Source organism: Caretta caretta, chromosome 2 (assembly GCF_965140235.1).
Source record: "Caretta caretta isolate rCarCar2 chromosome 2, rCarCar1.hap1, whole genome shotgun sequence".
In the NCBI taxonomy this organism is placed as follows: Eukaryota; Metazoa; Chordata; order Testudines; family Cheloniidae; genus Caretta; species Caretta caretta.
Window position 1 is genome coordinate 124,834,879 of NC_134207.1, and position 288,358 is coordinate 125,123,236.

The window sequence follows — 288,358 nt, forward strand, 5'->3', positions numbered from 1 at the left end:
TTGAGCATAAGCTTTCGTGAGCTACAGCTCACTTCATCGGAAGCTGTAACTTCAAGCACTCACAAGTTAGGAACTATCAGCCCTGCCTACAGTACTCGCAGAGCAAAAGTGAGTTCCCCAAGTCACCTAGGAAGTAAGTGGCAGAGCAGAGAAATGAACCCAGATTTCCTGAGCCCTCATCCTATTCACTAACCAAAGGGGGGCTAAAACAGTTCTTTGAAAGCAGAGGCAAACTGGTAAAGGTGCTATGCTAAAAGATTAGATTCAAACCCTCATCTCTTCCATCCTATCCTCCAATGGGCTTTATCTCTCTGACATAGAGCCTCTGCTTTTTGCTTGGAAGGGCACTGTAAAAGATTGTACTGAGCCAGGTGAAAGTAAAGGCCATTTACCAGACAAGAAGCTTTCAAGGATGCATCCCAAGAATCTTAAACCCTTTTGCCATTTCCCCAGTCCACCCATGAAACTTGTTCAGGAGTCCCAAGGGAATCACTGGAGCATGCCAGGAGAGAGGTGTGAAGCTTAGCGCTGTGCCTTTGTATTGTGTACTAGAGGGTGAGTGATCCAAACTCTGAATCCCAATGTATTGGTACTTTTGTATTTAATCAAAATGTAAGGGTCTCAGATTTTTTTATTTCCTTTCAAGAAGCAACAGAGAAAAACTCTTCTATTTGATCCTGCTGATGTTCGCTTTCCAACACCTGCCACCAGCACTGCTTGGACACATCCCTTTTATTTCCTATTCCCTTTTAAGTGCCTAGGTGGCTTTGATATATTTCTGTCTCTCTGTCTGTAATGGCGACAGGGTAGGTGGTGTTCTCAAGCCGGGCTTGGTAGGATGTGCCTTTTATTTCATTAAAATCTTGTTGCTCTGCAAACACCAGCCTGAATCAGGGTTATTCTACTTGGACCAGGTCTGTTTTAATCACGGTGATGATATAAAGGACAAGCAGCTATAGGCACAACTTGAATTGCATGCAAAATTCATATATGATCAACCAAACGGAGGGTAGGGAGGGGAGGATTGAACGCTGGATGATTTACTGCCCACCTGTAACATTTCAAACGAAGGAATTTAAGCAATGGAATTCCAGCACATATATTTCCTAATGGGATTTTTCTTTGTGTAAATATATATCTATTTAATACATACATTTCTCTTCATTTTAAAAACTCCTAATTCAACAGCATCTGCCAGCATTACATATATCTTTCTGGAGGCAGCAGTGAAATTGTGCTGATAAGTTGAGCCCTGGGAAGTAGACTGCTCCCTAGTGAATATCACCACAGTCACACTACTTTGCTATTGTATTAACTATCTGCTACAGTACAAGGAAAGCAGCTCTCTTTAGATTCTAATATCATTTCTCTAGGAACACACCTTACTCTCAAACACCCCCCAGAAAAATGGCTACAAAGCAGGGGTGGCTCATGTGAGGCACACAAACCAGATCCTGCAGTGTCTGTTTGCAGAGAGTGACTCTGGACAACTCCTGAAATCTTACTTGGAACGTGCAAAACACTCTTTAACACCCCCCTCCTATCCTACCATCATAATCAGTCCTCCCCAACCCAAAAAACTAGGATTGTTCTAATTTATTGCAGGAGTCTTTGGAGTTTGAGGCTGACCCTACTTCTGTGCTAGCAGTAGTGGCTTTGGAGGTGTGGGGGTTCATGAGTTCTGTTGCCTCCACAGAAATCATCAACCCCCTCTAAAGCTGCAGACTGAGTGGCACTGCAACCTCACAACACCACTCTCTGAAATTTGGCCTGAGTGCCCCTCTGTCATAATGGATGCAATGCCTGCAGTGCGTAGCTGGGCCCACCCCCATTGGACAGGAGCTGCTGCAGGGTGTGTCCAGAGCAGGCCTGTTCTGCACCCTCTCTCCCACCCACCCAGGGTTTGCCCTCCAAACTGGGCCAGGTGCCAGGGCAGAGGGTGCTATTCTGGGTGGTCGGTGACCCCCTTGACCACAACAAAAAGAGTTTAGTCAAGTGCATCCATTACATTGGGTGGCTGCATCCAGCCCTGAAGAATGTGCCACTGGCCAACCGGCACCCTCTTTAGACTCAAGGGTAGTAGAGGGGGCCACCAGACTCAGAAGGTCAGCATAAGGGCATAGGGGAGGATAGCATTGTTTCTCCCTTATCAAGCCCAGAGATGGGCTCAAATCAGACCCTGTAGCCGGATGTCTCTTAACACTGGGAAGGTTAAGACCTGTATCCAGATTAAAATTTTGCACCTCAGACCCATCTGCTGTAATAATCTCTTTGGTAATGGTGAGGGGAATCCCAGAGCCTGGAGGGTGATGAGTAGGGTCTGCACAACCGTACTCATCACCCTCCCGCCGGGCATCCTCCCATTTGCCAGATCCCCACTGCTGTCCCACCAATAGGAAGTGAACTGGTAAAATAATATTTGTGACTGATTTTTTTGATTGGATTTGTTCCCCCCACCGAATGATAAATTATCCAAGAATATTTTGTTTGTTGTTCATACAGCTCTAGTGAGGAATGAATAATGCCAGTTTATTCTTGACTTTTTTCCCCATCAGTCATTCAATTAAATTAGTCTCCATTTTTTGCCCCCTATCATTCGTTCACTTTTATTTGGGAACCTTTTCTATAAATGTGGTCTGAGGTTTGCTTAAGTAATCGAACCTTTGGAAGGACTTGAATTGGTGTGTCCCCATTCAATTCAAGCATCGTAGAACTACCGCCCCCACCTGATTCAGGGTGTTTATGGGTTCTGTGGAAACCCTAACAAAGACCCCTTATTTCTTGGAGAGTTCCCACCTGTGTAATCCCCTCTCTCTCTCTCTCATTACACAGACACACTGCATGTTGATCCCCCACCCCACCCCAATGCTGACACACACCACACAGTGATTTCCCTTTCATCTTTAATTTTTTTTTACTCATACTGGTTAAGAACTAAGTGGTGGCTGTATGGCTTTTCTCCAGTTGGAGAAAGATGTAGCATATGGTCAGCTCACAAAGCGCTGGAAACGTCTCCTTGGCATGCAGTCACTACGATCTGTGAAAATGGTTCCCTCTGCTCCGGAGATTAAGGACCAGATGCTGCTTCGGGAATAAAAGTAAATAAGTAATGATTTAACTGAAAACACTGGCTGATCTGTGCTGCTATAAGTGCGGTAGAACTTGTAGCCTGCTCTGCCTTTTGACTAATATACAACTCAGTGTGGGGATTATACTGTGGCAAGGCAGAGGATTGTGGAGAAGTTGTACGCAGAGCTGCTTTGCCTATGTTCAAATAATATTTGGGGCTGCATTTACGGGTCTCTCTCTCATGGCCTTGGTATTACTTAGAACTTGCCTCTTGGTAATTGTCTTACCTGGCACTGCACTGCGAAAGGCTGACATTTTCAAACTTGGATGCCTACATTTAGCAATTTAATCCATTTTGAGGGTAAGGACTCCTAAGTATGTGGCCTGAGTTTTCAACCCTCAGAGTCCTGGCTGTGAGGAGAAGTGGCTTGTATACCTATCATATTCACCCTTTTTGTGCCTCACTTTCTCCATCCATACACTAGAGAGATTTCAGAGTAACAGCCGTGTTAGTCTGTATTCGCAAAAAGAAAAGGAGTACTTGTGGCACCTTAGAGACTAACCAATTTATTTGAGCATGAGCTTTCGTGAGCTACAGCTCACTTCATCAGATGCATACCGTGGAAACTGTAGCAGACTTTATATATACACAGAGAATATGAAACAATACCTCCTCCCACCCCACTGTCCTGCTGGTAATAGCTTATCTAAAGTGATCATCAGGTGGGCCATTTCCAGCACAAATCCAGGTTTTCTCACCCCCCCCCCCCACAAATTCACTCTCCTGCTGGTGCTAGCCCATCCAAAGTGACAACTCTTTACATAATCAAGTCGGGCTATTTCCTGCACAAATCCAGGTTTTCTCACATCCCCCCCACCCCCATACACACACAAACTCACTCTCCTGCTGGTAATAGCTCATCTAAACTGACCACTCTCCAAGTTTAAATCCAAGTTAAACCAGAACATCTGGGGGGGGGGTAGAAAAAAACAAGAGGAAACAGGCTACCTTGCATAATGACTTAGCCACTCCCAGTCTCTATTTAAGCCTAAATTAATAGTATCCAATTTGCAAATGAATTCCAATTCAGCAGTTTCTCGCTGGAGTCTGGATTTGAAGTTTTTTTTGTTTTAAGATAGCGACCTTCATGTCTGTGATTGCGTGACCAGAGAGATTGAAGTGTTCTCCGACTGGTTTATGAATGTTAGAATTCTTGACATCTGATTTGTGTCCATTTATTCTTTTACGTAGAGACTGTCCAGTTTGACCAATGTACATGGCAGAGGGGCATTGCTGGCACATGATGGCATATATCACATTGGTGGATGTGCAGGTGAACGAGCCTCTGATAGTGTGGCTGATGTTATTAGGCCCTGTGATGGTGTCCCCTGAATAGATATGTGGGCACAATTGGCAACGGGCTTTGTTGCAAGGATAAGTTCCTGGGTTAGTGGTTCTGTTGTGTGGTATGTGGTTGTTGGTGAGTATTTGCTTCAGGTTGCGGGGCTGTCTGTAGGCAAGGACTGGCCTGTCTCCCAAGACTTGTGAGAGTGTTGGGTCATCCTTTAGGATAGGTTGTAGATCCTTAATAATGCGTTGGAGGGGTTTTAGTTGGGGGCTGAAGGTGACCGCTAGTGGCGTTCTGTTATTTTCTTTGTTAGGCCTGTCCTGTAGTAGGTAACTTCTGGGAACTCTTCTGGCTCTATCAATCTGTTTCTTTACTTCTGCAGGTGGGTATTGTAGTTGTAAGAAAGCTTGACAGAGATCTTGTAGGTGTTTGTCTCTGTCTGAGGGGTTGGAGCAAATGCGGTTGTATCGCAGAGCTTGGCTGTAGACGATGGATCATGTGGTGTGGTCAGGGTGAAAGCTGAAGGCATGCAGGTAGGAATAGCGGTCAGTAGGTTTCCGGTATAGGGTGGTGTTTATGTGACCATTGTTTATTAGCACTGTAGTGTCCAGGAAGTGGATCTCTTGTGTGGACTGGACCAGGCTGAGGTTGGTGGTGGGATGGAAATTGTTGAAATCATGGTGGAATTCCTCAAGGGCTTCTTTTCCATGGGTCCAGATGATGAAGATGTCATCAATATAGCGCAAGTAGAGTAGGGGCTTTAGGGGACGAGAGCTGAGGAAGCGTTGTTCTAAATCAGCCATAAAAATGTTGGCATACTGTGGGGCCATGCGGAGTTGCCCATCCCTCTCTCACAGGACACCTTGGATGGAAGGTGATATAGATGTGTCATGCATTATCATTAATACATTACTACCAGAAGAGGAGACAGGCTGGATCAAAAGCTTGTTCATTTCACTTTCCTTGAAAAATGTCACTCAAGGAGCTACACAGAACTTGGCAGCTGTGCCAAAGGATAACCGGAAAGATTGTTCCACAAAGAGATATCCTACACAGTGCTCGCTACACATGTCACACAGTGAAAATATGGGCCAAGCATATGTAATGGGCACAGTGTTGTGTGCCTGAGGCTATAAAAGGCTTTTAAAGACTTAGAGAGAGAGACTACCTCTGTGCCTCCTATATACTACAGCAGGACCTTATAAAGGGCTGGAACAGCCCCAGAGCCAGCTATGGAAGAATTCCTATAGACTGCTTATGACCTCTCCCCTCTCACCACAAGCCCTAGCATAGGGGCTGGAGGGAGTGGGCCTGTGGCAATAATATTGTAGGGCTGCCACCCCCATATCAAGCTCCCAAAATTATTCCGGCGGGCCATGGTTTCTACTGGAGCAATCTGGAATCAGGAGGGAGCAAAGGGAGGTTACAATCACCTTTCCCTTATTATCCCTGGGCTGGGAGTTCTGACCTGCAGCTTCCAGAAGCAGCACACAGAATCTCCGCCTTTGCCCACACAGCAGCCTTGTGCCCCATTCTTGCTTTCTGCATCAGATTATTGGGACATCTCCAAACACTGAATTATATATATCCCAGCAATACAATATGCCTGACCTTTTGCAGTGCCGTACTATGCAATAGCGGTTATGGCTCTCTGCTGCAAGCTGCAGCATGTCCATGAGAGGAATTATCTGCTTTTCAGCTAAGGTAAGTCATTTACTGTACAATGACACTGCTGGCATAGCTGTGAAGTGCCCCATAGGAAACATAGGGGGTGGAGCTAAGTAGGTTTGATTGTGCCAACCAATGAATGATTCCAATGTGCAAAATGGTAAATTGGTAAGAGTGGTTCAGTGCACTTCATCACCCAAGCAAAAACTTTGAAATAGGCCTATGTAAAATCAACTTATTTTGTTTCTCAACAACTCCCAGCGCACATTACAATTTTCTCCTTGTTACTGTGCCCTGGAGGCAATACACACACGCACTGTGCTCATGTATCCAGATTTCTCCCTCCATTGCATTGTTGTTTTGTATGACTGTTTTAGGGAAAGCATTCCCACCCATAATACCTGGCTGTTGGTGAAGGCAGGCACATTGAGGGAATAGGGATTTGTTAATCGGATGAGATGCTGCTTCAGTATCCAGCTATGTCCACCGGGGGGTTTCTCCTGAGTGAGCTCAGAGCTGCACAGTGCCTATTACTCCAACTTCTTGACTGGACTTTCATGTTTAGCACCTCTTACACTGGGGCAGATCCTCAGCCGATGTCAATTTGCACCAGCTGAGGATCTGCTGCATTGTGCACATCAACTGCTGGATAGTAGTGAACAGGGAAAAAGGAGGCCAGGATAGGGACATAGAATCATAGAATATCAGGGTTGGAAGGGACCTCAGGAGGTCATCTAGTCCAACCCCCTGTTCAAAGCAGGACCAATCCCCAATTAAATCATCCCAGCCAGGGCTTTGTCAAGCCTGACCTTAAAAACTTCTAAGGAAGGAGATTCCACCACCTCCCTAGGTAACGCATTCCAGTGTTTCACCACCCTCCTAGTGAAAAAGTTTTTCCTAATATCCAACCTAAATCTCCCCCACTGCAACTTGAGACCATTACTCCTTGTTCTGTCATCTGCTACCACTGAGAACAGTCTAGAGCCATCCTCTTTGGAACCCCCTTTCAGGTAGTTGAAAGCAGCTATCAAATCCCCCCTCATTCTTCTCTTCTGAAGACTAAACATCCCCAGTTCCCTCAGCCTCACCTCATAAGTCATGTGTTCCAGTCCCCTAATCATTTTTGTTGCCCTCCGCTGGACTCTTTCCAATTTTTCCACATCCTTCTTGTAGTGTGGGGCCCAAAACTGGACACAATACTCCAGATGAGGCCTCACCAGTGTCGAATAGAGGGGAACGATCACATCCCTCGATCTGCTGGCAATGCCCCTACTTATACAGCCCAAAATACCATTGGCCTTCTTGGCAACAAGGGCACACTGTTGACTCATATCCAACTTCTTGTCCACTGTAACCCCTAGGTCCTTTTCTGCAGAACTGCTGCCGAGCCATTCGGTCCCTAGTCTGTAGCGGTGCATTGGATTCTTCCGTCCTAAGTGCAGGACTCTTCACTTGTCCTTGTTGAACCTCATCAGATTTCTTTTGGCCCAATCCTCCAATTTGTCTAGGTCCCTCTGTATCCTATCCCTACCCTCCAGCGTATCTACCTCTCCTCCCAGTTTAGTGCTATCTGCAAACTTGCTGAGGGTGCAATCCACACCATCCTCCAGGTCATTTATGAAGATATTGAACAAAACCGGCCCCAGAACCGACCCCTGTGGCACTCAAAGACATGAGTCTTTTCAAGAGACATGCTAACTCTTGGTCCAAGACCAAACCTTTGTGCCTTGCTTTTCAGCTGAGAACAAGTCCTCCTCCTTAGGGGATGCAGAGGTGTCTGCATCACTGCATGGAGTAAAGCATGTTTACTGTAAAACACCTTGCTGTAAAAACATGCCCATAGGTGTGTGCAACATAGAGTTTTTTCAGGAGGCCCATAGCACTTCCTGCCACTGCTGTATAGGACTATTGTCTTTAGGTCTTGATCCAAAGCCCATAGAAGTCAGTGGAAAGATTCCCATCAATTTTACTGTGCTTTGAATTAGTTCTTAATGCATGTGGTGATGTTGGCTTTTTATTTACTTTTGTTGTATTTGATACCATTTGAATGGCTGGTAAATGACACATTTCTAAACTGAAAAATACAAGTTATTTAACGTTTAATTGCCACTAAGCTCTCAAGTCTATTACTTGCTACTGGGACCGCGAGCAGGTTTTAAAAACTGCTGTTAATCTCAAAGCCATGGTTGATTTTGTTCTAAATTCCATTTTTTCTAAAGAGCAAAAACAATTGCTCCATCACTCACACAAGCTTATGTTAAACTTCAGAACCAAGAGGTTATTATAGATCTTGATTGCTTTTCAGAACTAAAGAAATGTGTAAAATGTAGCTTTATTTTTCCTCCCCCATCCTAATTAATTATGCAAATAATGAAAACAAAAGGTGTGTGTGTGTGCTGTTTTGTGTGTGTGTGTGTGTGTGTGTGTGTGTGTAAATGTTGCATCTTGCTGTGCGTTTCTCTTCCTGATTCCAGAACAGTCTCCAGTTAGTCAGTGGATATTTCTTATCTTTCCAGCATCATTTTTTTATGTTTAGTTCTTTTAAAATTAACTTTCTCCTGCATTATTGTGATTTATTAAAATGAGAAACTTTATATTTCTCTCTGAGTGTCTAGGAGTGGATCATTGTGGGGGAAGGGGAATGTGTATGTGTGTTATATAGGTGGAGGGGTAACATTTTATCCTTTTGTAAGATTAGTGCCTGCTTCTACTTTTGTTTTATTTGTGGGAGTGTAACAGGATGTTGATACTGCACAGGAGTGCAAGTTAGAACAAATGTGTTTGTACAATAGGTTTTGAAGGATGGTAGTTGAGAGACAAGTTTCAATTTTAGCATTAGCTACAGTAGCAACCCTATAAATGGAAGGTCTCTTGCAGGAAAACAGTGAAGGTTTGCATTCAATCACCCACATTTTAAAGAATTTAATGGAATGTTATTAATAGCCTGGTAAGAAATATTCCTTGTGTTGTAAACTGTTTCATCGAAAAGTGAGAACGGACCTACTTCCCTTTAATCCATCTAACTCCTCCTAGTCCTAACTGTAATGCTCATCAAAGCAAGCACAAGGGAAAATGATAGTGCATCTTGGAGCTAACTCTTCCCATTGCAAACCTAGGCACATTTATAACAAAGCTGTTCCTTAAATTATAACATCGTGTATTTTTTCAAAGTTTATTACTGTCTTTGAATCTGTGTTTGTAGCCTCAGGGCTGTGTGACTTTGTTTGCATGACACATTCCCTGTGTGTTTATTAACATACTGTTAAGCTATATTCCCAGCATGAGCAGGCATCCTTTCAATCCATTGACTAGAGGATCGGGTCTGAGCATGCTCATTCACCAGAAATAATCACTAGAACCAAAGTGACCTCTCACAGAGAATGTGGCTCCACTCACAGCAAGACAGCAAATAGGAAATGACTTGGGGCTAGTCTTACTAAGCTGGGAAAATAAATTAGACACACTCCTAACAGAATCTGAAAACATTACATTCAGTGAAGAAGGAGAAAAGTTTAGAGCAAGAGGTTGCTTAGCATTCCCACTTGGGGACTGAAACACATTGATGGTTGTATTATACCTTCTTATGATTTGTCTTTCAATTGTGTCACCCTGAAAGAAATCTATCCATTGAACAAATATTTCCATTTCTGCAGGTTGCGATGGAGGCATATCTCAACATCTTTCTGTGAAACAAAGGTTTTTCACTTAAAAAAAAATTTTGAAAGTAAAATTGTGTAAATTGCTCTGACCTTTGAGATGAAAAAATCCTTTACAATATGCAGTCAAAGAATTGGGCAACTCAGGCTTATATCACATTTACAGGAACATAAATTGCCACAATTGAGCAGCAAGTTTTATGGTCTTAAATCACATCATTATTTTTCGGGATATTGGTAGGGAAGCTAGAAACAGCAGATTGCATCCATCTCAGGAAATAACAACAGTCTTACTGATTACCTTCAGTATTTTGCTACACTGTATTAGGTCATTTTTAACCCTCTCATTTGAAGGAAAATGTCATATTTGCTACTCCGGGTAAATCACAGCATGGAGTATTTATTTGCCTGAGAAGGCAAACCTACTATGTTCGTTTATTTTTTGTCTGTTAACCTACTGAGAGACAGGTCTCTGTATAAACTGGTGAAATCAATAGACTTGTGTTGATTTATACCAGGTGTTGAACTGTCCCAAAAAGTTTAGTGTTCAGCAAGTCTTTGGGAAAATTGGGAGGTTTAAATAAGGCAAACAGCTAAAGGAAGACAAAGATGTGGGAAAACAAAGGAAATAAGCCCTTCTTGGGAAAAAGACACTCCCATGAAAACAGTTTACTCATCTTAACACAATTACAAGGTTAAAAATTAACAAATAAAAACGAGTTGCACATGCAAGAGCATCCCCCTCCCTTCAAAGTCATGATATTACAGATGGAAATTTGGATTTGTGAAAGTAGGAGAAATAAGCTTAATTGCAGGCAAATGTATTTTTCTTCAGATTATATTTTCTAGATACCTAGGGAGAATCATATAAATGCATTCCGCTAGAAATTCTCGCAATGCAGAGGCCTAGCCTGAGGCCTAAACCCCACTGAATTCAGGGTTTACATGGGATTTAATTGGTACATGCTGGACCTTTTGCACAGGGATGAATTTCACTCTCATTGCAGAACTGAAAATTTCCATTGATATGAGTGAGTGTTTTGGGAGCACAAAGAATGCAAACGATTCACCCTGATACTTTAGGTACACAAGGAATGCAGATTTAGATTCAAACTCAGGGCACGGTGCTGCCAACCCTATTCATGTTGAGTACTCCCTTACTCCCTAACATGTCCTCATTAATTTACAGATGAAAGTCCTAGGGTGAGGGAAGCTCAAGACCCAGGTAAATAACATGTCATAATAAAGCTAGAAAATGATAATGCAAAATATATAGAGAAGGGGAAAATATATTCCCTGGAGGAGAAGTTATGGAAGGATCTAAGGGTAAGGGGCTACATCTTAAATTCTTATAAAGCAGCTTTATGCTACTCTGGCAGTGCAGAGCAGCCTTAAACCCATCTTAAATAGCCAGTGGAGAATTCCCTTTGTGGAAGTAAATTCTCTGGTGTCAAAGGACCAATGTAGGGGTTGTGACAAGGGAAAAAGAAGCATGGCCAAGGTCACCCCATTTGCTGGTGAACCCTGAGCGTGGTTTCAAGTTACCTTTGCCCCACCTTCCTCTTGAGCTGTAGCAACCAAAGCTTGGATACAGACAAGGATACAGACCTGAGTGTTTTTGTGTGTGTGACATTTACTTATTTTAGGAGAAAATATCACCAGTTTTCTCCTCTATAAATAAATGCCTGACTACACTAGTCACTTACTTTTAGAAGACAAAAATAAAAAAAGCCATGCTACGAAGAAGGCTGATTGCTGATGTGAATTCTGATTTGTTACAAATATTTTTAAAACAGCCAAATGTAAATAATTTCTGAAGTTTTCATGACCGTTAACGAAGATGTATCTTAAAGTGCTGGTCAAAATATGCCTGAGTCAGCTTGTACCCAAGAACAGCTAGACTTTTCTACCAGGTAAAATCTTTAAGGGACAAAATTCCCCCCAGTACAGAGTGCTACTAGCTACAATATTTATGTGTCCCCCCGCAGTGTAGTATCTAAGCAGCTCACAATCTGAAATGTGTTTACTCCCATAACATCCCTGTGAGGCAGAGAAGTGTTGTTATCCCTGTTTTACACATGGGAACTGAGGCACAGGGAGCCTAAAGTCTAGACCCGCAAAGAGGACTTAGGTTCAGCATTGCAGCTCTAAACTTTAGGCACCCTGTCACACAGTGGAATTCACAAGGCATACATTTTTTAACAGTGAGAGTAATTAATCATTGGAACAATTTACCAAGGGTCGCAGTGGATTCTCCATGTCTTTCCAAAAGATCAACTCTAGCAATTATTTTGGGGAAGTTTTATGGCAGTAGTGGGCAACCTGTGGCTCGTGGACCATATGTGGCCCGAGAGGGTAATCCGCTGGCAGGCTGCCAGACAGTGTGTTTACATTTGCACAGCTGCCTGCAGCTCCCAGTGGCCGCGGTTTGCCATTCCCGGCCAACGGGAGCTGCGGGAAGTGGTGCCCAGTGTCTGGGATTGGTGAACCACGGCCACTGGGAGCTGTGGGCAGATGTGTAAATGTAAACACACTGTCTGGCATCCTGCCAGCAGATTACCCTGACGGGCTGTGTGCGGCAGGTTGCTCACCACTGTTCTATGTTGTACAGGAGGTCAGACTAGATGACCACCATCACCATCTCTGGGCCTTGGATTCCAGGAACCCAAGTCTCCCACTGCTCAGCTGAGTGCCCTAACTATGCGGCTATACAGTAGCTTCGGGGGTGTCTCTCTTATTGAAATGATTTTACTTTATATAAAATACTTAAATGGTCATTTGGCCAGACAGAGTGAGAATTTCTCTGTAGTCCAGTAATTAGGGAATTCACCTGGGAGATGGGAGTCTCAGGTGCGAGTCTCCTTACTCTAGTGAATGAAGGGGGACTCTAAATGCATCTGCAGGCTTGGGTTCTGCAGATGAGCTAGGTGGGGAAATGTCTATTTTTTGTATCCTGCTAGGGCTTTGGAATTAACCCCAATGATTAAGGTAGTGGGGGTGCACACAAACAGAGGCACTTAGGGGACTTTTTCAACAGAATTGGAGGCATCTACAGAGTTGGCAGGTTGGTATCCTAACCACTTCATCTCCACAAACCTAGCATACAGCTCTATATGCTAAGCTCTATATGGCCTTCTGCCTAAATTGCATAAACATTGGTTCCTTAAAACACAGCAGGTCTGAATTCCTATTACAACTTTCAACCACAGAACAAGTTTCTACACACCGATAAAGCCTCCCAAACAAAGGTATATAGATTCTCGAAGATTAAACTGGTTGGTATCAAAATGGGCCCTTCAAGATTGTGAAAAGACAAAACTAAAAGCTATATGCTTCAGTTATCTTTCCCATTAGATGTCTTTAAAAAATAGATCAAGTTGGATTAACAATATATTTGTCATCTACCTTTGTCCAGCAACCAAAGTTTACCAAGTAGACACACATTACTAAATTACATGTTGCCTTAAAGAACTTCAAGAACAGGAACAAACTAGACTATCTTCAAGCTTGAATACACTATTTCTTTGTATGTCTCATTCTTATTAACAGTAGTCATCCTGGCTGAAAGGTTATACAATATAATAATATTTCTGGAAGTTATCTTTCTATAGAGTGGATAAGTTTGAGGGGGGGAAATGTCAAGTAATATTTTATAATATTATTTATTTTCTGTTGTTTCCATGCTGACAGAAACTCAAAAAATTATAATAATAAAGAAGAAAAATACTTTTCATTTCTATTTTTTTTTCCATTTGCAAATACTGGTGGTTTTTTTCTATGTTTTGAAATGAACAATGTTCGGTGTGCTTGTTTAACAAGCGCCATATCTTCAGTTTATTGTCTTGTCTTTTTCCTGTCCATTGGTACTGTGCTAACAGGTTCTGCAGAGTTGGCACAAAACTTTGATTTATTTTGGGAATCATTTATTTGTTTTTGTTTGTTTAGTTTCTCTGTGATTGAAGTGCTGCTTCACTCTTAAAAAGTAACTGTAGACACTCATCATGCGGTTCTATGTTTGTCGTTTGACAATAATTTAAACATCAAATATTCTTACTGTTCAAGCAAAAATGATGCTGTGTTTTGCCAGCCCTGTAAACTTATCCTGTGATCTGAGAGTCAAGCTAGGTTTTTTCTTCTTAGGCATCAGCAGCACTAATAAAGATTCTGCATTCTATGCCCTCAGAGACACCTGTGCAAACCAGTTATCTGCAGGTATAATTGACTGACTGACATTTGGCACACAAGTTATGTTGATACACAGGATTAAATATAATCCATCTCATTCTTACTCAGCTATGTTGGCTCTGCAGGGCTAGTGGGAGTAAAAAATAGTGAAATTTATTTATGGCATTAGATTTGGCAGATATGATTCAGAATCCACATATACATACAGACAGCAGTGTGAGTGAGTGAGTGTGTTAAAGAAGGCAAGGTCAAAGAAATGCACCTTACACTTACAGTGGAAGGTGCATTTCTTTGACCTTGCCTTCTTTAACACACTCACTCACTCACACTGCTGTCTGTATGTATATGTATATAATATAAAATTCCAAAACTGCATATGCTTCTCCCTGTAGGGAGATTATGATAGAACAAGCATATAATATATATTAGTAACATTGCTTAATCCACTACCAGAAAGGGCTCACCTACTATGGTGATGAGCATGTTCTAAGAACCTATATAGAGTAAAATGGAATCTACACAGGGAGCAGAAGTGTTCAACAAGAAAATAATGTTTACGTAGTCCTTGTTGATAGTAGAACAACTCTTTAAATAAAACTACATATTTGTTTCCAAAATCAAGGGTGATATTTAACGGTGTAACTCATTCTAACTTGTACTCACTTTGAAAATTACTCGAAAATGCCTATGTGACTAAGGGACTAAGTCCCATTTACAAGAGAGAGCTAGGTCCAGGTTTTTAAAGATATTTAGGTGCCTAAATATGCAGATAGGTGCCCCATGGGACTTTCAAAATGGCCTGGTCCCTAACTTCCATTGATTCAATGGGAGTTTGGAAACCTCCTAAGATACCTGTCTTCATCCTTAGGTGTCTAAATACTCTTTAAAAAATCTGGCCATTAGAGGCAACCACATTGGAAAATCTGTGAGACATAAGCCATTTTTGAAAATGTGACTTAGAAGCCAAAGTCACTTCAGCATTTTTGAACATTTCATCAGTTAGACTCTTTACAACTTAGTTGAATTCCGAGACTCACTCTATGAATTAGGCCTCTGGAATAAACAACATTTGCTCCATCCAGTTATTATGACTTTAGTTAGGTCAAATTTTGGCCTACACTAATGTCTCTTTGGTATGATCTCAAGATTATTTATAAATGTTTAGAATTTATTTAATATTAGGCTGTGATGATCTTTGGTCTCTATCTGAACATCCAGTCACACAGTACAATTTGGTGGATCTGCTAAAAGATAGAAAATAACTGAGGCTTTTGCTGTTGCCAAATAAACTCTTATTTTAAGTGATTAAGGTTAGTTGGGAATAAGGTTGTCTCCCCAGATCCCTCTTGAGCTATTGAGTAACATGATTCAGAGATAGTCATCGACTATATTTTTCCCAGGAATTGAAAATAGACGGGGTGTTCAAATTTACAGGGGGAGTTGGAAAACAACTAAGTTGGCAACGCTGGAACTAGTTGACCAGTGGGAGAAGGAGGGGAATTGGAGGGGTGTGTGTGACTCATCTAAGACCTGTCTCTCACATTTTTTATAATACTGATCATAATTTATATCAAATAAAACAGCTTCCATCAGTTAAGGGAAAATGTCTACAAAAAGTTATTTAGAGTCTAACACTGATAAAAGGCTGCATACCAAAATCAGAAATGAAGAATCAATTCATTTTGGAGAGAATATTTTAATAAATCACTAAAAGAATCAACAGTGAAGAACAGGAATACCAAACTGAAACAATGTTAAATTATACATGATTGGAACACCGTTATCTAACTTCATAAAATGAGTTTCACAATTTCTCTCTTGAGAATTGGTAGCCTTGGTGTCAAACTCAAAATTGAATCTGCCAATTACTGCCTGGGAGGAATGACTGAGTCTTAAAGTAGTCAAATCTTTATTTCACTCCAGAGATGAGCCTGGGACTTTGCTTCTGCTTGACTAAAAGAGTTTACTCAGACTTCCGAACTTTTTTCCAAACATCACCCATACTCCAGAAAATCTTACAGAATCAGCCTTCTATGCATTCCATGGATAACTGGTATGGCAAATTATACCATGTCATCTGCCCTTTACACTATTCATATGCCAAGTTTCTATTTTGAAAAACAGAATACATTATTTTTTGTCTGGTTACTTTGCTATTACTTTTAAAACAGTGGAAAGCTCTATGGGGAAACATATATGTTCATATATAGCTGAATGCTTATATATTTTACAAGTGTAATACAAAAAGTAAAGTGTGACACAAATATGAATTGGATTATGACCTATATATTTAACTGTTTAATTTTATTATTGTGGCACATAGAAGCCCTAGTTATGGACCAGGATCCCATTGTGCTAGACATTGTACAAACACAGAACAAAGAGATGACTCCCGCTCCTACAATCTAAGTATAAGACGAGACAACAGATGGATACAGACTGATGGTGGAATACAAGAAAACAATTATATGATTTTGGTCAGCATGAGATGCACTGGTCTCCGCACACCAGTGGCCTAACCATTGACAAGTCTGTTACATCACAGCAAATCTGAGGCAAATTCTGCTTACCTTGCTCAAGACTCCCATTGATTTAAGTAAGGAATGCAGATTTGGTGCGATATGTCAGTGTTTGCTGGATCAGGGGACATGAGCAGAGAAGCCATGGAGATGGGGTTCATTAACTCTGGATGTGCTGGTGTGAAGGAGTTGTGCTGAAGTCTGCCTCTGGGCTGGAGACAGGGATTCAAATTTTTCACCTCCATAAAGGCCCTAATCCTGTGAGGTTCTGAGCAAATGCTGGCAGCTACTGAACACTCTCAACTCGCAATGAAGTCCCAGCAACTGAGGGCACTCAGTACCTCTCAGAAAGCTCTGCAGTCTTGTAGGATCAGGCGCTCAGTAGTATCAGGCACCCATAAAATGCTCACCTATTTAAACTCTGAGCAAGAGGTAGGTAGCTTGTGAGATTCACTCATAGTGAAATTCCATTATTGTAAAGTAGAATGGAAATCCCTTATTGTTTATAGAGATGAGAACTTGCAAACTGCAATGTGAACTTAAGCATTATGAACTTATCCTATGAACTGGTATTTGGCCTTCAAGGGCCCATTTCTGTAGTCCCCTCACAGGCAAAACTACCATATATAAATCTGAGCTCATGAAAAAATGCTTCTGCTGTATCTGTGAATGCACATTTGTTTTCATGTAGCCTTTCCACTTCAAACCGAAAATGTCTGAAACCTGAGAATGACTTTCATGATTGAAAGACAAAGACATCAGGAAACACCATGTCAGTGATCTAATGCCTCTAAACCAAAGTAATTGCAAGGTGTTTCTCTGCCCTGGAACTCCTCTGATAGCTCAGCTCTTCTATTTTATTTCTGAACTGAGATAAAAATATAATCTCTCTGAACTCGATTGCAAAGACTTATTACCACCAAAGGAAGAAAGAGATCAGACAAGCAAATGGTTTTTCTTGGGCATTAAAAACATGGTCCTTCTCTCCCTTCTGCAATATTATGACAATCCTTTTCTCTTCAACTGAATTGCTGTTGATGCGTTAACAATGCAACAGAGTTTGATGGGCACCAGCTACCTCTAATCACCATAGAAATGAGCTGGCCCAAGCAACATTCCACCAGAGGCATTTGTTCAAGCAAACGTAACCCTACTGACAGATGCGGAGCGTTAGGAGGACAGTGGTATCTTAATGTAATGAATTGCTGCCACAAGTTATTTTTTGGAGGGTGAATCAAAGGAATTTTCTGTTTGGAAATTAGCATAGCACATATTGAATTCTTTGTCTTCCCATGGTGCTTTTCAGAAATGGGCAAGGACACTTTGGCCCCCTCACGGAATTAAGCCAGGAAAGGTTCTTCCCCAACCTATTTATTGGAAGGTTTTCCTCACCAATCCCTAGTTTAAAATAATGAATGCATTTAATATAGATACATACCAAAGTAAGGTTCACATCTCTATTCACACTTTCACTGTTTCAAAGGTAGCTATAGTCTCTGTAATTTTATTTTGAAAATATCTGACATAGTTTTCCATCTGTCATCTTATCCCAGCCTCTAGATGGCACCTGAGTATATCAGGCAGCAGAGACTCTTAGAGAGTGTGATCCCTCTTCCGCCTCATGGCTAGAGAGCCCCTGGTGTGGAGGGTTAAGGGAGGGGATGAGGCCTCTCCTTGGCATCCATTTTAGGAGAAACATAAAAAAATATAGGGTCCTTGATTTGAAAAGGGCAAACTTAAAAAAATTCAGGGAATTAGTTAGGGAACTGGACTGGACGGAAGAACTCAAAGATCTGAATTAGGGTTGCCAACTTTCTACTCGCACAAAACCGAACAACCTTGCCCTGTCCCCTGCCCCACTCCACCTCTGGGGCCCCGCCCCTTCCCCTGCCCCACCCTTTCTCTGAGGCCCCGCCCCCACTCACTCCATCTCCCCCTCCCTCTGTTGCTTGCTCTACCCACTCTCAATCACTTGCTCATTTTCACCAGGCTGACTCATGGTGTTGGAGCATGGGAGGGAGTGAGGGTTCTGGCTGGGGGTGCGGGCTCTGGGGTGGGTCCAGAAATGGGGAGTTCAGGGTGCAGGAAGGGACTCCGGGCTGGGGAAGGGTGTGTGGGATGTGTGTGTGGGCTCTGGCTGGGGGTGCAGACTCTGGGGTGGGGCTGAAGATGAGGGGTTTGGGGTACAGGAGGGTCTCCGGGCTGGGAATGAGGGGTTTGGAGGGTGGGAGGGGGATCCGGGATGGGGCAAAGGGTTGGGGCATGGGAGGATATCAGGGGTGTGGGCTTCAGGTGGCGTTTACCTCAAGCAGCTCCTGGAAGCAGTGGCATGTCCCCCCTCTGGCTTCTATGTGGAGGCGCACCCAGGCGGCTCTGTGCGCTGCCTCATCATTGGTTCCCGGCCAATAGGAGCTTCAGATCTGGCGCTTGGGGTGGGGGCAGTGTGTGGAGCCCCTTGGCTATCCTTACATGTAGGAGCCAGGCGGAGAGCATGCCACGGCTTCTGGGAGCCACTGCAGGCAAGGAGCCTGCTTTAGCCTCACTGCGCAGCCGACCAGACTTTTAACGGCCCAGTCAGTAGTGCTGACCGGAGCACCAGGGTCCCTTTTCAACAGGGCATTCTGATTGAAAACTGGACACCTGGCAACCCTAATATGAATGTGGAGGAGACTTGGAAATACTTTAGGTCAAAGTTGCAGAAACCATCTGAACCCTGCATCCCAAGCAAGGGGAAAAATTCATAGGGAAGGATTGCAGATGAAACTTAATCTCAAACAAATTATTAAGAGAAAGCAAAAAGCCTACAAGGAATGGAAGAAGGGATGGACCAGCAAGGAAAGCTACCTTGTGGAGGTCAGAAAGTATAGGGGAAAAAGTGAGAACTGACAAAAGCCAAGCAGAATTGGACCTTGCAGAGGAAATTAAAACCAATAGTAAAAGATTCTTTAGTCATATAAATAAAAAGAAAACACAGAAAAAGGAAATGAGACCACTAAGCACTGAGGATGGGGATAAAGAATAAAGATAATCTAGGAATGGCCCATCACCTAAATGAATATTAGACCTCATTTTTTAATAAGGATAATGATGAGCTTGGGAGCAGTGGCAGAATGGCTAATGGGAACAAGGATATGGAAGTAGAAATTACCATATCTCAGATGGAAGCCAAATTCAAACATTTAATAGGACCAAATCAGGGTGCCCAGACAATCTAAATTCAAGAATGTTAAAGCAACTGACACATGAAATTGCAAACCCAATAGCAGGGCTTTTTAATGAATCTGTAAACTCAGGGGTCATACCTTGTGACTGGAGAATTGCTTATATAATACTTATATTAATAAAGGAAAAAAAGTGATCTGGGAAACTACAGGCCCAAGGTCATTACTTTGACTTTAATTGTATGCAATGTCTTAGAACAACTTTTGAAAGATAGAGTAGTTAAAAACATAGAGGTAAACAGTAATTGGGATAAAATGCCACACCGTTTTACAAAAGGTAGATTGTGCCAGATCAACTTGCTCTCTTTCTTTGAGAGGATAACTGATTTTCTAGACAAAGGAAATGCAGTAGTTCTAGTCTATGTGAATTTCAGTAAAACAACGTGGGAGAGGTAATATTTTTTATTGGACTGGAGACAAGCTTTCAATCTGCACAGAGCTCTTCCTCAGGTCTGATAAAGGTTCTCAGGGGATATGCCTAGATACCTTGCTGTGTCCTAGAGCCCGGGCTCCAGCCCAAGCTGTGAAGTCTGCACAGCAATGAAATAGCCCCACAGCCCGAGCCCCATGAGCCTGAGTCAGCTGGCACAGGCCAGCTGCAGGTGTCTAGTTGCTGTGTAGACATACCCAGAGTGTCACAGCTAAATACAAGATTGAACAGATAGTTTAGCGTAAGTATTTAGCACATATTCTAAGGGACTATTTTAAGGTGAAGTGGCCTATTGACACCTCTGTATTCTTAGGACAAAAAGGGGTGTTAGTGGGTAACAGATTGTCGTAATAAGCCATAAATCCAGTGTCTATATTAAGATCATGTTTTTTAGTGTCTAGCAAAGTTCTAAAGTTCAGTGTTCAGGCTCGTCTTTTGGAAGTGCTGTGCAGATTTCCTTTGAGAATGAGGAGCAATAGGTCAGATATAGAGTGATAGCTTTGAGAAAAGTGTTCACCCACAGGTGACGCAGTTTTTTTGCCTTTTATCATTTTCCTGTGTGAGTTCATTGAAGAGCATAGTTATTGTTTGGTTTCACTCACATAGTTGTTATTGGAGCATTTAGTGCATTGGATGAGGTACACCACATGTTGTGATAGGTATGTGTAGGACCGATGGATCTTGAAAGGTGTGTTGTGGGGGCTGTTGATCATTGCAGCAGTGGAGATATGTCTGCAGATTTTGCATGTGTTGTTCTGGCAGGGTCTGGTGATGCTTTGAGTTTGTGTGTCCTGGTCTGTGGTCCTACTACATCCCATCTCAGGAAGTAGCATCAGAGATGGGTCCTCCAGGCCTACCTAAGATGCTGCCACAGAAGTTAGCCAATCAGAGACTAACAGGTTCAGTTCAAAGGAGCTGCAGGACCTGAGCAGGTCAGGTCCTGACTTGGACCAGAGGAGCAAGGAAGGGTGCTCTTTGCTGGTCACAGAAAGAGAGAACCAGAAGATGAGTTTTGATGGCATGTGCATTCAGTGAGGAGGAAGAGGATCTGAGAACTTCAGCCCTGAGGTAAGGGTGAAGAGAAAGAGGCTGTGTGGGAAAAAGGCCCAGGGAACAGAAGCAGTGAACTGGAGGTAATGGTATATGGCTGGTATTTACAGGGTCTCTGGGTTGGGACTCAGAGTGGTTGGCAGGTCTGGGTTCCTCCACTGTCACTGTGGAAATGGCCTAGGCCCCAAGAAGGGAACAAGGACCTATTGGGAAGCCTGAGTGAAGAGCAGGATTTAAAGGGTCCAAAGACGGGACTAAAGACCCTGGTGAGGGCCGACAGCTTGTTGAACTGTTTGCTACCCCAGAAAGGGTTCATCCATTTGTCTGTGTGAATTGGCTGGCGGGCCGCACCTCTAAAGACCTGCCTAGCAAGGTAGGCAACATAGAGGGAATGCCAGGAGCAAGGAAAAGATTGCAGCACCATGCCCAGCTGATAGGCAGCACTCAAGAAGTGAGTGCCCTGTCACAGTGGGTAAAAAACTAGTTAAAGAGGAGACTACAGTGGTAAATGCTGAAAGGTGAATCTCAAGCTGGAAGAAGGGTAGTAGTGGAGTTCCTCAAGGACTGGTCTTGGGAGTAGTCTTCTTAAATATTTTCATTCATCACCTTGGCACGAAAAGTGGGAATGTGTTAATATTTGTGGATGACTTAAAATTGGGAGATATTGCCAATATGGATGAGGACCAGGATATCATACAAGAAGATTTGGACAACCTTGAAAACTGGAGTAATAGAAATGGGATGAAATTGAATATTGCGAAGTGCAAGGTTATACACTTAGGGACTAACAACAATAATTTTTGCTGTAAACTAGGGACGTATAGGGATGACTAGTTGGAAGTCAAAAAGGAGGGGAAAGACCTGAGTGTATGGTTGATCCCAGGATGATTATTAGCAACCAATCTGATGTGGCCAAAAAAAAAAAAAGGCTAATGTTATCCTAGGATGCATCAGGCAAAGTATTTCCAGTAGAGATAAGGAAGTATTATTACCATTATACAAGGCACTGGTGAGACCTCATCTGGAATACTGGGTGCAGTTCTGGTCTCCCATGTTTAAGAAAGATGAATTCAAACTGAAACAGGTGCAGAGAAGGTCTATTAGGATGATCGGAGGAATGGAGAACTTGCCTTACGGGAGAAGACTTAAAGAGCTTGGCTTGTTTAGCTTGACAAACATGAAGGCTGAGGGGTGGTATGATAGCTCTCTATAAATAGAGATAATCAGAGGGATAAACACCAGGGAGGGAGAGGAGTTATTTAAGTTAAGGGCCAATGTTGGCACAAGAACAAATGAGTTTAAACTGGCCATCAATAAGTTTAGGCTTGACATCAGACAAAGATTTCTAACCATCAGAGGAGACTCTGGAACTACCTTCCAAGGGGAGAAGTGGACGCAAAACAGTTACTTGTTTTAAGGATCAGTTTGATAAGTTTATGGAGGGAGTGGTAGGATGACACTGCCAACAATGGCATATGGCACAGCCACGACCTATTAGCAAATATCTCCAATGGCTGGAGATGGGAGACTAGGTGGCAAGGGCTCTGAGTTACTACAGAGAATTCTGTCTTATGTGTCTGGCTGGTAGGTGATCACCATATTTGTGGTAAGGAAGGAATTTTCCCCCTGGTCAGATTGGCAGAGACAAAAGAGTGGACTGTTTGTCTTCCTCTGCAGCACAGGGCATGGGTTCCTTGCTGTTTTGATCTAGAGTAAATGGTGGATTCTTTGTAACGTGAAGTATTTAAATGACTATTTGAGGACCTCAGTAACTCAGCCAGAGGTTATAGGTCTATTACAGGAATGGATGGGTTAGGTTCCATGGCCTGTGATGGGCAAGAGGTCAGACTAGATGATCATGATGGTCCCTTCTGGCCTTAAAGTCTATGAGTTTGTAGGATACTGAGAAAAGGGAAACTGGGTAGAGTGCTTGCACTAGCATGACTAGGTCTCACTCATCCCTGCTTGGCTGTTGATGCCTCCCACACGTTGGCTGTCTAGCCAAGAGGTGTGGGTCATTAGTAGGAGTGGCCAGGAAATGAAAGTTCATTTTTTCATGAAAATTTTCAAGGTTTTCGTGTGTGTGTGTGTGTGCGCGTGCACGCGCGCGCATATATCTACATTGCAATTAGATACCTGCAGCTGGCCAATGCCAGCTGACTTGGGCTCAGGGCTGTTTAATTGTGGTGTAGATGTTTGGGTTTGAGCTATAGCCCAAGCTCTATGACCCTCCCACTTCACAGGAGGTAGAGCTCAGACTGCAGCCTGAACTGGAATGTCTATACCACAATTAAGCAGCCCTTTAGCCTGAACCCCATAAATCTGAGTCTGCTGTCATGGGCCAGCTGTGGATTTTTAATGGCAGTGTAGTCATACCCAGAGAGAAAGAGAGATCCCAGTTCCCTCTGATGTCTAGTAGAGAGTGCCATATATCACATTCTTGGAGGCAGGTACTGTAGTTGTTCTAAGCACCGGATGAAATAGGTTCTAACCCTTGGTGGGTCCCCATAAATAATCATATACTATTGAAATGCAGGATTATTTTACTAGGGCTTCCAGAAATTAAGGGTGTAAATACCTTAGGCACAATAAAGTTTATAAATCCTGTACCTTAGGTTATTTGCTACCCAGTCTTCCCTCCAGAGCCAATTTGCAGGCTGTTGCTTCTGCTTCCATGCAGCTTATGGCTCCCTCCTGAGCCTTCTGCCCTCTGACTTCAAGTTATTATATCCTTTTCCTGTTCACTTGCCTGTATGTGGCCCCATAATGACAAGATGTTGAAATGTGTAACAGTGTGTTCCACTGCCTTAGTCCTTTCCCTCCAGTTCAGCCAGGGTGGATTGAAAGTACCCGTTAACGAGCCAACAGGTTACACTAGGTTGCATATTTCTTGATAGGTATTTCTAAAGGGCTCATCACCATAACCACTGATGTTTAGTGATTGTTGGGGCTGATGAGGTAAGAGACCCCTTGTTTGTGGCTGTTAGTTCAGGCAGAGTACTATACAATGATATGGGAGCTGAATAGCTATGGTGTTTTTAGAAGACAAGTTAAGATGAGAGTTTCACTGCTGATGTGTGTTTTAATCTCTGGGCAGGGGAAGTGCCAGAGCTGCCATGTAAATTGGCAGATGAGTGCACTGGAAACACATCACAGAAGAACAGGGATGACTGAAAGGGGGAGGGAGGAAACTGAACAACAGTGAAGAGACCATGTAAGGGTGAAAAAAATATGAGGTAAAAGGATTACTAGAATAATAAGGCCCATTGCTCCATAAATTCTAGTTATTGAATGTAACAGGCTAACAGGAAATATTGTACAATGCAGCACTGTGCATGAGGGACCTGTGAGGTGGAGTGGAACATTTTCAGCAGCAAACCTGATGTTCTGTTTCATGAATAGTCATTGTTCTAGTTCTCAATGTAAGTCTGAGCCAAGGGCACAACTGGAAGTCTGTGCAATTTCTTACAGATACAGGGCACTTTGCTTAATCAGGATATAGTTAATGGGGAAATGTTACTTAACTGGGTCACTTCCCAGGGAGCCAAATAACGTTCAGCGCTCTAAAGTGGTAAAATCTGATGTTTAATCAAAGCTCTATGGTAGTTCAACTTCATTGTGTCTCCAGCTAAAGAATTTTTAGGCACGCTAGTGAATTCAAATTTTTAAATTCAAAATTAACTAAAGTTTGAACATCCGGGATGAAATCCTGGCCCCACTGAAGTCAATGGCAAAACATCTGTTGAAATTCAAGGGAAGATGAGTACCTAGCTCATTTAGCGTCCTTTGAAAATCTCATTCGTAAGTACTCCAGCTGCTATTCTTAGTTCTGTAATGTGCATGGTGCATTAAATCAACTTCATGGGCAAATCTGATTAAGAATGTAGACACTTAATTAGTGAGTGACTGATTCGGATTTTCCATTGCTTAAAAAAAAAAAAAGTGGGGGGGGAAGGGGGACACTTTACCTAAATTTAAGGAACAGTTCCTGAGCTGATGTGAATCAGCATACCTCAATGGAACTATGCTGATTTACACTAGCTGAGGATCTGTCCCATAAAATCTCCAAACCACTACAAACACCAACCAAAAGAAACAGGGGGAGTCATCTCCTGGCAATCAGGGAAGATGATTAAGGCTGATCCTGGATCACTGAATTGAAAGGGGATTTTGTCATCGACTTCAATCAGATTAAGAGCCCTGACTCTTAGCGTGAAACTAAAAGGGTGTCCCAAAAAAGTAATTTCCATGGTATTACTGAACCAGTTCGTATGTTAGGAAAAAGGAGAATTCTGTTGCAGTTGTACATGTTGATATAAATAATTTAACAGAAAGGAGATCAGAGATATTCGAAGGGAAGCTTGCCCAGAAAATGAGAAAAAGGGAATTCTACATTTATATTTTCTAGCATTGTATGGTCTCAGTGGTTGGTAGAAGTTATTATTTCAGAAGCAGGAGTCTGGGGGTGAATATGCATTTATGTATCTATATTTTATTTCAGCAGCACCCACAGGGCCCCATTAGGATTAGGGTCCATTGTAATGGGCATTGTACATACACATACCAAAACACAGTCCCAGTCCTGAACAGCTGTAAGCAATCTAAGACAAGTGAGGTAGGAGAAGAAAGAAAGAGTCAATTTTTATATACAGACATTTTCAATTCTTTAAATTATTGAGACTAGATAAAGTAAGTACTACTATCCCCATTTATGAGAACACTTGGTAATGGTCAGAGGGTAAGGATTGTTTAACAACTGTAATCCATTTGGAAGGGGAGTGTGGTGTAGCAAAGACTGACTGCTAAAACAGACTTTCATTCTATCCTGGATGTTTGAACAAAATTCCCATTGACTTCAATGGATGTTCACATAGCATGAGAAGAGAATAGGGTCCAAAGTTCCTTTGCCTTTATTTAAATTACTAGTTAAGCAATTAAATCCTTAGTTAACATTAACTTTCTAGTATTCCTAGCCAGTGGTTATCAAAAAGAGAGCTCAGAAAGAAAACCTGAAAATCTGCACTTAATGGGTACTAGGTAAGTCAAAGGGGTCACAATTAGAGCTGGGAAAATAACTGATTTTTTGTTTTGGTGGCAATTCTGAAAAAAAAAAAATTGGGAAAAAAATTTGAGTCAAGCTGAACTGAATCTGAAAATGTTTTGGAATTTGTTGAATTGAAGAGTCCATTTTGGGTCAGACAAAACATTTAGTTAAAAGGGTTAGGTAAGAAGAGGTAGTATAAGGTCTTATAACTTTTAGCCCACTGGATTAGGGCACCTACATGGTATGTGGAAGACTCAAGTTCAAAGTCTGGCTCTGGAACAGGAACTTGAGCCCCGGTCTCCCACCCTGAAAGTTAGTAGTGCTCTAACCACCTGGCTATAGGGTATTTTAGAGTGGCATCTTTCCTGCTGAAGTGGTTCCGCTTTGTGTAAGATACTTGAATAATCAATGGGCCAGAGAAAGAGAGAGAGACACTCCTCCTTTGTGAATGGTGCCCAAATCCCCATGAATCTAGCTGCTCCCCCCCACAAATTGGCCAAAACTATTTGGTAAATTTGTGTCAAATTTATGACTAGTTTTACGGCTGTCAAGACTATGTTTTTTCAATGAATAAAGTATTCATCTAAAAACTTTGTAAAAAAAAGTTACAGTGGTGCTCCTGAAAGAAGTATATAGCCCAAAGAATTGGAGCAGGATTGGGGCCTAAAATTGCTGACTGTGAGCTACATTGTTTCAAAGAGAAGGTTTGTATTATTGAAATAACAGAGACATGACTGAATTGGGAAAATGACTGGGGACTTAATACCACAATACTGCATTTAGTGAAGAGTAAGCAGAATCAAACAGGGATGTGATGATATTGGTAGGTGATGTTATTAAGTCTGTGGAGAGAAATTTTAGAAATATATTAGCTGACACAGCCAAGGACAGTAAAAATAGAATAGGTGATTCTTGGATGTTGCTACAGAAATCAGGGCAGAGAAAGGAGATCAGGAAATGCTTTTCTAATTTAGAGAGTCCTGTAGGAAGGCTGGAAAATTGATCATGGGGGATTTTAATTACTTAGATATTGATTAGGATAATAACTGCACAAAATTAACAAGGGGGGCATGCTTTAGAGGTTTTGGGCAAGATTGCATTTTTATGCTGTTTGCTAGCTTGCATTGGCACAAGCTATTTTGGACCTAGTCCTGGGAAACTGAGCCAAGTATGATAATTCAGGCTAAGCATAGAGAGAAGCTAGTATCTAGGGATCACCCTAATACTCGAAAAGAAAGATGTTGGTAAAAGACAGTGAATACTTGAGGAGAAAACACAGGTATTTGAGGGTTAGTAAAGCTGATGTTGAGGAACAATGCCTTGAGGAATTTTGATGAGGATTCTTTCGGAGTATAAAAAAAAAAAAACACACTACTGTAGTACAAGTGAGAGTTACCTAAAACCTGTCAGACAGACTACAATGAAAATGCAGCCTGGTTAAATCTACATAGGTTAAAGGCCAGTGGGGGAAGAGTCAGAACAAAATTGGTACAAAGTATTAAACAGATGCTTTATTAAACTACAGTATAATCAACTGACCAAGGAGGAGGACAAGGTGATATAGAGAAATAAGAGGTAAGTTAAAAGGTAGCTTTACCTTTGTATTCCAAAGAATAAATTTTCAACTATTCTTTTATTTTATTGTGGATTATACCCATAGGGCTCGAGTATGCCCATGTTTTACTCAGCTAAACAAGGACCTTTCCCCTTGCTTATCCTACACAGGATGGAAGTCCAGATCGTGTATGTAGGATAGCTCTTGCTTTATGGACACTCCTTTCCAGTAAAGCAATGGCTAGAGAGAGAGATTACAATGGATTGGGAAGCAAGTAGAGACTTAGCTTTGCCCCCTCTGGACAGACTAGCTAGCCAGGAGCAAGGGGAAGGTAAGCTGCACCTTTTCAAGAGAAGCAGTAACTTACTTCCCTTTAAAAAGAAAAGGAGTACTTGTGGCACCTTAGAGACTAACCAATTTAATTATTATTAATTTAATTATTATTGATTAGTCTCTAAGGTGCCACAAGTACTCCTTTTCTTTTTGCGAATACAGACTAACACGGCTCTTGCTCAAAGGGAAGTAATGACAGGTTTCAGAGTAAGAGGGAAACAGGAGAGAAATACTTGGCTGATCCTGGGGTACAATAATTATGTGCCATCCTTTATTTTGGACGGAGTGTAAAGGCTCTATTGAACCTTTACAATTTTCTTAGGGTTCCAACAGCCAGAGATAAGCATCCTGTTAGATGTGTAAGATAATTAAAAAATAATGATTCACTGAATATATTCACAGTAGATAGAAGGGACAAGAGAGATGTGGTCCAATAAGAACGATAGTGGGGAACAGAAACAGGGATAGGGCAGATTTGTTCAACAATGATTTTGATTCTGCCTTTTTGGAAGGGAATGAATGGATATTAGGAAAAATTTTCACTAGGAGGGTGGTGAAACACTGGAATGCGTTGCCTAGGGAGGTGGTGGAATCTCCTTCCTTAGAAGTTTTTAAGGTCAGGCTTGACAAAGCCCTGGCTGGGATGATTTATTTGGGGATGGGTCCTGCTTTTGAGCAGGGGGTTGGACTAGATGACCTCCTGAGGTCCCTTCCAACCCTGATATTCTATGATTCCATGATTCTATGAGAGCAGGTTTAGTCAACCACCCTGTCCTTCAGTGAAGTAAAGTAATCAGAGGAGTTAGCTCGTTTGTAGATAATGGGAAAGCCTGCCCTCTTTAAGATAAACTACCTGCTACTGCATGCAGCTTCTGGTTTTAAAAGAAAGAAAGAACTTTTGATGTTTTAACAGTTATGACTCCTTCCCTCCCATTATTTTAAAGCTCTTTATACATGGATCAAGTTTCTGAGCAGAGGAGCATGACAACTTAGAACCATAGTTCAGAAACAAGCCCTATGATAAAAAAGTAAACAACTTATCTTGTGGTATAGCTTAATGTTAATTGTGGGGAGAAAAACAAAATGAAAAGGATCCTTAAAGCTTTCAAAATAGTATTCATAAAGATGTACCAAAATCATAATCCTGGATCCTATCAACCTTGAACAAGTTCTAATCTAGATGTAAATATCATTGCTGGCACCTATTGTGAGACCGTGGAGATGTTTGTCTCTGAACTCTTCATCTTAGATGTCAGTTTGTTGATGATAGCAACTCTGCTGCTCTGACAAACAATGAAGAACAATGCAATTAGATTCAAAGAGATTTGAATGTTTGCTGAAGGACCAGTAAATCAAGATTTAGCTTAATCAGGTGTAAAATATAAATGATGGGGGCAACAAACTGCAATAGCAAAATCACTTTATGCAAAATAAAACTATATGCTCTGGAAAGGAATGTTAGAGCCAAATTCTGCTCTGTGATGCATACAGATCATTCTGTGGGATGCAGTTGCAATTTATTGACACCAGTGGAGAAGCAGACAAAATACCTGAGAGCATTATTTGGCCCCTTGGAGTTTGTGATGAAAGATCTTGGAAGCTATCAACCATGGAATAGCTGTAAGTTTTTTGAAAAAAAGATATAAGTGGAGGATTTTAAGAGGAGTATGAGATATTGTTGCTATAGAATATATACAATATTATTGCCTTAGGTATGTGGTAGTATGAAATAATTATGGTGATATTTGATTTTAAGGAACTCGTATCAAGAAAAGCTTAGATTGAGGTTAACCCCTTATTTTCCTTACGCTGAGGTGACTGAATCAAAACTATTCATTCATTCTGCTCACAACAAGGGGCACAAAACTGTGAAGGGAAACGGCATATTCTGAAAATGAGGAAAGGGCAGACTATTTTCTGGATTATAAACACGTGTGAGACCTGTTGTGAACTTCGGGATAGATTGTGCATGTAATATGTATTAGTGCAGAATGCTGCCAGGAGCGACATGGTGTGCTGGGGAAGCACAATCTGCTGTGCCGCTTTAAGAACTGCGGCATACCCCCATTCCATGTGGCCAGCCAGCTCTAATGGCTAGTGCAGAGGGACAGAATCATAGTTCCACCCACCCCCGTTTCCTTCCAATGAGATGCTCCCATGAGAGGGGTGTTACAGAATGCTGGGAATCAATGGCTGAGTCAGCATTCTGATCACATAACCACCAATTAATTCCCCTGGGGGAGGAGCTGACTGCCTAATTAGCAGATTAGAATGGTCTGGGAAAGAGCTAATTAGCCCATTAGCACAGAATGTAGAAGGCGGCACAGGAAGGAAGTGCTAAAGGGAGAGGCAGGCTTGTGAAGCCAGAACTAAGGAGGTATCTCTTCCCTCTCCTCTTCTTTGTTGAAGTCTGAGGAGGAACACATTGTAAATGCTGTGGTGTATGGATCAGTAAAGATGGTGGGAAGAGAAATGTAAATAAACTACATGGTGGCCTTTAACAACTGAAGGTCTCCAAACAGTCTGTGTAGACAGAGCAGAAGACAGGAGCAGGACTTCATCCGGTCACTGAGGTCATTTTGGTAGCGGTACCTGCATTGCAATGGTTACATTTCATGCAAGTGGCACAAGTGAGGTTGGCTCCTTATTCCATTCTAGTTTCTTCTTCATCAGTCATCATCACAAATCACAAAGGGATATGCCCTCCTTGCAAATTAAGCATCAAAACACCACCTGGATCAGTCTCTGGCTAGATGCTTAAGTTCTATATTCCGTTTGTCCCCGTCTCTGGAAATCTTGTCATGCCACCAAAACTTTTCACCCTCACATGATCACCAGCTATGAAGTGGCATTGCTTGATACAGATGTTTTGGAATATGTTGGCCTTCCATTCTAATAATGTATCCATACCAAGAAAGCCACTGAAACCGAACCAGTGCTGATGGACGCAGTTGCTGGGTTCAGCTTTGAATATTCTCATTTCTGAACTTGGTATAACTGTGGTTCTATAGATCTGCAGCTTCGAAGAAAGTTTGATGTGAGGACGTCCCTACAGAGGATGCTGAAAGGCCTGTAACATGACAGCAGTTGCTGCTGTATGAGTGTCCACATCTTTCAAGCTACCTCCAGTACCATCTATGACATTGCCCAAGTATTTGACAGGTGCCACCTGTTCAGTGTCCCACCTGGACAGACTAAGACAGTTGTTTGTAATTATAGCTGTTTGTTTTATCTTGATTAATAATCCCTGGCCATTACCATCAAGCAGCCTGCAGCTCCAGATTACAACCAGACCAATGTGTGCAGCTTCTTTCCTGACCAGATTGGCCATCAGATGTAGCAATTCACCAAACTGAGCCAACAAGACAATGTCAGCAGCGGATTCACTGTGTCAAAGCAGAATGATGTTCAGCTCAATGCCACTGACAGCTGCCTCCTCAAGCTTATCAAACAATGGTGACAGAACACAGCCTTACTGAACTCCTGTGGAGACAGGAAGTCATGTCCTGTATCTGCCACTGACAGGCTAGAGAATCCTGGGAAAGTACTTTCTGGAAGTTTGGGATGGGGCAAAAAGAACAAGAATGGGCAGTGACTGCTGGAATTTGCAGCTCCCAATGACATGGTGGTGATCACTGATTTGCTCTTCTGTCACCCAAAGATTCACAAGCAGACCTTGTATAGCCCAGATGGTTTCACCATGACTGTTATTGATCATGTCCTCATTAACAATGGTTGGTAGTCAGTAGTCTCTGATGTAGGAGTTTGCAAAGGGGCTGAACTTGACAGTGATCATCAGCTTCTGCTGACAAAAATGCACCTCCGACTTAGACAGCCAGTTAATGGGCTGAAATTAGTCCGTTCCAAACAAAAGCTCCTGTTAAAAAATGAGGTATTCAACCGCTTTCTGTTCTGAACTACTTAAGGCCATTAAAGCATTACAGACTGAAGTCTCACTTCCTTGGATGAAGGAATATTGCTGTTTCAAATCATCAGTGCTGACTACTGTCAGCTCAGTGCTGGGTCCTCAGTCCTTCAAACATCAACCATGGATCAGTGAAGAGATGCTTCAGCAGTTGGAGCTAAGTAAAAGGCTATTTTAGTAGTCAAAGATACATTTGTTGAGAGCATAAGCAAAGGCTGAATAGGTTCATCCTTGGAACTTTATCAAGTCATTGTGTAAGAAAGATAAGGAATCCTGGTGATCTTTTAAACTTGGTAGAGATGCACAGAAGCAGCAGGGTTCAAAGCGATAAAACCTTTCTAATAACCAGCAGCCATGTAATTTTTTCCCTATTAAAGGCATCATTTGCCTAATTTCTGTGTCAATAGTCACAGCCTGGCGGTCATTCTAATCCAATAGCAACACTGATGGCAAACAAGGGATTAAAAATATTCCGTATTGAAATTAAAACCATAGGGCCAGGTTACCAGCAAATTCTATAGCTACAGAATCCTTTCTGCCAGCTCTTTTGTGCTTTAATCCAGAGCTCAGGGTTCTCTATAAAACTAAAAAGTACTTCTCTAATCCTTTCCTCACATGCTGTAATGCAAAACTGGATGCTGAATAATCCACCGAGGTTTGCATGTTTGTTAGATCTTTGCTTCAAATTTTACTGGCAGCAGAAAGTGGTGGCAAAACGTCAACAGCAGCTTTGCTAAGACAGCGATTGCTCATTTCTAAAGATGATGAATGTGATCTCTATTAATGCCTGCTTACTATGTTACATGCATTTTTTAAAACTGAAGAAGGGAAAGGGGAAGGAACACTCCCCTTTCACATCACACTCCTCCGGTCCTCCCACCACCACAGAGGCAGACTTTCAAAGCGCAACAACATATATCTCAATCAACATATGATCGAGCCAAGAAACCTGCAGGTTCAGCTTGCAAGTGCATCAAGCCTAAAATGCATCACAGGCCATTAGGGTTTTTGTTCTTGGTTTGCAAAGTGCAAGTGACAGTATATGGCCTTTGAACTTTCATCAGTATTGTGCCATCTGATACCACAAGCACATGCCAAAAGAAACAGGACTCCAAAATAAAACCAAGGGTTCAAAGTTGTGGATGTTTTTCCAATGACTGATAAAGCATATTTCTCAAGCCATCTGAGTGTCTAATCCACAGACACTAATCCCTGGAATTTGATGCTGTCCCTGCTTGCTAATCAGTGTGATACTGGAGGCACACAGTGCTGGAACTTCATTGGGATTGGGAGGAAGGGCACTATTGTTCAGTGCAACATACCATCATTAGAAGTATCAGGGCTTCTGCTTGATTTACTTAGCATCAGCCCTGGTGGGTCTTGGCAGAATTCCAACACTGGAGGTAGATCTTTCTAATTTCTGATTCGTAGCTTTTGTTATTTTCTCTACCATGTTCAGTGAAATATCCAAGTTGACTTAGGGCCATATCCTGCCATCCTTGCTCAATCCTTCACCAGCCTAGACTCCTAATGACATCAATAAAATTTGGTCCTTTAAGGCAGACTTCTTTGAAAAAGAACGCAACCCCCCATACCTCCCAAACAAACTACATGCTGTGAAACACAACAGAGAAACTTAATTAAGGAATCCGTTAAAACCAATATGAGATGTACTACCCCATACTGTGACATGACTTGTCTCTGTCTCCGTAACTTCTAAGGGAAGTCTAATTTTTAACCAGGCTTGAGATGTATCAGGGACAAGGATTTAGTCATGCTTTAGTCACGCTTTGCTTAGTTCTCAGGAATCTCTTGTTTAAATTAATGCAACTGAGTTGAGTTTGTGAAGAAGCAGAACACATACCTGAATGGTACAAAAGGATTCTCAACAGAAACCTGAAACCAGCTTTACATTTTATAGTTTCTGACCTTACAGAAATACTGAGGAATAAGTCATGCCAGCCAAAGTTGATCTCTTTCTTGGATGGAATTACAGAATTAGTGAGTGAAGGGAATGCAGTGGGTGCAAAATATATGATCTTTTGTGAAAGATTTATAAATATCCCACAGCATCTTACTTGAAAAGTAATTCCAGTTGAAGTTAACACCATTGCATCGAGTGAGAAATGGCTGAGTGACCCACAGTTCACAAAGGCCAATGTATAAAAATAAATTACTATATACTGAGTTGGGGAAGTATGTAGAGAGATGCTGTAGGGATTGATGCCAGGTGTGCTGGTATCTAAAATGAGTTAGGATAATCAAGTACATAAGGGTGTAAACACCAAGGAGGGTGAGGAATTATTTAGTATAATAAAGAAGCTGTGACTAGTAGTACTGGAATAAAATTAAACAAAGGAACATTTAGGCTGAATATCAAGAAAAAAATTAAACAGATCTATTAGGCTGTAGAATAGCTTCCAAAGAGACATTGTAGAAATCCATTACCTGGGTTGTTTAAAATTGTGCGTGTGTTTGTGTATTCTAGGTTATATACACAATATGGAACAATCCTGCATAGGCTGAAGGATGGAGTACAAGACATAAGTTTTCTTTTGATCTCTAATTTCCATGATTTTTTTTTAAAAAGAATAGAAAAAAATGCATTGCAACCAAGGTCTCAAACTGCATTGTTATGGGTCTTCTGCTAAAAATACTTAATGCATTTGCTACAGACTAAATTTTACTGTCTGCTTTCACGAATATTTTTATGAAGTGCTGGACTTCATAAGAAAGCCCTAGACATTTGAAGGAGTTACTAGAATATGTATAAATTACATTGAGTTAGCCTGGGACATTTTCAATGAGTTAACCAGCTCATGGGATGTGCAGAGTCACTGTGTGTGCTGAAAATAATCTTACTGTTTGTAGCTTTAAGGGTGTGGGGTTCTGACTGCTTGCCTTAACCAATCTAATGCAAACTCAAATATCTTCCTAATAGGACCAATCCAGCATATTCCCTCTGGGCAGCCCTTGTGAAAGATGGAAAGATTTCTCAGTGGTAATGGCATTGCCTCTCCAGAGTTTTAGATTATCCATGTGTGTCCTCAGATTTCTGCTTCCCAAGAGGGCTGGAAATCCCACGTGAAGCCAAGGTTTTCCTGTGTGATATTTTCCCTTTTTCATGTTCAAGAAAAAGACGAGACGCAAAGAGATAACAAATCAATACACTTAATACTCATAAAAAGAAATTTCTTACATAACACAGAATTAATCCGCTGCTAGATACCTTGTTGTTGGTGTCTTTCCAGCAGTACTCCCCCCCATCTGCTAAATAAGTTTTAAACATAAAAGAAGGTGCAGTCCCCACACCAAAAAGCTTGCAGTGTAAAAGAGCTTACAACACAGGCAATGAGCTGAGTAGCATTGAAAAAGGGATCTGACCTTACATGTGACTAATAAAAAAAATACCTGCAGTTCCCCTAGCTAGAGTAAAGATTCATAAGGGAAATCAGCCCTCATGCTTCAAGGACATAAGTCAGTCATTTACTGCCTGGGGTTTAGAAGACGTGTCCCGCAGTGGGATGTCAGTGCATAATTGTCTGCTACAGGATTTTTTACACCTTCTTCTGAAGCATCGGGCACTGGCTGCTATCTGAGATGAGATTCTTGCCTGTATAGGCCATTGCCCTTCAGGATCAGACCAATCCTATGCGGGCTGTCATTGACATTAAAATGATGCCACTATTTTCATACAGTATCAACTCAAATACAAGTTTTTGTGTAGGAGTTTAGTTCAGACAATTTAACCCATCTCAATTCAAATGATGGGACCTGATCCCAGGCCCACTGAAGTTAGTGGAAAGATTTCCATTAATTTCAATAGGCTTTGGATCAAGCCCCAGTGCAAAAAACTGTCAGTACTGAGCAGGTTGAGCTCACTGTAATCATGGAAGAGAAATTCAGGCCTGGTGACTCTTGAGGAATTCAGAACCAGCTTTAATGGACAGCTTTTAAAACTTATCAGCAAAAATCCTGATTCAATGCTCTCTCACTATGGGCTAGCAGTAGCAATGCAATCCATCCTGAGTAAGGGCAAGTGCTCAGCTGTGGTGTCCCAGTAGACCAGAGAGGAAATTGTGAATTGGAGGCACAGTTCCTTCCTTGGTCTTTCCCTGTTGCTCGTGTGTAGGGAGGTAATCAGTTATTGGTCCAAACCAGTAGCAAATTACCTCCCCATCCATGTTGGCTCCATTCTGCTGTCGGGTACATTAAATGGTGATGCATAGGGTCAAGGCTTTGCCTATTCCTTACTCCTGCACTCCCACTGCCAGTGCACCTGTGCATTCTCATGCAAACTGCTCTTCTCTCTGTGCTGTTCCCATGATGCCAGTAGCACTTTACCTCCCTTGGTCCCTCTATGCAGGGAAATAGAGCAAATGATGGTCTTGCCCTATAATAGAATTCCCCTTTAAAAGGCTAAAGCCATCATCCTCCTGCCTGGTACTGGTTATACACCCAGATAAAGGTCATGGGCCTGATTCTCTACTGCCTTACACTGAAGGGACCCTGAAATACACATCAGTGTAAGTAGGCTTTGAAGGATTAAATGTTTGTCTGTAAACACTGATATCACCACTCACACACAAACTGATGAAAATATATTTCCATTGATCATAATTAAAATTTACAGACAAGTAAAAAAAATGCTGCTTGAGAACTTGATTTAAGGATATTTACTCTGTATGTTTTGAAATGCGATGTTGACAGTGTGTTTTAACACTTTAACATTTTGAATCTCAACATCTATTGTCATTAAATTATTGTCCAACCCCCTCCCCCATTGTCAGATCCTCCCCATGATTTTCTGCAGCTATGAAAATTTAAATAGATACCAATCAAAACAAATGCTTAAAACCCGTAATTTTGCACAACTGTGAAAATTTAAATAGATACAAATTTAAAAAAAAAATCAATACTATCTATCAATTATAAAACTAATTCTTTCAAGCCTAACACACAATGAAATGCAGCAAAACAAACAGAAAACTACTAAGTCAGTACAAGTGGACAATCACTGTTTCATTTTAAAATATACCGACACCTTAGTGACCAGTATTTGCTAACCTGTGGTTGTTGGGGTTTGGTTTTTTTTGTAACAGGCTTTTGAATCCTAGTGGAGGCAATTTCACATTGTGTTCCTGTTTGACATGGATTGGGGCCGATTGTTCTCACTGAAATCCTATGCCTTCCCAGTAAATCCTTCGCTATTGTGATGTGATGCAGTAGAGTTTAGCTTAGAAGGCAAGGACAAAGATATTCTTCTATGCAGTTCTTTGTGAAGAGAACTGCTAGAGCAAAGCCATTTTGACCTTTCTCCCCACTCTTGTACAGATTAGGAGATTGTATTGAGAATGCTGATGGTGGGTTGTTTCATTTGTGGTGGTGCGGGGGAGTTGGGTCTGAAACTAAAGGCTCACTAACATTGCAAGCTGAAGTCCTCTATTTATTCATAAAAGCAGCAAAGAGTCCTGTGGCACCTTATAGACTAACAGATGTATTGGAGCATAAGCTTTTGTGGGTGAATATCCACTTCGTCGGATGCATCCACGAAACCTTATGCTCCAATACGTCTGTTAGTCTATAAGGTGCCACAGGACTCTTTGCTGCTTTTACAGATCCAGACTAAAACCGCTACCCCTCTGATACTATTTATTCATAATAAGTTGCAAATAATGCAGACAGCAGCAACATGTAAACTCTCACCACGGAGCACTACACAGCTATGACAGCAAATGGAAACATTTATTATAGACACAGGAAGAAATTCTCCCCTCACAGACATCCATGCCACTGCATCAGTTTCCACAGTGTAGCTGAGGGTGGAATTTGGCCCCCAGATTTTATGGTAGATAGTAGCTCCACCCATGTTATCTGCTGAAGAGTGATTTTTAACATGACCCTCAATAATTATTTGTTGTTGTTGGGCCTGATTCTTCTCTCATCCCAGTTTTGAATGACGTAACTCCATTGACTTCAAGGTAGTTACTCCTGATTTACATCAGTATGAGTGAGAGTTAGGCATATTTGTATTTATTATAATTTTGATAATTTCATATTGATGCCCATTTGCAAGTATAATACCTTTCTGTTTACCAGGACCAGATGATATTCACCCAAGAGTTCTGAAGGAACTCAAATGTGAAATTGCAGGCCTACTAACTATGGTTTGTAACCTATCATTTAAATCAGCTTCTGTACCAAGTGACTGGAGGATAGTTAATGTGATGCCAATTTTTAAAAAGGGCTCCAGAGGTGACCCCAGCAATTACAGGCCAGTAAGCCTGACTTCAGTGCCGGGCAAACTGGTTGAAACTATAGTAAAGAATAAAATTGTCAGACACATAATTAACATAATTTGTTGGGAAATAGTCATGATTCCTTGTAAAAGGAAATCATGCTTCACCAATCTCCTAGAATTCTCTGAGGGGGTCAACAAGCATGTGGAAAAGGGGATCCAGTGGATATAGGGTATTTAGATTTTCAGAAAGCCTTTGACAAGGTCCTTCACCAAAGGCTCTTAAGCAAAGTAAGCAGTCATGGGATAAAAGGGAAGGTTCTTGCATGGATTGGTAATGGGTTAAAAGATAGAAAACAAATTGTAGCAATAAATGGTCAGTTTTCAGAATGGAGAGAGAAATAGTGGTGTCCCCCAGAGGTCTGTACCGGGGCCAGTCCTATTTAACATATTCATAAAATTATCTGGAAAAAGGGGTCAACAGTGAGTGGCAAAATCTGAAGAGGATACAAAACTACTCAAGATAGTTAAGTCCCAGGCCGATTACAAAGAGCTACAAAAAGATCACACAAAACTGGGTGACTGGGCAACAAAATGGCAGATGAAATTCAATGTTGATAAATGCAAAGTAATGCACATTGGAAAACCTAATCCCAAATATAAAATGACAAGGTATAAATTAGCTGTTACCACTCAAGGAAGAGCTCTTGGAGCCATTGTGGATAGTTCTCTGAAAACTTCCACTCAATGTGCAGTGGCACTCAAAAAAGCAAACAGAATGTTGGGAATCATTAAGAAAGGGATAGATAATGAGACAGAAAATATTGCCTGTATATAAATCCATGGTATGCCCACATCTTGAATACTGCGTGCAGATGTGGTCGCCCCATCTCAAAAAAGATATTGGCATTGGAAAAGGTTCAGAAAAGGGCAACAAATTATTAGGGGTATGGAACAGCTGCTGTATGAGGAGATTAATAAGACTGGGACTTTTCATCTTTGAGAAGAGACAACTCAGGGGAGATATGATTGAGGTCTATAAAATCATGACTGGTGTGGAGAAAGTAAATAAGGAAGTGTTATTTACTCCTTCTCATAACACAAGAACTAGGGGCCACCAAATGAAATTAATAGACAGCAGGTTTAAAAACAAAAAAAAGGAAGTATTTTTTCCACACAATGCACAGTCAACCTGTGGAACTCCTTGCCAGAGATGTTGTGAAGGCCAAGACTAACAGGGTTCAAAAAAGAACTAGAGAAATTCGTGGAGGATAGGTCCGTCACTGGCTCTTAGCTAGGATGGGCAGGATGGTGTCCCTAGCCTCTGTTTGCCAGAAGCTGGGAATGGGTGACAGGGGATGGATCACATGTTGATTACCTGTTCTCTTCATTCCCTCTGGGGCACCTGGCATTAGCCACTGTTGGAAGACAGGATACTGGGCTAGATAGACCTTTGGTCTGACCCAGTAGCATAAGAACATAAAAATGGCCATACTATCTACAAACCTGAGTTTTAACTATTCATTTAGTTGGGGGAAAAAAATATGGGTTCCATTTCTGATCTCACGTACACTGGGGTAAAACAAGAAGTCAATATAGTTACACAGGTATAAACCATTGTAAAACTTTGATCCAGCAAAGAACTTAAGCATGTTCTTAACTTTAAACCAGTTTGAAATCCATTGTACTACTTTTGTGTTCAAATTAACTTTGCACTCAAGTGTTCTGCTGGATCAAGGCCTAAGTGAGGTCAGAAGCAGGCATTTTATAAAAACATTCTTTGAAAGACTAATATTTTATCCCTGACTCATTAACAAATGGTAAAAACCACAGTAATCAGTGAAGTAATCTATTTGAATCCACAATCAGTCCAGCCCTAGATTCTCCTTACTGGGTCAGAGGGATAATGAAGGAAGAAGAAGTCAACGTTAAAATGTAGCATTGAACTCAACATCTTTTTCCAGTTTTCATTCAACTTCTACCATGTTTTTCTGCAAAAAAGTATATATTTAAAAAAAGTCCTTTCCAAGCTTCTTAAATGCTGCTACTCCTTATTCTGTGCTACAAAGAGCAGCAGACATGCCAGCTCTCATTTCAACTTCAAACTGTGTTCCTCTGTTGGTCCAGCCCAGCAAGGGTGCTTTGAACACCGGGAGAGAATAGAGTTCTCTTTCTAGAACCTTGAGAAGGACTTTTGAAAAGATCAGCAATTAGCATTTCCCTTTGACCCAAACTATCTTTTCCTACCTTTTTTGTATAAAATATACCTTTCCCGGTGGTCTGTCAGAAGTACATTTCATTCACACTTCCCTGGATCTTTAGGAGGCCATTCTTTGGATATTTGAACAGCCACCCTGGTAACCATAAAACTACACATACTACTGACTCTGGGTGGGGTCAAGTGAGTTGATTTTGGGTTCCCCTGAGGGGTGTCTTCATCTTGTAGTGAATGAAAAATATTGTGCATGAATGAATGGCAAAGAAGGAAGGAGACATTTCATTTTGATGTTGCTTGGTTGATGTTCCCCTACACTTGATGACCTTAGTTCTTGATGGCTAGTCACTACTTCACCAATGCAAACCCCTAGCAGACAAGGCAAGTTGTGACTTCAAGCACGAGTAAGCTCCCTTTCTACATTTAGGCTTTGCACCAGGACAGTCAGTGGCTGGGTAACAATTGCTGGTGTCCAGGCAAATTCCTAATTTAGACAAAATCTGAGAGATTGTAGGTGATGGAGGGGAGACCAGCAGAAGTGTGCTACAGCCCTGCCTCTGACTGTAATTAACAACATCTTAGTAATGTGTCATTTTCTAAGTCAAATATGAACAAATTTCACTGAGTGCCTTTGCAATTTTCCTTTTCTCTTTCCATGGCATGTTTCTCAGAGAAGCCTTATCACATCTGGTCTGTTTGGCTCAGTGGCACCTACTGAGAGCAGCAACAACATCCTTGTTTTACCTGCATTTGTTGAAAAGTTAAAGTCATGCTACAGGTATTGAATTTCTTCCCAGAGTCACAATGGTTGGGGTTTGAATAGCTGATGGTTTCTCCCATCGCAAATATTTCTTCTTTCATTGCCCTATAACACAGAGTTCCCACTTATATCCATTAACCTCCCCATAGATACCAAAAATGAGAGTGGTTTTGGCCAAGCCTTTAAGCCTCAGCGTGAGTCAATGCTGTTTGTACAGCTCACTCACTACCTCCTACCACAGACATCCTATAAGCAATCCCTAGCAACTGAATGTGAATCATATTCTTCTTAGAGTTCTAGTAGCTGGGAGTCAGGAAAGAGGGGTCTTCTCTCTCTTGTTGCTTCTGTGGAGAAGGACAGACTTCTTTCTGTCTCCACTGAAGTCTATGAAAGACCATAGGAGAGGAGGGAAATTGGGATGGTCCAAAAGGCCCTTGGAAGTGGTTCCCTATGTTGCAAGAAAGATTGTAGGGCTAGGGGCAGACAGAAGATTGCAGAAACGAGAACTGGGGCTTGAGAACTATCCGGGGTAGCCCACAGGTCTGCAAGATTCACTTTGAACTAGATGCTGCAGGGTGATTATTTATAAAATATAGAAAACATGCTCAGGTAATCAAGATAGTCCCGGTTTTGGGAACTTACAATTTAGAAGACAAGACAAAGAAAAAAATGCCCTGTGAGACCCAGTCATCACCATGTGTGGTTTCCTTCTGCTCAGAAGAATCTGACTGACTACTGATTTGGAGAAAATTCCAAAGAAGATAGAACAAAGGTAATTCCTCCAATCCTATGTTCCTGTGTCGTAGACAGAGGAAGAAAAGCCACTGCAGAACAAACTACAAAGAGCTAAAGTCAGCTACACTTACTCATCTTCCACTGAGGTCAACAAGACTATTCATGAAATAAGGAGCCACTCAGTGTGTGCGGGTGTCAGAATCTGGCCCACAGAAGGGAGGCTGAAACAACCTCTATAATGCAAATGGTAAAATGCCTGTAGAAAATAAAGGGAATCAAAAATGATCCCAGCAATTGGTGGCATATAAGGGGGGAAAGTCAAAGAAATAGACAATTGTCAGCTAAATTATACCTCTATTTTCCTTGAAACTGCACCTTTTCATCATGGCTGGTCTTGGGATTTCCCACTCTGTAAACACCATTGTGTTTACAACACACTGTTTCAAGGCAGTAACTTGCACAAATATCCTGCAGTAACAGGAAACACTTCAAGCGTAATGGATGTGTTTATGGAAAATTGGTTCAATAAACCTTTTGTTCCCCTTTCTCAGAAGCCCAGGAAGAACTGAGTGGATTCTTACAGCATCCCTGAAGTAGAGTGGATTTTCAGCTGTTGATAAATACAAGCGGGTTAACAGCTAACATCAAAGGTTTACCAGATTAAAGTCAAAAGAAGGTGAGGTTTTCAAGAGCTTGGATAAACAAAAAGGTTGAGATCCTCACTTGTCTTTAATACAAGCCTCAATAGGCTTAAATGAGCAGAGGAATAAACACATCCTTACTATGTGCTAACCACAACACTACTGGGTTCCTTGCAGTTGCTGAATTAAAGGGTTTCATAAGGAATGAGAGATAAGGCAAATAGATTTGCTTAAAGAATTAAATAATTAAGAAAAGGTGACTGTTATATTTGAGGTGGAGGAAAAACTACCTATAGTCCAAGTGGCATAGTAGATTGAGACATGTTGCTATATAGGGCTGTTATTATTTTGATTCCAAAAGGATACTGGATGCAGAGGGTTGAGCAGAAAAGGGCACAGGCAGGCAAGAGGAAGCTATTAAGCATGTTGTGCTCCTGTAACTGCTTTTTTATCTGCCTGAAAGACTTAGGATGGTTCCTGGAAACCAGAGGATGATGAAATTTTGAAGGTATGGCAGGAAAGATAAAATTTAAATGAGTTATCAGGATACAGATATTTAGCCAAATCTTAACTTGATATTGTTGCTAGACTGACAATAACACACACCTACCACCTGCTTATACCGGATTATATTAGGGATACAAGGTGGGTGAGGTAATATCTTTTATTGGACTAACTTTGGTGAAAGTCAAGATTTCGAGGAACATCGAGCTATTCTTCAGGTCTTCTTCTGAAGAGTTCGATGTAGCTCAAAAGTTTATCTTTTTTCACCAACAGAAGTTGGTCTAATAAAAGATATTACCTCATCCACCTTGTCTCTTAATATCGTGGGACTCACATGGCTGCAACAGCCCTGTGTACCAGATTGTGACACTTTAAATGTGAAAGCAGTGTGTCAAAGGCATTTACAAAGTGAATCATTTCATAAGTTTCATATCGATCTATCATCATGCGGTGTATGAGCTTTGTAGAAGGTGACAAAAATAAGTCATAAAAGTCAGGATGTTTTATATTTTTGTCTCTTTAAAAAAAGATCAGGCACTCCTTGTGAAACTGTAAATAAGAAATTACTTGTGAACAAACAAACAGGATGATGAAAACTATCCGCATTTTAACATGAATTTTTAAATGTATGCCTCAGTCCTATAAAGCACAGATCAAAAAGGAGTGCTTTTGCAATTTGTTACATTGGTGAACATAGAATTTAGTGTCAAGGATGCATGAGTTAATACATAAACAAAAAATGCCCTTGGGTAGTATTAACGAGATGAGTGGATTTTGGGGGGTTTGTTTAGGGTTTGCACTTATACTGATCTAAATTAAAAAAAAAAAATAGTGACAGTGCCAATCTCTGAACTACCACATGCCACTCAGGGTTTGTCTAAACCTGCAGATTGTACGGTTTTAACTACAACGGTGTTATTATAGTGGTAGAATCCCCCTTGCGCACGTGTATGAGGGCAGTAAGGGGAATAAGCTATACCAGTATAAGGCACCTTTGTATCAATATAACTGTGTGCACATTGTTGGATTTTACCATTATAACTATTTTGATTTAAAAAAAAAAACAAAAACCCACACCCCCTAACTAAAGTATTTATCCCAGATTAAAACCTGTGGGGGTAAACCAGGCCTGCTGTCAGTGTCACTCCCCACCGTTACTCATCAGAGGAGATGAGAGGTCAAACTCTGCCTCCAGTTCCATTTGCACAACCCACCAACAAGAAATGGACTTCAGTGGCATGGGTGTATGTGAGGTTATTGGAATTTATCACTGGTTGTATGGGGAAAGATTCTGGACTCTATATGATGGGTAAAAGCCAGCACCAAGCAAAATTCTCTAGTTATGACATTACCAGGACATTCCGGTTAACAGTGGAAGAAACATTTCCCCCCTTCTATAATCTTCAGTCCTTTTCTTTTCATATCTTTCCCCCTTCATCTGTCTTCTTATCTGGAATTTTGTACTGGTGCTCATGGCTATGATAGGATAGATAAATATGATTCAGATTAATTAGATGAACATGGTGATGGCTCTTTTGAATCATACATTTATGATCGACTTTGCTCTGGTCATGAATTATACAATTGTGATTGACAAAGATTAAAATTTACTGGCCTGGCCAAAACAAGTCAATTTGTAGGATGCTCTCCAGTTTGTACGATATACATAGCACCATCTTAAAGATATTTGCTCCCACTTTTTTTACTGACTCCTTTGAATAAGCATTGTGCCTATAAAGATTCTACACATGGCTATTTTCTCCTGATAATTACCCTGTTTGGTTATAAATCTGGAGTGAGGAGGAGTGGCCTCCCTCCAAGTCTGGCCCGGAGGAACCACTCCCCACCCTCAGGTAGATGGAGGCAGGCCAGTGCTGGAAGCAGAGGGGTGGGACAGGAAGTATAATAGGCGGGGCCTCCTGCTCCATTGGGCGAATGCAAGGGAAGGAGGAAGATGCCCTGGCCTTGCTGCCAGACTGGGGACCGAGTGATACAGTGCTAGATCTACAACAGAGACCGACATCAGGGAAGAGCTGCTGTGACTGCCATCCACCAAATACCCAGAGGAGCTTCTGGGACTGCTGTTGGCCGAGTACCCCAAGGAGACAGAGGCCCCATGAACCATGGAGCTCTATGACCAGACTGGGGTAGGAAGTGGCACAGGGAAACCAGACATTAGTCTGGTTGCATAACTGGGAGTTGAGTCAGTATGTTGTGGTGGGATCTCCACGGACCCAGCGATAGGATCACTCACCGCTGTTAGGGCCCTGGGCTGGGACACAGTGGAGTAGGGTGGGCCTGGGTCCCCCTGGTTTCTGCTGCTGACCCCACCCCTGAGGGGAAGCCTACCCACCTGAGCCCGAAGGCCTGTGTTTGTTTACGGTCTGCCCAAGCCAGGAAGCTGGGCTAAAGACTGCTCTGCCCTGCCCAGAGGGCTAGAATTGGATTGTGTCCCCAAGCAAGGGAGCTTGTGTGACAGATTGCTGGTTACCCACCCCTCCCCCAGGGGGCCAGGGCCCCAGATCATTAACTGATATTATACCTTGATAATCCCCTGCCAATTGACTATTGATAGCTAGGTGGCATAGTGAGGCCTAGTGGCCTCCCTCTGAGGCTGGCCAGGAGGAACCACTTGAAGCCACTACAGAAGCATGAAACATATTTTGAGTCTAATGAAAAATGCATTGGGAGTGAAGGAGTACTGGATATTCAGGGTGAAATCCTGGCCCTGTTTAATGGAAATTTTACCATTATCAATAGAGCCAGAATTTCACCCTAAATTCAAGGGCATATTGTTTTAATGGGGAATTCTGCTTAAAAATAAACAATGGTACGATGTCACTCAAACTCAAAGCTCCATAATTATCCCCCATTGGTGGAATCAACAACATTAATAACTGGCTCTTATGTAGCCCTTTTCATTGGTAGGCCTCAAAGCACTTTACAAAGGAGATTAGTATTATTACCCCATTTTAAAGATAGAGAAATTGAGGCATGGGGCATTGAAGTGATTTGCCCAGGTCAACCAGGAGGTCACTAGCAGAGCCAGGAGTAGAACCCAGGTGTCCTGAACAACCAGTCTGGTGATCTATCCACTAGGAAATATGAAGCAAAAAATGTACATAATGTAACTTATATAGCACACAGTTGGAAAAGTAATTTCCTTTTTCCTACGCCACCAATAAATAGTAAGTTATGTAGCATTTGAGTATTAAATTGTGTTTTCCCTTGCTGTTTGTTCCCATAAACCAATCCCTATTTTTGATTTGTACTGTCTTCTGCAGGTGGTATCACAGTGTGTTCTTTTAGAAGTGACTCACTATGAGGTATGCTAAGTAGAAGGTTTTACTTGATCTTTTGAAGCAAGTTTTATAGTAAATCATTTAATTCCCTAGCCTCAGATATACAGAGTCTCCTGGGAATATAGGGTCTGTAGTTAATGGCCATCATTAAATGCACAGCCCATTCCTGTAAAGGAATTCTCCATTACTATACTTGGTCTCACCCTGCAGGAAAGAGTAGTGCACAAGGGACATATAGGAATGACCTCTATACATTTCAGTAATGACTACTGATTATTGCTACGTAGGTTATATTCTCTCCTTGATCTTTGTGCTGATCTTGCATTGGAGTGAATTTAAAATATAAACCATTGTTTGCCCCTAATATCCTAATTGCCCTGGTCCCCAATGCACAATCTGTCTTAGAAGGTTGTTCTGCACTCCTGTGCCATTATTTCATTGTTGCCATGGGAAAGCAGCGAAATGTTGGCTATTAATTTGATGCTGAATAAGGCATATTCTTATCTCAAGCCTTGGGGATTTACCCACCTCACTCCCATTAACGTTACAGTATTGACTCTTGTTTCCCACACTGAAAGCTTTTCAATTTCTAGCTGTCTTTGAAGCAGGTGTAGAGAGATCCTAGGTCATTGTCATGCCAGCCAAAAGTAAAACATTTTTTTTAACTTAATGATGAGAAATAATTCCAAGATCTGCCCACTTGGAAGGGGAGTGAAAAAGTCTCTCTTTTTCCACAGTCATTAGGCGCCATTCAGATTACTAATGAGAAACTAAAATGATGAAAAAAAGCAGGTAAATCAAACAGTAATTTGGTTTGTGTATCAAGCATCTACCTCAGCATTTCAATTTCAGAACAAATAAAATGAGTTAAAAACACCACTAGCTTTTAAGCTTCACTCAGATCTTGCTCAGACAAACTCACATTGAAATCAATACAAAACAAATTAGCAAATTTGAGGCTAAGTTCACCCCCCCCCAAACAATTGGGAAGAGGATTCTCACACCTGGATCTCCCCATTTCTGTGGGGAAGGAGAGCTCACTTGCCTAGGCAGAACGGTCTTCCACCCATCCCCTGCCTACTGTGACAAAGTTCCTCCTCTGCCTCGGTGGGTCCTGTACTTATTGGCGGATTTGCTTGCCTCAGAGATTCACGGCAGCCCTCAGTTTGGCCACTCTTGCTAGTGGCTCAAACCTGCTGTCCACTCAGCTAACCTCATCACTGGCCAGCATGGGGGAAATGGAGAACAATCTCCACAGTTTGTGTCCCCCACCTAGTGGGTCGGGGACAGAGCAGATCCCTTTCCAATTTAGACCTTCCCTTCTGGTATTTCTCAGAGACCAGGTCAACTCCTTCTGTGTTGAATCAGGAGTTGGGGGGCATCAGAGGAACCCAGCCCCACCCTCTACACTGGGTTCCCACTGTCCACAATATTCCCTGTATCAGCTGCGTGACAGTTACAACTCCCTGGACTACTTCCCCATTGCCTTCCCCCTAGCACCTTCTTTATCCTCACTGCAGGATCTTCATCCTGAAGCCTGATCATGCTTGAACTCTTCACTCCTCCAGCAGCACATCCCCCTACTAACTGATGGGAGGTCCTTTTTAAACCAGGTGTCCTGATTAGAGTGCCTGCCATAATTGAATCTAGAAAGTTCTTAAGTGGCTCCAGGTCTCTTGATTAGCTTGCCTGTCTTAATTGGTTCTAGTAGGTTCCTGATTGCTCTAGGGTAGCCTCTGCTCTGGTCACTCAGGAAACAGAAACCTGTTCATCCAGTGGCCAGTAGATCTGCTTTTGACTGCTCTGCTGAACCCAAGTGGCCTGGAGAAAGGAGGGAGATTGCTGCTGCTGCTGGGCCGTGGGCTCTTGCCACTGCTGTCGCTGCCCCAGCTACTCCTCTGGCTGGGCCAGACACCCCCCCACCTACCTGGTTGCTGACTAGCTGCTGGACTCCCACATCCTTGGGTGCTGCTGCTGCTCCAACTACAGCCCCTTGGGGGGGGAATGCTGGCCCACTCCCCAGAGCGGGGGAGTGAGGGACCCCTGTCCCAGCCATTGCTACTGCTGCTGTGGATGACACCACCACCATCTGTGAGGGGTCCTCTCTGCCTGCCTGGCCACTGGGCTGCTGCCGCCTTTGCTGCCTGGGAGCTGCTGAACTCCGAAGGAGGAGGGGATGAGGCCATCTGCTGCTGGGGGAGCGCACAGGGACTCTGCAGACCACTGTGGAGAGGGCCTGAAGGCTGAGCAACTTTTGAACCGTGCTCTTGTGGTGGGGGTTTTGACTGTGTGTGTGTGGGGGGATGCAGGGGGTGGGGCATGGAGCCTGCCCCCCACTCCATCTGTGTATGTCCCCTCAACCCCCACCACCACCACCGTCATCGCTGCCCCCTCCACCACACCCAGTAGACACTTACCATGTACCTCAAGCTCCTGCCTCTGGGACTCCACTGCTTGCTTGGCTTGCCGCCCCCTTTCACCACCTTCTGGGCCTAAAGCAGCAGCCAGCCCGCACTGACTCTTTGCAAGTGCATGTGGGTGCACATGCCCCCCACATCCTGGACTGGCCCCCTTCAGCAAGCCCCCAGCTTTGTCCCTTGCAGCCTTTTTGCCCTCCCCTTTACCCCAGCACCTCGCTAGCTTCTGCTTGTTTGCCCCGCCCCTGCCTCTGAAGCTAGCCCCTTGGTTCCCTGTCCTGCCTCCAGCCTGGTTCTCCTCCCTCCCCATGTGGTACCCCTGCCCTGATTGGCCCCTTACTCAGTGCGCCCATGCCCCCTCCCATGCGCTTGTGCCCTTCCCCTGTTTGAGTTTGCCCCCATCTCACTGCACTCCCCTAACCTTATGACCTCCCTCCCCTAGTGCAGCTAGAGGAGACCGATTCTTATCCTGAGTCGGTGACTGTCCCCCACAAGCCCTTGATAGCCCTTCTGTCCAGCCCACCCCTTTTGGCGCCCTCCTCCCCTGCCTGCAGCCTAGCGGGGAGGTGTGGTTGACCTGCTTCCCTTTTCCCCTCCTCTCTCTGGTGGTTTCCCCTCCCTCCCCACTCATTATGGCGGGGGACACGGCCGTTTGGGCCCCTCCAACAGCCCCAGATACCCCTCCCCCACCTGCCCCTCTGTCATCCCCCAAGCCTCTACCTCAACCGCTACTGCCAAACCACCTGCCACCGCCCCCACTGGGGCGCCGGCAGCGGCGGGCACCGGGGTGACTTTCGCTGCTGCCATGTCCCTCGCTCCCTCTGATTCTGGGGGAGCCCCCCAAGCCGGCAGGAAGGGCCAGGGTAAGAAGAAGGGGAAAGGCCCCGCCAAAAAGACCAGGCCCTCCATGGCAGGGACCACCCCCACTGCCACGGCCTCGCCACCGGCCGCGGCGTCCCTCCCCGCTGCTCCCTCCACCAGCTCTGCGGGTGTCCCTCCCCTGGCCCCCAGGGCATATGCCCAGGTGGCGGCAGCCCCCCCACCTGCCGCTATGTCATCTCTCCCGCCCACCGCCTCCGCTACCAACTATAGCGGCCGGGGCCCCTTTCCCACCATGACCAGGAAGCACGGCGTCCGTTGCCTCCTGGTGCCCGCCTTGCCCCACGTGGAGACATATGTGCAGGTGTTGGCGAGTGCGGTGGGGCCCACAGCCATTGTGGCAGCCTCCAAAATGTATGGGAAGGTGGTCTTCTTCCTGGCATCGGAGGCCGCCGCTCAGGAGGCGGTGGAGAAGGGCCTGGCGGTGGGGGGCATGTTCATCCCCCTGGGCGTCCGCCTGGTCCTGACCTCCGTCCCTCCCTTCCTTCCCAATGTCGCCCTAGTACCCACCCTTTTGACCCTGGGGAAGCCCATCTCTGTTTTGAGCCCTCTCTCACTGGGCTGCAAGGACCCCGCCCTCCGTCACGTCCTCTCATTCCGCTGGCAAGTGCAGCTGCAACTGCTGCTGGCGGCGTGGGACGGAGAGGTGCTTGAGGGGTCATTTTTGATCCCCTACCAGGGGGCCCATTACTAGGTGCACTATTCCACGGGGGAGGCCCGGTGTTACCTCTGTCGGGCGATGGGGCACGTCCGGAGGGACTGCCCCTTGGCCCGGCACGGAGAGGTATCTGGGACCCCCGAAACCCAGCGGGGCGCCAGCCTCGTCATCACTGGCGCCCCTGGCTGCCCGAAGCCGCCCCTCCTCCTACTCAGTCCACCACTGCTCCCGCTTGGGCCCAAGGGGTGCTCCCCCCAGCATGCCCAGACGAGCGGGAGAGCCCCGCCTTTGCTGCCCACAATCCAGCGGGGCCCCTAGAGGAGGGTGCGGCAGGGACACCGCCGAGCATGGGAGAGGGCCCGCCCCAGGGGGAATCTTCCCTTTCTCATGCTGCCCCACTGCTGCCTCCCACGGTCCCTGAGCCATCGTCCCCAACCCCTGTTATTTGGCCCCCCGATGATGCCATGGAGGGCTGGGCCCTAGTCCGGGGAAGCGGGGCAAGCGGAAGGCTCGGGCTCTGCTCCTTTCCACCAATGCAGAAGCCCCCCGGAAGACCAGAAAGGGGTCACCAATGCTGAGCCCTCTGCCTTGTCGGGCAGCTGGGGAAAATGTGGCAGCATGGGAGGGCAGTACCATCCCTCCATTGGAGTCCCTTCCCTCCAAGGCCCCCGACGGAGCCCCTCCTGTCCCGTTACCCTCCGAAGCCCCTGTGAGCCCCGGGGCGAGCATCGCTTTGGTCACTGGCGGGGAGACCTCCAGGGTGGTGGAAGGAGAACTCCCCTCCATCTAAGAGGAGATCGAGGCCCTGGGTCTGACCCCTGTCACCCAGGGGGAGAACGACCCTCTGCAAGGCCTCAATCTACCCCGGCCCTGCCTTCTCCATTCTCCCTCCCCCTAACCGCTGCTTCTGCTTCTGCTCCTGCCTCCGAGGGTTCCCTGGGCTCCTCCATCTACCTGGCCGTGGGTGGCACCCTGCTGTTGGCCACAGAGCCCACTGAGGTGACCGCCGGTACCATGCGGCTGGGACCCAAGCCCCACGGGCTGTCCCTCGTGGGCATGGGGCGACCGACCTCCTTCCCGGGCAGGGACCCCACTGAAGATGCCATGGCTACTACACCGGCCGTGGTGCCGGAGCCCAGCATCACGGAGGGCCCCCTTCCCCGCCCCCAGCTCCCTGAGCTCGATCGCGAGAGGCCATTTCCCAGCAGCCTGGCTACTGGGGCCCAGGATCCTGCCTTTGCCCCTCTCCCTGACTCTGCAGCCGACCCCTGCCCTGCTCCTACTCTGGATCCCTGCCCTACCCCCGATGTCAACCCCGTCCCTGCCCCTTTCACCTCCGGTGATATCATTGCCGCCCCTGGGGCCGTCATCTCCTCGCTCCTAGAAGACAGCCCCCAGGGAGCGGCCTCTGTATTTCCCAGTCCCGACGCACTAGGGGCTTCTATCTTCCCTCCGCTGCCCGCAATTGAGCCGGGGTTTGAGGGGGGCTGCGTGGTGCCAGCCCATTGGGTGCCACGTCGGGGGTCCGCCCCTTGCCTGCCCGTTTCGGTGGGCCACGGGGCTGTGTCACTGGTCTCTCTGGAGGAAAGCTGAGGGCTAGTGACCCCGGGCCCCCATACGCTGCGAGAGGAGCTGCGGGAGTTCCTTGAGGATGTCCGGGGCTCCTGTAACAAGGTGCAGCTCGCTCTCCAGCAATGGGGGGACTTCCATCAAATCCTCCGGGCTGCGAGGGCCCTCATGGGGGAGGGTAAAAGGACTGGGAAGCAGGCCGCCGCGGCCTACCAGCGGGTCTGCCTCTTCCGTGACTCCTTACTCATCTACGGGGTAGGTCATGGATTGTTGCGCGGCCCATTGGGAACCGTGAGCGTCCCTGCTGGCAAGGATCCACCCCTAGCCCTCCCTATGGCACCTCTCACCATCACAACGTTGAACACCCGGTCCTGTAGGATGGGTCTCTGCAGGTGCCAGGTGCTCTCCTTCCTTCGGGAGGGGGGTACTCTGTGGTTTTCCTGCAGGACACCCATATGGATCCGACCGCCAAAGATAGCTCGCGGCTGGAATGGGGGGACAGAGTCTACTTTAGCCATCTCACAGTTCGTACGGCTGGAGTGGTGACCCTGTTCTCCCCCGACCTATGACCCGAGGTGCTGGGGGTCGCCGAGGCTGTGCCGGGCCGCCTGCTGCACCTCCGGGTCCATATGGAGGGGCTCGTGGTCAATCTTGTCAACTTCTATGCCCCGACATCGGGCCTGGAGCGGCTGCATTTCTTTCGGCAGGCGTCCGCCTTCCTCGGCACCTTGGATCCTCGTGAGTGCCTGGTCCTGGGCGGGGACTTTAATACTACCCTCGGGGAGCGGGACCGCTCGGGGACCGAGCAGTGCCCGGCCGCCGCGTACGTCCTCCTTGGTGGACGTTTGGTGCGACCACCACCCGGACGACGTCTCGATGTTCACCTTTGTCCGGGTGGAGGCCCATGGGTTGCGCCACTCCTGGTTGGACCGCATCTACTTATCACGTTTCCACCTTTCACTGGCCCACTCCTCCAGCATCCGGCCGGCCCCATTCTCCGATCATCATTTAGCCACCGTGACAGTCTTTCTCTGCACAGAGAGGCCGGGGCCAGCCTATTGGCATTTTAACAACAGCTTGTTGGAGGATGTGGGCTTCATGGCATCCTTCTGGGAGTTCTGGCTGGCCTGGTGAGGGCAGCGGCGTGCCTTTCCCTCAGTGCGGTGGTGGTGGGACCTGGGAAAGGTGCACGTGTCCGGCTCTTCTGCCGTGACTACACCTGGGGCGCCAGCCGACGGAGGAATGCGGCGATAGGGCAGTTGGAATGGGAGGTCTTAGAGCTGGAGAGGCATCTGGCTGCCAGCCCCGAGGATCCATCCCTCTGCGGGGCGTGCCGGGAGAAGCAGGAGGAGCTCCAGGCCCTCGAGGACCATTGGGCCCGGGGTGCCTTTGTTCGATCCCGCATCCGCCTCCTTCGAGAGATGGATTGTGGCTCCCGCTTCTTCTACACCCTGGAGAAAAAGAGGGGGCCAAGAAGCATGTCACCTGCCTCCTCGCAGAGGACGGCACCCCCCTCACGGATCCGGCGGAGAAGTGCGGGAGGGCCAGGGCCTTCTACGCAGGTCTTTTTTCCCTGGATCTGACCGATCCTAACACTTGCAGGGACGAACTTCTGACGGTCAGCGTGGGCGACTGAGACCGGCTAGGGCTACCTCTCACTCAGGCTGAGTTCTTGGAAGTCCTCCGCCGCATGCCCACCAATAAATGTCCGGGCATGGATGGGCTGACCGTGGAGTTCTACTGCATGTTCTGGGACGTCCTCGGCCCAGACCTAGTCACCATCTGGGCTGACTCTTTGCAGAGTGGGGTCCTCCCTCTTTCGTGCAGGCGAGCCATGCTCGCCTTATTGCCGAAGAAGGGGGACCTCTGCGATTTACGAAATTGGCGTCCCGTCTCGCTCCTCAGCACGGACTACAAGGTCATAGCAAAAGCCATCTCCCTGTGGCTAGGATCTGTGCTGGCGGACGTGATCCACCCAGACCAGACCTATGCCATCCCGGGCCGTACCATCTTCGACAACCTGTATCTGGTCCGGGACCTCTTGGAACTCAGGTGTAGGGACGGTCTGTCGTTCGCCCTCCTGTCCGTGGATCAGGAGAAGGCGTTTGATTGGGTGGATCACGGGTATCTCCTGAGCACTCTGCAAGCGTTTGGCTTTGGACCCCAGTTTGTGGGTTTACTCCAGGTGCTGTACGCCTCTGCAGAGTGTCTGGTCAGGCTCAACTGGACCCAGACCAAACCGGTCAGCTTCGGGCGAGGAGTATGGCAGGGGTCCCCCTCTTGGGCCAGCTGTACGCTCTGGCGATCGAGCCCTTCCTCTGTCTCCTCCGCAGGAGGTTGACGGGATTGGCGCTGCGGGAGCCGGAGCTGCAGCTGGTCCTGTCAGCATACGCCAGCAATGTGCTCCTCGTGGTCCAGGACCTGGGCGACTTGGCGCGGGTGGAGGCTTGCCAGGCTGTTTACTCGGCAGCCTCCTCTGCCTGGGTCAACTGGGTCAAGAGCTCTGGCTTGGTGGTAAGGGACTGGCAGCAGGCGAGCTCCCTCCCACCCGCGCTTCAGGCCATCCGGTGGAGCGCGGGTCCACTGCTCTATCTCGGCGTTTACCTTTCTGCCACGCATCCGTCTCTGCTAGAGAACTGGCACGGTTTAGAGGGCAGAGTGATAGAGCGGCTCCGGAGATGGACAGGACTACTCCGGTGTCTCTCCCTTCAAGGGAGGGCACTGGTGCTTAATCAACTAGTCCTGTCCATGCTCTGGCACCGGCTCAGCACTCTGGTCCCGGCCCCGGATTTCCTGGCCAACCTCCGGACGTTGATTCTGGAGTTCTTCTGGTCAGGACTGCACTGAGTCTCTGCAGGGGTTCTCCATCTACCCCGGAGGAGGGAGGGCAGGGCCTGAAGTGTCTCCGCACTCAGGTCCATGTCTTCCGCCTCCAGGCCCTGCAGAGGCTCCTTTATGGTGCAGGTAGTCTGGCATGGAGCATACTGGCGCACGCCTTCCTGCGCCGCTTCCGAGGGCTCCGATATGACCGGCAGCTCCTTTATCTCCATCCGAGAGGTCTTCCGTGACCTCTCTGGGCTGCCGGTCTTCTACCAGGACCTCCTCCGGACCTGGAAACTGTTCACAGTGAGCAGGTCCATGGCGGCCTCCATGGGGGAAGATCTCCTCGCGGAGCCCCTGCTACACAACACCCAGCTCCGTGTGCAGGTGGCGGAGTCCCCCTCGGTGCACCAGAGGTTGGTCCTGGCAGAAGTCACCAGAGTTGGAGACCTCCTGGACTACGACTGGGGAAACTGGCTGGATCCCCTGACGCTCGCTCAGCGCATGGGGCTCTCCAGACCTCATACTCCCTTGCGCGTACTTCAGGAGGTGAGGCCCGCTTTGCCGCCCGCTGTTCGCATGCCCTCGACCGGGTCCTAAGGGAGGGCATGCTCCGCCCACCCTCCACCCCAGGCCTTCTGGACCTGTTCATCGGGCCCCTGCCCTGTGGACCCAACCGACCTCCCCCGCCCCTTCACCGTGAGCCAGCTACATGAGCTGCAGCCAGTCCGTTTCCAGACCACGCCAAGGAAACATCTATACACGTTCATGTTCCACACCCTTCACGTCCTCACCCTCGTGTCCCACCCTGACACAAAGTGGCGGGACCTCCTGCCACCTCTAGAGGATGAGGAGGACCGGTGGGCCGGCCTATATTCCACCTTGGTCCCGAGGCCCGCCGGGGATATCAGTTGGCGGCTCCTTCACGGGGCCGTGAGCACGGGCATGTACTTGGCGCAGTTCACCCCAATCCCAGACACCTGCCCCTTTTGTACAGCCAGTCTGCCAATCAGACAGATATCAGCCCTTCAAAAAAAAGAGAAAAAACCTCAGGTATGTCTGTTTTATAACTGAAGAGCACAGCAGTTTCTAGGACCTTCCTTATTGCAATGACAAACATTCAAGCTAGTTGAAAATGAATCCTATTCAGGAGCCAGCAACAGTGCTTTATTATTTTTCCTCTGGTTCTAAAAGGTTACTAGATCATAACCACTCATTAGACTCCATAGAAGTTAGGAGTAGAAAATAGATTTTTTTTTTGCCTTCTTCCAAAACTATCCAAGGCATGTTGTCTTTAAACTCCTTAGTAATTCAGAATGTAGCTTGTGAATGTAGCTGCAAAGTTAAGAGGAATAAAACAAAATATTTTCCACTTCAGACATCTTTGGGAATGTGGAGATTACCTTTTTCCCAATTCTCTGTGTGGCATCTCATTCCTCTTGGCTGCACTTGGCCAAAACTTGGCAGCATTTGTAGTAACCCAGCTGAAATGGGAGCCAGGGTGGCCCTAAAAATTCAGGTGGTTCAAGCTACACTTTGCTCTAATAGAATGTGTTGCATAGTGGAACTTTCCACATTAGAACCATCTGTCTTTCAAGGACCAATAGGCTGAAAACAATTTTTTTGCATCATAAAACAAGGAAATACTTTTCCCCACTCTGTTTCCACGTTTACTTACCCATAATATTGTCAGGTAGATGGCTTTTATCATTATGCATAGCTTCATGAATAACACTTTAGTGCTGCAGCCTGCCTAATAAGGAATCAGTGCAAGATGTTATCTTGCTAATATATATGGACCAGAAATATGCTTTTGTACTGGTGTAAGAATATGTTTTATTTCTCAGTCCCTCTCTACCTCAGGAAGCAGGGTTGCATGATGGATGAGATAGTACGGAAGCATAAAATGATGAGGCAAATCATTTTTTTTTCATATCAAGTTAAATCTTTAGCAAGTTCTAATTAACAGCAGTTTTTCCTCCCCTTGAACATATATAGCTTGTATTCATGAAGATGAATTTGAATATCCACAGCAGTGGGGAAGCTGTATTGCTTCACCTGCTGTCTGACCAGAGGGGATAATAATACTGATTTTGAGGCAATGCAGTTACTCAACAGTAGTCCACAGAGAATAGCAAATAGAGGTCTTGTTTACATCAGGGGGCCTTGTCTAAATTTAGCACCAGGCACCAAAAAGCTAAACGTCTCATTGTACTAGCATACTTTCCATTATATTAGTGGTGCCAATGCCCATACTGTAAAGCCCAAAGGCATTGGGGACAGAACTTTGACTTCTTGCATGTCTCTAGATGTCCAGCAGAAAGACCAAACTTGCAAATCTCCATGGTACCAAATCAGTGGAGTTGCCAGATAAAAAAAGACTCATTAGAAAGACACAGCCCTAGCACACTGAGTAGTGTCACTCCATTCTGGTAGAAGGGGTCCGACTTCTTTTTTTCCCACAAGTCAAAGACAATCTCTGCATAAGTGGACAAGAGCAATGCATACATAGTTGCATTAAACTGCAGGCTGTAGATAGGAAGATGCATTTATTTTTGAGCCTTAAAGAACAAATGTAATGGGATGATACTTTATTATAGGTATACAATCATAGAATATCAGGGTTGGAAGGGACCTCAGGAGGTCATCTAGTCCAACCCCCTACTCAAAGCAGGATCAACTAAATCATCCCAGCCAGGGCTTTGTCAAGCCAGGCCTTAAAAACAGGTAACCCATTCCAGTGCTTCACTAACCTCCTAGTGAAAAAGTTTTTCCTTATATCCAACCTAACCCTCCCCCACTGCAACTTGAGACCATTACTCCTTGTTCTGTCATCTGCTACCATTGAGAACAGTCTAGATCCATCCTCTTAGCTGCTTTCAACTACCTGAATGGAGGTAACAATCAAATCCCCCCTCATTCTTCTCTTCTGCAGATTTAATAATCCCAGTTCCCTCAGCCTCTCCTCATAAATCATGTGCTCCAGCCCCCTAATCATTTTTGTTGCCCTCTACTAGACTCTTTCTAATTTTTCCACAACCTTCTTGTAGTGTGGGGCCCAAAACTGGGCACAGTACTCCAGATGAGTCCCCTCTATTTGGCACTGGTGAGGCATGATCACGTCCCTCCATCTACTGGCAATGCTCCTACTGATACAGCCCAAAATGCCGTTAGCCTTCTTGGCAACAATGGCACAATGTTGACTCATATCCAGCTTCTCATCCACTGGAACCCCAGGTCCGTTTCTGCAGAACTGCTGCCTAGCCACTCGGTCCCTAGTCTGTAGCAGTGCATGGGATTATTCCATCCTAAATGCAGGATTCTGCACTTGTCCTTGCTGAACCTCATCAGATTTCTTTTGGCCCAATCCTCTAATTTGTCTAGGTCCCTCTGTATCCTATCCCTACCCTCCAGCGTATCTATCACTCCTCCCAGTTTAGTGTCATCTGCAAGTTTGCTGAAGGTGCAATCCACGCTATCCTCCAGATCATTAATGAAGATATTGAACAAAACCAGCCCCAGGACTGACCCTTGAGGCAGTCCGCTTGATACCGGCTGCCAACTAGACATGGAGCCATTGATCACTACCCGTTGAGCCCAATGATCTAGTCAGCTTTCTATCCACCTTATAGACCATTCATCCAGCCCATACGTCTTTAACTTGCTGGCAAGAATACTGTGGGAGACTGTAAGTCAAGGAATAACACATCCACTGCTTTCCCCTCATCCACAGAGCCAGTTATCTCATCACAGAAGGCAATTAGGTTAGTCAGGCACGACTTGCCCTTGGTGAATCCATGCTGACTGTTTCTGATCACTTTCCTCTCCTCAAAGTGCTTCAAAATGGATTTCTTGAGGACCTGCTCCATGATTTTTCCAGGGACTGAGGTGAGGCTGACAGGCCTGTAGTTTCCAGATCTTCCTCCTCCCCTTTTTTAAAGATGGGCACTACATTAGCCTTTTTCCAGTCATCCGGGACTTTCCCCGATCACCATGAGTTTTCAAAGATAATGCCTTTGCAATCACATGAGCCAACTCCTTTAGCACCCTTGGATGCAGTGCATCCAGCCCCATGGACTTGTGGTCATCCAGCTTTTCTAAATATTCCTGAACCACTTCTTTCTCCACAGAGGGCTGATCACCTCCTCCCCATACTGTGCTGCCCAGTGCAGTAGTCTGGGAGCTGACCTTGTTTATGAAGACAGAGGCAAAAAAAGCATTGAGTACATTAGCTTTTTCCACATCCTCTGTCACTAGGTTGCCTCCCCCATTCAGAAGGGGCCCACACTTTCCCTGACCTTCTTGTTGTTGCCAACATACCTGTAGAAACCCTTCTTGTTACCCTTAACATTCCTTGCTAGCTGCAACTCCGATTGCGATTTGGCCTTCCTGATTTCACTCCTGCATGCCTGAGCAATATTTTTATATTCCTCCCTGGTCATTTGTCCAATCTTCCACTTCTTGTAAGCTTCTTTTTTGTGTTTAAGATCAGCAAGGATTTCACTGTTAAGCCAAGCTGGTCGCCTGCCATATGTACTATTCTTTCTACACATCGGGATGGTTTGTTCTGCAGCCTCAATAAGGATTCTTTAAAATACAGCCAGCTCTCCTGGACTCCTTTCCCCCCCATGTTATTCTCCCAGGGGATCCTTCCTATCAGTTCCCTGAGGGAGTCAAAGTCTGCTATTCTGAAGTCCAGGGTCCATATTCTGCTGCTCTCCTTTCTTCCTTTTGTCAGGATCCTGAACTCGACCATCTCATGGTCACTGCCTCCCAGGTTCCCATCCACTTTTGCTTCCCCTACTAATTCTTCCCGGTTTGTGAGCAGCAGGTCAAGAAGAGCTCTGCCCCTAGCTGGTTCCTCCAGCACTTGCACCAGGAAATTGTCCCCTACACATTCCAAAAACTTCCTGGATTGTCTGTGCACTGCTGTATGGCTCTCCCAGCAGATATCGGTGTGATTAAAGTCCCCCAGGAGAACCAGGGCCTGTGATCTAGTACTTTCTGTTAGTTGGCTGAAGAAAGCCTCGTCCACCTCATCCCCCTGGTCTGGTGGTCTATAGCAGACTCCCACCACGACATCACCCTTGTTGCTCACACTTCTAAACTTAATCCAGAGACTCTCAGTTTTTTCTGCAGTTTCATACCGGAGCTCTGAGCAGTCATACTGCTCTCTTACATACATACTCTCCCCCTCCCCCCTTTCTGCCCTGACTGTCCTTCCTGAACAGTTTATATCTATCCATGACAGTACTTCAGTCATGTGAGTTATCCCACCAAGTCTCTGTTAGTCCAATCACATCATAATTCCTTGACTGTTCCGGGACTTCCAGTTCTCCCTGCTTGTTTCCAAGGCTTCTTGCATTTGTATATAGGCACTTAAGATAACTCGCTGATTGTCCTGCTTTCTCAGTATGAGGCATGAGTCCTCCCCTCTTGCGCTCTCCTGCTTGTGCTTCCTACTGGGATCCCACTTATCTCAGGGCTTTGGTAATAGACTGGCCATGTTTGCCTCTGGCACTCTGCCTTGTTCAATGGATTCTGGTGACTCTGGGGTGCAGCTGCCTCATTACCAATGCAGAGGAAGTGGGAGTATGCCTCTGGCAGAGGAAACTAGGGTTTGGGAAAGACAGGTCCTGAAAGAAGAAATCATAGGAGCAGCCAACACTAAAGAGAAGTCTTTAGGCTTGTGTTTCATATAGTCATTCCAAAAGTGCCTTTCTATCGGTAAATCAGTCCCCAAGAAAGGTATCTTTTGGAATGTCTGGGTGTTTTTCTTTAGAGTGGGATAAGGACTCCACCCATTTACAGCAACATGTGTTTATATCTCCATGTTCCCGACTCTAAGCATTCAAAAAGAATGAGTGAGGCCTCAAAAAATCATGAAACTGACTTAAAAATTTATTTTGGATTATTTTTGTCTTTGGGTTTCTGAGCCTTCAGGGTGCTTTTAAGGAAGCACATTTTCAAGCTTTTCTCCACAACCATGGGGGCTAGAAACTTTTGTTTAGAAAGAAAGAATGGAAAGAAGAGGAAAAAAAAGAAAGCTGAGATTCTCCCACAATCACTTGATTCTGGGAACTGGGGCTTTAAGAAACACCACTTACTATGAGACTAGCACTAAAATTGTGAGAGTTGGCAACACTGAATTATCCATAGGCTCTAACATTAAAAAAACAGGGAGAGTAGCTAAGAAATCTGTTCTTATTTTTCTACTTTATTTTTTGCATGTACCTTTGTGGACCTCCTCTAAAAGGATAGGTTTTTTTTTTTTTTCAACATATAGTAGCAGCTACAACTCTTGGAGGATTTTTACCAAAAGGACAGATTTAAAGATAGGAAGTTGGGTAAACTAAATATGCAGTGTTGACACTGACTGAGGATTGGAATTTACCATTCAGTAGGGGTATCTGCCTTATCCACTAGCAGATATGCCTCTCATGAGTGATGTTTACCTCACAGTTATCTCATGATAAATTTCAATATGTTCAGTACTGTTACAGTACATATATTATATAGCAAAAACACACTCAGAATACCCTTTCCCTAGTGGTATATAGACATGTTTTTACATTGTTAGTGAACAGAGCAAACCACCTACCAGTAGCTAACAAAACTGCATATGTCTGATGCAATATTCTGGAATAACACTCTGAGAGGTGTGTACCTCATTACCAGAAAACCATTGACAAACTGGGGGAGGTTCAAAAAATTCCCCCAAATGATCAGGGACTGGAGGAATTGACCTAAGAAGAAAGAGTAAAAGAGTTAAATATGTACAATACAACATAGCAAATATGTACAAAGTGATAAGGTAAATATATATGACTAAGCAATGGATAAGATGGGCCATAAATCTACAAATGTTGGAAGGCTCTATTCGCAAATGAGGCAGTGGACTTATTAATCATAGTAAAGAGAGTATAATTCAGAGTAATGTCCAGCCAAAAACGTAACATGTGGCAGGATACTTTCAAGAAGTATTAATAATGATCAGGACTCTTAATTCTTTCCTTCACATTTGCTACACACTGTGGAAAAGGTTGGGGCTTAAAGTAATCTCTAAACTGTGCAACATGACTTACAAGTTAAAGTATTAAGAAAAGGGATAAAGTTTTTTTTAAAAAAGGAAAATTTAAGATGAAGATGTCTTAGGTTATGGAATCATTTCTGAAGTGGTGGCCATCCTAGCGATTATTGAGAGGAATTCTGCTCTCGGACCACTTGGAGAGAGAGGTGATCTTGAAAGGTTAAAAGATCAGAGACAGTACAGTTCTAATCTTTTATTTTGTACACCTACTGTGTTATGTTCACAGCACACACAGAGAGAATTTAGATAAAAACAAAGTCATCTAGAGGGAAGGTTGCAATTTATTTTCTTAGACTTCAGAATGACAACACACAAACCTGCCCAAAACAAAGAGACACAATCAGGTTGCTCCCTGAAGCTGAGAGGCACAATTCACCCACCTTGTTCTAGGCTCTCTCTTTTTGGGCTGACTCTTCCCTACAGCAACCTGCAAGCAGAACTCGGAATCCCTCCTGCCAATGTCTACATTGAGCTGGGAAATGTACTTCCCAGATCACGAAGACATAGACTCTGGATGAGCTAGGACCTAAAAATAGCAGTTGGCCTGTGCTGGCACATGTGGTGATTGGGCTAGCTACCCAAACACGTAGCCAGGGAGTCAGGCAGGATTGTACTCAAGGTGGCTAGCCCAAGCAGCTGCCTGTGCCTGCTGTGGACACACTAGTATTTGTAGGGGCTAGCTCAAGCACAGCTAGCCTAGGTACATCTGTGAGAATTGGGAATCACACCTCTCAGCTCAAATGTAGACATACCCTTAAAATGATAGCTTGCAATACCCAAACAGTACTCGATTCACCATATAGTGCAACACAGAAATCTCAGACTCTTCTTGACAGATGACCCTCCAATCCCAGAACAACTCCAGCAAAAGACTTTGCAAAGCAAAAGGTTGTTTAAATTGTAAATTGCACTACACAGTTTTGAGATTACCTTAAACTCCAGCCTTTGCCACACATTGCAACGACAGGGAATGAAAGGAGCTGAAAGTCCTTATCTTCTGAAAGTATTCTGTTTCCTGTTAAATTTTCAGCCAAACAGGGACCTTTGCTGAAGTCCATGCAGATTATTTTGGAAGGACGTTGTCTGAAGGCTTTGTTTATTTGGAAATATAAAGGCAAGTTTCACATCTGCTAATTTGGAAGTGTTATTAATGTTTCTAGCAAATAATTATCAGATATAATCTCATTTGGTTAAATAAAATCCAGCAACAAGGAAAAAAAACTTGCTGATTGCAAATTGTTAACATACTGAGGCTAGTGTGAGAAGATTGTGTACCAAATGTATCAAAGCTCTCAAAAATACTTTCCATAGGGACAGTTTATCATCATTATTCATGCTAAATAGTATCTTTTCTGCAAACACGCCCACTGAATTCAGTGGGACTACTCAATATGAGTAAGATACTACAGAAATGTGAGCATGGGGTCAGAATCTGCCTCCTTGTAGTTATAGGAATAAGGGCACATACAAATGGTTATTTTGAATACTGTGATATTATCAGGAAATTAGGTGTGAAATCCTGGTGTCATTGACATTTGTAGGAGTTTTGCTATTGACTTCAATGGAACCAGAATTTCACCCAATAAGGAAAATGGTATATGTCATTTTTGCTATATATATATTTTAATAAAGCTTGTTTCCCCCTAAATAGTCACTGATAATTGTTTAAAAATGTATAATTTGATCCTTTCCCAAGTGTGTTTTGTTTTGTTTTACAGGAGGACGAGTGTTAGAGTGTTAATTTCAACACCTAGCACAGTAAGGTCCTGGTCAGTGATTGTTCTGGCTCCAGGTGCTATGGTACTGCAAAAACAAAGCAAAACAAACAAACAAACAAAAAACCCTGTAGCTCAGAATACAAAGTTGGGGAGGGAGGTAGAGTGTGGATAGCCATCCTGGTCAGGTGGCTAGTGATTATTCACCCCACAAATTTCTTGCAGGCTGATCCAATTTCCACTGAAGTTAATGGAAAACCTCCCACTGACTTCAACAGAAGATAGATCAGGTCCCTATTGTCTATCCTCTGATAACATTGATAAGCTTAATGATTCTCCAGTAAAATTACCTGGCTCTTGAATTTTCATCCAGTGTTACCAACTGACCTCCACTATAATGTGCCAATGTAACTCCTGGAAGCAAAGGGCCTAAGAGCAAAATGCAACCCTGATGTAAGTAGGTTCAACACTTCTGAAGCCAATGGAGTTGCATTCGCTTCTGCCAGGGCTGAATTTGGTCCTAAGACGCTGGGATCAAAGTCAAAGCAAATGTCCAATATGAATGTTTTATAGTCCAGCTGTGCAAGATTGATATTAAGGTTTCTGAAAAGCTTGCTAAGGCCATTCATAAACTGGACTGGACGTGTAATTTGCTTTATTATAGCCTGAATTTTTTCCTACTACTTTCTTTTTAAAATCTGTGAATCTTTGGAACTGTAAAAAAAAAAAAATCCCTCAGTTCAAACATCATACAGGAAATCCTGGACTGAAAGATTTGAGCTTGTTGGAGTTCATTAATGCCATTATTGTAACAACAAAGAATCCCCATTTCCCACGGAATTATCCGAGTGAATCATGTCTGTGAGTGATAAAAATCCAAGATGGTGAAATAGCCATCCATGTCCCTGTGAAGTGACACAAGTCTGTTGGTCCCATAGTGTGAGTGGTTCCATTTCTGTCACCAGATGGCAATGATAATGGGCAACTCTGGGAAATAAACACTTATGGTGGCCTCATTTTCTGACGTGCTGAGCACTCATAGGTTCTCATTGTCTTCAAATGGAGCTTTTGATTATCAGCACCTCTGCAAATCAAGCTTCTATTGTATATTACATTTTGTAAGGAGGAAAAGCATTTTCACTGACTGGCTCACACTACTCCATCACCTGTAAAGAAAGCAAACATGGTCTGTGGGAGAAAGCTGTGTTGTTCAGTCAAATAATTAAGTAGCCATGTCTCCGAGGGGTTTTCTTTTTAAAGTCTGATGTTGCGTCCTTTATCTTTGTTCAGGAGAACAGAAAGTATATCTTTAAATATGATATCGATGTGGCCTGACCCAGATGAAAGCTGCTTAAGTCAGTTTTCCTCAATCCTGTTACTGCATATTAACTGTGAACAGGATTATCCTCCAGTCTTCCAGTCAAGCTGTTCAGAGAAAGCAATAAATAAATGAATGAATGAATGAAAAAGAGAGAAAAGCTTCTCCTTTTGTCTGCCTGCAATGGGAACAGTAGGACAAAGATTTGTCCTGACCTCCCTTCCTGTGCCATTAAGAATAACACCCACTGCTGTTGTATATTGCGGAGCAATTGGTTAAAATTCAAAACAACACATTTCTGCCATTTCTCTGTGTGTTTGTGTCTGTGTGTGAGAGAGAGAACTTAATGCTGTTGAAAAGTACTGGATCAATAGCCCTAGAAAGTGAAGTCCTCTTTTCCACACAGTACACCTAGCACAGAGAGTATCAGGGAAACTTGTAACACTGCCCAGCCATTGTGCCTCAAACTTGAGCTGGAGGGATCGTTCCTGGGTCAGGAGATGGGTAAGATTATAGTTCAGTCTCCATTGCCCTTGGCCTGTCTTCTGAGACAGAAAACAGTGGTGTGAATTAGTGCCAGTTGTGGTTGTGGCTTTTTGCATTAGTGATAATAGTATTATTAATGATAATAGTATGACTCTATGTCTTATCACTACTGCCCTGTGTTGGGATGGTGAGAGCTGTACTTAGAGTTCAAGCAGACATGGTGCCTTCTTGAGGCACATTGGCTCTATAGCTTCTGCTGGCTAAGAAGTACAGGGAAGTGTAGTTGTTTTGCCATCTCTTAAATAGGGGCAGTCAATGTGGTAAAGAAAGGCTATAGCCTCATCTTGTCTGCAACTTCCTGCAGGGTGCCTAGTGGTTCTAGCCCTTGCACAGATATCTAAAAGGGATGCTATTCAGCCAGCCCCCTAAATGAATGACAAACTTGGAGAGCTTTTTATGCTAGTACCCACCCACCCTTGCATATGTAACCCTTCTGCCCGTCAGAGTTGGCAGCAACAAGGGCCGGGTTCAATATCTAGGGGATCTATTCCAATAACACAATGCAAACCGGCTCGAGCCCCCACCCAGTGACCTGGGACAAATATATACCACCCCCTCTGGGCGCCTCCAAGAGGCAATACTTCCCCTCTCGCAAGCACCTAGTCTGAGTGTAGCAAAAAGCCTTTTAATAACAGAGAGAAACATTGTGGCATTATGTTGGGGAAACACCACCAACAGAATTCATAACACAACCCATGAGCAAAAAACCCACTCCAAGCAAATTGAGGCATGCCCTTTCCCTTTGGTTCTTGAGTCCAGCAACCCCAAATCACCCAAAGTCCCAAAAGTCCAATGACCCAAAAGTCTCTGTCCCTGGTCAGGGCAGCCCCAGAGTTCAAAAGTTTATCTGCAGAGCTTTACCTCCCAACCTGGGTGGAGATGGGGGCGGGGGTAAAAGGCACCTTACATGATCTGAAGCTGACTGCCCCACAGCTCCATAGGCCTTCACTGCGCTCCACTCCACCAGCTGCCCCACGAACTGCTTTGCTCAGCTCCACTCCGCTCTGCAGCCCACAAGCAGCGTCCGCCGTCCCACAAACTGCTCCACTAGCCAGTCCACAAACTGCTCCGTGTCCCACCTGCAGCTCCCGCCATCCTATGAACTGCTCCACCAGCCTGTCCACAAGGCACTCCAGCCGTCCCGCAAACTTCTCCACAATATATCTTCAGGCTCCCCCACTACTTAACACAATGCTCAGCGATTTCAGCTCTTAGTCAGTTCAGCTTTTTGGTGAATTCAGCTTGTAGTAGGGGAGCCTCAGTGCTGGTGCACCATTAGCCCAAAGTGAGCTCAGCAGCCTGTAACTAGACTCCTAATGAAATCAAAATTAGCTCTGATATTCCACAGTGGAGAGAGAAGGCAGTGCAATTAGCATGTAAGGCCCTCACCAAGGGGCCCATGCCACCAAGTATTAATACTTGTCCCCAACCTCTCTCAATTCACAGAGTTTTGGAACCCATGACCCTTTCCTAGCGAGGGCTACTTAGCTGATGGTGAGTCCCTCCATCATAACAAAAGGCCAAGTATAGTTCCAAGCACAGTTCCCATAATCAGGGTAATAACAATTTATTCTTCCTGCCCCAATAACAGAGACACTGGGGATCCCACAGCAGCCAAAGTGACCATTTGGGCAGCTATGGTCTCATTCTTGGCGGGGTGGGTGTGCCTATGCAAATGAGTTGTGGAAAAGTTCTTTTCCACAACTTGCCACATCTCACCACCAGATATCAGGGTGGAGCTCTTCCTGACACTGCTTACACATACAATCCAGCCCATGATAAAAAACAAACAAACCACACGCTAATATGGAATGTTCACATTTGCACACTGGGAAATGGACAGAGACCTGCCCAACTCCTTTCACATAGGCCACTGAATAGCCACCATCATTGCCAACCACTTGTTAAAAGCTAAAGGTAATGCAAGTAACAATAAATATAATGAGACTCAGATAGCCTGGATTAATCTGGAAAATTTTCACTGTTTCTGAACTCAGTATGTTTTTTCCTCTAAAACTGTTTTAATGGACACATCAAAGCAGTTTCTGCTTAAAATGATATCACACTCTATATGTGTTTGGGTTAGGAATGGTTAGTAACAATCTTTAGCATAGCTGACTTGCAGTTGTCTATGAACGGCACTGTTTGTCTTAAGAGTCTTGCTCTGCAGATGCTGAGTGAGGAGGCTGCATGACTCAGCAGTGGCGGAGCCTGACTGAGATGTAAGTCTTTCAAGTTCTGTGAAATCAGATGCTGCCAAATCACCTCTCTGCCAACTGCATGGAGGCTCATGTTATGGCTCTCTCGAAGACCATGTATAAAGACATATTTTGACATTAGTAGACTCTGCTGATAATCCTCCAGGAGTTGCTTGGAGCTGGTGGCAGGGAGACTGAAACTCTTTTCTCTTTGATAGGACATGTAGGGATTCAAAAGTATGTGTGTTGAGGTGGGGAAGGTGAGGCTAAGGTTTTAACACTGATAGCTCAGTGGTTTGAGCATTGGCCTGCTAAACCCAGGGTTGTGAGTTCAATCCTTGAGGGGGCCATTTAGGGATCTGGGTCAAAAATTGGGGATTGGTCCTGCTTTGAGCAGGGGGTTGGACTAGATGACCTTCTGAGGTCCCTTCCAACTCTGATATTCTATGATTCTATGAAATATTCTGAGATGAAATAAACATCAGTAATGTCCTGGTATCTTTAAAGCCCTGACAAATAAGTTTAGAGCACTGACATCATACTACATATATCAAACCCTCTAAAAATCCTCATTTCTCTTATCTGTGAATTTCTCAAATTCCATTTTCTCTGTCAGCTGTTACTTCTCATTTGCCACTGTCTTTTCTGGGGTCTTCTGTTGTTTTCAGCCTTTCCTAATAGTGTTGACATACCTTCTAATGTTTATTTTCTTTTGTTTTTTTTGTTTCTTCCATGGCTGTTGAAATGAAATATTTTCCTTCATCATTTGTAATCATACTTATTTGAAGATCAGATTAAACAGTGTGTGTTTTAAGCTATTTATGTTAAAAATATTTTTTGCAGTGTTCTTGGTCCCCAGATATTTGAGAGACAAGCTGAGTGAAGTAATATCTTCATTGGACCAACTTCTGTTAGTAAAAGAGAGAAGCTTTTGAGCTACACAAAGCCATTAATTCACTTTTTCCAGAAAATAAATTAGATGCTAGTGAAAACGATCAAATCCATATCTTGGGAAACTAAAGTCAATTTATTTCTAGACCAGGCACAGAATGGACTGAGGTAGTGTGAGCTTCCCCAAACATTGCACTGTCAACAGGCTTCAAAAGTGATCATCAGGTTTGCCTCTAGAGGTGAGTGCAGACTTCAAGTCACCATCTAAATTCAGTTCTTGTTCTCTCTGCTGAGATTGTGACTAGATGCATAAACTCATGCCAAATAGCATGAGGAGTTTTGTGTGTGATGTGGATACTTGTGCCCTATGAACTGAGAGCTCTGTGTAGCTTGAAAGCTTGTCTCTCTCACCAACAGAAGTGAGTCCAATAAAACATATTATCTCCTCACCTTGTCTCTCTTAAAAATATTTTAACATATACAATTATTGCACATGGAAGAGGAAAATAATGGTGCACAAAATCATTGGAATATGGACGCAGAAATGAATTTCTATGGGCACATTGATTTACATCAGCTGAAGATCTGGCTCATAATGTATTCTAAATACAAAATATAGGCCATATGGGATGATTTAAAGGACACTGGGCCAAATATATTCCTACTGTAACTCTTGCATTCAATACAGGGAGGCATTGGAGCGGTAGAGCTGCTTTACTGCCTGCCTTAGGGTTATGGACATTGTCACAGAGAGAGAGGGCTTTCTGAGATTGATGGATAGAAATACTGAAGAAAAATGAACCTATAGATATGTACAGAGAATTAATAAGGTGAATTCAGTCCAGTTCATAGGGCACAAGTGTCCACATCGCACACAGAACTCCCCAGGATATTTGGCATGAGTTTACTCTTCTAATCCCAATCTCAAAAGAAGATCCTAAAGACTGAATTTAGCTGGTGACTTGAAATCTTCACTCAAGTCTAGAGACAACTTTGAAGCCTATTGGCAGTACAGTGTTTGGGGAGCTTGCACTGCCTCACCATATTGTATCTGGTCTAGAAATAAATTGACTTTAGTTTCCCAATATATGGATTTGATAGTTTTCACTAGCATTGAATTCATTTTCTGAAAAGGTGAATTAAAGGCTAGAGTTGTTATTCAGGAGCTGAAGATCCATATCACCCACTGGCCAGGAGATCACAGTAACTTCAGGTTTTTTAAATGTACAATGGACTTTAGCCCAAAAGGGTTGTTGAGGGCACTTGAATGGTGATCTTAAGCTTCTGTGGCAGTTATTGCAGCCTGCAGCTCTATAGGGAAAAAATCCCTCCAGGGTGGGATAGGACCCAATTGTGTCCCTTCTGAATGAGACCGACAGAGCTGAACACAGATTCAGAGACTTACATGCAGGCCTGAGATGATGAGCTCTGATCAAAGAATGAGATGGCATTGCTAGCTGAATTTCAAATAAGAATGGCACATAAAATCAGCAATTTCCTCAGCCTCTGTACAATTACCTGTTTGAACTGATCCTGTTCACGTTGATGAAAATGGGAGTTTTGCCAATGACTTCAGTGGGAGCAGAATCAGATCTAGTATGAAGAACAGAATGTTTTCTAATCTTTGTCATTTTTTGCTCCTTTTATATGAATGGTGGTTGATGAATCACACCATGCTTCCACTACAACTACAATATTAAATATGGAATTGTATCTTTAAAAACACCCCTAAGTAACTGTTGGTGGTATGTGGCTGTGTGTTGTGGGAGGAGCAGATCATATCTGCATATGGATATTCCTGTGCACATGCTTTGGTAACATCTATTTCGAATAAGGACACATCATCCCTTTTTCTGTATATTGAACTTTTGACATAAAATATTTACGATCACTACCTTGTGTTTGCCATGCAGTAAGTTGAGAATATATGTCATGGTTTATACGGAAGTTCTACAACGTGAGTCAATTATGAAAATGTAAACTTGCATTTTCATGATGAAAGGTTCTTTTTCAGAAGTGATTTTGCATATCTGATGGTGTAATTTATCACTGAATAACAAGAACAGAGCATTACATTTTCTCAGAAGATTGCTGAATTTCCCTACCTAATTCTTTTCCACTAAGAGAGTTAGCTTATTCCTTTTCTATTTCCAGCACTGACCACTGTCACAAACCAGCCTATTATACTTCCCAGTGTGTACTGCTTAAATTATAAAGATCTCCCACACCCTTCTTATGGAACATGATCTGCCCAACCACTGTGTGGATTTGCAGAAGAGGGCATGGCACAAGGATCCCACTTGGGTTCTCCATGAGGAGCTAGACATAACTGTGGTCCTTCCTTGCACTTCTCTGAGTACAAAAGCTGTTCCTGGTTGGTGCTGCTAGCCACTCAGTAAAGAAGCTGGAAATACGTGGAGCCACGACCTGACCTCCCCCTGTATCAGCCAGCCATCTCTTTTAGTTGTGCAAAGAAATGTCCTCTTTTGGTAGGCCCGGTGACCTCCACTACCACCCACCAGGAAAACAGGTGTTAAGGAACTCCTGTGGTCAAATCAGCCCTGTGAGCCTTTTCAGGCCTGAGCTCTGTGCAAGGAGGAACTCAGTGCAATAAGGGTGGTACTTGGAGGAAGCAGAGCTATGGCCCAGAGCTCTCAGACTGGTGGCACTAACTGAAGTAAGTCTGTGAATGCCACTAGCCTGAGCCCTCTGGGGAAGAAAACAAGCTGATCTGTTGAAAGCCCCAGCACAAGGAAGAGGGCCTGGCCTTTTGAGGGCCATGGAAGAATTTCCGTTTTGTTTGAACTGCTTTATATCCCTCGAAAGGGAGTGGACACACCAAGAGGCACAGCTGGAGGGCTGTACCCCATCACCCAGAACCAAACTGCGGGGTTGTTGCTGCCCAACGAATGACATATGAGGTAACTGTGTGAGGACGGATGCCACAGTGAGGACGGATGCAACCTTGCGGCATGACCTTTGACAACCTGCATCCCCTTAAGATGTATAGCAATGGATCTACTCTTACTGTACACTTGAGAGACTCTGGTTGCATTGTGCTTCTTTGAGGTGCAATGACTGCTGGAATGCTAGCTGCACTGGGGTTGTTCCCTGGTGCACCAGCCCTGGGCTTACGGACACAATAGGCCTTAAATATGGGATAGTATGAATGCTTCTAATACAGTGGGAGTCACCCAGCAAAGCACAGTCATTGGAGAGAATTTAATTTCACAGCCAGAAATAGTAATATTGGTCTATTTTTCCCCTCTATGAAGAGAAGTTACTTTTATTTTGTATTGGGGTATCTTACATTCTAGTGACAGTACCAGGAAAAAATCACTCTTTGCTTGAAGCCAGAGCTCTTTATTTGTTCAGATTGTAAAATTCATATTTGCAGCTAAAGGCAGATGCCAAAAATCTCAGGATGCCCATTGCTTCCTATGCAGATGTTCTTGAAATTCTTTCCAGGCATCCTATCATGAGTGCTTAAAAATGCACATTACCAGCATTCTCAATAGCCATAGAGTAGATCATTGTGGGAAGCTGTTGTCTTGTGAACATTTCTAAGATATTGAAAATTTTTCCCTTTCTGAACTGGGATGAAAAATCAACATCTTGGGAAAAAAAATTGTGAATTGAAAATACAAAAGAAAAAAATCAGTTCAGGTCAACCAAAATGTTTCATTTTGATAATTTTGAAATGTTTTGATTTCTACTATTTTGTATTTTAATTTTTAAACTATAATTATCTTACAGTTCAGAATGAAAAGTCATTTTGCACCAGAAAACTGGAATTTTTCATTTAAAAAATGTTGGAACATAACAATTTGACAATTAAAAAAAATCTACATTTTTCCAAGTTGAAAAATTCATCAGAAAAGTTTTAGTTTTGACAAATTGGCATTTTCTGATGAAAAAACATTTTGTTAAAAAATTCCCAACTAGCTCTGATAATGGCACTTCTAAGAAGCTGATTTTGGCATCATATATTCTTGCAACACGGATATCATTCTATTTTGTACAGCCAATTGCACTCGATGCATTGGTTCACAATAGGTAAGTAGTATGATACTATGTATGGTGATTCAGAAGCTCCCACTGTAGCATGGTGGGGTCGGAAACACCATCCATTTCTGTTACTAGATTTTCTTTTGTCCATCTGATCACTTTCTAGTCATTCTGGGGTAAATTTTCAAAGCATTGCCTGATAATTTACTTATTTAGCCCCGCTAAAGACAGTAGAAGTCTCTCAGCTGATTTCCTTTGCAACAATTTGAAAACTTTTCCCTTTTAGGTCAGGAGAATCTTGTCCCACGGCTTCAGATCCAGTTAATAAAATGCAAATGATTTCTTACCTTTTCTTGTGTAGGAAGGGGTAAGATACATATTAGTGAGAAATATTTTTGGAGCAATAATTATAAGATTCCAGAGGTGAGTCTGAAAAATACCAAAATAGGACCAGATTCTGATATCCTAATTCATGCTGAATACATTGAGGAGAAGCTAAATTTAAGAGACATGGGGACTTGATTTTCAGAGGCACTGAGCACCTGCAGTTCTGCTGTCTACCTGCTGGAATTATGCTTCACATCTCTGAAAGTCTGGCTCAAGTGGTCCAGCACCTAGAAAACGAGATGTCCAAGAACAGTTTGCAAAATATTGGCCCAAGTGACTTGTTCAGTGTCTCAAAAGAAATTTGTGGTGGAGCTCTTTCTCCTGATTCCCAGTCCTGCTGACAATCAGTAAGTCGCACAATGAAACACAGCTAGAAGCATTTCCTGTTCAGAAAACAAAACAAACAAAAACTCTTCTTGGCTGAGGTGTACTTTAAAGCATGCCACTGATCCTAGCAGCTTCCAAAAGCTGGAACTATGACTCCTTCCTGGGTGTCAATGTCACATGCATCACAATGTGGGGTTAGCTGGTGGTAGATGAGCTGCCATTCTTCTATTATTAAAATGTTGATCAATGGTGTAAGCAGCTAAACTAGGTTGTTTTTTTTTACCCAACAAGTTATTCGACTCATTGGAATGCAGGATGGTTGTCAATGAGATCAAGGATAACATTTTCCCCAAATTACAAAATGATGGAAAATAGGCCAAGTCTGTTGAAAGCTGGAGAAGTTTCAGAATGCATAAGATGTTCAAAATGTTTACATTCATGTCACATTTCTTTTAAATGATGGGTACACACAGATCCCACTTTAGACACAACAAGAATACGTTAGGAATAAAATTTCCTTGCTTTTTTGCATTTGTGTTCGGGTTTTAACTTTATTATATAAAGTCATTATAATTTATCATGCCGATAGGTATATAGGGAGTATTATCCACAGACCATTGACACAATAAACCATGCATTCACAGTAAGTGTGTGCACTAAAAAGGTCTATAAAAAAGCACTGAGTACATGTGCCGTGCTTGCTTCTTAAACCTCTGTATCTCTGCCTCTTCAATTTATGTACCCACAGGAACACGTACACATTTGTAAGCTGAGTAAATTTGTGTTACATTAGAATGGTGCTGGAATTAGAGAAGCAGAGAAAGCATTTGAAAACTGTGAGAACAAATGTAGTTTCCTCTCAAATAACTTCTAAAGACCAGAATGATGAAAACAGAATTGGACTAGACAATCTGCGCCTGATCCAAAATGTTGTATTCAAAGCTCTATTCCAGTGGGGTAGTTCAGTCAGTTTGAAGATTGAGGCTCATTAGAATAATGTTAACAGAACTGGAGGCTGGTATGAACATAACAAAGCTCTCAGGCTAGGTTGCAAGCCAGGCCGTTAGTCTCCAGCCACAGAAAGTCTGTCTGGTGGAAGGAGGGGTTATGATGGCACAGGCTTCCTGCAAGCCCTGCTCTGCTGGAGGCCAGGCACATTCCCACGTAAGAAGATGGGATGACAGATGTGTTGATTCAGTGACTCTCCCAGCACTCTTGTGAAACTGCCTTACGTTCCCTGCTGTAACCTCCCCTTATTGTAAAGTCTCGTAAAATGTAATAGGGCTGAAACCAATAGAGGCTGTATAAATTATTCTTAAAAAACCTATAGAATTTATTGAAGAATGATACCCTTTCTAATGATAGCAACATGGGAATTGCCATACCGGATCAGACTAGTGGTACATCTAGCCCAGTGTTACATCTTTAACTGTGGTCTGTGCCAGATGCTGTAGAGGAATGCACTGCAGACAATAATAGCATAGCTTGCTGACAGGTAAAGTTTCTTCTGAACCCTTATGAGTTAGGGGTGGGTTTATATCTCTTCCTAAGCTCATGGAGCCAGATTCTCATCTGGTGTAAATTGGCATAGCTCCACCAAAGTCAGCTGGGGAAAAATAATAGAGCTCCACTGCGCTTGAGCTTGCTTTTTGTTTTGTTTTTTAAATTTCGTATAGAATTCTGTATATAAAATATAATGCTTTATTATTTTTATACGATGGTTTAAAAAACCTGCAGGGAAATTATCATTTTCTATTAAATGATATTGAACTTTACTGTAATAATTGGGGGAGTCTGAGTGCAGTAATAACTCTTGCCCTGTCTCGGGAGGCTCATCCTCTCACTGTGTGAGACTTAAGAAACTCTATCTATTTAGCGTATCAAAGAGAAGGTTAAAAGGTGATGTGGTTCTGGTCTAGAAATACCTACAGGGGGGAAATTTCTGGTAAAAAAGAGCTCCTTAATCTAGAAGACAAAGCATAACGTGATCCAGTGCTGAAGCTAGATACATTCAGACTAGAAATAAAGTGCACATTTTCATAGCTGGGGTAATAAATCATTGGAGAACCTGCCTAAGAAATGTAATGGATTCTCCATCATTGGAAGTCTTTAAGTCAAGTTTGGATGTTTGTCTTGAAAGATATACTCTATTTCATCCAGAAGATATGGCCTGATACAGGAATTCCTGAATTAAGTTCTATGGTCTGTGTTATGTAAGAGATTGAACTAGATTATCAAAATTATCCCCAAAATTATCCCTTAAAATCCATTTAAGATTCACATTTACACCACAAATTACCTACTTATGTTAGGATCCTGAAAGATGTGAGCACCTCTGAGTAATAGTGATCAGGAGATTGAATCCAGGAGCTAAATAATTAGAGACAGGTGAACCACAAAAGATGTCAAGAGTAAATTTAGCATGAATAAACTTCCAGCAAGGCAGCAGGATCTCTGGGTAGAGGTTTGGTAACCATTTGCACCTTCCTCCAGTGGTAATCTTCAGAGTGACACTGGGTAGACCTCTCCCCATTTCTACCTTAGGAATTGGCCGGTTTATTCTACTCCTCAGCTGGGGTGGCAACTTCAGGAAAAAGCAGGTCTGTTAGTCTACTTTCTGGGTCCTAGTGAATGGAAACTTTGCCCTCCAAAAAGCCGGTGAGATTTCATTTCCACAGAAGTTGTGCTAGTATAGAGGGGCTGCCACATGTGATGGGATCTGCAATGAGTCAAAATGCTGTTTTCTTTTTTCTTCAGTGTTAGGGTCACTGGCAGTAGGTGAGGTTTGTGGGGCTTATTAGAGTGTTTCAGAAATGGCAGGTCTGCCTGTTTGCTATGTTGTGACTTTCCTTCTAAAGTAAAGGTAGAAAAAGAGGGTTGGGGTGGGGGTTACTTAACCAAGATCTTCTGATTCTACAAAAGTTTCAAAACTCATCTCAGGTTCATCCGTTGATCTGAGTCTGTTCTTAGTATGACCCAATTGGGTTTGTCCATGCCTAATAATAATGGGGCAAATCTTTAAATTGATTCTTAGGCAGACAAAACTATTCTTGAAATGAATGGTTTAGACTAAGGAGTGCATAAAAAACAGATTAGGCCTGCTAATAGTATAATTAATAATAAATATAGGGCATGCTGAATAGTACCTTACTATGGGCCAGATTCTGCTAACATTTCTCATGTGATTACAATAATGAAATCAGTGGAACGATATATGTAATAAGAACTACTCAGCTTGACTAAGAAAGACCGAATCTGGCCTTCTTCAAGTAGTTCTACTGAAATTAATGGTATTACTTGCAGAATAAGGCCTTCTCAATGTGAGTAAAATGGTAATAGCTGTATATTCTCATTAACTTTGAAACTATTGTTATTTTATTGTATTTAAAAAAAAGCAAATACTATACTTCAGTGCTTGGAGTATCAGTTTAATATCTCAAAGCAGAAACAAAAATTGCAAGGGAGCAAATAAACTGTATTTTTTCTCATATGGCTGCTAACGACTTGCGTCTGTCATTTCTATTCCCTGTTTATCTGACCTATTAATGGAGGGCAAAATTCCAAAGAAATGTTTAATTAACATTTGTAATTAGTATTACAAAAGACCCTGCTTTAAAGAACAGGCAGCCCAGAGTGGAGGTCTAGGAAAAGACAAGCTCTTCACCCTGTAATTATTGCAGCTCTTGGTAGTGCTCTCCTTCATCTCATTAACATCACAGTGGGATGGTGCCACTGTAGGCAACTGGCAGGTGCCTAACTGCTTTACTCCTGGGGAGACTTTTACAAAAGAGGTCTTTTTCTGCAAGTAAGTTTGAAAGCTTGCCAGCAGTGCATCTCATTCAAACTTTGCACAGTCTCATGCTTCCCAAATACCCTAAAGTCTTTTGATTTGAAAAGATAATATGCTTTGTGGACATGTTTTTTTTGTTTTTTGTTTTGTTTTTTTTTAATAGAGAGAGTAAGAGAGCTCTAGGGTTGTATCTATCACAATCACATACTACTTAATTAGCTTGTTTAATAGAAAAAAATATGAGGGGAGAGATTGTGGGTGGCTTGGAAACAAAGAAACTGGAATCCTATTTAAGGCACCAGTATCTTCATTGAAACAAATTAAAAAAATCTGTAAAACACTTTGTGTGTCAATGTTTTGTGTGCGTCGAAAAACTTTTGCTTCTAATTGATTCCAGGACACGTTTTTCTTTGAATTAAACTGTAACAGCTCTCTCAAAACTAGTCTCAAAACAAACAGTCTAATGCACTGATGGGTAATGGATCTTTTATGGAAACAAGTTAGTTTGATATTGCTCATGGTATCAGCCTTGCAAAAAAGCAGTGTTGTCAACTGTTGTGATTTTATTGCTCTCTTGTGATATTTGATGATTTTCTTCAATCCTTAGATTCTGGAGACAAGTAGTTTTCATGAGAATCTTAGCTTTAAGTTTTAAATAAAAAGTTTGGAGAAAAGCATGAAAACATGACCTGAGTGTATGTGGAAAGCTCAGATACCGGAAGACAAGAGAAAAGAACCACAAATTTATTATTTTTATAGTATCTTATTATTTTAATTCAGTGTCATCTTTTTTGAGGCCTGACTCATGATTTTTGAAGGTGGGGAGGTTGGCAATAGTGAAAATTCTCACTACAGCTCTGAATAAATCAGACAACAGACTTTAGCAATAGGTAGAGAGGACTAAGCCTACAAATCCTTACTCACTTGACTCGTGCTGCATATTAACTTCATTGGGACTACTCACCTAAGTAAAGAGTTTGAAGGATCATGCCTATGATTTACAATACTTAGTACAATACAATACTTAGTAATTTGATTAATATCCATAGCAAAAAACCAACAATCGTAGCTCGTGTAAAAAAAACTTCTGTTGATCATAAGTATAAGTGCGTCCGAGACAGCACTTACAGCCGCAGTATGGGAATCAAGGCTCCTTCATTCTAATCTTGGAATTGCCACTACTTGCTGGGTTACCTTGTGCAAGTGACCAAAACCAGAGGACCTATGATTTTTAAGATCACGTAATTCAATTTATTTAAAGAGAATGACAAATGCACTTATTAAATCTATCAATTATTTGAATTGAGATGGTGCCCAGTATCCCTAGCCATGGACCCAGTTGTGCTAGGGTCCGTACAAACACAGACAAAAAAGACAACCCCCTGCCTCAAAGAGCTTACAATTTATGTGTAAGACAAGAGACAGCAAATGGATACAGGCTGATGGGAGAGTACAAGGAAATGATGAGACCACATTGGTCAGCATAATTGGAATTGGTCTCAGCACACTAGCAGCCTAGCTATTGTCAAGCAAAGGAGAGCTTTAGATTTGAAGGTGGATAGTGTGCTGGTTTTGTGTATTTTAAGTGGAGCTCCTCCCAAACATGAGGGGCAGCATGGAAGAGAACACAAAGGTGCTTGGTTGAGAATTTAACAAGTGGGCAATGGAGGCTAGCGTCGTGGGCTGATCAGAGGCATTTCAATAATGATTAAAACGTAGGTAGGCTGTGAGAGGCTGTGGTACTTCAACACAAACTCAAGATGACCACAAAATGGCACTCAGGTGTCAGGTTACTCATCCAAATCTTTAAGAGCTAACAGATGAAGACTAAAGAGTCCCTCGGGTCAAAAGTTGAAACTTCCATTTGTCTATGTAAAGGGGCATAACTCCAGTAATGGGTGTTTTTAAAATAGATATACACATGAAACAACACTAAGGCCACAATCCTGCAAATACTTAATACACGTGTTTATCTTGCAAGGCATTTGCTGAAAAGGTAGTCCCTAAACTTGTATTCTGATCTATGCCCTTTTGTAGAACTCCATTGACTTCAGGAGAACTCTGTATAGGTGTAAGAATTTGCCTGATTGAATCACATTGTTGGATCAGTGCAGTAGTGTTTTACTGGTATGCCTCCTTCATACAGAAGGATGGGGATTCACATTTTTTTATGTGATGGAAACTTTGGCCCTCATCTAACAGCCCTTAAAAAATCTGGTGAATTACCTATGTGTATGAAAAAGGTGGGCAGTATTTCCCTAAATATAAACCTCTCTGTGCCATTCCATTACTCTTCTGTAAAATGGGGGTAATAGTGCTTGCTTACCTTCTAAGGCCTTTGTGAAGCTTAATTAATATGTTTTCAAGTGCTTTCAGATTTCTCTTAAGAAAGGGGCTAAGAGTAGACTAATATGATAATGATAGTAATAATCTTACAATATAATGAATGAAATGATAAATCACAATCCCCTTCTCAAATGACTTAACTCATTATGCTTTTCCTCCAACACCCCAAAACAAAAACTGAGACCCTCTGACTACACAGAAGTTGATTGTCTGTCTTCTTTTCCTCTCCACCTTTTACAGTCCACATGAATGATGCAGGTTCTATACTTTTGCTGCTGGGGCTGAGCAGGGAAAAAAACACAGCTCCAGCTTGAAATACCTGGGCAAAGGACGGCAGAACCCAGGTTTCAGGTGTTGACATTTGTAAGAAAAGATTTGTGTAAGTATATATGTGAGAAGGAAATTTGAGAAGGAGAAGTTAAGGGAGAGGGAGCAGATTGTGTTACCATATCTGTTCCTTATCAGACTTTTGATAATTTAGCAATTTTTATTTCTCTCTCCTCTCTGTGTGTGTGTGTGTGTGTGTATTAGTTGCTCCTTCAGTACATACATTACTCAAACTGTTCCTCTTGTTTTTACTTTCTCATCAGGTGTGTGCTCCTTCTGCAGGTCACCAGGGACACAGAGAAGCACTAGACCCAGCATTGTAAAGGCAAACCTTGTAACTGAGATAATGGAATGAAAAGCACAGAAGTTCAGAGACAACACGTCTAGTCTTGGCAATGCCCAGGAGGTGAAAGCTGACCTGGAATAAAGCAATGCGTGTGGTACAGATGTAACAGCTTTACTGCAGATTATAGCTAGCAATCATTTATCCACAAGGAGAGTGAACAGAGATATAGTCAGGTGAAAGGCAGGATGGCGGGGACATCATAAAACAAGACTTTACAAAGCCGGCTGATAGTGGGATATAGACCAGATTTGAACTGCTTTTCTGAGCATTTTTAATTATTCTCCATTGATTTATAGGGGAAAAATATATTTCCCTTTTAGCTACTGTTTTAGGATGTATCAATAATGTAATTAGTCTTAACTCCCCTGCCAGTACAGAGCTAGCTGAAAAAAATAGCAGGATAGGGTACCCAGGATGAGAAAACCACAGGACTGGTGTTTTAGCTGTTCATCTCTGAAGGCTTGAGTCCAAATTGTGTCTTATGCCCCAGTACAAATGAACTTGGTGATCTATTGCACATCACAGAATTACTGTTATCTTAAAAGCTTTCAGAGTAGCAGCCGTGTTAGCCTGTATCCGCAAAAAGAAAAGGAGGACTTGTGGCACCTTAGAGACTAACAAATTTATCTGAGCATAAGCTTTCGTGAGCTACAGCTCATGCATCGGATGAAGTGAGCTATAGCTCACGAAAGCTTATGCTCAGATAAATTTGTTAGTCTCTAAGGTGCCACAAGTCCTCCTTTTTCTCTTTGTTTTCTTAAAAGTTCTTCCAAGCTGACAGCTACAGTGGGGAAACATTTTTGCATTATGCTTTACAATATGGTAATGTATAGAAACATTCAATAGGTGTTTTCTATATGTTTATGAACCATCTTTTGGAATTTAACAGAACATTGTATCTCTGCTATAATGTTCTATAAGATGGTTCGATTAAAAAAATGTCCATTAAATGATAGATGCTTCCATAAGTATATCTGAACTATTTTGGAAAGTTTGTAGAGTACCTGCACAAGCTATTTCTGGTTTAAACCAGTCCTATTAGCTGATCATTTTCAGAACCCCTCTCTCATTATGGCTAACATTTTCAAAAGGGATTAGTGATTTTTGTATGTCTCTATTTTTTACAGTCCAACTTGAGACTCCCTAAAAGGGTACGATTTTCAGAAAATGCTGAACATGGGCCCTCATAAGGGTGTCTTAAATTGACAACCCAAAAACCGAGGCCCTCAAAATTACTAGTCATTCTTTAAAATGTTGACCTAAAAAGCTGGCTTTTTTAGTTCTTAAGCGTGTTCAATAGTCTTAAAATTCTAAGAAACCATATTTTAGAAGAGAAAAATGCTTTGGGAACAGAACTTTGCTTTCTATCAAGGCTAGGGCAAACCTTTGTAGTTTTTTATTAAACAAACTGCAATGAAACTAAGTCACAAAATTGCCGTTATTAGATCAGATGTTGCTTGTTATGATTAATTTAGTTTGAATACCAAAAAAAACCCCAAAACCTTTTAATAGTAAAAATGTGTAAACTATTAAATCTGCCAGAAAAGGTTTTTGCTAGTTTCTCCCAGTTATATAAAGAAAACAGATGAAAATACATATCTCAGTGCAGAGTATTCAATAATTAGGCAAGGAAGAAATAAGGATTCCAAAGCAAAAGCAACTTCTGGGTTTCCTGAGCAGACACTTCCTCCCAAAAGTGGAAACAGGTGTTAGTCAACTTAGTCATTACAGACAGTATTAACCATTACCAACCACTGATGAAATGGTAAAGAAAACCTTGGCCATTTGCCTTTGACTGAGAACAGTATACCTGCACTTGTAAGCTGATGGCAATGAGGGCCTAATCCTATCTTCCAGGGAGTCAATGAGGTACTCATTTTCTTCTTACATTAATGTAAATCAGGAGTAACTTCAATTCTATCACTAGAGTTAGAATGTTATGGAATTGCTGTGATGTGAATGAGGGAGAATCGGGTCCCCTTATTGTCAATGAGAGCAGGCTTAGGCCCCAACTCCACCTATTATAATCCCACTCAACCATTCTACTCCATGAAAGATGTCCCTCCTCCTTACAGACATAAACTTGCCTTTCTCACACAAGTCTTACACTAGTTACATTACTAACGTTGGATCATAGCACCGAGGTGATAGAAAATTATGTTGACACTAAGTACATAAGTCAGATGCTGTGTCTGCTAACTGATTTAGACAAAAGAGTAGATTTAACAAGTCCATTTAAAATCCATCATCTGGTAGCTGGATTCTGATCTCCCCGACATGGGTGTAGAACCCAGTTAACTCCATAGATTTGGACAGAGTTGCTCTAATCTATTCTTGTGTGAAATCCGAATCTTGTTCACTGTGTACATCACCACAGACACAGATGTGATGAAGGGGTTATCTATCATTCATGGCATGTTTCTCAGCTTGCGTAGACAGACTTATGCTAGTTCTCATCACACTAGTGCACTAATCGTGTAGCCATGGTAGCGCAGGCAGTGGCAGCGTTGGCTCCTTGCTCTGCATTTGAAAACACCTGGACCCAATGGGCACTTACTCTGGGTGATAGCCAGGGCTGTTGATGCCGCTGCCCGTGTTACTGTGGCTACACTGTTATTTTTAGTGCAGTAGCTCAGATGAGAGCTAGCACGAGTATGTCTGCTTGAGCTGGGAATCACACGCCCCGTTCCAAGTGCAGATATAGCCTAAGTGAGATGCAAACCAGCAGCCTTGGACTCCATAAGCAGTTAATCAAAAGGAAGCCAAACAATGACCAGTTCAGTAGGAACTCTGCTAAGCTTCTCTGAGCTAGAAGTCACTCTGGTGCCAAAGGAGTTACAGCAGGAGTTAATTTGGTTTTCTTGACATCTCACATTATATTATATACCTCATCTGATGTCCTTGAATCAAATTCAGATAGTATGTAAATGGATATAAACCCTGTCGACTTACATTGGCCCTCTGTTCCGCACAGTGTTCTACATCTGAGCTTTGGCGAGTTGGAAGTTATGAGATGCACTCCCATATGGGCAAGCAGTAAGAAGAGAGGATGATGTCTTTGTGCTCTTCTTGTCCCTCTTATGATGGTATGACAATGGCTGTCAGAGAATCCCCCTTCATTTTATCATGTGATCTCATTAGAGAAAAGCCCAAGATTAGTTTGGCTATTTAGTTATTGGAAACGTATCTGAATCAGTGTAATGATTTCCAGCTAACGAAGAAAAGAAAAAAAGGAAACCACATTGTTACCCCAACTCCACACATGGCTTTAAGGGTAGGCAGTACACAACTGATAGTCTGGCTATTATGACAAAATATATTTTCACTGTGTGTATCTCTGTATATCTATTTTGATGTATAACATGTGCCTGTCCCAGGGTCTAGGTGCATGCATATTTCAATCTTGAAAACATACACATAATATTAAAAATTTAGTCACTCCAAACACAGTAAGATTAAAAACATTCCACCTCACTCATTCTGATCAACCCATTTTTTTGTGAAAAGGTACTGACCTTGCAGTATGCTATGAAGGTCAACCAACTTTGTTTTACTAAGCTATGTGTGGGGTATGTTTCACAACCAAGTAAATGGTAATGATAGTTGATATCGTCCATTGTTTGAACAGATGTGGCTATTAAGGCAGTGCTTCAGGCACATTCCCTCCCCAGTGGCAATTTTTGCATCTAAACATTGATAAATAGAATTGGTGACCTCAGAAATTATATTTAAGGTCTCGTACTCTCTCGTACATAAGCTGCAAGGGCAATAGAAATCTAATTGAAATAGATGATCTTTGGGTGATCTCTGATAGAAAGGTCAGATTTCAAATTTGGGATTTTTTTTTCCTGTACTCAGTGTCTCTGAATGCATGAGTCATCATATTACAAGATTGTAGCTTGACAGCAGGAATATAGAAATGAATTGTCAATTAGTCTCCTGATACAAACACCTGTAACAGACAGATACTGTAATTTAAAAGGGGAAATTTAATCATCTTTTTTATTTTGGATCAGATTTTTATTTATTTAATCTGAGTTCACACTGAGTTGTAATATACTTTCCATTTCCATTTTAAATACCTTGATGTATGCAGATAATCACATTTCTCACTGGTGTCACTCCTATTGCCTAGTGCTGCAGAGTCAGAGCCAGTTACTGCATCAGTGATTTGCCTCTGAGGGTTCTGATGGAAAAAGTCACCACTGAGATAGGTATTTGCTGGAGAGGAGAATGGCTGTATCCTCATAGGATAGATCCCAGGGGACATACTCAAGCATAATCTCAAGCAAAGTACCCTTATGACTGCCACAGCTAGAATGAGAGATGAAGTTGCTGCAGTTGTGTTTAGGTTGTGGCTCTGGTTTAAAGTTAATTGAACGTACTGCCTTTTCTACCTCTTTCAGTAACACAGAGAAAGTTACTTTGGAGTCCTTGTTCTCAGCCTGGGCATGCTCCCTCCCCATCAATGAGTTTTGAGATGGAGCCTGTGACCCTGCGTGCTTCTGCTTCAACCACTCCAGTAAAGCCAAAGCCATACTTAACCCTGCTGTCTTCTGAGTTGCTGCTTGCAGTTCATTGACTGAAAGACTGGGAATGAAAAACAAAACAAAACCCAACCAGTTCTGGTTTGTTATGGCCACTGATTAGAGCAGGGTTTTTGGTAGAAAATTGAAAATTTTTCTGTTCCCAAGGTGTTTGAAAATCTTTGACATTTATGATTTTTTTTCTTTTTTCACAATTTTTTGCCCAAAATTTTATGCCCCCCCCCAATAAGTTTACTGGGTGTCTATTGGTTAAAATCCCTCCAAACTGAAGGACCTTTTCCAATTGCCAATGACAAAACAGAGGTCAACAGAGTTGTAGCAGTGAGTAGCCCAGTCCTGCTCTCACTGAATTTTATGACAAACTTGATTGATTCACAAAAAGAAAAGGAGGACTTGTGGCACCTTAGAAATTAACCAATTTATTTGAGCATAAGCTTTCGTGAGCTACAGCTCACTTCATCGGATGTTCCTCAGAGGTTCTTGTTAACTCCTGGAAATGTGCTGGAAACGGCCCACCTTGATTATCACTTCAAAAGGTTTTCTCTCCCCCCCCCCACCCCACTCTCCTGCTGGTAATAGCTCATCTTAAGTGATCACTCTCCTTACAATGTATATTTTTTCATGGTCTGTGTGTATATATAAAATCTCCTCACTGTACTTTCCACTTTATGCATCTGATGAAGTGAGCTGTAGCTCACAAAAGCTTATGCTCAAATAAATTGGTTAGTCTCTAAGGTGCCACAAGTCCTCCTTTTCTTTTTGTGAATACAGACTAACACGGCTGCTACTCTGAAACTTGATTGATTGGTTTCATTGGGTGCCGGACTGGATTCCAAGATTTGAAGTCATACCACTGATTGTTAAAAGAAAAGAGAAGAACATTTCACCTAGCTTTAATGCAATGACACTATTACAGACTGTGATATTTGGGGCCACTATTGTAGAGTTCTATAATATTTCCCAAAGAATACATCTTATTACTGTTACTTTGGTGATTCCTTCTAATGGGTATCAAAGTAATTATCAAGTAGAAGATTCATGTAGTGATGTATTTACCATGTAGTTAACTGATAGCTGTCAGCTATGGGGCAAATCCTTTAAGTCTTTACTCAGAGCTAGATCATCCCTTCCTGCAAGAAGATCTATCAGAGAGGAAGTCTGGGAGTTTCCCCTTGCAGAATTCCACCCAAATTGTTCTATAGGGAGACAAGGGGTGGGAACATGCTATCAGGCCTCTGCTGGATGCAGCTACCCTGTGATACACACTGAAGGGGATTACTCAGTGCCAAGAGGCCCCGCAAAAAAAAAAGAAAAAAGAAAAAAGAAAAAGGACTTCATCTTGCGATTATCTGACCTTTTTTCAGAGCCAGGCTTGGTGGGCCTGAAAAGGTAGGGAATGATAGAAATCATTGCAAAGATTCCCTATCAGGTCATTACACCCCAATCTCTCTTAACATTTTGGTCCCAACCTTGTGCTCCAGAAAAAATGAAGCTGTGCTCACAGTCTATTTAATTATTTGTTGTTCTCCTGACCTTCTATACAGGCTCTCCCCAGCCATTTCCCTGGTATTCTTGGTTGCTTTAAAACATATGCATGCTGTCTCCACAGCTCTAACTATATAGCTAGATTTTTCTGTTGCTCCATCTGAGCACCAAAGATGCTTCTGCAGATGATGGGGCCCTCCTCCCTCTACATTAGCCTCTCTCACCTGGGATGCTTCTCCTTATATGGGGCAGGGAGGCTGCTGGAGTTTTGGGAGTTCTCCCACTCTTGAATGCTTTCTAGGGGAAGGGTTTTGTACCTCCAAATGTCAGGGACAAGAGGTCCGAAAATCCACTGCTCAGCTATGGATCATATGCTCTGATGTTCCTGCAGTTCATCATCATCATCATCATCATCATCATCATCATCAATCATGTTCCTATTATGCCTCTGGCGTTTAGGTCAGTGACAAAGCTCCTCCACGCGTGTTTGTTTCTGGCAAGTCTTTCAGTGGTTCCCGAGCTGTGCCCCAGGTTTTTTAGCTCAGCTTCCACAACTCTTCGCCATGTCATTTTCAGACGGCCTCATTTTCACTTGCCTTCAGGTGTCCATCTTATTGCTACTCTGGTGATGGAATCACTTTCCATCTGAAGCACATGACCGATCCATCTCCAATGCTTCCTGGCAATGATGATGCTCAGATCCTCTTAGCTGCACTGTGTCAATAGATCTTGGTTTGAGATTGTTCTGGGCCAAAAGATAACGGAGGATTTTTCTGAGGGAGGTTGTATGGAGTGAAGACAGTTTGGACATGTCAGACTTACTCATTCCCTAGAATTCTGCACTATAAAATAGTATTGAAAGTACGCCGTTCTGATAAATCTTGAGTTTGGTTTTGCTGTTGTATTTGGATGATTTCCAGACTGTATTTAAGCTTCTGAAGGTGTTCCCAACTTTATTGATTTTGTTCCGGATGTCCTGGCTTGTTGCACTGTCCTGGCTAATGGTGCTGCCCAAGTATGTTTCTACATTGGTGAGAACATAATCCTCTATCCATACTGGTGATGGTGAGGCAATAATAAATGTCATGGTATTTGTCTTATTGTGTTTGATTTTCAGTCCAATTTGCTGGCTGAATGTGTTGATTCGAGTTGTTTTTTCTTGTATATGGTGTTGGGTATGTGATAGGAGAGTAACATCATCTTCAAAGTCCAGGTCTTCAAGGGATGAAAAGGGTGTCCATTTAATGCCTCTTGGCATGTCTTCTGTTGTACGCTGCATTACCCAGTCCATGGCAATGTTGAACAATTCTGCATTCAAGTTATCCTTGCTAGAAGCTTTCCCATTTTATAAGATGTCATGGCTTGAATGATCTCTTCCTTAGTTGGGGTGTCTGTGTTGATATCAATATCTTCTTCTGCCTCCTGAATGTTTGCTTTCTCTTTAGGTGACTCTCTGTTCAGCAATTCTTTGAAATGCTCTGTCCAGCACATTTCTTGTTCTTTTTTGGTTGTTAGTAGGTGGCCTTGTTTGTTCCTGATGATATCCTTGTTTGTTGGTATCGGCCGTTTACCACTGATAAGCCAAGTCATTTTTTAGACAGTTCCTCATTCACCACGAGCAGCTGCATCCTCTGCTTGTGTTGCCAGATTATCAATATAATGCCATTTGTCGGCTCTCACAAGGCGTTTGACATCCCAGTGTGCCTTGCTATACTGCTCATGGTATTTGTCCTTTAGCTTCTGGGATTTTGTGTCTAAAACTTTTTTCTTCAGAGCTCATCTGGTTTCTATGGCATTCCATGTGCTGGGTGTAATCCACTCCTTCCTTCTCTGCTGCCTGTAGCCTAGACAGGCTTCAGTGCTCTGTTTATAAATTGCTGTTACTTTGTCCCACTTCTTGTTGATCTCCTCATCTGCAGTCCCCTCCTCTTCATCAAGGCCTGCAAGTGCTTGAAACCTGTTCTTTAACTGCAGAACAAAGGCTTTTTGTATTTCAAGGGACTTTAGCTTGTCAATGTCATAATATCTATGTCCCTTGTTTAGTGGACTCGCACTTCTCAGTTTTAGCTTGATGGAGGCTATCACAAGGTGTTGGTCACTGCCAACATCTGCACCCCTTCTCACTTTCACATCTGTCAGTGAGCCATTTGTCATCGATCATGATATGGTCAATCTGGTTCTTAGCTCTGCCATTTAGAGAACATCATGTCAGCTTGTGAATTTCACAATGTTCAAATAGGGTTCCGCCGATGACTAGGTCATTCATATTACAGAAAGCAACAAGCCTTTCTCTGTTTTCATTCATGGTGCCACACCCATGTCTTCCTATTGCTCTGTCGTTTGTGTTGTCCTTACCGACCTTGGCATTCAGGGCTCCCAGGATGATAGTTAGGTTGTGACGTGGTACTCTCTCTAACTCTGCCTGTAATGTAAGGTAGAATTTGTCCTTTACTTCTTCATCACGGTCATTTGTCGGAGTGTAGCACCGAATTAGGGTGATATTATTGTTTCCCTTTCAGTCTGGCTCTCATAAGTCTGATGCTCATGAATTTCCATTCAAGCAGGGAATGCTCCATTTCCTTCTTCAAAAGAATGGCAACACCCTCATGGTGTTGTCCATCATCCTGTCCAGAATACAGCTAAGTTTGTCCTGAGGCTGTTGTTAAACTTCCTGATCCTGTCCACCTGCTCTTCCTGACACCCAGGATGTATAAGCTGTAGTGTCTCATCTCTGCTCTGACCGGAGCTAGCTTCCCTGTTTCGTACATTGTTAGTAAGTTCCAAAAACCAAGTTTGGTTTTCGTCTTGGTGTTGAGCACTTCAGTCTTCATGCCAGTGGCTTCCTTTTGGCTTTCATTACTGGCATTCATACGGGTCATTGACTCCTGAAGGCCACCACACACAGTAATGGTCAATTTCTCCATCACTGTTTCTGTAATATATTTTGTTTTTTTATGGGACAGGGTTGTTAGCCCTGTGTGTAACCCCCAACCTGGAGGACCAGGGTGTCTGTTTTGTCTGACTCCTCCCGCACAGACCAATCCAGCATGGTTGAAACTACCAGGAGCAATAAGCCCCCACCAACAAAGACTCTGGGGATCATTAGAACATGCAAGCTGTCCCACCATGACAAGGTACAAGTTCCTGAAGTTAGGGGCTGTGAAAGTAACATTGGAACCTAGTCATTACCTTGTTTCTATTCATACTTGATTGCTGCAGCCTAGGATCTCTCTGTGATGCTGACAGACCAGGTGCCAGCTCATGCCAAGGCACCTAGGTCTCAACTGGACACTGACAGATCCATTGCTAGAACCAGTCTGGCTCACTGTGTGTGTGTTAGCATGGTTACAATAGGTATTAGAGTTATACAAATGTGTTTAGACTTTATTAATAGCTTGTATATTGCTGCATGCATTAATCTGATGTATCATATCTGTATCCCATGTTATAAGGTAATGTTTAAGTATTTGTATTGTAATCCTCTGCAACTGTGTACATTTCTAGACAGGAGAAAGATATTAACTTGTGTGAAATGGTGGCTTCCAGCAGAAGGTTTTACATCCTGCCTAATAAAGAAGGCCCATCAATGCCAGACAAACGATTGTGGAACCTTAAAGAGGAAAAAAGACTTCACTGATTTGCTCTTTCCTCTCTCCTGAGATGAATCTTGCAAGTGAATTCCTCCCATCAGGTGAGAAGCACAAAGGGGGAATGAGATAAACACCCCAAAAGGAAGAAACTGTATCTCTATGCAGCTTGGGTTCTTGAGGGCAAGGTTTTCTAGGCATAAGCAAGAGAGCACCAGTGTTTAGCTTGGGTTATTCCTAAGGGACATATAGAGCTTGCTTATTATATTATACATTTTATTATACTATATTATTTGTGTGTATTTGTATCTGCTTTAGCCTTGTAAATAACACTTATTTCCTTTTCCTAGTTAAATCTTTAAATAGTTTATTATAGGATTGCCTACCAGCATTGTCTTTGGTGTGAGATTTAAGGTGCAATTGACCTGGGGTAAGTGACCAGTCCTTTGGGACTGGGAGTAACCTGAATATTTCTGTGATTTTTTTGTGTGTGTGTTCAGGGACCATCTATCACAAAGGCAAGCTTCTCTAGGTGACAAGATAAATTGGAGTTCCAAGGTTACTGTCAGTGACTCCATGGTTAGGCTGTTAGAGTGCCTGAGGAGTTTACACTTGATACTTGGTTGGTGAAATCTAAGTGTAGAACTCACAAGAAATTTGGGGTTTGTGCCTTGCCTCTTAACAGTCTGCCCTGAGGCTGGTACTCACGCTTTTAAGCCACTACAGGACAGATTGACAGTCACATCTTCAGAAAGATGCAACACCAAAAAAGAGGAGCAAGTGGTCTTTGGTTTTATAAATTCTCTGCACAGCTTTTCTCAGCCTTCAGATCCAGGAGTTTTCTCTTCAGTCTTTGAGCCTTGAACTGTTCTGCAGTGCTTGTGACATTTAAGGATTGATGCCTGAGATTAGAAAATATACTCCTTCCACTGTATTTTATATTAATAATAAATAAAAATACTATATTAATGATGGTAATTGTGAGGCAACCTGACTTAAAATTTGATTGCCTTCACTTTTCACTATGATCAGTAAGACTGGAAGTTAATTTAAATAGTATGTATTATTCAAAGCATGTCTTTTAAACATCTGACGGTATCATTAATATACATGTACAGGGCAATTTCAGAGACACATGTTTGATGTGGAAGGATTCTGAATGTGTATTGAGTAATGATTCTTTCTTTTGTGAAGTTGTAATTAACTTATTAAAAATCCATCCTTCAACACATAAAAATACTTACGCATGGATACATTTTAAATATGCTGCATTTTTTTTAATTCCATAAACATACCATGACCTCCTTATGGATCCTGTCAGGCATGGTGCTATTTAATACGGTGAACAAGAGACCCTGATGTCAAGAACTCATCAAACTTATTTAGAGTCGAATACCATCATCTAGGATTACTTAGACATTGCTCTGATTCTACTGGAATTGTGTCATGACTCGCAGTGGCTGAGCTCAAGCAATTCATAAAGTAGCCCACATCACTCTAATCTGTGGCTGGAGCTGTAGCCTTGGAATACCTGGTCTTTGTACCTGCCTCACTGGAGAGCTGAAATGTTGCCTAGCAGTGACTAGTCAAGACACAACAACCCCGATCAATCAATGGGGAGAAAAAATCTGAAAGCTGTTGGTGACTAGTGTGCAGTGATGTAAGATATGGTGCTTCTTCAGGCAGTGCAAAGGGGCCTTAAATATTTTCAGGACATATGGGAAAGAGAGGACGAGGGTAAATAATTGAAACAGAGGTAAACTATAGCTTCTTTAGTCAACACTTGTGGTTTGCATTTGTGCAGCCACATATGTGGCTGGCTATTGATTGCTGGAAATGGGGCAAATTCCCAATATAGCCACTACTTCTGTAGCTTCATTTCACAGGGGTGTATGTGAATATTTTTGTTTCCTTTGGCATATATGGGGTTCACATTCCCCAAGTTTTGCTTTGAAGTCTGGGCATGAAGTCAATTCAAGATCTTCAGTGTGAAACTCAGCTGAAACTGCCAAATTTCATGTGGCTTTGTGTGGAAAATGACAATATTCTGATATTTTGTCTTGGACCAGTGAAAGGGTTAAGGTCTGATAAATCCCTAGGGGTAGAAACAGCAGCTTTATACTGCTAGGAAGGCTCAAAGACCACCTTTTCCTTGCTTTTGAACCAGACCCTCCAAGGTATTTAGGCACTTAACTCCCATTGAAATGAATGGGATGTAGGGGCTAGATTCACAAAGAAACTTAGAACTTACACTTCTTTTAAGTGAGCATATTGAAATTGAAATTTATAAATAAAATATTAAATGCACATTCACAATTCACTGTTTCAGTGAATATTACTGTCAGGAAATTCATTTGCCAGAATATTTGCATTAAGCAAACATGAAAAATGGTATGATCCCAGCTGAAATAAATTAGTTTAAAATTTCAAATGAAGTTTTGTTGAAAAAAATTTAGTATTTTCCCAGGTCAATTTCCCCTAGATTCATTTCTATCAGTACTATTTCTAACATGACCACGGTTCTTCGAACAGTTTTAATGAACTGTCATTAAAAAAAAATCTCCAGTCACAACCTCTTTTCTTTCATTCCCCCAAATATGGAAATTCTCACCAAAATTGGGCCTAAGTCTTAAAACTGGATCAGACTTAATGCCCAATAACTTATGAAGCATTGGGGCTAGACTAGTTTCTTTATAAGTGGAGATTCCTAGATTTCCAATAACCGCTTTTAGTTTTAGTAGGTTTTAGCCTCTTAGATTGTAAGGGTGGAATTGTCAACAATACTCATCTTTGCCTAGCGCTAGGATTTTCAACCATCTTTGCCTAAGTCTGCTTCTGCTGAAGTCAGTTATTACTATAAAAATAGTATTTTAAAGTGTTTATCGAGATTTCTAATATTTATTAGTTATAGTTTTCTTATCCCTTGGCAATTGAAAACATAGCTCTAAGGGAGGATGGCTTTAAAGTTGGAGGGACGTACAATTAATGTATAAGTGACACAACGTATAGGCAATATCCAAAACACTATAATGTATCGCTTCAGTAGCATGCTGTACTACATGTGGCACATACATAATGTATGTTAGGTGATGTGCTATAGAAGTGTTATTGGAATTCATTTGAGACGGTCTATGTACAATGCCCTTGTGAGTAATGCAGCCATTTTAAATTCCTACTGATAAAACCTTCATGCCACATGGCCACTTATTCTTTCTCTGTGTGTAGATATACATGTTTCATCAGAGGCAGCCTTATTAATCCTCAAGGGCCAGATTCTGATTGAGTAGTACTGTCTATAGTTCTATTGAGGTCATTGGGACTCTTTGTGTAGTAAGGCGCTATACAACATTGAGTAAGAGTATCAGAATCTGGCTCCCAGCAAGGAATACATTTAGGACCTGAATGCATGTTTCTTACACACCCAAAATGCTTACTGACTTCAAAAGGTGACTTAGCTGTTCAAGGACCACAAGACTGGAGCTTTCTTTGGTAGCATGCTACATGAAGTGGTATAGGAACACATTATTAAGGATCTTTCAGTGAAGTCTCCAGTTAAATATCCTGGAAACTGTTCCATGACCCAGTATGCAAATCAGCTTTGGGAAGAGAGAGAGGACTGCTGGGGGTTCTGATCCATAGATTTAGACTGTTTTAACCAAGTTTATTTATTAAACATTATCAACACTGATTTTTCATCATTTGGGAAATTCTGGAGGGTATTTTGTTACCGTTAGGGAAACAGCTAAGAAGTAGGTCGGGCATCATAACTGTAAAGAGGCCACTCAAGGGAAGGGAAAGGTTAAGTTCAATTATAATAATTTAGAAAAGGGCTAGAAGCTGGTGTCTTTTGTGCAAATAGAATCTCTTTCAAGTGATTGTTATAAATTAAACTCTTTAATATGTTTAAGTTGTTGTTCTCTGAATATTTTAAAGGTTAACAGAAAAAGTACATTGTGTTACATGATTCAAGGGAGTTAATTGAAAGAGTATTACAGAAATTTGATTTTATATTATGTCGAGAGATCCAAAAAACTTCCATTGTATTTATATTCACAAAGCAACAGGAATAATGTTTTCAATGTATGTATGATGTAAGTATGGAAGGTACTAGTTGGTAAGAGATTCGTAGAGTCTAAGGCCAAAAGAGAACATTAGATCAGCTAATCTGACCTGCTGTTTATCTCAGGGCATTAATTTTCATCTAGAAATACGTATATTAAACTCAAAGACTAGTTAGACAATGCATTTCAGTCCTCAGAAGACTAAGTTATGTGCCACAGGCAAAGAATGAGAGGGAGATCAAGGTGCCACCAATGCCTGAGGCCCCTGCAATGGCAGTGAATTGATTAGGTGAGATATGCCCAGATGATCCTAGCAGGTGAACTGTACCTCTGCTGCAGAGGAAAGGAACCTTCCCTTGCCCCCTGGATCCCAACCAATCTGATGTGGGGTAAAATTCCTTTCTAGCCCCAAATCTGGCAGTCAGTCTGACCCCCCAAGCCTGTGAGCAAGGCACACCAGCCAGGCTTCCAGAAAGAGGATTCTCTGTACCACCTCAGAGCATTAGTTTATCCCATCCCATGTTCCATCTCCAGCTGTGGCCAATCTTTGATGTGTCAGAGGAAGGAGAGGGGAAAAAAAACCTTCAAAACAGAATACGTCTAGCTAATTTTTCATCAGTGAAAAAATTCCTTCCTGACCCGGGCAGATGAACAGATGAAGTCCTGACACATGAGATTTGATTATAGTAATTATCTTAATGCAGAGCTGCTAATGTTTATGAGCATGTTGAGAGCAGTGTACATAATCCCATTCTCCCCGTGGCCCATGAAGGAAGGGAATGAATAGGAGGACTCATAGATTCACAGTCCCACACATCCCAAAGCCAGAAGGCCCACCATGTCTCATGTAAAGTATTAAGCATGGTTGCGCACTGAATGTAATAAATAGCGAATAAAAAGTATTGGGCCAAATTGTGCCCTGATTTATACCATGTGAAATTTCCTTTAATGTGGGTGATAAGTTAAAATAGACTTTGACCTACAGCATAAACACAAATGGAAAAGGGACATTCTGGAATAAGTTTTCCAAGGTGGAATCTTGTATACACAAGGACATGTTGAATGGTATACAAATAAATGTAAGTTTGGTGGTAAAAATGAGCAGAGGTTTTGAGGCAGAGCTCCCCGTTTATTTTCCCATGTTCCTAGTATTTATGAGCACAGTCATGCTCCCATGGAATTTAACGGCAGAACTCCTATTGACTTGAATGGGAGTGGGACCTGGCCCATATGTGTAAGCTAATGATAGCTGGAATATAAAATGTTCTGGAATATCTGGAATATAAAATGTTCCATTAACCACATACTTCCAAAGCTACACAGCCAGGTGACACACAGCATGGTAAATCGCACCGTTTTCAGTCAACGGGACCTCTCATTGGAGTCAGTATGCAAGGGTGAGGAGCGTGTGAAGAGTCTCACCTGTGCCATGCCCCGACACAGCAGCTGGGCACTCCTGCAGTCCTGGTGCTCCTTAACTCACAAGGGGCTGGCCCCTCTCTTCATCTACTGAGTTGCAAAGCAACCCAACGGAGGTAGGGATGCAGTAGGTGAGGTCATGGCCAGCAGCACTAGTTGGACACAGAGGAGGAATATGTTTGATGGAATTTAGCTATTGGCATTCTCTTTCCATCCCCCCTGCCCCGCCGCTGCATGCTGGAGAGTTCCAGGAGATATTCTGGGTCAATGCAGCCACATTATATAAGCAGAAAATTAGGCCCTCTGTTTCCTTGAGACAGAATGCCTCTTGGAGCTTTCTCTGAGGCTGCATAGCTCATCACTGACCTGAGTACAGAGAGTGAAGAGTAAGCCTGCAATCAGGGGCAACTGAGATCAAAATAATAGGCTTGTGGTGCCCAGTTATGCACCAGGAGTGTGGCCAATTCTTGGACTTGTGTCATAAAAATAAAGGGAAGGGTAAACCCCTTTGAAATCCCTCCTGGCCAGGGGAAAGCTCCTTTCACCTGTAAAGGGTTAAGAAGCTAAAGGTAACCTCGCTGGCACCTGACCAAAATGACCAATGAGGAGACAAGATACTTTCAAAAGCTGGGAGGAGGGAGAGAAACAAAGGGTCTGTGTCTGTCTGTAGTCGTCTTGGCCGGGGATAGACCAGGAATGGAGTCTTAGAACTTTTAGTAAGTAATCTAGCTAGGTATGTGTTAGATTATGATTTCTTTAAATGGCTGAGAAAAGCATTGTGCTGAATAGAATAACTATTTCTGTCTGTGTATCTTTTTTGTAACTTAAGGTTTTGCCTAGAGGGGTTCTCTATGTTTTTGAATCTAATTACCCTGTAAGATATCTACCATCCTGATTTTACAGGGGGGATTTCTTTATTTCTATTTACTTCTATTTTTTATTAAAAGTCTTCTTGTAAAAAACTGAATGCTTTTTCATTGTTCTCAGATCCAAGGGTTTGGGTCTGTGGTCACCTATGCAAATTGGTGAGGCTTTTTATCCAACATTTCCCAGAAAAGGGGGGGTGCAAGTGTTGGGAGGATTGTTCATTGTTCTTAAGATCCAAGGGTCTGGGTCTGTAGTCACCTAGGCAAATTGGTGAGGCTTTTTACCAAACCTTGTCCAGGAAGTGGGGTGCAGGGTTTTGGGAAGTATTTTGGGGGGAAAGACGCGTCCAAACAGCTCTTCCCCAGTAACCAGTATTAGTTTGGTGGTGGTAGCGGCCAGTCCAAGGACAACGGGGGGAATATTTTGTACCTTGGGGAAGTTTTGACCTAAGCTGGTAAAGATAAGCTTAGGAGGTTTTTCATGCAGGTCCCCACATCTGTACCCTAGAGTTCAGAGTGGGGGAGGAACCTTGACAACTTGTATTGAGAGTCTCACAGGATTTGGTGTTTTCCTTAAAGCACAAGCTCTTGGAGTCATGTGACTATGTATAAAGCTCAGCTTTTAATTTTAAAAAAAAGTTTCTAGCCCTTTTAGTTGCAGAGATAAGCTTGGAAAAGTGACCTAGAAAGGCTCACAAACTAGAAGGCAAATAAGAGCTATATTTACATATACTTAAATCTCATTATTTTAAAGCCAATCTCATGATTTGGCGGTGTGTGTGTGTGTCCTGACTCATGATTTTAGAGTGTTTGGACTTGGCAATACTGTACTAAACACAATGCCAATGGATGAATGTATTGAACATCCCCCATATTGAGGAAGAAGTTTTGGACTTGCACAATACAACCTTGCCTACTAATGTGCCGCCTCTTGTTGGAATCCTCCTTTTCAGTGTGTAAACAACTTCCGAGAGATTCATTTTCCTCCTTGTTCAAAGAAAGAATTGCCTTTGTAACCAAGAAGAAAATAAGGATCATGTGAATATTTATTTTAAATGATTGATTATTTAACTTAAGATATCAATATTTGTTTTTTTGCTAATCCCTATAATTCCTCACAAATATTAATGATCATTGGGGAAACTTAAGAATTCTGATATGTTTGCTGCTCTGATAATTCAAAAATGAACCCTCTGTCTACATTCTTTGTTATTACCAGGGTAGAAATGCCTTTTCACAGGACATATGCACCTTAACTATTGAGCCATGCTCAGTGCCTCCATAATATATGATGACTGTTAAGATTTATATAGCTAGGTATGACAAACCTTTCATATTCATCTGTATTAAGGCCAGAAGGGACCATTATGACCATCTAGTCTGAACTCCTGTATAGCAGAGGGCATAGAACCTCACCCAGTAATTTCTGCATCAAAACCATAAATTCTGTTTGAGCTATGGCATCTTTTTTTAGAAAGACATCCGGTATATTAACTAGCATGGAGTTATATATTAATTTGGGCCTTTTTATCCAACATTTATTTATGTTCTGCAGACACAATTGTGTTCTGCCCTTATCACACCGTGCGGCAGCATCGCAACACTTGTCTCCGCACACAGAGAAGAGCAACTCCCGTGGGCCTGCTATTCTTAGTCATCCAGGTGAGCAGATAGCATGTGGTCAAAGGCAGGAAATGAGTGGAAGTCTACCCCCCAAAAAAATCACTAGCCAGCAAACTGAGCCAGGACAGAGGGTGGAACTAATTTGCTACTGGTTTAGAGGAATAACAGAGAACTTTTTTTCCTGGAAAAAGAGGGAACCAGGTTGTTGTGGGGTGGGGGTGGGGGTGGGGGAAGGAAAAGGGAGGGAATTTGGACTATGAGACCCTCACTCAGGACAGATTGAAAAGTTAGAATCTAGACCATATGGATAAGGGACTTCTATAAAGAATGCTTTGGGGCCAGATTCTGACACCTTTACTCATCATGAGTAGCACTTTCTGCAGCTAATCTGGTTGATTTCAGTGGCACTGCTTGTGGAGTAAGTCAGTATGAATAAGGCTGTCTAAATCTGGCTCATGTGCACTGTTCCATTTTGTGTTATATCGAGTTTCATTTGTATGGCTGCCTTTCCTACTGCCTATCCCTTTCTGGTCTGTCCTTTTTTACAACTAGTTGTCAGTTTTTGTAGGTTACTTTTTAGCTGTAACATCTGAATGCAAAAGACACCTTAAAAACAAAAATACATCCCTCAGTAGTTTGGCTTCCGGGAAATAGAGTGTAAACATTACAAACAAGATGCTTTTTAATTATTCATAATTCCTTATGGGCCTTATTTATGTTGAGTAGTATCTTATTTGGTTTAGCAGTCCAGACTGACTTTACTGAGAGCATACCTTGTCTACAAGACTATCCAGCATGAGTCATGGGGTCAGAATCTGATCTTCTGAGGGGAAATACATAGTTTGGTTCTGGAGTAAGATTTATGCTTCTAACTATGCTGTTAAGTCCCTGCTTTCCATAACCCTCACCACCACTGTTATCACTCCAAAGCAATACCCACTTTTTCTCTGCCATTTGGGAAAGTACTAGGTCTGTGTTCTGAAAAATTACCTATTGAAAATATTCAGTGTCCTAGTTATCTCAGATAGACATACATTGTTTGGTACAACTTAAAAAAATGATTTCTTAATGTAATATGTTGCCATTTATTTGACCATGTTGGACCAAGTTACGGATTACTTTCATTGAGTAGTACTTTACTGGGGTACTCCTATGGAAATTGATGAGATGTTTTGAGAGGTAAGGTACTGTTCAAGGCGACTAAGGGTATCAGCATCTGGCTCAGAGAAGAGAAATAAAATGAAGATTGAAAAATGCACCCTTACCAAGTTTAATATGGAAAAAAATTAGATTTCTCTTCACGTTGCTGATGTTGGAATCTCTTTTCACCAGTTTGCTACTTGCTGTTGGGATGCACAGTGTCTATTATTCTAGTCAGGACAGAGTAAAACCCATTTGAAAAATCCAGTGGAGAGGTAGAAATGCTGACACTTTTAATGTGCAGTTCAGAAAATCTGATGTCCCTGCTATTTTTCATTCCCACAACTCTTGAATACATTAAGCATGTTTCCTTTAAGGGCCGCTTGTGACATTGAAAGCCATGTTCTTGATGTCTAGCTGCACTGTGTCTGTGTGTGTGGGGGTGAGGGGGGCGTTTTAATCATTAACACTACACCTGACCGAGCATTCATAGCTTCCCTGTCGTTTCTCAGAGATGTTTTTTTTTATTTGCCACTGTAAAAATGTTGTAAATGGTGTCTACTGTGACCATATTTGCTCTTGAATAAACACCGAGGAGCTGGTGGAAAAAATAATTCAGGCAATATATTTTAATTTTTTCAGTCAAGCTCAACATATTAGACTAGATGTTTATCCTGAAGAGAAGGTATGCTGCTGATTGGATTATTATATTCCATTGGTAGCCAGGAGGGAGAAAATACTGTCTAAGAAATAAAGAACTAAATTAATTTGAGTGCTACAAAGTACAATAGATTTGAATTCTAAATGGAACTTATGTCACTTACCCTGTACATGATCTGTATTTGCATCTGGTACCATTGCCTATAACTGAGTTCCTGGGACATTATCAATACTAAGGCAATGTGGGCCTCCTTCCTGGTTATCTTTCTGAGTCTTTATCAACCCTTTTCTTTTTCTCCTTTTTTTAGGAACAGCAGCAGGCCTGAATCTTCCCCTCTGTTTGCTGGCTGATCTTTCACTTTTCAGAATAGTACTATCCTTTAATATCGTATTCTCTGGACCTACCAAGGTTTGAAGCAAATGTGTGTCCCATTGGGAAGCTTAGATCTCCCCTTTCCAGTGCTATAAAACTGCCATTTCTTCCCTCCTGGACCAGGCGATACCATCCTTCTGCTTGTCACAGTGGATATTTTCTCTCTTGATCCCTGTGCTAATTTAGTGGAATGTTCCACATTTAGAATAAAAACGAGAAATATTTCTCTAGAAGGTTGGGGTTACAAAAAGGGCTAGTAACTATTCAAAGCTTTTCAGAATTTAAGAATGTTCGATGCAGTCTGACTAAACTTGGATAAGTGGGCAGAGTGCACGTGGGGTGCATGATAAATGCAATTTATATGGCTTTGCAGTGTGTCATATAGATATCATCATTATATAGTATATATTCTGAGTATGCAAGGCAAGATATGAATCTCCTGAATCTGCCACAATGCAACGAAGTACATTACACCAAATAAACCCTTGCTAGCATAAAATGTGACATATGAAATGTCTTTAATAAGGCCTTTATTCCAGAATACATGCAAGCATTGTTTAGATACTTATTTCAGATGGGCAAGATGTGTAAGAGCTTGCAAAATGCTTGTAAGAAAATGTAAGTAACTTCTAAATGGGTGAAATGTTGCCCAATTTCAGTTTTATTTTGATCATAAAACTTTTTTCTCACAGCTCTAAAACTAATGCATTTACTGGAAACCTTTAAGCAGCAGGGCTGTCACATGCAAAAGATTATACAGCAAGGGACTGTATGTATGGTCGTGAAATATTAAGGAAGATGAATATTCAACAAGAGTAAAGGGGAGAGCTTTTTTTTGGTCTACACTGTGTACTGGGTGCCCGCCTTTTTGGGTTTCTTGATGTTAATCATAGGGGACAAAATGGACTGATGAGGATGACAGGAAATAAAGGGCTAGACACTCAGCTGGGGGTAAATTGAAGTCAATGGAGCAATACAATTTACTCCAGCGGAGGATATAGTGTGCCTAAACGAATTCAGCTGCACGCAAAGTCTTCACAATATAGATCTGAATAATTTTCAAAGGCAGTGCTAGCCAGAAGTTCTTAAAGTTGTACTTTAAGTGGTACTTAAAGTTGGTTTCCCGTTCAGACAGTCCTGAATTCAAGAACTAGTCAACTCAGTTCTTCCTTTTGCAATGAGACATCAATGGCTGAGATGTGATGTGTGTAGCGGCAGATAGTAGGGGTACTCAAGAAGGCCCAGAGGGCTCTCCACAAACTGAATTTTGATTGCTACTTCTGAGCTGTGTTTCTTCCCCCAACCCCCATCAAAAGAATGCACTATAGGAGTAGCAGACACAGAGTAACTGATTTAATACACTGCTTTCTCCAAGTTGTACTTGTGAAAGAGGTTAGCATTCTTGGTGCCTCTTGCCCACATTAGAATAGTTCTGGTATAGATGGTAGAGAAACAAATTATGTTGAAGCTGCTGCAGTAAACAATGTGGAATAGTCTTGGATACAAAGTTGGTATTGTTTTTCTAGCACTTGCATTCAATTTAGTGGAAATTTAGTACATTTCCTATCCCATTTCATAGTAACAAAACTTAATACCAGGAGAGCACCCAAATCCAGAACTACTTGTATTTGTCTTAAAATTCCCCTCCACACCTTTTCCCTCTTAAGTGATACCTAAGACAATCTCCAGACACATAACTAAACCAGCCTGTTACATTCTGATATGTCCCAGCACATGTCATTTTGGATGTTAATGAACTTAAACATAATACTTTAAAGTAATCACTAGAGATAACAGGAAAAAAAATCAAGCAAATCCCAAGGCTAGAAAGGAATGTTTGATCCTAGACTCACAAACTCATTTAAATTCAGTCCTGTAAGTCCATCACTTTCAACTATTGATCCATGATAAGACATTTTTATTATTTTTTCCTTAGAAAAATTCAGTTGCATTAGGGGAGATTCAGCATTACAGGGGGTACAGCTTCTTAATTTGGCTGATTAGGCCAATTTACTCAGCCTTTCCCAAAAAGAAACAGCTGTACTGTAAATCTTGTCTCTAAAATGTTTATTCAGTCTATGGCATTTAATCCATATTGTACTTCTGAGACTGACAGGGTTCAAGCAATATTCTTTACGAGGACTGGTCATATCGCGACATTTTTGTTTTCTCATCTAAACAAAATGAATACAATGGCTGCCTTACTCCTCTGCACCTGCTAATCATACTGTGAGCTGCTATGTCTCCCTCATGCATGTGGGTGGGAATAGGTGCATCCTTGTCTCCTCCTCTGTTATCCCCAGTGTGCTAGCCAGTGCACATATAGTGCCCCAGGTATAAGGCAGGTACATGTGTACCAGAGCACTAACAATGCACGGGACAGATTGTCTCTATGAGACATGATCTGGGTCCTGGCCTGCTCCTAAGGCCACATGGCAGTGCACTTCCCATACAGAGGGCTCGTGGCAAAGCTCTAGGCATCAGCAAAGGAAGCACGTGCTTGGGGTGGCACATTTCCAGGGGCAACGTTCCGGCCATCCTTTTTTTCCCCCCCGGCCCTGCTCAGTCAACCAATGAGCTCCTACATGGGGCGGGGCAGCGGGCTCAGTGGGGGGGGTCCCAGCCCAGGGGCGGTCTCTGCCCTGGCCCCCCGCTGCCAGGGGAGTGGGGCGATGTGGTTCCTCCCTGCCCTGCCGTCCCCTGCTGCACGTGTCACAAGCGGTGGAAGAGCTGGAGCTGAGCAGAGGGGAGCCCAGGATCAGGGCAGGACCTGCGGCCGGTAAGGACCCGCTGCCCCAGGCAGCTTGGCGCTGGGCGGGCGCCCCTGGTCTGCTCTCCTCCCTGCAGCTGACCCACCCCCAAACCACTCCGTCAGTTACTGTTCCCCCTGTGGGGGTGGGGCCGGGTTTGAGATCGGGCGGGATGTACAGCCCTGAGCACCTCACTCCAAACACTGCTATAGCATTATGCATTCTTTTCATATTACCAGTATCAGTGGCTTCTCGTGAGCACAGTTTCTCAAAACTGAAATTACTAAAAAATTATTTGAGGTCCACCATGTCTCAAAATCATTTGTCAGGACTCACATTAATTTCAGTTGAAAGTACCATTGCAAAAAATTTAGATTTCACTGAATTATTAAAAGACTATGCAAGAAAAAAACCAGAAAAATTCAGTTCATATAAATTCTTTTAATTTATGAGAAATGGAGCGCACCAGAAGACACGAACGTTTTTCATTACAGTGTATAGTTGAACCCAAATTGTTTGTAATTGTGATTTTGTTAAAATTAAATGAGTACACTAGTAGGAAATTGTTTTATTTCACTCACTACAAATTCTCTGTTTTCATTTTAAAAAAAATTTAAACAGTCAAAAAACCCCAATCCAAACCAAAAACATGCAAAGTGCAAACATGTGTAAAAGCCAAAAAGAAAGGGTGGGAGGGCAAAATTTTTTTTGCTTGGGGCAGCAAAAATCCTAGAGCCAGCCCTGGGCAAAGCCACAATTTAGCCCTACATTTTGCTTTACTGACAACTCTGTAAGATATAGGGTATTATTTTTGCATCATTACTCAGGCAAAACTCCTCTAGACCGCGAAAGGACTTTTGCCTGATTAGTGGCTGCACATCAGTAGAATTAAGATTGTCTGGTCCTATCAGTATGCAAGCATAGAGTAGTACTTCAGCTTCTCCCACTCTTCTCTTTGTCAAGATCCAACCCAGAACTGCACAAAACACAGTAGTTTCAATTAGTAGCATTTCACCCAAATCTTGTTTCCAGTTTTGGTGCATGTTGGATTCATACCTTTTCAATCTGGGGAATCAAACAAACCCCGGGACTTGAAGCAAACTCACCTGAAACTGCTGAGATTTGCTGAGTATTGGATGGAACATATGATCTGTGAAAATTACCTTATCCAATATATATAATCCTTTGGGTTGTTCTCACTGTCCATTCTTGCAGATGGTCAGCAACATGGTCTTCTCTGTGGAGTGCCTTTGCCTTTGTGAACTATGTCCACCAAAGCCAGAGCTTAGAAAGTTTCAGGGAACAATGTAAGACAGACATCACTGGTTTGCTCATCTCTGTCAACATTCTTTTATTTTAGTTCAATAAAAAGGATCAGGGTAGCTTGTTGGGAGCTGAGGATTCAGTTGTTGGGCCTTTTGTAACTTAAAAGATTTGCATAGTGCTTTTGTTTATTGATGGCTTACAATGGGCACTGATATATGCATTTCCAAAAAAAGAGATGGGCCTGAATCAAAATCCTAGATCTGAACACTCTCCCACTGAATTTTAGGAAAGTTTGATCCCAGATCGGAACTGTGTGTTCAGGGTCACCATCATAAGTGTGGAGCATTCAGACAAGGCCTGTACACCCTATAGGTTTAAGTGGGACTTATGCCAACAATTCACTGTGTGACCTTGGTCAGATCATGCTAACTCCTGTGTCTCAGTGCCCCATCTGTGAGATAACAGGATAATAATAATTCTTTTCCCTACATGGGTATTGTGAGTAGAACTGGGAAAACAATTTAAAAAGTTAGTTGGCAAATATTTCATTCAAAATAAAATTGCAAAATGTGTCAAATAGACCAGGCATTAGACATGTTCAGAAATCACTTGCCCAGTGGCATAAACTGTGGGGGAAATAGTAAGAATTTAAAATATTGATTAAGTTGTCATTAAAAAAGGTAAAGCTTGCTAATAAAATATTCAATGATATTATCTGGCCAGCTGTATCTGGCCAGCTGTAACTGTGAGGCTTAATTTAATTAATGTATGCAAACTCTTTCATCTTCAGAAGAAGGTGGCTCTGTAAATTCACTGTGCCCCTACATCTCTATGATTCTTCACTAAAATGGTTAATGGTGACCAGATACTCAACACAATCAAAATTAACAGCAGGGGGAAGGAATGCAATCCAAAATGGGGAAAGAACTGGTTAAAGAATATTTAGATAAGTTAGATGTATTCAAGTCAGCAGGGTCTCATGAAATTCATCCTAGAGTACATAAGGAACGAGCTGAAGAAATCCTGAAATCATTAACAACTATCTTCAAGCACTCATGGAAGACAGGTGAGGGACCAGAGAACTAGGGAAGGAAAAATCAAATTCACAACTACAAAATGGGGAATAACTGGTTAGGTGGTAGTACTGCTGTAAAAGATCTGGGGGTTACAGTGGATCTCAAATTGAAAATGACTCAACAATGGGATGAAGTTGTGAAGAAGGCTAATCGTAAAAGGGCTATTAATATGAGTGTCATATATAAGCAGGAGGTAACTGTCCTGCTTTATTCAATGCTGATGAGGCCTCAGCTGGAGTACCATGTCCGATTCTGGGCACCACACGTTAGGAAAGATGTGGACAAACTGGAGAAAGTCCTGAGGAGAACAACAAAAATGATAAAAACATTAGAAAACCTTACCTATGAGGAAAGGTTGAAAAAAACTAGGCATGTTTAGTCTTGAGAAAAGGAGACTATGTTAACAGATTTCAAATATATTAAGGATATATAATATCCTTATATTATAAGAGGATTGTGATAAATTGTTCACCATGTCCATTGAATATAGGCCAAGAAGTAATGGGCTTAATTTGCAGGAAGGGAGATTTAGGTTAGATATCAGGAAAAACTTTCTAACTATATGGGTAGTTAGGCTCTGCAATAGGTTTCCAAAGGAGGTTGTGGAATCCCCATCACTGGAATTTTTTAAGAACAGATTGGGCAAACACCTGTCAGAGATGGTCTAGGTTTACTTGGTCCTGCCTGAGCACAGGGAGCTGGAATCGATGGCTTCTTGAGATCCCTTTGGGCGCTACATTTCTATGATTCTGGCCATTCATTGGTGTCCTTCCTGGTGATCTCAGTGAAAAACCAAAGATTGAACTGGCACAGTTATTGACGTATCTTTTTTACTCCTTCAGATCCAGTAGTCTCACCAGGTCAGAGCTGGCATATATGGCAACTCTAGTATTACAAACACCGCACATAATTCACCTCCGTGGCACGTCTGAGGACTTCAATCATTAGAGCAACTGTTCTTGTAGCACTTTTTATAAGCAATATATTCATTTAGAAATTTAAAAATAAACTAATTTTCTATGGATTGGATTGACTGACAGAGGTGTTTCTCCCCCACCCCCATTTGAAAATGTGTCACTTACTTCTGAAGCTGCATATATCTGCTATGCAAAAGTACTCTGACAATCAGAGATTTTAATTAACAGAAGAATAAGCAGGTGCATAAAAACTGTGAAACATCTTCATCCATTAGCAGCTATTGTTCTGATCACATCAATAACTTATGTCCCTTTTGAAAGTCTTGAACATTTTTAAAAGTTACTTTTTTTTTTTTACATTCATTATGCAAACCCAATGCACCAGCGGCAGAGGAATGATTACCTTGTTTTTGGGATGATTTTGTGAATTGCGTACCTGAGGGAACAGAGAGGTTGTGCTATCAGTTACCCAGAAGACTTCTTTATGTAGAATCATTATTCTTTCTAAATAAGTTAATATTTATGTTGAAATTGTTGCCAATTAATTAGGAATATATATACATCAGCTGTCAATTTGGTTTAGCTGTGAAGAGCTTTCCTCTTGGTTCAGTAAAGAACAAGGACTTCATTTTATTTTTCTGAACATAAGGTGTAATAACTTTGTCACTATACCTAGGCACAGACCCCCTTTGCACTGTATTTTATGTGTATACCTACCTTAATGAGTTGGGTGCAAGTACCTCAGTAGATTAAGTAGCATTCTCTCTCCTTAGCAAAACTGGAAGAATGGTACACGGACAGCAAAAGAGACATGATCTTTAATTTTTTATCAGATCTGCTTTTTAATTACTAAAAGACAGTGGAAAGTCTATGGTGGTGCAGATTTTGGCTGTCAGCCACCAATTCTAGCAAATGCACCCTTGCACTGAAGTCGGGCTGCTGAGAGAAGGGCACTGTACCAGCGTGCAGAGAGTGAGCATATAGAAGTGCAATCACACAACCTTGGGATGGTCTATTTCCTTTAACAGCAGAATAACCAGGCAATAGCTGCTGCAACGCAATAGAAAGGAAAATAATAGCAGCTTTATGCAGAGTGCTTAAAAGCAATCCAATAACAAAGAAAACACAGAAACAAACATATGGATTAATCTCATTAAGGAGAAAACAGAGTGCTTGAAACCTGTTTCTCCCCCTTGTTTCTTCCTCTCTAATGTGCATTTATTTTTCCTTCTCCTTTTGGCTCATATCCTTGAGCTTTCTTCTGCTTTAGGGAGCGAGTTTTCAAAGACTGTTGGCAGTACAGAGCTTCTTTTCCTTAGAAGTCATGTGCAACTATATCCGTAATAATCTATGACAGATGAAGTGATAATGTGCAATATGTCTTTAGGCCGGGCAAAATGGGAGCTGTGAAAAATGTGAAAACTTAACATGATATAATGCTCAAATAAATTTGTTAGTCTCTAAGGTGCCACAAGTACTCCTTTTCTTTTTACAAAATAACTGGTTCATTCTTAATTTAAAACCTGGTGTCCGGCATATAAAAATTTAAAGTATTTTAAACCCATTTGTTTTTAGCTGGAGGAAGATTGTGTTATCTTAGTAGAAAATAATATTCAGGCCATTCCAAGATTTTGGTTATCTGGGGTAAAGTTTATTTCTAAGGAGAAATTTATTTTAATTGTCATATCTTATCTACCCCATTGAGCAATAATAGCAACTCTTTCTCTATGGGAAGTCACTTATTGTGCAGATATATTGTCATATTCATTTTTTTGGGTGCAGGAATGGGGTGGTTAATGGTATTAAATCCTGATTAACTCTTCCAGAATTTCTCTCACAGAAACCCCTAGTTTCTTCCACTTATCTCTTATTAAAAATGAAATAATAATACTTAAAACTTAGAAGACCTGATCCCATTGACTTCTATAGGCGTTTGGTCAGGCACACGTGGCATAATGTATTTTCAAAGAATTCTATAAACATTAATTCTCAAAAACATCTCTCTGAGTACGTGAGTACGAATTATTATCAACAGTGCTTAGTTCAAACTTGTCTGAACTGCTTAGGGCTATCTTTTCCTGAGTCCATGTTAGCAGAGCACCGACTGTCATCCAGAGGTGTTTATTTGTCTTTGCATTTTTCACATCCTCTATTTTCTTGTCTCTTCAGCATTGAACTGGAAGTTGGGTGACAGCAAAGCACATTCTTCTTGCTAATTTAATCATTATCCAATAGGCCAAGGCTTCTAAATGATACCAGTATTGATGGAGGTTTTGTGATGTGGCCCCCTGTGCCTTGGGAATTGGACCAAGACCGCCATTAATTTCACATAGACCACCAACCAGCCATTAGAGGATTAAGTCTTTCTAGCTCTAGTTCAGGGAATAATTTCAGAATATGCTTAAATGCATACCTGTGAAGCCAATAGGACTTCAGCATATGCTTAAATTAATCATGGGCTTTAAGTGTTATGCTGAATAGGGATGGACTCATGAGTTGGGGCCTTGGTAACTATTGACCTTTACAGGATTCAAACCAGTGAGCCAGAGGTAAGTCTTCATAATCCAGTTACAACCCCCTTGAAACCTGCAGTCCCCATGTTGACTCTGTGACACTAAGCACCCTCTGCATTCACATCCCATACAATAGTGTCATATTCTTTGTACAAAATATGCCTTGTGAGGTACCATTTGAAAACTAATAACTCACTGATCATTGATATTCTTGCATGAAGTATACACAGGGTGTGTACACAAAGTTATGAATATATGCTGGAATTATGACTAAAGTGTGTTTAAACTAGGCATGTCATAGAATCATAGACTAGAATAATTGAATATCAGAGTTGGAAGGGACCTCAGGAGGTCATCGAGTCCAACCCTCTGCTAAAAGCAGGACCAATCCCCAACTAAATCATCCCAGTCAGGGCTTTGTCAAGCCTGACCTTGAAAACCTCCAAGGAAGGAGATTCTACCACCTCACTAGATAACCTATTCCAGTGCTTCACTACCCTCCTAGTAAAAAAGTTTTTCCTAACATCCAACCTAAACCTTCCCCACTGCAGCTTGAGACCATTACTCCTTGTTCTGTCATCTGCTACCACTGAGAACAGTCTAGATCCATCCCCTTTCAGGTAGTTGAAAGCAGCTATCAAATCCCCCCTCTTCCTTCTCTTCTGCAGACTAAACAATCCCAGTTTCCTCAGCCTCTCCTCATAAGTCATGTGCTCCAGCCCTCTAATTTTTCAACACCCTTCTTGTAGTGTGGGGCCCAAAACTAGACACAGTACTCCAGATGAGGCCTCACCAATGTCAAATAGTGGGGAATGATCATGTCCCTCGATCTGCTGGCAATGCCCCTACTTATACAGCCCAAAATGCCGTTAGCTTTCTTGTCCAATGTAACCCCTATGTCCTTTTCTGCAGAACTGCTGCCTAGCCACTCGGTCCCTAGTCTGTAGCCACTTGGTCCCTAGTCTGTAGCAATGCATGGGATTCTTCCATCCTAAGTGCAGGATTCTGCACTTCTCTTTGTTGAACCTCATCAGATTTCTTTTGGCCCAATCCTCTAATTTGTCTAGGTCCCTCTGTATCCTATCCCTACCCTCCAGCATATCTACCACTCCTCCCAGTTTAGTGTCATCTGCAAAGTTGCTGAGGGTGCAATCCACGCCATCCTCCAGATCATTAATGAAGATATTGAACAAAACCGGCCCGAGAACCGACCCTTGGGGCACTCCACTTGATACTGGCTGCCAATTAGTCATGGAGCCATTGATCACTACCTGTTGAGCCTGATGATCTAGCCATCTTTCTATCCACCTTATAGTCCATTTATCTTTAACTTCCTGGCAAGAATACTGTGGGAGACCATATCAAAAGCTTTGCTAAAGTCAAGGAATAACACATCCACTGCTTTCCCCTCATCCACTGAGCGAGTAATGTCATTACAGAAGGCAATTAGGTTAGTCAGGCAAGACTTGCCCTTGGTGAATCCATGCTGATTGTTCCCAATCACTTTCCTCTCCTCTAAGTGCCTCAGAATTGATTCCTTGAGGACCTGCTCCATGATTTTTCCAGGGACTGAGGTGAGGCAAACAGGTCTGGCTTAGACAAACAAATCTGTAGTGATTCTTTGACCCTCCCAGTCTTCATGCCAAGACAATTAAGTTCTATTTTTACTTATTAAATAAACAAAGCTCTTAAGCCAAAAAGTTGGGGAAGAAAGAGTGTGGAGCTTCCTTCACTGCCATACTCCATGTTATCTTCCTCACAGCTTGAATAAATGTTTCTTTGAGGGATAAGACTGAGAAAAATCCATTTCAAAGGCTGACTGGCCTATGAAAGCAAGGGGTCTGAACCTCAAGTGATAAACAATTGAATCAACTGTTTATATACAATATTATGTATTACAAAAGTGTATAGATTGAAGTCTTTTATGAAAGCCTATGGTGCACTGGTGAATCCTGGTGTACTAACACTATATAAGGAATTAGGAATGCTCATTGATATTAGGCTTTCCAGTCTGTGACCAAACAAAGGGAGAAACAAGCTTTCCCCGAGACAGGAGAGAAGGCAGCTATCTATCTGTCTCCAATGAAATTAAGCCAGGTATGACCAAAAAGAATGGAAGACCCCATTTACATAGAAATCAACTGGGAATGGGAAATCCACTGGAGGAAAAAAACAGATTAAGGTCATCCTGCCGCTTAAAGCAAAGTAATTGAACTTTGGAAGATATAAGCAAGACAGAAGCATCTTTGGCATCCACCATGATACAGACACAAGAGAACAGCACTCTTGCAAGATGAGATAGATGAATCCTTCAGCCAAGGGCGGATTGAAGTCTCTGGTAACTGAATATAGGTGAGAAACCAACTTTATCAAAACCTGTACCTTGCTAGATTAAGTTTTAGACTTTTAGATGCATTTTCACTTTTATTTACTTGTAACTCTAACTTTATTCCTTTTACTTGGCATCACTTAACATATGTCTCATTTGTTAATAAATTTGTTTTATTTTTACTATAAACCAACAGAGTGCTGCATTTAAATAGAAGGGTGTATTTATCCCAATTAAGTTGTTAAGCTCTAAAGTGTTTTGTGTCTTTAGAGGAACAAATGAACCGTGTTATTTTTCCAAGAAAGAACTTGACATTGCAGAGCACACAGCTTGGGGGAAATTTGGTATTGGGAGTGTGTTGAGGTCACTTTGCAGGTTGTAATGAAGGTTGGTGAAAGCCAGAGTGGGGGCTGTACCGAGGCTGCTGGGGTTAGATCTGCTGAACCAGGGCTGTCTGGCACACACATATTTCAGGGTATGACCTGCATGCTTATAGGCTGATTGTGGGTGTTCCAGGCTGCATGCTACACCAACAAGCACTGCAAAAAACCACAGGGTTGCAAGGCAAGTGGTGATATAACCCCTTATTGGTCTGGATTGCACCCTGAACCCTGTAATAGACTTGGCTCTAATTTCAGTTAACAATCCATAAAAATTAGAAAGAATTGCAGGTGTGAGATGGGCTAGAAGGCTAACTACTGAATATGATACCTTAATGAAGCCTATGGGAGATTTGGAGGGCTCCATTTTATTTTGATTTTTAAAAAATAATATTTTAGTGGAATTAATAATTTAATTTTCTTTGCCATTTGATAAAAAAAGCTAGCTTTCCATACATTCAGTTGCCTTTGCCAAGTTGGTTCACTGCTTTGAATAATAAATTCATTTTAGTATATTTTTTAGACAGAATGTTGGATTTGTCTTTGATTTGAAGTCCTGACCTAAGCAAGATGTAAGGCAAATATTTCTGGGTCTGATTCTCATTTACACTACTGCCATATTACACCACTTCGGCTATGTAAAGGGATTCTAAGGGGGTGTGAATGGAATTTACTCCTACTTCCAGGCCCCTTGATGCTGCCAGAGCAGTACAGAGGGTTAGAGTGTAAAGGAGAATCAGGCCTTTCTGGTTCTTTTTTATTTGTATGAATTAACAATACTAGAAATATCTGAATATTAACTAAAAGGTGTAGCCTGACCTGTAGAATCAGCATGCAAGGGAGATTGTACTAGCCAGATGGATGGTCCCGAGTGGTTTCTAAACCAGACAGCCTATATGAAAGGAGGTCAGGAGAAAGACAACTATTTATTGAACCTTTAAATACTAATTGTTGAGATCACTACATGGAACACTATCACTTCCCAAATGTCATAGAAGAAGAAAAAGTACTTGAGATTGAGTTCTAAACTTTGAGTCATCCATCAGTGCATACAGTACATGTTTGGTATTGTGAACACAAGAAAATGAGGCTTATTCAGTAAGCAGCCAGCAGGCTACAGAGTTTGAACTTCAGCTTTTTTCCTTTTCCTCATAAAGTTCTGTAAGTATCAAAAAATAAAGGCTGTGATACCCCCTCCCAGGAATGAAGCTTGGGAGATGAAGTCTTTGAATATCCCCTTATGGAGAAGATTTCACCCCCATAGTCCTGTTTGGGTAATGGAATTTCCCCCAGTGAAAAAGGCCATAGGGTGAGCTCCTGGATCTGACAGATCTTTTGGGGTTCAGAGGGATCCAGGTCCTTTGACATGGAGGAAAGTGCCTCTACATCCTGGTGTCTGCTATTGGGCTCCCTGGCAGCATGGCTCCATTGGAATTGTGCTTCCAGGGCCTCATCCCAAGGATTGCCCCCAGGATCCCTGAAGAGAAGGGATATATGGAAAATGCAACATAATGTGGGGCTTTCTTCTTTTTTCTGATTCAATTTGGAAGGGCCAGAGGGAAGAATGTTGCACAGCCACCCAGCTCTCCCACTCCTCTTCACCTCCTCCCCTAGTGCTAGTGGGGGATAGGGCTAAGCCCATGTTCTGCAAGGAAGGGGAAAGGTCCACGTTCTCTCCTTGCACAGATCGATGGGAAAAAATCTGGGCCAGATTGTTCTCATGATTTACTATGGCATGTTCCAAATGATCCATCTAAGATCAGAACTACAAAAGAAGGAGCTTTCACTATATCAGGCTTCTGAGTTCATTATTAGGATGTTGTCATGTAGGCCAAATTTCTCTTCTCCAGTTCCCATGGTGGAGTCCCTGATACTGCTATACCGTGTGGAACTCCCATTAATTGTCTTGCCTTTCAGAATTTTAAATCTGTATATGCAGCTCTGGTCTAGATTTGAACAAATCTGTTTCTGTGGCTCTTTCCCTTTCTATTTAATACAGGTATATCTGTCCAGGCAGTTCTAGAATTTACATCAGCTCATCCCAAAGGATTCCTGTCTGACTTTGATTCTAGTTACCCATTTCATGTCTTCCTGGTGTTTGCACTGTTTGTCTGACAGCAGTGCTAGCAATAGGTGCTAGCAATGGTGCAAACTCTTGATACAGATATTTTTACCTCTGTCATTTTAACTTTACCAGTCATACAGGTCCTAGACAAACGGGGTGCACCTATAATGAAAACAATGAATAGGCTTCTCTTTTTAGGGCAGTTTGAAAAGAGCCAAATATCCAAACCCATAAGTTGGACTCTAAACTTGCACCTCAGTTTTGGATACATAATAATTGTTGCTTTCAGTTTTTATCTGTGATAGCATTTCTGTCTAGAAAATCAGCAGCCTACTGCCCATTTTGCTTGGTGCATATAGGTTTGGATTTTTTGAATCTACTATGTTTTGTTTTTACCTGGGAGGCATGGAAAATAATCCCTTGAGGAGACATTGAAAGGGGAAATAATCCCTGAGGGAACATTGGTAGAGATATGTAAAATAATAAACAATTTTAACTCCCTCCCACATTATACAAGAACAAGGGGTAATTCAATTATATTGAAAGACCACATTTAAAATGAATTTTCTTTAAACACAATGACTAATTGACCTATGGAACTCCTTACCACAAGAAACAGTAGCATTGAAGCTGGTAGGATTGAGAAAAGGATTAAGTGTTTCTCTCAATACAAATATTTCAGTATTAGGCAGGATAGAAAATATATGTGGGCTATAAACCCTCATGCTTCAAGGAATAAGACAGCCACTAAATAACATGGATTAAGAAGAAACTTTCCCTAAAGGGTTATTCCAATGTGGTTTTCCCAACCCTTTGCTCTGAGACATCTTGTGGTCACAGCCACTCTCGGAGAAAAGATATCAGAATATATGGACCAGCAGCATGATCCAGTAGTCCTACACAAATACCATTTAACTCTTCATCAGAAGTTTTCATAGAAAAGTATCAGACACCTCAGAACATTAGCTAATCCTTGACATCAATGTAAATGTAAAGCATTTACCTGAAAGACTCATTTAAATAAATTAAAATTATATTTCTGATCATAATCCCCTCCCCCAAAAGCTCTGATTATTTTTACATTTTCCTAAGAGGCCTGCTGATTTTTCAACATTAAGCAATGCCTGTGTTTGCTTATTTTTCCTTACTTAACCTCACACCCTGAGTACAAACTAGTGCTAAGGGCAATTTCTGTGGTTTTTCCTGTCAATTCCTAATTTAGGAAAATGTGTAATGAGGCAATCTTCTTGTCCTGCTTATCCACATTCAATACATTTTACCCTTTTACTTCCACAGGGGCATTTGAAATAGTTTCACACCTTGGTGTCACTTTCTGTTCAGTTTCAAGGCTGTCAGAATTACAGTTAATCTACATTCCAGATCTTTGTTTGAGTCAATGTCACTTCCTGTGAAGTGCTGGATGGCACAAATAGGGCACAAAAGCTCTGACTCCTCGACTGTGCCACTTAATTAGGGATTCCAACTAATTATTCTTCATGTCCCTTCATATTTGTTGAGTTCTCCAGAGAAAAGTCCTCTTTACCCTAAGGATAGTGAGAAGCATTTGGCCAGGATTGGCTGCTTTTATCTACATAAGTAGAAAACTAGCCCCGATTAAGTGAATTCAGTTTGATACTGGGATTGCCATCATCTGTTTTTTTTTCCATTTGTGCCACAATAAAAAGATTAATTACAGGACTGATGCAAAAGATTTGAGTTCTCTGGTAGCATTTTATTCAACTAGCGGGTCTGAACCCTGAGAAACTTTCACTGAAGACAGGGGTGTGGTCTTCAGGTTAGTCCAAGGGTCTGAAAATCTGACCACCTTAATTCTGTTCCTGACTATGCCACTTCATTATTATTTAACTTTGTATAACTCCTGTACCTCAGTCTCTCACATGCCAAATTGGTATAACATTTTCCTACATCTGAGATGGGCTATTTGATCTTTGGATAAAAGGTGTTATATAATTATTTTAATAATGCTATAGAAAATAAACTCAACTTTTTTCATCCATGTTAACAAGAGAAGGAGAAAAAGGAGCTGCTAACTAAAATGATGGCCATATATTGAGAAGAGGTTTTCTGAGAACCTCAAGAGCAATCCAGTATTTTCAGGATGGACTAGTTCTGATCCTGAATTTTTGTATATATGCACACACACATACCACATTAAGCATAGGCAAACTACTTTTGTCTAATTTTATATCCACTTGCACTGCAAGATGGAAACAGTTATCAAAGATGTGGACACCCAGTTCCTGTATGTGGAGCTGAAAATCTCTGTGCAAAGATTTGAAATTTCAGCTCTCATTTAGGTACTTATTGAATTCCCATTCCATTTAAGAGATTGTCTTAAAAGGCTAACATCCTAGCCATACCCTCTTTGTCATTGACATGTCCCCCACACTGATGGCTGGGAGAAGGGTGATGAAGGAGCTGATGTGACATGTGAGAACCACCCAAAGATTTCTTTAAGCAGGAGGAGTGCTCATGACATCAGGTAGTCAATTTTAAACCTGCACAAGGAATCCTCACTTCAGGGCAGCATCTGGGCCATTATGTTAACCTTAAAGGAAACATCATGCACTTCTTCTCTTTGAAAAGACTCAAGATGATTGAAGAACAAGGAAGATAATAGGTTCAGCTATAATGAGTGTTGTGACCATATCAAACTCATGCAGATAAAACCTTGTTATGTATTTTAGATAGATAATAACAGATGTGTGTGCATGCACATATACATACATGTATTACGCACATATATAAAATGTACACATATTAAAAACGTTAGAGTCAAATGAAACAACAGATGATGAGCCAGAGCATGTACAGTGTGAAACTATTTCAGCAGGCAAATTCAAAGCAAACAATGAAACAAATGAGGTGACAGACAACAGCATGAATGTTAATTAATCTAACCACAATACAGTGGAAAACTTACATGTAGGTGATGGGGCAGGAACAATATATTCCTAGCATGGTTGTTTGTTTGAATCAGTTGATTTAAAAGAGGATACCATCATATATAATATGTACAGAGAGTTGACGCTAAGGATCCCATTTTGCAGGCATGCCATAGTTTTTCTTTTTTGAAACCCTGAGATTAAATTTGCATATGTACAGTTTCTGGAATCATTCAGATGAATTCAGGTAAAATATCTGGCAGTATGGGGAGTGATTGCATGTTCACAGCTAGGTTTTGCACTGTTACTGATTTCACTACTCTAGAAATAGCTGCTTACCAGAATTTTCCCAAACCAGAAGAGACAAACGGCTAATATCACTGGAGACATCAGCCATGACAAGTCTTTTCAATTTGACTCCCCTTGCTCTCATGATTTATGATGGTAGCAAAACACACTAAACCCCAGATATTTTAATTGTTAAGGAATACACAGTAGTCTACTTTTGATCTTTGTGCAAACCTGCCAGGGGTACAAATGGAATTTCTATGCTCAGGACAAGAGTAAAATGTCTGTGTGATGATAGGTATAGTCCCCACACAGATGAGGAAGGGGCCAGAGAGGCCCTGGTGGTAGGGATAGCCCCACTCTTCCAGACCTGTCAATCATGCACAACAGGGAGGTGGACTTTAAGAAGGAGGAAACTGTAGTTAGCAGGGGTGGGGAAGGAGTAGGATTGTCCTAGGTACTGGACTGCTAGGTACTGGAGTGACTCCTACTGCTCTAGAGTGAACTTCACCCTGGGCCTGAGGAGTGGACAGCAGACCCCCAAGGTAAGACAGATAGACAGGCTTACCACCTCCTTGCCTTTTTCTAGAGCCTCAGAGAGAGAGTATCCCTAAAGGTGTGGCGGGAGTTTGTGAATTCCATTTTGATCCCCCAGCTGGAGAGAATTAAGGAGGCCCACAAGGGGAAAGCAGCCCTTGTGAATAGTGGGGAAGTGGGGCTGGTGTTGTGAGCAACCAGTGTATACAAATGGTCAGGGTCACATTCTCCCATCCCTTGAGGGAAGATCCACCAAGGACTCTGTTATAGTTTCTTTCAGGGCTTAACTGTGGAACCCTTACGTATGTTGGCAAGCACATACACATGTAGTCCTATGTAAAGGTGCAAGCACATCATTTAAGACCAGGCTTTGCAAACCTTACTCACTTTGGTGAACGTTTACTCAGGCAAGAAGCCCCACATATCAGGACTTCTTACCTGAGTAAATGTTCACCAGAGTAAGGGTGGTACCGGCTAGTCTTAAATTATTTGTTGCACTGTTCACCTTTGTCCAGCTTGTCCTTGTCTGTCCCTCCATGGATGCAAGTCGACACCACACCATTCTATTTTGTTGTGAGCACATTCTTTCCATTTCTGGACAAAGAGTTTTGTCATGGGATTGGCCCAGTGCATTTTTGGTCTGCCCAGTGGTTGCTTGTGGTCTCTGGGAATCCAGTCACAGATGCGAGTTGTCCACCTATTGTCTTGCCTGAGGACTACATGACCCACCCATCTTCGTTTTGCATCATATATTGCCTGCACTACATTGGTCACCTGTATGCCTTCTGACCTCCTCATTCGGTATGTGATCACAGAGCAATATCTTACAAATATGCCTTTCCATTGCTTTCTGGGTGACAGCAAATTTTTATTCCTCCGCTTTCATCATTGACCAGCTTTCTGCTCCGTACATCGTTGCTGGCAGAATAGAGGAGTTAAACAGTTCTTTCCTTTTCTTCATGGGCAGTTCATCATCCGTTAGAGACATCTTTATTTTGTTGAAACTTGCCCATCCCGTCTTTCGCCTCCTACTGCATTCCCCTTCGAATGAGTTGTCTTAGTTGCTTACCCAAGTAAATATATTTGTTGATCTTGATTTCTTTCCCATTTACATTGATAAGTTCCTTCTGCACAATGCTCATTCCACATCCACTTCATCTTCGACGTGTTAATTTCCAACCCGATATCAAGCGAAAGTGTTTGCAGTTGCAGCAATTGTTCTCCAGTTCTGCTGTTTCCTTCGCCAGTATTACACAGTCATCAGCGAAGAGAAGATGCATTAACTGTTCTCCGTCAATTCTGATTCCTTCTTCCCAGTTCAATTTCTTGAACAGTGACTCCAGTACTGCTGCAAACAGCTTTCATAAGATTGTGTTGCCTTGTCTAACTCCTCTGGGTATAGTAATAATGCAGGGGACATTGAATGATGTTATCTCTGTTGAGCAATTGTGATTAATTTCTTCCAGCGGGTCGAAGTACCTCGGGTCGATTCCGTTTTCATTGAGTGTGTTGCATACAACATTAATCTCTACTGAATCAAATGCCTTTTTGTAGTTGACAAATGCAATACACAATGGTACTTTGTATCCCTTGCATTTTTCGATGAGCTGCCGAACCGATGTGATCAATTGTCGAATACGCTGAGTAGAAACAAGCTTGTTCTCTGCTTTCATGATTTCAAGATCCTTCTTAATCGGATTGAGTATGAAGTGGGTTAAGTCTTTATACACCTGTGAGAGGAGTGTGATTGGACAGTAGTTGCTCAGTCTTCTGGATCGCCTTTCTTCATCAATAGTATTGTTTTTGATTTCTTCAATGCATCTGGAACATGCTTGCTATTGATGTGGATGGTGAACCATTGTGCCAATGCTTTGAAGAGAGAATCTTCCCCTGCTTTGAGATATTCCAGCAAAACATCATCCACTCCTGGATTCTTCCCTCTCTTTGTGTTATGAACTGCATATTCAATTTCTTCCCACATAATGTTGGGAACTTCTTCTGTAACCTGCTGCCTTGATGGCATACGCTGGACATTGACATGCGAGGAATAGAGGTCATTATAGAATTTTGTACATATTTTTTGTTCACCTTGCTCCTTTCCAATTTCCTTTCACCATTTTCATCTTTCAGCACTGCTGGGATAATCTGTTGCAGCCTAACATCTCTTTCTACAGATTCTCATTCTTTTCGGCCGCCTCTCTCAATTTCTTCTTTCTAAAGTCTTCGTAGTCTTCTTTGATCTTCACACAAATTTCTTTGCACAGTGTTCTGTATTCTTTGCCCATTTTTCCTTCTAATTTCATGTGTGCCCTCCTTGCTATCAGATTCACAGTTTCCTCGCTGATCCTCTGCTTGCATCCTAGCGTTTACAATGCCTTTGCCTTCTTAGCTGCTGAGATTATCTGTGAGATAGTCCTCATCGAGGTCCTTGTTGACCTTTGTGACAGGATCGGGCCAGATGGCTATAGGAGAGTAATAGAGGCAGATATATTAGCCCCAGGTTAAGTAGGTCCCTTTTCCCTGGGTGAGGTAACAGGGAAGGTTCCAGAACAATCAGGAACCTTCTGGAGACAATTAAGACAGACAGGCTGGTTAGAACACCTGCAGCCAATCAAGAAGCTGCTAGAATCAATTAAGGAAGGCTAATCAGGGCACCTGGGTTTAAAAAGGAGCTCACTTCAATTTGTGGTGCATGTGTGAGTAGCTGGGAGCAAGAGGCACTAGGAGCTGAGAGTGAGAAGGCATACTGTTGGAGGACTGAGGAGTACAAGCATTATCAGATACCAGGAGGAAGGTCCCATGGTGAGGATAAAGAAGGTGTTGGGAGGAGGCCATGGGGAAGTAGCCCAGGGAGTTGTAGCTGTTGCACAGGTATTCCAGGAGGCACTCTAGACAGCTGCATTCCACAGGGCCCTGGGCTGGAACCTGGAGTAGAGGGCGGGCCCGGTTTCCCCCCAAACCTCCCAACTCCTGATCAGACACAGGAGGAGTTGATCTGGGCTGTGGGTTCACGAAAACAGCGAAACTGAGAGCTGCCATGAAGTTCCAAGGTGAGCAAACCTGCCAATAAGCGCAAGACCCACCAAGATAGAGGAGGAACTTTGTCACACCTTATACTTGAGGTCCATTTCACTCACTTCCTGTGCAAATGCCTCTTCTCTGAAGTGCCATTTTTGCTTCAGTTTCTTAACCCAGTCTTTGTAGACATTGTTAATGCATAGTTTTTAGTGCAAAGGATGGTCTGAGCCTGTGAAAATGACTTGTTCTACTATTGTCGCTACATGGTTGAAGATTCTTCTGGTATCCGTCATTACATAATCAGTCTGATTCAGTGTGACTCAAGCTGGGTTTTTCCATGTCCACAGCCAATGCTGTTCTTTTTGAAATATCATGTTCAAAATGTGGAGACAGTTAGCCTCTGCAAATGCAACCAGATGTGCTCCACAATAATTTCTTACACCTTCACCGAATTTTCCCACACACTTTTCTTTCTCACTTTCCTTTCCACCTACTATTGCATTGAAGTCCCCTCGGATAATTGTGTAGGTAGCTCTTTTCTGCATTACCTCCTCAGCTCTTCATAGAAATGTTCCATTTCTTTGTCTTTCACTTGCTGAATGGGAGCATACACCTAAATAATTTTAATCATTCTCCTTTATCTTATCAGAAGTATGAGAACTGCTGTCTGGGGTGATATGATATTGCAGTTGACTATCCTTGGAATGGTTTCTTTCCTGACAATGAATCCAATGCTTCCAGTCCTTGCTCTGTTGTTGAATGATCTTCCTAGGAATATTTGCTCTCCACTTTTCCATGCTGCAGTGAGGTTTTTTGTTCTTCTTGTTTCGCATATCCCAATGACGGCTTTTATTGATTTTGTGACTTCAATGTAAGTATCAATGTACGGATCAGATGATAGTGTGCTCGTGTTGTGACTTGCATCGAATATTTGGACTATTCTTTTAGCCATTTTCTGTTTTTCATCCTGTGCTACCCTGGTTTGTGAATATTGGTCAGGCTGATGCATGAGTCTGTGCTCAGTTTCCTATTTTTTTCCTGCTTTGTGTGGCTTGTTTGGCAGGAGAATTTTGCAGCAGTGCATTCGGGGTGCCAGCCCTTGTCCCCTGTAACTGCAGAACTCCCTCCACTTTGGCTGGGTTGCCCTAGAGTAATAGAGGTACAGTCGGACTACCTACTACCCTAGACGCTAGCTCAACACCTTCTTGGCTTGGTAAGACCTGCCTGAGGATATGCTCCACTGTATTTCGCTGTCAAACCCCATTCATCCCCACACCAATGCTGAGGTAGGGAGGTGGGATTTTGTTGCATTGTTACATACAAGAAAACAATTGCATAAAATTGCCAAAAATCTTACAATTGCCCCTTGTGCCATCACTTACACTAGGGCACAGTGGATATGAAGCTCATGTGTTCTTATTTGGTGGCATTTGACACCCGCTCTGCATGCACTTTACACAAATGTATATGACAGCACAAGGTGGCAGACAGTGGAAAATCAGGCTTTGCATATGCAACACTCTTCCAAGTGGTCCATAGAAGTGCTTCTGTCATGGGGGTGACACATCTGAAAATCTTAAAACTGTGGCTCTCCTTCCTGGCTATAGCTCAATCCCAGCCCCCTCTGAATCCTAGGTGGCTGCTTCATGTCTTTCCTTGTTGGGTGTTTGGTGGAAACCCAGAGTAATCCAGTCAGAGGACGAAACCATAATTGGAGGGGCAGCAAAACAAAAGAGAACAGAACCAAAAATGAAAGCAACTCAGCCTGATGAGAGCAGTGGGTCATGATTGGAGGGCTGGTAGTAATATAAAGCCCTATATCTATGGGAAGGAAATAGACTAGATTTTAAAATGGGCAACATAACCAAGTAACTATACGCATTGCATTAAAGGAAGTTTATTTTCATCTTGTCACTTTAAGAGGTCTCCTAATAGTGCTTTTTTGTGTAAGCAAACTCCATAATTGCTACAGGGATTGTTTAGAATTAGAGTTGGAAGCCTGGGAGAGGAGATGATCTATGTGAAGATTTCTGTCTTAACGGATGCCATGGTTCACAGTATGAAAATGAGTTTGAGAACCAGTGGACTCTACTGGTATTATGTAAAATCAAACATTATCCTTTTCCAGCTGACCATATAGAAAACGATTTGTCAGGCTCCAATCAGATACATAGAGAAGTGGTTTAAAACCAGAGTGAATTCTTTTATGGTATTCCAGTGAAATTACAAATTAACCCTACATCAACCCCAGCCTAAGCCTTCTCCCCAGATGCTGCTGCTTATAGGGGTGACCTGTCTGTCCCTGACCCCAGTTCCCTCTGCCACCCCCTTACTTCTAATATTGCATTTGCCCCAGTGAGTCAGCAGTAATTAACATGTAGTGTCCTGCAAGTTTCCAGCACCTGTTAACAAGGGCCCTGATTCAGCAAGATATGTAAGCACGTGCCTAACTTTAAACACAGTAGTACATCTGTTGACTTCAAATGTAATTAATCTGCTGTAGAGGTAGGAATTCAGGATGGAAGATCTTGGAGTCAGTACACACTCTGTCTCATTCAGAGTGTATTTCTATTCTTTGTTATTTTTCTTAATCTAAAATAAAAGTCACCAACACCAAAAACACACATTTTTTCCTCTTTGGGTATGGAAAACTTAATAATTGAAATAAAATAGGAGCAGTTTCTAATGTCACTAGAAACCTACATGGAATTAGTTCCATGTTATTCACAGAACTGTATTTTGTTGTAGGTTTCAAATATGGACGTCATCTTTTTTGGCTTTTTTTTTTGGCAATTGATTTATTAGTTAGAGATCCTTGATTCTTTGTTACGATGACAACAATAGGCCAAGTGCTGGAAATTGGATCAAAGTCAGGGTAAAAAAAAAATTCCTGGCCGGGAGCTACAGCACAGTGAAGCTGGAGGAAAGGGACTCTCAGTCCAAACATATGCTTTGGGTACTGATACCACATAGACAGTTTATGGCCAGCCACTAAGGGGGAAGCAGAGTAAGTGGTGGCCCACTGACCATCTCCAATGGATGCTCCTATTTATTTGCAATACATGTGTGAACTCACTGGCTACGCTCCCAACAAGCCCATTTCTTGCCCTCGGCAGAGTTGCTGTTCAATTTCAGCTGGCACTCTCCAGAACGTTCACCTAGCATTGTTAGGCCAATCTGAATTTCCTCACAGCCTTCTCCAGTGCTAACTCACCTAAATGATTGTACACAGATTTTGCCACGTCTCTGTTCATCCCTTTCTCCAGAACTTAATAATCACATTAAACAACATTGGTCCTGGTATGGAGCCTGAGAAGAAATATAACGGGGGAGTTGGTAGTGGCCTTAAGGATTAGTTCACTGAGACTGATCGAGATCTAAGAGGAAGTGTTGAGGAAATCATAGAGACATTTGTGACAGGAGTGGACAATGCTGCCATTAGTGACAGAACAGAGCAGGTAGAGGGCAAAGAGAGAAGAAGTCAGAATGGATAATTAGGGAGGAACACAATTATGCAGCGCTTCAAAGACACTGACAAGAAACTTGAACTGGATATGGTATCAAAGGGGAACCAGAGGAGAGATTACAGATACCACTGTATTAATTTTATCCCTATCAGATATCTTTGTTTGATTGGAGCGCTCCTCAGTGTGTCTGTTTTCTCCCAGATCTGGGATTAAATAATCTACCACAGATGTCAATTTTCTTTATTATTGGCCTGGTTTCACTTTGATTAAGATAGAGCCCATTCTGTTGTGTGGACACCCCTTCTCAAACCAGTTGCTGGTGCCTAGTGGATTTAAACCCTTTCTCTTTACATTAAGATGCTGAAATTGACTTTATCTACCTGGCCAGCACGTAGAAGTAGAAGCATTTCAAACAAAGCTATGGCAAACATTTTGACATTTGGCTTAGTTCAGATAAGGATTGAAATTTCAGCTGCTCCTCCGAGTATCATTCACACCACGTTTATCAAGAAATTGATCTGGAAAATCTCACAAAATATCTAGTACAACTTGATTTTCATGGGATCAGAAATCTGGGAATATGGCTTTGTGTGTGCCTGTGTGCACATCCACATGGGTGCTGCATTTCTGCATTTCCAGTTTAAGTCTTCTCCAAAAACAGGCAGTATAAAGATGCAGGAACATTTTTAACATTGGATTTGATTTGGGTTTTACATGATAGAAGAACAACAGTTCAGGTCACTTACTATTTTATCTAATCCAGTTCTCTCATTCCTATGAATGATGCAACTATTGCCAAAGAACTGTTTGACTTATTTTATGGTGTCTAGAGGGCAGGGAGGAGAATTCTGTCTTATGTGTCGCTATCCCCACCTCCAACATATTGGGTCCATTCTTGGGAGGTACTTAATCTCCTCCTTGAATTTTGCCCCTAGCTCCCCTTCTATCTAGCAAACACAGAGGGGCTTTTTTTATCTTTAAGCATGAGGGTTGTCCAATTGGGCCAGATACTCATCCATTGTAAATTGGCATAATTCCATTTGATGTAAATGGAGCTATGTCAATTTCACCGGTGGGGAGGATCTGACCCACAGGCTTAGATGGGTCGCCTCATGTGCTTATACTTAAACATACTTAAGTGCTTTGCTGGACTGGAATCCTATTTATGGGCTTTGGATTAAGTTAATTGAACACAATGGAAAGACTTTAAAGGGCTTTGGATTAGGTCCCTACATTGGAAGAAGAAATTCCAGAAGAAATTTTGCCTGGAAAAGGAAGCCTGGATGGCTCTTAGAGCTCTTCGAGGAGTTGCTGCTTATCCATAAGGGGCACTGAAGGGGCTGGGCATGAACTACATTCTGTTGTCCTCTTTGAAATGTCTTCCATTCTAGGGGAAATATTAAGCATTGCAATTGTGTCTAGCTGCTGCATTTTGGCATAATGGTATCATTGGGGGGATATGGGCTTCTATGAGCCCCTTCCTGCCATCTTATTGTGAGTCTATAGAGCAGATGAACACACTCTGGCCCCATGCTGCATACATATTAAACACTGCAATTCAACATAATTGAGTAGATATTGCATGGAAGAAATTATCCAATTTAAAGAAAATAAAGAGGAAATTTAACAGGCAAAATGAAAATCTAATTAAGTAGCCGTAATAACTGGCTTTACTGTAGCAGTTCTTGTCTAAATAGCATTTCTTGCCACAGTTATCACTGCCAGGAACAATAAGGGAATATGGCACATACAGGACCTCTCCCATCTTCCCCAGAACATGTGATCAGTGCTTTTACATTCACAAAAGAATACTTCCTGCTGGCAAATTGGATAAACATATGGTATGGAGCCAAGGATCTTTTCCCTATGTTTCTGTCAAACACTAGGATGGTTTTGTTGTCGTATGTCTGCTCGTATTATCATGCAAGGACTATGCTGTCCGAAACAAATAGTTTGGGTGTTTAGCTGGCACAATGCTAAAATATTCCACAAAGAGACAGTACAGTGATAAAGTAAAAGGCCTTCTTGAAAAAACCTCAACTGGGGAATAAATTCTCTCTCAGATAAAATCTGTAACACAATTTAATGGAATTGTGTAGAAAAAAAATTAACAAAGGGTGAAATTTACCTTGAGTAGAGGTCTAGCAAAAGACCAATGCATTACTAAGGTCCAAATTTGAGGACCTATGTGGTACATAAGTGATATAGGCATACGCCTTGTGTCGCCTCTCTGCACAGGGTAAATTTCACCCAAAGAAAGCAAAACAATGAAAAGCTGCTCTTTTTGTCTGTAGGCAGATATATTGCCATTAACTGAAAGACAGAGATTTTGTGCTTTGTTTGCATTTCAGGGAAGCTTATTATCAGCTGCACTGAGGTTGAGATTTTCATAGATGCCATCTCAGTTGTGCCCACAGTGTTTGCTCATGCACCTGTTGGAGTGCATGCAAAATTAGTTCTCATGTGACGTCCCATTTGATCATTCAAAGTAGAGATTTTATTGCATGTATGTGCAAATTGGGTGGACACAGATTAGTTGACTACTTTGACATTTTGACGCTGAAAGTTGTGCTTTGAAATGGAAATGAAAAAAGCAAACCAACCTGAAAACCAAAATTCCAATTCAGCATAGCAGCATCTGTTGGTTTAATTATACTAAAGATATACAAATGTTATATATACATATATAACATGCAAACACACACACATATATATACACACACATTAGGGTGACCAGATGTCCTGATTTTATAGGGATAGTCTCGATATTCAGGTCTTTTTCTTATATAGGCGCCTATTACCCCTCATCACCATCCTGATTTTTCACACTTGCTATCTGGTTACCCTAATATACATGCCCTCCCCCCCAACGCACCTGTATATTCTTTCTTCAGTTTCTGGCATAACAAAAACATAGGATTATATATATGTATTATAAAGACATAAATATCGTATGCAGTGTGTTCCATAAGTAAAACACCACTAGCTCCAGGCACCACTAAAGGCTTCTGACTTCCCTAGCAATGACCTGGGACTCATTTCATACACTACACAATACATATCAGGCATGATTAGCAGTACTCACTGTCACAGCCGAGGAATCTTGAATGGTGACGGCAGACAGCAAAGGAGTCAGGGTGGAATAAGTAAAGAACACTGTCAAAAATGTGTGTGAAAAATAGTTTAAAAACTACCTAAGATACAGGTATAACATGAGCATATGCTGAAATGAGTGAAAAATCATTGCAGTAACCTAAAAGGAATATACAGTTCTTTATTACCCTAAAGGGCTGTGTGGAGCAAGGCCCAAAATTTTAGCCTAACCTGGTCACAAACATTGCTGACTTCATAAGGTGAAAAATGAGGCCATTATCCCTCTGGGGACTTATTGGGAAATACACAACAAAGCTTTATGCGTGTTTTTAAAAGACAGTTCTATCCTGCATTTGTGAGGGGGAGGAGGGGATAATTACGAGTAGGATCAAAGAAATCTTGAAAAAAGAGATATAAAAGCTATTCCTGGTTTATGTGTATGCCATTCCATCAACATTAATTATATCTTGAGATCACAGAACTTGCTTCCGAACAGCAATGATAGCAAGGCAAACTATATTGGAAAGATGTTTCACATCCAACAGAGAAAGAATAGATTACCTTTCTCACAAGGCTTTAATTGGTGCATATGGCCTTCTGAAGGCCCTCTGCACCAGCATGAATTTCACCCTACATGACTTTAAAAACGACTGTCAAAATGTTGCATGCACATTGGTATTAGGTCTAATACATAGACATTTAGGTTCAAATTCACCACTGTTGTAAAATGACAGGTTTCAGAGTAACAGCCGTGTTAGTCTGTATTCGCAAAAAGAAAAGGAGTACTTGTGGCACCTTAGAGACTAACCAATTTAGTTGAGCATAAGCTTTCATGAGCTGCATCTGATGAAGTGAGCTGTAGCTCACGAAAGCTTATGCTCAAATAAACTGGTTAGTCTCTAAGGTGCCACAAGTCCTCCTTTTCTTTTCACTGTTGTAAATGGGCATAGCTCCATTATCACCAATGACAGTTCATGCATTGACACCACTACTGGAAACAAAAGCAACAATACAATTGTGCACCATGAAAGTTCACTTGTAAATAACTGAAATTGTTGCAGTGCACTGTATGGGCAGTGCATTCATGTTGACACTGACAAGCTCAGGCCTTCAGGAAAAGTGCATTAAAACATCAGAGGAAGCAATGGGCTGTGTGAGAGTTATATTTTTAGACCCCAGATTTAAAAAAAATATCATGGCTGTGTTGTTTGTACAAGAAAACTTTGACCAGATGCTTAGCAACTGCAATGGCAGGGAGAGCAAATGTGCTTACTTTCTTCTAAAATTTGTTAGCATTTGGAATTGGCCAGTGTTATGCGTGAACCCACAGTACTTTCAAAAGCGCAGGGGAGAGGCTATTTTGACTCTTTTGGGGCTTTGCTGCACTAGGCTTCTTTCCTTTACCCTAGGCTGATCCTAGAGTAAAGAACAAATGTTTGTAGCCTACTATAAATATGTTTGGTGTCTCCACACCAGCCTGTACAAACATGATAGGTACCTTGAGTTAATTGGCAATCAATTAACTAGAGGTACAAAAGTCTAGCGTAGACATACCCTTAGGTTTTATGGTGGGAATGTTACCATGAAAAGGTTACATGACAGGGGTGTGAGCAGCAGTTGCAGGAGGTGTCTGAGAGCCTCTGAGATCTGTTTGGGAGCAGGAGATGAGAGGGAGGGTCAACTCCTTCTAGGAGCCACATCCACTGCACTGCACAGGCATGTCCAGGTGGGGTTCAGGGTGCTGGTTTTTATATTATAAAAACCTTAATTGGTTGTGATTGGGATTACCTGAGAGATCTCAGGCTCTTCTCCCCAGAACTTATTCTGTCAGCTGAGATCAGCAGAGGCACTTAGGCTGGCACTTTTTAATTATACGTGAAATTCACCCCTGACCAGCAGAAGGTCTGTCTACCACCTAAATCTCATCTAAACCCTTTGTGAGGACCGAAGTAGGGTATTTATGGTGAAAAGGACTTGTGCTGATCCCTTCCATGGGTTGAATTTCACAATATAAGGATCCTCCCTGAGGGCTATTTATCTCTGGAATTCACTTCTCCACTTGGTCTATTAGACCTTCCATATGTGCTTCAAAGCCCATTTCCTCCTCTGCCCCTCCCCGCCACCTCTCTCCCAGTCACATGGGAAGGAGGGAGATATGGGGAGGAAAGGACATTATTAACATAATTTGGTTATTATGGCTGTTATCATGATTCTGTGGTAAAGTTTTGGGGCCGTTGAATACTAAGGTGGATGAACTACTTAATTGAATCTACTGTGCATTTTATATTTTCTAAGGGCATCCACAGCATGGCATGGTTGCTACTGTAGTTTTATAAACCTAAACAAAGAAAAATGCTGTAAAATTGGTCATAAAAGGGCAGATTGTAATAATTGTACAGCACAGTACCATATTGCTTGAGTAGTTCTGCTAACATTTATAGGTAAACTTCATTAATAAGGCTCAGATCCTCAAAAGTATTTAAGTGCCTAACTCCCACAGATTTAGGCACCTAAATACTTTTGAGAATCTGGGCCTAAATTAGTGTAAGGATATCGTAATCTAGAATCATAGAGTTGTAGGACTAAAAGAGACCTTGAGAGATCATCTAGTCCAGACCCTTGCACTCATGGCAGGACTAAGTATTTTATATATATAAAAATCCAAAGGGTAACAATATTATGTATTACGTATTAGATATATAATTATATATCTAGTACAAAAGGTAACATATTCACACATGCCTAAGTGACTTAATCTAATTTTCAGAAGTGATTTGGGCACTCAGAAGCCTAAATTCCATTGACTTTACTTTTGAAAATGGGACTTGGGTTTCTAAGTCACTAAGGTGCTATTGAAAAATGTTACCCAAAGTCTCTTCCTCTTTATGTACACCTGAATGCATGAAGATTCTGATAAGTCCTGTAGGAATTATTCAGCCATGAGACTGATAAGCCCAGGCCACCCATCAGGCATTCAGCCCCAGAGTGAAAACACAGGTAAATTTCTCTGTATGTGTAACACCAACAGACCCTGGTTGTTGGCGAACATGACCGAATCTGGGAACTCTGGAGCTAAATGCATGAGCCTCTACTGCCTGAAACTAAAAGCCACGTGTTTGTTAGCTAAGGCTGTAGAGCAGACTCATTAATCTCTCTCTCTAAGTGGTCTCTGTGCCACTAAAAGGAACAGAACACCACACCCAGGAGGTGTGTGGGTTATATATGCTCAGAATAAACTGAAAAAGGTCTACAGTGACAGGAATGTTCTGAAGCTGCCTTGTGCACTGAAGGCAACAGAGTGTCTCATCACTCAGCAACACATGCCATAAGCAAAGCAGGGAATGACTGGGCATAGTCGGTGAATGGGCATGGCCAGGGGAATGCCAGCAGTGCTGTATATTCCCATCTCTTACAAAAATTGGGAAAATGAGCTAGGAGAGCTTCTAGTTAAAGTCTGAGGTAGGTTGTTCATCATGCACCACTGCTCGGCTATGACCGAATCCATCAGGACATTGCTACTCGGTCCTGTGCCTGTGCCCCCCTGTTTGTTTCAGTAGATTTATCAGGACTAAGCAGTAACAAAGTCAAGTTCTTGCTTCTGAGGATACAGTGAATGAAAACTGCTGTATTCATTTTTAATGATTGTCATCATGACTACTCTTTCAGCTGCCAGAGGTAGCATTTAGATCTTCGTACCCAGTGTCATTCATTAAACTGTCACCATCTGTCATTCACTGCATATGCAACATTATTACAGATATTAGAGTTTCAGTTAATGCCCTGCTTTGATATATGGGCAGAATGTCTTGCTCTTTGAGCAGGATAGCAATGCCTATGCATGTCAATGTATCCTATCAGAGGACCATCCTTCGAGTGCTAAACATATCAGAAATCCCTGCTTCACCACATCTTTCAGTACTAGAGAAATATCTGAAAAAAAAATTCCTGTATCCAGTCATTTCCAAACGTTTGGTGAGATTCAGATCCAGGTCCAAACTTCTCCATTGCTGATCTTGTCACTATAAATTGGTGGAACCAAGACTCAGTATCTGAACACACCGAGCTTGGGATTGTTTTATCTAGATCTGAAGTTGTTGGCTCAAGCACATTCTCTTCTCAAGACCCTCTGATGTCTTTTTCTACCATTCCTGGGAGGTGTAGGGGGTGTTCTGTTAGTCATCTACTGCTATGCTTGGGGTATTCATTAAACAGGTTGTTTTCAGGTGTTTTTCGGGTCCAGCAGTGGATGCTGTTCCCACATTTGTTGGCAACCATATACCCTTATCATTTCCATGTCTAATTGCTAGTGTAGGCCATGTGCCTAGTCTGTCTACAACCTTTTGCATACATAAGGAAAGGTGGGGCATCAGTTCTCCTTCACATCTACATATTTATCAAATACATGACTACAAGTCTAACCATCCATCCATTTATTCACCCATCCATTGAGTCTGTGCTCATTTATTCTGTGCTGTGGTATGTACATGGTGTGTCCTCTTCCTGCACACTTTTGGTTGCATCTTTTTTCTCCAGAGCACTCCTTTGCACTACAGAAAATGACCAGGGCCACTTATTTTCTGTCTGATTCTTGAAGTACGGAAGAAGAGAAAGAGAGACATGTTTTCCCCACCAATGGAGGAATGAAGGATCACATGCCATGTTGAAAAAAATAACATTAGAGATGCCTTGGAAGTTGTATGTGTGCTGTATTCCTGCCTGTGTCACTATGTGACATCGGACAAGTCACTTACTTCTCTGTCCCTCAGCTTCCCTATCCATAAAATAGGAATAATGATCCTTACCCTCCTTTGTGGAGATCTGTGGAGGAAAAAAATCTATCCAAGTGCTAGGTGTTTTCATTATAAATACAATGCTGACAGGAAAAGAGGCATGTTGGAATAAAGCCTAGAGGAAACTTTATGCTCTCTTGGGTTTCCTACCACTGCCCCTTCCTTTTATATAGTCACTTTCTAATCTGTAGGACTCTTGAACCACTTTGGTGATGCTGATATATATTTTGTCAGTTGTACATCACCCGCCCATGATTAGGCATTCTCATGAAATGAAGGGAATGCAACAGCACCTGAATGTCTCCTAAGAGTTATGTGAGGGAAGCAAGGGGTTAATATAGTGTTGGTTTTTCATTTTATTTTTAATCTAAAATTTCTGGGATACTTCATCCCAATCCCCTTTCCCCTGCCCTGCTATTAGCCATTGACATTATAAACCCTTCAGCTGTCATCATGCTAGCCTGGAAAGCCCTCTTTGTAATTTATTGGAATGGTTTTATGGGGAAAGAAAACAGACTTGTTTGGTTAGTTAATAGTACGGGGCAGTCTAAATAAACAAGAAGAGTGACATCTACTCCTTAATTTCTAACATATATCTATTTTGTTTATATTTGTTATTTATTGTCTCCTCCTGTTCCCCAAGCATTTACTTGTGTTCTTTGTAGGCATGTTAAGAGGAAGAAAAATAATTCTAATCCTCATGAGAAAGCAGAGGGGAATAATTTGCGTTTCTTAGGTTCATTACTAGTGGTGGCCTTCTTTTATTATTATCTGTATTATTGCACTGCCTGGGAACCCTGCTCAGAGAGCAGGACCCCATTGTACTAGACAATGTACAAACACAGAACAGAAACACAATCCCTAAGTGTAAAACAAGAGACAACAGGTGGATGCAGATGGTTGAGGGATTACAAGGAAACAATCAGGCAATATTGTTCAACATGAAAGGCAGTGGTTTCAGCACACCAACAGCCTAACAATTGTCAAGCTCTTGAAGACATCATGGAAAATGAGAGTTTTAGGGAGGGATCTGAAGGAATTAATATTTATTTCTCTGTATGTTTGCTGATATTCTGATGTTTAAATCAGAATAATTTTTATTTAGCACTGGTGGCAAAATGGAAAACAGTTGTGAAAATTTAGGAAAATATTCATTTCTGATTTTAATCCAAATTTTATTTTCAGCCATATTTTCCCACCAGCTCTAGAGCTGTTTAGAAAATTGGTGTGTGTGTGTGTGTTTGGGGGGAGGGGGGAAGGAGAATGTGAAAATGTAAACAAAAAATCTCATTTTTCATCAGAATTTTATTTCTGATGAAATATCCTGTGCGGGTCTAATATTTATTAACTGTATTAGTTTGAGGGGGATTTCCTGAAGCCACTACTGAAATTCAGAGCTTAATTTTATGTGTACTGGCAGATATGGTTGGGATATACCAAAATCATTGTGTTAAACAATGGTTTTGCAAAGTCAAAGTCAACAGATGTGATTACAATAAATGGCACAAATGCAATACAATTGGCCAGAGTCAACAAAATATGAGTGGGGATCTCTCTTTTCCTTCTGTAGCCTTTTGTCCCCAGAAGGGTTTCTTGTCATTTCTGCAATGGCTGACAGGCGTCAGTTGAGTGCTGACATGTACTGTGGCTCCTGTAAGCATTTCTGACATAATTGACATAGACCTAGAGGCTTTTGACAAGTTTGTCAACCTAATGAATGGGCAACTGAGCTTTAAAACCACATTTAAAGGTCATGTAAGTTGTTCAATGGAGGATAAAAAATTCTAGTCACCAAATAATGCTTTCAGACTTATTCTGCTCGCCTGAGAAAAAACAAGATGTTGTTAATAACACTTAGCACAGGAAAAAATGACTTTGAAGGAAAAATGTGTTTGAAAAATAAAGCCTTGTCTACGCTAGAAAGTTGTACAGCTTTAATTACATTGATATAGTTGAAGTGATTCAACCCTTCTAGTATGGACACAGTTATATCAGTGGATAGTAGTAACTGTGCAGAGCTTTACTTCAGCATAGCCCTATGTAGGAAGGGGAGTAAGCTATAGTGGCATAAGGCACTTTTATACAGGTATATAACTATGTCCACATTAGATTGTACCAGTGTAATTTTTTCAGTAAAATATCCCCCTCCACTGAACCTAAATAGTTATACAGGTATAAAGACTGTGGATAGATCAGGCCTAAAAAAACATTGGAATAGATTTAGATTTTATTGATTTCCTCTAACATTTTTCCTGTTATTGGCTGCTCTTGAAGTACTTACACAGGCAAAAATCCTCATTGAACTCAAAGGGAGTTTTGTCTGAAGAAAGGCTTCTTGACTGTATCCTTAGCACTATCTTCCAAGTGTTTTTCCTCTCTGCACTCAGAAACACTCACCAAGGAAGGTTTATAATGGTTCTAATAATAATAATATAATATAATATAATAATAATTAATAATAATATAATATAATATAATAATAATAATATAATGGTTCAGATTCAGATGGGCATCTGTTTAATTTTAACTCCATATTCTTATTTTGTTGGCTTATGGCAGGTTGCCCTTAACCAATATTTTTCTTCCATGAGGGGGCAATGACTTTAAAGAATAACCCCATTGAGACTGGAACATTGACTGTGCTCAGACTTTGTGCTCAGGTGGCAATATAAACAGCTGATCAATAATGTATTTTCAGAGCAAACAGCAATGTGTTACACTAATATTAGTGGAGTCATCAGATCAGCAACAATAACAATCTGACTAATTTTTTACAAGACAGGATTAAAAATGCTTAACTGCAGTTGATACACATTTGTCTAGTAAAGGCCGCTGTAAAAGTTTTCTTATGGACCATGCCATTGTCCTCCACATCTGCGAGGGAGAAAAACTAACACTACAACTCTGTGTCTGAATTCCTGTCCCCACTGACTTCAACCGAGGCAGGATTTCACCCTATGAGTTTCCACCTCCATAAAGCCTGAATCATTCTCTTTTCATTGAAATACAGGTGGGGGATGCATAAAACAGGGGATTACTTTGTTCTGGCTAAAAGAAAAGGAGGACTTGTGGCACCTTAGAGACTAGCAAAAAATTTATTTGAGCATAAGCTTTCGTGAGCTACAGCTTCCACTGAATGCATCCGATGAAGTGAGCTGTAGCTCACGGAAGCTTATGCTCAAATAAATTGGTTAGTCTCTAAGGTGCCACAAGTCCTCCTTTTCTTTTTGTGAATACAGACTAACATGGCTGCTACTCTGAATCTTGTTCTGGCTAATGATCTATAAGGAAGTCTGGCTTAATGTCCAACTTTCCTTTGTGTACACTGTCCTGGACCCCACTTCCCATTAGCAGCATGGTCTGGTTGGGGACATGCCAGAATATTATTGATTTTCTTGACAGCAGTTAGTTATGTTCTATCTCCAATCCTGGAGTGAGGATAAATACAGTGTATGGCAATTTAATGCTACAAGGAATCACATTCATTTAAACAGAATTCTGCAAATTGATTAGGGAGCAAGCATCCTAGACTATCTACTCAGGGTGCCATCCTGGCCAGCCATGCCCTTCGAATTCTCCAGGCCCCCAAGGATATGGTGTTTGCTCACAGGGACTCTCTGAAACTGGAGATACTGGGTGAGGCAGGAGAGAAAGAATTAAGGGAGCCTTGTGACATAAGTCTTGTGTCTCTTTTCCCATGGTTTTTAGCTCCATTTCAATATATTTGCTATGATTTGCCCTCCCCTCTGTGTCAAGCAGACAATTGTGCCATAAGACCCATTTTTTTTTCTTTTGGAGATACAAAGCTAGATTCTCCACTGTGGTTGAGATTTCCTTAGCATATAAGAGAAGAGAGGGCTCTCAGGCTCCCTGATTCTCAGCTTGGTTCTATGCTGGCTCTAGGGTAGGTTAGAGCAGCCTGGATATGACTCTACTCTAAACTAACTGGTAATTGTCCCTTATAGATGGTCCACCAGCTGAGGCCAGCCAGAAAATTTGGTGCTCTGGCCATGCTCCTCCTGACACTTCTCTACCTTCACCAACACATTGTACATTGGGTGCCAGTTATGACACTTTAAGCCCATGGAGAGCTCTTCTAAAGTGGGGAATCCCCAGCTCAGGAGAGGCAAGTGTCTTCTCCTCCCCTTAAACCACTCACTCAATTTGCCCCATTATTTTTGGGGACACATTTTGTGAAATCTCAGTGGTATGTAGTATTGAGTTGTTGCTGATGCTCTTTTTCGTGGCCAGCATGCTTGAGCTGATGTGTGAGTGGCATTTGAATCCTTGGATCATGTATATGATAACAAACGCTGGTTGGAAAAATGGTCTGTTTTCTACAGTGGAAGGATTTGACTTTTTGGAGAAAACTGGAAACAAATATTTTGGCAGAAAACCGAAATATTCAGTTTGGAAATGTTGTAGTGCCTCATGGGAGTTGTAGTTCAGGTGCCTCTTGCTCCCATTCTCTCCTATAGCCTGTGCTTCCTGGTCAGACTACATCTCCCATGATGCACAGTGGTCTTCTCTCATTGTTAGGGCAGGAAACTGAATCATGGGAACCCCTGGTTGTAGTGCAATATGGAAGATGTAGTCTGGCTGTGAACGCTGACCCACATTGGAAAATGGGGACAGAGGGAACAGAACTACAATTCAATTAGATATCCAAATTGAAATATTTCAGTTTTCCATTGAAATATTTAAGTTTTCAGACCTTTGGTTTTTCAACAAAAATTCCAAATTTTCTGCAGAAAACAATATTTTTCATGAAAATTTTTGTTTTGTTGAAAAACCAACAGGAATGTTTTTACCAGGCCTAATTATCCCCTAAATGATATGGTTATATTTGTAATTAGAGAGGGGTTTAAACTAAGCATGTGTGTTTCAATACCCAAAACTGTGTCCACATTTTCCTGGACCCTACTTTTATAATGAATCAAATCAAAATCATTTGATCCAAACATGGCCAAACTCAGGGTTATCTGAATTACAGATGAAATTGAAATTTTGTTGCTTGAGCCCATCTCTCTGTATAGTTGTGGAAATGGGGAAAGAAATAAAGGAGTTTTGAAATCAAAGTACTTGGATGTCTGAGGACGAGGTATTTTGAAAATTTTGCCTTACTTGTTCAATATGGGGTGACTGATATGTTTGTATTTACTCATTATGAGGTTTTCTGCTGTTTGCAGTCTTTTAGAATCTCAGAGGCATGAACCAGACTTTTTGTAGTGCTGTATCCTTAGTAATTTTTTGTAGTGTAGTGTGATAAACTATGCGCCACTTAGGCTGTTATCTTTCCCTTTCATGTTTTTAATTACATTTTCCACATGCAACTTCCAGAGATGTGACTCGTGTTTTCTCTGTTAGATTTTAACAAAATATTCACTTTTGTATTGTCATGCAAATGCCTGATACCATGTTGTCATATCTCCCCTGATAATTTAGATGATATTAGGGGATTAAAAATAAAGATAAACTAACATTTGCTTTACCTCATCATGAAGAGAATCAATGAAAGATCCAATGAGAAGTTGTTTATTAACCTGCGCCAGTCTCACAAGTAAATATACTGATTCTTAAAATATACATACTGTGACAAAGTTCCTCCTCTGCCTTGGTGGGTCCTGCGCTTATTGGCAGATTTGCTCGCCTCGGAGCTTCACAGCTGCCCTCAGTTTGGGCACTTTTGCTAGTGGCTCAAACCTGCCATTCACTCAGCTAACCTCATCACTGGCCAGCATAGGGAAAGGGAGGAGAACAATCCCCGCAGTCTCTGCTGACCCACCTAGTGGGTCGGGGGATAGGCCAGGGACCTTCCCCTCTTCTGGGACCCACAGTCCAGGTCACCTCCTCTTGTCTCAAATAGGGAATTGAGGAGAATGGGGGGAACCCGGGCCCGCCCTCTACTCTGGGTTCCAGCCCAGGGTCCTGTGGATTGCAACTGTTCACAGTGTCTCTTGCAACAGCTGCGTTACAGCTACAACTCCCTGGGCTACTTCCCCATGGCCTCCTCCCAACACCTTCTTTACCCTCACCGCAGGATCTTCCTCCTGAAGCCTGATCATGCTTGTACTCCTCAGTCCTCCAGCAGCACGCCTTCTCACTCCCTACTCCTTGCACACCCTCCCCTAACTGATGGGAGGTCCTTTTTAAACCAGGTGTCCTGATTAGTCTGCCTGCCATAATTGATTCTAGTAGGTTCTTGATTGCTCTAGTGCAGCCCCTGCTCTGGTCACTCAGGGAACAAAAAACTATTCATCCAGTGGCCAGTATATTTGCCTTCTACGAGACTTCTGTACCCCACTGGTCTGGGTCTGTCACAATACAGAGTAGATAACCTTTTCTGGCTCTGTATTGTAAATAATTGATATCTGCAATGGTATTTTCTCTGTCTGCCTGTTGTATGCATACAGGTGGTCTGTTAGGTTGGTGCACTTGTATAAATATTGGCCTAAACTGAGACCTCCATGGCTCAGTTTTCCATCTGAAAAATAAGGGTTATGAAGAAAAAAAAATAATGTATGCAAGGCACTCAGATATCACAGGCTGTGTGCAATAGAAAAGTCCATGAGGAAATAAAATATTCCATATTTGTGCAGGGTTTTGATGGTAAGATATAGGGGCACATAACGAATTGTTAGGATAACAAAAAAGACCTTGACTGACTGACTGCCTATAGAGTGAGCAATGTCCATCCTGTGCACTGAATGAGGCAGGAGAGGAGGAGGGACTGTGGAAAAAAGAGTATGTGATCATTTAATTAAATACTTTACCAAAAAGGGACAGAGTGAAGGTTGCACAGGCAGGCTGTTGTATTGTTTTTTGTATGAAATAGAGTTTGCCTGGCCTCTCCTTTCTCAAATGTCTACTTCAAAACAAGAGAGACAGGGTGGGTGACGTAATATCTTTATCTTCTGAAGAAGAGCTCTGTGTAGCTTCTCTCTCGCTAACAGAAGTTGGTCCAATAAAAGCTATTGTCTCACCCACCTTGTCTCTCTAATATCCTGGGACCAACACCGGCTACAACACTGCATATTTTCAAAATTAAATAGACTTGTTCAGTCTCATCGTGGGTAAGATACTCTAAATACCTTGTATCATTTTAGTTGAGCCTCTTTTCAATATAGTTTTTAAGTTTGAGCTAACAGAACTGCTCTCAGTATTCCAAACGCAGTCTTACCCAGCCAGTATAAAGTGGTAATATAACCTTTGTTACTTTGTCACAGATTTCTTTATAGATGCAACCCAGATTGGAACTGACCTTGTTTTAGGCAACAGAATTGAACTGAGAATTCATATTCAGTTTATATTAAATAAATTCTATAAATCGTGCATATGCCCACTCAGTGAGCTGAGCTGATTCTTTTCAAAGACTTGTGTGTGTGTTTTCAATAATTTCTAATATTATATTTGTATACATACATAACCACTACTTATGTATGTCATATTAAGCACATTCCTAAATGCTTTGCTGGACTGGGGACAGACTGTTCAGCACCTTAGCTCCAGTCCTTCTCTGAGAGACCCTGCAGGAGCGGAGGGGTTACCAGATGTAAGTACCACACAGATTTCCATCAAAAATTGTTACAGCACAGGGAGGAGCATGCAATGGAGAGCAGCTACTCCCTTTACACACCCTCCCCCCTCCAAAAACTGCAATAGCCTGCAATACACTTCTCCTAGCGAGAAGTTTCTGTCAGAGACCAGGAGTGCAGACACAGAGCTCTTCCTGCTTCTGCATGTTTGAAGGCATTTCTGCCCCATTTTGTCCCATGTAGTTACCTTCCTATAGTCATGACAACTAATGAAAGAACTATGCTACCCCAAAACCCACCATTATTAGTCATTAAATATTCATGAACACATGATAAATAGTTATCATAAATACAGTATCTTCTGTAAATTTTGCATGTGAAAAACAAAGATCATTTCTTCAGTAAGTGTTAATTATTTGGCTATTACTGCTAATTAATTTAATAATAATAAATTATTATTTTATTTTATTTTATTACAGTTTCACCTGGGAACCACAACTGTATATACTGTATGTTATAATTCTGTATATACACATAGTAAGAAATAATTTTTGTGGGGTTTGGGGGGATGTAGTTTTTCTTCATTTATTTGTTTTGATGAGGAAGCAAGGAGTCTTGAATCTAGCAGACCAAGGCATAACAAGATCTAATGGCAGAAAGCTGAGCCTAGTTAAATTCAGGCTGGAGTTGAGGTACATGTTTTAGTAGTGAGGGTAATTAATCACTGGAATAATTTACCTATGGGTGTGCAGGATTTCCCATCTCTTGAAGTCTGTTAATCAAGATTGGATGTCTTTCTAAAATATATGCTCTGGCTCAACCACAAGTTATGGGCTTGGAGCAAGAGCTACTGAGTGAAATTATTTGGCCTGTGTTTTTCATGAGGTCACACTAGATGATCAAAGGTCACCCCGGGCCTTACATCTATCAATGGAAACAACATAATCCTTGAACTACAATCTCCACTTTTGTTTTCTCCAGAGCTGTCAAACCCAGGAGAGCCCACTTTATAATTCTTCCCTATGAAACTGACATCCAGTCTGCCAGGGAAGAAATTACCCAACCTCACATGAGCATTAGAAATGGGTCAAAAGTTTTAATGCCCATTCCTGGAAGCACTTTTTCAGGTGACTAGTGTCACTTGCAAAAGTAGTCACAATGAGATCAATGGGACTATTTATAGGCCTGAAGCAATGCCTATAAATGAAGTCAATGGAAGTCAATGGAAGATTCCCATTGACTTCATTGGGCTGCAGCTCAGGCGCTATGTGCATAAGGACGAGTTGTGTTGGTTAAGACCGAGGTCTGAGTGGGACACTGTAACACTGCATAGGTTTATTTATAGATTCCTTCAGTGCTCTGCTGGGGTAGTTATTAAGTTCTGCTTCCTTGGTGTTTCAACTGGAACCTTTAAGGGATGCAACTCACTCTCCACTTTGTGCATGGTCAGCTACTCAGGCCAATGAATGTGGAAAGGGAAACAGAGCCAAGGGTTTATCCACTCTCTGGCTCTCTATCTGCCTTCACTGTTCTGCTTTTTGCATGGGGAAATATCTGGAAACCACCAGACCCAGATCCAAGATCTGGATAGTTCGCACTCAGCCAACGGTGTGTGGAGGAACCATCACTCCTCCACTCAGTCAAAGTAAGACAAGGACACCCTCTAGCCTTTAAATAGTGTATTTTAAAATAGGATGTAACAATAATTAATAGGGTTGTATAGTAGCTTGATAATATTAATGACTGATTAATTCTGTTAGTATCCTGAATACTAGTTTTTCAGCCAAGGCAAAGCTCCTTAGATGATCACTAATTGCAAAGTAATCAGTCACCAACTATACAGTTTGTTCCACAGTTTGCCATTTAATAGGCAAGTTGCTCTACTTGTGTAAGCCAGATTAAGTCAGGGAAGAGAATGTAGGTAGATGGATACTCATTATACAGCAAGTGAGCACCACTAGTATATGTCAAAAACAGCTCGTTGGTGTCCTCAGGAAATGGTCTCAAACTCTAATAAAAAGTTTTTGGGTTACCTTTCAACATGAGTTCAAAGAAGTTGTTGACGTCTGTATAAAAATAAGAGTGCTGTTGTGGGGCGATTGAATTTTAATCACCACTTGGATAGTAAAGACTTTAGTGCCAGTTTATTCATCTCTTTTTCTGCTTTTCTCTCCCCCGCTCAGCAATTCCCTCTTTAATCTCCCTCTCAGTAGGAGAAACCATGCCCCTGGGGTATAGGTAGGAGGAGAAGATATCATGAAGACCCATGCAAAATCAGGATCTCTCGGAATAAAAAGGTCACAACCCCACATTTCTCAGGAACAAATTTCCTGCTACTGACTGTGTAATACTAACGAATATTCAAACTGATTTAATTTTCAACCCCTCTGCGTGCTCCCCCCTCCCACATTTCTTCCTTTTCTTTCTAGACAACAGATTTCAATGTCTTTTTAAGTTGTTGATGATTAACTGCTAACACAATACTGTTAAACACTCCCAGTCACATTTTTCAAAACCTTCAGAAGTGTGACTGATCAAGTGCACACCATAGCAATGAACATGATATTATTGCAGAGCTTTTGAAGCGAGAAACTCGTTTTCCTTCCCCTTCTCCCTGGCTCATTTTACATACATTGAAATTCCTTCTAAAATGTGTGTAGTAGTTTCTTAGGATTTTGCACACAAAGATTTTTGTACTTGACTCTTTTCCTTTGTGTAGGGCTGTGTGTGTTTGTGGGTGTGTTTGTATGTGTGGATCTGCTGCTGAAGAGCTTTTGAAGCAATTGCTTTTCTTGCAGTTCTGAAATTTGTCCTTGCTACTAACTTAACTTAGGCAGACCCTAGGCAGAAATGCTTTCAAATAAATGCACAGCGACTGCAATGACATGGCTAGCCTACTAGGGGTAGAAAGACTAGTACCATCATAATGGGATAGTTAACTTTGTTTATATTAGGCTGTAATTAGACCCATAGATTTTAAGGACAGAAGGGATCATCATGGTCATCTTGTTCTAGTCTAACCTCCTGCACATTGCAGGCCACAGAACCTCACCCATATTCTCTCGTTAAGTTACTGAAGTCCTCTTGATTTAAGACTTTAAGATACAGAGAATCCACCATTTACTCTAATTCAAACCAAAAAGTGACCTGTGTCACGCTGCAGGGGAAGGTGATCCTGCCTCCACATCCCCAGGGTCTCTGTCAGTCTGACCTGGGGGAAAATTTAATCCTTTAATCCTCTGGGGTCGTAGTGGAAAGGGCTCTCAGGGAATTTGTATGAAAATGATTTATTGTTATCTCCATTGCTTTGGGGGTTTGTTTGTTTTGTTTGTTTGATTATTTATTTATTTGGGGATCCCAGAGAATAAAAATCCTAAGGAGATAAATGAAAGTTACATAATTTCCCCTTCATTCCAACATCTATGGGGATGTTCCAAATGAATGTCACTGTCTCATATTCTGGGAATGTTTTCTGGTATATATTATATATGTGTGTGTGTGTATGTGTATGTGTGAGTGATGAGCTGGTTGACTTTTTTTAATTGTGAAGAAATTTTGAATTTAAAAATATGAAAATTAGAAATGTAAATAAAAAAGGAAATTTTTGTGTGTGAATTTTTCCTCTCTTTGCCAGCCAGCTCTAATACTAAACTAACACCTTCTTCTCCATTTTTCCTCTATCACTGCACCATTCTGTCTTTTCTCTTTTCTTCATGTATGCTACCTATTGAGCAACAACAACAGTTTCTTCTTCACAGTTTTATCCAGAAATAGTCTAGATCTGTGAAGCTGTGAGAAGCTCTCTGATAATGCTATCCATAGGCCTGGACCAGTTCAGATGGAACTAATGTAAATAATCATAGGTGTGGTAATCAGTAGTAAGAACTGAGGGATTATGGTTAATGCTGCTGTATAAAAGACTGAATGAACTAGCTGAAGTATGGTGTATCTAAGTTTAGAACTTGATCCAGAAAAGATTTATATCTGGTGGTGACAAAGCTCTGTCCTTGCCTCCGTGAGTCCCATGTTTCCTGGCAGATTTTGCTAGCCTCAGAGGCTCACTGTGACCCTCCACATAACCCTTCTTTCTCTAGAGACAAAGGTCACAGTCGACTGAGCCATTTTCATCATAAGCCAGTAAGGGAGGTGAGGAGAAGTTATCCTTCCTTGCACAGTCTCTGTTGTCTCCCAGTCTCAGTGATTAATCAGGGGGCAAAGGTGGTGGTGGGGGGGAGCCCGGGCCCACCCTCTACTCCGGGCTCCAGCCCAGGGACCCTAATAGTATCAGCTATGGTAGCTGACCTTTAGAAGCATGACATGTACAATTCCCTGGGCTACTTCCCCCACAGCAGCCCTCACTTCCTCAAGATCCACTTCACCCTTACCTCAGGGCCTCCTTCCTTGTGCCTGATATGGTGTGTACTACTCAGCCTCTCCAACAGCGCAACTTCCTCCCACAGCTCTTGACATGCACACCCACCTGACTGACTGGGAGGTTTTTAACTAGTTTCAGCCAGCCCCTGATTGGCTTCAGGTGTCCCAATCAACCTAGCATTCTCCCTGCCTTCTGGAAAGTTCTTAATTGGCCCCAGGTGTCTTAATTGACCTGGAGCAGCTTCCATTTCACTTAACCTGGTACCAGGGATTTGTTTAGCCTGGAGCTAATTATTCTATCTCCCACTACTTTTCTGTAGCCATCTGGCCTTGCCCTGTCACACTGGTCTTAAATTTATGCACATGTGTAAGTCAATGGGGTACTCACTGTGTGTAAAATTAAAATATGGCTTTGCAGGATCAGGTCCTTAGAATGTAAGCCCTTGAAGCAGGGACTAGTCTTTTTTCTGTCTGCAAAGTACCTGAAACACTTCAGATGCTATATGTCTCTTGAGTAATCATTAATAATAATAATTAATAATTAAAAATAATAATAAATAAAAAGTAAATGTGTTTGGAGAGACTGTTTTTTTCAAAATTGCATTCTGATAGCTAGCATTCTGATAGCTGGGCCTTTATTGATGAAGCTGTAGCAGTGCATCCCCTCAATAGTACCCACCTGGGATGTCTTCACTCAGTCACATTCAAAAATAAATCCCCACACACATAATGCTAAATGACTATGTTGATGGGGAAAGGACATAGAATTGGTATGCAGCTGAAGAGAAGCAGGAAGCGGAAGAGCTTCGAGGCAGATGGAGAAAGTGACAAGTTTGAATTGCTCCTCCTTACCCGCCACATGCTCAGCTACCATTTCAGAAGCGGGCCATGACCCTTTCAGCCACTTTTAACTTAATTTCTAGTGAACAGCTAAATTAGGAGATGTTCATTAATCCAAATTTGTAGCAACTGGCATGAAACGTGGAGGGAGGAGTGTTGGATCATATTAAACGTGGAGGGAGGAGTGTGTATTAAAATCACAAATGAGTTTGATTCCCCATAGTTTAAATTCCAGGGTATTACTATTAAGAGGTCTCTGTTTCTCTCCCTCTATGTGTGAAACTTGCAAGCTGCTAATTATGTTAGTACATTCTAAGACAGAGTCTGTTCTCAAAGCAATTCTTTGTAACAACAACTACTCACAGAGAGAGAGACTCAAAGCAATACTCTGTAACAACAGAAACAGCACCCAGAGACTCCCCGCCCTTTTGTTGTAGTCATCTCGCTTTGTTAACAATTGTGATTAAAATAGAGATAGAGGATGTATGTGGATGGATGCCTGGTGTGGATAATAACTGAATGATCAGGGGGGTGCCAGCCTAAGAATCCAGTGTCCATTGGCTGAAGAAGGCATCAAGTGGAAATAACCCAGAAGGCTCCCGGAGGGCAGACTGGAATCCACCCAACAGCCTCAAGAATTGGAGAACCAAAGAACAAGATAACATCTGGCAGCACAGAGCCGACAGGAATGTGCCATTTGCTGATTAATTCAGCAACAGCATGATGAAGCAATTCCCCTAGACTGGCATAGGAAGAAATTCCTATCAAAATGGACTCTAGAAAGTGAGAACTTTGGGGTCTGATTCTGCAAACCAACTTCCAGGAGCATCAGATGAGCATCTGAGAAGGCCCTGCTCCCTCCTCATGTCCAGGCCACCTGCCCAGTGGCTTGGCATGAGCAACTCTAAGGCTGGTAACTATGATAACAACCTTGCAGAACCTGTGTGTGTGTGTATGAATGAATGTGTGAATAAATATGAGATTGAATGGAATGTTATAGCTATAACTAACTGCTTACTATGATTCTTTCTGTATTCACAATAAATGTGGCATTTTGCCTTTTCCCCTTTGATAAGATCCTGCTGGTTTTTATTTTATTTTATTGGTATAACAGGAGCACAAACTACAGAAGGAAAGTGTTTTGAAGAGGTACCAGGAAGTCAGTCTGTGTGCACATGATTTGAATGCACACAGACTTGAATGCACACAGTTTCAGCATCTCTGTAAACAGACCTCTTAATAAAGAGGCAGTTTAATTTTGGAAACACAGAGTCCTCTCATGTTACTATCCAGCACAAGATGCATGAAAGAGAAGAATAGTAAAATCAATGTGCCTGCTCTAATAGCAATTAGCCTCCCCTCCAGGGTATGCATTAGTAGGTTACTAATTATGTGCTCCTCAGTTGGCCAAAGGGAAAGCACTTGGCTTTCATCCTCTTACCTCACGCAACACACCCAAGGTATGCACCAATTGCCCACTAATGCACACCCTGTTCTAGTTTAATGCTATAGTACTCATTCTATTTCAAGCTCCAGGCTGGTCGGTCAAGGAAATGCTGCCGTACAGCCTCAGGAGCAAAATTCATAACTTGGTGTGCGTTCAAGCACTGACGAATTGTAAAACTTTGTTGTTGTTTTCTTGGTTTTGTTACGAAAGGTTTAGTTGGTTTTATAACTTAAATCAGGTTTCTCTGAGTCATCTTTGGCAAAGCCTACTCCAGAAATATGGCCTGGTTTCAAACACCTACATTCCTCCAAAGAAATAAATATGTTGGTCTAAGAGTCAGCTGCTTTCAGTATATCAGCATGGTGACAAAGGAATTGTTCTATAATCCACCCCCAGTTCTTCTCCTTTGAAGGAATGGCTCAAGCCAGCCCTAATTCTATATTATTTGCTTGCATTTAAGTGATGGGTTTTTTCCCCCCTAGCAGACAGGTCACTTCCTAGATACACCAACATAGATTTTTAAAAGAGTTATTGTAATAAGTGATCATCCACATCCATCTATCCATTCATGGCACTCAGTTATTCCAGAACAGAAAGCGTGAGGATAAACCTGGAAATGCAAATGTTAGTGTTGTCTGGAAACTGATAAATATTTCCTAGGAAAATATTCAAAAGAAATGAAAAAATGCTCCCTTTTCTTTTTGAAAATTTTCATGGAAAACTTCCTGTGTTAAAAAAAAAATCAGTTTTGGGTTGTTTCTGGTTTCCCAAAATGTTTTGGGTTTCTCATTGAAAAAAACGTCAATTAACAAAAATTTTCCACAATTTTTTTTTTGTGGGAAAAAAAGCCATTGTTTGTTGGAAACAACTAGTGTACAAAAAGTTTTGATCAGCTCTAGTGAAGATGCACTTCTCCGCTCTTCATAAGTAGTGTGCATGAACATGAAAGATATCTGATAAAGAATATTTATCATTAATTTGGTGAGGGAAAAGGAGAGAGGGGTTTTGATAAAAAAACAGGATATTCATTGTTGCTTCCCAAGTGGTTGGTCACTTTCTTGCTTAGCATGGAAGTACTCCCTTAATGAGTTCACATGCAAAGGGTTTGTCCACACGGATGGTTTAATCTGAAGCTTTTTGATGCACATCAGGTAAGGTGCAAGACTCAAGTTGCCTAACAGTGTGCACACAGGACACCTGTGCCATCTTTCAATCTGCATCATGTGTACACACAGTGGCAGTTTGCTGTGTATTAAGCCCGTGGCATTCTTGGAGTCTGTCCTACGCTCTTTTGAATTTTGATCTGTGGGATGCATAGCAGAAGCAGAACATTTTTAAAAAATGCCATGTTTCCTCTGTCTCTACTCCATGTTTCCTTTCTGGGTGGGCTAGCACCGTTTCTGAATTGCTGTCAGATTGCACGCACCCAACAATGCTCCATGTGGCTATGCTGGCAACCATGAATATGCAGAGACTTATTTGGTTTTATTTCATCTTTCAAAACTGGATGAATTTCACTTTGGACTCTGCCTACTGCACCACTGAGCCGGCGGTGTGGCAGGAGCAGCATCTCCACTGCAGGAGGAACTTCAGTGCTGGAGGAAGCGGGATGAGGAAGATGAGGAGGACACCAAGAAGCTGATACTAGAGGAGAAGTTCCTGGAACAAAGCTTCCTGTGGTGCAGCGCTCTTTCTGGGCTTGGAAAACCAGCGTGGATTGGTGGGAAAGGGTAGTTCTGCAGAGATGAGGTGACCAATGGTAGTGAGAGAATTTCAGGATGGTGAAGGCAACCTTTTTTGAGAGCTGTGCTGAACTGACCCTGGAGCTAATGTAGCAGCATACCTATGTGCAATGCCCCAAGCCTGTGGAAAAGTGGGTCGCCATTGCCAACTGGAAGCTGGCCACACCCAAATGCTACCAGTCCATAGGAAACCAGTTTAGCGTGGATGATAAGCTGTTGGGGTCATTGTCATGTGGCTGTGTACTGCAATGAAAAACATACTATTGCATTGGATTATAAAGTTTGGTAATGCTCAAGAGATTATAGATGGTTTTGCACACATGGCAGTCCCAAACTGCACTGGGACAACAGATCAGGACCCATGTGCCTATTTTTTGTCCCTTCACCAGGGCACTGACTGTATTAGCAGAAAGGGTGCTGCGAGAGCTCATTGACCTCCGTGGTAGATTTACAGACATAAATGCGTGGTGGCCTTGAAGGGTCTATGATGCTCACATCTTTCAGAAAGCTCAGCTATGACTGGATATAGGACTGTGTGCCCCTAGGATCACTATGGGCATCAATGGTGTGGCGATTTTTCCAGTTATCGTGGGAGACCTGGCTTGGCCTCTGCTTCTCTGGTTAATGAAGCCATTCACAGGCCACTTGGACAGATGAAAGGAACTGTTTAACTATCATCTCAGTAGTTGCAAGAATGGTAGTAGTGTGCGCATTTGGCCATTTGAAAGGAAGATGGTGCTGTTTGTGAAATAGTACATTTTCCCCCTGCTGCTTCCCAACCTAACGATTAGCATCATGATGTATTTTGTACAATATCTGTGAGCGTAAGGGAGAAAGCCTTAATGATGGGTGGGAGGCTGAGGTGCAGAGACTTGCTCAATGGTTTGAGCAACCAGCAAGATCTATCTATCTATCTATCTATAGAAGGAAACAACTGGGGCAATATTGTCAGGAATGCCTATTGCTCTTACTTTGAATTTCTGGCCTTAAAATGTGCAGCTGTACATCTAGCTGTTAACCCATGAGGGTGGAAGGGAGATGCTTGGGTAAAAATGAATTAGTTCAAACATAAGGATTTTCTGTGTAAAATATATTGATAACTCCTTACTTATGAATTTTTAAACATTTTTACTATTAAACAAGACTCAATTGTGTAACAAAGGATTATAAACCTTTAACTGAAACAATAATGAAATAACAGGTTTTTATTATTAAACCATGTATTAAAAAGCAATCTATTATCTAACAACTAGAAAGAAAACAAATGTGAAACAGAAAAATCGAAGTGCAACAGTGCAGGGCACAACACAAGGGGAGAGGGTCTTAAAGTCCCAGGCGAGAATATGCTTTGCCTCTGCCTCTTCTTGTTTGTGGGCCTTTTAGTGATAAGTGGCAAGACTCAAAGTTATCAAGGGCGTTAAGGGTCTCAAAAGAGCTGGAGCCCAAGTGAAACTGTTCTCACTTCCCTGAGCTGGAGTCTGTGAAGGGAATGGCCTCTGCTCTCTGCAGGGGTACAGAGGAGAGGAATTGCTGGTGTTTCCAGTGGCATGTATTGTTCAGGGTCTGCATGACGTGGCTGGGTCCTGGTTACAATATTGCATTGACTGCTGCCCTAACAGCAGCATGCACTTCTGTCAGGAGTGGCAGAAGGGTGCTAAAAGTGTGTGTGTGTGGGGGGGCCACTGGCACCTGAACTGTGGCCTTGCCCCCATGCTGCCTCTCCTGCCAAGGCACCATCTCTTCTCCCTGTGCCCCCACCCTTGTGCCAGCCTATCCCCCTGAGACTCCGTTCCCATGCCACCCCTTCTCCCCAAGCCCCACACCCGCATTGCCCGTTCCCCCAAGGCCCCGTTCCTGCGCTGCCTCTTCCCTGCAAGACCCCACCCCCCATTCACTCCTCTCTTCTACCCTTCGCGAGCCCTTGTGGCCAGTAAAAAGTAGGAGGGTATAGCTGTCTTTTGCCATGGCTGTCCCTGGCAATTGCTGTGCTGTCCTTGCCCACTCCCATGATCTCTCTGGAGAGCTCTGTTTCTTTTCCCTCTCTGTCCTCAAGTACAGCCTCCACTCTCTGCTATTTTCATTTGTCACTGGGGCTTTGCAATGAGGTCTGCAAATATTTCATCCTGAGTTTTCCATTTTCTCCTCCTCAGGTTACCCAGCTGCTCAGCCGTTGATAAAGGCCCTGTCCTTGAGGGTCTGGCTGTGGGAGTAGGAAAAAAAATATCAGCAGTAGCAAAAAGAGTCATTGTGCATATTCCAGAGAGGCTATGATAGCATTTTTAAAATATGGATGTCTGATTTTCTTTCCCTGAGATTCTTCGCAGTTTTGGGGGAACCTTAGAGATAGAAATGGTGAGTGCATGAGGAGGGCTACAGTGGCATTTTTGTCTGTGCAGTATATGCTGTTTGGCTTTGCCATTGTATCTTGGAGGACATGGAGAGAGAATTCTGTTTCCAGTTTTGATGTACAGTTTTGCTGTGCCTTGGAGCTGCTCTTATGGTGTCTGTCAGAGGACTAACTCCGTACATCCCCTTTAGGCTGGCAAAGGGCAGTGAGTTATTCACCAACATACCGCCCCTGCAGAAGTGGTGCAGGAGTGGAAGGGAGTTGTGAGTATATCAGGGGAATGACTGTGCAGCTATCCCCCATAACATCTGGACAAAAATTGAGCAAGTTCTAAGTCTTAGATCCTGCTTTCTCTCTCCTGGAGACATGGCAAAAATGCAGAGAAATATAGAGTGGGTTTGCAATGACTGAGAAACATATCACTGTCATTAGTCTTGCTCTAGGTAAGCCTGTGAAAAGCCATTCAGACATTTGCTGTCCCTAAGGTAAAGCTCTTTTCCTATGAGCATGCGTATTATAGCTCATCTACACCTCCGTGGGAAGCTGTAGTCTTTGTACCTTTACAGGCATGCAATGTCCATGTCTATTTCATGTAAGCTGAGAATACTAACCAAACTTCCTGTAACCACTGCCTCAATAAGCTGTTGAATTTCTCACAAATGAATGTTTTCTTTATCCAAATCAGCCACTGAGGGGGTGTCTAGTGGTGGTGTGAGACTGCACCAGCGCCATCCTATTGGACACTGTTTTAAGCTGGCAAGCAGTGCTGACGGGGGTGTGGAGTCTTCACTGAGCACGTCAGATAAAGGGAGGAGAAAGGAAAAAAGATAGATGGGTATGTGCCCTCCATGCGGTGGAACTCAAAACAGTCAATAGTTGGGGTTTTAGCATGAGACAGAGGCTGATTGCATGGCTGGGGCAGTCCCCATTTTGAAAACTTCTCCAGGCCTGCTAAATGGACGGCCTGGCTCGAGGGAGGGAGCTTGACACTCGGAAAGTCTGCTAGCTCACATCCACCTAAAATGGCTGCAACCTTGGGGCACCTTGAGCAGAAGCTCATGAAGCAGTGTAGCACAGTAATAGTACTAACAGTAATACATTGTAAAGATAGATACTTACATGCTGAAATTCCCTCTGGAGGATCTGCCTCCCGAGTCCCAGCCTGGGTTTCTGGCTGGGAACTGGGCTTGCCTGCTACATGGAAGGAATCTGGCTTACTTGCTACACAGCAGAAATCAGGCTCGCCTTCTACCTGGCCGATGTCATGGTACTGAGTCCCAAAGAGATGCTTGCTTTCCGTGGAGGGCTCTTCCCTTGTCTCCTCATGTACATGACTCTTGCTGGTCGTCTTTGGGGGATACGGACGGAGGTGAGAGAGTGAGCAGCAGTGCTGGATTGGACTATGCAAAATCCTGTCCAGCACCTAAAAGAATGATCAAGTGACATTTCCAGACCTTTTCTCAGCATCCCTAGTTTCAATTTAAGTTCTCCTGAGCTGTTTGCTTTTTATCCTGCACTGTTTAGTTTCTCAGCTGTGGCCGCTTGTGATTATCTGCTTAGCAGACTCCAGAGAAAGACTTTTATTTTGGTGGCTTGCCACAAGCACTTTGTGTACTGATGCGTCTCCTCAGATGGTGATGAGATCCAGTGCTCAGCATGGCTCCAAGCAGCTGTGCAAGGCATGCTGCAGGGCTTCCGGAGTAATATCGCACCAATGCCGATATTCTCAAATCCAGGAGCAAATGGGCAGATTCTGACCCTGCAGTGGTTTTCAAATAGGGAGGGGACAACTGGTCAGCTTGACACCAAAGCAGGCGAGAACTCACAGGTAAACAGACAGGTCAGTGATGGGTTTCAGAGTAACAGCCGTGTTAGTCTGTATTCGCAAAAAGAAAAGGAGTACTTGTGGCACCTTAGAGACTAACCAATTTATTTGAGCATGAGCTTTCGTGAGCTACAGCTCACTTCATCGGATGCATACCGTGGAAACTGCAGAAGACATTATATACACACAGAGACCATGAAACAATACCTCCTCCCGCCCCACTGTCCTGCTGGTAATAGCTTATCTAAAGTGATCATCAAGTTGGGCCATTTCCAGCACAAATCCAGGTTTTCTCACCCTCCCCACCCCCCCAAACTCATTCTCCTGCTGGTAATAGCCCATCCAAAGTGACCACTATCTTCACAATGTGTATGATAATCAAGGTGGGCCATTTCCTGCACAAATCCAGGTTCTCTCACTCCCTCACCCCCCTCCAAAAACCACACACACAAACTCACTCTCCTGCTGGTAATAGCTTATCCAAAGTGACCACTCTCCCTGCAATGTGCATGATAATCAAGGTGGGCCATTTCCAGCACAAATCCACAAAACAACCACCGGAGGACTGCAAAAGCAGTAGGCAGCAGCATTGTGTGCACCTGAAACAGACTGAACAACCTCAATTTGCAGCACATTTAGTTCACTTTGAATGAGGATTTCAGAGTTCACAATAAATGAAGAGTTAATGAATTGTGTCAGGTATACACCAGCATTTTAAAAGCAGATTAACTCAACATAATCCAGTTTAATCCCCACTCAGATGGAATGTGGGAGACTCAAGCCGCTGGTCTGCCTGATTCTACCTTTCTTGTTGGAGTTGTTCCACTTTGCATAAAAAATTAAATATTTATTGGGAGAGAGTGACTCCATAGCCCAGGCAATAGGGCACTCCCCTAGGATGTGGAAGTCACAGTTTAAGTCCCTGTGCTGAATCAGGTAGTATAGGGAGTTGAACCAGGATGTTTAGCATCCTAGATAAGTACCCTATCCACCAGCCTACTGGCTCTTCTGGGCGTGGGGGAAGGGAGAGGCCTCTCTCTGGTTTTAATCAGAAATTCCATTCTGGACCAAAGCAGCCTTCTTGGTGAAACTGGTACATTTCCATGAAAAGTTTCAGTTCTGACAAACTGGCATTTTCTGATGAAAAACTGTTTCTCAAAATATTTCCAACCAGCTCTATTTACTACTTTGCAGCCTCACTGTAGTTCACGGTAGTAAGCACTGCACATATTAAGATGTACAGTACTTGCAGAAGCAGGCCCTTGCTTTGTGTGACATCCCTCATGGTGCAACCTGAGCCACTGAACTGCTGAGTCACCTTTATTCTCCAGACCAGAGTGTCTCTTACGCTGCTCTGTTAGTGAAAACCAGCCTCTCCAGGCCCTGCTCACACAGCCATTAGCATGCCCAGCAAAGTTACACAAATGCTCCCTTTCAGCCACTCATGATACAGGGCAACACCAGCACATACCTCAGTCCCAGGCTTGTGCCCCAGAAATACGAGTTTTACACTGTTCAAGGCCTCCTAACCACCACCCCAAACATGTAAGCTTCTTAAAAGTCGGTCATTTCATCAAAGAGTAATGAACATGCAACAGCCTTTGTTGATCTGAGTAGAGATTCCCCAGACACTTCAACCAAAAGCACATGGGTTTAAATAAACAATGAAGCAAGTTTAATCACTAGAGAAAGATAAGTGATAAGGCATAAAGGTCAGAATTGGTTACAAAAAATAATAACACATTCTAATTCCGAAACTTTTACCAAGGTAAGTAAGATTTGAAAGCAAAAGTGGTCTCTTACCCAATATCTTTCAACACTTCATACTGATTGGAAAACATTCCAGCCAGGACTACCCCTAACAGTTCAAAGATGCTCCCTTTTGTCTTTTGAGCAATCTTGCTGCTATGCATAGAAGTGGGGGAGGAAAGGCAATGAGGAAGCCATTGTCCCTTATTTTATACGCTCCTTCTGCCTTTGAGGAATACTGTCCTTCCACACCGTCCCCTGCTGGAGTGCAGACAATAAGTCTGTGGTGTACGTGAGATTCGAAGTGTCTCTCAGGTGAACTGTAAATTTCTTGCACACACCTGCTGTGTACGTGACTTTTGAGGTGACATGCAAGGCTTGTTTACAGTCCTTTGTTATCTCTGAGGAGCTAGTCTATGGATGTTCCCCAGAATCACTACATGTTTCACTAACGAACATGTAGCAAAATCTAATAACTCCATAGACACAGCTGATACACACATTTTAACCAGACAATGTTCAGTAGACTATAACTTTTCAAATGAAACCTCACAAGGCATACTTTATACAACGTCTGACCATATAAGAGTGGTGAATATGGGGTTGCAGGGTATTACATGGGGTACAGTGTGTCACACTCTGGTAATACATACACAAAATAATGGCCTATGTGCTATAATTATCAAATCTACAATCAGTGTCTGTGATATTATTCCTGAAATAAATAAATAAAATCAAGCTCTAAAGTCAATAGATTGATCCGAGAGGCCTACATAGAGGTATGTACACTGACATGGGACTAATAGGTCTAACTAAGGCTCATGGGAGGCTTGGGGTTCTCCCCTCCTGTAGACCTCAAGATGTCCTTCCCTAAGCCCCATTCTCTCTCCTCTAGAAGCAGAGTTTCCTTCCTATAGGTTCTAGGAGGTGTGCTTGTATAATAGGCAGTGGGCCAGGCCTTGTGTGGGTGAAGCCAGAACCAAGGTACAAAATATCTGCCCTGCATGGTCCCTGCTGTGGGAGGATAATTCATAAAAATAATCCTATTCAAAATGGTAATAGCTTTTGAAGTGTAATTGTTATGTCATTTTGGTGCTGTGCATTAGCTGTCAGCCAGAAAAGTCAGTACATTGTCTTATTTTCTTCTTTCCGCAGTGTGCTTATTATCTTCTGCTTTTGGGCAGGGCTATGAAGTGGCAAGAAAGTTCAGGTTTTATGAACCCTGGTAAACATTATTTTAGAGTGTCCTAATTCAGGAATTCCTTGTTTTTATCGCTGCAAATTCTACCTCGGCCAGAGAACTAAGCTACAGCTTGTCAAGTCTGATGCGAGAGAGAGAGAGAGAGAGTGTAGAATTTAGAGCCAGGAATAAGAGCCACATTTGTTATTATAATAGAAATCTCAGTTGCAACCTTAATTATAGAGCATTGCCATCTGCTCCATAATATACCTTTTCCAGTACCTGTCTCCAAAGATGGACATATATGTTACAAATACGATCTTTTTAGAGAGCCTTTGGTCTAAATCCTTAGCTGATGTAAATGGCTGTAGCTCCATAGACGGCAATGGAGCTTCATTGATTCACACCATCTGAAGATTTAGTGCTGTGTATGCAGGTCTTTTTTTTTTTGTCTGTACTGTGTCCTGAAGAATATGGTCATGGCATCCCTCTGCCCCTGTCACCACTCCATAATCTCTCCATTTATTGTAACATGCCCATCATCATGGGATTCGAGAGCCGAGCACATTTAAAGAGATCAGACTCTATTGCATTCTCCTGAATTTTTCCATTTTCTTTGTGTAAACCCATGAGGTTTGATAGAAATGTATTTGTTGTATTATCTATCAAAACACAGTTATTGGGGGAAAGCTAATATAAAGAGGTAGGTCTTAATCTATCCTGTATCTTTCTATTTTTTTTTAGAAAATAATGTCCTTTTTGCTGGGTTATATCCGTTTTGTTTTAATTCTGTGCTTTGCATTACTTCACTCCACAGGTCATTCTTGTGTATATTACGTATCACTTTAATAAAGGAGGTGCATAGTTTTATAAAGGAGGTGCACAGTTCACTGCTTGGTCATTGTATTCTTGGGAATTTTCAGATATAATGATCAAATCTGAACATAATTTTCTTCTTTTTCTGTTCAAGGTACCGCAAATTATTATTTTATTATTATTTTATTTATAGGGAATTGCACTGGTTTGTTACAATGCCATATATTTAGGTCTTTTGTTTGAGACCTGGAATTCGTTATTTTCCTAAGAAAATATTATACAGTATTTGCAGCCACAGTGTTCTCAGCTTTAGTACTGAATGAAAAATACAATCGGGGAAAGGAGTGTTTCAATATATCAAACTCATTCCACTTATTATCAGAATATGGTGAGATGGGGAAGGACAATTTCACCCTGGAGAAATCACTGTAACCTATACCCTGAATAGAATTAAGCAATAAAGAATAAGTGGATGTATATGATATTTGATTTCTAGATAAATGGGTGAGTGTATTCATTTCTCCCATCTGTCTAGAAATGAAATGCTGTAACAAATGACTGGTGGTTTACTGCTATTCCAATACAGCTCTTCTGCATGATTCCTTATTCACATAAAATAAATGTCTTTATGGAATTTAAAACTTTTTTCAGCTTTAATGGGATCCCTATTTTGGGGGGTGGGGGTGGGTAAGGAAGCGGATTGTTCTTCACAAACGATTTAGGCTGGGGTTTTCAAAAGAGCCCAATGGACTTGGGCACCCAACCTGTATTGAAATCAGTGGCAGCTAGGGATTTAATGCCTGTAGGTTCCTTTGTAAATATGAGCTTCTTTCATTGTTGTGCTCACAGTGAGAATTATTATAACTCCATGACTATGTAGCCCTTACTCACAGAGTAAATCCTTTGGTAGAACTGCTTTCATAAAGGGAGTAAAGGCTGTAGAATAGAGCTCATAGTGATTATAGTTCATCTGTTCTAAGCTGCATGTCCAGGCCTATATAACTTGCAGTGTGGACTCCCCCTTAGTCAGCCAATGCATATGTTGAAAAGTCATGGCCATGAATTGAAACAGATCATTACATCATGCAGGGATTAGGGGAGTCTTAAAACTGTGTGTTTCAGCTATACCCCAGTTTAACAAAGTGTCTGATTTTATTGTGCCAGTCTAGCTTCACCATTAAACAGTTAAAGAAGGGTTTGGTTTCTGTTCTGCAAAGATCCCTTCTCCCATGAACTGCCTACACCTAAGGTGCTTGGGTATTCATTGTCTTATTTAAGTTTCCTTATTATTCACTTGTCAGGGATGTGCCTTTTCCTTAAATGACATAGTAAAAAGACTGAATTGACAGGAAGCCTTTTCCAAAGGTTAATTATTTTATGAGAAAAGAAATTACTCCTATATTGCCTGTTAACCTTTGTTTTTCAGTTTTAAATTTATTTCCTGCAGTTATGTGACTTTTCAGGAGTCACAAGAACTTTTCCCCCCACTTTCTAATTTACTTCTCTCTTAAAATATTGTTTTTCAAATCTGAATCTTATCTTGTTAATCTTGTTTGTTCTAGAGAGAATAGATTAAATTCTTTTAAAACTGCCCACTTTATTAAATTCCTGTTAGACCAATAAATTATAACAAAATCAGGCAAGTAGGAAATTTAATTGCTGGAAAGTGCACAACCCATTGCTACCACAGACTCTTTTCTAAATGTTACTGTTATGAAAGATAATTAAAATGAATTTTTTTCTTTTAATTAGCATTTCATTATGACTATTTTTTACTGCAAAACAATTTTTCTAATGATACATCTTACTATATTTTTATTTTAAAAATGGTGTTTATCTAAAATACATATCTGGGCTCCTTTACCACAGTGCCTCACAATCTTTAATGTATTAATTCTCACAACACCCTAGTAAGGTAGAGAAGTTCTATTATCCCCATTTCACAGATGGGAGAGAGAGGGTAAGTGACTTGCCAAAGGTGACACAGGATGTTTGTGGTATAACAGGGACTTGAGCCCAGGTGGCTTAAATGCTATGCTATCCTAACCACTGGACCATCCTTCCTCTTCCAGAAAATATTAGAGAGTCTTCTTGAACAGATCTACTTTTTGCAAATTTAAGGCTTCAGTCCTGGAATGAATTCAATGCAGACACAAGGGTCCACCCACACAAAGCCTCACAGTGACTCTGCTCATGCGCAGGGGTCTATTGGAAAACTGTTCATTGCAGGTTTGGACCTTACGTTTCTATCAACCTCATTGCTGGGGCACCACGTTGAAAGGTTTGTTGAGTACCTTTCACTTCTTGGTTATTGTGGGTTGTTGAGAGTATTAGTCGTGTCTATTGTAATGACCTGGGAAGATCCCCTCCAGATTCCTGACCAGGACTTGGAAGGCAGTCATTTTGACTCTTCCAAAAAATCTATCCCAGATTTTACCTGAAGCACAGTGCATGCTGGGAAAGACTAAGGATTTCATTTAGTATTCTGTAGATAACAATACAGGGCAGACATTATTAATAAAAGTGATAGTATGTACCTCAATACCGACTGGCAGTGCTTTGATTAGAGAGCCCAGTAACTGGAGACATTCACCTCTACACTGCCCTTACTAACTCGAATATTTAGCCTTCCAGATTCCACCTTCTCCAATGATATTAGACACAGGTTCTTTACAGTGCTGTTGCCAAGGACAATAAGTTAGTAGCTGACTTCTGGATGAATATATTATAAAGACAATGGATTAGATCAGCAGCTGGTGTGAACTGATGCAGCTCAATTGAAAGCCCAATATTTCAGGAGAAAACTGACAGAGTTCTATCTAGGCATTATGTCTTTTGCTATGAAAAAATTCCATTTTGTATTATTTTATTGATTTTTATTTTATTTTTCCTACTGCATATGAAAGTGAATGTTGTTGGTATCATTTCTGTATGCCTCACACAGCCTGAATAATAAAGACCACATTTTGTGTTCAGCTACTTGGCTGTTGTCAGCAATGATGCAAGAAGCAAAAAAAAAAAAAGCACTTGATTTTCATAAGCTGGTAAAACTCCGGAGAGCTAAGAAATGTAAAAAAACCCACTACCCTGCAAAATACACTGACCAAAAGAGAGACAAAAATTGAACCGAGCATGAATGCATTTCCCAGAGATCACTTAAACTATGTGCTATTATGAATTAAATACCATAATCATTAGCTTACTATTGCTAATGATTAAGCAATGATTGTTGTGGGTCTTAGCTTTATATTGCATGAAGCTGAAGGATGAGTGACTTTAATCACCCAGGAAATAATCTTTCTGAATTGCATTTTCTGAAAAATATTATTAAGGTGAAATTCACCCGGTCTTTTGGCAATAAAATATTCATATGTCTTGATCCTAGGGATGGAGGAGTGATGGGGTCCCAACTATTTATTAGGGTCTCACTCCCTGGGCCATGTCCTCACCTTTTCCCCTTCTCTCCCGTCACGTTGCAGCTGATTTACTCCTTGTATTGGAGGGATCAAGGATTGAGCAGACCTTGCTTACACAGATTGCTATTTGTAATCTGCCCTTGTGCAGCCTATGGATGCTATGGAGACCCACCGTGCAAGGACAAAGAAGCTAGCTCAAAGAGATCACATTCTTTTGGAGAAAGCTAATCGTTAGTGATTTTTGCAAGACATATTGCCTGATCAGCCTATTAGAACAGATGGACCTTAGTACCCCCCACTCACTCCGCAAGTTCAGATTTTGTGCTCCGAGAGAAAGGTTTTAATCTAACTGCCTGAGACAAAACAGTATCTTCTGAAGAATCAAATTCTCATACAACTACAGTAACAGCTGTCACAGAATGAGTCTGCAAATAGAATATTGTGTAGTCTAGTGCTTAATTAGCAATGTATGCCCCATTTGAATACTAGACACACTAAAACAGATTCCCACGTTGTGAAAGGGGCTTCAACCCAGCTTGTAATTTAGCACTTACAATTTGGCAGGCACTGTCATTTTGCCCAGGAAACTCCTTTACCCACGTGGCAAGATGGCCAATTTTAGTCTGGTGGGTACTGCACTTTTCTTGGCAGGGAGCTAAGATGCCATCCTTTGCCCCTGCTCTTGGGTGCTGAGGGCCCCGCTACTAGCCCAGGAAGGTGATAGAGGAGGGAAGCAGGGGAGGGGTCTGGGTTTGCTCCTTGCTCTGAGTCCCAGCCCCTCTCAACCCCTGTGGGTTTCTTACTCTCGTCCCCCTTAGGTGGGGTTACCCTCGGTCCTTAGATGCTGGGGGGAAGGGAGTCTCCCTTACTTCAGGTCTTCCAAATCTCTCAACACACACACACACACACACACACACACACACACACACACACACACACACACACACACACACACACACACACACACACACACACACACACACACACACACACACACACGTCCGTCCGTCCGTCCTCCTCTCTCTGCCTGGCGCAGGAGGTTTTACTAGGTTCCTAACAGGGCCTTAATTGACTGCAGGTGCTCCAATTAACCTGCAGCCACCTTCCCTAGTCTACAGGAAACCACGCCTTAATTAGCCCTGAGCTTATATAGTTCCCCTCTAGCACTCTCCTACTGCTCCCGGGTCCTCCTGTATCACACCCAGAATTTCTACATGCAAATTGCAACTATCAAATTTCTTGAGCCAATCCTCTTTGCATGCTCATATTCTATCTTCTGTGGGGGCAAATGAGGTTCCATGTAAAAATGCAGGTGCAAATAGAGTCAGTTATTTTAATTTGGCCCAGACAATTTTCTAACCCTCAAGTGATTGCATTATATTTAAAGATAATTTTATTGCATTATATTTAAAGACAATTTTAGACTGGTGTTGCAGACTTTGCCTCTTTTAATCTGATTTTCAGAGGGGCTGAGCACCCACAAATGACCACGAAAGTCAATGGGAGGGCTGTAGGTGCTCAGCACCTTTTGAAATCCCTATGAAATTCACTACATGAAAACTCTGTTTAGTGCCAAGCCACAGCAAATTTGTTATTTGTAATACTTCACAATGTAATCCAAGGCACAGAGCCTGTAAACCATTTTGTACAAAAGAATGTGTCCCCTATTTTTGTCTGCCTGTCTGACTCCTGAGGAAGAGCTCTGTAGAGCTTGAAAGCTTTCACCAACAAAGTTGGTCTAATAAAGGATATTACCTCCCCCACCCTGTCTACCTCATGACAATCAAAGCAGTTTCTCAGCTTCTGACTCTGCATGAATGGGTCACATAGGGATGATTACAATTAAATAGAAGCATTTTATGAATGGAGCCACAAGTCTCACAGACATGTACTTTCTTCCCCTTCTACCTTGCTTAATATTCAGGGCTGTCACCTCACATGCAGGCTATTGGAGAAATCTTCAGAAGCTTTATACAGTCCACAAATCTCACATTTTTTAGTTGCAGACTGCAACAACCGCCACCACCACAACAAAAAGGTCAGAGTTCCAGAAAGCAGAAAGGCTGTTGCACAAAATCTCAGCTGGAGGCTGACCACAGACTTTTTCTGAAAGATAAGAACAAGGTGATTGGTTTTTTCTCTGTTTTAACTAAGCCTAGTAAATTGAATGACCTGAAATGTATAATATTTGATGTCTCTCAGGTCTGTACTTACAGAATTTTATTACATTTGGTTTCCTTTGTTCTGAGATAACTTGGTAGAGCAGGGATCAGCAACCTTTGGCATGCAGCCTGTCAGGGAAATCCGCTGGTAGGCCAGGTCAATTTGTTTACCTGCAGAGTCCGCAGGTTTGGCTGATAGCAGCTCCCACTGGTCGCGGTTTGCCGCTCCCGGCCAATGGGGGCTGTGGGAAGCAATGTGGGCTGAGGGATGTGCTGGCTATAAAATCGCTCCATAGATGTTTGGACTCAGGCTGGAGCCTGAGATCTGGGAGCCTGCAAGGGGAGAGGGTCCCAATCCCTGGTCTCCAGCCCAAGCCTGAATGTCTACACAATTTTTAGCCCTGTGAGCCCGAGTCAGCTGACCTGAGCTAGCCATAGCTGTGCGGTGGGTCTTTTATTCCAGTGTAGACATGCTCCAAGAGAGCCTTATTTATCAGGAGGGCTATTCTCCCCAGAGCTGATGACTAGAGAATATCTAGCAGCTTCTGTGTATCCTCCTTCAGGAATTCTGCCTTGATGCCCAAGGTGGCAGCCATATCCCTCAGGTGGTCCTGATATGACTTAAAGTCCTCAGGCATCTAGAGAGAGGAAGATTCCACCACAGTAGAGTAGCTGGAGAGAATGAAGAGGCAGTTTGCTGCACCAGTGCCATATCTTGTTCTTGTACCACAGAAGCTGATCGGAATAACCCCAGCAGCCGAGAGGAAATGGGCTCAGTGGTTGCTTGCTGCTAAGGTGATTTTGGAGAAGGAGCCACTGTTGGGCCCGGTGATCTTGCTCTGGAGTATGTTGAAAAGTGGGACCTTAAGGAATGATGAGTGTTCCAAGGAGGCCAGTGGGCATATGGGTAAGGCATTGGTGACCATTAGATACCAGAATGAGAACCCCCTATCCCAACTATGTTACAGATGCTGTTCTCAGTATTGATGGTGATCTGAGGGCAATTTCCAGCACCTTTTAGGAGATAATGAGGGCGAGGACAAGCCTGACCTAAATTTTGAGGAGTCATGGAGATTCTCTTATGACATTCATTGGGGGAGCCGGCCTCAATGGGGAAAACAAATGGTCAGTCTCGTCTGAAGCCCAGTATGGGAGCAGCATCAGTGCCGAAGAGGAATGTGGGATTGGCACCGGAAGTACCTAATAAGGCGCACTGTCACCCAGTACCAGGAGGGGTGTCAGCACCAAGACTAAGGGTAGTATCGAACTCAAAGAACATCTCTGCTACATAGACAATGACTGTGCCTGTCATAAATATAGAGAGAAGGATAGCATAAAATCCCTCCTTGGCAGCTGTACTAAATCGCTTTACCTGTAAGGGGTTATGAAGCTCAAATAACCTAGTTTGCACCTGACCAGCAGGACCAATGAGGAAAGAAGATACTTTCAAATCTGAGGAGGGGAGGATTTGTTTGTGGCTCTCTTTGTTTGTTCTCTCTCTGAACACAGAGAGAGAGACCAGGCAAGTACAACATCTCTTGTTATGAAAACATAACCTGAAATGATCCATCTAAAATTATATACATTGTAAGTAAGGCAAGGAAATGCGTTAGGTTATCTTTTGTTTTGGCTTGTGAAATTTCCCTATGCTAAGAGAGAGTTTTATTCCTGTTTTTGTAACTGTGAAGCTGAGTCCAGGGGGAAGTCCTCTGTGTTTTAAATCTTTTTATTACCCTGTAAAGTTACCTTCTGTCCTGATTTTGCAGGTGTGATTCTTTTACTTTTTTCTTTATAATAAAGTTCTTCTTTTAAGAACCTGATTAATTTTAGTGTCCTAAAGATAAAGGATCTGGTCTGCGCTTACATTAAAGGCAATTGGCTGGTATATTATTCTCAAGCCTCCCCAGGAAAGGGGGTGAAGGGGCTTGGGGAAATATTTTGGGGGGATAAGGATGCCAAGTGACCCTGCCCTGAATTTTTGTGTAAATCACTTGATGGTGGCAGCAATACCGTCCAAGGACAAGGAAAGAAATTTGTGCCTTGGGGAAGTTTTCAACCTAAGCTGGTAGAATATAAGCTTAGGGGGACTTTTATGCGGATCCCCACATCTGTACCCCAGAGTTCGGGGGGGGGGACCCTGACAGTGCCAAAGGATGCACTAGTGTCAAGGGGGCCTTCAGTGCCGGGACCTGCACTGGCCTTAGCTTCACAGTCTGAGGCCTAGGCAATGTGAGTAGTGGTGCCAGAGAACTCCAAAACCAGTGGAGAGTCTGGAACTGAGAGGCAAAACTTGTCTGATGCCACCTAGTGTGGAGTCAGTTAGTGCCAATGTCATCTGTACAAGACTGAATGGATGCCTCATGGCTGGAACCGGAGTCAATAGTGTGGGCTCTCACTGATCTTGGCTCAGTATCAGAAGCGATTGGACAGACCTGCTCCATCCCTTGGTCCCAGTCAGCGCTCCTCTTTGAAGATGAGGAAGAGTGTCCCTGAGCCTGGGAATGGTCACGATTCATTTTGTGGGACCTCTTCCTCACTGTATCAGAGAAGATGTAGCACCAGTCTTTAATGTGTCCTTCACTGAGACACAACAAGCACTTCCTCTGCCGATCATGGTTGGGAATGCCCCCTCCAAGATGGACAATGCTTGAACTCTGGTGAGGGCATCACACAGGGCAGCCAACTCCTCTAACTAATATTATATTAATACTAAGCCTACTTCAGCTATTACTACAACTCTATAGAAGAAAAATTGCTCAGAAAACGGAGACCAAAAGGGTGAGGTGAAAACACCACTTGGATCTTTGACTGTAGCCATGGGTGATGAGAAGGAACTGAAAGGATTGGGGCAGCACCACCCCTATATGGCCAGAGGAGGGGTTAGGGCTTCAGGGCATGAGTGTTGCCACTACAGGTACCCCTAGACAAAGTTCGCTGGCTCAGGTGTGCTGGGCAGATGCACATCTAAGTAGAATACATGTCTGCATCTACTTGAAGAAGAACTCATGGTTTAAAAAAATCATGATTTTCCACTGCTTTCTACCTTACATAGCTATTTATAACTGGGCCAAGTAACTGTAAAAGGCCACTAGATCAGGCTGGTGTCATTTTGCATCCACTTTCTACAGGTGTGGAGAACTACCCAATGTAAAATTTAGTGGAGAATCAGGCCCTAAATAGCCCGGGATAGCATTTTATCTCCATTCCTGTGAGTTATAAGGTATTTCATGTCATCCCCCCACATGGAAGTAACAGATTACATGATGTGTTATGTAATGGAAAGCACTTCAGAATAAGCTAATGAAAGGGGAACTTTTTTTGCGTGCTAATAAACTTCAGACTCTGCTTGTTTTTAGCAAAAAATTCAGGCTTTGAACTGCTGAGATCCACATAAATTCAGGTTATCCATATAGCTGTGTGGAAAATCTCTAAGATGAGTTCTTTATTAATAGCAGGAATGAGTCAGTCAGCTAGCTTAATGATCTGACCCATAATCTGAATTCATTGAAAGTTTTCTGTAAGCACCTTTGGGAGCAGAGATCAAGCATGACCTTGACTTATGGTAGCTTGAATTAAATCATCCTGCAATATTTCTGGTGCTAGCTTTGTTGTCGAAAAACAACTCGAACTACCACATAGCACAAATGTAATTCTGTAGTATGCTTTTGCTTCCTTTCAACTTGCATAATCTTTCATTTCTTTTGAAGTGTGCTTTTATTGTTGTTTTGTTTACCTGTAATGGAACACTTAGATGACCATCTTAAATATGCAAAAGATCACAAAGGCAGATTTGAAAGAATCATGCGTGGTGTTTTGTATACTGGCTTGCCTATTTGTTCTTTATTATGCTATTGATCTCAGGCAGCAATGGAAAATATGGAGCTTTGTCAATCCCCTACCACAGAGCTGAAATATTGAGAAAACACTTTACCTTGATTCCTTCACCACACTGCATCAGTTTTGTTTTATTCTCTGTCCCTATCTATTGTGGACATTTTTGTGTGTGATACCTTGCTTTCTGGGGCTATTTTGTTTAAATTCAACAGTTATACATATTTAAAAAAATCTCTTTGATTTAAATTCTTTTGTTCTTGACATTTCTTGCTTGCTTACTTTCTGCTCAGAATTTACATTTCAGTATAGCATGGCCTTTCTTGCTGTCAGTGTGATATCATTTAGCATTTGGAGTGAAGAAGTGGGGTGGGGGGGGGGAAACAAGAGTAAAGCAAAACACACCCTTAATGAATTAGGGGGAGATCAGTCCCTCAAGACACCAGGGCAGGGAATTAGGAAGGAGGCATCTCATCTTTTGTTATATGGTGCTCCTGTTTGGTTTTTTTGTGTTTAGCTACTTGTTTGCTATCTTGCTCAATCTGATGGGAGATCTCTGATTCTCTGAGTTGTTCATTTCTAAAGCAGGTGCATTATAGAAGGTTATATTTTGCATCGCATCAGAAGCCAACATAAACTAAGGAGTCACAGTTTAAAGGGACTTAAGTCAGGGAAAAAATATGCTGTATTGAAAGACTGTTTAAAGTGATCAGGAGAGCTGCCTATCCACGGAAAGCAGGTGATTTCAATTAGCTTTTATTCCTTTCAGTCTGCAAACACTGCACACATTGCCACTGATACTTTTAGCTGGCACTACACTGCATACAGTGCTTTCATGTTATTGGAGTATGTCACATTTTTGTAACTAACTAGCCAACCAGCTAACTAGCTAGCTAATTTACAGACATCTAGGAACACTGGGGCTGAGCCTCTGTTTAAATCAGTTTAGCTCCACTGAAGGGATCTATTTTTTGTTTCTGTTCAGGAATACTGTGGCATACCTGATGTCTAGTTCTTATTACAATTAGGTCCTCACTTTGTGGAACTATGTTACATTACCTACGCTTGTATGCATGCGCATGCCCACACACACAAACGTGAGTGCTACGGTATAGGTGTGTGTAATGTATCCGTGTAAATGTATACACACACATTATAGATACAGCTGTTTGAAACAGATATGTGAATCAGCTCTATTTAAAAAAAGGGAAATTGTAGTTAATGGCATATCTGCTGAAAGCAGGTAACTTTAATTATCTTGGATAGTTAGAAGCAATGAATAATTTATTACCCAAAGAACTCCTGCTTTTTTCCTCCCTTCTTCTTCAAGCTTCCTATCCTGGTGAGCCTCTGATATTCAGATCATGGTCCCCAATGCTTCTTTGTCTGAACTGTTACTCTGGAGGCACTGGTGGAAAACTATATGTTTCCCTTTAGCTAGTCAGCACAGATTGAGTTGTTTTGACAGCCCCGTATGAGACTCTAGTAGTCCAGCTAAAGAACTGAATAATATAGCATACAAAGGGGAAAGTTGAATAGTTCTTTGGACAGTGGAAGTAATACAGTATTGTACAATACATTGCAGTACAGACAGAAGAATTTAATACATTAATAATACATTAATAATAATAATTATTAATAATAATGAATAACATTGGCATATACCTACACCTCTGTCCCTTTCTAGTATCTCTGAGTGTACCCCCTTGGGTGCTGGGCTCTTACCCATACCTATCTTAATCTCGTGCTGTAATCTCGTGGTTCCTCCTACTCTTAAACTGGGACCTGCCCCATGTATATACAGGAGACAATCTCTCTTGTGTTCTCAGTGCTTTTTCTGCTGGCACCCAGGTAGTGCGAAGGAAGAAGCCACCTGACTGAAATACAGAAGGGACAAAGGCCAGATCCTGGGTGGGAGAGGGAGGCGATAGAGGGAATCAATTGGGGCAAGGAGCCAGGATAGGGGGTGAGAGGAGAAGAGTGGAACTGGAAGCTAGTGAAGGGGGCTAAGGGAAACATGGAGCTGCAGGTGGTGAAGACTGGGACAGGAAACTGAGGTGGCTGGGGGGAGGGGAGGCTGTGAGCCAGTGGGTAAGGCCCTCACTATGAGGATGGAAAAGAGATTAGACAAGGAGCTTGGGGAGAGGGGGACTAGAACTGACTGGAAGGGAAGACTGAGATTTGATCATGCCTAGGGATGTGGAGACTGGGACTGGCTGGGCAATAAGACTAGGAGGGGTCCTGTGGAAAAATACTATGTGATCATGTACTTAAAGTCTATATCATAAGGTATGCATTCAAAGGGGCCAAATTAGGTTGCACGTGCAACCTTAATTCTTGCATTTCCTGACTTCTGAGGGCTTGACTTTGTAACCTTAATGTTCTTGTTTATGTGTAATGTATAATAGTTTTAAACTTTTTTATTTAACAGTAACACTGTGTTTTTACAATGTATTACATAATATTATATACATTCGTGTACATAAAACTTTTATTTTTGTATTAGTTTAGGAGGGGAAACAAGAGGTAATTAGTGAGCAGAAGGAGCAGATAAGGAGCTACATTAGTGTGCTTAAAAATGGAGCAAGGGACCCCTGGAGACTCTGACATACCTGATGCACTTATGTCTTAAGCTTACAATTGAGGATGAAGTTAAGGGTCCAACTGAACAAAAGACTAAAGCCCATGCCTAATTTTAAGCACGTTTAAATACCTGACCAAATCAAAGCTTATGTTTGTGCATGGGAATGTTGGGGTGAAGTGACGCTCGGAGGTTCAACCCAGATCAGCAAGGAGTTCTATCACCACCAGCCCCACAGCTATGGGTGCCTTAAATGCTATGCTGCAGTAGACCATAGCTCTGACACCAACAGCCAGCCTATAAGCATGCAGGTCACACTCTGGCTTCCAATGCCCAGTTACTTTTTTCAGGGTGACTCCCCAAAATCCACCAAACTGTCTGCCCTACAGTGTCCAGCCCTCTCATTGAACACCTACAGAAGTTATTAAGTTCTCTGCTCTCTTAAAGAGACAGTACTCAGTAGCTGATTACCTTAACTGGAGCTAACAAATGGTTTTTCATCAAAGCACCGAATTGGCTTATAGTAAAAGTAAAACAAGTTTATTCAACAAAAGATCATAGTTTGAAGTGATACCAAATGTAAGGAATAAAAATAGAAAGAGTTACAAGCAAACAAAATAAAAATATGCTTCTAAGACTAAAACTTAATTTCAACAAGTTACAATCTTTGCCTAAGTATGTTTCTCACTTATACTCCATTTCCAGAGACTTTGACCCATGTTGGTTGAAGGATTCAACAGTCTGTGATGTCAAGAATTCTGGCCCCTTTAGTTCCTCAGTTGAGGGATGCAAAAATGGCTTCTTCTCTCTTCTTATATCTTCCCAAAGTTCATTGACCCTGCTTTAAGAGGCAGGAAGGCTTCCTGGGGATGTGGTCCCCATCCCCTCTTGAGTCACCTTTCTCCGCTTGGTCTCCTGATAGCTTTGTTTACTTTGCACGTAAATGTGCTTTTCTTTGTCACACCTTGCTTAATTTACATAGAAGACACATTCAAGCAGGTGGACCTCCATTCCTTTGTCTGAAACAGTTGTGGCTTAGAGACTGCTTGACAAATACATTTTAAGAACATATTTGCAGGGTGTATCTATAAAATCCTTTGTGGGTATACCATACATACATCGTGCAAGGATATTAACAATCAGTTAGTTTTCCAGTGATGTATTACATGAGTTTTTGGGGTATATATCATAACAGTGGGGTACTCTTAGGGGCACAAGTGGTGGTTCTGGAGACCTGGAGGGCAGGCAAAGGAAGGTAGCATGCTGGGGACAATGTTCTTGAGGCCAGAAAAGAACTGGCCATCAGGCATGACTGATGAACATGAATCAAGAGTTGGAGAGTAACCAACTAAGTGGTGGATTAGATTGAGGGGAATATGAGATGATGAGAAGGAATTGGCCCAGGAGAGAGAATGCGTGATAGGTCTTAGACTAAAGAGTAAAGATAGGACAATTGGGTGGGCTGTTTTCAAGCTAAGAAGAATGTGGGAAAGAGCCAGCCAAGAAGACAGAGTATCTGGAGGTTAGGCAAGGAAGCAGAAGGCAATTTGCCATATGTTCTATTTTCAATTCCTGCTTTTCCTGCTAAGTATATTCTGTCCCTTGTTAAATATATTATTGCTTGTGCTGTCAAATGCACATTGTACAACAAACTCTTTCTACAAGGTGGCAGAGTTAACATTGCTGGAGGAATATAAAGTACTGAATTGTTTCACTTTTGCATGGTTAAATTCAGTTCAATGTTGCATTATTGTTAACTCGTGCAGGGCTTGTGCAGGTGTCTGTATACAAAGACACACAGAGAAGTATGTATATGTATACACACATGACAGTGACAGCGACTTTGCTTAACTTACACTTCTTAATCTGAATTTTGCTCCAGTCTGGCCACCAAATTATTTTGAATGTAGTGGTAGAGAAAAAGTCTCTTGAGGTAGCGAAACAGCAGGTGGCCTGTTTAGTTGTTGCTGTGGCACCTTCTGAATAACTCAATTGATCTCCATATGCTTCCATTCGCTCTTGCTCAGAGCGACACTACCTTAAACACTCAACACGCCAGCATTGATAGCAAAGGTTTTATTCACAAAGAAATGACATACTGGAAGGAAAACATGTTTCACTGCCAGTTTTCAGTACCAAAAGCCGATGGAGTGCTCAGGTATTAGAGCAACAATAATAATGCTGTGGCTTCTCTGAAATGATTAATAGAAAAAGACCTACAAGAGCATTGAAGAGGAGTCTGATGGCAAAATCACACAGAAAAAACACATCCTTTTTTTTTTTAAATTATTGTTTTATGGGATAGGGTTTTTGTGGAGCCTTTAAGGAAAACTTTTTGGGGGCATGAAGACATGGAAACTTTGTGTTTGTGGACTAGTTTCTTTTACAAAGGGTTGCTGGTTTGCTACTGTTATTTTTGACTTTGCGGTGTCATAGATTTCATTATGCAAGAATACCTAGAGCAAGAGAGATACTTTTTAAAAGTATTTTATAAGTGGAAATCAATGCATTTTCTTCAAATGTACATTAATAAATCGGTGCCTATCTGACAAATGGTGTTTGCACCCAGAAATCAGTTAGACAGACACTTCGAGGGGCTAATCCTTAAACCCACTCAGATTAATTGTGTGAGTAAGGTTTACTCCTTATTAAGGAGTATAGGACCAGATTCTAATTTTACCTGCACCCATAATGGATTTCATGCAGAAATTTTAGAGAATGTTTTTTGAAATTTTAGTTCTTAAACATAATGGGCCAGATTCTCAGCGGATGTAAACTGCAATAGTTCCTTTGATCCAGAGTGTAACTAAACCCAGAAATGTCTGCAAGTCTAAATATGAGGCAAACAGCAATTGATCAAGAAGAGCTTGACTCAAGAGGCATATTTAACTCCTTTCTTTGTAATATTTTTATATTTGAGCTCTTTATCAATCTTTTTGTTGATAACTATGTGCCAGAACCCGACAAAACACCATCTGACTTCAATTGGGCACAGTCAGGTCTAATATTAGTGGCATCTTCTTTGCACATTTCTTTGGTTGTTCCATCTAGGTTACTATATGTGGATACATTTTTTCTTACGGTACACTGTGCTCTCCAGAAACCCTTCCCATGCAGCCTTCCCTGGTGAATTCATCCAAATGATTTACTGTAGTCTCGGTAAGATTTCCTGTTGCTTAAATTAATTGAGGATATATTTAGAACATTGAATTAACTTTGAAAATGTGGTTTAGGATGAGAATCAATCATGACTAGTTCATTTTAATTATCCTTTAATCTCTTTTAAACAATCTGTTTATTATTATTTTATTTATCTGGCCACTAATTGGTTGAACAATGCACTAATGCAAGAACGGCCTGTTACTGCTACATAGTGCTTCTCAGCTTGGTTTGTTGATGGCTATGAAAGATGACAGATTTTTAGAAGGAGTGTAATACATATTTTAATGAGATTTATATATTTTAACGTTAGTACAGACTTTGTTGTGTTTTCTGTATTTATGATAAAAAGAAAAGGAGGACTTGTGGCACCTTAGCGACGAACAAATTTATTTGAGCATAAGCTTTCGAGAGCTGAATGCATCCAATGAAGTGAGCTGTAGCTTATGAAAGCTTATGCTCAAATACATTTGTTAGTCTCTAAGGTGCCACAAGTACTCCTGTTCTTTTTGTGGATACAGACTAACATGGCTGCTACTCTGAAACCTGTATTTATGATGTGATTTTTGTTACATCCAAAATAGTGATACTGGGCTGCAACTCGGCTACGATTAAAAATATATATATCTTTTTCCAGAAGAATATGTTCTCTAGCACCGTGAGATGCTAACAGAACAGGATATAAATTATATCATGGTGTTACAGGGAGAGTGCTCAAGATACATTTTCTTTTATAGTAGGAAAAGGTGAATAATTTCCAGTGACAAACTTTTAGTATCCCCTCCTCAAACAAATCTTATCAAAATGAACAAAGTAGTGGATTCATTAATAATAATACTAATAAATAATAATAATAATTAGTTCAGACCATTTTGTGGTTGGCTCTTGGATTCACGAAAGACTAGGAGCATGACTGAATAACTCTATATCATGCTATGGTTGGCTCTGATGCATGGTAAATATATGCGTGAGCATGAGTAGTTGCCAGCATGGGTGTTTGAGTCCCAGTGGTGAAACACTGAAAGGAGAGCAAGTTGTGTCACAGCCCCCTCCCCCTTCTTCAATTGTGGCTGTCACAATCGGGAGCACCTAAGTCTTCTCCAAGGCTTCTTAGTAGCCTGCCATGCAGAGGCTGTTTAAGTGGAGATATGCTGTATCAGTATGGTTGCTCTGATTGCACTGCTTCCTGGACAGACATGGCAATTCACTTCACATCTACATTAGCTACATTGAGATTGGTTTATATGTTGCATTTACATATAATTTGGTTGCCTCAATGCAGGGAGTTTGCATGTTTATGATTTTTCTTATGTAGTTCCTTTGTAGCCCTTGTATACAGGTTACTTTGCATGTACTATAGGGTACTGGTGGGACACAGGATGCCTTATCTGCTGGCATCCCATAACAAACAACAACCAGCAATAATAGCTATTATACCCTCAGTCTCAGATTTTCTTCCCTCACTCTAGCTGCCTATAATTCCAGTTTAACGTCTCATGTCTCTTTGACTGACACATGCCAAACCAGGCCCTTGTCCCTTCAGGAAATGGAACCAGAGAATATAAGTCATTGCCTTCTTTTAACTCAACTCATCTTTTATGCATCTCTGTATATGTACATAGATAACCAACCTGCGCATAATTATCTACAGGTAGGTTGGCAATCAGCTTCCATTCTAAAATACTTTTTATCCCCACCTATAATTTTGGCTTGGAAAATTGCACCCTAATTTATGAAAGCACTGAACTTAAGTCCAAATCTATGGAGGAAAGCATTCAGGCATGTGCTTAAATGTAAGTATCATTAGGTCGGTGGGACATAAGCACGTGCTTCAAGTTAAGCACTCCTCTGAGCAGGGATGCTTTGCTGAATTGGGCTTTAACTCGCCTTGAGAATCGCCACATTTCCTCTGATAGGAAGGATGACTATTTCTATAAAGTATGAAGACATTTTAACAAACAGTTTCTGAGTTATAGATAATTTAAAAGTATGCTGAAGTCAAATTTGGATTTTTGTCCAACTTTTCTTTGGGTTCCCTCAGCTCAAAAATGACTTGTTAGGACTCAGACTTTCTAATGAATATCCAGGGTTCTTATAATTTTGGAAGAGATATTAAACCTCATGCTCCAGGGCTTAGCCAATCACTAACTATTAAATATCACAATAATGTAGAAGCAGATTATCCCATATCTGCCTATGATGGGGTTCTAATACCTTCGTCTGAAAAATCTGTGCTGGCCTCTGTCAGAGACAGGATACTGGACTAGATGGATCTTGGGTCAGGTCCAGTATTGCAATTCTTACATTTTTAAAATAGAAGTATTGTGTATGTTTGAAGAAAATAGGTAGTAATGATGATAACATAATTTTGTTGTGATAGTTTTGGGACTCGATCCTGCTCCTATTGATTGAAGTGGGGTTTATGGGCCCCATAGTGCTCACAGTGATGTCGGTGGGAGGGCTTTTCTTTTACCCTTGAATTCAGTGAGAACAGGTACAGGCCCTATTGGTGTGGACATAGTGGTGTTTGGGGTTTAGAAAAAAATATGATTTTTTTATATATAGTTCACAGCTCAGAGATAGTCCTTTAGCTCAAATGGAAAAGGCCTATGTTTCTGGAGCCAGAAGATCAAGCCTCCCGTCCCACATCTGTAAGTATCGGTTGTTGCATTTTGGAGAGGTTGCAGTCTCTGCCTAAATTAGGAGGCAACCAACTTCCAATGAAAATGCTGATTTTGATGAACCAAGTAACTGGGGGAAAAATCCTTATACTTTCAAATTTCCCAGCTTAAGTTTCATTGTCTACCAGGACATGGGAGTTAAAAAAAAACATGGTGATGGAACATACTTAATTGTCAAACTCCTAAATGGTTAATTTTCCAAAGAGAAAGGAAATTCCAAGAACTAGTAAAAAATAATAATCTTCTGTGGCCAGGAAGATGCTGCTTTGGCCAATGGAGGGAAATGCACAAGTTTATTTTCCAGACAGAATGATTTAATATTTTCAATAATTTGCTCACATCACATAGCAAGTCCATGGCAAGCTTCTGAGAAACTATTTTTCACGACTCTGTACTGTGCTTGTTGGAAGAATTGGGTGGTGGGGAAGAGAAGGCAAAGATAGCTTTAAGCCATCTCTGTGTTTTCCCATATTCTGCAGCTGTCCTAGGCCTTTTTGGTTTCAAGCATAAGTTACAACATCTTCATGGCTGCTCTAACATATGTTCTATTTGAAGCAGCCAAGAATGGAATGCAATGCACTCCTGCCACACACCCTTCTGTCCCCAGCATTCCCCCTACAATGGGGACTGCAAATGGAGGCAGTGTAGGGCTGCTGTGACAGCTCTGCACCTCAGAGGATATTCACTAAGGAACACTTTTATCCCCTTCATACCACTGGAGGGACCACAAAAGAACAAATATTTGCCCCCCATGCAGGGCCATGGGCCAGTAATTCAGCTGCCTTGTGTCTCAGTCTCGTAACTGAAAAACAGGGATACCAATAGTTCCCTACTTCAGAGAGAGGCATTGTGAAGTTAAGCTCATTAATGTATGAGGTGCGTTCAAACGACTTAATGATGAGTGGCAATGAGAAGTCTATGCCTCAATAAATAATAGCTTGCAAACTGTTTTACAGTCTCTCACAGAGTTTCCACTGTCACAAATTATGTCACTTTTTCTTTTAGAAAGATACCATCAGCAGGAGGCTCAGTAATGTCAAATGTAATTAAAAATTTAATTTTCAAAGACATTTCACAGCTTATTCACATGGAGAATGGCTTCCTACCCTATGAACTTTCAGGCTCCTGGGTTGAGCCAAATAGTTAAAAATATTCTTAAAATCCTTGCTTTCCCTTATGAGCGTAACAAGGCACTTGTCAGATTAACAAGTTTGCAATGAAGGCTAGGCTAATGGTATGGCGCTTGAAATCAGAAAATGGGCTTGTTCACCAGAGTTTTCATCCCTGGCAAATTACTTATTGCAGCTTCCGTTCTGTTGTATTTTAATATCATAGTCCCTAGTTCCTACTCCTCCCTCCCTTCTCTGCTGAATCCTCCACTCTATTCTCTTCTTCAGCCTTGACTTTCCTCTCTATCCTAACACAAATTCCACCCTATTAACCCTTAGCTCCTGCACTCCTCCATCTGTTGATTCCCCCACTTCGTCTCTATCTAAGGCTCTGTCTAACTCGGAGCAATGCTTGTGATTCCCAGCTCCTGTAGATACACTCATGCCTCCTCTCATTGAGCTAGCACAGGCAGCAGTGAGCGGTGGCACAAGCTAGCCGTCCCGAGTACATCCTCACAGGTTTGTGACTGGGGTGGCGAGCCCGTGCCACCTGCCACTGCCTTGCTACTGCGGCGACACTACTGGTCGCTACTACTCAATGAGAGCTAGCACGAGTACGTCTACTTGAGCTAGGAATCACACCCCCTACTTCTAAGTGTAGATGTAGCCTAACTTACCTATTTTGATGGCTCATAGCATCTGAACACCACACAACCGTTAACGTATTATCCAGATTGTACAACAGAAAACTGAGTGACTTGCTTCAGATCACACAGGTAGTCTACGGTTGAGAAGAGACATGAAATCAGGTCTCCAAGTCCTAGGCTAGTACTCTAGCAAACGTTTACATCACCACCCCCTCACACACACATATATTTCCCCACAGCGCTATCAAAGATTCCAACCTCATGACGCCATTTGTTCACTTCTTTCTGTTTAAGAAACATATATAGCATATAGCTCACATTACAACAGTGTCTAAGCGCCTCCCAATCTGTAATGTATCTATCCTCACAACACCCCGGTGAGGTCAGAAAGAGCTGTTAGTTCCCCATCTGTGAAATGCGGCTGAGGTAAGGGAGATGCTCAGGGTCACAAAGAAAGTCTGCTGTCAAGCAAGGAATTGAACTAGAGTCTCCCAAGTCCCAGATGATTAGTGCCTTAACCATTGGACCATCCTTCCTCCTCTCTGCTTTGTCACAACCCACCTACGTGCTAGTTCCTTGTAGGTAGTGCCAAATTAGTGGAACTTTAAAAGAGATGTTTTAGGGATGAAGGCAGGCAGCAGAGACATGCCCGCAAAGTGATTATTGCATGATTGGGGCCTAAAAGAAGAGAGTAAAGTATTGTCTACTATCTGTAATGTGTAGTTTTGTGGTCTTCTCGTGCATGCATGTGTGCGCACACATGCACTGGGAGAACACAGTGCTTGAAATTCACATCAATCACTGATTTTGCAGAGCAATTCAGCTTTGGTCTGTGACTATCCATCACTCTGTAGGTACCTCGGTGCATCAGATCATTTAATTAACTGGCTTGATTCATTAACATATTCTGCTAGTTTATTTAGGGTAAACAGTAGCTACTACATTTTCTGTCATCTCAGCAAGGATGAAACATACCAGATCCGCTATCCTTACTCCTTACTTGGGCAAAATGCCAATTGCCCACAGTAGCAGTTTGGAGTGAGGATGAAGGGCTGAGTAGTGTGCTTAGAAACAAAACCTCAACCTGATTACATGATGGGTGCATGTCTTAAGTATTAACAATAACTGATAATAATTCAAGAACAAAGAGGGATTAATAATATCTACTATTTGTATCCCAGGAAAAAGCGCAGATAGGTGAAGGAGTTCTTCCTCTCTCCACCTCTCCATAATCTCATTTTTCTTCTTCTTCATCCTCTCTTCTCTCATCTGCATTGCTCACTTAGTGCTTTATGAACTCCTCCTTGGCAAGTGCTGAGACTGTTTCATCATTGCTAAGTGAATGACACAACATGTCTAAGGGATGGCAGTGGTGGGGGAAGCACTAGGGAAATGTTGCTGTCTATTCAAATTGTTAATACAGTTTTAAACAACAGTGGACCTGATTCTGAGCTCACATTGCTTTCACATCCATGTAACTCCATCAACTTCAATAGCATTACTCCACATTCATGCCAGCTTAACTGAGAACAGAATCAGGCGCAATCACTCCCCTAATGATTGAAACAATTGGGCCTCCAAGCCCTGGTCCTGCCTCTAGAAATGCCCTATATTGATGCTTCAGATATCATAAAATTACACAGCTTTCTTTAAAAATTTTGCAAACTCTGTTGACTCAGTGACACCCTGCAGCAAAGAGACAAAGCTGTTATGAAAATATTTTATTACTTCCAAGTTTATCAGCCACTAGTTTCATCCATCTTTCACCATCTACTTTTCAGAATATGTAATAATGTAGAGGAGGGATGTGGCAGTTTTCACTCCCTCTTTTCTTAGTTTTGAGTATCTGAGTCAAGCCCCTCTAAAATGATGCAGGCTAAATAATCTTCTGTCTCATCAGCCATGATTCTAACACTTTCTATAACTGTCCTCATAGAACATATTGATAAACCACTCTGCTGTTTCCACATCAAGTGCATACGTCATTCGCAAAAACTCAGACCTCTGCCTAGAACTGCTCAATCTATTTCATGACCCTCTAGCTCAGTGCATTTATTGCTCAGCAGGAGTCCCCTAATTCCAATGCAGTTAGGCCACAATCAACTTCCATCAGGCGTAAGTAATATGTTGATTTAAAAAAAAACCAATATTGATCTTTTAAAATCTCATAATTACATGCATTTAGTAGTGTTTGAGCTATGAGATTGCTCAATCAGCTGAACATCCTAAAACCTGTATTCTGTACATCCAGTGACTGATCCTCCTCTTATTCACATCACAGTAGCGTAAGTCAGGAGCTATTCAACTGAAGTCCGTGGAGTTACACCAATGCAAACGCCATTTAAGAACCTGATTCAACTGCAATTGAAGTCAATGGGAGTTCTTCCAAGCCCTTATTAAAAGGAGATCAAGTCTAGGGCAGAAATTTCTGCTCTGAAATGACAGAGTAGGTAGCCCAGTTTGTCAATTCAGTGTAAACCGGCATTAACACCAGTGGTGTAGTGATTTAGGCCCAATTCTTATTATTCATTTTTATTTATTATTTGTGTTGCTATAGCACTCGGAGACCCAGTCATGGACCAGGACCCCATTGCGCCAGGCGTTGTACAAACACAAAGCAAAAAATACAGTCCCTGCCCCAAAGACCTTACAATCTAAGTATAAAACAAGAGACAACAGATGGCTGCGGATTGATGGGGGTGCCCAAGGAAATAACAAGACAACATTGGTCAGCATGATAGGCAGTCGTTTCAGCCCTCCAGCAGCCTAACTGTTGTCAAATTTTTTGGAGGCATCATTTTTCGTAGGCAGAGATGGGATTTGAAGGAAGATTATGAGGTAGCTTTGCAGAAGTTTGTCAGGAGCTCCTCCCAAGCACGTGGGGCAGCATGGGAGAAAGCACAAAGGAGCTTGTTAGAATATTTAACAAATGGGTGATGGAGGCTGGGATCAAGGGCTGATCCTAGGCAAGAGTCGCCATCTTGATAGTGAATGAGAGATGGTAGCTAGAGTGGGGGTATGCTGTGAAGGGCCTTGAAAATGATGACAGGATGTAAATCCAGGCAGAATTGGTCCCAGATTGTTTCACATTGTTGAGCAGTTGAAATGTTTTAGTATTTGCCGGGGGGTGGGGCGGGAAATAAAATGAAACTAAATATAATTGCTTTGTTCTGTTAGTTTGTCAACCCTAATTGGAAGTATGCTTGTACAATGCTCCCAGGGAACTTTGTTTTGTAATATGGGACATCTCTTTACAGTCCATGCTTATTTTTTTTTCTTTGTGATCCTCCAGCCCAAACTGCTCTTGAGTCCTTGTTTCAAAAAAAGAGAGGCCCCCTTCGGACCTTGAAGAAACTTGTCAGAATGTACTGTCACTGAAAGGCTTCTATGTTAATCATGCAGTCTTTAGTGAGCTGTGGCTCACGAAAGCTCATGCTCAAATAAATTGGTTAGTCTCTAAGGTGCCACAAGTACTCCTTTTCTTTGTCTTTTGTTCATCTAAAAATAATGAGAAGGTGAGAGCTGCACTTGTAGTGGCCCTTCAGTGTTGAAGTAAATTGCAGTCTGCAAGTGTTTTCCCCCCTAGGTCACATCCCTGCTTTCCGAGTGCCCTCATTGATGCCACTTTGGGAAACGTTAGAATGTCTGGGCACTACAATGCCTGGCTGGAAAAGATAATTTGCTGATATACATTTGATGACACAGGTGGGGATGGGAGGGGGAGAAGGCAAGGGGTTGTTTTGTTTCGAGCTAATACAGAAATTATGGTGGGATTTTAGCATATATGCTTTACGCCTTGAGTCTAATGTCAAATTTTCTACCCCAAAATGTATATGATTTTTTTTTACATGTAATATTGCTGTCTGGAGACAGATTGCTGGGAACTGGCAAGTAGTCTAGAAACAAGAATTAGACTCAAGAAAAGAGGGATAAAGGAAAGTTAGCAATGACCAGTATAATGTAAAGCTAGTCAACTGGCTCTTGTTTCATGTCCACTCCGAAGGTGGGTTCCAAAGTGGACGTTGAAAGTTGCTGCTCAGATGTCAGTCTGGAGATAAGATGCAGACAGAACCTGTCCTTGCTTCAGGAGGGAGTGAATGGCACTGGGTGGTCATTCTTGACACACTTCTCTTTTCCCCCCCGAGATCTGAGAAAGATGTTCCCATTTGCCAAACTTCAGAAGCTCCAGACCTCTCTAGAAAAACAGTGAGAGCACCAGTGAGCCAGAGGAGCCAGTATACTGGAGCTACGGTACAATCCTTTGCGTTACCTGGGGATTATTTAGTGAAAAACAGTACCCAGTGGAGCTACCTCCTTGATTGCTAGTGATTACCCATTAGTCTGTCTCTAGACTGGAGAATGCCGTGTTTGCAGTCAAGACCCCTGTGGTGTTTACCATTTGTTTGCGAGTCCTGTATCCCTTCTCTGCTGTCCTAAATGGTAAGTTTCCTATTGAATCCCAGCCAGAACTTAATGCTGGAATCTTCTCATAGACCTCCCAGGAGACAGTGGAACTACTCCCCTCCCTCCCCGCAACCAAGTGAGTTATGCCCAAAGGGTCTGCCATGAAGTAATTACTATATAAAGTTATGTTGCTTCTTCGCATCATAGGTTCTTAAACTGTGGTCTGTGGACCGCTCAGTGGTGGTCTGTGGATCTTTTGCTGGTGGTGTGTAGAGAGCTGGCAGGTCACAAGGTACTGGCTCTTCTTGTTTCCTGCGCTAAATTATGTTAAAAGACAGCTAAAGTACATTCATTTTACAGAGATTACTTTTCCATGAAAGCAATTGCTGGAGTTGCCACAGGGATGTTATTGAGAATCGGAGAAGAGGTGTCTATGAGATCATCACACCATTAAGATGTGTTCCACACTAGAAAGAGTTTTAAGAACCTCTGTTTTACAGATTTATATGTTACTTTTTAAGGTCCTGCATACAATTGTAGACTGTATTCTTTTTTGGTCATATTTCCTTTTCTATATTGTTTTTGCATGTGAAATATTTTGTAGCTGACACATGAATCTCTGATTTGTATAAGAAAGGGCCACTAAATCGTGTTCACTTCACTTTAAAATACAGGCACACAAAGTAAAAGACATCCATCTGTCTCGCTTGCTATGGTAATCTGGCCAGCAAAACTGCCTGAAGTTGTTGTCTGAGATTTCCCAGAAAACTTCAGTCCTGAATAGAGTTTATGAATTCTGTCACTCATCTGTAGAGGAAGCATAGCCCCAAACAAAGACTATACTCATCTCACTCGATATAAGGAGAGGGGTATATAAACAATAGACACCGAGAGACAGGTAGATCTTTAGTACAGAAGTTTGGAAAACAGACACATCTCTTCTCATAGATCACATTTCCAGGTCAAAACCAGCTCCATTGTACATCAATGTACACCAAGTTTTAGACCTGAATGTATGTATAGGGCCAGATCCTCAGCTGGTGGTGGTCAGCATAGCTTCACTGAGTTTAAATTAGATACGCTGTTTTACATCAGCTGAGGATCTGGCCCATACAATATAATAAAGCCTTCTGACCACAACTAAGACTACAGTAGAACCTCAGCATTATGAACACCTCGGGAATGGAGGTTGTTCTTATCCCTGAAATATTCATAACTGGGAACAAAACGTTTTGGTTGTTCTTTCAAAAGTTTCCAAGTGAACATTGACTCAATACAGCTTTGAAACTTTACTATGCAGAATTAAAATGCTGCTTTTAACCATCATAATTTAAATGAAACAAGCACAGAAACTGTTTCCTTACCTGTCTTAAAAAAAAAAACCTTTCCGTTTATTTTTTTAGTTGTTTACGTTTAACACAGTACAGTAGTGTATTTACTTTCTGGGGAGAGGGGGGGCTCTGCAGATGATGATTGCATAATTCCAGTTCCAATGAGGTGTGTGGTTGACTGGTCAGTTCATAACTCTGGTGTTTGTAACTCTGAGGTTCTACTGTAATTAACAAAACTTACACTGCAACTGTGCTTAGTAGTTAGAGAAAATGCCAATGTAAGAATTGGTGATGCTCAATAGCTTTCAAAATACAAAACTATAGAGTGCAGTTCCATAGTTCAACAGGAGATACTTGAGTGAGGGAAGGTGTTTGGGTGCCATTTTTTATTCTCCTATTTCAGGAACTGTGTTTGGAAGAAAGGGCAGCACGACTCCCAAATTAGAAGTATCAGGGTGGGCTCCTTGCCTGTCCAGGAGAATCAGAGAATCAGGGCTGGTTCTGGTCCATGCAGGGAGACATCAAGAAAGCCTCAGTACTGGAGCACTCAATTTTTGTTTGCAGTTCTTAGCCTCCCTCTCCTCCTCTCCCCCACTAACACTGACCTTCTCTCCTCTGTCCCTAAAGGATGTCAGTAATGATGGCTATTGTAAACTCCTGTTCTTCTAATGAGTAGTATATACTTGTGTTAATTTGCCAACAATAGAAAATTCTATTTAGGGTTATATTGCTCGATATTAACCAATAGGATTTTTGGAAAAAAATTCCAGCTATGAACATCCTATGTATACTTTATGTATGTATAAAAGGGTGTGTGTTTGTGTGTATTTGCAAGTATACTTTTTACACACACACACACACACACACACACACACACACACACAAAACGTTTCGTTCATGTTAGCACTTATGTTCTTTGAAACAAGAATGATTAAGTAAGGATAAACAAAAAATAATTGTTATGAAGTGCTCTAGAGTCTCTTATTTGTTAAGGGCAAGATCTATTTCTCCCAGAGATCCCAATTGCTCGGGATCTACACAAGACATATGTGGGTGGGTAGGGAGAAGAAATTTACCTCATAAATTGGGGTCAGAACACAAGGCTACATCACAGCTTCCCCCGTTGGCTGGTATAATGGCCATAGTCCCCTCACACAACTTGCACTTGCAGGTTTTTGTAGCCACTGGCTCTTTGTAAACCTGGCTCCTGGTTCTCTTTCTCCTGTCCTGTACCATGCCTGGCCTCTGATGCCACTTTTGTGCCAATTTGTGCTTCCCTCACAGACGTGGTCTGCAGTAGTGCAGGGACCAGCTTTCTACACCATAGATTAATTTCATGCAAAGAGCTAAATTATGGCTTTGCCACAAGCCCTGCATAAAGGATAGCATGTAACCGTGCTGCCTCAAGAGCAAACCTGGAACCAGATTATCACCATCTGGTTCCTGGCTTCCCTCTTGCTCTGGAAGGCTTGAGGGGGAAGTAATCTACACCAACCCTACAGCTGGTGCACATTGCTTCCCGCTTTGGGCCAGCTCAGCTATGCTGGCCCGTGCATTGGGGAAGCAGAGAGAAGGTTCCATCCATTGCTTGCTCACCTTTGCAAGAGGGACAGGACCAGTCCTGTGTGGACTGTTGCCCCCTTGCATTGTGACCCATGATACTGGTACTCTGGGCAGAGGACTAAAGTAGTGCCTTATTGCCTTACCGCTGACACCACATAAAGAGCAACACATAGGAAGCTATTAACAGTGCACGACAACAAGAAGTTTTATTGGTCTTCAGCGTTGCCAACTCTGTGATTTTATTAAGAGTCTTATGATATTTGGTGTTTTTCCTAAAGCCCTGGACCATGGAGTTACACATTTAAAAACAAACAAACAAACAAGCAAACAAAAAAGGGAACTTTCTAGCCCTCCTGGTTGCAAAGAAAAGCTTGAAAATGTAACCCCCTAAAGGTTCAAAGAGCCAGAAGGCAAGTGAAGAGAAGTCCAATTTCATAATTTTGCTGGAGGGGGTGGGAGGAAGCTGACTCATTACTGGGTTCTACAAACTCTATGAAAAATGTTACACACTCTGACTTCTCATCTACTGCCACCTTATCTACTAACTATTAACATATATACAGGTAGAGAACTCTTTTAGTAGCAATCCAAACTCCCCTGCACAGGCACTTAGGATAGGTCACAATTTGCCCTTAGTGATTAGCACCTAGCACAGTGGGGCCCTGGTCTAGGTTGGGACCTCTGGCACTGTTGTAATACCAATAATAAATAATATTGGTGAATGGCTAATTCCTTTATTTCTTAGCATATTATGGATTCACTATTCAGATTAACTACTTATGCATGACCCAAGAGCTGAGACAGTAAAACAATACAAAGGGCTGTAAATTCCATCCCACCCCTAAGCCTCCCCCGGGGCCAAGCAGTTTACAAAGCCAACAGGTTTGAGACAATGATTTTTTTCATCCCCTTTTCAGCCCCTACTCCATTTTCTAGGACTCCTAATTTTGCTGCCTAAACAACATAAATCTGGCATACTTAAATCTACCATTCCCCACAGGTAGGGTGACCATATTTTCCCAAAGGGAAAATGGGACACCACACAGGGCTGGCCCAAGGCCCCCCGCACCCCCTCACATGGGTTGGCCCAAGGCCCCCCTGCCTGCCACCCACCTGCCTGCCCGCCCATGAGGCTGGCTCCAGCCCCCCTGCCTGCCCACGTGCAGGGTTGGTCCCAGCCTCCCTGCCTGCTCATGCACAGGGCTGGCCCCCGCCTCCCTGCCAGCCTGCCAGCTGCCCGTCTGCATGGGGCTGCTCCCAGCCCCCTGGCCTGTCTGACACCTGCCCACACAGTGGTGCTGGAACAGGTTTTGGAGTGAGGGTGCTGAGCTGCATCCCTCTTACCCCTGTCTGCGCCCCACACTGCTCCCTAGTGCTGGGGCTGGGAGCAGGGCTGTGGCTCCAGGAGGAGGGGATGCAAACAGGGGTAAGGTGGTGGAAGCTGGGGCCACAGCTAGGGGCAGATGCAGAGCCCTGGCATGGGGCTGGCAGCAGAGCCTCTGGGCGCAGGTCCAGCAACTGGGTGGGACCCTGGGGCCAGCTGTGGAGCCCCCAGGGCCGGCGGCTGAGCGGGACTCCGGGCCAGCGGTCAAACGGGACCCAGGGCTTGCAACAGAGCCACGGGGCAGCAGTGGGGCTGTTGGCTGGGACCCCAGGTGGCAGGGGCACAGAACCAGCAGACAGGATAGGAGCACCCCCCGCATCCTTACTTCCCATTCCTATGTGCTTGCATCGGGCTGGCCTGAGTCCCCCCTCTCCTTCCCGCATGTGGGACCAGCTCAAGGCCCTCCTCTTCCCCATGCATGTGTGACTGGCCTGAGGCCCCCCTCTGCCCACTGCACATGGGATTGGCCCAAGACCCCCTCTGCCGCCTGCCCACATGGGGCTAGCCCAGCCCCAGCCGCTCTCCTGAGCCCTCCCTCCTGTGCAGGGTTGGCATTGCTGCTCCTCCCCCACACACTTTCTTCTGTGCTCTTCTAGGGGTTGCACCCCACTTTTCTGGCAAACCTGTGCCTTTGTCCCGTTTGTTTTTGCCAATTGATGCCCAGTTTTGCCCCCAAAATTGGGATGGCCGGGACAGGGTTTAAAAAAGGGACCCAGCCAAAATGGGACATATAGTTGCCCTACACACAGGGGGCACTTCTGCAATTAATTTGCTGTCCCAGTGTGCACATGAGTCAAGTGGGAATGGGTGAAAGGATGAGCTGAATTCCTGGTGTGTTAACTTCTCTGAAGGGTTAATAAAATCACAATGAGCATGCAAAAATTAAAAAAAAAATCACTCTTTACAAAAACAAAGATGAATTAAAATATTTAAAGTAAATCTGGGCCAGATCCTTAGTGATGTAAAGTACTGACTTCAGTGTCTATTAGGGATCAATTTCTATTAGGGATATTGATGTCAGTGGAGCTATGTCGATTTACCCCAGCTAAGAGGCTGCTGTTTACTTTATGTGTTAAAATATGCATGCACATGCACACACTCACAGAAACACACCTCTCTCTTTAATATTTTGCTTGTGATTTTTAGGTTACACTAGACAATTTTTATTGAGAGAGTCACTTTAGAAAAAGCTAGCACAGCAGCCTAAGATGGGAGAAGGTCACTGTGGTGAACCCAACACACATGATCCTGGTTTAGCAGAGGTTGAGCCCTTCCCTTCTGCTTTTGCTTCATTTGAGAGTTCCCAGCTGAAGCGAACTTTCAACTCTGATCCGGCTGTGTTGGTTCAGCAGCTCTGAAACTCCAGATGCAAGGCTCCTGTTGCTTTAGAAGGTTGCACACTGCATCCCTAATAGAAATCTCCTGCTCACTCTCTGTCAGGAATATTTAAATACATCCATCACTGACAGAGCACAAATCAAATCACATATTTATCGAGGACCCCAATTTTTCTCCTTTCTTTTAATTTGAAAGAGCTGTAACAATGGTAATATATTCAACAAGAGAAAAATCAGTTCTCTTGAAGACAATGCAAATGGAAACTATTGAAGACAGTTTCACCATGGGCAATCTGACAACTTTTACTCTCTCTTTCCCTCTTTCTCTCGTATTATTTCTGCTACCCAACTCCTACATATGCTGAACAGAGTGTCAGTTTGCAACACTGACGCTTAAGGCAGTATAAGTGAAATTTTAACTCTCGTGGGTCCAATGATCCCATGTTATTCCTGAGGTATAAGTTTGTCAGAAAATGTAGCTACTACCCCCATCCTAATCAGCTAAGAAACTAACTGACTTCTTGGGAATTCTCCCAGTATAACAGGAATCTCTGCAGAGACGTAGAGCTGGAGTAGCCAGTACCTAGCACCCAGTGTATGACATATGGAGAGGGGAAAAGGGATGAGTGGATGGAGTTCAAAAAATGGGAGGACACTGGTCAGGGCATTAGCCTGGCTTAGGAGGCTTAGGAGACCTCAAGCACTTGCTCTGCCACAGACTTCCTGTGGGACTTTGGCCAGATCCTCAAAGGTGTTTAGGTGCTTAAATCAATGGGAGTTAACTACCTAACTGCCGTTGAGGATCAGGGCCGCAGTTCCCCGTATATAAAATGGGGATACTAGCACTTTCCTACCTCCCAGGGTTTTTCTGAGGATAAACACAATTAAAGATTGTGAGGCACTTGGAGAGTAGGGTAATGGGGGCCTTATATGTACCTAAGATCTAGCATTATTGCACTGTTGCAAAGCAGTCAGAGTGCACATATAAGGACTAGAATCTGATCTGGTGCAAATATGCCACAATCTAGCCTGATGTTTTTAATTAGCTCTTCTTAAATTATAAGAGTTTCAAGGGAAATTGAATTGGCCAGATGCAAAACTGTTTTGGGTTCCCCAATGAGAGAACAGAGTTGATTTAAAAAAAGCAACAAGAACAACAAACAACATGAATGATGGTTAGCTAAGGCTACTGCTGTTTACACACACTTACTATTTTCTTTTTTCATGGTTTTATTTTGTTTCAAAATATGGTGTTTACATGACAAATTATAATGGTGCACAACAAGCTGTTATAGCCTGGTGGTTAAATGATTAGCATTTCAAATATATTTATAAATTAATTTATACATACTTACTTACTCCATAGACTATAATCCCTTTATTCAAGTTTAGCTGCTATCCCATTCCATTTTTGTAACATTTATTAATTCCTTTTATTCCTGATTCAGAAGTATAACATGCCAATTAAAAACAGATTAAAATGCCTATTTACTCCAAGCCATTGCATGCGATCGAGTAGCTAAAACATTCTGTAAAAAAAAATCTATGATTAGGTATAGTGTAATATGCAGGTTTATGATTACATATTGATGCAATAGACCATAATGTTTAGCCCATTCTGGGCTGGATTCGCTACCCTCACCGATGGCAGGTTGTGTGTTCAAACTACACCTTGTTGTGCCAACAGAGATAGCTGTACCAGGTGCTTCCAACACAGATTTCCAGAGCTTTCTGTCAGGGGAGGGCAGCTATAATGTGTAGTTGGGATTCTATGACACTCCTGGCTGAGGGGACATAACAGTGGTACTCCTGGGTGTCTGGCAAGCTACTGTCCTCTCCAGCCGCACCTGCTTTCTCAGGTGTCCCATCCAGCTCAGGGCCTCATGCCATAGTGAAGGGTGTGGGCTCCTTAAGGTGCTGAAACCCAGCTCCAGGCAGACCATCACTGTATTGGTTTTCTGCCTGCAGAAAAGCTTGGAGGAAGACTAAGTGAGTGGGGGTGAATAGAGTGCTGTGCTATATATAGATTCTCTGGCTTGCCCAAAGTGTACTCAGTGCAGGGTGGAGGAACAAATGTGGCTTTGTATTCTGCTGACCCTGCCTCTGGGTAGGAGCTAGCCTGGCATAAATTAGAGCAACCTATAGGCCATTTTGCCACCAGGGATTGCCAATCTTTAGGCACCCCGTTGTCCCCTGGGACCTATGAAGCGTAGAGCTATTATGCCAACCAGGGACCCTTTACCCATTTCCCTAAAAGTAGAAGAGAAAATAATTGAAGTATCTCCGGTAACATGGTGTGGTAATTATTGGTAAAAGCAACTTTTCAATGGCAGCAACTGCGTATACCATGCAAAGGAATATACTGTATTACAAGACTCCTACTGGAAAAGGCTGAATGTCTACACTTGCAGACCAGGTATGGTTTTCAACAGTAATATTCTCCAGGGAAAGAAAGCAACATGCTTTTTAGGCAGACCCTTCCGATAGCCATTACTGTAATAACCAACAAAGCTGATGTGAAACCTCTGTGCCGGTGACCGTAGCTATGATAGGTTCCTCTCGTAACCTCACATGCCCCAGCTAAGCTGTATTCTCTGCTCAGACATGCCACAGGATAGCAACCAAGTGGAAATGTGCATTGTTATGACAATACAGGAATATGAAATCATGTTGGCTGCCAGAAGCGGTGGGCAACCCTGTGACCTAAATCAACTCAACCAGAAATCCATTAAATGATTTAATTTTTGTCCACCCAGCTATTGATTGTACTTATAGTGCAGGAGCAGCAGTGACAGCAGCAGTGCTGAAAGCCTGAGTGGAATTATTAAAAGAAGCTGCTCTGCAAAGTGAATGGATGTCTGATATGAAGGACCTAAAACAATAAATCTTTGAGAAGGGCTGATTCAGTCTTTGTGCACTGAGTAACGGATTTGCCAAAGATTTTTAATGTCAAAACATCAGATTGTGCCGCTGTCTCAAAATAAGCATGCATTGTAATGATTTCAGGTGTTTCGTAAGATGATGTATGATATGGAGCAAGGGGATAACACACAGTTCTACCGAAAGGGGAATGCTAACGTGTTCTTAGTGGAAGGATGATGCAGGCACTGTGGGTTTGAAATGCTACAGAACCCACTTACACGGCCAATTCCTCTTCCCAACCTATGGCCCAAGGAAATGGTATGTGGGCATAGTAGTCACTCTGGCTGCTGCATGCATGCACACACCTCTTTTCAAGTGGGTTGGGGTGAGGGGGTGGGGCTAGAAAATTAATATATGTTATTGTGGATGCATTGACTTTTCTCCCAGTCTTTCCTGTGCATTAGGGTACAGGAAGGTTGGTTTGATCACAGCCAGTGTTGTCTGTGGAGTCCTCTTGTCATTAGGGCCCCTGATGTAATGGTTCACTTGCTTGTAACTAAGGGCCATATGGTGGCCTGGCCTACACAGCTGTGTAGGAGAGTAAGAGATACACCCCTGCATGGCTTTGCCAGACCTTGGATCCAGGCCTGAAAAGGTAGGTGGAAAGGGGCAGTGAGTGGGTGGAATCTTGCATCTGCCCACAGTCATTGTGTTGGCATGGAGGGACAGTGGGTGTACAGGCAGGGAATTGGAATCCACTACCGGTAAGGGCCAGTAGCACATTACCCTTGGAGAAAGGGGCAAACAGGGTAAGAGTCATGCCTTTCTAAGGCACCATTTCTCCCCTGTGCTACTTTTGGAGCAATGCAGTTATGCACTGCCTCACACACAGGGCAGATTGTGCATTTACAATCTAGCCCTAAAACTGTAAATTGTGTGTGTGATATTGTAGAAAGCATAACAGATGCTGCAGAGCTAGACTACTATTAGATTGCAAGAGCTCAGCCACCTAGGAGACATATAGAAGTGGCTTCCAGAAACACTGAAAAATATACTTGCTGTAAGCACATGTATATGTAAATCAAATCTAATTTCCAGTTTCTCTTAGGATGGTAAAACAAGGGAATAAAAACAACAACCAAATTAATGTATAATGCTCCTTTAATACTTTGGATAATGCATTGGAAACAGTAATTGCAGTGAAATTATTTGTCTTCAGCAGTAATGAAGTTCACTGAGGGCTGATGTAATAAATGGCTATGGACAGAGGACGAGTGCAGGAAGTTGGGGTGGAGAAACCTGAAAAGGCTGGAAGCAGAAGACTGAGTGGTGTGTGTGTGTGTATATATACACTGAGGAGGGGAACTGCTGTGTAAGTGGGTTCAGCTGCACCTCAAACCCATAGTACTGTATTAACACACAATACTGCTTAAAAGGGGAGAGCTAATATATTCTTATAGGGTGAAAGAGGGCTGCTGAAGCAGGCTGGGGCTGGAGGGAAGAGGGACAGTAGAGTGTTGTCCCTCTTGATGGAGAAAAGACGGGATTCAGGTATAGGAAACCTAAAGGAGATTCTTGGCTGAGCATACTGGGCACTCACAGATACTAAGCACTCCCTGGTTCCTAGCTCACAAATTGAGGAACACAGCTGTTACCACACAGTGTGTGCCTAAATCCTGGTTTAGATAAAACATCTGTGGAGTGGATTACTTGGGTGGGGAGAGAGGAGTGCACAGAGGCAGACCTGGGGCAGGGTAAAGGGCTAGGGGCAGATTCAGGGAGGATGAGGTTGTGTTTGTGATTCAACGGCAACTCCTAAAAGTTTTGATTGGGTCTTAGGAGGTCAGTCTTTAAAGGACTCTTCAAATAGTAGTGAACAAAGGACAGTAGAATCTCAGAGTTACAAACACATCAGGAATGGAGGTTGTTCAGAACTATGAAGTGTTTATAATTCTGAACAAAATGTTATGGTTGTTCTTTCAAAAGTTTACAGCATTGACACTTTACTATGCAGAAGAAAAATGCTGCTTTTAACCATCTTAATTGAAATGAAATTAGCACAGAAACAGATTCCTTATCTTGTCCAATAGTTTTTTTTAAAACTTTCCCTTTATTTTTTGTAGTCGTTGAACTTTAACATAGTAGTGTGCTGTATTTGCTTTGTTTGTTTGTTTATCTCTGCTGCTGCTGCCTGACTGCCTACATCTGGTTCCAAATGAGTTGACTGGTCAGTTCCTAACTCTAGTGTTCCTAACTCTGAGGTTCTTGTGTACAATATAGCTTGCTCACTCATTTCTTATGTGGTCTAAGAGGTGTAAGAAGCATATTCTCCTGCTTCATTGTGCGGTTCTTAGCTCACACTGCTTACACAGGCTGTGTGTATTAGCCTTGGGATACAGGAAATGCTTGCAGAACACAGGAAGCGGAGATCCTGCTCCTCTTTCTCCCCCTCCCTTACACAGGTTATGCTGCATGAAGGACCTCCCACAGCCCTTTCTTAGCTTGCAGGTGAGTAATGAAATTCCATGTCTAGCAAAGGAGAATGAAAATCCCATAGAGTTACAGCACATTGTAGTGTGCAAATCACAGTTCCAATGCTAGTGACTGGCTGTTATATTGCAAAGTTGTTTTGCAAAAGGAATGAAGGATTTTGCTCAGTAATTAGCACTCTGATTCGCTGTGTAAAATGCTGCTATGCTGTTAGTGTTATTTTTATTTCTCTGTTTTGGAAACAAAGTTCTACAGTGTTACAAACAGGAAGAAAACACATGCCCCAAGCCAAGTTATTGCTGAGTTTGCCTGGCAACATTTTTACCAAATGTCTTTCATCTTATGATTTATTAGCAAAAGAAATTAAAATTAAATTTAAAGTATTGTGATTAATTTAATAAAAGTATGCAGATATATGCAGGGTCTGAATGAATGCTTCCCTGACAGCTAGCTGGAAGGGGAAGAGACTTGAGTGTGTTTATGTAAATACAGTTTGTTCCTACTTTGCTTACATATTTAGCAGATACTATGGTATCAAAGTGATCAACTTGGCTAGGGTTGGGTACAAATCACTTTAGTGCTAAATGCAGGGGTAATGAAATATGGTTACCAATGTTGTAATTATTGTGGGAATACAGAAAAGTAGGACTGTGCTTAACCTGTCCCAAAGGAGGGGGTCACCCTTAGTTGAAATAACCTTGGTAAGCCGAGGGCACAAATGTCAGAGCTCTGTGAGGGGGCAAGAGACAGGTCTCCTAGCTATGAGATTGCACACCCTCAACAATTATCAGAGGGATAGCCATGTTAGTCTGAATCCACAAAAAACAATGAGGGGTCCAGTAGCACCTTAGAGACTAACAGATTTATTTAGGCATACATTTTTGTGGATAAACCCCCCCCCCCCACGTCTTCAGACCCTCAACAAGTGTCCTCTCTAAGACTGGTTTAACCTGTTCCCCACTGTTGTAGGAATAGAGCTAAATAGGCTTCATTAGGAGCCTCTTTTGTTATGTGAAATTGCTCAGTCAGAACTGAAACCAGTGGTGGTAATGTGGTAGAACTGTGTTTCTGCCCTGCCTGCCCAGACCTGGAAATTACTAAGAGACTGATGTGTAGAGATCACGGCAGAGAGGCAGGTGGCAGGAGATGGTGATTGACAGTCAGCTGGTGAATGAGTGGCTGGTGAGGCAGAGAAGTGCAACAAGCAGGGCGGTGGCAGAGAAGCATGACGAGCAACCAGCAGGGTGGCTGGTGGAGAGGTGTGACGAGCGACCAGTAGGGTGGCTGGTAGAGAGGCATGATGAGTGGCCAGCAGGGCAGCTGGTGGAGAGGCATGGTAAGAGCGGTGAGCAGGTGGCCAGCAGGGTGGCGGCAGAAAGGCATGGCGGGAGTGGTGAACAGGTGGCCTGCGGGAGCAACCAGTGAGTGGCCAGCAGGGTGGCTGGCAGAGAGGGGTAGCAAGCAAGTGCCTGAGCAATGGAGCAAATAAGGTGCCTCTTTACCCTCCCTCCCCTGGGTGGGAGGTGAACTATGCAGATGCACCTCTGAATTCTGGGTCTGTACTGACCAAGCACAGCAACTGTGAGTGAGTGCAGAGAAAGGTTGGGCACATGAAGGGGGCTTTTGGGTTGCTGGACTTAAGAACCTGAGGGGAAAAGGACACTGTCCAACCTACTTGGTGATGGGTCTTCTAATCATGGTTTATGTTTATGAACTATGTTTGCAGTGTTTTCCCAAATTAACGCCAAGTTACTTCCCTCCTTTTATTAAAAGTTTCTTTTCTACACTCAGATGCTGTGGGTGTGAGTGGGGAAGTACTGCCTCTCAGAGGCACCCTGGGTGGTGTGTAAATTTCTGAGGTTACTGGGTGGGAGCTTGAGGCGGTTCTGTGTTGTATCATTGGAAATGGCCCCCTAGATATTGAATCCGGCCCTGGTTGCTGCTGGCTCCACCTGGCAGAAGGGTTACACAGTATTTGCATATTATTTTAATAACAATTTGTAAATGAACAGAAAACAGTTTGCTTTCTTCTTCAAGTTTTTTGCTTGTATAATGCACTATTCCCCTAGTCTGCTGTTGACAAACAGGCATCACTACAAAGCCATATCTTGTCATTTTTCCATTTGTGCAGCTACAGATAAAGCCAATGGAAATGCAGTGTGCCCAGTGATGGCAGATTTGGGTCCAGCTATTAGAGACGCAGCTGAAAGAAGAGTAGCTAGGCCAAGTGAAAAGGCATTTTTCATGTTTCAATGCAAAGCATAAATGCCTTCATTAAAACAAAACAAAAAAACAAATATGGACAAATGAGAAATAAGAGGGCGCATAGAGTCTGTGGGATTTACTCTGTGTTTAAAAGTTGTTATTGAAGCTTCCATTGCAATCAATGGGAAAACTGTTTGGTCCTAACACTAAAGACCAGTTGAGTTTGATCAAATGCCAAAGTGGAGCTGTGCTTATTGCAAGTTAGACTTTAAAGGCACAAACATTGTCCCTTTTCTGCAATGAGATACAAAGATATACAACCCGCTATGACATAAAGTAATATATACATATAAGTTTTCTTCCCTTGTTTGGGGGTTTGCAAGTCTGCAGTTCTTCACTGTCTTATCTTGAAAATCTCATTTTAATGAATGCCATCTCTACATCCTCAAAGACATACACTAGTTAGGAGCGTGGAATGGAATCACAGCTATATGCATATTTATAAATATGGGGATATTTTTATATATATATATATATGTACACATAAAGCCATTAAGACCAAAAACCCTCCAAACACATCATAAATAAGAAGAACAAGAGGCACAAGAATTTTTTTCCCATTTTTAACTTATTTTTCATTGTATAGCATTCAGATACCATGGTAATGAGTACAGTATTAGAACTTAGTAGATAGACTTGTCTCCTGGAGTGGTTTGGCCATTACCCATAAATGATAGAGATGCTTATTTCCTATCAAACTTTTTGAACAAAATATTGTAAGTAGTGTGCAATGTGCATCACAGCTATGGTGAACATGTTGCAGGAGGCTTGGTATATAAAGAAACAAGGCTGAAGGAGAAAAGGAAAAAACAGGTTAGCCTCTCCCCTACAAAAAACTTCACTCCTTGCCTATAGACATAGCATTCACCACATGTTCCCTGAATTTAAGGGGAAAAAAGTACACCTGCCCTCATGTATAATTCATATACAGTAGGGAGGATGAAATTAGAGTCCAAAACTTAAATTGTTCATTATAGAATTTATAGCACATTTTTCTGTCAAATGTTTTGTCAACATTTAGGAACACAGGAATTGCCATACTAGATCAGATCAGTGGTCCATCTAGTCTGGTGTCCTATCTCTGACAGAGGCTGGTACCATCTGACTCAGAAAATGTTGCAGAATGTAGTAGCTCCCAGTTACCCTCTCTATGTCAACCATTGTATTATACCACCTGTGCCTGTCAAATTCCAGTCAGGAAGAGTATCTTTTATCTGAATTACCAGTGGGGAAGAAGTTGAAGCAAAAAATACCTCCTATAAGGGAAGTTTCTTTCTAAACCCAGACAGTTAGTCATTGACTGATGCTTGGCTGAATGAGAGCTCACATCCCTTCTAAAACAATGTTTTGTCTTAAATACTGAAACTCTCAATATTCTTTCTTGTTATTCATGGAAAAAAATAATCCTTTTCTGAATCCTACTACACTCTGGGCCTCAATGACGTCTTGTGACAATGAGTTCTACAGCTCAGTTATATGGTGTGATGTTTTCTTGTATCAGTTTTATATTCTTTGCCTTTCGCTATCTTTGAATATGTCCTTGTGCCTATAGAAAGAGGATAAGCAAGAGCTCTCAGTTACCCTCTCTATGTCACCCATTGTTTTAGACACCTCTTTTGGTATCCCCCCTTTTTGGTCTCCTCTCTAAACAGTCCTATTCGTTTGACTCTGTCTTCATACAGAGAGTCTATCCTTGACTCTAATAATTTCTAATTATTGATCTGAAGAAGAGCTCTGTGCAGCTCGAAAGCTTGAACCTTCCACCAACACAAGTTGGTCCAATAAGAAATGTCACCTCACACATATCTTGTCTCTATCTACTCACTTCTGCCATCTATCTCTGAACTCCTTGTACTTCTACTTTATCTTTGAATTGAAACTTTATCACCAGAAGTAAAAGTTGTATTTCAGGTGATGGCATACCATTAATTTAAATATCTGCATGATAACATTTTCAGTATACGTTTTTCTATCTCCTTCTTTATGAATTCTAAAAGTTTATTCATTTTTTTTATCACTACTGCACAAACTCCCCATCATCAATGGGTAGTGCTGGGCCTTAAGTGTGTAATTTACAAATACTTTGTGCATTGGTAGCATGTGACATACATTTATCTAAAGGTTTTCCTAATCCAAGGGCTGAAAATACATTAATATGTAAGATTAAATTCTGGCTCTGGGGTATATTTTCAAGTATCGTTGTATTTTTTTTTCAATCCAATTAAGAATATCTAAGGCCCTTTCCAGATCTTTATATATTTGTGTGTCCAGATCTTCACTAATAGAGTACTAATTGGCTTGATATTATGCCTGTTTGATATGTAAAATTTATAGCCATAATATGACATATACGAGAGTTTGGGGCCATGATCTATTTTATTAAGTGTTTTGCATATAGGCATGGATGATACTGTAAAAAGGAAATAGGGGAAGCTCCCCTCCTGTTTATCTGTTATATATCATAATTCTCGGGTACAGTATAGAGAAATCTTTGTCTCTTTATCAAAGCATGCTGAATTTAAGGGGAATTTAGTAGATTTTTTCAGAATATAGTTATGGCCAAGCAGAATTTCAGAGCCATTTTAGTAGGCCAGTCTAAGAGCTATTTCATGTATGTCAGTCAAGTTTGCACACATGATTCCAAGTTAGAACTGCAGCCAGCCTTCCAACCCTAATGGCAAGGTCGAGTTCACAAGCCACTCCTGGGAGAACATCATACCTGGAGCCCTTCAGTCCTGTGCGATATGAACTGTTATGGGTGAAATTCTGGCCTCATTGAAGTCAATGGGAGTTTTGCCTTTGATTCAATGGGCCAGGATTTCGCTCATAGTGCCTTGTGTTCCAAGTGCTTTGAGACCCCAGACATGGGTGGAAATACCAGAAAAACAGTATTTCTCAGCATATCTTGGCACTTCTGCCTCTAGTCCAATCAGGGAAAGAGAAACATGAAAATATAAAATGAAATACACATTTAATGAAATATTTTTGAACTTTAAAACTATCCCAATTCAAATTTGATTTTTTTTAATGCAGCTTTTGGTCAGTTCTTATTACATCCAAACTATTTTATTTATCCCTTCCCATAATGTACCCTCTCCCCGGCTCTGGGCCCAATTTTGCTATCATTGAAATCAGTGACAAACTCCCATTGACATCAGTGGAGCATGGTCGAGATCTGCAAGAATAACCTATTATGGTATTTTGTGAATATTTTGTGACACCCACTGTGATTACTAAACAGTTGAACAAGAACACCAAGGGTTTGTTATGTTTTCCTCCTCCCTTTTTGCTTCTTCACCATCACTAAAAAGAACTTTGGAAAGAACAAGAGCAGTTCCTGAGCCAAGAACAGTGATAAAACCGCAGCTGGTGGTACCACCTGTGCCTGTCAAATTCCAGTCAGGAAGAGTCTCTTTTATCTGAATTACCAGTGGGGACGAAGCCAAAGACAGAGAAATTCATGTTTAAAGGTATAAACTGAGAGTGCTTGTCTGGGCTCAAGCAGCGATTATTAATTTTTCCTAGCAGGTCAGAGCTAAATTAATAGGGTATCAAGAGGAGGAGCTTTTGGAACAAATTGATAAATTAAACAGTAATAAGTCACCAGGACCAGATGGTATTCACCTCAGTGTTCTGAAGGAACTCAAATATGAAATTGCAGAACTGCTACCTGGAATGTAAGTGGTCGCTTAAATCAGCTTCTGTACCAGATGACTAGAAGATAGCTAATGTGACACGCCAATTTTTTTTAAAAGGTTCCAGAATCCCAGCAATTACAGGCTGGTAAGCCTAACTTCAGTACCAGCTATATTGGTTGAAACTATAATAAAGAACGGAAGACAGGATACTGGGCTAGATGGACGATTGGTCTGAAACAATATGGCTGTTCTTATGTTCTAAGATTTGGACTGGGGTTTATTCCTGACTCTGTTACTGACCTGTTATGGGACCTTGCACAAGTCACTTTGCATCTGTCTGCCTCTGTTTCCTTTTCTACTCTTTTTCTGTTTGTGAACTGTAAACTTTTTGGTGACTGCGACTCTCTTACTACGTGCATCTCCAGGGCCTAGAACAAGAGGGTCTTGATCTCATTTGAGGCCTTGAGGTGCTACCATAAAACATATACAGTATTGCTAGTCCCAATCATTCAAAAATCATGAGTCAGCCCCCTTCCAAAAATCATGAGATTGTCTTAAAAATTAGGAGATTAAAATGAGCGTCTTTTTCTTTTTCCTTCTGGGTTTTAAGTTTTTCCCTCCACAACTGTTTTCTGCTTCATGGATTTACAATATCTTGCAGAGGTGAGAGCGAGACCTGGAGGAGGAGCTGGAGTGGTCACTGTGTTGCATGTGATTGGGCCAGCCACTGGGGAGCAGATAGGACTCCCCTGCCCAGCCCAGTCCCTCCTTCCAGCCATTGTGGGTTGCAGTGGAGAAACCCAGCCTGGGGGAGAGGCAGGACCACAAGCACCAACCACGTAGGTGGGATGGGGGACAGGACAGGATACTGGCTCCTGGATGGGAGGCAGGGAGTGTCGTCACACAGGATACCAGCTGTTGAGGTGGTGGGAGAGGAGCACAGGGCACCAGCAGGGACGGCAATAGGAACTTCTGGGAAGCCTCTTCCCAGCCAGAACCAGCTGGTCCTCCCTGTCCTCCCGTCTCAGTAGCTTCTCTCGTTCCCCCTCCCAGCTTCTTTTTGAGCCATAGCATACAAACAGCTCTTGTTTGTGGGCCCTTTACTAATTACTATGCTTATTCTAGTCATTGATGTGATGACATTATATTAACATTTATGATTTCTGTAAATTGTAAATATATGTGATAGTTTACAAGACATAGAATATGATGATTCCTGCCCTGAACAGTTTACCATCGAACACCGCTTTGGGATTTCCATTGGACTAGACAGAGCTAGTTGTTTTTATTTGTATTATTCGTGAACTGTTTATATTTTTCTTAACTTTTAAAATGATCCATTGCCTTTTAATAAGACTCACCTAGGCTGATGAGACAGACAAAGCCAGAGAACTGTTTTGTTTAAAAGGAGAGAGACAAGAAAGGAATTTGCTCTCTAGGCAAATTTTCTGGAGCTTGCCCAGCTCTGGCTTAAATTATCTTCATGAGGTTGTTGTTAGCAGTTGCACTGTTACATTATGCATGATTCCTGACTGTTCCTGATATGAACAAAGAGCACAGTGTTTGATTAGTGCTTTTCAATTTTATGATAAGGTTTGCAATTTGTTGGTGTTACTTAGGTTAATATCTTATTATTTTGCATTTTTATAAGATCCCATTATATTTTTATTAATAATGATGTCATGTTTGGTAGCGAGGATCAATAAGACGTCCAGTGGGTAATGTTTACATATTGACACTATTAGAATGCAATACGTCACTTAGGTTTCAGAGTAACAGCCGTGTTAGTCTGTATTCGCAAAAAGAAAAGGAGTACTTGTGGCACCTTAGAGACTAACCAATTTATTTGAGCATAAGCTTTCGTGAGCTACAGCTCACTTCATCGGATGCATACTGTGGAAAGTGTAGAAGATCTTTTATACACACAAAGCATGAAAAAATACCTCGCCCCACCCCACTCTCCTGATCACTTTGGATAAGCTATTGCCAGCAGGAGAGTGGGGTGGGGGGAGGTATTGTTTCATGCTTTGTGTGTATAAAAGATCTTCTACACTTTCCACAGTATGCATCCGATGAAGTGAGCTGTAGCTCACGAAAGCTTATGCTCAAATAAATTGGTTAGTCTCTAAGGTGCCACAAGTACTCCTTTTCTTTTTAAGTCACTTAGGCAGCTCTCTGCATTGGGATCATTTTGTAGATGCATTTTTTCAGGAAGTGGAATGCCCAGTGCAGGTCTGAATAACAATGATCTGCTGTGTTGAAAGTGAATTCTGAACTGCAGCCTGTGGGAAAGTATCACAATGGGCAACCCATCCTACATGCTTAAGTAGAAAAATAAATATTATGCTTATGTCCATGTTCCAAGGATCTTCATGAACTTAACTCTCACTGCTAGGATCCTGCTCATTGTTCCTGTCCCCTCCACAACTAGTACTTCCCCTAGCATTGCTCTGGAGGACACCCCACACACCCCTGCAAGTTACCCCAACCTGGATTGTTCCCTGGTGCTTTGAACCTGTGCTGTTCTTGGGAGGGAAAACTCTATTCCCGTCCCCACAATAGCAGTGATTGCTTCTCTCCACCAACTGGAACTCCCCAAATGGTGCTACACCTTGCAAAACGTCAGCATCATCATGAGAAAAGAAATGGAGAGGGCAAACTGCTTACCTGCTACACATAACTGGTTCTTTTTTGCACATCTCCATGGTACCAAAGGGACCCTTGATCATTTGAACCCACCAGCCAAACTAACATGGAGGGGAAGGCAGTCTGCTAGCAGTTATCACCATGATGAAAGCTACGATTGTGGCTGTATGTAATTATAGTTACTCCCACTAATAACAGTGATCACTCTAGTATTAATTTGTCTCATTGACTAATTATATAGAGCCATATTATGCCTTGCTGCTTCCCTGGTATGCAAGGCGTGATAGAGTGCACGTGATAGAGTCCCCCTCTACCCCCTGCCCTCTAGTGTCTCTGTGAAACAGCATGAAAATTGCAGATACTGTGGTCCCTGAAGCACAGGGACTGCTTCATGCAACCTCTCCAGTGCAAGATAGCTCAAAACAGGCAGGGAGGAGATGGAGCCATGTCCCCTCTCCTCTGCCTACATGCCCTCCCCCTGACCGATTTATGGATCTGATTGGTCTTTCAGAGTAGGGTATGGGAAGGACTGTCCAGTCCACATATGCCCCCTGGAAGCATTAGGATCTGTGTAGCACTGCAACATTGCTCTAAAGGCACAGAGTATTGCCACTCAGAAATCATAAGCCAGTCCTCAAAAAAATCATGAAGTTGTCTTAAAAACCCATGAGATTAAAAACACATTTTGTATTCTTTTATTTCCTTTTTCAGGTTTGAGCCTTTGGTCTCATTTTCAAGCTTCTCTCTGCAACCATGAGAGCTAGAAACTTTTTTGCCCTTCTTTTTTTAAATAAAAGTTGAGATTCTCACATAATCATTTGATGTCAGGAGCTGCACAGAAAATATTGTGGTACTCATAATAAAACTGAAAGAGCTGGCAACAATGGACACAGCTCAGCCTATATTCATTGGGTAGTGCAGAATTAGTTATTTGTTGGGACTAGCTTGAGCCATCTCTATACTCAATATTTTTGTACATCATCCTGAGTTAAACCTAAATATGGTGTAAATGCCTCCTTTGGTGAAAATCTGTTCTCTCTCACAGCCCCCTGATCTGGGGTAGCTCTCCCGTTGAAGACAGTACATTGCAAAAATTCACCTCACACTATTCTACTTAGTCATAAAATATTACTACTGTGAAAATAACAGATATAGAGTTCATGTGTGAGGTCCTGGCTTTAGGCCCCAGTATCTGCAGTTTTTTTCCCTGCCTCAGCATGGTGGAATGGATTATATCGGTGGTTCTCAAAGTCGGTCCGCCGCTTGTTCAGGGAAAGCCCCTGGCGTGCTGGACCGGTTTGTTTACCTGCCGCGTCTGCAAGTTTGGCCGATCACAGCTCCCACTGGCTGCAGTTCGCTGCTCCAGGCCAATGCGGGCTGCGGGAAGCGGCGCGGGCCAACGGACATGCTGGCTGCTCTTCTCACAGCCCCCATTGGTCTGGAGCGGCGAACCGTGGCCACTGGGAGCCGCGATCGGCCAAACCTGCGGACGCGGCAGGTAAACAAACCCGTCCGGCGTGCCGAGGCGTTCCCTGAACAAGTGGTAGACCGGCTTTGAGAACCACTGGATTAGATGACCTCTTGAGATGCCTTTTAGCCCTGCACTTCTATGATTTCATGCCAAGAGCAAATCAAAGTTTTGGAAAATTTCTCATGGAAAATTTTGTTGTCAAAATTGTCCTCTTTTTCATTGAAAAAATAATCTCAGCAGCCAGAGGCACCAACTTCCTGAGATGCTGGGGGGTACTCGACTCCTCTGCCTCAGGCCCTGCCCCCACTCCACCCCCACCCTGCCTCTTCAAGCCCCTTCCCCGCCCCTTCCCCCCCCTTCATGCTCCCTCTCCTCTCCCTCCCCTACAGCACCTCCTGCAGGCCGCTGAACATCTGATCATGGTGGGCGGGAGGAGCTGGGAGGGAGGAGGAGGAGCTGATCCACAGGGCTGCCAGTGTGTGCTGAGCACTCACTATTTTTTTCCATGGATGCTCCAGCCCACGGAGCACCCACAGAGTCAGCACCTATGCCAGCAGCTCTAATTCACTATTTAATTTCAGTGCTTGAATTTTGGTAGCGCCTAGAGGCCCCAACAGTGATCAGGTCCCCATAGTACTTGGGACTATACAGACAAAAAGAATCTCTTACTGCCCTAAAGAATTTATAGCTTAAATAGCTAAAACAGATAAAGGGCGGGACACAGGAAATATTATCAGACCCATTTACAGCCAGGAAGCTGAATCACAGAGGTGAAGGAACCTGCTCTAGGTTGTAGAAGAAGTCTGTGGAAGATCTGGGCATTCAGACCTAATCTCGTGAGTCCGAGTTCAGTGTCGAACACAAGGCCATCCTTCTGTTTGCATGGTAGCTGGGTTTAATGAACAGTCAAATTATTGACATCTGTTATAAGCATAATTTTAGAGAAGAGAACAATACAAAAATAAACTGAATATATATACATAAATGTCACTTTGATACTAAGTCAAATACTCGTGATTTTTTTAAATAGAAGAAAATGGAAATTACATGGATAGATGGAGCTTCACAGAACTACTTTACTGGACTGATCTGCAAACCCTGAGTTTGTCTCTGAACTTAGCCCTCACCTTTCTGAAGGAGGTAAAATGAATTCCATCCAATTGGTTCGTTATGGGTCTCATCTAAAGGAGTGGTTCTCAATCTCTTTGGGCTCAGAACCCATTTCTAAATCTTGATTGCCTGTCGTGACCTAGTAAATAGCTTTAGTTTACTGGTTTACTAAACATTTTTTACCCATGATATATAGTATACATATTAGTGCCCTAAGTACTAAATAAGTACACCGTACCTACCACAGAGGTGGCTGCTGTGGCCTCTAGCTCACTACTCTAAGTGTTACAATCTCTGGGGTTGCAGTCCTGCTCAGGTTTGGCCTACCTCCCCACCCCCAGCCTCTCTCATCATCAGGATGGAGGGGTGGCTGGGCCAAGTGTGAGCAGTGCTGCAACTCTGTGCACCAAGTTGCAATGCTCAGAGTGAGGAGCCAGGCCCAGGCAGCCCTGCAGGACTGAAGCTGCAAGAGCTAATGCTGTGGGGTGAGTGCAGGGCGGGTTTTGCAACCCCTACTGCAGTCAGTACCCAACCTCCCTCTACCCCACTGCCATGGGCCAGGACCTAACCCATCATCCCTAGGCCTCTCACACAACCCTTTGACGCATTCTGGTGACCCAGTTTTGCTGACCCTATAGTATACTGACTTCTATGGGCTTTGGAACAGGCCTCATGCGTCTTTCACATGCTTCTTTAAAAAGCCAAGTTTCTGTTTACTGCATATAGACACCAAGGTTTCCATCCAGTGCATTGTGCTAATAATGGGCAAAATGTCCTTTCTCCCTACTGTTGTACTGCATGTTCTTGGTTGGTTGGTTGCCAATCCAACAGCATTTAAGTGGCAGCTTTGTGTATGTAGTTTGTGAAATGATTTGGTATCATGCATATGTGGAGGTGTAAAATATTACTTCAGTGCAGCTGAAGAGAAAGGTGATTAGAATTTGACCCTTTATGTGCAGATTTTTGTTTAGTGTTACTGTTTGTTCCTTCCAGCAGTGTGATTCAAATAGAATAGAAAAATATAATTTGTTTCATTATCTTGAACGTAACCCGATGTGCTTTACAAAGCAATGGGCCAAATCCAGACCTGGTGTGAGTGAGTAAAACTCCAGTGAAACCAGTGGAGTTGTAACTGCTGACACCATGTCTAAGATAATTCCCTAGTCTTTTCAAAATAAGTTTTGGGGAGCTAGCTGTCACAATTCTAACGTCCCGGGAAGAATGTGAGTCAGCTGAGATCTGACATTAACTGATCATGACAGCCTTTTATCCAAAAGACCTGGAGCTTTGTATTTTCATGTGTGCCCAAAACACTGGTTTCAGCTTTTTCAATATCATGACTTTTTTTTCTTGTCTCTAATAATCTACACTGCATACACTGGAAAAAAATCTTACACATAAACAGCTGACACCCTTCCTCAAATAGAAGGGATATATATCTTTCTTTTCAGACAAAGGTTTATACAGAAAGTGATAAAAACCCTTGGATTTTGTATTGGCATGAAAAGGATCTTGCTCTCTGTCTCTTTCATGGTTTAGAAGTGTACTGGTTTCAGAGAGATATTTATGTTCACTTTTGTATCACAGGCATGCATACCGTCAGTTTTTCTTACTCTGATGGGGGCAAATGTCACTTCTGCTTCATTCAGTCTGTGAGGCTAGTTATAAAAACTGCACCTTGTTAAAAGAGACTTTTCTTATTTTATTTACTAATCATAAGAAAGGTGCTTATGAAAAGCATTGGATTGAAAGCAATGAAGACCGATGTCCTCTTTCTTTTCTAAACAGAACTATTCCAATTTAGCAGCCATTTGGAGGAGTGGAGGCCTCATACACTAAACCCACCATGCTTTTCATCTATCTATATTTTGGCTTTGCAGAAAATGGGTTCTTTTCCATTTTGTCATAGAACAATAGGAACTAAAAATGGAAAAGATGTCTAGAATCTTATTCAAAAAGTCACACTCACAAATGAGCATGTAAAACCTTATGCACACTGTTAATGTACATCTAATGTACATTTACCACAGTATTGTGAAAAGAAAAGGAGTACTTGATACACACAGTATTGTGGTAAATGTTTATGGGCTTGAGCCACCACTCTGTCACACCAGTTTTATGCTAGTGTAGCTCAGTTTGCTTCACTGGGGAAAAATGATGTAACAGAGAGAGGAAACAGGTCTTCTGCATTTAACCCGAGTCATTTGCACATGCACTTTAGCAAGTCATTCTTGTAGCTGTGTGTGTAAATTTTTTGTATGAGCAATTGCATGACTGACCTTTTGAAAATGTCAGTGTTTCTGGTCATCCTGTTGCCCTCATGCTGCCAGTGAAGGACTGATGGTTGCTTAAACTATATTAGTGTATTAATATAGAGGACAAAGTCAAGTCCTCATCCTGCTGGGTCAACTGCTGCATCGACACACAGCCCCACTGAACTCAATCTGTCTGTCTGCACAGCTCACAATGCAGGATTGGGGACTTTTTAAAGACTCTCATGATAGATCTTCCACCACCTCTGCAAGACTACTCTGCAGTCTAGCGTCTAGACCACACTGTTGATGTCCCCTTTTCTCTGTTTCATCCCATTAATTCATATTAGAACCCCCTAACTAATTCTTGTCTCTCCTTGGTGTTTGGATAATAGGGCACATTTATTTTTAGAGATGGGACCTAGTTGATGCTGCTCCAAAATGAGTATGGCAGTTAAAACACTCTCTCATCCCCAGAGACAGTGCTCTCAGATTGCACTACACATAGTCGGGGGAGGCTTGAACTGCCACTGTTTGTGTTGTAATTGTCGTGTGTATTTATATATAATAGCTGCAGCTGGCCCTATCAAGCCAACACCCAGTCACTAATGGTCAGATTTTCAGAAAGGTGGAGCCTCCAGCAGTTTCCACCGAGAACAACAGGAGCTGCCACGTGCTGAGTGCTTTTGAAAATCTGACCCTAAATTCACACAATTAAAGGGGAGGTTTAGGGATTTAGAAGCACATGTCCTATTGGTTCCTAAATTCCATAGGCACTTTTGAAAATCTTCCCCCTAACTAAATACACACTGTTGCTCCTTTTTGACTGACGAGTAGTCAAAGTTCAGGGCCCTGTGGATGGTCCAGTTGGAAGTAGAAATTGATAGAGTCTGATATTTTCTTTGATACAAAGTCCTGCTTCTCCAAAAGCAGAAGAAACGAAGAAGAAAAGGGGCAGTTTCTTAGCTTACAGCCCCAGGCCTCTTTAGCCAAAAGTTCCCAAAGCTTTTGCTCTCGTTTTTTCCAGGGTCACACTGTGTTCACAAGCTGCTGCTTGGCTTTCTTGTTTTTTGCCTGTGCATCTCTCTCTGTTCTTGTATGTTCTCAGTTTCCGTGTATTCGCTCTTTCCTCCCACACATACACCTACACAAAACAATACTCAGTTTAAAACTCCTAGGCGGTTTCATGCACACCTTTTGTCTTACATGAGGGCTTATGCTTATAGTTATGTTAATTGAAAGGCGAGTTCACACCTATCAGTCTGAATGGGGGGGGTTAATTCAACACATAGCAAGGTCTCACCCATCTCAAGTCCCATTGGCTCCTAAATCCCCTAGAACATTTTGAAAATTGTTCCCTCAACAAATACATACAAAACAAAAGTATGCTTTGTTGACACATTTTCTCCTGTTTCCCTTTCATATTTTGAAAAGTTTTATCTTTTAAGCCTGATTTCTAGTTATTCATTTTCTTTCTAAAGATGTAGCAGCTCAGAGAAGACACTTTTATTTGACAGGCTTATAAGAAGTTCCTGAATAAGCATTCTTTTTTTTTTATGGGATTTGGTACTGAATGATCTGAAGAATTGGGCAGGTCTCACTTGTCACCACACAATCCAGTCTTCCATGGGCAAAATGAAATGTTTTCCTAGCCTTTTATTTGACTTTTTGCCTACCTACATGCATTTCAAAATCCCACTTTTACACTGCTCACTGCTCTTCAATATTTAAAGAGTCCTATGAGGCTCTAACGAAAAAACTATAACTGGCCAATTTGTTTTTGCTGAAATGTGGACAAAGTTCTTTGTTAAATGTCAGTAGGGGAATTATAAAACCTCTTTGCATAGTAACTCACTTTTTCGGAACTGAGCCCACATTGTTCTTATCTTCCCATATTAGGTTTGATATGTTGTGTCAAGCATTTCCACCTCTAACTTCCATCAAAAGATAAATGACAGCTGTCTCTGAATTAATGGAACACCAGAGGCAGATCGCTGCTCCCGACCCTCCAACCTTTGAAATGTTTAAATATGCACTTATCTGACCCAATCTTGCTGTTTCCACTTTTCCAATTTGTGTTCTGATGATTGATAAAGGCAAGGGAAGAGTTCAGCATCTGTACAGATGTCGTCTGTCAAACATCACTGTGTCACTCCGTCGGCAATTCTCTTTGTGCTCCTAGAACCTGGCCATGTATTTTAATAATGAACAGGGACTGTTTGAATAAATAAATATCCACTTGGTTAGAGAATCAAAGTCCATTTTCTCCTGCACCTTATTCTTTATCTTTCCTTATTGGATGTTTTGGCCCCAAATCTGCTACAGTGTTAGAGTGATGTAAATCAGGAGTTTCAGCATTGCAAAAACCTGGGGAGATCAGAATCAGGGCATCAGACTCTCTGCTCTCAGAGTTAATTTGTAGAAGAAAATGCTGTCACTTAGACAACAGATTTGAGTGTCACTAATTAGGGGCACATCTGGGTAAGTGGCAGAGAGTTATGCCTGAAATTCTGGGTATGAAAAATGTAGGTGAAATTTTTGGGGCTCATTAAAGGAATGTTGGGCAAAAGTCGAACGAATAATCAAGACCCTTAGTGGACAAGTTTCTCTATATTCTGGATTCTCAAATTTTTCCATAGTGTGGACCACAACTTAATAAAGAGACTGTCTCGTAAGCACTTCTCACCTCTGCATTTTCAGCTGTATAGACCACGTCCCCTCCCATTTATGATCTGATAACAACATTGCTGTGGCAATTGCATCAATTGCTTACCTGGAAAAGCAAGATAAGGAAATTATTTCATATATGTTTAGCTTTCTTTATGCAATTTATCAATTGGAAACCAGCACAATAGACCAACCAGCTCTCTCTGGATAACAAGTGAGTGTTCCACAGACTACCAGTTGTCCACTGACCAGATTTTGAGAATCACAGCCTATATTATACATGCTGTCATTTTTATATGCAGCACTTGGTATTGTCCGCAGGATATATAGCATAAATGTGTCTGAGCCTCTGAATTTTGAACTCAACCCTATAAAATTTGTGGAGTTCTGATTGGTGGTATTATTACTGACAATTAAAAAAAGATGTTAGCTAAGAAATTCTGATCCCAGATTGGATTTCAATTCTAAACTACCAGCTCCTAGATTCAGGGGTGTTCAGATATGGGAATTTTCATCAATCCCATCTCTATATTTTAGCAAGATTGCCAGTTGCTGCTCTTACCTTATCTTTTTAAGGAGCCCAAAACTTTCACCATTTTGCTTGAAATTTTCTATACTTGGCTTTTGCCCAGAAGTTGTTGTTGCTTTGTTTTCTTAAGCTTTGAGTGAAAACTGTTTAACCATTTTTGAGTTTGAGGAGAGTGGGGATAAAACACTTCTTCCCCTATAGTATCTATCTATATAAAAGCACACTAAAAAAAAAAAAATCTCTCCTGCCAAAACAGCTGGGAATTGAGAGTTGAAATACAGCAGGGAAATAAACTTTACTAAGGAGAAGTGCCTTTGATTGTAAGAGGAAAAATTGGTTCTGATTTGGCCAGTGTGGATACCAGTCTAATAGGTCATACTGGTGGAAGAATGTCTGTGCCTAATCGGGTAAAGAATGTGAGCGAGGCCAAACAGCAAAAATTAAGATGTTTGTACACCAATGCGAGGAACCTAGGTAACAAAATGGAGGAACTAGAGCTACTGGTGCAGGAAGTGAAACCAGATATTCTAGGGATAACAGAAACATGGTGGAATAGTAGTCATGACTGGACTACAGGTATTGAAGGGTATGTGCTGTTTAGGAAAGACAGAAATAAAGGTAAAGGTGGTGGAGTAGCATTGTATATTAATGATGAGGTAGAATGTAAAGAAATAAGAAGCGATGGAATGGATAAGACAGAGTCCGTCTGGGCAAAAATCACACTGGGGAAGAAAACTACTAGACCCTCCCCTGTGATAGTGGTTGGGGTGTGCTATAGACCTCCGGGGTCTAATTTGGATGTGGATAGAGCCCTCTTTAATGTTTTTAATAAAGTAAATACTAATGGAAACTGCGTGATCATGGGAGACTTTAACTTCCCAGATACAGACTGGAGGACGAGTGCTAGTAATAATAATAGGGCTCAGATTTTCCTAGATATGATAGCTGATGGATTCCTTCATCAAGTAGTTGCTGAACCGACAAGAGGGGATGCCATTTTAGATTTGGTTTTGGTGAGTAGTGAGGACCTCATAGAAGAAATAGTTGTAGGGGACAACCTTGGCTCAAGTGATCTTGAGCTAATTCAGTTCAAACTGAACAGAAGGTTAAACAAAAATAAATCTGCGACTAGGGTATTTGATTTCAAAAGGGCTGACTTTCAAAAATTAAGGAAATTAGTTAGGGAAGTGGATTGGACTGAAGAACTTATCGATCTAAAGGCAGAGGAGGGCTGGGATTACTTTAAGTCAAAGCTGCAGAAGCTATCAGAAGCCTGCATCCCAAGAAAGGGGAAAAAATTCATAGGCAGGAGTTGTAGACCAAGCTGGATGAGCAAGCATCTCAGAGACGTGATTAAGAAAAAGGAGAAAGACTACAGGGAGTTGAAGATGGGAGGGATCAGCAAGGAAAGCTACTTTATTGAGGTCAGAACATGTAGGGATAAAGTGAGAGAGGCTAAAAGTCAAGTAGAGTTGGACCTTGCAAAGGGAATTAAAACCAATAGTAAAAGGTTCTATAGCCGTATAAATAAGAAGAAAACAAAGAAAGAAGAAGTGGGACCGCTAAACACTGAGGATGGAATGGAGGTTAAGGATAATCTAGGCATGGCCCAATATCTAAACAAATACTTTGCCTCAGTCTTTAATAAGGCTAGTGAGAATCTTAGGGATAATGGTAGCATGACAAATGGGAATGAGGATATGGAGGTAGATATTACCATATCTGAGGCAGAAGTGAAACTTGAACAGCTTAATGGGACTAAATCGGGGGGCCCAGATAATCTTCATCCAGGAATATTAAAGGAATTGGCACATGAAATTGCAAGCCCATTATCAAGAATTTTTAATGAATCTGTAAACTCGGGGGTTGTACCATATGATTGGAGAATTGCTAACATACTTCCTATTTTTAAGAAAGGAAAAAAAACGTGATCCAGGTAACTACAGGCCTGTTAGTTTAACATCTGTAGTATGCAATGTCTTGGAAAAAATTTTGAAGGAGAAAGTAGCTAAGGACATTGAGGTCAATGGTAAATGGGACAAAATACAACATGGTTTCACAAAAGGTAGATCATGCCAAACCAACCTGATCTCCTTCTTTGAAAAAGTAACAGATTTTTTTTAGACAAAGGAAACACAGTGGATCTAATTTACCTAGATTTCAGTAAGGCGTTTGATACGGTGTCACATGGGGAATTATTAGTTAAATTGGAAAAGATGGGGATCAATATGAAAATTGAAAGGTGGATAAGGAATTGGTTAAAAGGGAGACTACAGAGGGTCATACTGAAAGGTGAACTGTCAGGCTGAAGGGAGGTTACCACTGGAGTTCCACAGGGATCGGTTTTGGGACCAATCTTATTTAATCTTTTTATTACTGACCTCGGCACAAAAAGTGGGAGTGTGCTAATAAAGTTTGTGGATGATACAAAGCTGGGAGGTATTGCCAATTTAGAGAAGGACCAGGATATCATACAGGAGGATCTGGATGACCTTGTAAACTGGAGTAATAGTAGTAGGATGAAATTTAATAGTGAGAAGTGTAAGGTCATGCATTTAGGGATTAATAACAAGAATTTTAGTTATAAGCTGGGGACGCATCAATTAGAAGTAACGGAGGAGGAGAAGGACCTTGGAGTATTGGTTGACCACAGGATGACTATGAGCCGTCAATGTGATATGGCCATGAAAAAAGCTAATGAGGCCTTGGGATGCCTCAGGCGAGGTATTTCCAGTAGAGATAAGGACGTGTTAGAACCGTTATAGAAGGCACTGGTGAGACCTCACCTGGAATACTATGTGCAGTTCTGGTCTCCCATGTTTAAGAAAGATGAATTCAAACTGGAACAGGTACAGAGAAGGGCTACTAGGATGATCTGAGGAATGGAAAACCTGTCTTATGAAAGGAGACTCAAGGAGCTTGGCTTGTTTAGCCTAACCAAAAGATACGATAGCTCTCTATAAATATATCAGAGGGATAAATAGCGGAGAGGGAGAGGAATTATTTAAGCTCAGTACCAATGTGGACACAAGAACAAATGGATATAAACTGGCCATCGGGAAGTTTAGACTTGAAATTAGACGAAGGTTTCTAACCACCAGAGGAGTGAAGTTTTGGAATAGTCTTCCAAGGGAAGCAGTGGGGGCAAAAGACTTATCTGGCTTCAAGATTAAACTCGATAAGTTTATGGAGGAGATGGTATGATGGGATAACATGATTTTAGCAATTAATTGATCTTTAAATATTCATGGTAAATAGGCCCAAAGGCCTGTGATGGGATGTTAGATGGGGTGGGATCTGAGTTACTACAGAGAATTCTTTCCTGGGTATCTGGCTGGTGAATCTTGCCCATATGCTCAGGGTTCAGCAGATCACCATATTTGGGGTTGGGAAGGAATGTTCCTCCAGGGCAGATTGGAATAGGCCCTGGGGTTTTTTTGCCTTCCTCTGTAGCATGGGGCACAGGTCACTTGCTGGAGGATCCTCTGCTCCTTGAAGTCTTTAAACCATGATTTGAGGACTTCAATAGCTCAGACATAGGTGAGAGGTTTATTGCAGGAGTGGGTGGGTGAGATTCTATGGCCTGCATTGTGGAGGAGGTCAGACTAGATGATCATAATGGTCCCTTCTGACCTTAATATTTATGAATCTAGATTAGATCTTTGAAAATAACATATTGAACATGCACTGTAGGATTGGATTTCTGGGTGCCGCCCCCTCATTTGGGATATTTTTAAAGCATTATGAAAAATGTTCCAAAACACTATTCACATCTAATGCTGTAAGAAAATCTCCCATACCTTTTTAAGATCCGAAGCGTGTTAGGGAGGACTCCTCTGAACTTTGTGACATAAGCAGGGGCTGTGGAAAAAGCTCAAGCATCTGTGAATCTTTTCAAGTGAAAAGTGGATGGAGAAGGTAGACCTTGTAAAGTCAGAAGGAGTTGTAAGAGGGCTCCTGTGTACTTGTAGGAAAAAAAAAACCCTGTAAGATGGTGTTAGTTGAGAACTAGCTTGTGAGTACAGACTAGATTGAGGCTTTTCCACAAGCCTTGTGTGAAGGGCAATACACTAATGTGTTATCCCTGGAGCAGTGCAGGTAGAAAGTCATGCTTCAGAGAGGCACAATTCACCTCTGCTTTCCTCTTGCTTCAAGGGAGAAGAATTGGCTGCTGGTCCATACAAGCAGCAAATTACTTCCTCCTCTGCGTTAGCTCAAGTTTGTGGGCTGGCATGTTGAGGAGAGAGGGGTGTGTGGAACCAAGGCTCCACCCATTCCCAGCCCACCTAGGGCTGGGTGGGGGAAAGCAGAGAGCATGCAGAACCTCTCTACCCTTCCACATCTGGCAAAAGCTGCAACTAGGCCATGTACAGGCACAGTCTAGCTCACTGGAAGCAGCTAGCATTAATGATACTGCCCATGCAGTAAGATGTTACTCAATGTCAGAGTGGTAGAATCTGCCCCTAAGTGCAAATGACTGCAGCTTAGCTCTCAGTTTAGGGTTGCCAATTTTCTAATCACACAAAACCAAACACCCCTGCCCCGCCTCCTGCCTTGTCCCTTCTCTGAGGCCCCACCCCTGCTCTCTCCATCCCTCCTCCCTCCGTCGCTCACTCTCCCCCACCCTCACTCACTTTCACCGGGCTAGGGCAGGGGGTTGGGGTGCAAGAACGAGGTGAGGGCTCCATCTGGGGGTGCAGGCTCTGGGGTGAGGCCAGGGATGAGGGGTTTTGGGTGTGGGAGAGGGCTCTGGGCTGAGGGAGTGGTCTGGGTTCTGGGCTGGGGGTGCAGGCTCCGGGTGGGGCCAGAAATGAGGGTTTCAAGTTGCGGGAGAGGGCTCAGGGCTGGAGGCAGGGGTTGGAGTGTGTGTGGGGGTGGTGAGGACTCCGGCTGGGGTGCAGGCTTTGGGGTGGGGCTGGGGCTGAGGGGTTTGGAGTGTGGGAGGGGTTGCGGGCTCCGGCTGGGGGTGTGGGCTTTGGGGTGGGGCTGGGTATGAGGGGTTTGGTCTACAGGAGGCGGAAGTGCATAGTGTATTGAGGAATAGTCTATTCAGTGCTTCTTCATTCACTTTCAAGATCCTGTGATAGACAAACTCAGCTTTTCTTTTGACAGTGTTCTGGATGTGAAGTTGGCTTTGCAGCTTGAATTACTGATCCACTCAGCTTTTTAATTCAAATTTAATCTGAGATCTCATTGATCTTGCTGTTTCTAAGACGGAAACAGCAACGATCCATGTGGCTCATATATATATGTATGTTTTAAAAATATAGATCTGGCGTTAGGAGGAGATATCTTTTAGTTGAAGAAAAAGAAATCTCCCCCCCCTCCCCCCCGGAAAAATAGGTTAAAAATAATGTTGATTCTTTTGGAGAAATCCTGAGACCCTAATTTAGGGCAAGATCATGGCTGGCTCTAAAATCGCCATCAAAGTTCTCCTGAGCCAATGGTTTATTGGGTCTAAAATGGCCATGCAGGGATATAAATGGTAGTAAAATTCCCTACCCCATTGTCCCTGTGGCCCAGACATGGGGAGTAACCAGGAGCTATTTGCTACTATTTCCCTCCCTCACCTTTGAGCAGGAAGGGGTTAGAGTGGATGGGGACCAAAGTCTCTGTCAGCCTACCCCATAACAGTTGCCCAGCAGGGAAGCAGTATGTCCCTGGGAAAAAGGCTGTAGCAGATTACTTCCCCCCAGAAGAAGAAAGTCATGATTTCTTTGCTAGTGTGCTCTTGGGGCAGGAGATAGCTGCACTACCCGTTACACAGGTCTGTGTCTTAACACACAGTCTGCCCTTATTAAAATTTAAGGCAAACTCCAGAGGGAGGTTCTTCCCCTGAGCATGGACTGAATAAAGATCTCAGGGTTTGGTCCTTATAAAAATTAGAATCATGCATCTGAATTGTGGAATTGCCCGTAACATAACATATGCTGATATTGATTGTCCTACTCAGGTAAAACTTCCACTGAAGTCAATGGGAGTGAAGGATTGGGACCCCCTCATGCTGAATTTCTGTACCAGTTGTAGTGCTATTCCTGTATAGTGCTTAGGAAGAAATTAGGAAATAGACTGGCTAGAGAGAAGGTACCATGTATTTCGCAAACTGCATGAGCAGCCATCTTAGTCCAAGTCTGTTCAGGTTTCTAGAAACCTCTAGTTTAAAGCACACTCAGAGACTTAGTACAGATGTTAATCACACCAAGAGTAACATGGCAATGGTTTAGCTGCATCTTCATACCCATACTCATATCATGAGTCATATCCTTTTAATTCCTGGAACTGGTGATTTCTCTATTTTATTAGATTAGGCTTGTCTGCTGTTTCAGTATTGGTAGCACTGAATTTGTTCTAAGTTTTTCAAATCATTTCCCATCACCCAAATTAAGCTTCAAAGTTAAAATGAGAAATTTGGTTTCATTGGGTGTAATTTTATTATTTTTAAGGTTACAAATTGAATTGCTCTGAATTGTATGTGTGTGCGTGTGCGCGGGGGTGGGGGAAGGTAAAAAGAACCACATGGTTCCTAAACCTTTGTATGCATGATTTTCATATCACATTTGCCTTCCATTTTCTTTTGTTTATACAGATAGGGGCAAAGTTCTGTTCCAATCTATACTCTGCATTCTCATTGTTTCCTTCCAATTGTAAAAGGATCATATCACCCTTGTGCTGTCCTAGCTGAACCAGGAAATATATATTGTTCCAGTTTCAAAGAGTACAGCCTAGCTGAGTACATTCACACCTAAATAAAAGCCTAGTGGACCACTTAGCAGACAACAATTTCCTGTATCCAACTGCTTACGTACAGAAATCCAATGGGGCTTAGCTGACACAACTATCATGGGTCTCTTCAGGCTTAAAAAGGTTGCTGTATCCTATTTTAGAGCATCTGCTGCATAACTCTTGGTCATATGGTAGCCCTTAGGAAACAGTTCTCTGTGGGGGAAAAACATATCTTATAAGCCTCATACATTAAAAACAAGCATTTAAACTTCTAATTACCACCTTCAGGATGATTCTTCCACAGTCTCTCTCAATTTGCATGTCAATGAAAACTTTGTGCCTCAAGAAACAAAGTTAAACAATGTGATTAAGCTTCCTACACACAGTAAAGGATGTTTAAGGGAGAAAACAACCCACTGTAGTTCATTAATTATTTTCTGGTTCCAGGGAATTGACCACACAAAATCCACCCAGGCTCTGTTTTATATATTCAATATCCTAAATGATGTTGTGTTTGTAGTCTTAATCTCTGTCCGATATGGCCCAACTTGTTTCCTCTAGTGCCAACAGATTTCTGCACATTTCTTTATTTTTTAATAATTTAACCATGGCAGAATTTTTACCTTTAAAATGTGCATATACGCTGGTACTGTATTCCTCTGATTAGAAAGGGGGGTTGGAACTTTTCAGTTCAGTGTGACTCATTGTGGACCTTAACCAGAAGCCCTTATTCAGGCAGAATTCCCAATTGATTTTAGTTTTCCCATGACTGAGGTCTTCAGGATTGGGCCCCACATGGCCTTGGGAAATCGTGTATATTATTGTTTCTGAATGGCTGTCCACACAGCATCCCTGAAGGGCTAGATCTTCAGTTGGTATAAATCCACATATCTCCATTGAAGCCACTGGAGCCATGTTGATTTACAGCAGCTGAGGCTGTGGCCCTTATAATCTAAGGACTGTTTTATGCCTCTTTTTTACCCCCTCTGTAAAATGGGTAAAATAAGCAGAATTATTTGAAACCAACAAGAACATTTTCACAGAAATGGCAACAGAGTGTCCAACCTTATCTGGCAACAAGCTCTGAGACTGTAGGGGGGGAGCCTGGTAGAGCATCTGTGCAGAGCTCACTGCACAGTTAGGGCTTTAGTATGAAAACAGTTCATGACCAAGAAATACATTTCTTCCCCATTAAAGATCTATGAAATGCCAATTTGTGCTCATTTCCAGAGATGGCTGACGGTTGTGAGGTCGATGGATCTGGAAGCAAAAACTTATCTTCATGAGAGGCATCTGATAGAACACGTTCACTAGGCTAGACTCATTTTTCATTATGCCTTTGATGTGTCCAGACCTGCCTGCTCCAAGCTCCTGGGAAGAATATTCCCCATAGCGAGCACCTGGCTGCTCTCCCTGTAACTGACCATTTCCACCCAGCTCCATTTGCTTGTCAGCTCCAGTATTTCCAAACTTCCTTACCGTATGGGCCACATACTGGTGAGGATATTATTTTCCTGACACCACCTCTCCATTTGCATTCACAAAGACCACTTTTCTTCCCATTTGCCACTGCACAGTGTTCCTGTGGCAACTGCAACAGTTTCTCCCAATCTGAAGAATATTGGCAGGTAGGTGTTTATGTATTTTTAGCTGCATTCAACGTGATGAGTGTTTTGTCCTTCTGACAGCAGCTAACCACACTCTCTGCTTTTGCTCTCCACTTCAGTACTCCCTCCCACCTGTTACTCTCACGTGGAAGCAGAGTACCATATGACTAGCAAGCTCTGCACAGCAGAACTTTCAAATATACTGGATTTTGTGGAACATTCCCCTTTTCAGTTGAATCAGCATTGTCTGTTCTACGGAAAAGTGAGACATCAGAAGACCCTTGAGCATGGGTGGTGGATGAAGCTTCCCCTGCGGGAGACTAGTTCCCTGCCCACCTCTTCTGCCTGCAGCCCCGCCCACACTTCACCCTGCTCTGCCCCAGGCCCTGCCCCCTCCCCTCTTGGCTTCCTTCACCAGTGCTCGCCGCTTCCCTCCTCTGTTCTCCCCCCCCATGGCGAGGCCCCCCTGCCCATCATGCCTCATGTCCCTCCTCTCCTCCATCCCCTCCCTTGCAAGGGTGTGTGTGTGTGTGCTGGGGGGGGGGTGTTGTCTGATCTTTAGATTATGTATTCATTATATTGATTACTTAAGAATCCCCAGTTATCACCTTGAGGATTGACAGGTTCTTGTCCCAAGATCAGGCCCAGTATTTAAATTATTATGTAGTTGGGAACACCGATGTGCACAGTTGCAACACTCACACTATAGGAACTCTTTTATCTTTATAAATATGGTTTATTAATACGTTTAGCATAGTCACAAACACCCCAACTCAGTAAGCCGTCATCTTCCTCATCACCATCACGTTCCCCATCATCACTAGTGTCCATCATTCTGGCACTTCCCAAGGACTACATCTCTCTCCTACTGCCCCTAGGCTGGGATGCCACTTTTATAATATGTTACGCTAACGCCGTTATGTCTGATGCATATTCAGTAGGGGATTTCCCCCCTTTTCCTTATTTGTATTCCCTCACCTTACTAATGTTTGGGTGTCTTCTTCCTATAGGTTAGTATATCCATGATCTCAACTTATTATCATATACATCAATTCATTACCAAGGCCTTTTATGGTTGGGTATCACATTTGTTATTTCTGTCCTGACCAGTTATTTTGGTTCTTTCCAAGTTGTGTTGTACCTGTTAAGTTTAAAATGGTATGACCTGAGGAAGCCCCCTATGCCAATCTTCTTCAACGCATCCTCTGTGTTAAAGGTCTTAGCCATATATGGACCTTATGCTTTAGCTAGTCACCATCTATCTAGGTGAAAGGTCCCAAACATATGTACGCTAAGTTTGCCTTAGCTCAACATGCCGGATGTGGCCTGTAGGTTCCTTGTGTAACAACCAAAACATACTTTAATATAAACCTATTATAATAAAACAAATAACCAAACCTATAAGAAAATAAGAAACTTATAAGAAAAGATATATAGGCAAGCAAGCAAGCTATCTTAGATGTATCTCATGTACCGGCTGTGTACGTCAGTTTGTTGCCAGGATACTTCTGTGGTTGACTTATGTACCTGTGGTCAGAACTTCGCCTTAAACTCTATTTTCAGCTTCCCAAATACTTGGGGTTCCCCGTTGGTCCGTTTAAATGTGCAAAGTTCATAAGCCTCAAGCCTTATGCTAACTTGCTGAAACTAATGTCTTACAGGATACAGGCCTGTAGGTTTCTTGCATTATTGCTGAATATGATGCAAAGCAGTGAATATAATAAAGGCAAGCTAGCCCATGGGGCTACAGGAGATTGAGGAGGGATGCAGTGAGCAGCAGGGATCTCCACAGAAGGGGTATGGAATGGAGGAGGAAAGGAGGGACTCACCAGGCAGCAGCTGCAGTGGGCGGTGGGGGCCTCAGGGAAGGGGTGGAGCAGGGAGGGGAAGAGGAACAGCTCAGGCAGGGCTACCACAGCTTAGCCTCCCCATGCCTATTATACCTATTATATCCTCCTATTTTATAACAAAGTCAACTGAGAGGTTGCACAAGGCTACATAAGGTAGAGCTGGATATAAAATACAGTTCTCTAAAATGTCAGACCTATGAGTCATCCACTCAGCTACACTGCCTCTCTAAAGGTATATACCAAATCTATGTACATAGTGCTCCTGCCTCTTTCTTTTCTTTTTTTAGCCCCAAGAGGACAGTGTATTATGTATGATTCTCCCATTCAAGAGCAAGTTATTTTCTGTTCCTCTCTTTCCCAGATTTTCTTGATATTCTTTAGTTGACATGAATTTAGATTTCTTCAAGTTCTTTGTCTAGGGAAAGAACTTTTGGAGGCTTTCCTACTAAACTTGTCCAATCAGACACCTCTCTGTGAGAAAAGCTTTTTGCCTTGGGATTAAACTATCTGTCTCTGTCAATCATCACTGGAATGGAAAGTCATTGGTACAAACTGATGGTTGGGATGTCCAGAAAGCTGATTAATAAGTGAAATTTCTATTTCCCATCAAAACCATGCAACATTTTACTTGTTTTTGAGGCATCCTTCTTTGTCTAAGAAAAAATGTCAAATTTTAAAATTTCCCCTCACAGATAGGTAGAGCTGGATGAAACTCAGAGGTTCTGGATTGCCAAAAGTTTGGGTATTTTGAGATATGCTGACCTTCCATTGTGGAACAAAAGCAAATTTACTGAAATTTCTCAGCAAACTGGAAATTTTGTTTTGGAAAGGCTGAAATATGGCGTTCCCAAAACAAAATATGTGAAATTGACATTGCCTGTTTCACAGCTGCTAATTGTACTCAGTCTTCAGGGCAGGGATTCTGGTAACCCACCTATTGGCTGTATTAGCTTCCAGGGTCCCTGTTCATAGAATCATAGAATATCAGGGTGGGAATGAACCTCAGGAGGTCATCTAGTCCAACCCCCTGCTCAAAGCAGGACCAATCTCCAACTAAATCATCCCAGCCAAGGCTTTGTCAAGCTTGACCTTTAAAACGTCTAAGGAAGGAGATTCCACTACCTCTCTAGGTAACCCTTCCAGTGCTTCACCACCCTCCTAGTGAAAATGTTTTTCCTAATATCCAACCTAAACCTCCCCCACTGCAACTTGAGACCATTACTCCTTGTTCTGTCATCTGCTACCACAGTCTAGATCCATCCTCTTTGGAACCCCCTTCCAGGTAGTTGAAAACAGCTATCAAATCCTCCCTCATTCTCCTGTTGGAGGGCTGGGAGCCTTGAAGTCCTCCAACAGGCTTTGCAGGGTCTGCAGCCTTTATGCAAGCCCAGGGCAAGGGACCCCAGAGCTTCCAGCTTCCCAGGCCAGCAGACTGCTCACTTAGGAGTAGGACAACTCAGAGAGCCAGTTGGCCTGAGAGTCCAGAGCCTCAGATTACCACTGAGCTCCAGTCCTTGGGAGCTGGTCTTAAGGACATCCAGGCTCCCAGTACTTCAGCATGGAGCCTGGAAGCCCTGAGAACTCCAGCTCGAGTGGGGAGCCTAGCAATGAGATCTAGCTCTAGCTGGGGGCTCTTGAGGATGGCAGGTTCCCTGCTGCAGGAACACCTTTGGAAACCTATCCGTTTTTGATAAAAATATTGTCAAACCTGCAATAGATTCAGTGAAATGCTGCACTTCAATGAGTCAACATTTTCCAACCAGCTCTCCTAGTCAGAGCAGTTTTCAGTGAAAAAGGATTCTTCACTTGAGCAGAAACCAACCAAATGTCATTCATTTGGGATGTTTTTGAAAATTAAAATTAAAATGTGAAAAGCTTACTTTGGAGAGGGGGTTGAATCTCTCAGAATTCGTCATACTCCTCCAGTAATAATATGTGCCTGACTCCCAGGGTTGTGATGAGTTTAAGATTTTAAAAGCTATTTGAGATCTTTGGATGTAAGGCACTCAGTAATAGCAAAGTAGTGCATTATTATATCATTATTAATGATTTTCTATATTATTCTGAAGGCTTTTTTTCAGAAGAAGTGAAAAAAAAACAAAAATGGATTCTCCAAAGGGTTATTTTAGTCTTTTAAATTGAAAACCTCTTGTTCCTTTATTGTGACAAGCTCACTTTACAAAACAAAAAAGAACTTAAACTACTTCCCCATCAGTTTAGCCAGGAATGAGTCCCATGACAAATGAATACCCCAGGGACACTCTGGAGTTAATCACCAGATGCCCCTCCGTGACTCCCTTAATTACTTCACTTTTGTTATTGGGAACTATTTTCTTCTTTACAAAAGTGTAATGCAAGAATGACTGCAGAATGCACCCACTGAATCCTCCCCATATATATTCCATAACATACAGAGAGAGATACAAACTCCATTAGAACACCATTTTGTAGGATAAATGGTTTATATTTAGTTAGGGATTGCTATCACAGAGCTAGATGCTACCACCCTTACTCAAATTAAGTAATACCTAAGGCCCAGGTCCTACTTTTATACATGTGAGTAATCCTGCTGAGTTCAATGGGACAACTGACATGAACAAAGTTAAGGGGACAAGTAAGTTCTGTGAAGTAAGGTCCTGATCCTTCATAGTAGTCCAATTGATTATAGTGGGGCTACCTGTTGAATAGTACCTTATTCTACCTGAGTAAGACTGACTGAATCTGACCCATATTACTTATGGCTCAGTATTCCTGTTGTTTCAACACATTTTGATCAAATGGTTAGATGCAGAAAGAAATTTCTAGGTTTTTATTGAATACATGCATAAAATATCAATCTCAAGTCAAGCCAAAAATATCCAGTAATGACTACTGTTGGAAACATAGTAATTGCTCTATTGGTTCAATTCTGGCTGCCCATCTTGTCCAGTATCCTGTCATTGGGCAACACCAGCTGTTTCCAAAGAAGTCAGAAGAAGCCTGGCAGTGGGCTGTTATGCAACAGTCCCAGAAAATGTTTCCATCTATTCCTCATTTTAAACTAGATTATGACTTAAAATAGAAGTCTTTACATTCCTACAAAACAAAGTTTTAATAAAAATGTATTTACAAATATAGCTCCAGATAGTCTTATTATCCACATGAATATCCAATCTTTTTCTGAATCCTTCTACTCTCTTGGATGCAATGAAATATTGTGGCAAGTTATTCCACAGTACAACATCCTTTTGCAATTTGCTCTGTTCAGGGAAGGACTTGCAGGATCAAGGTCTATCTTTTCTGTCTCTGTAAATTAATGCCCTTTTATTTATTTTTTGCAGTTGAGGGGGGGATAGAGAGGTGTTAAGAAGCAGTAGCTGGAAGCGCTGACATTCTATCAACTTAACTTGACGATTTATATTGCAAACTTTGTTTCTAAAATGACTGTTTTGGTAGACACCCAATCTTTGCTATGGCCGAACTGTTCTGTTGCTACCTATCTTGGCTTTTTCATATGTATAAAATGTTTTGGATGAAATCAATATATTCAGGAAAGTGTCTCAGTGGTGCTTTATAGTAAATGACAAAATAAACCTAGAGCTGAAACAAAATTGACTTAAAGTTTTCCATCCTTTACACTGTTTGAAATCCGCAGTGGCAACATCAACAAGCCCTCAATCCTGTGAGTAGCTAAGCACCACCATGCCCACTGGCAGCGTTAGCACTCCAGGTCACTCAGCACTTTGCAGGTGCTCAGTACTTGGTAGAAAAGGGTCCTAAATGATGTGACCTTCAAGGTCTCAGAACAGAACAGTGGGAGGAACTGGCAGACTACTACCAGAAAATCTTAGCCAAACAGCACTGGTGGCTGTTGCAAAGGTTACTGTGCCTTTGATGAAAACCTTCCCCTCCCATCCCCCGCCCAATTTACAGAAATATGCTGATGGTTGTTGAAACACAATAAAATTGAAAAACAAAGTCTGCACTTCTGAAACATGCAATCTCAAATACCTTAGACTTCTCAATGAGTAATGTCTCTGTGTAGAGTAACAAAATGGATATCTGATATTTTAAAATCAGTTATCAATTATAACACATACCTGACCTGCAAGAAAAGTGATCAAACATATACCTAACAGAGAGGAGTGATATATATGTGATGTGGAGGACTAGGACTCCGATCAGAAGCTCAAAGGGAGAGACTAGGACTGACTGGGCAAAGAGACTGGGATGAGGAACCGTACTACTTCCCGCAGTACTCATTGGCCGGGAATGGTGAACCGCGCCCATTGGGAGCTGCGGGGGGTCGTGCCTGTGGACAGTCAACATAAACAAAATGTCCCATGGCCCGCCAGTGGACTACCCTGATGGTCCGTGTGCCTAAAGTTGCCGACCCCTGCTCTATTATAAAGAAATATCCTATACATTCTACTTTAGAATAAGATTTGTAGTAGATACAGGCTATCCTAGTATTCTGTTGAATACAGTACAGATAGAATACAAGAAACCAAAACTGATTAATTTGATTAATGTAATTATATTTTTCATATTCATTATTAAACAAATTTTGTTATTTTCTGAGTTGGGTGAATAACTCACATGGCCATGTTACTCAAATAACTTATTTGATGAATTTCACATTTTTGAATAAGCTATTCAATTATTTTTTAATTATTCATCCATCTTTACTGATAACTTTTGGCTTTTGAATGGTGGCTCTAGTAGGACAAATTTGTTTTTCCTTATGCTTGTGAAAATCTAATATTCAGCCCCAAAGCTACATGTTTATGGCCCACGAAGTGGTTCTGAAATCCATACGATTGCCTTTAAATCAATGGCAGTTTTGCCTGATTAGCAAAATTAGTATTGGACACATTATCCAACAGATTGAAATAACTAAATTCTGCTCTCGTTTAAGCTAATGTAAGAGCTAAGGGTGAAATCCTGGACCTACTGAAGTCAATAGTCATTTTACCATTGACTTCATTGGGGCTAACATTACATTCTCTAAAAGAAAAGGAGTATTTGTGGCACCTTCGAGACTAATGAATTTATTTGAGCTTAAGCTTTTGTGAGCTACAGCTCACTTCATCGGAGTGCATCCGATGAAGTGAGCTGTAGCTCACAAAAGCTTACGCTCTAATAAATCTGTTAGTCTCTAAGGTGCCACTAGTACTCCTTTTCTTTTTGCGAATACAGACTAACACAGCTGCTACTCTGAAACCTGTCATTACATCCTCTGATGTTCCACCATTGAAGTCTGTGGGTCTGGTTCTGATCCCACGCTGGTTTTACACTAGCACTGCTCTACTTCCTTCCAGGGAGTTACTCTTAATTTACAGCAGTATAAGTTAGAAAAGTAAGCCCCACTGATTTGTTATACTGGGTATATCTAGTATATAGTGCCATTTTAGCAAACAAGTTAAGCATGTGCCTAACTTGAAGCATGTGACTAGTCCAACTGTCTTAGAGAGTTATCTCCTCACATGCTTACAATATGGCTGAATTGTAGTCTAAATGAAGGCTAATTAGGGCCAAATATATTATATCTATATCTATCTATCTACCTACCTATATAATCTCCCAAAGTATGGCTTGCTGTGAAAGAATTGGAATCAAGTGGAAAGCTCTGAATATACTGTACTTTGCAAACTACTTTTGCGAGCTGCCTACTCTGCTCAGACGCAGTGATTGCCATTGAAATATTTACCATTTTATCGTTTGTCTAATTAACATTATTCCTGTATTCTGCAAATACTCTGATAATTTTTATTACTTACAAATGACAATTGTAAAGGTTGTAATGGCAACCACTGTACTGCATGAGTGACTTGTGGAAAGCAATTCGATATTTCATTTGAGTTTCTCTTTCCCGGTATGCAACTGCAGAGATTTTTCCGTTCCACAGCTCCAAAACCAATCAAACCATTTATTTATATATATTTTGTAAAATCCCTGTTTTTAGGACACATTGGTTCCAAGTTCTCTGCATATTAATTTTATCACATTTGCCATTTGTGGATCCTGTTTTATACAACCTCATGTCTGTGGTAAATCCAGAAAACAGTGATGGGTGCCAAACCTTTCATGAATCCCAAAGCTTTGATTATGATACACTATTCCAAAAAATGCCTCCAAAAAGGGGTTGCTTCCTTAACCATGGAAGGATTTTTTGTGAATGTTACCTCACCAGCAGGCAGCCCATATGGTGCCAAATCCTGTAAACTAGCTATAACTAGGTATAAAATTCATAGGAAAAAATGTAATTTATCACAAGTGCACAGCTGGTGTCTCCTTCTAAGTGGTTGTTTCCTAATCTGATACCAACCTGTTCACAGCACTGCTCTGTTATTGAGCTATAAAATCAATAACAAATAGCATGCATGCTCCCTTGAGAGATTAACCATTTATTTCAGCTGTGAAGAGCAAATGAAGGTCAAAACAGGGGAGTTGTTTTTTAAAAAGTGTGTGTGTGTGTGAGAGAGAGATAAAAGGAAGGAAGGAAGGAAGGAAGGCTCCTTTGGACTAAATGGTCCTTTGGACTAAGTGCAATAAAAACGTAGCATGCTTTTTATGAGAGGAATTTTTATTTTTAAAGCAGCTGATTTTCAAGGTCAGATTTAAATGTAATTTTTCATTGTGTGTTCATAAAAATGCCTGGGTATGATTTTGGGATATATCAATATTATGTTGCTGCTCTATCACGTCGCGGCACGTCACATTCAACAGCTTGTAGAGCGCTGCAAGGGGCAGACTGATAGTTTCTGACAAATACAACTCTTGGTACACGCAGAGATTGGCTCAAGTTGTCATTGGTCTTCCCTTCATTCCCTCCTCCTACCCCTGCAAAATTCCACTGTCCTCTTGCCCCTTTGAGCTGCTGTGCAATCAGAAGGAGAAATGGGAGTTAGGCACCTAAATATCTTTGAGGATCTGGGCCTGGGCATATTGCAGACTTACTTCCTATTTGGGGGATTTCTGATGTCTCCAAGTCAGTAAGGACACTTCTCTCCCCACTCAGCTGGTGAGCAGAGGCAACTGGGAGAAAAAGGGATTTCATGTCATTCTTGTGAGCAGACAATTGGAGGGAGGGGGGTTGTGGGAAGTTCTGGTATCTAAAAGCTAAACTATATACCCTCCCCCCCCACCATTTTGCTACAAAAATGACTGCCCTGAGTTTCAGAGGCTGCTACACTATGAATCACTGGGAAAATTCCTATCTCACATTGGCAGTCCCACTCCTCCTCAGTGGCCTTGCTAGCCCCAAAAGCCACCTTTGTTAAGTGAAAAGACACTTTTGTAACCCTTCTGCCAGGTGGGAGTCAGCAGCAACAAGGCCCGGGTTCAAATCTAGGGGTTTCTCTTAACAATGCAAAACAGAACCAGCTTGAGCCCCCATCCAGTTAACACCATACCTAGGCACCTCTAAGAAGAAATTCCCCTCTCACAAGCACTGAGTCTGTGTATAACAAATGGGAACTTTTATTAAAATGGAAAGGGAACCAAGCATTAGTTTAGGAAAAAAACCCAAACCACATTCAAAAACAAGCAATCGTAAGCCAATCCGAGCCCACAGTGCGTTAGGCATTGTCCTTTGCCTCGGTGGCCAGTGAATGAATGTCCTTTTAGCACACCACTCTCCTCTCCCTCCACTGCACCCCGCTCACAGTTGACTGTCCTTGGTCTGCAAAGAGCCAGAGTCCAGAGGTCTGTAGATGTGGGTTCACCTCCCACTCTCAGGGTCTGTAGGGATATCAAGCAATGCCTCAGCTGCTGCTGACACCTCTGCCACTGACTCACAATTGCAGTCGTTCACTCTACTGGCCCGCTGGCTGCTGTGGCCACCATTTTTGCCAGCACTGTCGTTTGCCCTGGCGCTGCTCTGCTTCTCTTCTGCCACCTGCCACTCTCTGCAATGCCACATCCTTAGGTCCTACCACTTAACCCAGTGCTCAGTGATTTCAGTGTGCGGTAACCTCACTGCTAATGCAGGCTAAGTACTTTCTTTTACTGCAGCATTGTCCCACAGCATGTCTAAAGCTCAGCAGCTCAACCTGATTATCAGCAATTTCAGCTCTACTGATCACTTAAACCAAAGACTCTTAATTGAGTCTAATCAGCTGTCTTTAAACAGTGGAGTTGGGGTGGAGGTAGATAAAATGGTGTCTAGGACTCTTAATCAGATCCCACTCCACCCAGTAGGAACACCTGTCCCCCACCTTCTCTCTCCTTTCACTGGGATTTGGGATCCCTACCCTTTGCTTAGGGAGTGTAGGTCAGTGGAGGGTGACCATGGGTGTCACGTAATGGAGGCTTGGGGGAAGCTAAGCCTCCCCAAACTTCCACTAATGCTCGCTGCCACAGCCATGGGGGCTGGGCTCAGAGCTCCTCCAGATGGCCGGGGCTTAGGAGGGCGTGGGCGGACCGGCTGGTGGACCAGGGCTCGAGGCAGTTTGGACAGGCCAGCCAGGGCTCATCTGGCCATGGTGGGAGCTTTGCGGGGGGGGAGGGGTCCTCTGGCCCCAGCGGGTGATTGTGAGGGGTGGAAGGGATGGAGTGGGGTGGGTCCTCAGGAGGAAGAGGCAGGGCAGGGGGCTAACCTTCCCGAACGGGGGGTTCACATGCTGCCCATGGGGGTTACTCCCTCAATCAGGGCATGCGAAGCACCGTTTTGACATCTCATTTTGTCATGAGCTGGCAGAGCTTCAGTTACAGGCAGAGATAGGGAGAGTGACCCCATTTACAGTACATCACCGGTAGCTGCTGTAGAGCAGTGTGACTTGAATCTTTCAGTTTAGCGATGCAACAGACACAGCACAAGCAGGAACGGTTCAAGTTTCCCCTTTATTGCTCTTTTGTTCCTTAACTTTTACCTAGAAGGACCTTTCCTGGGTTCTAGGAGTGAGAGGGTACTTTAATTGTTAAGCTCGTGTTTGTTCATATCTTCAAAGATGTTTTTTTTTCTATTTTCTGTTCATGCTAACAACAAAAATAATCGTCAGAATTTACTGAATCCAAATCTACCAAAGTCATTCTCCTTTCACAGTACTGCCCCGACTATTAAATAATTCTTGGGACTGAAATGTAAGGTAATTCTTTACTTGTCGGAGATTGTTGCATGACCTTTGAGAAAATAAAAGCTTAATAAGCACATAAAAGCAGCTACCACATCCTGTGCTCATCAATATTGTGGTAGACTTATTTGAAAAGTTTGCTAAGTTAAGTGAAACCCAATGAATTGTATCACTTTTCTGTAACAGAGAAAAGAGCTCACATTCTGCTTGGCTGGATTCATAGGTCTCTCCCCTCTGTGAAGACCAGTTTTCCCCAACAATAGTTGCTTTTTGCTTTGAAAAGATGGAGTTATACAGACGTATAACAGGGGTAAATGAGATCATAACCAGACATATGTATGGTGTGTAAATTCATATATATTTGCTAAAGTCACCCTTACAGCTCAGTAAGTAGTACAAAACATTTCAATGATTTGTGTTGGCATTTTTTAATGAATATGCTTTGGCCATATTGCTTCTTATACTTGCTTTCAGCAAAGAATCAAACCACTGAATTAGTTATTTATCAGCTCTACTTAACGTTCATTGTGAAAAATTTCTCACTGCAAAACCAGTTCACAGAATGTCTATTCTTTAAGCTACACAGCAAACCAGATGTTATACCTGTATAGACAATGATGATTATAAAATTGAAACCAGATTCCTCCCTCCACCCTGTTCCAACACCCCACCATGCACAATGGGTATTTCTTAGTTCTGTGCATCCATTTAACAGTATGAAACAATGCCACTGAGACCAGGCAGAGCGAAGCTAGTTCAGTGAGTGATACACCAAACTTAAAAAAAAAAAAAAAGGAGTTTTGCCAATCACAGAGTCAGGAAATGTGTTGACTTTTAAGCAGTTTAGTCCCCATGAGTACTCTGATCTTAGGAACTGTTTCCTTTGACATCTTGTAATTTTACTGCTATGATTGTAATAATACTTTCATTTATAAAGCAACACCCACCAAGATGCCCAGAGTGATGCACATACAATTAAAAATATAACAAAACATAAAATAAAGACCATAAAGATCAAAAATCATGAGGCAAAATACTGCACTGCTGTTTTGCAGCTGTAGTCACCATGGGGTGATCCTCTGTTGTGAGGTGAGCAGAAGTGCATGAAGCTTTGTCCTTCTGTAGAGGGACAGCCTCCCACCCCAATGAATTTCCTTTTTAAGAGAGGGTCTTCCCTGTTTTCTAACATTCCCAAGCAGCATAGTAGACCTGATTTTCTTCCCACTTGCACTGGTTTCACACCTGTATAAATCCACTGACTTCAGTGGAATTATTCCTGATTTATATCAATCTGAAATCAGGATCAGGTCCAATATGTCCAGTGTTTAGGAATCAAAATATTCTGGACTATTACATTCTACTCTCTGCTATGGTACTGAATCACTTTGTAACCTCAGGCAAGTGACTTAGGACTAGATTCCCAAAGGGGATGTGGACTCAGCATTATAACACTTAATTTTAGGCAGCTGACCATTTAGTAGCCTAGCTCCCATCCCTCACCAGGATCAGGGTGCCTAATTTTGGTGCCTCCTTCCAGACCAGTCTTCATTTGGGATTCACAGCCAGGAATCCCCTCCTGGAGTCTGGTGCCTAAAACAGTAGAGGTCCCTCCTCCACTTATAAATGGTGATTCCCTTACAAACTTTAGCCGAGTGGTTAGAGCACTCACCTGGGATATGGGAGACCTGGATCTAATTCCCACACCAGGCGGGACGGGGAGATTGACCCAACTCTTTCACATCCTGGGTGCGTGCCAGTTTGTGAATCCTGACAGGGCTTAGGGCATGAGACAGATGGTGAGCCAGCTCTGAGCACATACAGTCAACAAAGTTTAGGTGCCTCAAGGACTTTAACAGTGGAAACTTAAGTGCCCAGGTACTTTGGGCACTTACTGAGTTAGGCGGAAGGTGAGTGGATCTTTTGAGGATTGCAGTGGTACCTAAATGTTGGACGTAGGTGCCTAAAATATCAGTTAGGTGCCTGAGTCCTTTTGTCAATTTAGACTTTAACGTCCCTGTGTTTGATTATCCTTCTGTAAAATTAGTAGAAATAATGCTCATCTCAGTGGGATGCTTTGGGGTCAGATTCTGATTCACTTCAACAAGGTAAGAAAGGAGTAAATCCACTGAAGTCAGTGGCATTAGGCTGGAGTAAAATCACTGTGAATACTTTCCCTGGTGAAGTGCTTTACAAACTACATACACTAGGATACAAAGAGCAGTGAACTGCAGGCACTCTGAGGTGGAGGATGGAAACTAACTGGTGCATAGCACTACAGTAGAGAGAAAATGTTGTACAGGGACTCCAGAGCAAATGCCTAATCATGTGAAAGTTGTCATTGGATCTATAGTTAGGCAGGACAGACAGAACCTCAGGTTTTAAGGTGCTGTCTGAAAATTCACACAGAGCAAACAAGGAATTTACCTCAGAAGGATGAAGGAGGCAGTTGTGACTTTTCACATTGGAACTATGGTCCCAGGCAGTTTTGGTATCTCAAATGTGAGGCACAGACTTCTGGGTTGTCCCCACTCTAAAACAAAATGGCAGCCACAAGTTTTTAAAGGCTGCTACCACTATTAATCACTAGGAAAATTCCCATCTCATCTGGTAGTAACACTCCTCCTTAATGGCCTCCCTTGCCCAGTGTACCCCCTACATCTGCGGAAAGAAATGGCTTCCTTGTTGCTCCTCCTTATTTCCCTGAACCCAGCCATGGCCTTCGTGCTCCCGTCTCTCTCTCATTCCATTCACTTCTCACAACCCTTCTCCACAACTGTCTGCTCACAAGAATGGCATGCAATCCTTGTATCTCCCCTACTTCTCCCAATTGCCTCTGCTTGTCAGCTAAGAGGGTAGAGAACTATCCTAACCGACCTGCAGACATCAGGAATCCCCAAGCAGGAAATAAAAGTCTTCAATACAGCTAGGCCCAGATCTTCAAAGATATTTAGGTGCCTCTATCTTTCACTGTGAGGCACCTAAAATCCTTTGAGGATCTGGGCCTCAGTACTAATTTATACAGTTATCATGTAATGCTAAGGCCAAAGACTTCGGGCCAGGTCCTCAGCTGGTATAAATGCCCTAGCTCCAGTGACTTCAAGAGAGCTACAGGGATTTACATGAGGATTCAATTGTTCTTTCTTTTTCTTTCTTTCTTTCTTTCTTTTTTAAATGATAGATTCTAGAAGTAACAGGTCACCAATCCAACCTCTAGACTTTCAAACACTAAATTTACCTAAAACGTAGGCAGAATGTGGCCAGGGGAGGCAAAAACGTGGGCATCTGCTATTCATCTTTTAACTTAATTACTGCAATATGATCACACACGTCACCCACACCTACAAAGCTTCCTTCCTGAAGTAGAGAAAGATGCCTATCACAGATGGGGGAAAAAAGTTATAGAAAACAGTCTTACCACAAGATACGCTCTAGTGTTCTAAGCACAACACTGGGTATCAGCAGTTCCTGAATTTTAATGGAAGCCCATGGCAGATTTGTCATTGATTTTCATGGGGCTAGTGTATTACCCTTCACCTCATTCAAATGCTATGTTATTCTCTTGTGCTGACATACTGCATTACAACTATGAACTGCGCCATTCCCTGAGAATACTATTGAGTGAATTCAGTTTGCATTTTAATTGTTTTCAGCTGTTCGCATTCTGAACCGAAACAGCACTACCCTCCCACCCCCAAGTGCAGTGGCTGATAGTGCAGAAGTTGGAGTCAGAAATAATAATGAAGCTCTTGTAGTTGGATTTGAACCCTATCATGATGACCCATAAACAAAGTCTGATGGGCTTTGCCCCTTAATGGGTACTTCAGGTGCACAGTGAGTGGATCATGAGGTGGAGATGTTGATTCCGTTTGGACTTCTGCCCTTGCAGCTACAGTACCACAATCTGGGCATTATCTGCCTTTGCTGAAAAGCTCATTTCCATTTCAGCATCTGTTCATGCACGGAAGTCTGTCTCTGCCACTTCTGTGGTATGTCTAGTGTAATTTCCCCACTTCTTATTGCATGTTTGTTGCTCTCCTCTTGCTTTCTGCAACAATCTCACACACTCTTCTGATGCCCCTCATGCCAAACCTATATCTGCATATAGCCAGGCCCTTGCCTCAAACATTTGAAATATCTGTTCTAGCAAGAGATGGTCTTCATTTTAGGCATAAACTAATCTCCTTCTCTCACAGGCGCTGTGTGATAATCCTACATTTTCTGCTGTCATTTATCCAAATCATAAATGCAGAATCATGAAACCAGAGGTAAGAGGAAATGTTATATATCATAAAGAAGTTAATTCTCTAGTATTTTAAGATCCCTGCATTCTTATTTTTCTCATACACAGTTTTGAGGGTCTTTCCTATTTTGTGTCCAGTACTGGGAGATTATAGCCCTGTATTTTCAGAGAATTTCATAGGGATTTAGCTACATATTGTAACTCCCATTGACCTTATTAGGAATTATGTGCCTAAATCTCTGTGCAAATATTGGAACATGTAAGGTTAAAGTGGCTTTTTTTAGGGTTTTTTTGTCTTATCCTCTTTTTGTTCTTTGAAAACTCTCACCCACCCCTCCCCAAAATGATAAAAGTAAATGCCTTTTTATAGTAAACTTACTGTAAACTACCTGAACATACACTAAGTTCTACAAAAAGAAAAGGAGTACTTGTGGCACCTTAGAGACTAACCAATTTATTTGAGCATGAGCTTTCGTGAGCTACAGCTCACTTCATCAGATGCATAATGTGGAAACTGCAGAAGACATTATATACACAGAGACCATGAAACAATACCTCCTCCCACCCCACTCTCCTGCTGGTAATAGCTTATCTAAAGTGATCGCTTTCCTTACAATGTGTATGATAATCAAGTTGGGCCATTTCCAGCACAAATCCAGGTTTTCTCACCCTCCGCCCCCCCCCCCCCACAAACTCTCTCTCCTGCTGGTAATAGCCCATCCAAAGCGACCACTCTCTTTACAATATGTATGATAATCAAGGTGGTCCATTTCGAGCACAACTAAGTTCTACGTAGACGAAAATCTTTAGGTGTCTGTAGCCACACAGGATATTCGTCGTTCCAAGTGGGTGAAATGCCTTTGAAAATGAAAACATAGTCAGGCTTTATAGGCCATTGCATTTTTAGATGGAGTCACATACTCTACCCAGTCTCAGACTATGCCCAATCCAACTGCTGTATGTGCCAGCCAAGCTCTTTAAATGTTAGAGCATGCTCCTTCTTCCAATGCTATATTAACATGGAAACCAGTTAGCCAGAAGTGAATTTGTGATGACTTGCAGACATCAGGAATGAAAATATCCCAGATGACAGCTCAGATGCCAAGGAAAGCTTGTTGGGCTAAAGATTTCCCACTTTATAACATTGGAGAAGAGAACAGAAGGTTAAGGCCTTTTGGCTCTAAGTCCATTCACTTTTCTTAAAGATATTGTTCTTTTGTGTATCTCGTGGACTATTGCTCAGTTTCACGTTGTAGCCATATTTAATTCCCATTTGTTCCACAGTCTCCATCAATATAGTAAACTAGAGCTGGAACACCCAGGTCTGCATTTGTTACACAGATTTTCTAAATACTGCACTTTTGATTAGTGTAATTCATTCCTTGTTTGCGTGCCTCTGGTTTCATCAACAAATCACCAGCTCCATCAAGTACTGAGCAAAGGTATATGGCCCCACCTCAGAAGAACGATTCACTTTGAAACCTTTGCTGGTGTTACTCATGCAAGACTCCCAACCAATTCAAAGCAGCAGGCTTCATGGTATCTTAACATCCAGTACTAGGGCTCACTGGAAAACAAGAATTTCACTTTATAAAAAGTTTTGAGGTGCTGAAATTTGTTTTTGTCCTGCTCCTGAATGAAAATAAGACCTTTCAACATTGTTCATGAAAGAACAAGATAGAGTGATACCTCAGAATGGGGATGAGGAAACTCACTTAGGATGTAGGACACCCAAATTCCAGTCCCTGTGCTGCCTAATTAAGATTAGGAACTCAACCCTATTTCTTCTACATGCCACACAAGGGCCCGAATCACCAGACTATAGTCAGTTTCTCTCTCTCTCTGTCTTCTGTTGGAGCTGACCTCTTAGTGAATATTGAATTATTTATACAGAGACACAGAGAGGTGAGTGTCCTAACAACTGGGCTACTGGTTGATCTGAGGTTGCTCTCTTTTCTCTCTCTCGTCCTGGACCTAACAAACCTTTCCAGTGCAAATTTCTACAAAGTTTCAATGTCAAGAAATCAGCATTTGATGACAAAAAAGACTTGTCAAAGAAAAAAAAAATCCTGACCAGCTCTGCCCAATAAATCATTTTCATCTCTCCTGGCAAGAAAAGGACCAGGTCAATAGCCCATGACTTCTTTTCCCAATGGGCTGCAGTAGAGCTACTCACTTAAGTGACCAGGTAAACTTCTGAGTTATCTTCCACCTTCTGGCCCCATCTTGGCTAGGGAAAGACTGGGACATATTGGCATGTTTGGACTGTGCACTGAGGTTAATGAGTCTCTGCAACAGCTGGTTCTGGAACTATTGCATATGTTGCTATTGGACTTCAACCTGGCCCTGCTGCCATTCTTGTTGGGCTTCCTGCTGCTTCATAAATTGCAAGAAGGTCATTGTCTTCTGCCGCTGGGTTGTTCCTAGGGTTTCAGGTGGAATCTTTCTCTCCCCTCCCTTGTTGCTACTGTACAGAGGGTATCACCAAGCATTTTCACATCCCAATAGTGTGAACAAGCCACACTTGCCAGCAAGAGTCAGCAGGACTAACTCAGCAGCTTTAGCAGTGCTAGAGGCCTTAATAACAGGGTGGATCAAGAGAAGAATCCTACATTTCTATCCAAGTTTGTAGAACCTGCTACTCCATTGCTGGCACTCATATCTGATGCTATTGTATTTGTATGAAATTGTATACATATAGGCCCAGATTTTCAAAGCTACCTAAGGGAATTTGGATGCTTGAGTTCTATTAAAATGAACATGTACTGGGTGTCTAAATCCCTTAGACAATTTGAAAAATTTCAACCAGTGTCCTTTCCTGAGAAGATATTCAAAAAAGTAACATGTTAATAGCAAATATGAAAAGGAAAAAAAATATAATCAGGAAAAAATATGATCAGGAAAAAAAATTCTGTGCCATACAACAATGGCAAAAAATATTAAAACGTAGAAGTGCTCAGACCTGTCACTTTAAAAGAGATTGGATTATTTTTTCCCATTGCTATTTTTTTCTAAAACCTAGTGTAGCTGACCTTTGTGGCTCAGTGGTATGGGACCACCACTGAGATAATGTTATTAATATCTTAGCACAGCTACATTAATAATCCAAATGAAACACAGTTAAACATGGTCTTTCCAACTTTCCCAATGACTTGGCACCAGCAGCATGCGTGGTGGGTGCAGGTGACCTGTTTTCAACAGCTGCCTCAGATTTCCTGACTCCCCGTGGTGGAGCAGGGAGAAGAGGTGATGAATGTTGGCTGCACTGATATGGATTGATACTATGCTCAAGACAAGTTATTTCTGTATGCCCTTTTTGGGGTCAAGAGAGTAAGCCTGGTCTGATCTTATTTACAGTGAAGGAACCGTGGATGCTCAGCACCTCTGAAAACCAGTGCAAGGTGGCTTACGTGGACACTAAACCCAAAATTGGAGGCATCCAAATTAAAGGAGAGCTCTGAAAAATTGGGCATAAGTGATTTGCTGAAGGTCACAAAGGAACTCACTGTCAAAGCTGGGAAGAGAATTCAGAAGTTTCTGGCTTCCAGTTCTATGCTCAGACCATGAGATGTATTGCCTCTTTACATTAGACACACATTATATTAAAATATGTCATTCATATATAACCACCCCTCCTCCAGGCCACTAATGAAATTGTTAAAGATCCAAACACTGATTCCTGTGGCACACGGACACCTCTCCCAACTGGACACATTTTAAATTTATCAATCTCTGCTCCTTGTGTTTCATTTTTGAGATACCATGCTGAAGAATGGCAGCATTTGGTATGTAAGACAGCACATTAAAAGTAGCAGTGTTGAGAGCATAAACATCAGTTGTGCTCCAAGAACTTGGCACAGTGGAGCCAATAGACAAGGCTGAAAGTAGAAAATTACATGCCCAGAAGTGTGAGGAAGAAACCCTGAATAAATCTATCCTTTAGTTTAGTCTTATTAAGAATAGTAATTCATAAGCCTTGGTTGAAATGTATTTATGTTCTCCATGCGTGACAGCTTTAAGTTTCCATATAAATACTGATATGAACAGATGAGCCGGTTCATGGTAAGTTATGGTAACCCTCTACCCCAGCTTGACTCTTCATTGCCTCTGTGAACCCATAGCTTTAGCTCAAAAGGAATTTTAACTCAAAGGAATGACTTGATAAAGGTGCTTTTAAAGCAATTAGGCTAACATGGCCATCAACCACCAGGGTACTATGCAAATTAGCTTCCTCTTCTGGAAACTGATAAACTACACAATTTTTAACACAAAGTAATTGTTTGGCAAAATGATACAACCTTTTTATGGTTGGTATTATCCACTAAACAATAGCTGAGATGCCAAGAACACTGTAACCAGAGCAGTGGGAGGCTGCTGCTCCCATTGGAGTTTTGTGTTGACTGCCAGGATTGGCATTAAGGATAGGCCACACAGGCTAAAGTTAACATGCTGATGGCCACTTGTGTTTTTCACCCTATCCTGTAGACCTTATCCAAGCAGGTTTATTAACGAGGAATTAGAACACCAGTGGCCACCCAGAGCCTATGCACACAAATACTTCCATTATTGCTTCCCTAACTGGATAGTAAGTAACTATAGTGGAGCATTGTTCGGGGGGAAAAAAAACAAACAATCTAGCATGCACACAGCCACAGGTACCAGCTGGTAAACATGTCCAGGGATGGGATTTTGGATATTGGGGAAAGGGCACTGCCACATATGACATCATCTTTCCTCCATAATGAAAAACATTTTCATCTATTTTTTGAATCCTAAACACATTCATTGAACCAGCAATGTAGGTGGATTCTCCCAAAGAACTATGAATGTGTCTAGCACATATGGGGTGCCATGCAATATAGAAATAATCATAGATTTTTGCATACAAAAGTGAATCTGAAGTTTTACTAATTTGAGAAAAAGTATCACTTTTTTTAGAGCCAGATGCTCAACTGATGTCATTTGGTAAAACCATAGAGAAGCGATGCCAATTTATACCAGCTGATGTTCTGGCCCTTTTTATACTACTAGCAGCTTTCATATATGTATAATGAGAAGTACACTAAACAGTCTTCTTACACTTATTACTTAATATTCAGTTACTTCTTGACTGTGTTTACATTTAAAGAAATACCATCAATGTTTATAACACTGAACTGTGACCCTTTTTAATCTTTAACTTTGTTTGCAAAGTCTGCAAAAGTGGGAAATTAGACGTTTACCAAATCATATACAGAAAAGGAGTGCTTGTGGCACCTTAGAGACTAACCAATTTATTTGAGCATGAGCTTTCGTGAGCTACAGCTCACCTCATCGGATGCATACCATGGAAACTGCAGAAGACATTATATACACACACAGACCATGAAACAATACCTCCTCCCACCCCACTGTCCTGCTGGTAATAGTTTATCTAAAGTGATCATCAAGTTGGGCCATTTCCAGCATTTCCAGTGCTGGAAATGGCCCAACTTGATGATCACTTTAGATAAACTATTACCAGCAGGACAGTGGGGTGGGAGGAGGTATTGTTTCATGGTCTCTGTGTGTATATAATGTCTTCTGCAGTTTCCATGGTATGCATCCGATGAGGTGAGCTGTAGCTCACGAAAGCTCATGCTCAAATAAATTGGTTAGTCTCTAAGGTGCCACAAGTACTCCTTTTCTTTTTGCGAAGACAGACTAACACGGCTGTTACTCTGAAACAAATCATATACATTTCTTTAAACAAAAAAAGTATTGTATAATGTAAACAGATGCCAAGGTATCAAAGGATTATTGGCCAAAAAGGAAGTGAGCACAGGTTTTAAAATTATTAGAAAAAAGTTCTTTTCTTTTAAAGTATTTTGAATAAACTAAGGTCACTTGGACAAATTTCACTGTCAGTAAATCTGGAATAATCCCACCTAAGTCAATGAAGTCTGTACTAAGTTTTCATAAGAATTAACAGCTACCCTGAGGCTATTTAAACTTTCTTGGCATGATTATAAACCTCTGCCTAATACTGTACTCTGTGTAAGCATCTACCATTACATTGATTCACTCATATCCTGCCTTTCAAAGTGATTTTTAATATTTCCCCTTTGTATTCTGTAAAACTTGGTTTGATGCTACCTATTAATTCTAGTTAATTTGGCTGCTTACCTACTCTTTGATCTAATTAGAATGTAACAGGCTACTTTCACCTGGTTCAAGTGAAACTCTGTTGTTTGATTATAGCAGTCAAAGACAGAAGTGACTAGTATTTTAGAAGAAAAAAACCTCAGCAATCTGAATGACAACACAGGTTTTAGAACTAGTGATGGATGAAATTTTAAGGGTTAAGCTCAAAAGCCAAGCTCCTGATACACTACTGCATGAGTAGCTGTACAATGCCATTTTAACACCACTAGCATTACAATGGATTTCACTCAATGGAGTTACATCAGCATAAGACTGGAGTAAATCAGTGATGAGTCAGGTCCCGCAAAGTGCTTATCCAAAGATTATCTCAACACATCCAACCCCCTGGTTTGCCAGGCTTTCTTACAAGATCCGACCTCTTGGTTTCAATTAGGTCAGAAATCGTGACAGACGCATTTCTTGTGCTATTTTGATATCTCTGTTTCCAGTCCCAGCTGAACTGGGAATGGAAATTTACATGGAATTAAAATAAAAACGTTGAAAAGTTTTTCAAGCCTTAAAGATGATTCTAATTAAGTTTGAGGCAAATAATTGGATTGGTTCATATTTTATTCCAAGCTTCCCGCCCCCCCCCCCCCAGCTATAGCCAGAACTGTCTTTATGGAATCTTATGAATAAACTGTTGGAAAAAGTTAATTTTGATCTCGCAAGTCCTGATGTTGTTATATTTTGTGGACCATGATTATTTTGGGGGTGGGGGGGGAGGAAGCATAGGAAAGAAGAAGGTAATTTTAAATTACTTAAATAGATTTGATATACAGACAGTTTTCTTTTACACAGATAAGGGTGACAAAACATAATATCATACTATATGGCAGAATGTGGGTAAAAAAATTAACACATTTTTTAATGAGCATCAACAGCATGTCCTCTGGAATGGTGGCCAAAGCATAAAGGGGCATATGCATGTTTAGCACATCTGGCATGTCAACCACCTTGCAATGTAGGCTACAAAAGTGTTTTTGTTTTTGAGTGCAGTTATGTAACAAAAAAAATCTACATTTGTAAGTTGCACTTTCACGACAAAGAGATTGCACTTCTGTCCTTGTATGAGGTGAATTGAAAAATACTATTTCTTTTATCATTTTTACGGTGCAATTATTTATAATAAAAATAATACACTTGATTTCAATTACAACACAGAATAGAATATATATGAAAATGTAGAAAAAAACAGCCAAAATATTTAATAAATGTCAATTGGTATTGTACTGTTTAACAGTGCGATTAAAACTGCAATTAATCATGATTACTTTTTAAAATCGTAATTAATTTTTTTTGAGTAATTGAGTGAGTTATCTGCGAGTAATCGGCAGCCCAAATATAAAGCTTAAAATAAACACTATATTAGTTCGTCAATAGGACTGAAACCCGGATTTCAGAAATTTAAACATTACATAAATATGCCCTGCTCTTACCCCCTCAGGCAGAAGTCAGAGAAGGGATAAGCAGCTATAAATGCCCTGATTATCAACAAACTCAAACTCTGTTGAAGGAGTGAAGCAAATACCAGAATTAGAGTTGATTAGGAATTTTCTGTCTATGATTTTGATGGAAAATGAAGTTTCCACAAAAAAGAAATCCATAGAAATACGTTGATTTGTTTAATTTTTTTAATTTTCTGTCAGGAAAAAAATCAAAACATTTTGTTTCAGGCTGTGTTTGCATTTGAATCCACTGGAGCTGCTGCCGTGTCTCATGAAAGTTGTAGTTACCATGCCTAATGCCCCCATCCTCCTCTATGGGCTGGGCTCCCTACTTGGCTTATATCTTCCATGATACACCCCTGCCTCCCCACGGACTGAGCTCCTGCAGTACACCATGGGAGCTCACACAGACATAGGGCATGGCTATACTTGTGAGTTAGAGCGCATTAAAGCAGCCCAGTGCGCTCTCATGACGCATGCACACTGGCAAGGCACGTAGAGCGCTCTGACTCCGCGGCTACAGCACTCCTGGTACTCCACCTCGGCGAGCGGAATAACGTTTGCTGCGCCCCCGCTGGAGCGCCACAGCACCAGTGTGGACCCCCTGGTCTGTTAGTACGCTCTGATCGACCTCCAGAAGTGTCCCACAATGCCTGTTCTAGCCACTCTGGTCACCACTTTGAACTCTACTGCCCTGCCCTCAGGTGACCAACCGTCAGACCTGCCCTTTAAATTCTCTGGGAATTTTGAAAATCCCCTTCCTGTTTGCTCAGCCAGGCGTGGAGTGCTCATAGCGAATCTTTCCAGGTGACCATGCCTCCACGCACCAGGTGAGCCTCAGTCTGGAGCAATGGCGAGGTGCTGGACTTCATCAGTGTTTGGGGGGAGGAAGCTGTCCAGTCCCAGCTGTGCTCCAACCGCAGGAATTACGATATCTTCAGGCAGATATCAAGGGACATGGTGGAAGGGGGCCATGACTGGGATGCTCTGCAGCAGGATTAAAGTGAAGGAGCTGTGGAATGCCTACCGCAGAGCCCATGAGGCAAACAGCCGCTCTGGTGCTGCTCCCACAACCTGCCATTTTTACAAAGAGCTGGATGCGATACTTGGGAGAGATCCCACCTCTGCTCCGAGGACCACCATGGACGCTTTGGAGCACAGTCCAACAAGGCAGGAGGAGGAGGAGCAGCAAAGCAGGAGCGAGGGTGCTGAGGAGGAGGAAGACACACCGGCATCCCTAGATGCATGCAGCCAGGAGCTGCTCTCAAACCAGGAGGAAGGTAGCCAGTCGCGGCGGCTGGTGCTTGGGGAAGGACAAACACCGGAGGAGGTTTCCGGTAAGCGGCTTTTATTTTGGGAAGTAAGTTATTTGGTGCGGGCTCTTGGGGCAAGGAGGGTTAGGGCTGCATGCATGCCTAGATGCAGAATAGGGCATTGATATGGTCTCTCACATCGTGGTAATCTGCCTCAGTAATCTCTTCAAAGGTCTCATCCAGAACTTGGGCAATGCACTTGCTCAGGTTTCGTGGGAGAGCCACTGTGGTCCTTGTCCCAGTCAGGCTAACATGTCCGTGCCACTGTGCCGTGAGGGCCAGGGGGACCATTGCTGCACACAGGCAAGCTGCATATGGGCCAAGGCGGAAGCCGCATTGAAGTAGAAGCCCCTCCCTTGCTTCCCAGGTCACCTTCAGCAGCGAGATATCTTCCAGGATGAACTCCTGTGGAAAATGTGGGGACAGTGTTCACTACAGGGGCCCCCTGCAGCTGTTGGCTCTCCCCAAGGCACAGAAACCCAGAGGACAGTACAGCCATGAAAGAATTAGTCCCCCATGACCCTGTGCTTACTCACCATTTTGGGGCTCCCGTGGGTTATGTGCGCTCGCTTTGGGACAGGCAAATTATGCTATTGTGTAGACTGTGCTTGCCCTTAAGTATGGGGGAATCATTGCTTTGTCTGGTGTGAACAATGCTGCCTCTGTCAAGTGTTGCATTTTGCCTTTACAGATGCAACCTTGACATCTCAGCCATCTGTGTTATCACCAGCCGAGAGGCTGCAAAGAATCAGGAATAGGCCACGTAGAAGCAAAGAGGGCATGCTGCATGAAGTCATGCAGCACTCCCTTAATGAAAATCAAAAAGTGCAGGAGTGGCGGGACAGTGAAAGGAGGGTCCGCCAGCAGAATGCGGATCACCTGCACCAAAGCACAGAGCAGCTGATAAGCATCATGAGCACCAAACGGACTCCATCCAGGCGCTCGTAGCCATGCAGGTGGAGCACTACCGCGCCCGCCCCTCCCTGTAGCCCTTGTCCCAAATCTCTTTTCCTTGTGCCCCCATGTCACCTCCAACCCAATTTCCTCAACATCCGGGTTCTTATCGTCACCAGCTGCCTCCAACACCACACAGCCCTGAAAACTACAACCCTTACCCACTGCACTCAGCCCCCTGTATAGCCATCCTGAAATGCAACACTCATTGCACAGCACTGCAAACAGGAAAGCTGAGTATGATAACAGGACATACGCAAACCTGTGGTTATACCGTTCCCCACCCCACCCCCTTGCCCTTTCTGTTTCCCAAGCAGTTGTGTTTCTTTTCAATAAATGCATTTTCTTTTCATTAAATAGATTTTTTTGCTTTGAAAACATTCTTTATCATTGCATAATGTAAAAGATACCATAGCCCAGGAAAGCAACAGGCACTGCAAGTCAGTGTATCATACGCAGCAAACTCAGATTCCTATTAACATTGGAACCACTGCACTTCACTCCCATGTAGGACACCAGACATTACTGGTGGCTTTCAGCCTCAAATTGCTCCATCAAGGCATCCCTAATCCTTGCAGCCCCACGCTGGGCCCCTTGAATAGCCCTGCTCTCTGGCTGTTCAAATTCAGCCTCCAGGTGTTGAACCTCTGAGTTCCATGCCTCAGTGAATATTTCACCCTTCCCTTCACAAATGTTATGGAAGGTACAGCACGCGGATATAACCGTGGGGATGCTGTTATCGGCCAAGTTCAGCTTCCCAGACAGAGAGCACCAGTGGCCCTTTAAACAGCCAAAAGCACACTCCACAGTCATTCTGCACCGGCTGTTGTTGAACTGCTCCTTGCTGCTGTCAAGGCTCCCTGTGCAGGGTTTCATGAGCCACGGCATTAAAGGGTAAGCAGGGTCTCCAAAGATCACAATGGGCATTTCGACTTCCCCTACGGTGATTTTCTGGTCTGGGAAAAATGTCCTGGCTTCCAGCTTCTTGAACAGGCCAGTGTTCCGAAAGATGCGTGGGTCATGCACCTTTCCGGGCCAGCCTGCGTTGATGTCAATGAAATGCCCACAGTGATCCACAAGCACCTGGAGAACCATAGAGAAATAGCCTTTCCGATTAACATACTTGGAGGCTAGGTGGGCTGGTGCCAGAATTGGAATATGTGTCTCATCTATCGCCCCTTCACAGTTAGGGAAACCCATTTGTGCAAAGCCAGCACATTACCCAGAGTCATGGTTCTTCTGAGCAGGATGAGATTAATGGCCCTGCAAACTTGCATCAACACAATTCCAACGGTCGACTTCCCTACTCCAAATTGGTTAGCGACTGATTGGTAGCTGTCTGGAGTTGCCAGCTTCCAGATTGAAACAGTCACCTGCTTCTCCACCGTCAGGGCAGCTCTCAATCTTGTGTCCTTGCACCGCAAGGTGGGGGCGAGCTCCTCACACAGTCCCATGAAAGTGGCTTTTCTCATCCGAAAGTTCTGCAGCGATTGCTCGTCATCCCAGTCTTGCATGACGATGTGATCCCACCACTCAGTGCTTGTTTCCTGAGCCCAAAAGTGGAGTTCCACGGTGATGAGCATGTCCGTGAATGCCACAAGCAATCTCGTGCTGTATGCATTACTTGCGTCGATGTTGTTGGAGTCCTCACTGTCACTTTGGATTTTAAGGAGTAACTTGACTGCCAAACGTAATGTGCTGGCGAGACTCGTTAGCATATTCCTCAGCAGTTCAGGCTCCATTCCCGCAGACCGAAAAGGAAGACAGAGCACGCCATACAAAAAACGTTGAAAGACAATGCGAATTGTGGACGGAAGCAGAGGGATTCCTGGGATGCGAACCGATGCATCATGGGGCGTTGGGACAGGACCCAGAATGCCCCGCCCCCTTCCCACAAGTCACAGCGCCAGAATGGGAAGAGGTGCTCTGTGGGATAGCTGCCCACAATGCACCGCTCCCAATGCCACTGCAAGTGCTACAAATGTGGACATGCCAGTGCACCTGCAGCTGTCAGTGTGGACAGACTGCAGCGCTTTCGCTACTGCGCTCTACGAAGGCTGGTTTAACTCAAAGCGCTCTACATTTGCAAGTGTAGCCATGCCTATAGTCTAATTCTGAATGAATTCAAAATAAAAATGATTCAAGTTTTCAGAATCTTTTATGAGTCATTATAAAGTTTAGATATGTCAACTTCTCATCACAATTCAGAGTGAAAATGATTGTTGAAATATTGGAATGTCCCATAGGATGGAAATTCTGATTTTCGGTAGTCTCTAAACAGAAACAAGGACCCTTCACTGAAGCTACCACATATTCAGACCTAGAGACTGCTAGCCTGAGCACATAATCTGGCCTCAATTGCCAGTGTAGAAAAGCCACTCTTCTAGTATTGTACCTAAGCCTCAAGCTACATAAAGCTATAGAGTAAGGGTTTCAAAATCTGGCATCTGCAATTTAGTTTGGCCATGATGGCCATATAGGGATGCAAGTAGCTTACAGAGCACCCAAATCATATATATAGGTTCTTCTCATGTATTTTCAGGCCCTTTGTATCTATAGCAGTGTAAAGGAACCTTAGAAGGAACATAAATATAATATAGTCAATAAATATATAGTAATATTACTATAATATTATATACTATTCTGTGGTCCTGTGAGTATCTTTGAACATTGGTGACATATTGACAGAGGCAAATTCTGATCTGCTTACTGACACTGAGTAGTGCCTCTGTGAATAGTCCCATTGTTAGTATATAGCCTGACCTAAAGTATCAGAATGTGATCCATGATTAGGACAGCAAAGGACTATGTTAGTTTCTAGTCCTTTTTTCCTGAAATATTGTCATATTGTGAGATTTTTCAGATGTTTAATGTATAAAGCTGGCCAATTTTTTCTGAATGAAATTAAAAAGTCATCTTTTTCACATTTTTTTGTGAATGTATTTTACCTTTTCCTTTTATTTGATGAAACTGGCTTTAGGGTATTCATCCCTCCATTTTTACTGGCAAAATGAAAAAAAAAAGCCGGGGGGGAGGGAGGACAGGAAAAGAAGATACATTTTTAATAAACAAATCATGCAGACTTTTGAATAAATGAAAAATCATTCCCTTTTCAAAACCTATGGAATGCAAATGACTTCAAACTTATTTGCAAAGCGTGTTTTACTTTTTTCAACCCACTGTATACACTTGCATGTGTGCACATATTTCTCTTTTTTGTGGTGTGATGGAGGGGATGATGGAGACACATATGGGGATAAATTATTAGTGAGAAATATAATATCAGAAATTCCTATCTTCCCTATCCCTATCTGTAAAAGAGTTAATTTTGTTATGGCTGTAGTTGCCTTCCTCATGGTCTTTGACTTTGTCTTTTTCTCAGTGACTGTTACAGTCTTGCTCCTCTCTCAGCTTGGCTTTAATGACTTTCCCAGTTAAAGCAAACAAAAATGGGGCTCTGTTATGGCATGTGTGTTTAAACACAGCAGGTGTGTGTGTACAAATACAGAACATGCGACCTCAGGCCTGGTCTACACTGGAGGGGTGGGAATCGACCTAATATATGCAACTTCAGCTACGAGAATAGCATAGCTGAAGTCGACATATCTTAGGTCGACTTACCTCGCGTCCTCACTGTGCAGGGTCGACTGCCGCCAATCCCCCATCGACTCCGCTTCTGCCTCTCACCGCGGTGGAGTACGGGAGTCGACCGCAGAGCGATCAGGGATCGATTTATTGCATCTACACTAGACGCAATAAATTGATCCCCGATAGATCGATCACTACCTGCCGATCCGGCGGGTAGTGTAGACATACCCTCAGTCTCTGGGTACCTGACACACTCTACCCATGAAAGCTTAGGAAAAAAAAAAGTGAACAATTTTTATTTGTCATCAGATTCCCAAATGTAGCTTTCCTTTCTTTCTGATCTATTCTCACTCTGTTTTCCTATTTCCTCATATGGCAGTCTTTTTCTAGTACTTGAATGATGATTCAAATGCCTCAGAAGCTGTTGTTTTCAACTTTTATTAATGTTTCCCAACTCTTTCCCCTCTTTTCTTGCTGACAGCCTGCCAAAAAATCACCCTCTGGTGAATTCTAAAAGGGTTTGGCGAGCAGGAATTGGACCCAAAATTTGTTGCAGATAATTAGTCAATCAGAACTGTGTCACAGCAGATATTTTACAACCCACACATCTCTATTTTTAAACAGTCCATGACATAAGCCTACCAGTAGTTTTCATTGTCTAAGCCCAAGAAGCACATCTTTAGATCGAAGATAACTCATCTTACTTCACTTAAGTAACACCCTTTTTTTTGCATTAATTTGTGTTCATTTTTGAGATGGGCTGAAGCTAGGATACCATGTCCCGGTGCACAAAACATTCCCTCTTCCAGGAATAAAATGACAGCATTAATCAGAACAGAGTCATTTGATGTCCTTTGAGATAATATTGCCTGTAATATCCTAGGTAATGAATATTCCTTCCAAATTCCTGACCAGGACTTTGAAAGAAGAGAATGACCCAAGAAAATCCAGCTTAGATTTTATAATGAGCTCAGTGCATGCTGGGACAGGATTTTGTGAGTTTAGTCGGTTCTCTATGAATATTAATACAGTGCGGACATACCCAATGAAGATCATTGTTTTTTTCCACACTTTTGATTTACTTTTGATTTGAAATACATTTGATTCTTTTGTTTATATAGTGCCAGTCAAAAGTTTAACACAACTAAAAGCAAAACAAATCTGCAATCAATGGCAGAGTAAGCAAACAGCCACTTTGTTAAAAGAAAGGAAATGGGGAGGGAGAGAGGGGAAAAAACATGGTGAAAAAAAGGTGAAATGGGCAAAAATGAAATGATTAACATGGAATAGCTTTTCTTATTGAAGATAGTTACAGGGACATGCTGGAGTTCTATCAGTAACCATAAAGGAGTGTGGGGATGGAGAGAGAATGAAATGAATATATGTCCTCCAAACCTTTTATAACCTGCTAATGCTTCCTCAAAATTCTCTTCCCAGAGTTGCAGAACTCAGATTCCCTTCAGCTACAGTGCACAGGGTGCTCAGTGAAACAAAGAGGGTAGCTGTAAGAGAGGAAGGACAGATCGATGGATCCTAAATCCACCTTAATATTGGTAACAATACGTAATTTCATTCTGTGGTTCCTGGATAGTTCATAGTTCTGTGTCCCCAGGGTCACTGCTTTTTAGCTTGGAACTCTCACTATCTATACAGCTAGAGCTGGTAGTTCTCAAGAGGTAGGGACAGTTTCAAGTATTTTGTTTTTAAAGTTTCATGACAAAAAAGTCCATCCATTTGTATAAGTAATGTGTGACTTACAATGTCTAATAATTTTGTTGACTTAAACTTAAACACACACCCCTATCTCCGACTCCATACATTTGCATGTACAAATGGTATATTACTACTACTCACACATCTGTAGGGACTGATGCAATATCCATTGTAATCATGGGCTTTTGACTGGACCTTATAAACCTATGAGTACCCATAAGTCTACCCCAAGGCTCTGTGCTTACACTGACACCTTTCAACTTGTATGAAAATGATCTTCCACATACCCAGTCTTGCAAGTTCACGTACACAGATCATTTGCTTATGCATCCAAGGGCTGTCATTCCCAGAACATGAAGATTTTCTAAATGCTGACTCGATTAAGATACTGTAGTTGGTGGCGTTTACAACCAAGCATGACCAAGACTGTTTTGAGTGTGTTCAATCTTTACAATGCCAGAGCAGCCCAAGAACTGAATATTTTTTTCAATAGACAGTGCTTGAAGCACACATCTTACCCAATCTACCTCAGTGTAACCCAAGATGGTTCTCTCACATATCTTAACTACCAGAGGAAAACTGCAGCTATGGTGAGGTTGTGTAACAACCTTCTAAGCACACTGGCTGGCACTTCCTTGGGAGCAAATGCTTAAACTCTGATCTTCTGGTTTAGCCCTCAGTTACTCAGTAGCAGAATACTGTGCTCCCTGTGGCTCCATTCGTCTCATGTCAAGTTGGCTGACATATGACTACATTTAGCCATGCACATCATAACTGGGATGATTCAACCCACTCCAGTACCATGGCTCCTTGTGTTAAACAACATCACTCCTCCACACATCTGTTATGCCACCAAAATGGTTGAGAAGATTAGGGCAAACCCAAACCTACCACCACGCAGAAGCCTTTTCAATCACCCAAGAGCATTCCAGTCATCGAGGCACCCATTGTGGGCTCACTTGCCTTGCCTGGATTTCTCCGAGATGTCAATGTGGCATGAAGAATGGTCTGTAGCTGATGTGAGAAACCAGTCTCTTTTAACTGACCCAACCACATGGGTACCTGACTTTGATTTGCAACACTGCTCATGGGCGCTTCTGAACTGATTTCGAATGGGCCAGGGTCCATGCGGAGCCAGCCTTCACACCTGCGGCCAATGAGAGGATCCCACATGTTGCTATGGCCACAGACAGACAGCATCACACATCACTGATGACTGCTCTCTGGACCAGATTTGCTGGTGGTCTCAGGGCTCCTCACTCTGCTGATGAGGCTGCCGCAAATTGGCTTGGCAAGCTCAGCATTCAGTAAGAAGAACATGTGTATTGACGATGTTTTTGATCTGTTTGCACATAAAAATGCGTAAGATTAGCGTTAAGGGTGTGTGATTGAGGAATTCCATGAGTGTATTGTGATTGCTTATAGTGGAAATGTAAAGGGGCTTGTGAAGGTAAGAAGTCTGGGTGCTTATGTCATATAGTATGTCAGGGTTAAGGCATGTGTATGAGGTGTGTTAACTGGTGATTTCCTTGATTTTTAGTGATTGCATTGATAGTGTTCAGGTTGCTCTAGTGCATTTCCTAAGTCAACAAATATATTTGTGGAGTTAATAAATCATTAGCATTTCTATCTTCACACCACTCCAAACACCAACTAATGAATCCTCACCACAGCCCTGTGAGATACCAATGTACTATTATCTTCCTTTTTACAGAGAGAGGAGACTGTTACTCAATGGAGACAACAGGTCAAGCTGCATAATAGGTTTTATTCAGGACTAATGTTTCTTTGCACAAGAAATACAATGTAACTTCTGTAAATTAAAACTTAGTACAGCTGTAGAGTCAGTAAAAATTAATACATCCCCAGTGCAACAGAAGTACAGGAGAAAACTGATCTATTAAGGAAGTGAATGTATTGTATGACAGCTATTGTGTTAGCCAGAGAAATCCAGCATTTATAAACAAATTAGACATATTAAATAATACATGTAAAGGAAATTGAGTGATTGAAGAGAATATATTTACCTGGCACTGCTTCTGTAATGTTGCACAGTTATTTATTATGAGTTGTATTACAGTACTGCCTATAAGACCAGTTGTGTTCCAAGACCCCCTTGTGCTAGCCACTGTACAAATACAGAACACAAAGACTGTTCCAGAAAGCTTACAGTCTAAGTAATTGTTTCCAGTGAGGCTTGGATGAAGTCATAAAATTAGGAAAAACCATGTCAGAGCTCATAAAGCACGTCCTTATCTTATTCTTTCTTATAACAATATAGAAATATAGGGCTGGAAGGGACCTCAGGAAGTCGCCTAGTCCATCACGCCATGCTGAGGCGGGATTAAATATTTTTAGACCATCCCTCACAGTTGTTTGTCTAACTGGTTCTTAAAAATCACCAGTGATGGGGATTCTACCACTTCCTTAACAAACCTGTTCCAGTGCTTAGGAAATCCTTTCTAACTATAAGGATATTTAATATCTAACCTGAATCCCCCTTGCTTCAACTTGCCCTACCCTTGATGGATAGCGAGAACAATTAAGCACTATCCTTTTTATAACAGCCTTTTCTATATTTGAAGATTTATGTCTGCCCTCAGCCTTTTCTTCTGTGGGGTAAAATATGTCCAATTCTTTCAACTTTTCCTCCTAGATCAGAGTTTCTAAACCTCTTATCATTTTTGTCACTCTTCTTTGTACTCTCTCCAATTTCTTCATTTTTTTCTTTAAATGTGGTATCCAAAACTGGACACTGCACTCCAGCTGTGACTTTACCAATGCGAGTAGAGTGGAAATATTACCTCCCCTGTCCTACATACAGCACTCCTGCTAATACATCTAAATCACATTACCATTTTCTCCACATCATCACTGATGTTTCTTGCAAAAAACATTTTACAGCTACTATATAGTTCTGTATTGTACAGAGTTTCAGACAGGGTTGATGCCCGGTAAACAAGGGAGACAAAGTTGGGGCTCAAGTTGTTTGCAAGCCTGTTTACCTGTATTTTAGTAGCTGTTTCCTTTTAAATAATAGCTCCTGTATAAAAAAAACCCCGATTCACTATATCACAGAGAGAAGCTGGGTGAGGTAATATCTTTTATTGGACCAACTTCTATTTGTGAGAGAGAGACAAGCTTTTGACCTTACACAGAGCTCTTCTTCAAATCTGGGAAACTAACCTATTTAGCAGTAACACTGAGCTAAATATATTACCCCACACACCTGGTGTGTCTCATATCCTGGGACCACCATGGCTACAACACTATATCATGACAATTTCGAGCAAAGACCCATCCCATTCCATTTTAGGCATACTTGTCATCAATTCAAGCCCAACATTAAGTAATAGGACTTGATCCTGGTTTGATTGTGCACCCAAAATCCTCACTGAGTTCAGTGGGAGGTCTGTTCGTAAGGATTTGAGGAGCAGAAATATTGCATGGTATCAACATTTTCAGCTAAACCACATATAAAATATGTTAAAAAAAGGATCTGAATGGAACATACAAAAGCAAGGATGTTCACAAGACTACACTGATCTTATCTTAAGCTTGACTGTTGACGGAACCTGAGATCAGTGATTGATATAACAGGATTTCCTGGTTCTTCCAGACTATTGCAATCAGTTGTGTCTGTGTATGCTGTTGTGAATACTTAATCCACAAATAATTGACACCACTCACCATAGAACTGAAAGGTTGAAGCTCTTATGTCACAGGGAGATTATGCAGCATATTGATTATGCAGCATATTTTTTTGTCTGTTAATATGCAATCAGCAAACCATGCTGTGTATACACAATAAGCCACTGATTATCTTTTGGTAAAGTTGTTGTTACTAGGCTTTCAACAATAGCCTCTTTTTAATCTTCATTATTTGCAATCATTTATCTATTTTAAAAGGCACAATGGAAATCAGCCACATTGGGGACCTGACATTGCCAAAATGGGATGCTTATAAATTGCAAGCATTTATTCATTATAATTTTTCAAAGCCTTCAAAATCTTTTCTTACCTGTATTCCCAAAATTTAAAAACAGTCAAGCAGATGTAAGTAAAGTGGAGGGGGGGCAGGATGGGGGTAGGGAGGAAAGAGAATAATCTCTGGTCCTTTTGTGCCACATTTCAGCTCATAGCCAATTTACTCTTGGAACTCAAGGCTGAAGACTGAAGTGCTGATTAGATCTTATGTGTAAACAAATCCACAGATCCACTGGACAATTTTATGTCAGACATCTGATATGATACAGAGTCCATGATTCTACCTTCTACCCACATTTAGCTCCATTGGCTTTAATGAGGCACCACACGTAAAGGGATCTACTTGAACACATCTCTTTGCATCATGGGGGTTCACATGAGCTTGGAGATGTGCCTGAGCTCAGGAAGTGGCAGGAGCAGATCCTTAATTTGTAACTAGATCTGCATGAGCCTTAAGAGGTTTGAGTCTCCAGTATTAGGCTAGAAAACCGTTGAGAACAGGAGGCTTGATTCTCCACTGTATTACTCCAGTTAATATAACATAAGAATATCCATACTGGGTCAAACCAATAGTCCATCTAGCCCAATATCCTATCTCTGATAGCATCCAGTGCTAGATGTTTCTGGCAGTTAGCAGTTCAGGGACACCCGACGCGTGAGGTGCATCCTTGACCATCTTGGCTAATAGCCATTGATGGACAGATCCTCTATGAACTTATCTAGTTCTTTTTTGAACCCAGTTATACTTTTGACCTTCACAACATCCCCTGGCAACAAGTTCCACAGGTTGACTGTATGGTGTGAAGAAATACTTCCTTTTCTTTGTTTTAAGTCTGCTTCCTATTACATTTCATCTAAGCCAGTGTAACTCCAAATGGACAAAAATAGCTGCGATAAAGCAAGAAGTAAAACTGAACCAAAATCCAAACGTTTTTGATAAATATTCTAAGAATTTGGTAAATTCTTCTGAAACATTTTTCCCTTTTATCACTTCTGACTTCCAGCTAGAACCAGACTGAAAATACCAATAAAAAGTCTGAGTTTGTCTCACAATTGTTTTACTCTAGATTTATTGAGCATATAACTCTGTTTGGGCTTTACTTTATTTGATTGGGGATGTTACAAATCAGCAACAGAGTTGGGATAAATTAAGTCCTCAAGTAAATCATCAGCTACACATTTTGCGTTCGTCGCCAGTGGTGGTACTTCCCATGAGACTGTGCAATGGGCATATTACAATAGACAAAGGAGTGTTGTTAGAGGTGGAAGAGGATCATTACAGAGGAGCGCGAGGAGGCATTCCAGTAGGTGAGTGAAAAAAATCAGCAGGTGAACAAGGAGTTTCAGGGGCCGTTAATCTGGAGAGTGCTTTATTATGGCAGAAATATAATTGTGGTGATTTTTCAAATGTGAGTAGCAAAACAAGCACCTGTTAAATCGTATTGATTTAAATCAGAGGGGTATTGGATTTTCCATAAGCAGCTGAATGTCCTGCCATCATGCATTTTCTAAAATAAATAAAATTGTAAAAACCATAGCTAATAAAGGCAGAAACTGCGAGAGAAAACCAGGAGCAGTGAAGGATGGGAAAGCAGAGGCCGTGCTCCTGTTGTCTCATGGGTAAATATGTCTTTGCTGGATGATTGTACTTGGGATTGATATGCTGCCAATGCTTGCTTGAAAGATGTGTTTATTTTCCCCCATCCCAGTAATATTTAAAATGCGTTATTCGTGGATGTCATGTGAAACACTAATTACTGAGGTGGCCCACTTAGTTATTCATTTTTTTTTCTGTAACAAGAATATTACCCACAAAAAACGTCCAGCTGATTGACCAATTTCATACCAAACCTGCCTTTCGAGTTCATCAGTAGAGAAGCTAATCACTTTTTGTAATTAAGAAAAGAAACTGAAAGGTCTCCAGCAGGTCCACCTTCCCTGTTTTGATTTGGAAATTCTCACAGGGAATAGATTTACTTTTCAAACTAGCTTGCCAATCAGACACATCCATCAGCTGGGGAGCCCATTATGGTGCTGCACTTTCCCTTTGACCAGGTGTCTCCAGTCAGCCTTTACTCAGGCCATGTTTTTCTCTTCTCCCAGCCTCTTATTGAGTGAAGAATCTGACACCAACCAAGGGTGGGAGTGAGGAAATTAAGATGACTAAAACCAATGTGTGAAGTTTCTAGGCCTTGGCTGAATACAGCAGATGGAGCTGACTACCATGACGGTAATTAGCAACTGCCTGGAACTGAGCAAATAACACAGAACCTTGTGTCTCTAATTTCCAGGAGTTGTGGGAATATGTGATGCATAGCCCATGAAATGCTGAAGGAGACTGTGAGGTGTTAATACCCTTATGCAGACAAATATGTTTTGTTCATAGACAGTTTTTCCTCCCAATGTTATTCCCCAAACGTGAGGGGTGGGGGAAGAGGAAATATGTCTAAACAAAATCTTAACCTTCTAAAGGACAGACAGTCCTTGCATCCTCCTTGCCTTTTAAAAAGCAATGATGTATCCCTGTGTACTTCCAAGCTAAGCTTAGAAGGATGATTCTTAAAGGCATTTACAAGTGGTGCATTTTTAGTTTGCTTTTGCTTCAATGATGATGCCCTAGAATGAAAAATAAGAAACCGCAGAGAAGCCCAATCTATGGCATTGTTCCCAGTCCATTTGTATTAAAGATGCTTTGATCTTTTGTGTCTAGGTCTAAGACAAACATGATTACCTGGCTTCAGCTGGCTATGTCTGGGTGGCTAAAGTTTTATCATAGGAGATTCATATTGAACTTTCAGACATAGCCATAGATGCAATATTCATGATTCATTCGGATAGGTCTTTGCCAATACATTATTTGCTTGTTTTTAATAGGCTCAACAATAAATCCAGCCACTTCAAAAGAAAATACATTCTATGGGGAAAAATGGCCCAAAACAAATCCCCAAACATAAGTGCAACATTAAGGATAAACAAATCAAGGGCTCAACTGTCAGTAGGGTGAAAGTTGAATATTCAACCTGAACTCTGCCTCCTTGACCTTCTGAGCAAAGTATGCTCTCAGGGGCCTGATCCTGTACCGCTGAATTATTTACATGCATATTTGCAGCACTGGGGCCTAACGCAAAAAAAAAAAAAAACCAAAAAACAACAAAAACCATACAAGGAGGAATAGGAGAGGAGATGAAAAGGGATTCATAATTTAAAAAAAAAATAGGGACAGGTGTACAGTAATGTCACTGGAGCTATGCCATTGTATACCCTTGAACATCTGACCTTGAATCCATATAATAAAAATATGCCCCTGACCTGTATTTAATAGAAGCTTTGGGCATACTCTAACACCAGGGTTGTACCTACGCAATTCCATTAATGTCCATGAAGTTATACCACACTAGTGTGTTTAAATCAGAATCAAACCCTAGATATGAGTGATCTGCTCTGTGTAATCCATTTTTCATATTTACTTCCTTACACAGTTCAGCAAAATTTGTTTAAAGCAACAAGACTCAAAATGCTACACACCGAGAAACGTGACCCACCACTGTGCCACTCCAGTTTTACACCAAAACAATGGGGTTATGCTGACATAAGATGCAGTGGTGAATGAAGCCACTCGATTTTAACCATTCAGAGATGTTTCTGAACACCTGTAAGAGAGACTCCAAGCTTACAGTGCAGTTATGGTCAGAAAAGCAACTGTAAAAATGACATCCAAGAGTTCTATATTTATCCTCTCTCACTGAATCCAAATCAGGTTTACAAATCAAAAAAGAATCTTTTTAAATCCCAATGCTGCAGACTCATCTTGGAATATGAAAGCCAAGCTTTTCTAAATAGATCTAGTCAGGAATTTCCCAGCAGATTGTTTTTCAGTTGAAAAATGCCAATTCCCTGAAATCACAACACTTAGCAGGAACGTGCCAGGTTCATTGAGTCTTCCAGCCAGCTCACCCATCAGGGCTGGCATTCTCAGAGTTTCTAAGGTCTCCACTCCACAGTAGGGATCGCCAGCTAGAGCTGAAGGCTGTCAGGGATTTCAACCCCCCAGCTTCTTGGTATCCCACCAGAAAGGCAACCGGCACTCGTGGCACCTTGGGGAGTGTTGTCAATTTTATTTAGGTGCAGAAGGAGATATTTTTTGAAATTTCAGCTTTTTCCATGGAACAGGAATTCCAGATTCCAGTCAGCCCCACTTCTAATCAGTAATAAATATTCAGCAATCAGACTTTAACATCTGCATTTCCTGTTTTTAGACAGAATATTTAATATTTCAAAATTTTCCAGCCAGCTCCAACAGTTCTGATGATGAGGCTTGAGGCACTTTGCTATCTAGTTTGCTCTTCCATATCTGTGTTGGCTACACTTGCGCACTGCTATATATTTGTAGTCAGGAGTTCTCTTTCTACAAATCTGTCATAGCGTTTACTCACGGCTGAAGAACCTCCTTGTGGCTATATCTGGGGAATTGCTCCACCCAGTCAGATGCCCCCTTCTGTCTCTTGTTCACACTGCAACCTGCTCTTGCTCCAGGAGTTACAACGCTTCCTGTAGGTGGGTCAGGATGCTCCCTGTTCATGGCTTGGCCCTCCTGCTAGGTTACTATATAGATTTCCCCTTCTGGGGTATCAAAGTCTCACTGAACTGGCTGAATGGGTACAGTTCCCTACAGTTGTCTAATTCAAAGCTATTCCACTTGCCCAGTGGTGAGGTAGGGGAACCCCGGCTTGCCCACTAATTTAGGTTCCAGTCCAGGGACTCTACAATCAGCAGCCAAGGTGTACTGCGGCATAAACCTTGCTATTATTTCCCTGGACTGCTTCCTATTCCATCTTTACAAGCTTCCTTATCCACCATTCTTCAAGGCCAAGATCCCACAGTTTCTACTCTCCCCCTAGGTTTCCTCCTTCCCCACTCTAAGCAGAGAGAGTGACTGCAGGTTTCCACACTGCAGTTCCTTCTTTCCTTTCTTCCTAACCTTATACCAGCCCCTCTTGCTTTTGCTCAGCTGTGCTCCATCTTGAATCAGGGATTGCCTATCAGGCCACACCAGAGGAAGAATTAGGCTAACTGGCCCCTTCTGAGACTCATTAACCCTTTCCAGGCTGAATGCCCATAATACCACCCTAAAATGACCAAAAGAAAAAAAATGACTTAATCCTGAACCAAATCCTGTTGACCAGGCCCATCTTCATTAACAACCCTATGCTATTACTCAGACAAGTAAGAACTATATTTGAGAGTAAGGGTTTGGAGGATTGGGCAAACTTCATTTAACTGTACACTACCAAGTACATTTCGTTCCCTCCCTTTCATTCTCATTCAAGGGACATAGCACTGTTTGTAGGTAAGTATATTGAATTTTACATAGTACTTGTGAATGCTCCAAAATCATGGTAACACACTGGTAACAGACAAAGGACTTTCCTCTACCTTGAAGGGTCTAATATAGTGTTGCTTCATCACTGAGTGGCAGCAGATTAGGAGTGGATGTTTTTTATCCTGGAAAAGATACTGGTGATACAGACCCAGAGTATTTTTCTAGATTGACTAATTTACAAAATATTCACAAGTCCTTGAACAGCAAAGAGCAAAACTCCACACAGGTGTTTGTTACCCTCAGTATATCTCTGTGCTAAGCTTCTGGCCAAGCCTCGTTGCTCCCCTCTCGCTCACCTGGGGCCTTGATTTTTCCTCTTTTACCTGTTCCTCTCTTGCTTGCACACCATAATTTTTATCTGGGATACTTCTTAGCCCAAAAGAACTGGAACTTGTCCATATATAAATCTTGTGCTCCCAGAAGTAGTTCAGGCAGGCCTTGTACAGTTTCTCTGCCCCATAAAGGAACTTCAAACTCAATGACTAGCCAGATGAATTGCTGTGGCCAATCCTCATGTGTTTCCCTAGACCAGGATGTCTGGGTGAAATCCTGACCTCAAGGAAGTCAAAGGGAGTTTTGCCATTGAACTTCAATGGGGCTAGGGTTTCATCCTCTATGTTTAAAACTTTTAATGGTAAGTTTCATGTCAAGCATGTACATGAATAATTTCATGGTCACCATTGCTATGATACAGTTGAAAAGTGAAGAGAGGGAGACCTCCAAATTGGTGAATTCTCTTGTTTGGTTGGCTTTACTTTCAGAGAGAGTACATATTTTTTCATGGAATCAAACAGCAATAATACAAATAAAAAGGCACAAGATATTGACACAGATCATACCATTGTCAGGCTTCAGAGCCAGGGCCTCAGCTTGAAGTCAATGGAGCTACATCAATTTACATCCGCTGGCCATTTGGCCCTTGGTAAGAAAATCATGTGAATACTCCTGTCCAGGAATGGTGGCCTTCTCGTAAGAATCCATGTTGTTTTGTTTACAAAGGCAGCAGTTGTTCTCAATTTTTAATGTTGTACTTAGGAACCTTGTATTTAACCTTTATTTTGTACTTAAGAACCTTCTGTGCAATAAGCCAGTTAGAAGGTTAGGGGGTGGGGGGGATCTCTCATTAACATATTGGTGATATAATCCTTCCTTGTAAAGCTGACTTCTGTTGGAAAGAAAAATCTGCAACACACAAAAAAGGAGGTAAAGCGAAAGAAAAGTTGGAAGACACTGCCAAAATGACAGTAAATGTTAATGGTCCGATCACAAAGAATGTCCTTCAAACTCGGATGTGTAGTAAATAGTAATAAAGAGATGTACTTGTCAGGAAGATTTGATTTGTCTAGCAAATCCTTCCTGACATATACACTCATTTACTACTATATAGCCTTTTGAAAATGCCATTCCAGCAGAGCATAAAAAAGGTTATTTAGATTAAGTATAGTTACAAGATGAGCTGTATACTGAGTTCATTGGACTACATGTAAACTCATTTAATTTCCACTGCTCCATTACTCTAAGTGAAACTGTCCCTGTATTGGAGGGAGGAAGGGAGAGGGGAGAGGGGGAAAAAAATGAAAAAAGACATATAAGAACTAGAATGAGAGAGGAGAATAACATAAAAACAGAAGTATAGGATCCAATGTACTGATGTCTAGCATCAGAGGGATGATGGGCATGGAAATGGCATTAAATATTACTTTAATGGGATGGACTACTGAATAAAACTGTAAGGATTTAAAATCTGCCATCAGTTGCTGTAACTGAAGGCAGAATTTGACCTTGACATTGCACACTTAAAGTCGGAAATGTCAAAGCTAAGGTTGCACATGCAATGCTAACTCTACCTTACTTCTCTATGGGCATGTCTACACTTACCTCCGGAGTGATCTATTCAGTGAGGGTCAATTGATCGCGTCTAGTCTAGATGTGATAAATCGACCACCGAGCGCTCTCCCATTGACTCCTGTACTCCACCAAAGTGAGAGGCGCAGGCAGAGTCGACGGGGGAGTGTCAGCAATTGACTTACCGCAGTGAAGACACCGCGGCAAGTAGATCTAAGTACGTCGACTTCAGCTACATTATTCGCGTAGCTGAAGTTGCGTAACTTAGATCTATCCCTCCCCCACAGTGTAGACCAGGCCTGTGCATTGCAATAGAGGGACAAATTCTGCTCTCCATTACACTACTGAAAATCTGGAGTAACTCCAGTGAAGTAGTAGAAAAGAGCTCTAACTGAGAGCAACTTTGGTCCACCGGACTAGATCCTCAGCTGGTGTCAATCAGCATAGCTCCACTGACTTCACTGGAGCAATGCTGTTTTACACCAGCTAATAATTTGACCCACAAGTCTTTAATTTCATTATTGCATATTATTATTCAAATAATACGATATATCAGAATGCATGTTTTCTTCAGGTTTGATACATGCATAACATCTGTTTTTTATTCACACTGATTTCACTGTCAGCCTGTGTATTATTATTGACCTAGACATTTTATATATTGTCTTTTCTGTTTATATATAGATTTTAATAAGTTCATTTTATTTTCATTCAGCAGCACAGCCTTTATTAGGTGCAGCTTAGAGCATAAGACAGTTAATTATGAAGATGACTTAGATGCCCACACAAGCACAGTGCAAATTTTCCAGATCCAGTTTAAGGGCTGAAGCAGTGAACAACAGAATCAAATTAAATGCTAATATATGGCCCAATACTCTACATATTTATGCATATCAATAACTCACCACACATTATGCCATTGTAGTAATGTACTACTTATATACTAAAATTATGCAATTAAGCCCTTAGGTTTTATATATATATATATATATATATATATATATATATATATATATATAAAGACCATTTTCACTATTCTTCTTTACTTTATACTTCATCTGTAATGTGTTGTGTAAATATGCTTTACTATATATTCTTCACATAAATGTGTTTTGTCTCATTTTGTCCATTGTATGCAAAGCAGCGCATACTACATGTAGCAAAGTTTGTAGAAAAAAAGTGCATGATATAGTCTATTGTATTATTTGAGAAACAGTATGTGATCATGTAATTAACAGCTGTCAGCTAGAATTTCAGCTTGTGTATGTGGAAAAGTGCCAATGAAGTCAACAAAGCTATGCCAATATACACCAACTGAGGGTCTAGTCCTGTGTCATAATGAATACAAAAAAGGGTAAAAAGACAGAAACCTTATCTGGGCTATATCTTTAATTGTGGGTCCTTAACCAGGCAGGCTTAATAGTCCATTAACAAAGGCCCTACTCCCCAGTGGAATTTCCTAAAGCTTTATTTTTAACTTGGGGAGTGGGGGAGATTAGGAAAATAAATAAATCCATATAAAAGGAGCTTTACTCTTGTTTTAAATATTCCAAAATCTGGAGCTATTTAGCTAGACACCATCTGAATACCACTGCTGTCCCACATGCATAGGACAGAGCTTCTCTGCTGCCAGCCTTACAAGGTTGGGGAAAGTGGATTTTTGCCCTCCCTGTTTGAAGAGCATCTAAAGCAGGGGTCTCAAACTCAATTTACCTTAGGGCCAGTGCCAGTCCTCAAATCCTCCCAGCGGACCAATAATGTCACTCATGCTGCCCAGAACCTGCCCCCCAAAACTTCGCCCCCAAAACTCCACCCCGCACCTGCCTAAGGTTCTGGGAGGGAGTTTGGGTGGGGGAAGGGTCTGGGGTGCAGCCTGGGGCAGGGGATGGGGATGCAGGAGGAGGGGGTGGGGTTGCAGACTGTAGGAGAGGGGACAGGTGCAGGCTCTGGGAGGGAGTTTGGAGGTGGGAGGGGGTGTGTGGGAAGGGGGTGCAGGCTCTGTGACAGAGTTTGGGCACTGGGGTGTGTGGCGAGGGGGTGCAGGCTCTGGGAGGGAGTTTGGAGGTGGGAAGGGGTTGGGGTTGCAGGCTCTGGGAGGGGGTCAGGGGGTGTGGCGCTTACCTGGGGCTCCAAGTTGGGGCGGGCTGGGGGGCCTTGCGCGCTGCTGCCCCCAGGCACCGCCCCTGCAGCTTCCCATTGGCTGCAGGAGCGCTTCGGGCAGTGCATGGAGGCACAGTCCTGCCCCGCCCTGGGGCCGCAGGGAGGGGCTGGCAGACATGTGGAGTGAGTAGGCAGGAGCTGCTCAGCTGCGCTGTACTGCCGGGGTCCCCAGGCCATTTTAAATTGCCTGGGACGGGGGAGGAGAGTGCCCGGCGGTGGCAGGTGGGGCCAAGGGAGAGACACGGCCCCAAAACTGCTGGATCCCCGCAGGCCACATTGGGAAGGTTTGTGGGCTGCAGATGGCCTGCGGGCCGTGAGTTTGAGACCCCTGATCTAAAGATACATCACTAAGAGACTATCCTGTGCACCTTGCAGAGTTCACAGTGGCCCTTTCTCCTGCCCACCTTCCAGAAGTCACTAGAGCTGCGGCACCTGAATAGTTTGCACTTAACATATTTGACAGAGGTTAATACTTTGGTTTTCAAAAGCCATTTTTTGTAGAAATCCTTGTATTTTGGTTCAAAAATAATTACTGAGAATGCTTGGGTTTCCACCAATATTTTCACTTCCGTCAAAAGGGCTAAGCAAGACAAAAAAAAATTCCAACAAAAATAACGTGAGCAGCTCTAATTCCTCAGCCGGACTTCCCCAGGCTGGCTTTTGCAACTGTCTGAGAATGCAACTCTCTCACCGTACATTAACCCGTGAGGGCTGTTGTCTGGCTTTTGGGGAAAGGCGTGTGCCCCTGCCCCTTTAAGGGCTGAAGAGCCAGAGAGTGACTTGCTGCAGCAGCTTCATACCGGGTCAGCGTGGGGACGCTGACCCATCCCTTCCAGGTGACCAGAAGAAAGGAGCGACTATGTCCATCCTGGTGCAGGACAAGCCCTCTTTTATCTGGATCTCTCCTCTTACATGCACATCAGCAGCTCTGATCTACAAGAGCTAAGACAAAGGCTCCATCCTATTCAACACTTGTGCACTTTATGAAGTCCCCATGAACCCTGATTGATCCCCATGCACATCGCAAAATCCATAACAGTCCTTCCCGAAGGTGCAAGTGTCCCTTCCAATTTGCAGCTATATATTTTATTAGAGATTCCACTGTGCAGCTAAATTAATTACATGGGCAGCAAACCTTTCCTTAGCCGCACACTTTATGAGACTAATGCAGGGGAAGGGAGGGAGGTTTGGCGAAAATCCATTGTGCATTTCCTGTGTGCAATGTTCAAAGGATCCTAACTCAGGCAAATCAAAACCATTTTCCTCTGAAACCACACCACTATGATCACCAAGATTCTTTCCTTTCCTTGGATTAACATGTCAATATTGCCACTGCTGCTGGTGCAAGGACCAGAAAGGTAACAGCTTGATTCAAAGCCCATTGAAGTAAATGGGAACCTTTCCACTGATCACAGTGGAGGTTGGATTGGTACTATGACTGATGGCTTTAATTTAGATTCCTCCATGTCTGCCTATCAACCTTACTTTGAACCATGAATCACCACTTCAGAACCCCTACATGCCGTAACCAAAATAGTTTTCCATTGGAAAACTACTACAGCAAGAGGGGATCCTTCCCCTATATGCCCCCAAATAATGTCAGTGACTCGATCCGACAAATTACTTGATTCTAATTGAAATTAGAGATTTTGCTTGTCAATTGCCCATTATGAGAATACAAAAAAGGAAAATCTTATTAAACTATTAAGCAGAAATAGATCCTTTCAAAATCCCTGTTTAGTACGCTCAGTATGATGCAAAAGCCTTATTTCCTTTTAATTGGTTTATCTAAAAAAATGATAATTTTCAGACAGTTGGCAGTAAAATCCCTCAGGACTTCAGGAAGCATAATTCCCTTTTTAAAATTCTCTACATTTATTAATGAACTTGAAAAATAACACTTGAAATTGTTCCGAAGGTTTTCCCTCCCGTGTTTTGTATTCTCAACAGAGCCTTCACAGTGAACTTCAGGCAATTCTTCCTAATTTTTATCTTCAGGCTAAGTTTCCAAAATGTTAACTGGCTAATCACTGGTAAATCCTGCCTATTACAAAATAGCTGTGAGAGGATGGGGCTTACAGATCACATGTGTTTTGACACAAAAAGGCATGAGAGAAGAGGTGAGCTGAAGGCAATGACATGATCCTATTGCCTTTCATTGCCACATTTTTAAATCCTGGGCCTTGCTGTTATTTTCATACACAGAGAGCCACTGTATTATTTTCAGTCAGAGTGATTTATTTTACTTTAAGGAAAATAATAGGGAACAAAAGTAAAGTACCTGTAAGCTTTTGAGAGCAGGGACCATCTTATTATTCTGTGTTTTCAGAACACCTAGAACAGTGGAGTCTTGTTCCATTACTAGGACCCCTAGGTGCTATTGCAAGACAAATAAATACTAACAGCATGAGAGCGTGCAGTGTATATATGTCCACTATACATACCATAATGGTTTGGAGAACAAAATGTCTGCTGCCTCTGCACACAGGCAGAGCCCTGGGAAATTGAATGGAGGAATACAGAGAAATGAAAAAGCATCTCATTTTTTCATACCACAGATTTCCAATTTAAAATCAACAGGCCTGAAGTCACTCGGACCCTAGACAGACACACTACGGTCAGAAATAGGTCATTTTTTTTATGGAACTGCACGTAGGGCTTATAAAACTGACAACGTTATAAACCAAATTTCTCCATCCACACAATAGTATCAGTTTCCCCCACTGTATCCTGTCAATCTCACTCAACCCGCCCCCACAGAGCCTACTATCTTAGTGATGAGAGGGTAGTTTGGTCTCTGCTCTCTGCCACCTCGGCCCTAGGTTTCTAATCCAAGGGCTTGTCTACACTTACAGACCTGCACTGGTTCAGCTGTGCCCCTGTGGTGCTTAGTGAAGATGCTACCTATGCCGATGGGAGGGCTTCGCCCATCAGTGTAGGTATTCTGTCTCCCCAAGAGACAGTAGCTATGTGGATGTGAGAAGCCCTCCCATTGACATAGCGCTGCCTACACCTGGAGTTAGGTCAGTATAACTCGTCGCTCTGGGGTGTGCAGTACACAAGTCTTTGTCCCAGAAAGAGTAGATTTGCAGGGGTAAGGCGTGAGAGCTGCAGGGGGAATTTATGGGCTTGTCACTTTACCATAGGGGCTCTGGAAGGGTTGGATGTTGGAGGAGGATGAGGTAAGCTGGAGTGAGAGGGAAATCTGGGATATTTAGTAGCTGGGAAAAGGTATGTTTTGGGCTCATTACAAAGTGGAAGGATCAAAGGCAATTTTGCAGTTAGGTTGTGGGCTCTTGGGACTGGTGGTGTTGGAGTAGAGCTTTAAATGGATTTGGTTGCACTAGTTCAGGGAGGAATTTCAAAGCATGCAAATTTGAACAAAATATTATATGGCAGAGAAAAGGGAAACAGTAAAAAAAGTTCTCAGACCTGCAGGGTCTCCATTATTATTGTTGTATAGGTATTCCATTAGCACCTGGAGGCTTTAATCAGGATCAGGGCCCCCTTGTATCAAGTACTGTACAAACACAGAACAAAAGGTAGTCTCTATCTTAAAAAGCTGGCAATCTATATAGATAGAGGAAAAGGGAAACTGGGATGCTGTGTTCAACACAGTAAACAGATGGATGGCTGACATATGTCATGTTAGTTTCACTTTTTACATCTATGGCTATGGATTTTACTCTGGCTTTTCTTTCAATAGATACTTATTATTCTTGCTATACAACTTGCTGAAATTCAATTCTAAATTGTGCATTTTACTGTAAAATCCATGTCCACAGAATCATATCTTCTTCAGAAGGAGAGGTTAAATATAGTAACTACATAAGTGCAAATAGCCTTAACTGACCAGGCTCTCCTAAAGAGGGAAAGGGTCTGATTCTGATCTAATTTATACCACTGTAAATAAAGAGCAATTTCCCTGAAGTGAATGGAGTTATACTGATGTAAAATCAGGATAAGCAAATGAACACTTAGCCCCAAAGTATACTAACTACATTATGACAGGTTTCAGAGTAGCAGCCGTGTTAGTCTGTATTCACAAAAAGAAAAGGAGTACTTGTGGCACCTTAGACACTAACAATTTTCCACTGAATGCATCCGATGAAGTGAGCTGTAGCTCACGAAAGCTTATGCTCAAATAAATTGGTTAGTCTCTAAGGTGCCACAAGTCCTCCTTTTCTTTTTAACTACATTATGTGTTTTTTATGTGGAGTTCATTATGTAGACTTCATAGAAAGAATGCAAATATGTGATTTTACTGCCTCTTCTTATATGGATTAAAGAGCAGAAAGAGTTTTCTAAACATAGCAGGATATATGGGACTTTTCTTTGTCCTGCATAGTTAATGAAAATGCAAATAAAAAAACCAAAACCCAAAAAACTTTTTGACTTATCACATGCTTTCTCATTCTTTTAACCAACATGCTTTTGCAAAATAAGATTATATTCCGCATCATCTTTTCTTCCCCTTGAACTCATGACCTCTAGGTGGATTACAAAAGGGTGGCACTGGGAGACCTGGCCAAACTGTGGAAGGTGAAAGGTAGTGGTGGGGAAGCTGAAATAAAGACAAGCTGCTCACTTTCAGCACATGCAGGCTGATAGACCGAGTAAAGCTCTTTTCATAATCTGATTTCCAAATTCTTTAGCCAAACAGCTAAGTGTCAATTTGTTCATTTTATCGATGGGGGAACTGAGGAACCCAGAAGATTAGGGACTTGCTTACGGTTCCCATACAGGACAGTGTGCCTTATGTACTGGATAAATCTATTATGTATTTCTGCATTGCAGCTTGTTGAATAATTGTGATTGGCCATATATATCACAAGAATAATATAGTATTATTTCTATTGCCTGGGTGGATGAACATGTAAATACTTCAAGCATGAATACTGGAATTCATTTTCCCCAGACATTTGTACCAATAGACTCGAACATTCCAATGTTTGTGGAAAGTGAACACAGAAAAGGCAATAGGGTTGAAGTGGATTCATTTAAAAATGGGGACAAATATTTGCAGGAAAAAAAATTGCATTAATTTTCTCTGCTCTACTCAACATCCTCAATTCCCCTTAGCATCAATATGATTTTGAGGCACAGATTACTTCCCAGAAGGGGCTCAGCAATTTGTAAGAACAGCTCCAAAACTAATCTCTATTTGGTTTAACAGCAACAAAATAAATTTCTGGTTTTCTACTGATGTTGATAAAGATGAATCTATGAATACGAAACAACTATGAATTTGATCAACTAATGAGGAGCACTTGTCTTACTGAGTGTTTCTCTATGCAGGAGGACAAGTTCATAAATACCCATGGTGAGTGAGGCTCTCGAACAGCTTATAGCTTTTTCCTTAACATACATTTTGAACTCAATTTTCTGCTTTTGTTTAGTTGAAGGAGGACAGCTAGAAACCCCCTCTAACTAATGTTTTCTCTCCTCATAAAAACAAGGACCACCACCATCCTGAACAGATTCTTTTTTATGAAAGAAAATGACAAGGTATATCATTCACTGCAAATATTCAACAAAGTGAAAGACGCACATGTGATGCTATTTACTAGTAATGCAAAGGTAGCATGCTTTTTGTGGATTCCCCCCACCCCCCGCACCCAAAGTATAAGGATTGTTTTCTTTTCTCAAAAAAAAAAAGTTTTTTTTAAAAACAAAGATGGCATTTTGATTTCTTTGGTATTTTGATAACTGTCGACAGTAACAAAATTGTGAGGGTAAGTGATATGATTTTGATGGTTTCATTGTTAATCATAACAAATCCATATGTAATATTTCACATGGAAATTCTGCAATGAATTGGTGTTGCAAATTACAGAATTGTGGATGTACCTGAATTACACTGATGGACTGAATATAGGACCCTAGATATGATATCTATGGAACATGACTCCATTGTAAACTTTATCCTATAGATCTTTTAAATATTTTATTTAAGCAGTGTCACAGAAAAAAGATTTACAATGAAATACGGGTGTGTTATTGTAATTTCTAATAGTTACAAAAATAATAATAGAATAATACAATAATAAAAATACAATAAATAATACAAAAAATAAAAAAAAATAGCTACAAAAAGATTATGGGACATAACCAAAAAGGACTATAAGAATGGGGAGATTACACCTAGAAAATGTTGCTAGTTATACTGGCACTTGTAGAGAAAGGTTGAGAAAACCTGCTTTACATGAATGATAAGAGTGAAATTATTAGTGAATACTCCAGTTGTTTAATAGAGTTTATATGAAACACCGTGGTCTCAGTTTCCTGAAGGTTCTGTAAACCTTTTTCTGTTTTAGTTCACTTTACATATGTTTTCAGTCTGCAAATTTTGTTCAAAGCAAAACTCAGTCACAACTTCAGAATTTTGCATCATTTCCTCACAAAATCATAAATCTCTTGTTGGTACCAAAACTCTGTCTAACTGTATTCTAAACTTGGCTTGGGCTCCTTTATAAATGAAACTAGGGGAAGAAACCTGAAGCAAAGTGAATTTTATTGTGAACACAGATGAGCAAACGCTTTGCAGCAAATAATTCACTCGACAAATGTAGCTTTTGGGTTTGCAAGGGCCTTGGGTTTTTTTATCGAAATTTACTGTATATGATTTTTTTTATGTGGGGTGGAGGGTTATTTCTCAAGTTTGCTTCACATATTCAGTCCTCAGTTTTCAAAATTCAAACTGTGTAAAATGAGTTGTGATTGATCACAGAAGTGACTTGGTATTATTTCAATTCCTTGACCAGATGAATGGGACCATGAATGCAACCTCATTTTTCTTTAGTTCATAAAATACATAACAATAAATTGTGCTACAATGCAAATGAGATTCAAAGTACTATTGGACAGATCCTCATAGCTAGTATAAATTGGCCTAGCTTCATTGACGTCCTTACCCTAGCAGAGGATCTGACCCTGTGCATTCAGTCCCACTAGAGCTCCATTCACAGTTGTAGTAGGCACAATGCCCTCCAGCTGATGTTATTATTGATATCAGTTCTCAAGCTCAATGCTGTGGCTTAAAATTTTACTGTTTTAATCCACAACCTCTGATATTTTGTACACATCTTCACGGCCTCCTTTCTTCAGTCATTGACTGAGGTGCCAGTTTTGACCTACCCAATGATTATACCAGCTCTTAAAATTGCTAAAATGTTTGGGTAATAAAACATTTTCAAGGTTAATAACCCTCAAATCTGACTGACTATCATTTTTCTTATAACGGTTTGCAGAGTTCATTTATTCCCACCAGTATTTGTGAGATTTTGTTTTCAAAATAAATGCTTTAATGAGCTTCTTTAAAACTTGCATCTTGTACCTATTTAACAATCTTTTTCTGTATATTGTTTCAAACATGAACTTTGCTTTAAGTAGAAACAGCAGATTTTCTGAACAAGTGGCTCACTTAAAAAGATGGAAAAAAGCATGGCCAAAATGTCCTGTCATTTGTAGTGTCCCACTCTCTAGCCACCAGCAATGCGGAAGCCCTCTGGAAGGGACAAAGAACTTGATTTTAAATATGTATCAGGAGATATGTAACAGGGGGAACTCTCCATTGAAGCACCTCCTCGTGCCAGGATGTGGCGTGGCTTGCATTCATCTACTCTAGCACACCCTATTGTCTGCTGTTCTGATTTTGCAGCAGTTTGCAGCTTCTGACCCTGCCCTACAGCCAGATCATATTTCAAGTTCAGGCCACTTCCAGGGTATGCACGTCCCGCTGTAGCTGATCAGGCCTTAAACTGATTTTCCCCAGCTGGCCTCTTCGAAGTCCCCTCACCCAGCAGCAACGTCTTTCCAAATCAAACAGAACTCAGCAGCTTCAGAACAGAATAGAACAGAAACAGAACTTCCTTTCAGAGTGGTAGGTCTCAGGCATCTCCCTGGTGCCCCTCGGTGGAACAGAAAACTACAAACCAAACCAAATATACTGATGCATCTTTTAATACTCTCTGGGCTAAAGTCTGTCATCTGTCTTAGGCTCCTCTAGAGCAATGGTTCTCAATCTTTCAGAGGAACAGCCGTGTTAGTCTGTATTCGCAAAAAGAAAAGGAGTACTTGTGGCACCTTAGAGACTAACCAATTTATTTGAGCATGAGCTTTCGTGAGCTACAGCTCACTTCATCAGATGCATACCGTGGAAACTGCAGCAGACTTTATATATACACAGAGAATATGAAACAATACCTCCTCCCACCCCACTGTCCTGCTGGTAATAGCTTATCTAAAGTGATCAACAGGTGGGCCATTTCCAGCACAAATCCAGGTTTTCTCACCCTCCACCCCCCCACAAAAATTCTCTCCTGCTGGTGCTAGCCCATCCAAAGTGACAACTCTTTACATAATCAAGTCAATCTGTTTACCCTTGTGGACTGAATATGCAGCTCTGTATGTGTTATGTAGGCCACATCCATACAATACATATACTACTTGCATGGCCTTGTGGATGTCACATGGGCCACAGCTATGTGCTGATAGGGCCACAAGTGGCCCGCGGGTTAAGAACCACTGCTCTAGAGCATCCCATCCAGGAACACCAGCCCTGGGCGAGAACTGCCTGCCTGAATCTCCTGGAACTCCAGCCACAATTCAGCTCAACTGCTCTCTTCCTCAAGTAGCCCTTAACAGCTGGGCTTTTCTCCTTTTAAATCCAACACCCAGTCCAGGGCTAATTCAACAGGTTTGGCTGGCCCGTGGCCTCTTGGTTCTTAAGGGGGCAGGCTGCACTGTTACAGAATGACAGAGGTTTTTGTGGATGAAAAAAAATATATGGACAGGGACTTGATTCTTCTCTCACTTATACTGGCAACTCCACTGACTTCACTAGAATTACTCCTGATTTACATCTGTGTAAGAGGGAGGGGAATCAGCCTTTGGCTCTCCTCAGGAAGCAAATACCATGGTCTTGGAGTGACCGACTAAACTCTGGTATGTAAGGGTTAGACACTATGAGCAAAATTCTGGTCCCACTGAACTCAATGAAAGTTTTACATAACACTTCAGTGGAGCCAAGATTTCACCATACAGTTTCTAGAATTGAGGCCAAGAGGCCCCTGCATCACAGCCTTGCACAGTTTTCACTTGGGTGAGAACAATTAATATTTGAGCTTTTCTCTCCTGTGATTCTCTTCCATTTTTCTGAAACAAACACTGGTTTCTTCAAACTTAACCAACAACCTTTTGGATTTGAATGTTGATATTGGAAAACAAGTGCTTTCTCTCCATCTCTTGGAGCAGACAGGAAGAGAAAATGTGTGGGTCTCGCTGATCCCGGCAGACACATGGTTAGAAAGAGAGGTTCAAGCAAGACTATAGTCTTGACCCAATGAGGTTCCATGAACCATCTGTAGGAGTCAAATGAGTGTAAAATGAGGGCCAGAGTCCTCCATTTTGTGTGGTCAATTACACCAGTCGAAGTGCTGCTAAATCAGAAAAGTAGCATTTATATCCACTTGGCACAAGTTTAAATGGCCAAATAAAGTTCAGGTCAATAGTGAACTGAGCCCTCAGGGTGCTGGGACAGGTGGCCTGCTGTTATGTTATTCATCCTCTATCACACAAACATATTTATTTGTTGTTGTAGGATTGCCTGAGAATACTATATACATATGCACATACATTGGACATCCTTACTAACTTTCCAGTTCCTTAGACAACAAAATAATTTTGTCAGTATGTGCAGCATCATGGGTGTACCCTTGGAGCAAGCTTTAGGACGATTAAGTAAAACAGATACGCTCTTGAGGATACATGCTTTGGTGTTTACGTGTGTGTGTACACGTATTTTATATAGAGATATAAATATATAGTGCCCAATTCACCATATCATTGCACTTTGCAGTCATTTACACCAGTACAAAGTGGGTGTAATATGCTATCAGATCAGAATAGTAGCAGTTTACAAACAATTTGCACTGATATAAGTGACTACACAAGATGCACTGAATGGTGAATCAAATCCATTAAATGCATATCAGAAACCAAGCTCTCCTAAAACCACCCTAGAGAACAACAAAGTATTGTGATTACACACGACAGAGAAGATAACAAATACAGCAAGAGAACAGATTCGTATTTCAAACTGTCAAAGCCTTATTCCAAAAAAAGCGTGTGTGTAGGGGGGAAATCCTGTTAAAAATACAAAAATATACATTGGAAGCATCCTTCAAAATAAAAAACAAAACAACAAGAAAGGCTTCGGACTTCTCTTCTCAGTGCCAATGGAATTGAAATACGTAACACCCGGTAAAGCTCCTGGAACTACCTGCTGAAATCCCCAGGAACCAACAAGAGAGGAAACCCTGCAGTGTCTCTGGCTGAGCCTCCTAATTAGTATCTGTAGCCTTGTCAGTTTCAGATGTATTGGTATCCAGATGTTCCATAAAAATTAGTAGTTAACTTAAGAACGTAAATTTTTAAATTGTTATCCTTTATAAGCTACTGGGAAAATGTGCAGGTAAGAACATGGCTGTGGGCTTGTGTGTGCATCAGCATGTAGAGTATATTGCAGTGTAATGCCAAATGTATGTATGGAGGAATTCCGAAATAAAAATTGACAGCATTTCACATGACCATTGATAGTTGGACAACAGAGGGTAATCTAATATGGGCAAATCTTCATGATGTGGCTAAATACAGTTGCAAAACCTCAGGCATTTCAATCACCAGAGGGATGTAGGAAATCTCCAATTTCCTTTTAAGGAAGATAGTATTGGTCCTGGAAGATCAATTATACAGCTCTTGTTCACTTTGATAATAAAATGATTGGTCTTACAAAAGGACATTTGGATTTTATTTAATGTGTTTACCTCCACTACCTTTAATTACAGTGTATAACTGTATGCAATTAGAGCACTTTGGGAAATAAAGTACAGATGTGCTGTGCAGCTACAGAAACTATTTTTCCATTGCACTGTGAATATACACTGTAGAATGACTTAAATAATTTGTGAGAACAAAATTTGTTTCATATCAACATACCCAATGACATCTTCTAATATAAGAGACATTATATATTCTCCCTGTCAAGAACACCATTACCTATTTAGGTAATATTCTACGGTTTTATATAAAGTCAGATATTTAAAAAATATGTCAGAGTCAAAAGGCAGAAGGCATACACATAGAACTGGGAAGAAAGAACGCAAGCAAGTAGTTGGAGATAAATAGAAAACAGCAAAAAAATGGGATGAAAGATAAAGAAGGGCTAAGTGAAAGAGAAAAGAGAATACATGAGCAAGAAGTAAGTTTGGAGAGGAAAATTAATATAGTGTTTGAGGTCAGGAATCTCTTAAATCAATGGGAAAGACAAATCTCTGGCTCCGACTGCACAAAAAAAAAATAGATATAAACACATGAAAAAGTCATGGTGCAAGCATGTGACCTTCATCCACAAAGTAAACTCAAGGTTGCCTGACTTTACATTTTTGTTTTGTTTATACAATGGAGAAGTGGAGTCAGTGTCTCTGGTACTTTCATATTTTTTGTCTCTCCCCACTCCCCCCTAGATTCCTACTGAGCTCTGGATCTGAAGTGGAGATAACTCCAGCTGTGGAAGTCTGAGCCAGATTTCAAACCTTTCTAAGCTTGTGGGGAGGGGGAAGGGGGAACCGAGCAAAGGTTTTGGTTTGACAGTTTAAAAATGAGGAGGATCTGAATCCAAGTTTGGATTCTAAAGCAAAATGTCCCCACATTACAGCTTGGGGTTTTGTCTGGATCTATTTCTAATAAAATTGCATACAGCCACAACATGTACAGAGCATATCTCAGTTAACACTGATCCAATCTCAATGGAATAAATCTAATGCAAGAAAGCAAGACAAAGGTTACAATGAATATGTTACAGGTTTAACCTAAATTCACAGTAGCAAAAAGTTAAGGCTTTTGTGAAAACTGTGTGATCCAAAGTAATGCCTATTACAAAGGAAGCAGTGTTGTCTGCTAGTTAGATCAGCTGGTTGGGATTCAAGAGTCCTGAGTTTTATTCCTCACTGTGCCACGGATTCACTATAGGATACATTCTAAATGGAGCAGAACACTCCTGTGACATGTCGAGCAAGGCGATCAGTGGGAGATGAAGACGCTCATCACTTGCAGCACTGTTTAATTACCTTAGGCTCAGTTTCTCCAATAGGAAAGGATCCCTCCCCCAGTAAATGATAAACACCTCACAGTAGCATGAGGTGAATCATTTTGAGAACTTTGAAAGGAAGGTGTTTTATAAGTGCGAATTATTAGAAATTTTATTATTGTTATTATCATCATTGCCACCAATGTGGTAAACTGAAGGAGTTCTAGTTTTAGGTCTGAAATCTTTGACCTTTGCTGGTTTATGTTAGAATCTTGCCCTTATCTTAACATAATTGTTCCTGTAGGCCTTGATCTTTCAGCACTGAAAGGCGATTGGCCATTGACTTCAGTATATGCAGCATCAAGTCTATGCTTAGCACTGAGAACCAACGCATATCAAAAGTAAAGTTAACATGTATCAAAAGATTTTCTGAGGGGTTTCAGGGAGTTAGGCACCCCACTCCTTAGGCTCCTTTGAAAACCCAAGCCCATTTTAAAAAAATAACTTGAGTGCATGAGAGGTGCCAGAGAAAATATTTGCCACTTCCTCTGCAATAGATGAGCTAGGACTTGAACCTAAAACACTCATGCACAAAGCTTGCCTCTGCACCATTAAGCCAACACACACAAGAAGTGCCAGCCTGACATTCACAGAGATTATCATGGCCCTGATTCGGCAAGGTTTGGGGCCCTGCAGCACAGAGACTCTTGTGGAAGCAGAGGCTACATTTCCAACAGATATGTACAGCAAAAAGATAACTGTCGGGGGCAGGGGAGAGATTTGCTTCAAAAAAAGAAAAGGGTTTTGAGTGCATCACATAGTGCCTTGAAATATTTGCCAAGCTTTGACATTAATTAGGGACATGGATAATCTTTTAAGGGTTTTCTCAGCCTCTCTTCTCTCCTGAGTGCTATTTGTTGTCCTTCTGACCTGCCACATTGCTCCACTGTCCTCCTCACTTTTTTTTTTAACCTTCCCAATGATGTATTGCCAAATTGGAAAAAATGGTTACTCACCGTCTTGTAACTAGAAAAGGAGTACTTGTGGCACCTTAGAGACTAACAAATTTATTTGAGCATAAGCATCCAATGAAGTGAGCTGTAGAGGGAAGAGCGGGCTCCACCCTGCTGGTTGATGTAACACATGGCCATGGTGTACTCCTTTTCTTTTTGCGAATACAGACTAACACAGCTGCTACTCTGAAACCTGTCTTGTAACTGTTGTTCTTTGAGGCGTGTTGTTCACATTCATTCCAATCAAGTGTGTCCATGCGCTATGTGCACAGTTGCTGGAATTTTTTCCCTCAGCAGCTCCTGTCGGATTGGCTGTGGAGCCCCCTGGAGTGGCACCTTCATGGTGCTCAATATATGACCCGGCCCCTCCTCAGTTCCTTCTTGCTGGCTATTCCAACAGAAGGTTAGGAGGGTGGGTATTGGAATTGACATGAACAGCACATCTTGAAGAACAATGATTACATGAAGTTGAGTAACTGTTTTTTCTTCTTCAAGTGCTTGTTCACATCAATTCCGATCAGGTGACTCCCAGGCTGTACCCCAGAAGTGGGGTCAGAGTTAAGGAATCACTGATTGGAGCATCGCTCTGCCGAAAGCTGCCTCATCTCTAGCATGCTGTGTGATGGCATAGTGAGAGGTGATCGTATGCACTGAAGATCAAGTAGCTGCCGTGCATATTTCCTGTATCAGGACCTGGGCCAGAAACACAGTGGATGAGGCCTGTGCCCTTATGGAATGATGGATGATGCTGCCAGGCCTTGTTGGTTGATGTGCAGAAGGTACTCCGGGGTAAGTGGTATAGACGCTTGAGGTGTAGGAGTGTGATGTTGGGCACACCAGCAAGTGAACCTTTTCCACTTGGCCAGATAAGTGGCCTTGGTGGATGGTTTTCTGCTGCCATTATGACCTTTCTTACTGGTTCCGAGCACAGGTGCTCCACTGGGTTTAGCTATGAAGCTTCCAAGAAATGAGATGGAGGGACTGGAGGTCTGGGTGGTGAAGGCGACTGTGGTCCTGCGTGATCAGATCAGGGTAGAGTGGTAACATGATGGGAGTGTCCACTGACAGCTCCAGAAGCATGGTGTACCAATGTTGGCGGGTCCACACTGGGGCCAGCAGAATTACTTTCGCTTTGTCTCTGAGGATTTTCAGCAGTACTCTGTGCATGAGTGGGAATGGTAGAAAGGCATACATGAGACGGTCTCCTCAGGGAAGCAGGAATGCATCAGAGATCGAAGCCGGGCTGTGTCTCTGAAAGGAGCAGAACATTGAGCACCTCCTGTTGCTCCAGGTGCAAACAGATTGACCTGGGCAAACCCCCACTTTTGGAAGATGGAATGTATGACATCCGGACAGATGGCCAACTCATGATTGTGAAACAATCTGCTGAGGTGGTACGCTAGTTCATTCTGCACACCTGGGAGATAGAACGCCTCCAGGTGAATGGCGTGGGCTATGCAGAACTCCCATAGCTAAAGGGCCTCCCAATATAGGGGGGAAAGCGGGCTCCACCCTGCTGGTTGATTTAAAACACGGCTGTGGTGTTGTCCATCATTTCTGCCACTCACAGGCTTTGGAGCCGGGATAGGAAGGTTTGGCATGCTAGCTGTACTGCTCTAAGGTCTCTGATATTGATATGCAGGGAGAGCTCATCCTGCAACCATAATCCTTGTGTCTGGAGCTCTCCCAGATGCGCCCCGCAACCCAGAGCTGACGCATCCATTACGAAGCACAAGGAGGGCTGGGGGTTATTGAAGAGGACTCCCTTGCACACTGTGCAAGGGTTGAACCACCACTAGAGGGACTCGTGTACTTCATCTGGTATTGTGACCACAGATTCCAGGCTGTCGCGCCCTGGGCAGTATACAGACGCAAGCCATGCTTGAAGTGGTCTGAGCCTCAGTCTGGTACGCTGGACCACGTAAGCTCAGGCTGCCATGTGGCCAAGGCATCCCCTCACGGTAGGGGTACCACCTGAGGCTTTGGATAATGTCTGTCATGTTCTGAAATCAAAACTCTGGCAGGAACACCCTTGCCTGCACCAACTCCAGCTCTGCACTGATGAATTCTATTCTTTGAGTCAGTGACAAGGTTGACTTGTTCACGTTGAGCAGGAGTCCCAGCCTCTTGAAAGTAGCTCTGACTAGTCAGACTTGAGACTCCACCTGCTCCCTGGTGTGCCCCCTGAGTAGCCAGTTGTCAAGGTAGGGATATACCGGCATCTGCCTCCTGTGGAGGAAGGCTGCTATGACTGACATACACCTGGTTAACACTGGGGGGTGAGGGGGAAATCTGTCGACAGACCAAAGAAGAGGACCGTGAACTGATAGTGTTTGTGGCTGGCTACAAACCGCAGAAATCGTCTGTGCGTGGGCCAAATAGCTATGTGAAAGTATGCGTCTTTCATGTCGAGGGTGGCATACCAGTCTCCCGGTTCCAGGGAAGGGATAATCATGCTCAGGGAGACAATGTGGAACTTCAACTTCACCATGAACCTGTTGAGGCTGCGCAGGTCTAGAATCGGTCTGAGACCCCCCCTTTGCCTTGGGGATTAGGAAATAGCGGGAGTAGAACCCCTTGCCCCTTAGCTCCTGAGGAACCTCCTCCACTGCTCCTATGGTGAGGCGTGATTGAAGCTCCTGGATAAGGAGCTGCTCATGAGAGGGGTCCCTGAAGAGGGATGGGGAAGGGGTGGGAGGAAGGGGAGGAGCAGAATTGGAGAGAATAATATCCCACTTCTACCGTGTGAAGAACCCAGTGGTCCAATGTTATTTGGGACCATGCATGGGAGAAATGGGATAGACGATTCTGAAAGCAGAGTTGAGGATCAGTATACAGTCTGGCATGTCGTCCCTGGGTGCACCTTCAAAAGGCCTGCTTGGAGGCCAAGGAAGTTTTCATAGATTAATAGATATTAAGGTCAGAAGGGACCATTATGATCATCGAGTCTGACCTCCTGCACAATGCAGGCCACAGAATCTCACCCACCCACTCCTGCGATAAACCTCTTACAGCTATGTCTGAGCTATTGAAGTCCTCAGATCATGGTTTAAAGACTTCAAGGTGCAGAGAATCCTCCAGCAAGTGACCCGTGCCCCATGCTACAGAGGAAGGCAAAAAACCCCCAGGGCCTCTTCCAATCTGCCCTGGAGGAACATTCCTTCCCGATCCCAAATATGGCCATCAGCTGAACCCTGAGCATATGGGCAAGATTCACCAGCCAGATACCCAGGAAAGAATTCTCTATAGTAGAATCCCACCCCATCTAACATCCCATCATACACCATTGGGCCTATTTACCATGAATATTTAAAGATCAATTAATTGCCAAAATCATGTTATCCCATCATACCATCTCCTCCATAAACTTATCGAGTTTAATCTTGAAGCCAGATAGGTCTTTTGCCCCCACTGCTTCCCTTGGAAGGCTATTCCAAAACTTCACTCCTCTGATGGCTAGAAACCTTCATCTAATTTCAAGTCTAAACTTCCTGATGGCCAGTTTATATCCATTTGTTCTTGTGTCCACATTGGTACTGAGCTTAAATAATTCCTCTCCCTCTCCAGTATTTATCCCTCTGATATATTTATAGAGAGAAATCATATCTTTTGGTTAGGCTAAACAAGCCAAGCTCCTTGAGTCTCCTTTCACAAGACAGGTTTTCCATTCCTCAGATCATCCTAGTAGCCCTTCTCTGTACCTGTTCCAGTTTGAATTCATCGTTCTTAAACATGGGAGACCAGAACTGCACACAGTATTCCAGGTGAGGTCTCACCAGTGCCTTCTATAACGGTTCTAACACGTCCTTATCTCTACTGGAAATACCTCGCCTGAGGCATCCCAAGGCTGCATTAGCTTTTTTCATGGCCATATCACATTGACAGCTCATAATCATCCTGTGGTCAACCAAAACTCCAAGGTCCTTCTCCTCCTCCGTTACTTCTAATTGATGAGTCCCCAGCTTATAACTAAATTTCTTGTTATTAAACCCTAAATGCTTGACCTTACACTTCTCATTATTAAATTTCATCCTATTACTCCAGTTTACAAGGTCATCCAGATCCTCCTGTATGATATCCTGGTCCTTCTCTAAATTGGCAATACCTCCCAGCTTTGTATCATCCACAAACTTTATTAGTACACTCCCACTTTTTGTGCCAAGGTCAGTAATAAAAAGATTAAATAAGATTGGTCCCAAAACCGATCCCTGTGGAACTCCACTGGTAACCTCCCTCCAGCCTGACAGTTCACCTTTCAGTATGATCTGCTGTAGTCTCCCCTTTAACCAATTCCTTATCCACCTTTCAATTTTCATATTGAGGTGCGCGCTTGGCCCTGTGATCATGAGGGCTGGGACGGCTTACGCCTGCTGTTCCTACCTTGCCTTCTAGAAAAGTCTTGCCTAGGGCAAGGTTGGTAAGGACATTGAGGGGGTTGAGGCTTAAAGTGTTTTCGCTGAGTAGCTGGGGTATGCATCCCCAGTGACTTCATCATCGCCCTCAAATCCTTTAGGCTGTGTTTGCTCCGCGAATAATCCTGTCCCATCAAAGTGAAGGGTCTGTTGGACTTCAGGGAGTAGGCCTGAAACTTGAAGCCATGAGGTCTTCCTCATGGCTATGCCAGAGGACAAGGTGTGGGTCACTAAGTCAGCAGCGTCCAGTGAGGCCTGTAAAGAGGTCCGTGCCACTGTCTTGCCCTCTTCAACAATGGCCCGAAACTTGTCCCTGGATTCCAATGGTTATTAGCTCCTCAAATTTGAGCATAGAATTCCATGAGTTAAAATTACATCTGCTCAGGACTGCCTGCTGATTAGCTATCCTGAGCTGTAGGACCCCAGTGGAGTAGATCTTTCTACCAAAAAGGTCAAGTTTTAGGTGTGGGTCCCTGCTGCCTTTTACATTCATTAACCACAAACACCACCAAGGAGCAGGGCTGTGGGTGGGAGTATAGATACTCATAATCCTTGGAGGGAATGAAGTATTTGCGTTCTACTCTATTGGCCATCGTGGGGATAGAGGCTGGGGTCTGCCACACGTTTTTGGTGTTGTTTTAAATGGTCCTAATGAGTGCCTGTGCCACACAGGATGGACCTTCTGGGGCCAAAATATCCACCATTGGGTCCTCCTGTTCCACCACCTCCTCGGCTTGTAAGCTCATGTTGCATGCCACCCTAGTGGGCGTGACTATCTATGGGTGAGACCAAAGTTCCCTCTACTGCCTCTTCCAGGGAAGAGGACGAGGACGCAGGTGTGGGATGCAGGTGGGGGAACCGGGTCATCCTGGGTCTGTTGGGCCATGGGGACCTCCTGCTCGACCTGCTGTTCCGGGTCGATGAGCACCTGTTCCACCGTAGAAGCGGGAGTCTGTGCCAGTGAAGGTGCTGTAGCCAGAATCCCGTCAGCACCTCTGGGCACAGGGCGGCTGGCGATATGCCCAAGTAGTCCAAAAAGGCCATTGTGCTGGTCCTTGCCATCGGGGTGGCCATGGCATTGTACCCACGTTGAGCCATTGATGCGTCGACTGGTGCTGGCTCTGGTGTGATTATCTAGACCCCGTGTCTGATTCTGAAGATGGGGACCGGGATATAAGGAAGGCCATGGCGGTGCTGATGGGAACTGGCCAGGTGAGTGGTGCCAGAAAGAAGGGGAGTGGTGCTGAGATCTCAATCTGTACCGAGGGGATTGGCGACGCGATGATGATCAGCACCAGGAGCGAGACCTACGACGATCCAGGGACCGGTGCTGAGATGACTGGAACCGTGAGTTGGACCAGTGCTGTGACTGAGATCGGCGCCAGGACTCTGAGCGGTGCCGGGAATCAGGACGGTGCCCCCTTTCTGGTGCCGGGGATCGGTGACCTGGTGATGTGGGTGGGCACATCATTGTTGGCTTGCTGCGGAATGGTTGCTCCTTTGGCAGTGCTGGGGGCTTGTCACAGAGAGTTCGGGGACAGTGGTGCCATTATAGGAATGAGGTCCGGTGCGGCCTCAAGGGTGTCCAGAGTGGATGGTAGCCCCACCTCCTCCACCAGAGGGGTTGGGGAGTCCAACAGCCCCGGGCTCAATGGTACTCTTTGTGTGTCTGAAGTTCTGGGAGCTGACTCCAAGGGTCTCGGAGCCGGGTGTTCCTCTCTGGGACATGCCCCATTGGCCAAGACCTCAGGAGATCTGCCTCTACCCTATTTGGTGTGCTTCTTCTGCAGCACCGGAGAGTCGCACTGGTGCCAGGAAGTTTCCACAGTCTTAGGCATGGGGGATCGGTGGTGCCATGAGTCTCTGTGCTCAGAGATCTTCCACGCTGCTGATTCTGTCATCGATGCCGGAGCGCACCGCACCAAGACTGCCTCCATGAGGAGCTGTTTCAACCTGAAATCCCGCTCTTTTTTGGTCCTAGGTTGAAAACCCTTGCAAATCCTGCACCTATCGGCTTAGTGAGCCTTCCCAAGACACTTTAAATAAGCATTGGGGGGGGGGGGGTGTCACCCATTGGCATGGGCTTATTGCAGGACTTGCAGAGCTTGAACCCCAGGAATTGAGGCATGCCCCGAGGTCCCCAAGGGGAAAGGTTGGGATGGAGGGGGAACCCCCCCACTCCTAACAGAACTACTACTAACTAATAAAAACTAGAACTATAAACTACTAAGATAAACTACACTAGATAGCTAGGGGAAGCGAGTAGAACTTGTAAGCAAGCCACTCTTAGTTCCGACAACCATCACAGGTGGAAAGAAGGAACTGAGGAGGGGCTGGATTGGCAGGGTCATATATTGAGCACCAGGAAGGCGCCACACAAGGGGGCTCCACAGCCATCCCGATGGGAGCTGCTGGGGGAAAAGTTTCCGGCAACTGTGCATGCAGCGCACACACACATGATTGGAATGGACGTGAACAAGCACTCAAAGAAGAACAAGAGGCTCCATCAAGAGTGCTTGTGGCATTCCTTGATAAAATATCCTTCTCCTTTTAAAAAACCCCATCAGTTCCATACCCTCCCTTCCCATTCCTACTCTTCAGCTCAATAAATTCCATAATTTCCTCCCAAAAATAAAATCCTCCTCTCAAAAAAAAAATCCATTAGTTTCATCGTCTTCTCTTTCATCCCCCCGCAAACCCACCAATTCCATACTCTTTCCTTTACAAAAATCTACCACGTCCATACTGTGCTTCCTCACAAATCCATCAATTCTTCCATCCCATAAACTTGACTCACCTCTTGAGATCCACTATGTTTCTTCCTCCACAGCAGCACACAGAGAGTCTTCTCTATGGCATCACTACTTTGCAGCTATTAGTATTTCCACACTATGCACTGGACTGAGTTAGTGGGATGGTCAATTGGAATACAATGTACATTGACTAATTTTACCAAAAAAATGTATGGGGGAAAGGATTTTTTTATTCTTGTAGCTCATGCTGTAAACATGGAGCTCATCTGCTTATCCCTTTCAGTTTTACCAACAGGCTTGCACCTTTTTACACAGGGTTACATTCTCTACAAGGAAAAGAGCTAGAGTTTTTAGGGCCTGATGCAAAACCCACTGAAATCTATGGGAACCTTTCCATTAACTTCAGAGGACTGTACATAGGCCATGACTTTTGAATAAAAATTAAAGCTGAGATTCTCTTTTCTAAGCCCCAAAAGGTCAGCTCTTTAATAAGGGGCTCAAGCGCCACCCCTCCAGCTCATCAGGGTATTTTCCACATCTCCTACATGTCAAGGTTTCATTGAGACTTGTTAAACAATCCAAGGATACAAGATATATGTTGCCTTGCCTATGACACATAGTGTAATTCAGTAATACTTAGCATTTATATAGTGGTTTCTGGAGCTAGGTGAAAATTGGAGCAGGGAGGGGAGGGAATTTCAACAGATATGCTAACAAATGAGTTTCCAGGCAGGAATGTTAGCTGAAATAGCAAATTTTAAGTCAATAGTACAGAATACCTGCAGAAAGCTAATTCTGGAATTAATAATTGCAAGCATTTTCACACCAGAAACCTGAATTTAAGAGTTATACTCAACCAGTCAGAGAAATGAAATATACCATATGGCCTATGCTCCAGATGCGCCTTGGGTATAAATCACTGAAATTACATTGACTTCAGTGGAGCTATGCCAGTTTACACCAGCTGAAGATCTGCTCCATTATTGTATCCAATAATTACAGCTGAGATTTCAAATATTGAAAACTTGCAACTGACTGCTCACAGACAAGCTGCTGTAACCAAGAATTACTCCCAGAAATTAATCAGCAAATAATTTTGAATAATGAATAAATTCAAGAAAATCACGATCTTTTCCCTAACTATTCATTAACATAAAAAGGGAACAATCAGTTGAATAAATTAGTCACCTAGCTCTAGTGCTTTCCAACTTCAAAACATCTTACAAACATTAATTAATCCTCACAACACTACAAAAGGTAAGTTCATATGATTATCTCCATTTTATTAAAAAGGAAATTGAGACAGAAGGTTTAGGTTACTTGCCCGAGACCACAAAAGGATTAGAACTCAGGAATTCTTATATTCAGGCCATAAAACCAATATCCTACATTTAGAGGTGGCATATAGTACACAGTAGTACTTGCCATTTTCTGTATTATTTAGTGAATAAAATACCCTATCCTGCCAGAATGCAGCTCATTGAAATATTATGGCATAAACTAGGATGAAATCCCGTGAAATATTGTAGTTAGTAATGAGTACATGAATTACTTTAGCGGGGTGAAATCCTATGGTCTGTGTTATGCAGGTCAGACTAGATGATTGTAATGGTCCCTTTGGGACTTAAAATATATGATTCTAAGTAAGATTGGTCCTCTAGAGACTAAACTTACCTGCTGTAAATGGGCTATTCTTCTGCAGCAGAAATGAGACTTGTTCTGTTTGTAGCCTTTTATTTTATTTAAAGTGAATTTTGTAATGTGGTATTACACCACTGTGGGTTCTGCTCTGGTGGCTTCAGTTCTAAGCTCAGAGTGAAAGTCACCTCTGCTACTCGCTTCAGATTTAAAGTCTCTAGGAACACATAAAGACCAAGGGTGGTGACCACACATATATTACACAAGAACAAGGTCTAATCTGTTTTTACAAGTTTGATTAAAGTTACAATTAAAGTTATGGTTACCCATGCATATAAAAATTCTATAAAGACCTATGCAAGGTTACAAATATAGTCATAGTCACATCCTTAACAATATTCTTAAGGTCTGATGGCTGCCTTCCAATCAATCATCAGTAGAGGGATGGTTCCTGCTGGAGTTTTCCTGTAAGGAATGCAATTTTTCCCAATCTGGGCACCCACTTTTTATAATGTGATTCTGACTCCACATTAGTATTTATGCACATAGTGTACCCTGCGGTTAGGGCATGTGTTAGAAAAAAAATGTGAATACCAGGTATCTCATAAGCAAAAAATTACTCTTAATTTTTCACACTATCACCCATTTTCCCCCATAATCTTGTAATAACATTGGGTCATTCTTTAGTCACTGATTTATGTCAAGCATTTTTTAAGCCTATCACCTAGTATGGCTAAGCTAAAATCTGAAAGGCCTCAGGTTGTAGGCCTTGCATTGCAGACTTACTTACTTAGATACCTAATTCATAATTATCCCTTCTAACTACTGATCAATCTTATACTTCAATAATCCCACAATTTAACTCTATTTAGCATACAATTATTATATATGACATAACGTGTTAGTTCATCACAACATCACACAGTAAATGAACAATGAACTAAAATAATTGGCTACATGTTTATACATATAACATGGGGTAGGAACAGTCTTTAAATGTGTGTTTCTACAGTGCTCTGCACAATGGGGCCCCATTCTGGACTTGTGATTTTAGACATCATAAAAGCCAAATAAATAAAACAATAATAGGGGCAGCATGGCCTTTTTCACAATAGCCAGTACCAAAAGCTTTTGTGACCAAGAAATCAGACATGCTTTCTGATTTTTTTCTCATGGTGGTTCCCCCCCAAAATGTGATGCACTTTAAGCAGTGTATAATGCACTATTGAATTAGTCCTTACTTTCTTGTTCATGTGAAGTGTTTTGTTTCACAAAAACAGGAATATATATTGCATTCAGCACAGCTTATTTTCTCAGCCATTTAAACAAAACAGAATCTAACACATATCTAGCTAGATTACTTACTAAGTTCTAAGACTCCATTCCTGTTCTGTCCCTGGCAAAAGCATCACACAGACAGAGTCAGACCCTTTGATATTCTCCCTCCTCCCAGCTTTTGAAAGTATCTTGTCTCCCCATTGGTCATTTTGTTCAGGTGCCAGTGAGGTTATCCTAGCTTCTTAACCCTTTACAGGTGAAAGGGTTTTTCCTCTGGCCAGGAAGGATTTAAAGGTGTTTACCCTTCCCTTTATATTTATGACAACCAATTACAGTGTTTGTTTACTCATTGCACTTACATTCACCTTGGACACAAAAAAAAAAACAAGGCGGGGGGTCATACTGTGACTTTGTTTAGAGTCATTTCTTCATTTGGTGCTTCATATGAATTAATGTAACACTGCTATGCTTGGGTGTAAACATAAATGGGGAAAGTTTACAATAAACATGTTTTCAGTTAATGTTTCATTTAATTTCATGGGAAAAAAATCTCTTTACAGAGAACCAAATTTATCTATGGTGTAACTCTTCTGACGTCAGTGGGATTGCCTGTCTGAATATGGCACTGTTAAGTTTATAAATACCCATTTTCTTTCCCCCAAATCCTACCTTTTGTGCCTAAATTACTTAATAGCATAATTTAACTGTTTACCTTTTTTTCTTTAAGTGCCATTAGTAAAACACATAATTGCTTTAATGTATTCTTTGATTCCCAAAGGGATAAATAAACACACATCTAATTATGATGTGTGAATCTAATTATTAGACAAACGATGTTAAATAATGGCAGGTATTTCCATACTAACCCCTTTTTGGATGGTTTTTTGTAGATATCTTACTCTTGCCATGGGTGCAGGGGACTGGACTAGATGATCTCTCAAGGTCCCTTCCAGTTCTATGATTCTATGATCTGTATATCACCATATGGCTCCATATTGTTGGGAGCTTTGCTACTGACTTTACTGAGAACAGGACTGGAATCTTTATGGACCTTTCCATTGACTAGAATGGGCTCTACATTAGGCCCCATGAGCTCCTGATATACTCAGATCACAACCTTAATTCTAATAGAATAGTGTGACCACATTTTCAGGTGATAAAAAGACCAGATTCTGCTTGCCTGGCAATTTCATTGACAGTATTCATTGTCAATTAATAAGCAGGCATGACTCCAAGGAAGTCTATTAATTTTTGCCATACACATACAAATAACATATTCTAAACACAATAAAAGCCTACAAAATCTGAACAAAGTTACTATTAAAAGTCAATTAATCCATTTGGAAATATTACCCTTGCGAAAAGTTGTATCTCTTCAAGTGCAGCGCTCTTAACATAACATAACATAACATAACATAACTTGCACTCTTCAATTATTAGGTGCCTCTTCCTCCATTCGTGAAGAAGGGTAGATAGGAAGAGGGGGAGTTAAATGGTTACATTTGTCATGGTTAGAGCTGATCAGAAAATGGGAGTTTTTCCCTCTCAGAAAATGAATGTATTGGAAATGTGATGGGGTGTGACTCAGCACGGTGATGCCTCCTGCTGGTTGTCCTGGGAATTAGCTCTGTGCCCTCTTCAGGTGGTGTCTTACCTGCCGTCACCTCCGCTCCTGGACCTGTGTCGTCCCAAGGACCGCGGCGTCCCAAGGACTGCATCACCCTCAGTTCTTCCCTGTTCTGGGGGAACGGCAGTCCACTCTCCAGCCACTTCGTTCCATGGCAAGCGCAGTCTATTGTTTAGCCATTTCCCCAGTGGTGAGCAGCAGGGGGGGAGTGACCCGGGCCTGCCCACTACTCTAAGTCCCGACCCAGGGACCCTTTTGGTGGCAGCCACTTACTGCATCCCCTCTGACTCCTCTGTGAATCTCCCTGGGCCACTTCCCCGCAGCCCCAGCACCCTCTTTTCCCTAGCTTCAGGGCCTCAGCCTGCAGCACTGCTATGTCCAGGGTGCTTGTTGCCCTCAGCCTGCAAGGCAGCCAGTCCACCTCCCTCCTCAAGCTCCAGGGAGTGATGCCACTGCTCTGTTCTGCAGCCCTTCTTCTAGGAGCCTGCCAGGCCATGACTGGCTGCTCCTCTCAGACCCTTTCTAATTGGCTGCCCCTTGCGCAGCCTCCCTAGGGCTGCTTTTAAGTCCGTTTCTGCTCGGGTGGGGCAGCTGCCCCATCACAGGAAACAAACAAACAACAACAAAGCAACCTATCTTCAAAAAACAGAAACATTTTGAATCTGCAATGCTATCACAGTACCTCATGGGAGTTGCAGTTCAGGCACCTCATGCTCCTATTCTTCTCTAGAGGGGAGGCTGCTTGGTTGAACTATATCTCACACGATGCACCACAGTTTCCCCTTGTGTTGAGAGAATCTAATGGATTGTGGCTCTCACATAGATGTGGTGTATCACTGAGACCAGAAGCACCAGGAAATTCAAATCCCATGAGGCACTGCAGTAATATTTCAGAATCAATTTTTTCAGGTATTGAGTTTTTCAAAAACTCTAATTTTCTGCAGAAAGCAGATACTTTTTGCAAAAAATCTAATTTTCCATTGTAAACAAGTCTGACAGAAAATTTTCAATCAGCCCTAGTCATAAAGATTAAACTGCCAAGAGCTCTGAGAACAGTCAGAGAGATGGCAGCTGACATCCTCGGACTTGGTGTGCCTCAGGCAAGGCAGTATTACTGAGGCAGCCCTCACTGTTTCAGCCCAATGCAGACTGATTCCTTGGGATTAGTGAGCAAGAACAACCCATCTGAGTGTAATTGTGTTGGCAGGATATAAAGTGAAAGGTAGTCCTACACATGTCTTTCTTCTATAGTAGTAGACAATTGAAGTTACTTTTCACATTGCACCAAGAATGGACAACGTATTTTCAGGATTTTTTCTTTATATTTCTGCAGAGATGGTTCTATAGCATAGCTATTTCAATCTCTAATTTGCCATTTTGGCAGCCAGACTTCATCCAAATACATGTTCTAGCAGAGCATCTGTATGCATTTCTGGCAAGGTGAAGTTTGACAGAGGAATAACATTAAAAAACAAACCCTCAATCAGTATTTAACTGCAGGAAGCCAGCTCAACTTGCAGCATCTGGAAAGAAAATCAAAACCTTCTTGGGAAGAATTAAGATAGCGATAATGAGAGTAAAAATAAACCATAATGCATAATAAGCCATGTTTTGGTCTTGTGTCATTGAGCATTATCTTCACTTCATAGCTAACGTGTAGGTAACAGTATCGTCTTCCTCATATCACTAATCTTTAAGGAGTGCATGTGAAACTTGATATTTTCCCTGACCATCTGGCCACGAGATCTCTCCTAATAGACACTGTGAAATCTGAGCCATGGCAAGTTTCCATTGAAAATCTGGGGGGACCAAAACTTAAATCTTGCCTCATAAATGATGCTGCTGTCCATATCTATTACTGTCAGCGACAGCACTGCAGCGCTCAGCATTAACCTCTCATTCTCTTTCATTAGTGTCCACCAGCCAAAGGACATTCTAATTGGATTGAGACAGGTGTTTGAAATATGACCAAGGTGTACCACACTGGGAGGAAAAACTTGAGTTACATATTTTAAAAGATTCAGAGACTCCAAAAGTGAATTGCATATTCACTTGTTTATCTTTGTGATTTTTGCTAGACAGCCATAAGGTGCTGTGCATCATGTTGTATTGTTATGGAGAATTTGATCAGCTTCCTACATCACAAAGTTTCAAATTCTGCTCTCAATAGAGCAATAGGGTTGCAAAGGTGTAACTGATATCAAGATCTGTTCCAAAGGTGTAACATTCATAGCTCCTGTAATTTCTTTCAAATCACTGGAGTTACACTAGGAATGAATTGGGCCAAACTGTTTATTCAGGAGAGAAAAAGCTATGGGCAAAATCTTAGCTCCATTGAAGTCAATAGGAGTTTTGCCATTGACTTCAAAGGGGCCTGGATTTCATCCTACACAACCTGAAGAAAAAAAAGAAAAAGGCAGAAAGAGAAAATAATTAGATTATAAATACTGTTTTTATTCACAGAACTATGATCACTTATAAAGAAAAGCAGTATCCTCATCTACATTTTACAGATTGAGAAATGGAAACGTAAAGAGATGAAAGGCTTTACCCAATATCATATAACAGTCAGAGGCATAGCTGACTATAGAATCCAGGTCTGGGCTTGAGTCATTTCTTGTGTCAGAACCACTGAATGTCCTCAAGGAAGAGAACTAAACAGAAATATCTATCACAGATCTTTACAAAATGTACCAACATTCCTTTAATTATATGGATGGAAGAACAATTTCAATATATCTTATTCTATGTGTGGACATTCATGAAATATTTTTGTGTTACCATGGTTTCCCCTCATCATAAGGGTATTTTTGTTGTTCATTTTGTGGTCTACTGCAGCTTTTTCAAAATTGCTTCAGTTACACCCACCACCCAGCACAAGACTACTCCACAAAAATCTCTAACACATTCCTCTCTTTAGAAAGTCCCGCCCCCCCCCACACCCCCATTTGGCAGTCAGTGCAATCAATCAATGAGAAAATGGACCAGTTAAGTCTGCTGTGAAGTCTTAGGGCTAGGTACTAGGCTAATGAAATAAACAATGAGAAACGCAGGAAACTAAAGTAGAATGAAATTGGTTCCTTCAGCCAATAATCAGACTTGACCAGCAAAAATGGGTTCTGAGTAAAAGAGACAAGTCCCTGGCTTAATCCCAGGTGTGTGTTTATTTCAGACTTGATTGAACATCTATATCTTGTAATATACTGCATTACCACAAATGATCAGCGGCATTCTGTTTTGAATGGTGCTGACAGAACAAAACTGACCATGGCAGTGGCAGCTGATAGCCAGACCTAGGGAGACTAAGTGAGATCTGCTCCCTCTTACAGATTCAAAGCCACTGCCTTTCAATCTGTCTCCAATTCACTTCAGGCTTGTTTAAAATATACTTTAATATCCCCAGTTAGGAGGAGTGCTGAAGTAATTTTTTTTTTCAAACAAGCAATAAGGCAGTTTTTTGTCGTAAGCCCAGAACAATTAACAATTATATAAATGTTAAAAAAGAAAGAGTTTTGAAAACTTGAATACTAGGAAGAGATTCTCTATAATGGCAGCATTGGAAAGGTTTTCAGTTTCAGAAGTACCTCTTCTTTGATGCAAATCATACACATTTCTCCTGTGCACTTTCTATTGTGAAAGAATGTGAAGTGAGTCTCTGGGACAGTAGAACAACAGTTTGATTAATTCTAGTAGTTTTATAATCCAGGAAAGACCATATGACAAACTATCAATGAGTTATTAAGAAATAAGTTACAATCACCATTGTTATTGTAAATAGTTTTGGCATGATTTCAAGGGTGAAAGAATGAATGAAAATGACAGTTAATAAGAAAATTAAATAAATAGGTGCAAACAGAATTTTGTGGTAGCACTCAAACAGCTGTAGATTGTTGTTGCAGTGTGGCCTCCTCCCAAACACCCCCACATGGCCTCCACACAGCCCTAAAAAGACTCCTTGCCTCAGTTTCCCCCTTCAAGGGGCTTCTTCAGTAACTCACAAACCCTTTTTTGCATTCATATCCCTTCTTAGGTTCAGGTTTATTTGATTAATGGACCTTCAGAATAAAGTTCTGCGGTCCCTCCATTTACCTCCTTATCAGGTCACGCATTCCCACCCCAGGTCTTTCATTACTATAGTCTAACTTTACCAGTTTCTCTATTGGAGAATCCTCTGAATTCACTCTGCATTTCTCTGTATCCCCACCCAGGTCTACCTGAAGAATCTCTCTGCAGCTTTCTGCTGCTCTTTGTATGGCATGAGAATCAGCTCATCCCTACTCCAACATGCCTCCTTTGTAACTTGAGGCTTGTCTATACTTACAGTGCTGCAATTGCCCTTCTGTAGCACTTAGTGAAGACGCTACCTATGCCGATGATGCGAGAGCTTCTTACATCAGCGTAGGTATACCATCTCCCCAAGAGGCACTAGCTATGTTAATGGGAGAAGCCCTCCTGTTGACATTGTGCTGTCTCCACCAGAAGTTCAGTCAATAGAACTGCCTCACTCATAGGTGTGGATTTTCCACATAGTGGAATAGTGATAAGTAATAAGAAAAATGATTTGTAAGTATTTCTGAGACTTCTAAACTGAACTTCACCTCTATGGTGTTCTCACCCCTTTTTATTTGCTTTTCACAAACATTCAAGAAAGTGAAGTTCTGTGAATATGAATGGGCATGGAAATCAGATTTTGTAACTGCAGATAAGATTCATTTAATCATGCACTAGTTCAAACACAAATTATGGGCTTGATGAAAGAATAACTGGTGAAATTATATGGCCTGTGTTATGCATGAGGTTTGACTAGATTATCATAATGATCCCTTCCTGCCTTAAAACCTATGAAATTATTTAAAAAAATGTTTTGTGACAAAATGGAATTCATCTTGGGGGAAGCAGAAGGATTTTTTAAAGAATTAGATCATCCAATCAGGACACTGGAACAATAT

At 42.1% G+C, this 288,358-nt stretch overlaps 2 long non-coding RNA genes across 7 annotated transcripts; both read left to right on the forward strand.

The window, feature by feature from the left end:
* The first annotated feature begins 26,108 nt into the window (after window positions 1-26,108).
* Window positions 26,109-235,307, forward strand: LOC125632045 (uncharacterized). 6 transcript variants are annotated; one of them, XR_012667055.1, is made up of 8 exons: window positions 26,126-26,184; window positions 41,129-41,235; window positions 42,504-42,628; window positions 79,949-80,091; window positions 83,006-83,117; window positions 89,568-89,754; window positions 230,004-230,075; window positions 233,408-235,307. It is a non-coding gene; the product is annotated as an uncharacterized LOC125632045 (long non-coding RNA). The 6 variants fall into 6 exon arrangements; XR_012667054.1 differs by lacking the exons at window positions 41,129-41,235; window positions 42,504-42,628 and having other exon boundaries at window positions 26,109-26,184; window positions 79,949-80,125; XR_012667053.1 differs by lacking the exons at window positions 41,129-41,235; window positions 42,504-42,628 and having other exon boundaries at window positions 26,109-26,184.
* LOC142070818 (uncharacterized) lies at window positions 160,470-162,435 on the forward strand. The gene is made up of 2 exons (XR_012666741.1): window positions 160,470-160,582; window positions 161,353-162,435. It is a non-coding gene; the product is annotated as an uncharacterized LOC142070818 (long non-coding RNA).
* Window positions 235,308-288,358: the final 53,051 nt, after the last annotated feature.